Raw genomic sequence first — 267600 nt, forward strand, 5'->3', positions numbered from 1 at the left:
CCTTGCGGTGAACTGGATGTTTGTGCTTTCCGAATTCAAATGCTGACTTCCTGGCTCCTCAGTGGATAGTCCTAGAAGGTAGGTATTTGAGGAACGAGGCCATGATTATGCTGTGGAATGGCCTCTGAATGAGATTAGTTGATGGAGGAAGGTCATTGATTAATTAATAAAGAAACTGCTTGGCCTGATAGGTTAGAACATAGGTGGGTGGAGTAAACAGAACCGAATGCTGGAAGGAAGAGGAAGTGAGCTCAGATGCCATGCCACTCACTCGTTGCCAGGGCAGACACTATGAAGCTCCGACTCAGGATGGACGTAGGCTAGAATCTTCCCGGTAAGCGCACCTCGTGGTGCTACACACATGAATAGAAATGGGCCAAGCAGTTTCTTTATTAATTAACCAATGACCTTCCTCCATCAATTAGTGATTGCCAGAGTTCGGGTCTGGAATGGAAAAGGTCCATGAGTCTCCAATGGAACCCTAAACCCAGAGTTCAGCCAGGTTTTAGGAAAGAAAAATATCTGATCAAATGGGTCTATCCCTCAGTGGCCACCATCTTTCAAATCGTCTGGGCAGGGCGTATATCTTTGGAGGATACTCTTCAGCAACCAGTGTGAGTCTCGGCTGAGTTGAGCTTCAACTGTGATAATAAAATCAACGAGCAGTCAGCGTTCAGAAATGCCATCATGATGAGCAGAGTCCTGCCTTGGAACCCACAAAATCGTCAGCCAGGGTGCTCTCGAGTTTCAGATCGCCCTTTCTTCAAGCACATCAAATAAAGCTCTCCCTGACCAGCTGTGGTTACCAGGACACAGGGGTGGTGCACAGCAGACACAGTCCGAGGATGGCTGCTGTGTGCGGCAGGATAAGCTGTCATCCTTATGTTTGCATGCTAGGCTCTGTTAACCCATCCCCTCTGTGCGTTCATTCCTCACCTTTCAGAAGAGTTACAATCCCATGACATAATTGTTTACCTATGTGTGGTCAGTCTCAAGCCACCAGTTTCACTCTGAGATGGGATATCTTCTGACTTTGAAGGCAACGAATATACTTGGCCATGTGTCTGAATCTGCCACCAGGCCTAGAACTGTAATTGGTGCAGGCTGATTCCATGGAGGAATGAGTGACAGAGATGTCAAAATCTGATCAGTGCTACTACTAGGGCCTGCCTCTAGCTCTCCTGTCCTCTAACCACATAAAATTCTCAATGTCACATTTCCCTACCATCAAAAAGTCATGAGAAGCAGAAATGGTAGGCAGTACCTCTGGTCTGAATCACAGGCCTGAGCTCGTAATTCAGACTCTTGCCTAGCCTAGGCTACTAGACATCTCTAGGTGGCAAATCCGGGTTCCCAAGTGACCATGTGAGCAGATTATACCCTTACCCTGCTGACCTGTGCTGGATAAATTCCTTGAGGAAGAAATACACCTTGGCGGAAAGATTCCGAAGTCTTTTCTGTTCTGCAGCATATCTTAGCTTGTCCTAACTAACACAGCCCAAGGCCACTTTAAGAAGAAAGCAAAGGGTATACATATATTTTTAAATAAAACCCTTATGTGCTCTTGAGGTATTTTCTTTTTAAAAAAATATTTATTTATTTATTTATTATATACAATATTCTGTCTGTGTATATGCCTGAAGGCCAGAAGAGGGCACCAGACCTCATTACAGATGGTTGTGAGCCACCATGTGGTTGCTGGGAATTGAACTCAGGACCTTTGGAAGAGCAGGCAATGCTCTTAACCTCTGAGCCATCTCTCCAGCCCCTTGAAGTATTTTCTTATCTAAATTTTAGGGTTTGAGTTCACTACCCTAATTTTTCAGGAAAGATCTAAAATTCAAAAGCCACTTCATCTAGATAACATGACATATTTCTGTGGTCTCAGCTTCTTGGGAAGCTAAGCAAGAGGATCACTTGAGCCCACAGTACATAAAAACCAATCTCAGTGGGTAGAATACTTGCCACGCAAGCATGAAGACATGAGTTTGAACCCCTAGAACCCATGTAAGGTCAGATATGGTAATGCATGTCTGTCATCCCAGTGTGTCCGTCTCTCCTGCATGCCTGTGGGGGGATGGGCAGTGGGGACAGAAGAGTCCCGGGAGGCTAGAGGGTCAGCAAGCTTGGTGTCTGGCAAGAGAGACTCTGGGGAAGTTGAGTCAAGGAGGAGGGTGAGGGCTAATACTCAAGGTTGTCCTTTGACCTCTACAGGCATACCGTAGCTTACACCCCTCTTATAAAATAAAATAAAACAATTTCATCTAAGGAAGAGCACTCAATCTGCAGAGTTTCATCGGTGACCATAAGCTCATCCCTGCCACCAATAGCACTTCAATAAGGAAAACACTCTGATTCCCTCTTTATGATGTTACATCCCCATGTGTGAACCCACATTCTCTTTTGATTCGGGCATAAATGTTTAAAAATGCGCTCTGTTTCATTTTTAGGCTTGAAATCTGGAGTGACATTTGTAGGAATGAGAACCATATGTGCCTTGTCATGTCTTCTCAGTAGGGCCAGCTTGGCCTCACTGTAGGGTGCCATCTCCCCTGTGACCTCCTGGGAAATCTCTCTTCTCACCTTGCAGAGTATTTGACCAGAGACTGTGAGCAGTGGGGGCAGGGATGGAAGTGTCCACTCATTGCCCTGATTTCCACAGCCACCTTATCCAGAATCCTGACTCGTTTTGGTTCTGGTGAGGGCTGGGAATTGGGCAAGGATGGGTACCATATGGTCCTAGTGCTTCAGCAACCATCCCAGTTCCTAGTGCTGAATTTGTCTCTGCAATACAAGAATGATCACTCCCCAAATCCCAGTATGTTAGGACACAAGCTGATTTTAGACAGGCTCTCACTTGGGAGCAATGGGAAAAGGTACACTGAGCCTCCACCTCAGGTTTTGCCTGAAATGAATTTGCTTTCTCATAGCAATGCACACATGATAAACTTTATTTCTGCCCCAGGAAATTCTGGGCAAAGGTACCAGTTTCAGAACATGATGTAATGGATATGTAATGGAGACATCCTTTTTTTGGAAGGATGTTGAGGTCCAGCTGACTCTTATTTTGCTTCTTTGTTTTGTGTTTTGAGACAAGGTTTCTCTGTGTAACAGCACCAGCTCTCCTGGAACTCACTCTGTAGAGCAGGCTGGCCTTGAAATCCGAATGCCTCTCCCTCCCCATAGTTAGAATTAAAGGCATGTACTGCCACCACCCAGCCAACTGACTTTTTTTTTTAAAGATTCATTTATTTCTTATGTATACAGCATTCTGCCTGCATGTAGGCCTGAACATCAGAAGAGCGCACCAGATCTCATCGATAGTTTGCCAGTCACCATGTGGTTGCTGGGAATTGAACCCAGGTCCTGGAAGAGCATCCAGTGCTCTTAACCTCTGAGCCATCTCTCCAGTCCCTGCCGGTTTACTCTTAATCACAGTCTTTCATGGGTTTGTGACCGACACTTCAAACATGTGATGATCACTTGGCCCCTGAGCTATTTCACCAAAAGTGAGTGTCATGCCTGTTTCCCTGCTGACTGGACATAGCCACCGTTTGGGGAAGATGATTCTGTCTATTGTAGCCCAGGAAGAGTAGGCAGTGGGGCTCAGAGCGACACCTAATGAACACAATTAAGGCCGCTCCTTCCAAGGTCCAAGTGTTCAAAGAACACTTGCCGTTGAAGGTTCTTCCTTCGTGTGGACTTTGATTGGTGAAGTCACTTCTGAGAACAGAGGCTCTAGATTTGACATAAGGGTCACTCTGAGAACAGCTGCACTTTGTCACGTCTCCCGGGAAAGATGAGTGTGGCTGGGAAGGTGGCTTAGCAAAGGCCTCACAGCCAGGCTGAAATGGGTGTAAGGAGTCTTTCCAATAGGAAGTCGGAGAGCTCTATCTAAAAGTCAGGTCCCATGGAATCTTAACAAAGAAGAAAACTCAGTGCAGATCCATCGGGATGGTTGTGGTTTAAAAAATGTAACAGGCCCCAGACCTTAGCAGAACTGATTCTGTGTTAGAGACACCATTCTGACCTTAAAACCCAGCATGTGAACCCCCATGCCTGCCAAAATGGGAACAAAGACCTAATCCGCCGTTCAAGGAAGGTCCCTTCATGTACTAGCCTTGCTCTTTTTTTTTTAAATCCATTTATTTATTATGTATATAATATTCTGTCTACATGTATGCCTGCAGGCCAGAAGAGGGCACCAGACCCCATTACAGATGGTTGTGAGCCACCATGTGGTTGCTGGGAATTGAACTCAAGACCTTAGGAAGAGCAGGCAATGCTCTTAACTGCTGAGCCATCTCACCAGCCTCGTAACCTTGCTCTTTAGCTTCTGCAGTTCTGCTTCCTGCTATCTGAAGTTTGCCAACCAGGATGTAGTTTTTGTGCATAAGAGACAAAGGACCGTGAGACTCAGGATGCATGATTCGGACAAGTTCCCTGTGCAGACGCTGACCAGCAATAAAGACTTTCTCTTCAGCTTCAAGAGTATCCACATGATGGTCTCTAGTGGGTTTGCCTCCCAACAGTAACGTGTTGGTGAGGACGTGGGCAAGCTGGAATCCTCATACACCAATGGGGAAGTTAAAAATGGCCCCATCACCATGGACATAGAATAACAGTTATTACAGATTTAAACACAGGCTGGCAAGATGGCTCACCAGGTAGAGTTGCTTGCACATGGGTCTGATAACACAAGTATGACTTTCAGATTCTACAAAGTGTCAGGGGAGTACTGAGCACTATCTTCTGATCGCCACATGTGTGCCACAGCACACACACACGCCTGTTTTCTCTCAGACAAAAATAAATAAAGATACTAAACCTAAAGTTACCATGTGATCTAGATATATCCAAGATAGTTAAAACAGGGTCTCAACCGGGTAATTGTGCCTTCTTGATTGCAACAATATCATTCAAAAGAGTCAACAGGAGGAGCAGTTCCTGTCTTCCAACAGATAATGGAATCATGTGTGCCAACCTGTGACACTGGAACACAATGTTGTCACCTACGAAGTTCATGCTTGAAACCTGCACAATCAAGCAACACACATGCACATACACACGCACAAACTCACACACATAAAAATAATCATATACTGTATTCACAACTAGCTTTTCTTGCATATTCCCCATGCCCTACAGGTTGTACACACCTGGAAAAATGGAGCATGTGCACACCATACAGTACAATTCAGCACTCAGAAAGAACAGGGAACTCTGGTCCATGCACAACATAGTAGATACGTTCCGACATTATGGTAAGTGAAATACCCTGTCTAAGAGGGCAAATGCTATAGAATTCCCCTTAGACGAGAAAGCTACCGTAGTCAGACTCACAAGTCAGGAGTAGCAGGTTCATTGCCAGGGGCTGGGTCCAGTGGGGAGTTAGTGTTTAATGGCCGAAGAGTTTCTATTTGGAAAGACAAAAAATGCTCCTGACTTGGACAGTGGCCATGCCTGCACATCAGTATAAAAGTCCTGAAAGCCCATGAGTTACACTTAGGAACGCTTAGGATGCTCAGCTGTATAGCATGTATATTCTTTTTTTTTTCTTATAAAGGAAAACATTAAATGGGGTGGCTTACAGTTCAAAGGTTTAGTTCATTATCATCATGCTGGGGCACAGCAGCATGCAGGTAGACTTGGTGCTAGAGAGGGAGCTAAGAATTCTACATCTTGATTGGAAAGGAGCAGGAAGTGAACTGAGACACTAGGCGTGACTTGAGCATATATAAGGCCTAAAAGCCCACCTCCACAGTCATATACTTCCTCCAACAAAGCCACACCTCCTAATAGTGCCACTCCCTGTGAGCTTATACCATGTATATTCTACCACAGTTTTGAAAAAGAAAACCTGGCTGGAGGGATTGCTCAGTGGGTAGAGGACTTGCATGTGCAGGGGACAACCTGAGTCTGATCCCTGGGACCCACAGGTGTCAGGAGAGAACCGTTTCCTGAATTCTCCTCTGACCCCCACATGAATGTTGGACCTGCAGACAGATACACACACAACAAATAAATAAATAAATGGAAAACTAAAAAGAACAGGGATTCAGACATAGTTTTCAACTCTCTTCTTTATATATGAACACAAAACACTTCTCCCACAATATGTTGTTTTGCTACATGGTCATGAAACAGGCAAGGTTGAGGGGCTTTTGGAAAAGTCACCACATTAATACAAGTGATCTGGTGGGAGAACTGGGAAATTTGAAGCCATAATAGAAATGCGTAAGGGTGAGCTAAGAGTGGAAGTCACCTGGGCCACACTTCAGCTCCCCTCTCTAGATTTATCCTTTACAATGCCCTTAAGAAATGGAGATGGCACGATGGTGGAACAGCAGATGCATGTGAGCATTTACTGGCTCAACAGTAAAAGCACAAGGATGATTTATGCATGAGAGTCTGATACGAGAGAAGCCAAACCATTTTAGTTCATCAAAGGGCTCCAAAGGCAGATACATATTTCCTCCTGTGATTTCTGCATATTGACTTTCTCCGTCTCATGTGTGTTCAAGAAATAATCTTATTATCTAGCCCCTAAACATCAAAACAGATTCCTACTGAATGGAGAAAACAAAGGGTTCAGTGGAAACCAAATGCATTCTACTTCTCATGCATCAAATATTTATGGAGAAATTGGCAGGGAGCACACTTCTGTAACCCCAGCTCTTGGGAGGTGGGCAGGGAAGATCAGAATTTCAAAGTTATCCCCCTGCCCCACTACAGTGAAATTTTAGGCTAGCCTGGGCTGTACCACACCGTAGCTAAAAAAATAAAACAAAACAAAACACCATAAACATGCACGTATGCACACACACATGCATATATGTGCATATATATATGTGTGTGTATACATACATACACATTTATACACACACAAATATGGAGAGAGAGAAAGAGAGAGAGAGAGAGAGAGAGCACTGCTGTTGTGTCTGGCAGGGACTATGTTAACTTAGGACTTGTGGCTGAGAGCCACACAAAGTTCCTACCCTCATGATATTCCTTTATCTGCCCTCAGATAAATGAACAGGACAGTGACCTAAGGAAAGGTCCAAGAGATGCAGGACCATGGTGGGAGTTTCAGGGTAGTGTCAAAAATGTTGTAAAGGTCGGGAAAGTTCGAGAAGCCAAGACAGCAATTAGGGTGGCTTAGAATCTAGAATCAGCTCAGAGGGAGAAACCCCCGATGTGGATCATGTTTGTGATCACAGAACAGTCTAGACAGAACTCAGGGACCCAGAGCTACTTAGCATCCTGGAGAAAGATCTAGGTTCTGCTCTGGGAGGAATTCTTTCTGTCTTGGGCTAGGGGTATAACTACAGCAGAGCTTCCCTGGCAACACAGAGGTCAGTGCTCAGAATCAGAAGTGCAGCCTCGAATGTGACTCTCTGTGTTAGCAACTGTGGGTGTTAGAAGAGCTGGAAAAAAGACAGGGATCTGATATAGACAATCCTCATGAATCTCACAGATGTAGTTGGATTTTTCTTTGCATTGCGAGCTCACAAATAATAACACGGAGACTTGTTATTAGTTATGAAAGCTCAGCCTTAGTTTAGGTTTGTCCCACTAGCTCTTATAACTTAAATTAACCCATTTGTTTTAACCTATGTTCTGTCACATGACTTGTTACCTCATCTCTCCTTACGGCTCATGCTGCTTCCTGAGTCTGGCTAGCGGCTCTGCCTTCTTCCCAGAGTTCTCTCTCTGCCTGGAAGTCCCGCCTTATCTCCTGCCTACCTATTGGACATTCAGCTCTTTATTACATCAATCACAGCAACACGTTCTCACACGGTACAGAAATCTCACAACACATGGAGATTTTACTTCACAGACTTTGTCTGAGGACTAAAGGAGATAAGAAACAAACCAATATAAAGCCATTTCCCCCTCTTTCCACTGGGTCTGCTGTGATCTTAGGTTTTCAGCACTGTTCTATTTTTTCCTCTTGTCTGGGTGATCCCTCAAGCCTCTGATGGCTTTGCATTGTACCCTTGTTCTTTTGGTTCAACTATTTTTTATACTGTTTACACGGACCATTACTTTAACTTCGGGAAACGCTAGCTTTGCAAGGGATTTATTAAGTACCTAATTGTGCATGCCACAGCATTTGAAACCTAGCCAAAGGGAGCCAGGTCCTCAGGGAGGCAGGGTGACAGACTGGGAAAGGTCGGATCAGGCATGGCCTCAGAAGAACTGAGTTTGAGGCCCTATTCTGCCTCAACTGTGTTGTTACATCGGAAAGAACACAGGCGTTCCCGAATCTTAGATGAATGGGTTGTGAAATATCACCAGTCTTCTGGGATCGCATCCCAAACTCACAAGCTGCTCATGGTTGTTATGAGAAACTGTGTGGGAAAGATTTTGGTGCAAACAATATGAATAGAGCAGATAATTATACACACAGAAGCAACAGAGAGGTCCACATATGAGCCTAGCAGTATCATTGGCTCCTTGGTGGGGGCAGTTGCAATGGGCAGTGTTGGGCTCATCTTGAACACGTCTTGCACGTCTCCCTGGCTTTGCTTCTTTTCCCGTTAAATGCAACGAAAACCTCCCTCAACAGTTCACTATGGAGTGACAGGAGATATCTGTGTGCTCAAACTGACACCCGCGAAGCTGTCACCACCCCTGGTATGCCTGAGCTTTGGCCTCAGGAACACCCCCCCACACACTCGGAAAGAGACAGAAGCATCATGATTTCTAGAGAGTTCTGATCTCTTCCATCAGGGCCACTGAGACTAATTGTGCTTTTTACAAAGGGCAAAGGACGTTTGGATCCAGGGCAGTAGAAAAAAACTTTTCAAAGCAAGTGCCCTTGGGATGGAAAAAAAAGAGATTTCATCCTCAGTTCTCTTCCCAACAGACAGCAGCTGCTGATGGAGGAGGGAGAGGAGAGATGAGACAGAGAAAGAGCACAGGGGGCCCCAGGGCAAGAGCAGGAGGGGGGTCCACAGGGGACAGAAAGATTGAGAAACAAAGCAAAAAGAATTCATTCACTTTCTGATTGCATTTCCCATGCGCTTCCCAGGACAAGCTCGGTAACAGTTTGTTTGAACAAAACGCCTCACATAGGCCAAGTCCACCCAATAAGCTCAAGCTTCAGGAGAGAGGACATACCTGGGGGAGCCTGCGGCCAGGTCGAGGGTCTGCTGAGTCTCATATTCTTCATACTGATAAGGAAATAACCTTTCATGTGTGGTCTGCAGTGGTAGAGAAAACGCTGTCTCCATGGCCCCGAATGCTGCAGGCACGATAGTTTGGATCTGGAGCCAATGGTGGTATTTGGAGGCGGTGAAGCTTTAATGGGACTCGTTGGAATTCTTGGCTAGCCTTGCTTCTTCCCCTCCTTTCCTCACATCCTAGCCATGGGGCAAGTAGCTTTGTCCCACCCTGTGCTCCCTGACCACTGTGCTGCCTCACACAAGGCCATAAAGCAGGGACTGAAGCCTCTTAAAACCGTGAAGCCGAAACAAACTTTCTTCTTGCAAGTTGATTCGCTGAAGCCTTTTGTTACAGTAACAAAAATGTGACTGACCAGCAGGCCGGTCCATGCTTCCCAGAGCTCTCCCTGGTGCAGGCTCATCTCACTTTCCGCTTTCCAGGGTATTTAGGCTGGACACTCGCATGCTTTTGCTGCTTTGCATACGGGCTCACTTTATACAAATATCACAAGATACAAATTGAGCAGGCACTAAGAGACATGCATTTCCATTTGCGTGATACAGTCTTAACATGGACCTTTGAAAGCTTGCTTGGACAAGTCCCAAAGCAGGAAAGGATGAGATAAATAAGACACAATGTGCTAGTGCTGAAGACAGCTATTTGGTGCAGGCGTCAACTCAATGGGTGCGTCATGAAGACACAACGAAAGATCGCTGGTGATGGCAGCACCGAGGCAACGGCTCCACCCAGCTCGGTCTATGAGTCTGGATGCCGCATAGCTCCAAACAGCTTCATGGTTGACGTTAGCAGCGCTCAGTCACCCCAAAACCAATTCTCAGTAAGAAGCTACGGTCATCCCACTAGCCTTGGCAAGTTGATTTGAGGTTCATAGATGACAGCAGTCTCCCATCTAGGGATGCTGGAGGGCCTGTCTGTTCAGACAGAGTTGATGAAGAGAATCATAAGCCAGGCGGTGGTGGCGCATGCCTTTAATCCCAGCACTTAGAATCAGAGACAGGTGGATCTCCGTGAGTTCGAGGCCAGCCTGGTCTACAAGAGCGAGTTCCAGGACAGGCTCCTATGCTACAGAGAAACCCTGTCTCAAATAAAACAAAACAAAACAAAACAAAACCCCCAAAAAAACCAAACAACAAAACAAAACAAAAACAAAAAAAGAAAACAAACAAAAAAGAATATCATGCAGACTGAACACAGATGGAGCCAACCATGGTGTAACAGTTTCCTAAAACACAATGTAGCCAGAACACTTAAACTGAAGGCCTGTTCTCTAGCAGCTACAGTCTGGTCTTTACCCTGTCCAGAGGCTAACATGCGGCTCTGCTCCGTTCAAGAGATTTCTTCCCCTTCGCTCTCCTTCCCTCTCTTCTTCTCTCCCTCCTCCTTCAACTCGCCCATGAAGGATCTACACAATGACATGCTAACTTTGCAGTTGAAGGATGTATGAATGGACATGCTAACTCTCCCACTGAAGGATGTACGTGCTGACATGCTAACTCCCCACTGAAGGATGCACACACAGACATGCTAACTCCCCACTGAAGGATGCACACACAGACATGCTAACTCCCCATGAAGGATGTACACACAGACATGCTAACTCCCCATGAAGGATGTACACACAGACATGCTAACTCCCCACTGAAGGATGCACACACAGACATGCTAACTCCCCATGAAGGATGTACACACAGACATGCTAACTCCCCATGAAGGATGTACACACAGACATGCTAACTCCCCACTGAAGGATGCACACACAGACATGCTAACTCCCCACTGAAGGATGTACACACAGACATGCTAACTCCCTATGAAGGATGTACACACAGACATGCTAACTCCCCACTGAAGGACGCACACGCTGACATGCTAACACTCCCCATGAAGGATGCACACGCTGACATGCTAACACTCCCCATGAAGGATGCACACGCTGACATGCTAACACTCCCCATGAAGGATGAACCCTCTGAAATGCTCAGCACAGTGTACTCAGTAACTTCGCCTTCCTGAAAAGTTCTTCTGACACACAGGTCTGCTGTCCCAGCTGAACAAAACCCTGAAGCTGCGACTGCTCTGGTTCTTGATCTCCTCGCTCATTGCTGCAGATCTGTACACTCAGCACTAGCCTGGAGGGGCCACCGCAGAGCCCTGGGACTCTCGAGTTCACGCTGGTGGCTGGAGGCTTTAAGCCTCAGGGTAGTGGGCTCCCTGCCTTCTACAAGATGTTCTCTCATTCTTCAGGGATACAGTCTTACAGCTTGCCTCCCACTCTCACTGCTAAGATCAGAATCCAGAGAAACACCAGCTCCTACTTACGAGCTATTCAGCCCAGGTCACCATTATCTGATCAGGCCCAGGGGGCCTTGGAGTATATCCCAGAAGCAATGGGTAGAGCCACAGGGTTTGTTTGAGCTCACCGTTCCAGAGGGACAGGACTCTATCATGGCAGGGAAGCCTGGCAGCAGGTGGCAGACATGATGGCGGGAACACCTGAGCGCTCACATCTAGAACGCAAAGCAGGAAGCAGAGAAAGTGAAGTGAAAAGGGCCTGTGGTTCTGAAACCGCAAAGACTGCATCCAATAATATACTGCCCCCAGCAGGGCTACACCTCCTAAACCTACTCAAACACCGTCACCACCTGGGGATCAGGATTCTCGTTCAATCCAATACACATGTACATATAAACCTGCACGATATGAACATGCCTCTCTCTCTGTCTTTTCCCTGCACAGGTCGATGCCGTTCTTTTCCTGCTCTGGAGAGCAGGGTACAAGAGGCACTGGCCGCTTGTCCATCTGCTAAGTTCCATGAGTGCCAGCTACGCAACTGTCTGTCACCCTTTATAGTGTACAGCCAGAAGCCCAGAGCGATCAAACAACCTGGCTGAGGTCACTGACTGTTTGGCATCTTAGATTAAACCAGGGCTGTGTGATGGCTAAGCAGTACTCCTAGATTGAATGACCGGATTGCTTCCCCCTACCCAGGTCAAAGAACAATTCCAGAACCCATGAAATACATTTAGGTGACTGAGTGTTACAGGGTTGCTTGGGAGTCTTAAAAGAGCTTCTTAACAGATAGGCAAGTCTCAAGCAGGACAACACAGCATGTGTGTAATACAGAAGCTCTGGTATTTCTGTAGGCTTTTCTGTGCATTTCCGGAGACAGGCCAGCCTGTCGTTAAGTAACTGAAAACAGAAAGGCGGGAAGGGACAAGCAACAACAAAAATGGTGTGTGGGGTGTCTTTTGGGGTGTCTGTTGGTTGGGAAAAACAGCTTACAATGAATAAACAGAGCAGGCCCCACAGCAGACGAGCTGCAAAAATGGTGGGCTGGTATATTGTCAGTGATCTAGCATGCGTCTTTTGCCATCTAGTGGTAGGGGAAGGAAATGCATCTTTCTGGGAAAATCTATTTTCCTCCAAGTGAAAGCAGTTTGCTCGCCTCCAGGTGAGTACCATGAGACCACAGGTTACAGACAGCCCTTCCCACTGTGCGCACCAGCATTTTTTTTTTAAGAGCACGAGTTTTTTTTTGTGGTATCTGTTTCAAAGGCCAATTTTATTTAAAGAGAAATTCTTTAAAAAGACATTACTGAAGATCAGCGCCATTTATCTTAGTCTAAAAGATGTATTACTGTTTTAGGAGCTCATCCCCTGTAAGAATGCCTAACTTATCTGAGTTCCCGACACCAGCATGGTCACTCCGTATGCCACACGAATATCCCACACTGGCTTTGGGGACAGAGGTCAATGCCTCCGGGCACCACGAAGCTGGCAAGCCTACACTTCCCACACATGTCCCATAGACACCAGACCAGGTCTGAGGATTGTATATATTCTTCACAGCAATCCTACAAGGTTCATGTGGTGGCTTCCATCTAATAGAAGGAACTGACACCGCGAGGTTGTAGCTGAAGGCCGTGGGTGAATCTCGGTGAATGCGAAGTCAGAACTGGTGCAGTCCAGAGGTGAAAAGCAGAGGGAAAGACAGGCGACCTGCAGCAGGCAAGAGCAGTACAGGAGTCAGGATGGGAGGCACCCGCAAAACAATGCTCTCCAAAAGAGGAAGCAGGGAAACCTATTTAGAGAGCCCACGCATATCTGTGTACGGCTTGGCCCACTCCTAAGTTTGCTCACTAAGGTGTCCCCTCCTGAGCATGCTTAGTTACAGATCATAAAGCACACGTGTAAAGTATTAAAGTAAGCGTGAATGCCTTCGGGGCATGCTAGCTGGCACCACGCAATTTCCCATGAAAATAGATCAATGGCCACTTTGAAGGTGCATTCGGGATGGGAGTTTTGCGAAGGTGCCCGCTCCATTCTGTGGCGGAAAAGATCACATGATTCATTCCCCATCAGTCAGTTCCATTTACCAAACTTCCCTTGATTCTCCCCAAAGTGGCATCCCTGCTCCAAGTATTCATGAGATGTTTCCCTCTCTCTTTAGGCTATATTCTTTCTCTAAAGGGAGACACTCAAACTCTACAAGGGGTCATTCTGTTCCATGTCGTCTTTACCTGTGCAGATCCTCACACGGATTCCTTATTGCATTCAAGTCGTAAAACTACAGCTGCTTCAGTTCCCAAGGTGGTTAGTTCTATGTCAGTGTTTCTCAAGATGGAACCGGGGTTCCCCAGGGTCCAAGAGAAACCAGGATGTTAAATATTTGCAAACAAGTGTGTTTTCCCATAGAAGAGGGAAGCTAACAGGACCCTGCCAAAGAATGAGGCCAGCCTTAAATTGCCAATCAAGAAGGAGCCTGGAGTCTGACCTGATATGTGCAACAGTACAGCTGTTTAGGATTCGTGGTAAACACATCACCAGGCTGCTTCTCCTGGGATGAGTTAAGGAATCAAGGTGAACAGTCACTGCACTACCGACCCCCCAAAGCCAGCAGGATTCTGGTGGTGACAGAAGTGGCAGGCCATTGTAGTTTTCCACTGTCCCCATGCACGTCACACATATCTGACTCCGTGGTAGGCACTGAGCATGTCGGATCTTAGCAGGACAGGGACAAGGAAGAACAGTGTGAGCATGAGGAAGAGCACGGTACGAGGTCTGAGGAAAGGGACTATTTGAGGGTTTATGGGATAAATGGGGTACCCCCAAGAAAAGTTGGACAGAAATAGGTTAATAAAGAGTGGTAGACGGTGCGGGAGAATTGTCTGTATTCTGTCACTTATATTTTAAATAAATGCTGATTGGCTGACAGCCAGGCAGGAAGTATAGGCAGAAAAACCAGACAGGAAGTAGAGGTGGGGCAATGAGAACAGGGGAATGCTAGGAAGGAGGAAGCTCTCTCACAGTCCTGCCCAGACCACCGAAGAAGCAGGATGTGACCTGCCCCACTGAAAAAGGTACTGAGCCATGTGGCTAACATAGATATGAGCCATATGAGTTATGAGTTAATAAGAAGCCCGAGCCAATGGGCCAATCAGGTTATATCTAATGTAGACTTCTGTGGGATTCTTTGGGACCTACCGGCTGTGGGAACTGGGAAGGACAGAAACCCCGACAAGCAGGACCCTCATGTTACAGTTAGATAAAAAGAAAGGAAATATAAGATTTGCATGAAAGTTCCCAAGATTAAACAACCACATGGGATGAACATGGACTGGATAAGACAGATAGGTCTTGGCTGGTGCTTGGGGACGGTGGGCACAGGGTTTCAGGCTCTGGTTCCCCAGCACAATGGAGCAGATGAAGATATCGACAGCTCTGCTCACACAGAACACCAGGTAAATGGACTGAGTTTAGGAAAGAGAGGCAAGGAACCCAAGTTTTTAATGAAAGGGCACATCAGAGTCAATGACAAAAGGACACTTGGCACAGCAGTGAGGCACAGTCTGTCATTTCGGCTCAGGCTGGCTGGCTGCACAGACCCAAGTTCACAACAGTTGTCGCTCTGACCCTCCTGCTGGGAAAGGCAGGGCTGGCACCAACCTCCCGGCCAGCTGGCTGAGAAGCCGCCCAAGTGTCCAGGGAGGAGGAGCAGCTGGTTGGCTGGGCCAGGGCCAGAGTGATGAGCCCTCACAGCCTGACCATGTTACCACGTGTGCCCGCTCATCAGACTGTAGCTCACTGGTGGCTCTTCTGTACTTGTGGAAAAAAACCAAGTCCCTGATGGCTGAGGAGTACATGTCTCCAGGCTGCTCAGAACGCACATCTCTGGTCTCACCGCCCATGCCATCTTCTTGATGGCGGTCCAGACCTGTGGCTTTCTCTTGGGATCCTGTGCCCATATCTTGTGTGAGGAAGGAGATGTGAATGTTTCCAGGAGCAACTCCTCCACTTCTACAGGTCCCACAGAGCTGCAAGACCATAATCCCCGTCTTGGAGTCTTCCACGGGTCATGGATTTCCTATTCAGCAGTGGTTCTTAAGTGTATGCTGGTTGTCTGTTTCTCCCTGTGCTTGGGGAGTTCATCTTGCATCGCACTGTTACTCAGAGCTATCTTCCCATATGTGCTTGATCACCACTAAATGGGAAAAGATATTTTTAGTATTTGCTCTTCTTTCTATCTTTGAAGATCTGCCCTATTTAGGGGAAAAAAAGTTTTTTTTCTTTTTTTCTTTTGTCTAAAAAAGAACAGTTTGGGACTTTTTAGAAGCATGCTAGATATGCTTCTAAACTTCTTCAAGCAACTTTTTCATGTTCACTGTAGAGGTCAGAAAGGAAATCGGAAGCTTACGGTATTAACAACCCTCGCTGCCTGCTTGGGGCTAGTGCGGTGGTGGGCATCCTTAGAAACTGAGTTCATACGCATCAGCTCAATTCCTCAAAACAAATGTATTCCAAGGACCTCAAAACAGAGTCTGAAGGCCCTTTCAACCCATGGGGCGTTGTGTTTAAAGCCCACGGAGGGCACAGGAATAGCTGAGTTGCCAAAGTGCTTGACACCCATGCGTGAAGACCTGATTTAAAAATAGAAAAAGGTTGATCACAGTTGTGCACACCCGTGATCCCAGTGCTCAGGAGGTGGGGATGGGATGGTCCTGGGACTCGCTGGCTGGCCAGTGTGGCTGAATTGTGGAGTTCAGTGGGGGACCATGTCCAGCAGACAGGATGGTGAGTGACAGGGAAGACAGCATCTCCCTCTGGCCTCTGCGTGCACGATGCATTAGCTGCTTTCTGCCGCTGTGATGGAATTCTACAGCCAAGGCCACTTACAGGGGGAAGGGTTTGTTTGAGCTCACCGTTCCAGAGGGACAGGACTCCATCATGGCAGGGAAGCCTGGCAGCAGGTGGCAGACATGATGGCGGGAACACCTGAGTGCTCACATCTAGAATGCAAAGCAGGAAGCAGAGAAAGTGAAGTGAAAAGGGCCTGTGGTTCTGAAACTGCAAAGGCTGCATCCAATAATATACTGCCCCCAGCAGGGCTACACCTCCTAAACCTACTCAAACACCGTCACCACCTGGGGATCAGGATTCTCGTTCAATCCAATACACATGTACATATAAACCTGCACAATATGAACCTCTCTCTCTCTCTCTCTCTCTCTCTCTCTCTCTCTCACACACACACACACACACACACACACACACACACACAAAGTGAAAGGCATTTCTCTAGGAGAATGCCCCTGTACTTGCCTTTGATATTTACTATTATTTTATTTTTTGTATGTGCTTTACATATGTGTGTGTGGGGGGGGGTCTGCATGCTTGTATGTGAAGCATGTGCCTTCTCCCCAGAAGGCCAGAAGAGGATGTAGGATCCCTTGGAACCAGAGTGAGAAACAACTGTGAACCACTATGATGGTTGTTGGGAATTGAACCTGGGTCCTCTGGAAGAATAGCCAGTACTCTTAACCTCTGACCCACCTCTCCAGCCTGGTATTTACTACTTGAGTTTATCCTCGGCATGGTGAACTTACATCCCCTTCTGTATTTCTGTCTAATGGAAAAGAGTATCACAAAGGTTATGATCCCATTGTCCCTAAAGACGTTCAGTTTTGCATTGACGTCACCATCTACTTCAGGCGTCCTTTTAAATTTTGTCGTGGGCACTCAGTTCCTTGAAATGCTTTCTGACGCAGTTTTTACCAGGGACAGCAAACATTTAAAAAGGGAAAAGCAGTGTTTGTTCACACGTGCTCACGGCGGTGTCCGTGTACACGTGCCCACGGCGGCGTCTGGTCACACATGGCCACGGCGGTGTCCGTGTACACGTGCTCACGGCGGTGTTTGCTTACACTTCTTCACAGTGGCCTTTTCACAGTAGCCATGGGAAACAGAAGCATGTAACGTGTCCATCGAGGCATGAAGAAACAAAATGGAGACACACACACACGATGTTTTTCCTCCCTAAAAGGAAGGAAATTTGATACATAACATAGAGAACTTTAGACACACGGTGTTTGATGCCAAGCCCATAACAAATAGATAATGTGTGGCTGTGTGTCGTCCTTTCATAGAAGATTCTTAGAGTAAATGTCTGTCCTAGGGTCAAAAGTAAAATGGTGGTAACTAGAGGAGTGGAGAGCGGAGGGAGAGTTACTGTTCAGTAGGTAAAGGGTTTCCGTTCACCAAAACAATTAAGCTCTGGTGGCCAAAAAAAGGGGGAATGTTCTTAATGCAACAGAACTGTATATTCAAAGCTTGCCAAAATGGGCAAATTCTAGGCTATAAACATTTTGCTACAATAAAAATGAGGTAAGCTAGAACATAAAATATAGATCACATGACCGTATTTACAGTGTAGAAATTTACACATCCCGTACTTAAAAACTTTAGTTCTTTCCTGTACATTTGCTCTGCTTCAATAAAAGAGTAAGTCATGTACTGAGAGAGAACAGTGGTCCCACAGGGCTGGCCTCCAGTGTGAAGGACTATGATGTTGATGGGATGATGTAGCCACGCAGGGATGCATTGCTTAGCAGCTATCCTGATTGTCAGGTGTGTGGATGTGTTAAAAGGCAGAATAGAACACGTCTAAATGTGTTGTCTGTAAAATGGTTAAAAATTGTGCTATGAAACTTTTGTTCCACTAAGTGTGTGTGTGCTGACTCAAGATGACAACTGTTAGTTATATGGGTTTTGGATTTTTAGAAAATGTCGGGTACAGTGGCACGTGCCTTTAGTGACTACTCAGTAGGCTAATACAGGACAATCACTTAAGACCATGTGTTCAAGACCAGCCTGAGCAATGTGATGAGACCCTGCCTCCAACAGGAGAAAGGTTCCAGGAGATGGGGGGAGGCAGAAGGGAGGGAGAGGAGGAGAGAGGAAGGGGAACTGTTCCTGAGGCTCGCCTCCATTTTCCATCCCAGCTTCTTCCTTCTTCCTCAATTTGATATCCTTTCCCAGTGGACATGGTCTTAGTTTGCCCCTCATTTACTCAGGCAGAAGATCCCTTCCCCTGGTGCTTGTTCACCATAAGCAGTGTTTTCCACCTGACTGCTCCTGGTGACCAGATTTTTCATGCCTGGTTAGCCTGACAGTTCTTGTCCAGCTCCAGGAAAGCACTGGCTGGGCTGTGATGAGAGACAGATACGGGCTTCAAGCTTCAACTCAAGAAAAACTGTGGTTCCTTTAGGTCAAAGTGCTTAGATCGTCAAAGTCTATGGTGATTATGACTTCTGTCATATTAGAGTGTCTATGGCCACAGTGAAACACCATGACCACAGCAACTTGGAGAGGAAAGGGTTTCTTTGGCCTACACTTTCACATCAGGAAGTCAAGCAGTGTAGAGACCTGGAGGCAGGAGCTGACACAGAGGCCATGGAGGGGTGCTGCTTCCTGGCTTGATCCTCATGGTTTATTTACCCTCCTTTCTTATATAGAACCCAGGACCATTTGTCCACGGGTGGCCCCACCCACAATGGGCTGGGCCCTGCCACCTCAATCACTAATTAAGAAAATGCCCTCAGGCTTGCCCACAGCCTCCTGTCTTGTGGAGACATTTTCTCAAATGGGGTGCCCTCCTCTCTGATAACCATGCCAAGTTCACATCAAATTGGCCAGTACAGCTTCCAAACATTTTATTCTAAGCTTCCTCACCCCCAACCCCCCAAAACCACAGCAATTTGTTGTGGCCGATGGTCTGGAGACAGGGTGAGGTGTTTGTGCATTTTCTTAATCAGTGACTGATGGGGGAGGGCCGAGCCCATTATGGGTGGTGCCACCCTTGGGCTGGTGGTCCTGGGTTCTGTAGGAAAACAGGCAGAGCAAAATTAGAAGAAGCCAGGAAGCAGCAGCATCTCCTGCCCCCAGGTTCCTGCCCTGTTTGAGTTCCTGCTCTGACTTCCTCCAGTAATGGACTATGATGTGGAAGTGTAAGCCAAATAAACCCATTTCTCCCCAACCTGCTTTCGGCCATGCTGTTTCATCACGGCAACAGTGACCCTGCCTAGGACACTTGTCTTGCCTAACTGGGACTTCATAGTGACTGAGTGTCTCCCCGTCTCCCCTTCCCACAGGCTCTGGCCTCATTCTTTCTCTGCTTCTCTCTGTGGGTTTGATTATTTCCAACCGCATGTCATTGGTATCATACAATGGGAAACAGAATAAGATAGGGTGTTAAAATAGATCATTTCTTTCCTTCCCGCCTGTCTGTTCTGAATGCTGGTCACAGCCCACCCACTGATGTCTGGATCCACCAGGTTCCTTCCACAGTCAGGGAACCTATGAAGCGCATAGGTCAAAGATCGGGTTTTGCCTTAAAACCCACACGAGAGTATGTAAAGATTTCATGAAAGACTTGTGGAGTTAATAATAAAGACAGAATCAAAGAAAAAAAAATACCTTAATAATCAACTATGAATTTTGAATTATCGCCAGGAAGAGATCTTACCTCTAAATGCTGCTCGTGTTTCCCTCCACGCTCAACAAAGACGATGGAGACCTAGGTCTGCTTCACTGACTGCATTTGTGATGGTCGCGATGGTAGGGAAGCTTACAGATTTGATGCGGGATTTCCCTCTGTATGCGTGATTACCAATGATAAATAAAGGAGCTGCTTTGGACCTATAGCAGAGCTATAGGGGAACAGAGCTAGGCAGGGGTGGGGGAACTAAGATGAATGCTGGGAGAAAAGATGGTAGAGTCAGAGAGAAGCCATGTAGCTCCGCTGCAGACTGATTCTGGGAACTTAACCGGGTTAAGGCACAGCCATGTGGCGATACACAGGTTACCTGAAATGGGTTAAATTAATATGTAAGAGTTAACCAATAAGAAGCTAGAGCTAATGGGCTAAGCAGTGATTTTAACAATATAGTTTCTGTGTGATTATTTCAGGGCTAAGCAGCCAGGAACCAACCAATGGCCCTCTTACAACACAGATTGTTAGAACTCTGCTCCTAAGCCCAGACCATCAATCACATCCTCTGAAGCAGATTTGCCAAGTAACTGGCAGACCATCGTCCACTAGACGGCAGTGTAGGGCAGAAGTGAGAGGAACGTGGTGCTGCTGTAGAGGATTTTAAGATCCAGGGCAAGCCTTCACCAGCAGCCTTTCCTCTCTGCCTGGCTTCTTCCATCCCGTACTAATAAAGAAATGCCCTGGTTCTTTGGCGTCATTTTCCTCAGTCAGCAACTTCTTTGTTTCTTACTTGTGTCGCTCGCCGTAAAGACACAGGACATACGTGGCGGTCATTTTGGGTTTTACTGCTCAATTATAAGGACAGACCTCACAAATTACACAGCTGTCTCTGGAGCGGCTCTCCAGTGATGAGTCGCAAGTGATCCCAAACAAAACATTAAACTTCGTGTAATGTCATCTTTTGAAATAATAACATATGGAAACACTTAAAATCACACAGAATTTCTACTATCCATAAAACTTACTCATATTTGCTTGGAAGCTATTACTTTTACTTCTGTTTAATTTGTATTCAGTGCCTTGCACGGAACCCAGAACCCCAGGCATGATAGGGGACACTCTATCCCTGCACACTCCCAGCTCTGTCATTGTTTGTGAAGTAGGCAGAGAGGAACTTCTGAATCCTTTTTCCTTTGCTACATATATTTTTTTTTTCAATAATGCACTGTATTTTTTAAGGTGGATACTACAGGTAAGATAGTCTATGGATAAAAATGTTTCTGTGTTGATTTAGATTTGTATTAGCAACTGAGCTGCATAAATTTAGCTTTCATGGCATGTTATAATAGATTTTTTCTTTTTTAATTTTATTTTTTCATTCAAAATTTTCACTTCCTCCCCTCCTCCCATTCCCCTCACACTTCCCCACTCCCTCTCCTCCCTCCCTCCCTCTCCTCCCTTCCTCTCCAGTCTTAAAAGAATGCAGGGAACCCTGCCCTGTGGGAAACCCAAGGCCCTCCCCCCTCCATCCAGGCCTAGGAAGGTGTGCATCCAAACAGAGTGGATCCCCAAAAGCCAGTAAAGCATAAAAACAAGTCCCAGTGCCATTATCAATGGCTTCTCAGTCAGCCCCCATTGTCAGCCACATTCAGAGAGTCCAGTTTGATCGCATGCTCATTCAGTCCCAGTCTAGCTGGATTTGGTGAGCTCCCATTAGAACAGGCACACTGTCTTAGTGGGTGGACCAACCCTCGTGGTCCTGACTTTTTTGCTCATCTTCTCCCTCCTTCTGCTCTTCAACTGGACCTTGGGAGCTCAGTCCAGTGCTCCGATGTGGGTCTCTGTCTCTATCTCCATTCATTGCCGGATGAAGGTTCTATGGTGATATTTGAGATATTCATCAGTGTGACTATGGGACAAGGCCAGTTCAGGCACTCTCTCCTCTGCTGCCCAAGGAACAAGCTGGGGACATCCCCGTGGACACCAGGGATCCCCTCTAGAGCCAAGTCTCTTGGCAACCTTAAAATGGCTCCCTTAATTAAGATATCTTCTCCCCTGCTCCTATATCTGCCCTTCCTCCATCTCAACCCTCCCACTCCCCCAAGCTCTCCCCAATCTTTCCCTTTTCCAGTCTCTCTCCCCCTCTCCCCTTCCCCCACCAATCTATAGCAAACATTTTTATTCTTCTGTCAGGCTAATATGTGTTTGCAAAATTCATAAGACATAAAAATATAAGTAGCGACTGAGGATTTCCATCCAGAGGACCTGCCCTTTTGTCTGTGAGGTCCTTGGACAGCAAGAGGTTCTGCTCCTGTACCGAGGAGATCCATCCGGAGGAGTAAGTGTGTGCCAGCCCAGCCAGCCAGACGTCCCAGGAACAGAGTAAAGAAACCCTCATCCTCCAATTCCCTAAATGTTTCTGGCCATTCAGTGGGGCTTCTCCCTGGCTACTGGCTTTCTCTACTTATCCCATCCCAGCCTGCCCCCAAGCACCCCTTTCCATCTGTGGGGTCCTTAAATCCACCACCACAGCCTGCTTCTGGGTGGAGGGGATCTGGGAGACAACTCCAGTGCTGAGGGGACCTAAGAGAGAGCAGACCAAGAAAAAACCCCAAGTACACAGTTAGCCACAGCAAAGACTCTCCTGACCGCATTTGAAGGAAGAGATGGGCAGGTGCCAATGGAGGAATCCCCCCAACAACCTGAAAAGAAACACGATAACACCAGAATCCAGCGAACATACAACAGGAAGACTTGTACACCCTAACCCAGAAGAAGTAGAAGAAATCGACTTTAAACCTAACATTATGAAAGTGATAGAGATCCTTAAACAGGTCTTGACCCCTTTGATCATATCATTGCTCTTCCCTCTCTTTGACTGGACTTAGGGTAAACTGATTTTTAAACTGTTACTGTGTAAAAAACAAACAAGAAAAACCCTAGGAGTTAGTAGGGCCCTATGCTTAGCCTAGGGATTATTAACCACAGGATGACTGGACCATACCCAAATGTCATTCTCATCAGCTGCTGAGTCTTGTCAGCAATCTAAAGGGTTAACTGGTCTCAGAGCCCCAGGCTCATCTCCCAAAATGTTCCCCTTTTTCTTGTTGTGTGATTTTATCCCCAAATGCTATCCAAGCGCTCATTCTGCTTCTATGATCTCACTTAAATGCTGCTTGATAGGAAAAACAAAACAAACAAAACCCACAATAATGCCTCACATAAGAAGACATCCCCAGAATTGAGACAGTTGTGCGCTGTGCCTTTAGAAACTGCAGCCTGCATCTTTCCCTCGTGCAGCCCCAGCCTGGCAGAGGAGTGTTGTGGCAACACTGCTAGGAAGGAGACTTCTGTAGTCTTTTCAATTTAAAGTTTGTGGTGTTCTTTCTCTGGTGGCCTCCAACTACAACACTCTATCTACCCTCCTTTTTCTCCCTGTGGTCCCCACTGTCTCCACAGACAGGGTACTTCAGCACTGTGTCATGTATGTAGAGCTTTCGTGTATGTATATAGAATCCAGGACTGCAGCTGGCTTAATCACATAATGGGATCTTTCTCAGCTGGGCTCACTCTCCTGAAAACAACATACTTCTAATCCCGTCTTGCACCTTTTCTTTGTCCAAGCCTCTGTCCAGGGCTGTCTTGTTTACTAATTGGCTTTTGTACTTAGTGCTGCAGTGACCATGGGTGTAAAGTACCTCTGTGTATCATAGGGTCCTCTGCCTGAATATCCTGGAGGAGCACAGCTGGGTCATATGGATGATTTATTTCCCATGTGTTTTGTTTTGAGAAACGTGTGTACGGACTCTCACAGTGCCTAGACTAGGTTACAGTCCCATTAGCACTGTGTAAGGGCCCCTGTTGTCCACATCCTTGCCAGTATTAGCTGCTTTCTTTTCTTTTAAAAGCTAATTTTAATCCTCTGAAATTTCAGATGATGTATTTTGACCATATTCATCACCCTCTCCACCAAATACTCCCATTGTGATGATGAACATTATGTTTAAAGTTTAAACTCCTTATGCTTGAGAGACGAAAAGCAAAGATGCTGTTAGCATGCAAGCCCCTAGGTTGTACAAGCTGTACCCTAGCAGCACACTTCACTAAACTATTCCTGAAATCTGCTGACCTTGTCCATTTCACTGTTATTGCAAGATAACAGATAAGAAGGCCAACTGCTATTTCTGCTTCGTAGTCAAGCTTGCTTCCAGCTCAACAAGCTGACCAGGACAACTGCAGGGCATAGATGTTAAGATAGGATTCCCCTACATTCAGACAGGTGTGAGTTAACTCCACCCCCCAAATCAGTCCTTTGTGGTTTCTTTCCTTTATAAAACCTGGGCTAATGTGGTTAAATGCTGCATTTTCGAAGCCCTCTCAGATGCAGTCCTGGTGCCTTTAAGAATCTAAATAAATTTCTCTTCATAGTAAATCTCACTGTCAGACAGGTGAACGTGCCTGAACGGCCCCAGACACAACCACCCTCTTCACCCCCCCATAATCACTCTTTCTATCCTCCCTTGCCTTCCCACCTGTTGTGTGACTAGTCCATTCCCTGGAAGATGCAACATACATGGCTCCTCACCCCAGATAGGAAGCCCACAAGGGACCAAATACAGATGCCAACACGTCCAGCTTGGTGAGCCAATGAGCTTTATGGGCATTGTTTACAGGAATCTGGGTGAGAGGTGACTTATAGGTGCATCAGTGATTCAAAGACAGCTGCACCACTAAAACCCACCCCGGGTTCGGTGACAAGCTCACAAGAGCTGGGAACCTGGAGCACACTGCACAGCCTGCCAGCAGCTCCACAGGAAGAAGAGTGTCCTTGAGTCCTAGCTGGTCTAAGTCTCTTCCAAACAGCATGGCTGTTTTCTGCTTCTGCCAGGCAGCTGGTCTGGTCTCACAGTCATCTTTGTAGCTTGGCTTGTCTGAGAGTAACTGAGAAGCTTGGCTTGTAAAATCTTGGGGAGGAGAGAAAGAGAGAATTTGGTCAGTTTTAGAGAGTTCCTTCCTGAAGCTGTTTTGAATTGCTGACCTTCCTGTTTAAGGAGCTTCCCTGCCAGCTTGAATGTCCCAGTCTCTGAGGAAAGGAATACACAACTGTTGGGAGCGGTGCCCCCCCCCCCCAATCCTGAATTTCTGATAAACAACTTGTAATGCTTGCAGCTGCTCTGAACACAAGACCCTCAGATGTTCCTGATGGCAGGAGAGTTGTTTCTGGTGGGTTTGGCTAGGGTGTGGCTATCAGTTAAGGATCTATATAAGCTGCCCCTGGACACAATAAAGGAGGCATTCTGGCATCAAGGATGACCTGTGTCTCTGTCCGTGAGTCTGTGTGTGTTTCAGTCTCCAGCCCCTTGCCCGGTTCACGAACTGTATGGTAGCACATAGAGCACAGATGGGCAGAGTGTGCTACAAGTGGAGGTTCCACCAAGATCAGGAACAAAGGGTCCCTGAGAGATCACCCTCTGGAATGGTGAGGGTGGACTGAAGATTTGGTATGTGTGTTTTCATCCCCAGAGATGCTCTGAGGGACGCCCTCTGAAAAACAGGAGGCAGGAGGGTGAATTGAAGTCCTCAAAAAGAGTAAAAAGAGGACAAAAAAAAGAGTAAAACAGTACAAAAAGGATGAAAAGAATGACAGAGTATAGCCCTAGAGATGAAGGAAAAGAGTACGTTTTAAAAGAGACAGATTAAAGAGTACCCCCAAGAATGCAGTGCCCCCACTCAGCAGGAAGCAGCCAGACAGATTGATGATGCCCAAATTCCCTAAAAGATTGTTGAGGAAAAGAGAAAAAAGAAAGAAAGAAAAGGGGTGAAATGCTGGGGGCTGCGAACCCCCCAGATCCTGAATTTCTGGTAAACAACTTGTAATGCTTGCAGCTGCTCTGAGCACGAGACCCTCAGAAGTTACTGATGACAGGAGAGTGTTCTAGTGGGTTTGGCTGGGGTGTGGTTATCAGTTATGGATCTCTATATAAGCGGCTCTGGTACACAATAAAGGGGGTATTCTTGGGGCATTCCTGTTTCAAGGATGACTTGTGTCTCTGTCTGTGTGTCTTTGTGTGTTTAAATCTCTAAGCCCTTGCCCGTCTCGTGGATGGTCCTGTAGTACAGGCGCCACAAGTGGAGGTTCCACAGAGTTCGGGTACTAGGGGTCCCTGAGAGATCGCCCTCTGGAATGGTGAGGGTGGACTGAAGATTGGTTTATGTGTTTTCCTCCCCAGAGACGCTCTGAGGGATGCCCTCTGGAAGACTGGCCAGTAGGAAAGTAATAAAGAGGAGGCGGGAGGGTGACTGAAGGCTTCAGAAAGATAAAATGTGCACAGATGTTATTATGTTGATGATGTTGTCTTTTGTATTCTGGGCTGGAGAAAGACATTTGATTCTGGGAACTGCTAAGAAGGGTATTTAGATTTAAAAAACGGGCCTGAGTATTTGATGCTTTGGAAAAGAGGTTCTGCTTTTGTCTCCACAGAGGATGAGAACCTGAGGATTCATTCCAGATTCATGTGGTTTGATTCACCGATACTCCCTGAAATGCTGCAGCAAATACCCCCAAGAATGCAGCGCCCCCGCTCAGCAGGAAGCAACCAGACAGACTGATGCTGCCCAAATTCCCTAAAAGATTGTCAAGGAAAAGAAAAGAGAGAAGAAAAAGAGTGATAAGATGTTGGGAGCGGTGGACCCCCAGATCCTGAATTTCTTGTAAACAACTTGTTTCCCTCTACTCTTAGACAGCCCGCTGCTGCTCTGCGCACGAGACCCTCAGAAGGTCCTGATGGCAGGAGAGTGGTTTCTGGTGGGTTTGGCTGGGGTGTGGCTATCAGTTAAGAATTCCCATATAAGCTGCCCCTGAACAATAAAGGGGGACATTCTTGTTTCAAGGATGACCCGTGTCTCTGTTGGTGTGTCTTTGTGTGTTTCAATCTCCAGCCCCTTTCCCGGTTCACGAACTGTAGGGTAGCACATGGAGTGCAGACGGGCATGGTGCGCAGCACTGAGGGATGTCTGTCAGTGCATGGCGCGTGTCAGGAGACAGCAAGGAGGAACTTTCAGAGGCCCTGAGCATCCTCCAGTATGCTTCCAAGGAGAAGCAGTTACAATGAGAGGAAAGCCTGTGAGCCTCTTCTTGCTGCTCTCACCGCCATTCCACTGAGGCAACTTGTCCCCAGCACCCTTGATCCTGGAGCCACCACCTTCTTAACAGTCCCTGCCACTTCCCAATATACAGAACAGGAAGGAAGTAGTCTCTGACAGAGGGGGCAGGACGACTGGTTGGTTTTTGCCAACCTGACACAAACGAGTCACGGGAGGGGAAACTCAATAAGAAATTGCCTCCATCACTTTATCCTGTGGTCATGTCTGTGGACCACTTCCTTCATCACTGATGAGGCTCTACCAGCCCGCTGTGTGTGGGGGGCAGCCCTGGGCAGTGGTCCTGTTTCATATGAGAAACCAAGCTGAGCAAGCTAACTTTACCCCAGGGCTCTTGCCTTGAGTCCTGCTTGAGTCCTTACCCTGACTTTCCTCGGTGATGGGCTTTGATTGGGATAAACAAACTAAATAAACCCCTTCCTCCCTAAGATGCTGTTGGTCATGGTGTGGGACAGCAAGCACATGAATGCTGGCCCCACTGCCATGGAGTGCCCTAGTCCCTTCCTTCAGGAGGAGGAGGTGTGCTCACGATTGGGAAGATAAGTCGGGACAGAGTGGACGTTTTACTTTGGTCTCTCGGTTCCCACCACTCCTTATGAACTAGTTTATGTTTGTCTCAAAGACAGCAAGAGATTAAAATCTGGTTCAGAGGCAAGATCCAAAATAGAGACTCTCAGGAACTGTGAGATAGGATTGACTGGAGATGGCCCGAGAAGCAGATGAGAGGGGGCAACCGTGCTCTAGCAGCTGCCCTGATCGTCCCTGGTCACTGGTCAGAAGGCCAATCAACACTCAGGATCACAAGAGAGAAATCAGATCTCCTATCTATAAGGAGCTGAGTCGCCACAGTGGTTGCCCAGGACGCCATGAGGTGAACAGGCACAATAACAGCCTAGGGCCCTCTTCTTCCAACAATCACTGCTTCCTAAAGAAGAAAGTAACCCCATGCCCAAGAGACCCCAGGGGGCCATGTCCTACTTTCTGGGCATTCACACTTAAAGTGCCCTGTTCCATCACACCAGAAGCCCCTGGACCAGGACCAGGACTAACAGGTTCAGGATAGAGAGTGACCAAGAGCTCCCCATACCCATGCCCTTTATTCCCCTGGCCCCAAGAATGGAAGACTGTAAACATGGCCTTGACAGAATCTCCTAAGGACTTTGTCTCTTTGTAGGATACCTGTTCAAACTGCACCTCATTCTTAAAGGGCCAGACACAGTTTGAGGTCCTTAGGATACAGCTACAAAGGTCACTGCCACTGTGCTGGCTGGAATCTCTCAACGAGTAAGCATCTGTCTCTTTGATCCACTGAAGCCGAAGCTGGGGGACGCTAGTTGCCTTTTCCTAAGTAGGGGAAAGCTGCCTGTGGTCAGACAGGGAGACAGTCACTGCAGGCTACAGCCTGCTGCTATTGGTCCATTTCTTGCTCTGACCTCACAAACAGTCACTGAGATGGAAGAATGAGAGGCCTGCATTTAAGGCTGTAGCCTGGGCTGCATTTCTGTCCAGAGACCAGGGAGCTGATTTTGGTGACCTGTGGGACTCCTTCATTCGTGTCTTAACTGGAGCTGTTTATTTGATCTCCGGCACAACCTTTCTGGACAGGAGGCCAGTAAACACCAAGCCTCATGGCCTGCCTCCCCCGAGATAGGGGCCTAGACCGGCAATACAAAATGCTGTTCACCATAGGCCAGGGTGGATTTGGCTATGTACAACTGGCCCTCCATCGCCTCACAGGCATGCCCGTCGCAATTAAAGTTGTAGAAAATCTGAAGAAACACCTGCGCCTCGTTCTATCAGAGATAGCGGTACTGGAAACTGTGCAACATCCACACATCATCCGCCTCTTCCAGGTTTTAACGACCACAAAATACTGCTATATAATAACAGAGTATGTGCCGGGAGGCAATCTGTACCAACTGGTTAAGGAAGAAGGCAGGCTGCAGGAGGAACAGGCACAGGTAATATTTGGGCAGCTAGTGTCAGCCCTAAGGTGCTGCCATGACCATGACATCATCCACCGAGACCTGAAGCCCCCAAACATCCTGATAGATGCACAGAGGAATGTCAAGCTGGGAGACTTTGGCCTTGCTACCAGGTGCAGAGCTGGCACTGTGCTGTATGGGCGCTGTGGAACCAAGAGTTATAATGCCCCAGAAATGGTTCTGAGGGAGGGCTACAATGGGAAGAAGGCAGACGTGTGGAGTCTGGGTGTGCTGCTGTACTTTATGACAACTGGGCACCACCCCTTCAGAGGAAGCACCCTGGAAGAGACCGAGAAAAAGATCACTATTGGCATGTGTAACATCCCAGCTCACATCTCTGGGCAATTGGAAAATCTCATTTACCAAATCTTTACAGTTGCCCCAGAGAGGAGGCCCTCCACTGAAGATATTCAGCACCATCCATGGGTCAAGAACCCTGAAGAAAACATCTCTAGTGACCCCTACCCAGATCCTAAAATTGTTGACAAGCTGTTTGACTATGGGTTTGCTGCCAACGAGATCTTTGACTCACTGCAGAAGCGGAAATACAATGAGATAATGGGGACATACCTGTTACTACAAGAACAGGAACACCAGGGGCTTGACTCCACCTCCTCATTCACTACGGCAGACCCTGGCCCTGCACCTCCACCATCTCCAGTCTCTTCTTTAACATTGGGTCATTACCTAAAAAGAGCCAGTGAGCCCACCTTTGGCCTTTTCCACACACAACCTTCACAACAGCACCTGCCTGATGTCCTGACACTATCAGGGCAGAAAATAAACCAGAGTGCCTCCATGCCTCTATGGTGTTCCCAGAAGAAAAGCCCCACTTCGAGCCATGCCCCACCGACCAAGGCCGCATCTGCCCCATGTGTCTACCGCAGGAGGGTAGAAGAAGAAATGCCCCTGCCACCTGGACCTGACTCTAACATGGAAAAATCATGCCTCCCTCAGAACTTCAAATGCTTCAGCGGACTGTGCAGGAGAATCAGAGTTTGCCTGTCAAGACTGTGTTGCTTCCCGTGGGCTTCAAATCCAAAAACCAGGCGTGTGTTCAACACCAAAGTGGCTCCTCTGAAAGAGGCAGGAGGCAGACGCAGTGAGGAATAGAGTGAGTACGTAAGAGATGATGCATACGTGTTAGAGTCAGGAGGCAGACGCAGTGAGGAGTAGGCGAGTACATAAGAGATGATGCATATGTATTTTATATTTCATTTTGACCATGTATTTTTCATTTGAAAATCAAAAATGTGTGTGTTTGTCGTATCCAAAAGGTTGTTCAGATGTCTACATAATTTGGATGGAAACCTGGAACTTAGCATACTTCCTCAGGAAGAAATCCTCCAGGAACATACCTAGGTGGTATCCAATGCAGCTGGACTAGCAGTAGTCAGCAGGACTGGGATCGGTAATGGGATAGGGAATGTTGATCTGTTGTCCATAGAGAACAGAAGTCCAGATTGGAAGACTCTGCTTAGGGATCCAGTGACTGGCAAAGTGACAATGGTCAAACCACAAAGGGGCCAATTCAATGTCTCCCTACAGTTTGTCTGCACAGGCAGAGTGTGCTGAGCTTGTGAGGCCTGACATCACAGTGTCAAGGCCAACATGGGGAGGATGAGCTGGATACCCAGTTCCTGTGTGCCCTGCATATGTGTCTAAAGCAGATGTTTGCAGGACCAGAGGCCTCTCCACAGCAGCATTCCAGGAGCATGCCCTCAAGAGACAGAGTTACCTACTAAGCATGTATGCCTTCTCCAACCCTAAGTCTTCCAAATCTGAGAAGACCGGATGAGGGATTCGTCTGAAGGGTCATGACCTATGTCTCTGCGGTATTGTGGATTTATTTCCTAATTCTGACCACAAAGAAAGGTAGATCATTGTGGCTGAAGAAGCTCATGCATGGCTGTAACAGAACTCGGCCGGAAGCACAAAGTAAAATTTCCTTACCTGAGCAAGGGATGGAGAAGGGAGAGGACACTGTTGTGCATAGGGAACAAATGTCCAGATGGAATCTAATATGATGATTTGGTGCCTGACAGACAGACTGTGGTCACGCTTAAAGGGGTCACTTCGAGGTCTCCCAGCAGTTCAGATGAGCTCAGACATGTTTGCTTACAGCCGAGAGTGGGGCGTCAGGTCTGGACAGCAGCATCTGAAGATGAGAGTTTAGATGCTTAGTATCTCAGGCAGCATGCCCACTCTGTGGACACTGGCCAACACAGGAAGGCGATAGACTGCAGTGCCCCGGGACTATCCATGGGGAACTAACTCCATTCTCTAATACAGAGGGTGCTGTGATAGCCATCCTAAGCATGTGATGAACAGGGAAGACACTCTGCAAGAATGTCTTCAAGCTCTCCATCCGAAGACTGTAACGATAGCCTTCTCATAGGACACTAATGGAGCCCTTTTTCTCTCCCTTCGCGTATTCTGTACTTGTACATCTGCTGAACGATCAGGATGTGGGCAGTCTCTGGAAGGTCCTTGCCTAAGCTGGGGAGTTGTCACCATCTAATGCAGAAGCTCTTGTGACAACACACAATATTGTTGACAAAGCTCTTCTGCCCTATGAGATGAGGAGCTGATTCACCTGTCTCCATGTAAGCACACCCCAGTCTGCCCTTCTGGGTTCTACTGTCACTATGGTGACACCAAGACAAGAAGGACTTTGACAGGAGGAGGTTTGAAGGGAAGACAATGTGAGGCCCAGTTGTAATGGAGAACTAGATACTGAAACCACAGATCCCCTCTTCAGACCCGCGTTCTTCACTGGTGTCCTCGTAGTGACAGCTCTGTCACCAAGAAGGCAACATCTTATTCCCTGAATCTCCTTCAGCTTTAGTTCTCAGTCTTCTAGACCTGAAGTGTCTGCAGGAGGGCCTCTCCAGATTCTTCAGTGCATGGCCCTATGACCACTGTTGCTGAATTTCCTTGGGATTTTGTTCCAGGTGTGGGATGTCAGACAGAGCTGTGCTCACAATTATAGCCATGCAGCCTGTTCCTCAGCCCTTGGGCTGTGCTTGCTCCAGGCCTCCTGTAGCATCTTGGTAGCAATTCCTCCCTCCATGGGCCCGACTCCATTCTTACCTCCAAGGAGTAAGAGTGAAGATCATGTCACTCCAGCTTCTGGTTGCTGTCGTGTAATGGTGTGAGCTGTTCTTTTGTCTGCTGACATTCAGTAAACATGGCGGTGTGTCAGGTCCTCAGTAGGGGCTGGATGCCAGGATCGTTAGTCTGATGGTCAAGCTGCACCAAGGAGCTGGGATGCTGTCATGGTCCAAGAAAATCAGGAAGAGCAAGCTGGTGAGGTAAGTGCACATGAAAACAGTTAAATATAGTAACAGACCTGAAAGGGTGCAGGGTAGTACAGGAAGCTGGAAGAGACTGTCTTGTGTTAAGGTCACAGCTGGGAAGACCCAGGGAGGAAAGAAGGGATGAGATGGATGGATGGCCTTCAAAACAGCCATGTGACAGGCTGCCAGCACTGATGCCTGCTCCCTATGCCTCTCTGTGATAGTGAAGCAAATTTCTCATTAATTTAACTTTTGACTAAATGGTATTCTCAAATCTCTCTTGGCTCCCAGGCCCTGAGAGTGTTGGCAGTTCCAACATGGCCATCGGCCTGCAGGATGCCCTCCTCTTCTGCTGCTGGTGAGAAAGGCAGAGGAGGGGGTAGAACTGTGGGGGAAGATAGGAGCTAGAATCCAGCATGAGAGGGTGTCTACGGTGGAGTCTCAGCGCTAAGGGACCATGTTCCTGCTATAGGGCCCCACCCTTCTTCACGTATACCTGCAGGAATTTCAGAGCCAGTGATTCTTCCAGGTCAAATGTGTCACCTGGCAGTCCTCCTAGAACGGGGTCATTCTCAGCCCCTGATGTTGTTTCTGTTCCACCCAGACGCTCAGTCACCTCGAGAAGACCTGTCACTATCCAGGATTCTTTTTAATCTGAAAGTAAGGCACTGAGTAGGGCAGTTGGATGTGCACCCCAATACTCTCTACCCTGACCTACTATCACGGTCTTCTTTGTAGATGTCACCATCTGTGAGTCTGAACTTCAGTAAAGCAGGCAGGCTGTGAGGCTGCCCTGATGGGGACATTCTGGGCTGGAGTCACATCAAAGAATTGTGTACCAAGGTCCTTGTTCCTGGCTGCCGAGGGCAGAATAAACACAAAGACATGCTGTGTCTGCATGCTGTCTGTCAGGATCGATGTTCTGGAACTCCCCAAAATCGTTGCTGTTGCTCCTGCTGCCAAAAGCCAGGCCATGTACTTATTTTAAAAAATGAGTTTTCCAGCTCCAAATCAGGAAATTTCTGTGTCAAAGAAGACAGTGCCTAGAGTTGACATGGAAGATCAGGTGAGGAAGATGGGAAGGTTCTCACGAAGCTTACTTACCCCAAATCCCCAGGTTCCTTCTGGCCCAGCCCCAAACTAGTGATAGTTCCTGGAAACATAAGACGTCCCCTATGTGCTGACTGGGATCTTGGAGTCCCAAGTGGTATGTCTCCTGCAGGGACCTTTCAGATCCCTCTGGTTGGACCTGTTCCTCTTCATTCTTTGAACATTGAGGTGTGTTTGGGGGATGGGGTTCTGAACTCTTCAACCTGAAGACTCCCACACGCATTCTCAGTTTACAGAGCTGCCTTCCTCTTCATTAAAGTGATCCCTGCAGTGTTTAACTTGCAGGTCCCAGCTGCCTTCTCCATAGATGTTTTGTGCGGGAAAACAGGGAACCCGCTGAAACAGTGCATTGAACAGCCGGACGTCCCTGATGCCAAGAACCTGCACCAGACAGGGCACCTGGATCTGCATCAGCTGTGTCTCTTACGAATGAAGACCTTGTGATCATCCTTTAGCTTGGAGGACACAGTGTTCTCTGCTTCCCTCTTCTTACCTTGTCTTCTCTGAACAGCCATTGCCTGAGCCTAGGGTGAGCCTTGCTAATCCGGGAACATGGGGACAGGCTATATCTGTGACATCTGTGCAGCCTCCCCGCTGTCCTCTCCTTCTGAGCACTCTGTCCCCTGTGACTCACTGTGTGGATAATTCCTCCCTTTGTCTGTGCCCTCATCTTCCTTCAGGATCTATCTGTTCACTCTCAGGGCCTCAGGAAGGTGTGGGCTGGCTTATGTTCAGGGTTCTTGGGAATCACCGTCCTTCTCAGCCCATGGTTTTCCACCCTCTCACTTCTCCCTCAGCCTCCTGGTGAACGTGGACCCCTGGCAGCCATGGTCTCTGTGTGCAGGTCAGGAGGCCATCATCACTAGGTCAGACATCATCATCTGCATCGTCACCACCATCTCTAGTATACAGGTAAACAGGTGCTGGCCTCTCTCTTCCTCAGCCTGCCACTGAACAGAGTGACACAGGTCATTCCTTTCAATGCCCAGACCTAGAATCCCTCTGAAGATGGGACTTGGCAAAGGGCCACCTGGGCAGAGGTCCTGTCTTTTCAGATCACTGGTAATTTTTTAAATGGGAGAAATCTTGGAATCTGTGCTCTTCACCCGTGCTTCAGTCAGCGTGCTGGGGACAAGTTCCCTCAGTGGAATGGCGGTGAGAGCAGCAAGTAGAGGCTCACAGGCTTTCCTCTCGTTGTAACCGCTTCTCCTCGGAAGGTCACTACTGGAGGACGCTCAGGGCCTCTGAAAGCTCCTCCTTGCTGTCTCCTGTCACGTGCCATGCACTGACAGACATCCCTCAGCTCCTTGTCAGAACTCCTTAAGCCGTGTACCCTGGGTGCCAAAGACCACCAGTGGGGAGGCAAAGCTTGGTATTATCAGAAGTAAGAAAACCATCAGACATCTGTCACCTGTTATCCCTGGGTTGTCAGTGTGATGATCTGGAACATCTATGTTCATTTGCATTATGCTGATTGTGACTTACACCTCCAGGTTACACTGCATTATCACAGTGAAGTCGAAGCACAGGTACAAAGCAGCTACTCATCCCACATCCACGGCCAAGAGCAGAGAGAAAGAAATGCATGCATTTAAGCTTGCCTGCACTCCACCAGAGGTCCCCTCTCCTACGCAGTCTAGGACCGAAGCCTACAGAAAGGCACTGCCCTAAAGAGTTGCGTCTCTCCATATCAGTGAAGATAATCAAATAGCTCCTCTACAGGCACGCTCACAGGTGAACCTTTTCTAGATGATTCCTCAGTGCAGACTGGAGTCCCAGGTCACTCTTAGCTGCACCATTGCTCCCAGTGAACACCACAGCTCCCAGCACTGAAATCTCTCAGTTCCATGGCCAGAGACTTCGGCCTCTTGGCTTTCCCTGGTTCAAAGGAGACATCCAGTAGCATGTCCTCTCTTCTACTCTCCTCTCCCCCAGAATAACTGACTTTGTCTGTAGTCAGCAGACATCACTGGGCTGTCCCCACTGTGTCCAGGCCCGATGCTTCCTAGACTTAGATTATTTCCCACCAGACCGTGCTGCCTTCGGGTCAACCCTTTCTTCTCTTTCCAGCTCTGTATGGCTCTTGTCAAGTTGTGACGCCCATCTTTCCTGAACTGTTAGTGACTCCAGTCCACATTCCTACTACTAGCCTGTGCTAGCGTGGACTTGGTAGAGTCAGTCAATATCAGCTCCATTTTGGTATGTATGTTGCCTACAAACCTTAGCCTATTTCAGACAGATGGGTGAGCTCTGAGAGCCCAGGTCACCTTGTCAGACTCTTAAAATCATCTACAGTGCCTCACTTATTTCTCTGTCTCCCCCTCTGTCTGTCTGTCTCTGGTGTTCACCTGTCTGTGTGAGCAGCACCAGTGTGTGCTCTTTAGCATGTGGAGGTTGCAGGATAACCGTATAAACTCATTCTCCCCAACTGCTCTGTAGACTGAACTCTGTTGCTTCTTCCTCCAAATGTTTTTGCAGGTGGGGAGACCCTGATGGACATGAAGCAATGCCAGCACTTGCTGGAGAAGTCAGTGATGGCTCTGAGGAGTGGGAGTCTTGGCCTTGGCCCACACATGTTTTGCTGTCCTTCCCTGGATGCCAGTCAGGACAACGAGACCATCTCTGTCCCTCAGAGTTGACTTGGTTGTTGTTTTGGGGAACCCTCAACCTCTCACCTTCTCTGACTTTAGACCTTACTGAATCTTAGTGTCCTGGTCCACATACCCTTTTCTTTACTAGAACTTTCTCTGGCTGTAACTGTAAGTATGTACCATTTTAGAATGCTGCTACTCACATTAGCATACTCAGAGCCCTTGGCCAAGGAAGCTCTTGCTTACATGTGAGGAGAGCAAGCCAGGAACTTTAATCCTTCCTCAGGGACGAGAATAACCTAAAGCTCAGAGCATGACTTTGCCACGGTGTGGTCCCTGAGCCTGGAAGCTCCTGACTCCACTGTCCAAGCTTCTTGGTTTATTCTGTGTTGGGACCTTTTCCACTCCTTACTTGGCAGCGTCAACCAACGCTTCAACAAAAACTGCAGTCCAGACAAGCAGGGGCAGGGCTTCCAGTGGGATCTTGACCCATCTTGGTTCTCTTGGGTTCCATTTCTGTCTTCACCAATATATATATATATATATATATGATATCACTCCATAGGTCTTGTCTGTTCCTATGCCCTGAACTCAGTGAGGAGTTTTGAAACAAGGAATAAAATAAGGAAAAACAGGGTCTGGAATCTATGAGAAAGCCCGAGTCAGACCCATGAGGCACCGGGAAAACAAAAACCTGTTCAGGTTCTAAGACCCTGTGAAGAGATGAAGTCAAGGTAGAAAGGGGGCTCACCGCAGGAAGTGGGTCAGAGGTCTACCCCCTGCTTGAACGAATTTTCTGTTTAAAGGGACCACTAACAAATTCCCCTCATTACTGTCTTCCGGAAGACAGGTCAAGGTGCTGCTGTCAGAAGGGCTGGTGGTATGAGCACTCAGATATTCACTCTGGAAAGGAAAGTCAAGCCATGGATTGCCCATCCAAGGGTCTTTTCTCAGAAGATCACCAAGGACATCATTTTTAGATGCAGGTAAGATGGCCAACTTAGAGGCCCTTAGCTTCTGATGCCAACACACTGAGGTTCTGAACAGCTATGTGGGAAGAGGGCTGAGAGTGTAGCTCAGTCTGGAGCAGATGCCCGTAAGCGAGGCCTTGGCTCTGTTCTCAGTCACTGTGGGAAAATGTCTATATTCTGGAATAGGGAAGTTCCACAAGCAGTGTCAGGTCTCAGGAAATGTAGCAGAAGCTTAGTTTGCACCAAACTCTGCCCTGAAACTGAGGAGGGGTTGATTATGGCTGGAAATATATGCGGTTCATGAAGGAAGGGGCTGAGAGAAGGGAAAATGTGGTCCTGATATAAAATAAATTAATTTTAAACTGCATCTTAAAAATACCCTAAAGTAGTATCCAGCAGGACCCTTTCCACTAAGGGTGCTGTGATGGGGATGTTGAGAAATGCTTTCTTTGCATATACCTAAGCAGAAGGAGAGACCCCAGTTTCTCATCAGACCTCTCTGCTTCCTTTATACAGCCTTTCCAGGGCCCACTTTGCGATTGTGATCCCAGGTCCACTGGTTAGAGCTAGGAGGTGGGAAATGGCTGCGTATACACAACCCCAATCCTATGCTGGAGCTGTCATTTAGTATGGTCACCATGGTCTTTTCTCCTCTAGTGCCATCCAGTTGTGGCATAGACATCCTGCTAGAATCAAAGGACAATGCTTCAAAACTCTCACTACTGGAAGGACAGGGTACTTAGTGTGTTCTGGGCTGCCAGGAAAGGGGCAGTGGTGCAAGGAAGAAATCTGATCAACAGGTGGATTGCACTCAAGAACACAGCCCCCATAACACATACCTATTTCATTGTTCTCACTGCCAGCACCTTGGCTTATGGTCCAGACCTCAGTCACCTTTCAGACCTCTTGCCCTCGTGTAACACATCAGACAGTCGCCACGTCCAGTGTCCCACTCAATACAGCTCTAAGGTGACTCAGCTCTCACTACACAGCTAGGGTGGGAAGCTTTCCTTTGTAGCCTTGCAGCCATTCTTGGTCTCTTCCGTACACTTTCCTGGTACACTCAGACCTAGGGAATGTTATCCCAGGATTCCCTCCCCTTGTCAAGTCCTCACAGCGTCCAGCACGATGTCCTCTGCATTTTCAGGTGAGCCTATGCACCAACTCCGCCCATCAAATAGAGCAGCTAAATCTCACTGCGATTATTTTCTGAACTGGCCCATGGCTCACCTCTGTGCTGCTCAGGAGGTTTAATGCATCTCTCAATTTTCCAGGGTCCCCTTGGTGAGATGACACTCGGAAGGGGAACAGAGGTGGAAGGTCTTCTCTTGAGCGTCCTAAGGGAGCTTAGCTGCTGACGCACACATGGAGGGAGACCATATCAGGAACTGGCATTTATGGAACCCCATATGCTCTAGGAATGTAAAGCAGTGAGGCTGGGGTTCCTCCAATGTGGCTGTATCCCATGTTTTCTCACAGGAGAGAGAGTGTCTTTCTAAATTTTACATGGGAGCTTGCCTTCTCCTATAGGCCTGAGCTGGCTGTCGTACAGCACACGCTGGGAGATTAAAGTCTTCAACAAGAAAGCAGCCCACTTCTTCTGGCCAACAGGGAACCACTGACCGCCTGACTGCCAATTCTTTCTGTTGCCTGGAGATCCCAGATACTCCGGAGTTTATTGGGTGGGGAGCACGTGGGCTACAGGGCAGCTGTGGTGTCTGATGCAGAAGTGCCTCCACTTCCTGCTCATTCTGCCCTCCTCCTATCCCTGCTCTCTGCCATCACAGAATGCTATGCTGTTCTTCAAGCTTTCCCAGTCTTCCTGGAGAACTCAATCTGCCTGGTCATTAGAACGTCCTGCAGAGCGTATGACCTGGAAACACGTGAGCTTCCATTATTACCCTTGCATGCTTTTATTGTTCTGACTGGGTATATGTAAACATTTATGAAGTTCAAGTTCAAACTATGCAGACAAGACACTTTAGAAAACGGTCAACTCTCTTGTCCCTTGCCATTTCGGTCCACTAAGCACCCTCTGACAACTTATCTTGTTCCCATCCTTTCCTCCACCTGTCTGGTCTTTGTCAGTTGCTACTGACACATGGTCATCCTTTTCCTGTCTTCTGGAAATGGCCTGGTTGCTTTTAGTGGGCTGCCTACATCATTCTCCTCGGGTGCTTGTTAGGAACACCATCTCACCTGTCCTGCCTGATGGGCAATTAACATTGGCAAATGATTTGTGAGAAGAGTCCTTGCCCAGATGCAAAGTGGTATCGATGGGCTGAACCTTCAGGGAAACTCCCAGAGCTGGGCCTGAGGGTTTCAAGAGAAGCACAGTAAGTTGTTACATGTTAGGGAATTCCCACCTTGCTGTATGCCACTGTGATATGTTCAAGAACTGAAGTACTGTGGCTAGCTAAATTCTGGAGTACTCATTTGGTACTGAGAAGCCTGGATACTACTTTTCCATAGAAGGCTGAATTTAGGACTGTCCAGGTAGAGTTCAAAGAATTCCATGTTCAGGTTTCACACATACCCAGGGCTGAAAGACAAATCTTCTAAAGTCCTTGACTTTCCCACAGACTGTCAACACAAGCTACCAGCACTAGCTCTCATGAATGGTCATTCACTTGCAGCTAACTTTTCATCAACCTTTCCTTCTAGCGTCCTTTTTTGTCTCATGTGCTTGCTACCTCCTGGCATATGCCATGCTCCCCTCCGCTGATCCCTTGTTCTCCACCAGGTTCTGGGACAGAAGAAAGCCTGGATGCTGCTGCCATGAGCTGTCTGCTGGCATGTACGCTGGAGAGAAGCTGACTGGTTTGTGGGCTTTTCCTGACGTCAAGGTGTCTGCATGGTGAGACAAGCCAGGTTCCTACAGTTCCGAATCAGTTGTCATGACGTACCACACTCTGTTCTACTGGGGAAGGAATAGGATAGGAAAAAGGAGAGCAAGCATGGTTCAGCGTTGGCTTACTTCTCACTATAGTCTCAGGGCTTCTCAACTCTGCACCACATTTGCTGTGGCCAAAGGTACAGCACAGGCTCACTGTGTTATGAGTAACTGTTCCTGGGCCGGTTGATGAGTTGGGACTGTCCTCACTGGATTCTCTTTGTAGACCAATCTGTACCTCTATTTTCATACCTGCCTTCAGTCTGACCAATCATATGATTCCTTACGGAGAATATTCCTCCTCTTATCATTTTCAGTAAACTCATCAACCAGATGCTGGAATTCATGTGCCATCTCTGAGCCCTCCTGACCCAGTCCTGACCCACGGTGGAGCTCTGTCATCATTGGAGGAATGGGTCCAGGATGATACAAGACAAACATCATCTATGAACTTTTATCAAGATGTAATAAGATGATATCAGCACTTTGACTGGTAAGTAAGTCTAAAATGTGTTCTTTGCTACTCTTATTGGTCGAAGTAGGGGAGAAGTCTTCTGAAGTCCTTTTAGGATCCTGGGTACATGTCTCAGAGGACATCTCTGGACAGTGGCATGTCTGCAGTGTCTCATCATTTCTTCATGATGCTCATCATCATACTGGGACTTGACGACACAGTACAGGAACACTCTAGTCTATGGTGTATGAATTTGCCATGTACACAGCAGAGCAGGTACTCATGTGAAATAGTATTTGGACATATTTTCCACTAGGTGGAAGAGCCATTTGTCCACTGTCCTCATCCCTGGATGAACTGACACATGGGTCTCTACTCTTGTGATTTTCTCTGCCCTTGTGGTTTTGAGCCCCAAGGATGGCAACTTTGGTGCAGGTAGCTCTAGGACCTGCCTGGGTGCTCTTTGCCTGACTTCTGCAGATGGATAACACAGGTGATGTTCTCTGGAACTGCTGACATGATCCCTGTAGAGGCAATGTGTCTCTTCCTCTCCTGGGAGTGCCTGGGTTCCTTACGCAGTCTGCTCACTTATCCCAGTCCTGAAGCACTCCCACACCTGCTTCTCTTCACGTGATTACACACTTACTTCGACTTTACGTGTGTCCATGGGAACAGCCCAGGCTGGATATTTCAGTTCTCAGCCCCATTTTACAAGCAGTGTAAAAATGCCTGTCACTTAACACCAGAAACACTGAGGGCTAGGACCCTCTGACTTCACACAAAGTCACCCAGTATGACTCTGGATAGGCAGTATGGCAGAAGTCAACTCTGACATAAATAGCCTGATTGACATAGGATACACAGAGAGAGAACCCACAGTTCCTCTGTCTCAGTGGCCTTCTGTTTTCTGTTTGTCTCTTTGGCCAACACTTGAAAGAGTCTCTGATTCTTCATGCTTTGAAGTGAGTGGTCTCAGAAAGGAAGGACCACCAAAAAGCTCAAAGTTCAGGCTACATGAACAAGTACAGCAATGATGTTTTTTTTGTGATTGGTGAGCCGCCACACTGCTGATAAGAAGGACAGGTGAGTATGTGCTAGGAACATATCTTCTGCAAGGAATATTGCTCCCCTCACCTTACACGAGCTCCTATATATTGTTATGCAGATTCAGCTCTGACACCAAACATCTTGGCCACTCTGATGTCCCCAGATTAGCATATATGATGGCAGCTGAGAGGCCTGCCTAATGTAAGGATGAATGACTTCTTTACGAACCATTTGAATAGCACCTTCAAGGAAGAGAAAGGTACAAGGAGAAAAGTTCTGTACTTTGCTGTTATTTTCCCTTTTTACACTGGTTTCACTCGGAACAAGGAACGGAGCCTGATGTTCCAGAATCCAGTACTGTGAAACTCAGAATCCCACAGCTCAAAACAATACAGACATCATTATGGGGTGAATCCAAGCACAAGAACTCTGAGGTGGGAATTATGCAGATCTACAGATCCAGGATGGAGGAACACTTAACCTACAGAGAATCCTCCAGGGATTCCAACATGGTGGTGGCATTACAGAAAAGGAGCCACAGCAGCCTCAGATGGCCATGGCGTGGACCCTGGGTCATGGTGCTGCCATTGCCATCCTCTCCAGCATCCTCCCCATATGGAGACTAGCAGTGCAGGGTTGCTGAGCAGACCCAGTGCCTCTAGGGAGGTGTAGTGGGTGGTTCTAGTAGGCACGACCCTCATTCCATCCTCTGGGTCTGGTAGGAAACTGAGAAAGCGTGAGGGCTGAGGGAGGGTGAGAAAGTACTTCCAGGCCCACGTCCAGCTTAGGTCTCACCTTACCATGCTGGAAAGCCTCAACCGCCTCTGCACAGAAGGTGGCCAGGTCAGGATGTACCACGGTCACAGTAGCCAGTGCTGGGGTATGACACACTGCACCTGAGGTCTGTGATGACAGACGTGGACAGGATGGAAGGACACACTGCACCTGAGGTCTGTGATGACAGACGTGGACGGGATGGAAGGACACACTGCACCTGAGGTCTGTGTGACAGGACGTGGACGGGATGGAAGGACACTGCACCTGAGGTCTGTGTGACAGGACGTGGATAGGATGGAAGGACACTGCACCTGAGGTCTGTGATGACAGACGTGGACGGGATGGAAGGACACACTGCACCTGAGGTCTGTGATGACAGACGTGGACAGGATGGAAGGACACTGCACCTGAGGTCTGTGTGACAGACGTGGACGGGATGGAAGGGACACACTGCACCCGAGCTTGTGGAGAGTTGCCACGACAGCCATGCTAAAAAAAAATACTCTGGGTCAGGAACTGTTCTTAAGGTCCCCAATACCCTGGAGTGGTCTTCCTGAGGAGGACCCCTGAGACTTTGATGTCCAACATCCAAATAATGCTCAGGACTGCTGGAGCAACACTGTATTGGTCTTTGTAAAACTTCAGTCATTAACCCTAGCAAGCCTGCTGGCAGAGGATAACACACAGGAGTTAAGAGAGTGGTGGGCGGGGCTCCCGCAGGCCACGGGGAGAGGAGGGGCGGGGCTTCTCGCAGAATCCCCCCACACCACGCCTCTGGAGGGCGGGGCTTCGCGCTTCCCAAGCCCCTGGGGGACAGGCGACAGCAGGAAGACAGCTCCCGTGGCCTCAGGGGCCCTAGCCTTGGCAGACCTGAGAGCAGGCCGCTGTGCAGGATGAAGACTGCGGTGGGCGTGGCTGGCGAGTCCCGCAGGCCACGGGGCGGGGCGGGGCGGGGCGGGGCTTTCCGCGGTTCCCCAGGCTACGCGAGTCCCCTGAGCCCGGGGACCGCCGGGAAAATTCCTCCCAGCGCCTCTAGGCTTCTGGCCACCTACCCCTCACTGGCTCTATTGTGCTGTACTTGGGTTCTCTCATAGTCAATACACTAGGGGAAGTTTTAGCTTAGCAATTTGGTAAGAGAAAAAGAAAAACGCCACATAAACAGAAAAAGTCACATTATCCTGTTTTGTAAAAAAATAAAGATTGTACCAAAAGACTATTAAAAGTGATAAGTTCAGTAATGTTGCAGGTTATAAAACTAACATGTACATATCAGTAGCATTTTTCACTACAGTAACAAGAATTTTGAGAAATGTGAAAATAATACAATTCACAGTAACTACGAAGAAAAGAGAGAGGGAGGAGGGAGAGAAATGGGGAGTGAAGGACGAAAGGGGAAGAAAGGAGAGAGCAGTGGGGAGGAGAGGAGAATCTAAAAGTCTAGGCGTAAGTTTAACTGAAGACGTGCAATACAAATGAACACTCATGAAAGAAACTGAAGGAGACACATGCACAGAAGCCTATACAAACATAGAGTTCCCTCAATCAATTCATACTGATTTTCTAAAAATCTGTATTACCCAAAGTAATTTTGTTTTAATGCAACCTCATTAAAGTACCAACGATATCCTTCATAGAACTAGAGGAAATGATTCTGAAAGGCATATTGAAACACAAGAGTTGCCCAAGCAATCTTTTTTTTTAAAAAATTTTCTTTTAATTGATGTGTGTGTTCGTGTCTGTGGATGCCTGAATTGAGTGGAAGAAGGTACCAAGTCCCAGGAGCTGGAATTACAGGTTCTTCAGAGTCCTGAGATGTGGGTAGCAGAAACTGAACTCAGGTACTCTGCCAGAGCAGCAAGAATGTTTATCTGTGGAGCCATCTCTCCAGGCCTGCGAGCTCCAGAAAAGGATGAAACTTGAGGTCATTATAACGTCTCATTTTGAGCAGTGCTAAGATCTGTAGCCATAAAACAGCGTGACACTGACATAAAAAAAATTGTTTCCAAAAATAAATCTAACCATGTATAGCCAAACATTTCTTGATAAAAAGTACCAAAAACCTATATGGGAAAAATTACCCTCTTCAATAAACAGTGCTGAGGAAACTGTATATCCACGAGAAAAAAAAAAAAAAACCACGGAACTTTGACCCTTATCTGTAGGGCTGCGCAAAAACCAACGTGGGCCAAATATCTAAATGTAAGGCTTAAAACTTTTATCCACAGAACAGTGTGGCAGTCTGGGGCGAGATTGTCTCAGGGACATTGGCCAAAAAAGCTGATGTGTGATGTCCTATTTTTTTTCCCCAAATGCCTTAATAGGTTGTATATCCAGGAGGGAAATATAATCTTTCTAAATGCAATCACATTGTCACTACCAGTGATACCTATAATATGAAAACTTGGAACCCCAAATGTCATAATGCATGGTCACAGAAGCATGCTCCCCTTCGAACCTTTTCTGAAGTCTTCAGCTGGGGAATTTGAGACCTGCCTGACACACGGCGAAGGGGCTCAGGAAGCCGCAACTTCTTGAGCAGTTACACTGGACACTTCTATTTTGCTAGGAAACACTTTTGTCGGTGTGTGTCTCTGTGTGCACACAGGCTCACATGTGTGTGTGTCTCCTTAGGCCAGAGGTTGACATTACGCGTCTTCCACTATTTTAAATCCTTTTTGATGAGTTCTTCTGTGTTTCACTCAACCTGGCACTCACTGATTGGTTAGGTCAGCTAGCCAGTGAGTGATGGTGACCCACTTATCTCCCTGCCACCACCTCCAGGGTCACAGGCTTGTGTGACCACACTCATTGTCAGGCAGGTGCTAGGACTCAAACTCAGGTTATTTTGCTTCCATGGCAGGTGGTTCCTCACTCAGCCATCTTGAGCCTCAGGAACTGTCGACTGTCCTTCATGACAGTGGTCTGTGGAGCTTCATGTTTACTGATGTGGAACAGTTTTCTTCCTAAGCTCATTGAGACTCGGGGAAGTTCTAAAGGGATTCCGGGTTAGACCCAGGAGGTAGCACAGAAGTCTTAGGCAGTTCCTGAAATGGACCAGCCACACAAAGTTCCCCCTTGCTGAGCTCATATTACTGTTGGGGCAACTCACACAAGCCCAAGGTGGCTTGGACAGACTCTGGCCTGGAGACACCTACAAGTCATAGAGAAAGCTTGTAGTGAGAGCTGCAGTGGGCTGCATTCCTGCCCAGCTCCGCACGGCTAGCTTTACCCGAAATAATTATATGGAAACTGTATTCTTTTAAACACTGCCTGGCCCATTAGTTATAACTTCTTATTGGCTAGCTCTTACATATTGATCTAACCCATTTCTAATAATGTGTGTAGCACACGAGGTGGCTTACCAGGGAAGATCTTAACCTGCGTCTGTCTGGAGTGGGAGAATCATGGCGATTGCCTGACTCGGCTTCTTTCTCCCAGCATTCTGTTCTGTCTACTCCACCTACCTAATTTTATGTCCCATCAAAGGCCAAGCAGTCTCTTTATTTAACCAATGAAATTAACACAAAACAGAAGACTCTCCCCCATCAAAAGCGTCAAGGTTCCAGCTTTAGTGAAGCCCCAGCCATACTGGGGTGGGCTTTAAATGACATCCCCATTCCTGTAACTTATTCCCCATACTCAAGTATGTAACCCTAATAAACTAATTCATCAAGTCTGGCGTATGTTTGTTGAATACCATTCAAATTTTCTTCCTCTCAGTAGGGGTGTGTCCAGTGTTCGAGAAGGAAGGATAGGCCCTTGCTGGCCCTCTTCTAAGTGATCACCATAGAAGCGTGGGCCCCAGCTGGGCCTCTTCTCAATTGGCTCTCCATTCTTGAACATCCTGCCTTGAATCAGCTCCAGTCTGATCCTCACTGGTTGAGCATCGGTGAGAAGTTAGAGGCCACCATGCATGGGAGGACACATCACAGTACTTTCTTTTACATTTTCGTTTTTTTTTTTTTTTTTTTTTTTTTGATTTTTGAGACAGGGTTTCTCCGTAGCTTTTTGGTTCTTGTCCTGGAACTAGCTCTTGTAGACCAGGCTGGCCTCGAACTCACAGAGATCCGCCTGCCTCTGCCTCCCGAGTGCTGGGATTAAAGGCATGCGCCACCACCGCCTGGCTCCATTTTTGTTTTTGTTTTTTTTTTTACAATCCTAAGTAATTATTTATTGAGATATACCTAATATGCAAGACTGTTTCCAGTTTGAGGCCAGCCTGGTCTACCAAGGGAGTTCCAGGACAGGCTCCAAAGCTACAGAGAAACCCTGTCTCGAAAAACCAAAAAACAAACAAACAAACAAAAAAACCAAAAAACTTACAGAAATGGTGTCTTTTTTGCCTGATAGAATTGAATATAATTTTCTTTCTAAAAAAGTAACCAAACTATCTTTTTTTCATTTTGCATGCCAATCCCAGTTCCCATTCCCTCCACTCCTTCCATTCCCTCCACTTTTCCCGCCATCCCACTCCCCATTTCAGTACTTTCTTTTGGTTAGCACCAGACAGACTCTTGGTGCTGAAGTGCGGGGTACAGGGTTCTTAAAGATCAAAGACCACAAAGACCACAATGCCATCAGGTGTTGTATGGAGCGGCAGGCTACGTTCCTGCCCAGATCCCACATGGCTAGCTTAGCCCCGGAAATAACAACACACAAATTGTATTCTTTTAAACACTGCTTGGCCCATTAGCTCTAGCCTCTTACTGGCTAACTCTCACATCTTGATTAACCCATTTCTAATGAGTGTAGCATCACAAGGTGGTGTCTTACCGGGAATATTCTTAACCTGCATCCGTCTTGGAGAGGAGAGCTATGGCGACTGCCTGACTCGGCTTTCTTTCTCCCAGAATTCTGTTCTGTCTATTCCTTCCACCTAAGGGCTGGCCTATCAAAAGCCAAACAGTTTCTTTATTAATTAACTAATGAAGGCAACAGATAGATAGAAGACACTCCCACATCAATCAGGCGTAGAAAAGGGACAGAGGAACCCTGCAGCGTCTATTTTAGCAGGGCATAATTTCAGACACAACGTGACAATTTATCATTTACACCATTTTTGGCTATTTTTATGTTTGGTTTGTATAAACAGTTATTTCGATTAATACATCTGGACAGGGTCATGGGCAATCCCAGGTGAGTTGCCAAGGTCTCTACGTGCAGGGCTGGGGACTGGGTTGAGAAGTTTCTAAGCAGACGGATAATGGAGTCAGTACAAGATGACACTGCCTTGGTCACTTTAGCTTCCTTAACCTCCCACGCTTGTGGGGTTCTGCAAGCCTGGCCACTTTACCCCTTGTCTGAGTCCAGGGTTTCTGCCCTGAGTTTTGGAACTCAAGGCCTGTTGAGTTTCCCTTGGCCCAGGACTTCTACTAACTTGACTTTTTATGAACTGGTGGTCTCTGTGTCCTTGCCCGGCCCTGGGCAAAGAGGGTGGGCGTGTGGCACTGCCCTGCAGGACTGCAGGAAGGGCCATTGCTGCCTCCCGCTGGGCCTTGGATTCTGGCAGTTGGGTCCAAGGAAATCAGCTTGATGGTGGCTTAGTTTCGAATCAACAGCCTCTGCTGCCCCCTCGTGACAAGTGCTGGGAAGCACAACATCGTTAAAACGGGACAGTTGCTAAAGATGAAGCAAGCTGGTGTCTAAGGACTCAAATCTGGTAAGAAGCTGGTCTCAGAACCCTAGAAGAGAGTTGTGGCTACCCATAGGCCTGGAAAATGAGGGAAGGACTTGTGAGGTTGGTCTACAGGTAGAGGAAGAATTAGGAGGAATTAAGTTAATGAGGCAAGTTTCGAAATGGCTAGAACTGAGCTTGAAGGCTGTAACCCAAAGAAATTCGTGTTTTGGGTGATGAATATGTTAATTATTCTGATCCCACAATGTACACAAATGTACATGAATTTAAACATCTCGTGTCAAATGGAAATGAAGTAAAAGCAAAGGACCAAAATAAATCCAGCGCACTCCTGTTCTTGCTACTACTATACTGTAGCTGCTGTGGCCAAACTTACCCAAAATGTACCACTTCTCCAGGGGGTTCCAAGAATCGATTTGTACTAAAAACATAAAGTAGCTATGAGAGAAGGTGGTTTTTCAATGTCACTGAAATGGATTTTTGGTGTAGAGATATAATCTTGGTTTCAAACATCCTAACTGTGCGGCCTTTTAAAAGGGAATACATCTGCTAAGCTGGCTGTCCCATGGTGTCACTGAGTGGAAACAGGTGAGCCTCCAGTAAGATGGACCGGACATGTATTAATTGGGTCGACCCAGAGACAAGGGAGACAGCTCTCCAATGGGAAAGATTAGATCTGAGGTTCTGGGTCTACGGACCAAAGAAGGACCCAGCCGGGCGGTGGTGGCGCACGCCTTTAATCCCAGCACTCGGGAGGCAGAGGCAGGCGGATCTCTGGGAGTTCGAGGCCAGCCTGGTCTACAGAGCTAGTTCCAGGACTGGCACCAAAGCTACAGAGAAACCCTGTCTCGAAAAACAAAAAGAAAAAAAAAAAGAAAAAAAAACAAAGAAGGACCCAGGACAATTCTTAACCCCCTCTGGGGGCATTGCTTCTCCTTGCTCCTGCGTGAGCACGCCAATACCCCTGCATGATAATCTCATGCCCACCCAGAAAATGATTGAGACCCTCTGTGTGGCACTGTGCTGAAGCGGACACTCGAAGTCTGAACTTTTCTAAACTTCTTCAGATAAGGGTGTCTACAAATGGGGTCCTGGGACCCTCTTCACTTGTGAAACTGGCACATGGCACAGACTCTGCATGAACTGGACTGGAACCTGGGGTAGGTGGGCCTCCATGTGACCTGACTGGATCCTGGGGTAGCGGGGAGTGCTATGTGTTGAGAGATGTTCATGGAGGACAGACACGCTGTTGCCATCTACAGACATGGTTACACCCCAGAGCAGGCTGCACACACAGTGTAAAACGCTACAAGATGGCAGAGCCATCACTAAGAATAAACAAACGTCAAGTCCAAGTTCTTGAGCACAGGGAAACAATGCTAGTTAAAACACCAAGCAAAGGCACTTTCAAAATTCTATTTACCCTGTCAGCATTGGGAGTGTGACTGAACATTCTCCTGTAATGGTTACGTTTGGACTGGCACCTACCTGTCCGTCTGTCTGTCTTCTATGACATCTATCTAACAACTTTTAAAATACATTGTAAAAGCCTTTCTAACACCAGTACACATCCCCCAAGGTATCAGAGCACATGGCCTAATCCCTCTGGTTGAATGTTTATGTTTTTGCAGATCCCCCCCCCCCCCGAGGTAATATTTACCTGTAAGGAAATGCATAGATCTTGATCTTAAGATCACCAAATGTTGAAAGTGGCACACATCCCCAGAACACTGTACCCTCTTGGGCTTCTGCTAATGCCTGGGGTTCCGGTTCCACCTCTTAGCCTGAGGAGGAACCTTTAGTTCTGGCTGTTTCATGCTGCTTCTTTGATTTTCCTTTCCCTAAATTTCTTTCATGTGTTCTATTTTGTTTTGACAATGTGTATATCTTCCTTCCGAAGTGAGATGTGATTTTAATTTGAAAATCTGTTATTGCATATGTTAACTGCAGGGGTCTCACTAGACACGCCCACACATGCTTGCAGTGTGCTTAGATCATATCCACCCCACGTTTGCTATAGCCCCCCTCCTGCTGGTCCATCTTGTAGGTTCACGCCACTCTGAATTATTAGGAAAGTGTATGACCCGGGTGACTGTGGGACTGGCCACCTAGAACCATCTCCAGTCCTATCGTTTTCCTGCAGAAGACACTTGCATTGTTCTAACCGGATTAAACACCATCGTATATGTGAACCATGTCTTTATTCATTCTCCGGTCACTGAATACCCAGGCTGATTCTGACTTGGCTATTATGAATATCGCAGGGGTAAACAGGACTGTGCAGGCATCACTAGAGCAAGTTGACTTTGATTCTCCCAGGCACAAACCCAGAAGTGGAAGGGTTGGATCAGATGGAAACTGACTTCTACAGTGCAGACCTAGCTGATTCTTTTACCAAGAACACAATGCTGCTGTCTCCTGCTGCCTCCTCGCCAGAACTGGTTTGCTGACCAGGACGTGGCAGAGTCATCTGAATGTGATATTTGTTTGCATTTTCCTAATAAAGTCATTGAGAATTTTTTTGTGGATTGGCATAGGTGGTTTGAATGAGATGCCCCGCCCCCATCGGGCTCATATGTTTGATCACATGGCTCCAGTGGTGTATTGGTGGGGTGCAGCCTTCCTGGGGGAGTCAAAACCCTGGTGTTGGGAACTTTGAAAGATTCCTGCTATTCCCTGTGTTCTACTCCTGCTCTCAGCTGTCCCTTGATGTGGGAGTCATTTCTTTCTAATCTGTTGCTTTCATTGGTTAATTAATAAAGAAATTGCCTTGGCCCATTTGATAGGCCAACCTTTAGGTGGGTGGAGTAGACAGAACAGAATGCTGGGAGAAAGAAGGCCGAGTCAGGAGTCACCATGATTCTCCCACCCGACACAGCCGCAGGTTAAGATCTTCCCTGGTAAGCCACCTCGTGGGCTACACAGATTAATAGAAATGGGTTAGATCAATATGTAAGAGCTAGCCAATAAGAGGCTGGAACTAATGGGCCAGGCAATGTTTAAAAGAATACAGATTCCGTGTAATTATTTTGGGTATAAAGCTAGCCGTGCGGGCGGCCGGGTGCTAGGAACGTAGCCCGCCGCTCCTCACAACAGTCCCTGCCACCATGCCTTTGCTCCGCTCCCACGGACACTAACCCTCTGGAACCGTAATCCAAGTTCCCTTTATAAGCTGCCTTGGTCATGATGCCTTTGCCACCCCAAAAGAAAAGGAACAGATACGCTGACCGTGCATCCTTCATCGTTTGAAAAGTCAACTCTTTTGCCCCTTTACCCACTGAAATGTTGGCTTGTTGGTTTTTTTTTTCAATTCTTGACATATTATAGACTAAGTCTCCTACCCCTCTGGGGACTGTGTCTTTGCTCCACTGACTGCTCTCATTGTGGGGACTCTTTGAGGTGATGCCACCCCTCTCTCCACGCCTGCCTCCCCGAGCTACTGCAGTTCTCAGAACCTACCTGTCAGCCTGGATTTAAAGATTTATGAATGTTTAGTTCCGGTGTTTTCACGGTTTCATGCCATACACTAAGGTCTTTGGTCCATTTTAGGTTTTGGCTGATTTTTTTTCTTTTGTAAACAAGATGAGAGATCAGGACACAGCCTCATTTCTGTACAGGTAGGTATCCAATTTTGTCTGCATTCTTTGTTGGAGAAGCCATTTTATTTCTCCAAGGTACATGTTTGTCATCTTTGTTGAAACTCAGGCGGCTATTACTGTGTGGGTTTATTCCTGGATCCGCGATTGCACCCTGCAGCTCTGGGTATCTGTTTTGGTGCCGGGAGTACGTTGTTGCTGTGTTTTCACTTGAGTTCCATTGCATGGCTTGGAATAGGTGTTTTTTGTTTTTTTTTTTTTTTTTGAGACAGGGTTTCTCTGTGGCTTTGGAGCCTGTCCTGGAACTCGCTCTTGTAGACCAGGCTGGTCTCGAACTCCCAGAGATCCGCCTGCCTCTGCCTCCTGAGTGCTGGGATTAAAGGCGTGCGCCACCACCGCCCGGCTTTGAAATAGGTTTTGCAGAACTGTCAGCACTGCTCATTCTGCACAAGATTGCTTCGGCTATTTGAAGTCCTTTTGTTTCCCTGGGAACTTTAAACTTGTTTTCCTCTTTTTGTGGACAATGGCATTGGAGTTTTGATGAAGGTGACTGAAGTTTGTCTGGGTGTTACTTTTCATAAACTTTGTGTCTCTCTGAGTATGTCAAAGTCTTGAGCCCATATTAAGAAATTAGCTTGCCTCTTACCAAGTTCTTTTAAAACTGTATTGCATTTATTTAGCTGTGTGTGTTGTGTATGTGTGTGTGTGTGGTGTGTATATGGTGTGTATCTGATGTGTTTGTGTGTATGTGGTGTGTCTGTGTGAATGTGTGTGGTGTCTGTGTGAATGTGTATTGTGTGACTGTGATGTGTCTATGTGTAGTGTGTGTGCCTGTGTGTGTCTGTGTGAATGTGTATGTGTGTGTGGTGTGTATGTGTGTGTATGATGTGTCTGTGTATATGGTATGTATGTGGTGTGTCTGCATGAATGTGTATGTATGTGTGTGTATATGTATGTATGTGTGTGGTGTGTCTGTGTGTGTGTGTGGTGTGCATTGGTGCACTTGTGGAGGTCAGTTCACTGAAGGTTGGTTCACTCCTTCCACCACACGGGTCCTGGGAATGGGAACCCAGGCTTGGGAGCAAGCGCCTTCACCCCCTGAGTGATCTTACCGTAAGCCAGCTGCTGAATGCTTCTCGAGTACTGGTCCTTTGCCAAACAAAATTTTCAGATGTACTTTTTTCTCTCAAGCTGTAGTGTGCCCTGACTTCTTAATACTCTCTGGGGTTAAGCAGCTGTTTACAATTGTGTTTAAGTCTAATTTTAATCTGCGCATTGTGTTTCTCCTAAGGAACCTTTAATGAGAAAACTACCCTGTATATTTGTGATTTGGGAATGGCTTTGGGGTCTCAGGCTCTCACCCAGGGTCTTCCGCCTTAGTTCCTGAGGGCTGGCATTTCACAATTCTCTCTCCACACCGGCTTTTCTCAGTAGTGTTTCCTGAAAGCCTCGGGGCTGAGTTTCTTTAACTCTGTCAACCACCTGCGCAAATTCTGCTCTATAACGCCAGGGGGTCCAGTTTGGTTTTTTCTGTTCCTTTTTCTTATTAATCCATGTTGATACCCACTTGCTCCAGTGTCACCCAATGTCCACGTGGCTTTGAAGACCCAGGAAGTGGCATGCCAGTGCCACCCTCCTGGGCTGTGACCCAACATGCTTAATTTCACTTTTCAGCAAACTATCTTGGAAGTTAAAGTTTTATAGTAAACAATAAATTCATTCATTCAAGTCCCCTTTCTTGATTACATATTTGAGCTCTTTTGCATTCAAATATAGATCTTGTAACTAATTTGTCAATTTCTACCAAGAATCCTATTGAAGTTACAATTGAGATAATATTGAATTGTAGGTATATTTGCGAGGAATTCATATTTCTCATTTGCCTTTTATTCTCAAACATGGCACACTCTACGTGTATTTGTAGTTTAACTTCTATAGATACAGCTTTGATATATATTATGCTAAAACTATTAAAAAAGGATTTTACTGGTCGCTGCTGTAGTAAAAGGTTTTAAAACCTTATTCTCTATTTCTTGCGGCAAATATAAAAATTAATTGATTTTATGCAACACTCAATATGCCATTACCTTGCTGAATAATTAGGAGAAAGACGGGTGAGGATTTCCTCTATCAGTCGTCAAATAAATTGCAAAGAGATCATTTTACCTTTTCTGAAGACTGAGCCCCGGGTTTCACTTGTGCTAGGCAGGAAGGTGTGTTTGTGCTGGTATCTACACCTTCGATCTCCTAGCCCTGGTTTTCTGCGGCTTCCAGTGTGTATGGTGAGTGTGCACGTGTGTGTGATGAGTGTGTGTGATGTGTGTGTGGTGAGTGTGCATGTGCAGTGAGTGTACATGTGCGTGTGTGATGAGTGTGTGCACTTGTGTGATGTGTGTGGTGCTGGGCCAGCTTTCCTGTGGGTGCTGGGGACACAGACTCCAGTCCACAGCTTGGACAGCAGGCACTTTAATCTCTGAGCCCTTGTGCTACTCCTTTTTACTTTTATTTATTTTGCTTTTGGCTTGGGATATACAGTAAAAGGTTGAAAATTTTTAAGAAGAGCCATTTACTGAACTTTGTCAAAATGGTTTTTGTACTTATGGGAAGTTTCATACGTATGTAAAAGATGTCTTCTTATATGTAACTAGAGTCCTGCCGAGGCCAGACCTAGCAGAAGTGAAGTTATGAGAGGGTCAGTGCTATCCACTCCCTCCGGTCATCTCTCACTATGGTGACAGGGGCTTCACAGGGCTGGGACGCGGGCCTCTAGACTCCTGTAGTTCTTCCCGCACCACTGCGCACCCGGATGCACGATCATTTCAGTGTTTGTTTCTTCCTTTTTATGGATAAAAGTCGATGTCCACACCCTAGTTAATGAGAGCTGATGGGACAAAAGCCTCAACATCTAACTCTGAGGTGAAAACGCACAGGACTGGAATTTCCATGGCTATATGATTTTCCCCTAACTAAATCACTACGTTAGGAAGACAGGAAGTTCTTGGAAGGTGGTGTTTACCAATGAGACGAGAGCATGCAAAACAGTGCCGTGTGTGAAAGAAACACTTTTAGCCCACGTCATATTACTTTTTATTAAGTGACATATTTATGGAAAATAGTTGAAAATGCCTGTCAAGGGGAGAATTATACCCCCTAATGTACAGTCTCTTCAGGCAAGTCAGACATACACATAAAAAAAAAATCAACATATTTGCTCAGAAGAGGGACATTTCATCCCCTCTCCTTTTCAGTCAAAGGAAACGCACGGACAGGAGCAGGATCGCTGCCAGAACAATGAACACCAGTTCCCGACAGCCCGCGTCCCCCATGGTTAGCAACACAAGACAGTCACTAAGGACACACGAGAACTCCCTCAGAACACACGGCAGTATTTTTGTCCTAATGCTTTTGCTAAGACTATTTCATGGCGTGAATGGCATATTATCAAAACATACACTGAGAGCTAAGTGCAGCGACTTAAGTAAGACCCAGGGACAGTTGAACAACAACAACAATGTTAAAAGTCCATTTGATTCTCTTTCCCAAAAAAAGGCTTGGTGAGGTAGTTTATATGGCACATACACACTGTAAGGAATCAGAATTCCAGTTTGTCCAAAGGCCACTGGCGGGAAGAACCATTTCCCAGCTGAGCTGCAGAGCAAAGGAGCCTCCTAGGGAGAATGGAGGGGAGACGAGGCAGCTGTAGACACCTTCCTGAATATGTGTTCCTCCGAGTCATTTCCTTTACTACGTTCCCGAATGACGTTATTTTCCTCCTTGTGTATCCAGAGCATTAGATGGGTGAGAAGCCAGTACGAATGTACTTTACTACCCATGTATCTGGCCTCTTTTGTTGGCAAACAGCCCATTTAGTCTAACACGTTGCCTACTGGACTTTGGAAAACCAACTCTCAATAAGGCCAAAGTTTTTTCAGTACAGATGGCAGGTATTTCCAATTTGATCAGAAGGTTATTCTTTCAGAATAAAAATCCACGGAAGAAACTCCTCGAGCACACAGACACCAGTCCGCATGGTGACTAAGCCTTCTCTAGCGGATTAACTGTGTGACGAGAAACGAAAAGCTATAGCCAGCGTTGCCCCTGATGCTGACACTGCCCTCCACAGAATACAGTTATCTGAGAGTTGTCACCTTCCCTCACAGGCTGAAATGATTAATTCCAAGTTACCGATTCAGCCAAGACTTTGCCTCTGAAGCCGCACAGAAGTTGGCACAGAACGCAGAGCCTTGCCGTGAGCTACCTGCCGTCCGCGAGCTGCTGTTGAAGCCTGGCGACTAAAGCTAAGGCACAGATCCTAATGTGTTCTCATGTCGTCTGAAATGAGAACCCCAAAAGAGGAAAAGAAATGAACAGAGCTGTGCACTTTCTATATAAATACAACAGCATCGGATGCTTCTCATGCCAAGAAATACAGGAACATGCTCACGTATTTACAGAAACATAGTGGTGCTCTGGAAGGGTGCCTTGCTTCTGTACGTAGGCAGGGACTCCTCCAGCGACTGTTCTGGAATCCGGCAGCTTGACAGTGACATGCTCACTCCCTGCTTGCCCCGCAGGATGACAACGTGCTCACCACGCACACTCATGGGCCCACTGGGCAGCCTGGAAACCGGTCAAACACCGGGACACACACACAAACCTCGGTAGTGCATACGCACTTGGCTTTTAGTGGCTTTTCAGAGAAAGGAAATAGAAATTCATAAATAAACCCAACAAACTGGTCTTTGTGTTTCTAGACAAGTAGAGCAAACTCCTGAGGGCCAGGAAGAAAACAGTCTGCATTCTGAACGCACAGAGTGCTCTGCTTCAACAAGGAGATGACCTGACTGTTGGAGATGGGTGTTTTGTTTCTGTATCAGACATGACAGCAAAGGGAGAGCTCTTCTGCACACGCCTTTACAGTATCCTCATTATCTCCGGACATGGGCTATGCAGGGAAGGAAACAGTCCTTTTGCATTTGTGAGTGAGTTTTGCTTGTACTGGCACTTGGGTCTTAAATGTGGTAACGGCTCTAATTCCATCAAACTCTTGGTCTGTGGAAGATCACACACACCTGGGATGAATAAGGATGCTCTCTGCAGCCTCTGGAAGGCAGAGCTGTCCTCTGTAAAATGTCCCTCGGTACATTTTAGATCTGTTTCTCTTAGAAACACGAGGACCAAATGTTCACCACTGCAGATCTAGACAATAGTTGTGCAAGATGTGGACCGGACAGTGGTCTCCAGCTTCCACAGCCCAGTGCTAGTCTACAGTGCCTGGCCACGTGTCTGGTTAACATTAGATCGAAGCACACAATGTACTTTTGCAACTTATCAATTCTGGGTCGAGCGGCCTTTTCGGCACTTATGGGCAAAGGCATCTCTGTATTTTTGGAGTTAGGGCTGCAGAAGTGGCTACAGCTGTAAAACGTCGAAAACAGAAAGTGTTTGATCTGCAAAGGACATTCACGCTAACACATGAGAGGCGATCTATTCACCCGAGCACCACAACTGGGAAAAGAGAGAACAGATGCCATGACTGTGGACTACACAGGACACCCTGGAAGCACAGGACGCCCTTGCCAAACTGGGATTTGTAATGAGGACCTGCGCACATGAGACAAGGAACCATAACATACCATCTCAACTCTCAACGGAAAGTTCCTTTGCACTGGGGCGTTACCAAGTCCTCTCCGAGCGCGATGCACAGAATGACATGGGGCACAGCTGTCTTTAGACGGAAGGCCCTCCAATCTAGGAGCATAAATAGTGTATGTTTCACATCAGAAGTGCAGCCTATTCCCAGGCACGGGGCCAAGTCTATTTCTGCTACATAAGCTCCACATTGAGTAACGTTGGCCTTTCTTCTGGGTCATATCTTCTTACCAAGGGACTGTGATAAGGAAGTTCATTTCAATGTGAACCAGCTCCTTCTCTGTAGTTCATATCGACAGAGCTGGTGACGCCGCCCCTTCAGGAGAACCAGGATTACAGGAGCAAATACCTCAGGGCAGTGTGGTTTTTTCCCACGAATGCAGGAACTTCTTGGCGTATAATACAAGGCAAGAGCCATCGTCGGCATATTTTAAAGGCTTGGCGAGGGCTTAATCACCCATTCTGCATGAGGATTAACATGATACACATCCAATATATACGCATCAGGATCCAAACAGTGTTGTCCTAAAAGAAAGAAAACCAAAAAGTTCAAGCCAGTGAGGTGGTTCCCTTGTAAGCATAGGACATGAGTTCTATCCCCAGAATCTGCATTCAAAGGAAGAAAGAGCCAGGTGTGGAAGCGTGGTCGTATGCCCTTGTAGTCCAAGATAAAGGATCTCGACAAATAAGTAAGGGATATGAAAAAGAATTTAAAAACACAGGAAAGGAACAATCGGGATATGTGTGACACCATGAAAAAAAGAAGAACACATTTTGACTTACAGGCATAGAGAGGAATAAGTACAGAGGAAAGAAAATAGGAAGCCATATTATCAGAACACAAAATACCACTGGAATGCAAGTAGCAACGCTAAAAAAATCAAAACACCATTGATGACTGCAAACAACAGCCAGGATGGGATGACCCTCAGGGTGCAGTAATGGCACACACGTCTTAGCCATAACCAACGGCTCTCTGCTCAGTAAGAGGTAAATTATTTCTGGTACTAGAAACTTAGCCAACTGCCTAGAGCTAGTTAAATCATGGGTCATGAAGGAGAAGCTACCACTACCACTTGACTAAACCAACATAATCCCTAACTTCATCCAATCTTTATTTTTATAACCACAGGTAAGTAAGTGTAGTCCTCACCCTCACTGAGGAAATCTCTCTTTGCAACTGATTGAGGTCATTATAGAAAACACTATAGAGCCCAGCCCCAGAGGGTACAACTCCCACACCTAACGCTCAGGGAATATTGTGGAAGACAGGGCAGAAAGTTTCTAAGAGCCAGGGAATCATGGAGTCTCATGTGAGACTGTGCCTCCTAGTAATGTCAGAAGCTAGATCCATAAAGTCTCAACAACATGACTGCCTAAACATGAGCTAAACACAGACAACAAAATAGATATGTAGAGTTCATGGTGGAAAGACCGCAAGGCCTCAGCACAACTACAGGCAGCCATGGAATGCTGATATTGAGAATGAGATCATACCAGGTGGATATCCCAAACCTAAAGGGAAGCCCTGAAAATGTACATGCAAGTAACATTATGCAGATTGAGCAGGCTCTATTTAGGTGTATATCTTTATATACATATATTACTGTAACAATAATTAGTGAAAAGAGGCCATGAATTTGAAAGAGTTTAGGGAGAAGTATTATGGAAGGGTTTGGAGGGAGGAAAGGAATGGGAAAATGATGTAATTACAATCTCAAAAAAAATTTAAAGGGAACAAGAATGGACATTTTGTTGCTTTCTATTAAAGTAACAGGCACAAATCCAGTGTCAAAAAATTTCCCCTGTGGATATTTAGATAGTAAGCAAATATGTGCAATATAAAATAAGTCTTAACAATAGGAATATTAGGGGAAACAAAGAAAGGAGGGTACATAGTATAGGAAGGCATCACCAAGTGGTGGCATTGAGAGCCAAGCAGGAGATGAGGGCATCTGGAGCAAGAACATTCTAGAAGTCAGCCAATGGCACGCCCAGCAGTGTGCCAGGTGACTGGGTGCATAAGGGCAGGACCCAGAGGGTAGACTGGGAGGCAGGCAGGTGGAGAGAAAGCAATGAGAGAACTGAGTTCATCTAGGAAGGTGTGTGCACACACCCAGACTTCCAAGGACTATGCTCACAAGAGCCAAGAAGCAGCAGAGACTCAGAGAAGCAGGAGGAAGCTCGGAAACTCATCTGTCCTCAGCAGCGATCAGAGACAAGTGTTTTCAGACAGCAAAGCCCAAGCCAGGCAGTTACTAAGACAAAAACAGTGACCGCATTTCAGCGTGCGCTCTCTGGGGTCCTGGGTGAGAGGGCGACTTTGGTGAGGTGTTGAGGAGGACCCTTGGCGAGAGTGCTTTCAAGAGAGAAGAAACTGGAAGAAGAAATGTAAAACAGACAGCTGAATGAAGGTGTGTTGGGAAGTGGAACGAGGTGGAGCAAAGAAATGGGAAAGAGGACAGGAATAAGTTTTTTTTTTTGTGTGTGTGTGTGTATGTATCTGAGATACAAGTTTACCATATGTCCCAAGGTGTTCTGAAACTCATCATCCTCCAGAGTTCTAACTTCTGCTCTACTGAGACTGCTAGCCTAGCTATATGCCTCATGGGGCGGGAGATGCTGTTGGCATGACTACCTGCTTAATTTCACCCTGTCACTGTCCACAAGTCTCTCCCCTTGATGTAGGTGGGTCTTCTGTCTATGTGTTAACTTTCATTGGTTAATACAGAACCTGCCTTGGCCCTTTGATGGACAACAGCTTAGATAGGCGGAGTAGACAGAACAGGATGCTGGGAGACAGAAGCAGATTCAGGCAGACGCCATAGCTCTCCTCTCCGAGATGGAGGCAGGTTAAGAATCTTCCCGGTAAGCCACCACCTTGTGGTGCTACACACATTAATAGAAATGAGTTAATCAAGATGTGAGAGTTAGCCCATAAGAGGCTACAGATAACGGGCCAGGCAGTGTTTAAAAGAAAACAGTTTCTGTGTAATTATTTTGGGTAAAGCTAGCCAGTGTGTGGGAGCTGGGCAGCGGGAAGTGGCCCACAGCTCCTATTACATCCCCTTAAGAGAAGCCAGGTTCCATTTCTGTGTTGTGAGAATTGAATGTGTTCTCTCATCAGCCTATGCCAAGTTCCAAGGTTTCTTGGTCCTTTGAGAACCATTTTAGGTGGGATTGATACTGATGGGAGGGAAATAGTGCAGGGGTAAACTCAAGTACAGGTAGAACAAGGCCCTAATTGGGCAGCAAAGGACATCCCTAAGAAGGTCAGAGAAACACTGTCCACAGATGAAAGAGAACAAAGGAACATGTCAGCCACAGAAGATACAGACGGAGGCACATTTGACCTCATCCGGCAACAGACCTTGAGCTGTGTGCCAGTGCAGGGAGTCACGCTCTCTAAGTTCTCAACTCTGTTCTGTTTCGTGAGCCCAGCAAGGGGCGGTTTCTAACTTTAAGAGTCACACTGAAAAGGACCCAAAGTCTTTATGTCACTTCAATTTTGAGAATATTGGAGGAAAAAAAATTCATAAAACTGCTTTTATATGCAACTATAAAACCCCAGACATTATTGATTTTTATTTTTATCTATAAAATGTGTGGGAAAAAACCCACACCCCTACAACAATAACATTCCATGAATGTATCGTGGACTATGGGAATAGAAATGACAGATGATGCTTACCTATGTTTCCTCCAACTTCATATAACCTCTGGTTCTGCATCTTTATACATTCAGATGAACCATGACTAAAAAACAGAGAAGGCAACAGTTGAGGTTCCTTCAGGGTCCATGGTGAATATCGACAAGTTATCCTATCTTGACGAAATATACACCACGCACTTTATTATGACCAAAGTCACGACAGTAGCAACAAGAACTTAAATCTACGGGGGCTGAGACAGTTCCCGATCATGGGATGCTCAGTGGCCATGGCAACAGAGAACACATTCTAGCTGAGAACTGTCAGCACTGCCGGAAAGCAGTGCTGATGAGAACAGGGCGGCTGGCTGTTTACAGCTGCCCATCTCCCGCCAGGAGAGCAGTGGTGACATCAGCACCGTCTCCGCCAGGAGAGCTGTGGTGACGTCAGCACGGCGGCTGGCTGTTTACCGCTGCCCCGTCTCCGGCCACAGTTCTCTCCATTCAAAAGAAGCCACGTTAATTCCCGCGTTTGCTGAGTTTGCACGCATTCCCTCTTCAGCCTCGGTTACACCTCTAGACTTCCTGAGCGCTTTAAAAAAATACCTTTAAAAATCACCTCAGTTACCTAAAGGTGATTTCTTTCCCAGTCTGTCACACAATAAAAAGAAGTCGGAGAAAGCAATCACCCAAATCAATTTTTCTATCCCAAGTTTAGAAGACTGGATAAGAGAATTCAAAAGGTCTGTGCCAATCAGCGATTCAAGACCAGTCTCAACTCTGCTGAGGAGAGGAGGGAGCTTGCCCCTCCGCCATTCTTATTACTTTTTATTTGTAGTGAGGTAGTCTTGAGGTAGCTGTGGATTGGACATCATTTTTAGGAATAGCACACGTGGACCCTATGTATCCTTCAGAGTTTCTACTGTGAAGTGGTACTACTAACAGCAGCACCTTGGGAAACTGGAATGAAATTCCGGGGAGAGAATGTTGAGACCGATTCAGGCAAACACCCGTTTCCATCACCCAGGACATCCACTGCTGCCCTCTTCTGGCCGCCTTTACCGTTCCGTCCTTACTATAGCTGAGCCTGATCCCCCCCATACCTGCAAACAAGTATCACCTCGTCTGTGCTCCCATAAATATTTCCTACGTCCCAAGTACGACACAAACAGGAGAGCACAGCAAGGAAGCTTCTGGTACTGGCTTTTATCCCACTCTGCACGAATCCCTAGAGACCTGAGCAAGTCCTTTAATTCTTGTTTCTACAGCGCATCCTGGGATCCGGCACGATCTAGTCACTAATCTAGGGCTTATCTGGCTTTGGGTCACCAAAGCTGTTCTGGGTTGCGTTGATGAGATCTTCAAACCAGGGGCACAAATGCCCAGGAGTAGGGATGCCATGCCGTACTGTTATTTAGTTTTATAACAAACTGCCAAACTAATTTATGGTGTTGTGAACTACGCCACCTTGCCCACACAGATGATGAATGATCGCCAGAGCTTCTCTGTGTCTTTGCAGTATTTGGTACTGCTAGGCATGGCTTGAGAATCCTCACGGGTATGCCACGACAGGCCTCTGTGGTTTTAATTTGCATTTCCTTAGTGGCTACTGATGGACATCTTTCCACGCGTGTATTTTTCGACCATCTTTCTCCCCTGGTCACATGTCATCTATACGCTGGGTTTGGAGTGTCCCACAAAGGCCCATGTGTGTGAGGGGTGGTGCCTAGTGCGAGCATTGAGACCCCTGGAGGCGTGCTCTCAGGGGAGAATGTGTGACCCCAGACACTTCCTCTCTTCCCTTCAAGGCCAGTAGAGGAGCGGTTCTGCTCCATTGGGATGGGCTGCCTTGCCGCAGGTCGAAGAGCACCAGGATCAACTGATTGTGAACTGAGCACTCCGCGGAACCGGAGACCCATGCTCTCCCAGACATTGTGACGGGGTAGAGGGCTGCCTTTGGCAAAACGCCTGCTCCTGCTCCCCCCGCCCCCAGATGCATGGATTGGCCCTCCCTGTGAGTAGCAAGTGCTTCAGGTGTCTATTTTTAGCTGTCTTCTCGCCCTCTTCACAGGTCCTATTATTCCATCAGCTTTCGATTCGATGAGGTCTAACTCATCAGTTGTATCTCATACGCCTGGGAAACTCATCCCTTGTCCGGTCCTAAAGATGGTCTCCTCTTATTAAAGCTTTTACATTTCTCATTATACATTTAAGTCCATGGTCCGTTCGGAACTAATTTTTAAATAATAAGATTAAGATTAAAATTATTTTTTTCCCGGCTTGTGGAGCTCCAGTCCCTGTGGCATCCTTTATTGTAAAGCTATTCTTTCTTCACTGCCTGCTTTGATATTTTTGCCAGCATTTTGCTCCAAAACCAGACAAATTCACGATCCAAGACTCTAGCAGCCGACGGGGCACCTTTAACTACAACTCACAATGTTTACATTTCTTTACCGGTGTGTGACTTCTGCATGTGGATTCGCGTGTGCCACGGCCCGTGCAGGAAGGTGGTTGGTTCTTTCCTTCCACCATGTGTGTGCTGGCGAGTGAATTTGGCTGCCAGGCTTGGTGGCAAGCCCTTGTGCCCGCTGAGCCCTTTCGTCCCCTCCAGATGCCAGCTTTTAAACCGACGTTCTCACGGGTCTAAGTGAGAGGCTGGGCAGCTCGGATCTAAGGAAGTTGCGTCAGAGGATTTGAGTCTACGGTCTCCAGACCTAATCTATGTTGATTAGGAATACTGTCTGTATAAACTATTACATTTCCTCATTTGTGGAAAGGCCGCATGTGCCATGGTGCGTGACTGGGCGTCAGATGACAATTTGTGGGCTCTTCCTACCATGTGTGTGTGTCCTGGGTATCGAACTCAGGTCGTCAAGCTTGGCAGCAAACACCTGTAGCCCACTAAGCCATCTCATTGGACCAGAGCATTTTCTTTCTACAAAGGTCCAATTGAGGATTCTGTAACCTATTAAATAACATAGGAATTTACCAGCTGCCAACATCCTTGCAATAAGATGTCAAGTTTATCATAGGCCACCTACCTATGATCACTGCGGTATTTTAAGATGCCTGGTACAGCAATAGAGTTACATGGCTGTTCAGACTCCTGCTAAGCTGGTCTGCTCTCTTTTTCCTTTCTAATGTAATTTTTTGAAGATAACTTTTTAACATTGTATCTATGTACTGAAAACTTAGCGGTGTACATTTAACCCAGTTCAGTGGCGAATCCTTTGCCCTCTGCCTTTTCCAGCCTGGTAATCTGAGCCACAGATTTAGGACCCAGGACGTTGCCTCCTCAGTGACGGCAAATCTCATTATATCTGTCGCGGTAATTGGTCCTAACGGCTTCCACCAGCTTGACCAGAGCATTCTTGTCTTCCAAGCTAACCTCTGTGAAGGAAGCTGTGGTGGATGTCTTCCTGTGCACCAGCCGCCCCAGCCTGGCCTTTCCCTTGATGATGCAGCAGGGCAGGCAGGGAGATCACCAGCTCAATGGCGCCTCTGTCATGGGCAATCGCCACCAGCTGAGCCTTTCTGTTCTCCATCAAGGTGGTGACTGTATTGACCTCGCTTGAAGGAGAGGTGGTCTCTTAGTCAGGACATCCCCTTGGCCAGCAGCTTTCTTCTCAGGATGGGCCAGCAGCCTTTGCTTCTTCTGCTTTTTCTCTGGCCTGTCCTTGCGGGCATGCTCAAGCAGCTGGGGAGCTGTTTGCTGGTCTGGGGCCTGGGAGAACCGGTTAATGGCGGGAGGTACTTTGAGTCGCTGATAGAGGGTGGCCCTTTATACAGTTGATATAGCTGGCCCCTCGATGAAGTGTGTGAGATCTCTTTTAAACTGATGTCCTATCCAATGCCAAAGTTCTTAGGCCTTGACTCAAAAAGAGGACTCACCACCTTTTTGGCCTCCTGTTTCTTTACAAAGGCAGGGACCAGAGCTATCTTCTTCCCTTTGGCTTTCTCTTCTTTGGGTGACTAACTTAGCTGGAGTTTAATGTAATTTTTTAAGTGTGTGTGTGTGTGCGCATGTGCACCTACACATAAAGCTCACGAATCACAAGTCTGTAACTTGAAGGATGTGCAAAATGAACATACAGATGACCAGCCCTCATGGTTAATAAAATAACTTACTAGAAGCCTGATGGCATGCTTTTCCATCCCAATGCCTCCCACCTACCCAAAACCTGAAAATTCAGTCTGATGTCTGCCATTATAGCCTGCTTCTGGCTTCTGCTGTTTCTACCTTCATCGAACTAATTAGAGCTTTACATATAGTTGTGAAAGATAATACGAGTTCTTTGTGCCCTTTGACCCATGGCAACATTTTGCAAAACTATAATATCATGCCCCAATCAGGATCTCAAAATCTATTCGGCATACTGAGACACAGTGATACTTATGCTCACAGGGCACTAAGTTCAACATCCCGCCAGAGGAACCTGCGAACCCAGCTTAGCCAAGATGCAGTACCAGAGTTCTAGCACTGTAGGCATCCTTCTGGTGCTCTTTATAACCATGCCCATCTTCCCCAAACATAATCACTAACCCACCCTCCACTGATAACATCTGCCACTCCCAACCTGTTAGTGAATGAAATTACGCAGCATGTACAATCTTGAAGGGAGCTCCCTTGACCAGAAAGGGCTACTGCTGTTGAGTTTGCTCCAAATGCATAAGGTGTATATAAAGTTTACGAGAAGGTGTTTCTATTGAGCATGCATTCCTGTAAGGATGGCTGACGCCCTTTTATGGTCACCTCCGGAGACGCATGATAAAAGCTGGGAATGACTGTTCGCAGGCTTTAAAAAGGGGCAGTGATGGTGTCCAGGGAACCTACCTGATACTTCCGGAAACTGATCAAGATACTGACAAAACTAACTGCCATATTTTTATCCTAATAAAAGATACAATTCATTGATCAAATAGCCTATCAGGAGAAGAATCACGGGGGCTGGAGAGAGGACGCAGCCACTAGGAAGGCGTGTCCTTCTTTCAGTAAACTGAGTTCAAGTCCCAGCACCTGCATTAGATGGCTCACAGCTGCCTGTAGCTTCAGCCCCAAGGGACCCACCGGGGCCTCTGTGGGCACCTTCATACACGGCAGATACATACATGCATTAATCCAAAGAAGCAGCTGCATTGTTCTGAAGCCACAGCTGCAGGAGTGCAGCGGCCCACCTGGGAACGCTCCTCTTCACACGCTACCTTCAGCTTGGCGCACTCACCTGTTCTCATACTGAAATTTCGCCAGGATGTCTTTGGCTTTGGTCTGACTGTTGAGCTGAATGGCCATGGACACTTTGGACAGAAGTGGAGCGTGGACCCTGATGACGCCTTCTGGCACGTCAGACTGCCAGGGAGGAAAGACCAAAACACCGTCAAAGGAGGGCTCAAAAATCGCACGCAAGAGATGAAAATCAGGGACATTCAGAAGAGGAAACACATATATATGACCAATACTCAACCAGAGCAGAACAGGCCGTCCTGCTTTGCCAGAAGACTAATGACACATCTGCCCCTGGCATCTACTCTCTTTACACTTATGCCTCCTTATCCTGGCATCATAGAGAAGAAAATATGGATTCTGACAAATAATCATATCTATCAGCATCTTTATTGAACAATATCCTAAAATCCTTACTTTCATTAATATACATATATGTATATATACACCCATATATACAGTGAAATATATATCAGTATCTTCATTGAAGAATTTATGTGTGTATTTTTATATATTTATCAGTGTCTATATATATAAGTATCGTTATTGAAGAAAATCCTAGAAATCCTACTTTAATTAATTAATATGCATGTATATATACATGCATATACATATATATCTAGAGAAATATATGTATAGCCATATCATCATTGAATTTACCTGTATATATATATATACTAGATATATATATAAATCTAGTAATATTTATCATTATCTTTGTTGAACAATATCCTAAAAACCTTACTTTAAGATGTATACATACATACACACATATCACATAGTCTAGAACACTATGTTAATTGGTCTCTTGAAGTAATATATTGAAGTATTAACCCACAGAAGCTCAGAATGTCCCTTATTTCAAAATAAGGTCAAGAGTAGAGTAATAAGTAAAGTTGGAGATAAACCAAACCATCTTACTCTGGTAAGAACTGTGTCCTAAGGAGAAGAGAAGGGACAAAGGATACAAGTAAGAACACCCTTGGAAACATCTGTGGAGACTTGAAGGGCCACACCATGACACACCACAGGAAGACAGAGTGGAGACTGAGGGGACACAGGGAGACACCACAGGAAAACAGTGGAGACTGAGGGGACACAGGGAGACACCACAGGAAGACAGTGGAGACTGAGGGGACAGGGAGACACCACAGGAAGACAGAGTGGAGACTGAGGGGACACAGGGAGACACCACAGGAAGACAGTGGAGACTGAGGGGACACAGGGAGACACCACAGGAAGACAGTGGAGACTGAGGGGACACAGGGAGACACCACAGGAAGACAGTGTGGAGACTGAGGGGACACAGGGAGACACCACAGGAAAACAGTGGAGACTGAGGGGACACAGGGAGACACCACAGGAAGACAGTGGAGACTGAGGGGACAGGGAGACACCACAGGAAGACAGAGTGGAGACTGAGGGGACACACAGGGAGACACCACAGGAAGACAGAGTGGAGACTGAGGGGACACACAGGGAGACACCACAGGAAGACAGTGGAGACTGAGGGGACACAGGGAGACACCACAGGAAGACAGTGTGGAGACTGAGGACACAGGGAGACACCACAGGAAGACAGAGTGGAGACTGAGGGGACAGGGAGACACCACAGGAAGACAGTGGAGACTGAGGGGACAGGGAGACACCACAGGAAGACAGTGGAGACTGAGGGGACAGGGAGACACCACAGGAAGACAGAGTGGAGACTGAGGGGACAGGGAGACACCACAGGAAGACAGAGTGGAGACTGAGGGGACAGGGAGACACCACAGGAAGACAGAGCGGAGACTGAGGGGACAGGGAGACACCACAGGAAGACAGAGTGGAGACTGAGGGGACACAGAGACACCACAGGAAGACAGAGTGGAGACTGAGGGGACAGGGAGACACCACAGGAAGACAGTGGAGACTGAGGGGACACAGGGAGACACCACAGGAAGACAGTGGAGACTGAGGGGACACACATGGAGACACCACAGGAAGACAGAGCGGAGACTGAGGGGACAGGGAGACACCACAGGAAGACAGAGTGGAGACTGAGGGGACACAGAGACACCACAGGAAGACAGAGTGGAGACTGAGGGGACAGGGAGACACCACAGGAAGACAGAGTGGAGACTGAGGGGACAGGGAGACACCACAGGAAGACAGTGGAGACTGAGGGGACACAGGGAGACACCACAGGAAGACAGTGGAGACTGAGGGGACACACATGGAGACACCACAGGAAGACAGTGTGGAGACTGAGGAAACACAGGGAGACACCACAGGAAGACAGAGTGGAGACTGAGGGGACAGGGAGACACCACAGGAAGACAGTGGAGACTGAGGGGACACACATGGAGACACCACAGGAAGACAGTGTGGAGACTGAGGAGACACAGGGAGACACCACAGGAAGACAGAGTGGAGACTGAGGGGACAGGGAGACACCACAGGAAGACAGTGGAGACTGAGGGGACAGGGAGACACCACAGGAAGACAGAGTGGAGACTGAGGGGACACAGGGAGACACCACAGGCTAACAGAGCAGCCGGAATAGATCTTTCCCTCACTGTGCTCAGAAGAAACCCACTCTCCTGAAATTCTGAATTGGATTTTATGCTCCATAATCAGAAGACTATAAATTTCTAATGTCTCAGCAATCCCACCTATGGTGCAGTTATGGTAGTCCTAGGAACCTGAAGCAGGGTATTTTAAATTTGGGTTAGTTTTTATATTATACCCTAATATCACCATCAAGAACTACACTAGGGAATCAACATGGTGGGCTTTGGAGTTGGGGGAGCACAGATAAAGACCATAGCCTACTGCAGTCAAGACCTCACTCCTAAAACACCCTTTCCAGCATTTCAAGACCCTTTCCCTCTGAGCTCTCCAGATGACTCTGTCAGACCGGTTGTCACTCTGATATTCTTGGGCCTCTTCACAGAACGGACTCACATCCCTCCTATCCTTGGTGACCTTCCTACCCATCCAACCACCTAGTCATCAGCTGGAGTTCCTGTATCACCGCTCCATTTGCAAACTAGAAAGGGCAAGCCTGAAGGACAGACTGAGGCCCAAGAATGTAGTGGAATTTCTCACAGAGTATTACATGAGAATGAATCGTTACGGGGGCTGGGCATACACATGCCTCTCATTAGTGTGTTCAGATCATGGGAGCTTTAGTAAGGCCAGCTTTGGCTGCACGGTGATACCATTTCAGAGATGAAAAAGGACAGGAGTGAGAGAAGGCTTCCTGCTTCACACACACTTGCGCATACACTCACACACACGTGCGCATACACTCACACACACGTGCGCATACACTCACACACATGCACATACACTCATGCACACACACGCACATACACTCATGCACACACACACGCACATACACTCATGCACACATACTCTCACACACACACCTACTCATGCACACGCACACACACACCCCACACACTGTTAGCTATAAAGAAAAAAAGTTCTTACCATTCTTCTTGAAGGTGATTTTTGTGGTACCTTTGAGGTCTTGGGGCTTGAAACCTAAAGAAAACACATTCCATCTTTCAGATTAGCCCCGAGAACGTAAGTGCATGCTGCTTCTGGCCTGGAGTAATTCTTGTGGACAATATTTGAGTACCTATAGAATTAAGAAGTACATATGCTCTTTGACCCCCAAATTCCTCATCTGCAAATTCAACTTCAAACCTATTTCAATTGTGAAAACAATGACATACATAGCAGTTTACTCACTAAAGCTCAAATCATGAGAGAAATGAATGGAATGCCATCCGGGCTTCACCAGTCTAGGCGGCCTAGGCAAGCTATTGTACACCCATGTAAGAATGCATAAAGAAGCAAAGGGGGTGGGCGCACGGCTACGGGACACGTGTTACTGTTTATGAAGCCACTACAGCAAGACCAGGGACAGTGTTTCCTGTATGTTGCAGTCACATAGGATAGGAGGAACGCATGCAGAGCACAGGTTCCGCAAACCCACAGCAAAGGCCACAGATCCTCAGGCACCCTACAGAAAGTGGCACAGGTAAACATCATCCCAAAATACTTCATGTCACTCCTAGCTGGCTTGTTGTACCTACCAGAGTATAACTGCTAGGTAAATAAGCTGCCATGGATGGTTTTTTTTTCTTTTTAAAAACACTAAAAAGGTCTGTGCGTGTTCAGAACCATTGCAACACGGACCTATTGAGTAGTTTCCTTCTTCATGTGCAGAGCCTGCGGCTGCAGAGGATCGAGAAGGCGTGTATTTATATCTGTTGCATGAGCACAGAGCATCTGGGGTGGACACACTTGTGCGTTTCCGTGGATGCATAGCCTGCCTCTGGTGTTCGTTTTCTCCAAGGGTGGAAGTCAGCAGTGACTAAATTTTCTTCTATATCCTTTCCACATTTTTATTTCATTCATTTATTTACTTCCTGACTGACTGGTTGATTGCGGATGTGTTTGTGGGGGTTGACACAAACACACAGCTTGTGGGAGTTAACTCTCTCCTTTCACCGTGTGTGTTCCCAGGATTGAACTCAGGTCTTCAAGATTACTGGCTGAGTCACCCCACTAGCTCTTCTCAGTGATTCTCATTTGTAACCTGTAACTTAATTCTTTATTCCAACTAACATGAAGCATTTAAGCATGGCCTGCTACAATGGAATTAAAGTGCTCTGTCTTTTGGCGCTTGCTTCTGTGGACCGTCAAAGCATGAAAAAAGCTGGCATTCCTACGGCACTGTAGAGTTTACACGGTGTCAAGCACACCAGCTGCCCTGCCTAAGACCAGCAGGCTGTGTGGTGTTTTACAGTTGCTGCTGCGTTGTTTTGAGGCAGGGTCTCAGAATGTAGTCAACCTTGAACTCAGCAAGTAGCTCACCGCGACCTTCAACTCACAACTCTCCCATCACCTCCCAGCCCGGGTTTAGTGGTATTTCCACTTCCACGTTTCCCACCCCTGTTCCTCAGCTCAGTCCACGTCTGGAGACTACCAACCTGCACCTATACTGTCTGTCACTGCCTCCATCCTGGACGTAGGTACAAAAGGATGCGCCTTACTCACCAAGACTTCCAACTACTTGTGACTTACCTGGGGGCTTGAATGGCCTGCCTAAATGTTACCTGTCTTGGAACTTGTCAGAGCTGTGGGCACAAGTGTTGTGTGCCAGGTTTATCTACTGCCATAGATAACAGCTGCAGAAACAGCACAGAACTGAAAAGGCTCAGGTGTTCCGAGGATTTAGACAGCCGTGTGCACATCCAGAACTGGGCATACGAGGAGGCACACAAGCTGGAGGGGGGAGGCTCTGTTGTTCTGTCGTGCATATGTGCATACATGAGTGTGAGTGTGTGTGTGCATGTGCATGTGTGTGTGTGTGCATGTGTGTGAGTGTGTGTGCATGTGTGTTTGAGTGTGTGTATGTGTGTGAGTGTGTGTGCTTGCACGTGTGTACATGAGTGTGAGTGTGTGAATGTGTGTGTGTGAGTGTGCATACATGAGTGTGTGTGTGCATGTGTGTGTGTGTGAGTGTGTACACGTGCATGCAAGCGCTGGTTCTGGAGATTAAACCTAAGCCCTCATGCATAAAAGGTAGGCTCTTTAACCACTGAGCCCTGTGGATCTGATTTGTAAAAATACCATAATACTCAGTGTCTAGTCTTAACAAAAGGTATTACACAGTCAAAAAAGACCAGCCAAACTACTAAATAAGACTGTTTCAAGAGTCTCTAAAGAAACTGTCTCTAAGGACATCCAGATGTTGAACTTAATTTAAAAAAAAAATCCTTCAAATTATCTCCTGGTTCTGGCTTGGAGTGTGGCTTACCAATAGAGTGACTGCCTAGCAGGGCCCTGAATTTAATCCCCAGCACAGAAAAAGGTTGGTTTTCTTCTAGAAGACATCATTTTTTTTAATGCAATGATGGAGGTGGGTCTTGTATCTTATCTGTTGCTTTCATTGGTTAATTAATAAAGAAACTGATTGGCCCTCTGATAGGGTAGAATTTAGATAGGCGGAGTAAACAGAACAGAATGCTGGGAGAAAGAAGCTGAGTCAGAGAGTCGCCATGATTCTCCCACCCAACACAGCCGCAGGCTAAGATCTTCCCCAGTAAGCCACCTCGTGGACTACACAGATCAGTATGAAAGAGCTACCCAATAAGAGGCTGGAACTAATGGGCCAGGCAGTGTTTTAAAAGAATACAGTTTCCGTGTAATTATTTTGGGGCATAAGCTAGCTGGCGGCAGGGAGCTGGGGCGGCAGGGAAGCGGCCCACTGCTCCTCACAACAATGCAATAAATGAGAGTAATATAGACATTGTGATTGTGGGAATATCAATTAGTCAGTCTTTTGCCTGCCCCACAGTGGTGAGCACTATGCCTCTTCCCCATCATCTCTGATTCTCGTTCCTTCTCCCTTTAGTGCTATCCATTTCTTCACGATGGAGCTTAGAACCCACTTTATTCATTATCATCCATATCTTTATCATTTTTCTATCAGTGGCCCTGGCTCACTGTTGGTATAGCTGATTTGGGCTAGGGCATGGTTCTGTGTGTTCATGGCTCTTAGATTCCTTTATCCTCTATGGGGCTGTACTTTTTTTTTAAGCGCAAAATGAGTTTCAAGCTTTTGCATCCTCAGAACTGAATAAAACCAATGCCTGGAATGTACTGCTATTCTCCACATAACTAGTTGTACTAAACACAAGATCTCTGGGAATGCTATGTAATTTTTTTAAGAAATTGAAAATTATCTATTATATTTGTCAACAAAGAAATGTCTTTTTCTATTTAATTGATATACTGTTATAGGTATGTATGACCTAGTTGCTACAATAAAAATACCCTAAGTCAGCTACATCCATCCCGGCAGGGAAAGCAGGGGAGCAGTGGCAGGAAGCCAAGAGTGAAGAGGAAGGGGGACTGAACAATAAGCTCTGGGGTGACAAGCTTCCTCCAGTAAGGCCCCACCCACCTCGTACAAGTCCTACAACATTCCCAGACAGTGCTGCCAGCTGAGGACCAAGTGTTGAAACAGGAGCCTGGGGACACTGCACGTTCAAACCATGACAACTTGATCGTCTTTAAATCACTGAGAGGGCTACAATGCTGACTTTCGACTTGTGTAAGGTCATTTCAGCCATTCTAATGAGTTGGATAGCAAACAATCTTCCAGAGAGAGACATTCCAAGAACTTTAACCCCAAAGCATGTAATTCAACACGTAAGACAGATCCTAGTGCTCTGTTGTGGAGACTTTCTATAGTATCTTTGTGTGTTTTAATAACTCCATTCCTCCTTTGAGAGAGAAAGCCTAGACTGTGGACTTCCATGGCCATGCTGGGGTCCACCCTTGGCCCTGCTGGGATCCACCCTCGGCCCTGCTGGGATCCAGCCTTGGCCCTGATGTGGTCCAGCCTTGGCCCTGCTTTGGTCCAGCCTTGGCTCCATTGATGCTCTCACCTCCCGCTCTAGGGTCTTCCTCCTAAGCAGTTTCTTCATACTCGGGAGCTGCTTCTTCAACAGCATGGTGGCTTCATTCATCCTTCTTACTTGGGTGATTAAGAAAGACGGCACCTGCAGAAGACAGGGGCTTGACTAGAAAGGAACATCTCAGCAAAAGCATCCTGGTAGACCGAGCCATTCATTATGGAAGGTACTCTTAACTCCTCATTATCTTGGAGCCAGAAGATGTGACATTTGTTCTTAAGATTAGAAAAGTGACGAGGATTTCCATTTAGCTTAGAAAACATGCTTAGAACACATTTAAAGAATGCCCTGTTGTCTCCAAGGGAAGCTGGTTCTAGGAACCCCTTAGGTTCTGAAATTCTTGGATGCTCAGCTGTTGCAGGGAGCCCCTTCTTTGTCCCGGCCACCCAGAACTAAAATAATCACACAAAATTGTATTAATTGAATCACTGCTTGGTCCATTAGCTCTAGTTTCTTATTGGCTAACTTGTACATCTTAATTTAACCCATTTCTATTAATCTCTACATCACCACAAGATCGTGGCCTACCAGCAAAGCTTCAGCACATCTATCTCCGGCGGCAGATCCATGGCGTCTCCCTGACTCTGCCTTCTTCCTCCCAGCATTCAGTTCATGGTATAGTGTTTGCACATAGCCTGCACAAATCCTCCTCTACCCTGCAAATCAGCTACGATTCACAATACCTACCCAATGCAAACACTGTGTTAGGCATTGTTTGTTTGAGTGTACTATTTAGGGTCTAATGATTGAACAGCTCAGGATGGCTGTAAAACTTTGGGAAAATGGCTGGCGTTATGGTTGGTTACATCCAGAGTTGGAGAACCTGCGGATAGGAAAGGCCGATGGCGTAGGATACCACGAGCCACCGTGAACTGTTTTCCTCTCCTTTTGTGTCTTAGGTTGTTTGATCCTGGATCATTTACATCCTCCTGCACCTGGTATAGTTCGTAGGGACACTGGACAGCCACAGAGCTGTCACTCACCTTCCACAGGATTTTCTGGTACCTCAGCATCAGGCGGATGATGTGGGCTGCGGTGTTGGCTAGCAGCAATTCTTCATAGTCAGAATGCTTGCTTCTGCTGAAGAACAAGTTTGGCGCCATCACCGTAGAAATGTTCCAGAGGCTCATGCGGTTCTTTGATTCATTGGCAATCACTTTATTGAAGAACGTCATCAGTGCCTAAAAGAGGCAGGAGAACCATGTCACTCTACTGGGAACCACTGACAGGTTTCCCAGATGGCGACCATTCATTCCCACATCCCTTCTCTGTGTTGCTGGGAACGTGTCAGAAGGCAAGTGTGAGCAAATGTGTCCTATGTCCCCTTAAGATGCTTGGAAGAAGAGAAGCGAGCAGTAAACTCAACTGTCGGCTTCATAAAGTAATCCCCTTCTTAGGGGCTTAATACCATGGAGGCTACAGATAATAGACTTACTTTTTATCCTAAACAATCTTGACAAATATTGAAATTAAGTATCAACCAGGGAGACAAAACACTGCAGCTCAAATGAAATAAAATGCAATTTTGTTGTGAAGGAAGAAAAATAATTCTCTAAGTAAAAGCCCCTTAACGGAAAGTCCTACTGCCAGTACCTGGTTACTGTTTCAATGAGAAATGGTTTGAACAAGAGGAGCCTCTTCACACTCTGTGCAGACCCAAATGCAGCTCCAAGTTTTAAACGAGTACTTAAGACATAGCCTCTTTCTGCTGTTTCTCATGACCTTGCTTTGCTGCTCATACTGGCCTCCAACTTGCGATCCCCCTGCCTCAGCTTCTCGAGTGCTGGCATTACGTGCATGCAGCACTGTGCCTGGCTCTTTGGACTGCATTTTAAGTGTGGAATCTTCCCCTGGCAAGTGTCTGCACGCAGCTTTTGTACCGACTCCCTTCCCTGTCCCAAGCCATGCAGACAGAAAGCAATCAGACGCCTTCATTTTCTACATTCTATTGACTGGCCGTAAAATCAAGGGCTCATTGAACTCATCTTACTTCGGCCTCAATTCAAAGGTTTCAAGCACCTGCTCTGCATACACCAGCTTTCTAAGACACACACACACACACACACACACACACACACACACACACACACTCGTCCCTAAAACTGCAGAGAAATGCTCACATTTTACTAACATGACAAATGGCCTGGAGAGGAAGGGAAGCTGGGGAAGGGGGACTACGGATGCCAGCCCAACAGTCGCCCTGCCACCTGCCAGCAGGTGAGTGAGTCCCTTCTCTAGAATTTGTTTTTCCAATCTGAAAAATGACCAGACTCTACCACGTGGCATCGAAACTCCTAAAACCTAGAACGATTTAAATTATGCTGTGTGTATATGTTCTAAAGTAGGTACTTCAGAAATCTCGTAGCGCAGTGATGTCAGACGCCCTCCTCAAGGGCTGATCAGTACTCCCCCACCAGGCTGGAAGGAATCACAGGATTGGAGAGGAGCTAACCCTTCTCACGGGATCCAGGTGTGGGGTCATGTAGCCTCTCATCTTTATCTCTCCCACTCCCCACACTTAATCCTGGCATCTGCCTAGACGCTGGGCATGCTCCAATTGAACGGAGGGAACTGAATGTTAATGTTCAAAGAGAATTCTAGAACTTCCCTTCTTTGTGCCTTCCTCAGCCTAACAATACCAGGAGCACGCGAGACAGTGGAACTGCATCTCGCAGGGGCTCTGTGAGCTGTCGTACTCCTGTTTTCCCCAGTTGAGCCCTGTGACAGGTCCCGAGGTCGATGTCACTTACCTGGGCTGTGTCCCTGTTGGCGTCAGGTAGGGCCATGACCATGAGGTGCAAGGCTTGAAACTGCACTTTGATGTGAGGCCCCCCTAACGAGAAGACAGAAACAATCACACGCTTGAAGTCCCACTGATGTGCACTGACAGCAGCCGCGCTGACATCTGGAGGCGCAGGAGGGCGCTGACAGCTAAGGGGAAGGACTCGGGTCTGGAGCTCAACAATGTTAATTTGTTCATTTGGACAGGAGCCCCGGTCTGTCACCCCCTTGCAATCCCATGAGGTCTATTTACAGGCAGGTAGCCAAGAAGGTCCTCTAAATAACTCTAGATTTACATGACAGGTTCATTTTCAACGAGCGTCCACAGACCTTGCCTTACTCCGCAAACAGAAGACAAAGCCCAGTTCAAGAGCAAATAAACACCACACACAAGGACACAGCAGCATAGGAGGGCGGAGGATGCATGCTCTAGACCCGGACTCCAACCCTGCATTCAGTACTAACCCCTTTGCTTCCATTTTGCCATCTATAAAACCTTGTTAAGTCATAGGGCTGACCTGAGGACTAAGTGAGCTAATGTGCACATAGGGTTCATGCCAGTTCCTAGAAACAGTCGTCTCCTGTGTGGGCACATTGGTTTGATGACCAATGCTACATATGCCTTATCTCACATAGACATTTAAGGGAGACGACTAGCTAGTTTTGGAGTGTTGATATTCCCGAGCAACACCAGAGGGCACCAGAGGGCTGGCATCTACGCTGAAAATGAAGCGTCCACTGAAGCTTCCCTTCACAGCTCACTTCAAAACGGTCGGCTGGGGAAAGAGTGTCTGCAGAAGGTGAGATGCTCTGGGCTCCTGGGGAGTTCTCAAGCTGAAGGGCACCCTTGCAATCAATTCACAGTCCGTGGCTGGAGGCCGGCGGATGCTCGCCACCGAAGCACTGAGCATCCCAGCAATGCAAGCGTCAAGTGGGAACCTACTGCGCCAGTGGAAGACATGTGCGCTGGAGGTGGGGAGCTGGTGACAAGTGTGTGTCTGCTGTGTGGGAGGGTGGGGGCACACCCACAGATCTGACCACACCGACTGCTGTGTGTGAGGGGGCACACTCATAGATCTAACCACACTGACTCCGCATTATCCACTTGGATTTTAGGTAGCCACGTCCAATTCTTAAAAGGAACATGTTATAGTTTTAGTATTCCTGAAAAGGCAAACGTGCATTGATGTGACCATACATAAGCAGCAGGGCCTATGAGGAGTGTGTCCAGTGCCAGGCCCGGATGAGATGCTATTTTATGCAGAGAGCCTTCTCCTCAGAGGTGATCAATCCCAGAACACCGCAGGGAAAGACAACAGGAGCAAGCCCAGGCGGGGCAGCCCTTCTTTCCACTGCAGAGAATCACAAGGTTTCCTTTACAATTGTTAAGTCTGATTCGGCAAATTTTTCATTTCCGTTTTCATTTTGCTGGCGGAACTTGGCCGTACACGGTCTGGCTCATAGTTTGTGGGTAATTCGTTTAATGCCTCTTAGCACGGAGCTTGCTTTCTCCTGAAGTTGTTATTTTCCCAGAAAATCATTATGCTTTTCCCGGAAGTACCTAAGTCTGGCTGATGAACTAGTTAGTCCTTGACGGAATCAGCCAAGGCTGAGCCACTAACTGCAGGAATGGTAAACAATCTGCTTTCTGAACTCTGTCTGAGTATGCAGAAGGTAGTTCCAACAGAGACACGTGTGTACATACGCACGCATGCACATACATACATCATGGCTTCCTCATCACAAATCTCATTGCAACATGTCCTTCCTTCAGGTGGCAGAAAGGGCAACTATTTCCCCCTGACCAGGGGCCAGAGCTCTGAGCTTCCTGCAGAGCTGGCTGCTATCAGATCGATCACCGGCAATGCAGTACTTTCCCTCGCAAAGTTCTACAGAGGCGCATGCGTGCTCTGTGAACTCTCTCAGGGTATTTTTTTCAGTCTCCCTTGTAGAGAAGTGCATTGGCTGCTGTGGATGGGGAATGATGGGCGGCAGGGAGCTCAGACTCCTGTGTGTTGGTGTCTGTGTGGCTTGTACATGTGTGTGTATGTGTGGTGTGTGTGTGTGTGTGTGTGTCTGTGTGTGTGTGTCTGTGCATCCATATGTGGAGGTCAGAGGACAACCTTCAGTGTTATCTCTCAGTTGCCCTCCACCGTTCATTAAGACGGGGGTCTTTAATCAGCCTGGAACTTTACCAGGTAAACTATCCAGCCAGTGTGCTTTTAGGGGCCCGCCCATCTCTACCCCCGTCTTCCCATCACTGCAATTGCAAGTGTGCACTACCATGCCAGGGTTCTTTACACTGACCCTGGGATTGAACTCAAGTCCTTACACTTACAAAGCAAACACCTTCCTGCTGGAGCCCTCTGCAGCAGCTCTGAGTAGCTCTGGCGTGGGAGGCTTGGGTCCCCCCTTATCTAAATTCACACTGCTGGGCCGCACAAATCCGCTAGGCCAGCTCGTTTCAGCAAAGTTGTTTGGTGTATGTCAACACAGAGTAAGGAGGAAACTATTTTCCAGGAGAACCAGTGTTCTAAAAGTTTGACCTAAAACAGGGAAATCTGGTGTGGTACTGTATGTGTCTGGCCGATGGGCGGTCCTACAGGGGACAATGACAATCTCTGAAAAGTACCCACAACCACATAGCGCGACAGAGAAGGAAACAAGAGTGGGCAGACTGGAGAGGCCGGCGAACTCAGAGCAGGGACGTGGCCCACATTCCCGGACCCCAGGAGCCCGGGCGGTGTGAGGTGATGAAGACTCAAAGATCAATAGAAAATTCTGGACTGTCTGCCCTGAAACTGGGTCAGGGTCGGAGGCAACTGGACCCTGGAATGTTATGGGGGAACGAGATACAGAGAGGTGAGGTTCTAGCTCTGGAGCAGGCCACACCGAATCTCAGGCCAACCCGCAAGCATACACGTGTGAGGCGGCAAGACAGAGGGTGACAGATGAGCTGCAAGGCTGGCTCACTGGGTTACGGACTAGCTATGCAAACATGAGGACCTAAGTCTGGATCCCCTGCACCCACAGAGAAAGCTCGGTTTGATGGGAAATACCTATAACCTTAATGCTAGAGACAGGAACAGGCAGGTCATGGGGGCTTGCTGGCCAGCCAGTGTAGACATAAAGTGAGCTTTAGGTTCAGATAGAGATCCGGTGTCAGAAGAAGCAAGAAATAAAGAGTGCAGAGTGGCAGAGGAGGCTTCTGTGTGCACACACGCGCACACACACACAACACACATGCACACACACCACACACACATGCACACACACATACGCACACACACACACACACACACGACTGATGGCAGCTTTGGTCCCACCAAGCAAATGACTTATTTAAGCACAGCAGCCCAACACAACACCCAGAACAGAATTGAAATTAACTTCACATACAACGAAGTGTATGTACCCATTCTAGAAGAAGACCCGGATCATGAGATAAGCCAGGGGCTGGGAGTAGCAGATGAGGTTTTTAAGTGGCTCTCAGAAATATGCAAACAGTGTGAAAGAAAACATGCTTACAGTGAATGTAAAAAAAAACAAACAACAAAAAAACAAACCACGGCCTGTCAACAAGCAAATTAAAATATTTAGAATAAGCATCAACTGCAAATTCCAGAACTGATTTAAAAAAAAATACAGTATCTTTAAAATCCAAAAGTTTCTCAGCAAACTAAAAAAATAGGGACAATTATCAGATTTCGATGTGCAAACCCAGGAGAGGCACACTTGGCTCTGTGGGACTCGGCCGCTCACGGGCTGCATCGACCTCCGCCCGTCTCAGTCCCACCACGTTTAATCTCTGATGTCACTTACTTTCCATCAGCGTGATGAAGGCAGGTATGTACTCGACGGGGAAGAGGGAGGTGGGGAGCTCTCGGAAGAACGCTTTCAACATCACGGCAGCTTCCCGGTGACACATTTTGTCCCACTTGAACTTGTCAGCATTGAACCTGGCATCCAGTTCTTCGCGGTACTGCTGCAAAGCCAGGGAGGGGATCAGTCCTCGAGGCTGCTGAACGCCAGGTCCTCTGTCCCCACTCTCATGACACGGGCTGTGCTTTGGCAATTAGACGGCTAAGCAGCTGCTAGCGCTAACCTTCCCATGTGATTAAGAGCTGAAATACCTGTTTGTGAATTAACTTTTAAAAAGTCCTTCCAGAGGTAGCCTGAACATAGTAGTAATCTTGAAACAGGTGGCTAATTCTACACAACTCTAAAAAGTTATTAACTGAGTCTGTAGCTTCATTTTTGTGGTTTTGGCGGGAAACCACAGCCCCCACATGATAAACCGCCATCTTCTTTTTGTCCTAATCCTTCTGCTGCCTTCACTTCTGCTTCTAAGTCAGAGCAGGAACGCATGTGTGCAAAGAGAAACGTCCTAATAAAGTAACTCTGACTTCACTGCAGCGTGCAGAATAGTGACCTCTTCCTGGAATGGGTACAGCAGTTCTCTGCCAACACACATACACGCACACACATGTCTTCCACATGTTAGCACGCCTGCCCAATCCTTATGGTCTGCTGCCCTGCGCAAGCAGCTGTGTTAAAACAATGGGTGGCCGTTAAGTTCCACTCACATTAAGTTCTACTTGGAAAAGTTTGCTTCTCGGTGCAAACCATCCTTCATGGTTCTTTACCCAAGTCATCCTCACTTTCTACCATTCCCTCGAACACCCGGGTTTCCTCAAACACTAGGCAGCTGGAGTCATTTCCCTGACTGACGCCAACTGCTCACTTTAAAGCGGATACGTAGACAGGACTCAGGTAACCTTCCGCTTTTTACAGCCTCCGCTCCATTCTCATGGGAACCTACTTCTAGCCTTAGACAGAGTTAGTCACAGACACTTTGTTCATCTCACCCTCTCCTATCAGGACCAGCTCACCAACATGCCAGATGCAAATGCTTCCATGGCTCCCAGAGCCTGCCAAACTGAGATTTCTGCTAAGCTTGCTGAGAGATGTGTCATTCTGATCTACCCTTTCAAAAATGGGGAGCACACTTAGGCAGGAAACTGATAAGTATGTATTCATCCTGGGTTAAATGGTGAGATTCTGTCTCAAAAATCCAACCAACCAACCAATCAACCAGCCAACCAACCAATCAACCAGCTAACCAGATAACCAACCAACCAACCAGCCAGCCAGCCAGCCAACTAGCTAACCAATCAGCTAATCTCTCAGTTAATAAAAACCCATTTTTTTGTTTTCCATTAAGGAGAACACGGGCATAGTCGAAGTCATGTCCTTGGATCTCCTTGTAGCGCAAACACCTTTTGAAGCATTTTCACAAAAAACACAAATAGCTAGCCGGAAGCCACCAGCTCCGGGAGAGAAACCAACACGCAAGGTAATGGAACTGAGGAAGGGAAAATCTTATGTGTCAAACCATCTGCCTTGTTGCCTAAAACATGTCCCAGTGTTTGGCTCAAATTTCTCTGATGTTTTGAAAAGAAAGTCATCGAACATTCCAAAGCATCAGATTGGTTCCAAATGATCTGTGGGCCTTAGATTTGGGAACTGGCTTTGTGGTGATGTCCTTGTTTGGCTCCAGCTGAGCAGCTTCCTCTCAGGCCCGAGTCCCTTCCTGTCAGTCTCAGAAATTATCTAGAATGGGAAGCCATGGCTGAACCAATCATGGCACAGATCAGGAATGATTGTAACAGATTTAAAAAAAAACTGTCTTTCCCCAAGTTTGTTCCATAGGATGTATAGTGCAGAGGATGATATTACAGAAACCAAACCCAAGCAAGCACAGGTACTGAAGGTTTGAATAACGGAGAGACATAAAGGCCCCGGCAACATATCGCGTCTGTCTCTCCTAACCTCATTTCCCTATTTCTACTCACTGGCCCAGATGTCTTCCACGCTCACTTTCCTAAAACCAGAACGATGAAACATCTGGACTGAATTTTTTGGCTTCGCAAGCAGCAGAATAAATCGACCGACTCAACATCAAACCAATTAAGGGGAAAGACTTGGCCCTAAACGCGGTTTGGGAAATGTGTCTATCTAAGGACACGCTGAAAGGGCAGTCAGCCTTTGCTCAGCAGCTTTTACACAAAGGGTTATCTGAGGAAAAATAACTCTGCTCTTGTGTTAAACTTGGGGTACATAAGAACGTTTTCTTTAGACAGGGGAGCTGAGAAGAGAGAGGGTTAGGGGAACGGAGTCTGATTCTGGTTTGGAAGCCTGATTTTTTGGCTTTCTTGGGGGCTCTGACTCTGCTGATCACCTAAGACAATGGAAGGGGTCCTAGTTTCCCCTGGGAGCATGCTAGGGAGGAAAATGATAAAAATCAGGACAGAAACGCTGCAAGAGCCACTGGGAAGTGATCTGCCTTCCAAATGAAATCCTGTCTGTGTTTGCCCAACTCCTCACTGAAGGGAGTCAGGACTTCCAACCTGCCCTGCTTCAGATCTTCCTTCCAAGGAGAACTCGCCACACTCATTCCCAAGAGGTTCAGGCAGCTGCCTCTCTTCTCAGCTGGCCACTCCTCAGCACCTGCCGCAGCCCGCTCTTTGAAAGCAGACCTAGCCTGGGGCTGAGCAGGCAGATGGTCCAGGCCTACCCCATTCCGCCCAGTGCTGGAGGAAACGGACAAGCTCGTACCACAGCCCATGCTCTGCCAATCCATCTCCGCTCTGGAGGACCCAATAGACACAGCCCACTTGTTATGCTCTCATCTAGAAAATATCCTGTTAGGGTCCTGTATTTCTACCCTGACAATGCTCATAGCAACAGACCCCACGAAATGTGTACTGAACTGAATGAAGTAAAGAAGGGATGTCTTTCTGCCTCTGTGTGTTTCCTTTTGTGGGTCTATCACAATTAAATTCATCTTCTCATCACCACATGAATATTCTTTCTAGGGCCCACCACTGTGTCCATAGATTGGGGAGACCAAAGGGTAGGCATGAACTCTTCACTGTGTGCTCCCCTTGGGAAGCACAAAGGGATATTTTACTAGGAATTGATCCAAAATGATTCTGTTCAAGGACTCTGTACCGCTCTGTAGAGCTTGCCTCTGGAAGGATGTGAGAAGGCAGGGCAAACAGAGTCACATTGCTGTGCTGGTGGTAAACGTAAACGCTGACGCTACCATAAATGGAATTTGGGTTCAGAACAGCTGAGTGAGGATTCCTGTGGTTATGAGTATTGCCACAAATTCTTAGAAGAAATTCCACCAAAAGGAGAGCCAAAGAATGTGTCTCTGCTGAGCTCAATTGGTAATGGAAGAAAATGGGCTCAATGACTTCAAAGGCCAGAAAAACCTAGCAAACGGAAGTGGTTCATTCCCCACACAGGGATGGGTGTTTTAAACTTCAAAATGAAGACACACAGCCATTTTGATGGTGAATTAATGTAATGTTTCATATTCTAGGTTTGATGAATTGCAGCACGGGAGGAAATATACTCAGAGGTCTTGAAGAGCATTAAGGCGAGCCATGGGGTACTATCAAAGAAATAGTGACAGTCACAAAGATTAGCTCAATGGGACTGGGTTGTGGTGGTCTGAGTAAGAATGTCCCCACAGGCTCAAATATTTGGATGCTTAGTCATCAGGGAGTGGTACTATTAGAGAAGGACTGGGAGGTGTGGCCTTACTGAAGTAGGAGTGGCCTTGATGGAGGAACTATGTCACTAGGGTGGGCTTTGAGTTTTCAAAAGCCCACGGTTATGCCCAATCTTTCTCCCTCTCTCTACTTGCTGATCAAAATGTAGCTCTTAGCTACTGCTCCAGCACCATGAACGCCACAGAAGTAGAACACTGGTTAGGATTAGCTTATGTCTTTATCTACGAAGGCAGAGAACATTGAGTACCTTGACTTTGGCAGTACATCCGGAAAGTCGAAAAATTCCTTCTGATTCCAGGCCCGATTCCTCGACTTTCTGAAAAAACTAGAAATCGACAATCAATTACAAAAATTGAGTATCTCTGCATGACTGCAAACATTCTAATTAATGAGGGCAATAATCAGGGGACTGCTAAGTATGAATATATACTATATATACATATATAATACGGATATATAAATGATTTCTGAAATGCTAATGACCTCTCAACAAGGTCAATGTTCCCTCCCATTGGCCAATGAGTGAATTCTCCATTTAGATCTATGCCATAACTTCTCAAGTTTCCCTCTTAAACAAAGCACTGACTCTACAGGGCATGTTCTCTTATCTACTATGATATTCTGCCAACTTGGCTCTTTCAGATCTGATCACTATTTCTCTTCTGCAGACCAACCAATAGGAAAAAAAAGTAAATCAACTATGTCTACAGCCACACTACCCTGGATGCACTCAATCCCTTCTAAATCTACTCTCATTAGTTGCAAAGACCCTGATTAAGACCTTAAAGAATTCTAGAAGACTAACTAAGGCCTTGGAAATGTAAGAGTTAACTGCTCTCTTAGATTTTCATGGGGGTGATGACGGTGATGATGCTGGTAGTGGTGATGATAATGTAACAATGGCAGCAGTGGTGATGATGATGTTGATGATGGTGGTGATGATGTGATGGTGGTGATGATGTTGATGATAGAGATGATGTTGACAGTGGTGATGATACTGATGATGGTGATGATGATGTTGATGGTGGTGACGATACTGATGATGGTGATGATGATGATTATAGTGGTGATGATGTTGATGGTGGTGATGATAGGATGAAAAGATGATGCTGATGGTGGTGATGCTGTTGATGGTAATAGTGGTGATGGTGGTGATGATTTTGATGGTGATAGTTACAGTGGTAGTGTAGGTGGTAATGGCGGTGGTTGCAGTGATGATGATGATGATGATTTTGATGACAGTGGTGGTAGAGGTGGTGATGGTAGTTGTAGTGGTGTCAGTGGTGATGGTGATGGTGGTACTGCTGTTGGCGGTAATGACGGTAATGATGGTGGTGGTGTGGATAGCAGTGGTGGTGATGAGATTTAATAGGAAGTTTCACTTCCAGTGTACTTCTCGAAGGTCAAACCCTGTTCTCAGTGCTTTGCACACAGTCACTCATTCAACCCTGACCTCCAGTATTATTATTCCCCTGCTGTGGAGGCTGAGGCATATGGAGGATAAGAAACCTTTCTACGTTCAGAAGGTGAGAGGAGGCTGCAACAGCACACTGCAGTGCTTGGGTTGCAATATTCTTCCAGGGATGGGGAAGGAAGGCGTACATGTGTCTAAGAAGAGCCTCTCATAGCAGTGGAGGGACTGCCTCAAATTGCCTTACGTGAGACACACAACATAAGCAATCAGAATGGCTGACTTTTACCGAGTGGAGAATGTGATATAAACCTACAGTTCGTTTAGCATTTAGTGAGGACTTCATAGTTAATGTTAGTTGCTAAGTTCTATGCTGGATTTTTACACCTGTGAAATATCAATTTATGCGGAATTCTTGCCACGGGTTTTTAAAGACTGTCTTCTTCAGAAGCCATCCTCTACACACAGGAGAAGGCACACCACGTGTGCTTTAACTTCAGAAGATGAAGAACAGCCCGGCCACCAGGACCCTGGACTTGGCACGGGCTGTACTTCACTCCTGTCAGCAAGGAGGAGATAAGAGGGCCCCTTGGGCTGCTGCCCGCTGACTCCACAGGATATGACATCACTGGCACAGCCCTTCCCTGGGGAGACTCCCCATGGATGGCCCCTGTGTGCAGAGATGACACCAGCATCTTCTGGCTGCCACTGCCCCCCTCCCTGCTCTATCACTGGCCAATTCATCACCAGACTAGAGGCAGGAGCTCAGTATGAGGCACCGAGAGCCAAATGCAGGAAGAAAGAAGAGAGTGGGAGTGGAGTTGCTAGGGTAGTGAAGCAATGGTGCCTCCTCAGTCAGGGTTTCTGTGTATCATTTGCAATTTAAAATCCAGCAAGGTCTGGGGGAAAGGCTGGGATTTTAATTGTGCCACCAGATGTCACTGTTGAGCAAGTGTCTTCTGAAGTGTGCATGTTTCATTCAGCTGCTGCCTGTGGGGCTGGAGGGACAGCTCAGTGGTTCAGAGCACACATTGCTTGTGTGGAGGGCCTGAGTTCAATTTCCAGCATCCTTGATAGGAAGGCTTACCACTGCTTGTAACTCAGCTCCAGGGGATGTCATCTTCCTATCTCAGGCACTCACACATTACACATATGTATGCATGCATAAATTTATGCATGCATTTATGCACATCTAATTAGCAATCATAGAGATGTGGCTGAGATGTCATAGAGTGAAAAAAAAAATCCTTTCACAAATGTTTCTGTCCTGACTGTATGTAATGAGTATAGTTACACCTGAAATCCTAGAGAAGAAAGCCAACTTTTGACTTTATTAACTTGAGTTTTAGTCCAAAAAGTCCATAAAATGAATGACTGTGCACGCACCCGTACACACACGCGCGCGCACACACACACACACACTTGAACAATTTAACTTTTGATACATCCCAGGAAGCACTAGCATGTTCATCAAATAGGCCATTAATAATCACGTCTTTTTTTTTCTTTTTGAGAATTTCATGCAATATATTTTAATCATATTTCTTTCCTTTCCTCAACTCCTTTTAGATACTGCCCTCTACACACCCAATACAGTTTTTTTCTCTCTGTTTTAAAAACAAAACAAAACATAAAAATACAGAGTCTGTTCTACATTGGCTGGCTAATCCTAAACTCGAGGCCATATTGAGAGTAAGGGTCTAGTGTTACTTTACTGAGGAAAAGTCAGTGTTCCTCTCTGTGCAGATCTGAATAACACTGGTACAATAGGATATTCCTATATTTGAATGTATCCCTCAAAAAAATAATCACGTCTTTAAACAGAGCAATCAAAATTACAGGTAAACAGCCAGGCATAGTGGCACACATCTTTAATTCCAGCACTCAGGAGGTGGAGGCAGGAGGATCTCTGTGAGTTCCAGGCCAGTCTGGTGCTAGTGAGTTCTGGGTCAGCCATGACAACATAGTAAGAACCTGCCTTGAGAAGAAAAAAAGTCCGTGCAACCACATGCACAAGCGCAAGGCACACCGGAAGAAAGCTGAAGGCGGGGCCCTCACGGCTGCACCACGTAAGGAGTTACGCAGCGTTCCGCAAACACTCCTGGGCGGGACGTGACTCCTCCCTCGGGAGTCATGTGTCTGACACATGCGTCTCTGAGGTAGTTCAGCTGGAAGACTTTAAGAGAGGGGCCCATGGGGAGACCTTTCCTGTACCCTTCTCATCCCTGACTTCCGATCTGACAGTGTGAACTCTATCTCGCACATGGTCCTGGCACTGAGCTGCCATCCGCTATGAGGTGGTACGGCCAAGGTGGCTTTCACTGAGCGACACTATGCCGTTCAGAATCCTAGCCTTTCTATTCGTCATCTGAATCACGCCTGTTGCAGTGAGTACCGTATCAGGCATTTTATTAGAGTAATAAAAAATGGATTAATTAGAAAGGACAAATGATCTACATTGTCGGTAGATAAATGGGCGTGTGCTGGGGCTAACGCTGCAAGGGCTCCACTGTCCTCAAGAGGAAGCACCCAGTGAGCTCGAGCTCATTCTCTCCCACCCTTCAGCAGGGGACTCACTTTTTGTAACACCAGGGGAACTTTCACTTCAGGGTCCTTCTTCCGGTCATTGTCCAGGAGGACTGTAAGCGGCACTCCGAAAATTCCACTGTCTGCAGTGAAAACGGCCAAGAGAGGAAGAAAAAAGCAAGCGTCAGACCATGTCCTTGTCTTCCTGGGCCAGCGTTGAGGACGGCAGCCTGGCTCACTAGTTACCTCGGCCTTTCCCCCTCTCGGTTTTGTTTCTTTTCAGCGGTATCCCGAAAGCATCAAAGAAGGCGGTCAATTCAATCAGAGAGAGATGGCGGATTTTCTTCATGTCTTCAGCAGACAGGTCTCCTGTTTCGGTCAACCCAAATCTGGTTTTCTGAACGATAAATTTCTGAAACACACAGGGAAGTTATTTATTTTTGAAATCAAACGAAATCAGGACAGTCTAAATTTACACGATAAAACCGAGTGGGGAAAATATAACTCCGAGGGAGCACCCTGGACCACAGGAACTGTGAGTGTGTGGGGGGGTTAAGAACACAGGAAGACCACTGCTGTGCTAATCAGAAGCCAAACAGTGGCCCAAAGGGTAGGGCAGCATGACTGTCAAGGCTGCGGCACTTCCAACACTGCAGCTGTGGCTGCAGCCTCCTGCTTTTCCCCCTTTCTGTGTTTGTGTGCACATACGCATTTATATGTGTGAGTGTGGGCATGCTGTCATAGCAGGCAGCGGGAGGTCAGAAGACAGTCTCAGGCTTCCGTCCTTGCCTTCACCCTCCTTGAGATGGGCTTTCTAAGCGCTCACTGTCAAGAAGGCCACACGAGGTGTCCTATAAATTTTGGGGCGTTCACGGGGTTCCACCGCTTGTCTCACCATAGGAGCGCTGAGATCGCAGATGAACTCTGCTTTGCCTATCATTACATGGGTAATGAAGGTTCAGGCTCGGGTCATCATGTTTACATGGCAAGTGCTTCTAACCACTGAGCCATCCTCTCAACCCAGCAGCTGCCTTCTTGTGAGGCCTGTATATACCAGGGTTACATGTGGTACCTACACACACACACATCTAGGCATATCCCAGGAGACACAGGGTGCTGGTGTCTGGCATCCCTAATTCCTTTATATATATACAGAGATGAAAAGCAATCCCCACACTGGCACAGGGAGCCTTCTCAGGAAGTCATCAGACTGACCGTAGAAGGTCTAACTTACAGTTAAGGCATAGTCTTCTTTTTTAATGTCTGACTTCTTCCATTTATTTCTGTTTGGGGCCTCTGTCACCATTTCTGAGTACGACACCTCAAAAGACAGCTCTTCAGCCTCTGGCGGAATGTTCTTTTCTAGATAATCATCATCTAAAAACAAAACAAGACAATAAAACAAGACACAAGAAATATAATATAGCGTGGAACCAGTCTGGGGCACTGGCTGCCCAACAAACTACCAGAACTTTCAAGGTAGCCCACAGGCATGCCGGAGTGCCGAAATCTGGGGAACAGAGCCTGGTGACATGGTGCCGCTGACCTTCTCTACGGACACATTGCTACCAGCATCCAAACAACTGTCCAGTCTAACTTTTAAAGCTTTGAACTTTGATGTGTTATGAACGTTTCTGAGGATAAGAAGCAATGCCCCCAAGAATGCATTTCTCTGTATGCGTCTGATACTGAAAGTAACATCTAAATCCGGCGTGACTTACTGGGAGCCCACAAGTTTAAAGAGGGGAAAAAGCAGGGAATCTCCCTAGAACTCCCCTCTACTTTCACAAACACAAACCTTCTCCTTTGAAACATTTATCCAGAGGAGACCTCACTGCTGGGCATGCAGGGTTATTCCAGATTTCTATAATTCCATACTGGTCTGACCTTGCAGGATGTACATTAAAAAGTACCTGCCTGGGTGACAGTGACAGGAATGTCCCACAGGGGTGCTTTTCTCAAGCTAGGCTGCAAATTAAGGCAAATGATTCCTTGGTACAGACCAAGTCTAAGATTTTTGAAACGACACTTTGTCTCTGACTGGTAAGCATTTTCATGTGCAAAGTAAAGAATTAGCTGTCTACAAACAGGACATCTTTCCTTCTGCTTTCTTCTTAGGGCCCTGACTAAAGGTCAAGGAGATCAAAATGACAGAAGGCAGAGTTAATCAGTAAGATTAATAAGAGACTTGCTTCCTTTGCAGTGAAAAGCTGGGCGGAGAGCTTGCCAGTGATCGCACTGCAGTTCTGAATATGAACACTAGCTGAGGTGCTGAAACACAGCCAAGGGCTGCAGAGTGGACTTGGGAAATGGCAGGGGGATGGTCGTGCAATTTCACTTCTGCGGAGGCAGGCTTACACTCAAGACAGAAGGAAGGGGTTAAACAGTGCTCGGACTTTTGCGGATCTAGGATGGAGTCTTTGGAAAGTAACAACCAAGCAGGCAGATTCTCCAAGGCCACTGCATGTGGGTGCCTGTCTCGAGTGCCATGGTTAGAACTAGGTCACAGGCAGTAAACGGACTGATGGGAAGGGACTTCTGGCAGGTCTCTCCTCTTGTTTACTTTATTTTTAGCATCCACATTATTGAAAAACAATTCGCATGTCGGCCAATTCATCATTTGATGTATCAAGTCGAAGGCTTTTAATGTCACAGCTGGGCAACCAGCACCACGATCAATTCTAGAACACTTCCATCAATTCCACGCTGCATCTGGATGTGAATGGTCAAGATATAGGCTGTGTATCCCTAAGTTGAGAAAGCGCATTTCTCAAAAAGATAGGAATCATAAAGACATGGCCTCGGGGCCGACCTTGGAGCAGGAGGATCCCATTCTTAGAGTCTCAAGGCAGAAGCTCAGATGAGAGTCAGCTCTTAAGCTTGGCTGTCAGAAGCAGCTCAGGGTTAACACACACTTCCTCAGGAACTGGAAGCCTTGGAGGAGGCTCTTCTTGGCCTCCTTGTAACATCTGGTTATAGCATGGCGCTTATGGGGAGGCCTAACTCAAAGCCACTGTCTGAGAAACTCCTACTTCCCATGCCAACATGTGAAGGAAAACTTTGTGTCTCATTTAGCTGGGCTACCATTGTCTGCTGTAACAAAATGGGCCGTTTGGAGGCGAGGCAGGGAGTGCTGGAAGCAAAAGAATCATGGCACATATATCGCTGGGTAGAGAGGCAAGGATAGGGAGAGATATACTGACAAGCGGCAGGGCACAGTGGGGTAAGACTACAAAGTTCTGAGTTACTATCGCCAAGCATGGCGACTGGAGATGAGACTCATGTCCTGGATGTTTCAGAAACCTGCAGAAAAGGAACTGGGATGCTTTTGCCATGAAGAAATGATATGTGTTTAAGAGCTAGAGAAGTTCAGCCTGATACAGACATTATCCAATGGATGTGTTCATTGAAACATCACTATAGGTACCTTGCCAATAAATTCTATGCATACATTGATGGTGCTACACAGTCAATGCACTAAATAACGACAAAGAGACTCACTCCTAACTGCGCTGATACCAGACCCCAAAGGAGTAGGGACAGCATAAGCTCCCCAGGGGACAAGCCACTCACCACTCAAGGCACTCAGGACTGGCGGCTCAGCATCTGCAGATCCATTGGTGTGAACAGGAATATCTGGGATAGCCTCAAGGATTGACTGCCAAGCAAGGAAAGAGAGACAAAAGACATTTACCACACAGTGACGCTTCATCTCTGACAGTTTTGGTTATAAGCCTAGGTTTTAATAGCTGAGCCATCTCTCTAGCTTGACCCTTCATCTCAATGGGATTTATGTTCGGCAATATATGAATACTTTTCACAAAGAGACTTGGAGGTCTCATAAGTGGTTGTTTCCACCATTTGTTCAGATGGAACTCTGCTGGAGTACTCATAACTAACTCTTCCTTCCTTGTTCATATATTTATCTGTTTCCGCTAAGATATAAAAACTAGAATGCTTGATGATATATTTGATAAATGCCCCCTGCTAATCTAGATATATTCTATCTTAGTTACATCAGTTATATTGCTAATACTAATATATCAACTCTCTCCTTGTGAAATATGGAATAATAGCAACTAACAAAAAACTGAACCATCTTCCCAGATGTGGTGGGTACCTGCCTGCAATCCCAGCTCTCAGGAGGCGAGGCAGTGGCAGTGGCGGCAGTGAATTTACAGGCCAGCCTGGTCTACATAGTGGGTTCCAGGTTTACACAGTAAGATCTTGTCTCAAAACAAAACCACAAACAACAACAACAATAATAAAGCTCTAAAATAATAAATTCTCTTTTATAATCCTATTTCCTTTCTTATATTTTTGGTTGTGAGCCTAGCCTTTAATGGCTGAGCCATCTCTCCAGCCCTCCTATTTCCTTTCTTAGTGTGGCTCCCTCCTACAGGGAAATCCCGTCACTGCTCTGCACCCCACTTGTGCCATCAGAAGCTGAGTATCTCTTTATAGAGTTCCGCGAAGTGAGCTTCTGCTCATGTCTGGAAGGGTACCAGCAAGAAAAAAAAAAGACATAGAAACTCTACCAAAAAAATTACATGCAAGCTACGTATTCTATATAAATTCTAATGTGGAGTTATTATCTGTGAACATGTGTGACTTCAAGAAACTGCCATTCTATTAAGAACTTTTTACATGCTATCCACACATAAAATCCATCCTTTTCCCCAAAGACCATGATGCTGGGTCTTTTATTTTCATAATTATTTAGCAATCACGGAACACCTGCTTCATGAAAGCCCCTTTTATCACATGCTGCAGACTGCAGAGGGGAGTCTCACATTCTCAGCCTTGTGCTGTCTTTTGATTCCTGTTTTTATTTCAAGTGAGATTTTAAATCTCTATAAACTGTATAAAACACATGCAAATCGATGGCCGGCTGTTGAAATGCAGAGGCCTGTACTCTGCAAACCCGAGATGAAAGGACAGAGGTCTAGGGTCAGAGTTCAGGATCAGTCATACTTCTGGTGGCTCTAAAACCTAACACCGCAGCATACACGCCCACGGCTACAGTTTTGATTGGATCTATCGTCGAAATGTCCACTTAGCATTCTCAGTAAGTGGTGGACACTTTAACGAGTGGAGTCTGGTGGGAGGTTTTAGGTCACTGGGGACATACACCCAAGGGAGACTGTGGAACAGACCAAAACAAAGTGACAGTCTCCTGTGACAGCAGGGAAATCAGACAGAGTGAGACTATTGTAACTCCAGTGCCCAGCAGTGATCCTTAGGCAAGGATTGGCTCCTTGGATGACTGCAGGTATCAAAAGTGATGGATTATCCTTCTTATAACACAGGATGACATTTGCATTTGGCTTATGCACACCTTCCTGACCACTTTAGAGCATTCCGCATTGTGCACAGCACCTTACAGTGTGACTGTACAGGAATAGCCATTATACTGTATTACTGAGAAAAGTATGGCAAGAAAAAAACATCTGGCCAGGCAGTGGTGGTGCACGCCTTTAATCCTGGCGCTTGGGAGGAAGAGACAGATGGATCTCTGTAAGTATAAGGCCAGCCTAGTCTACAGACAGAGTTCTAGGACAGGCTCCAAAGCTACACAGAGAAACCCTGTTTCGAAAAACAAAACTAAAAAAGAAAGAAAGAAAAAAAAATAACATCTGTATGTGTTCACTACAAATGCAATGAAAATGTCTTCCATCTGTAGTTGGTGGGTCTATGGTTGAAGAGATTCATTTCAATAAATACTGGATGATCATTTGATGTAATTCAACTCACAGTCCACAATAATGCAATTATGAGACTAGAGATCCAGAACAACGGTCTGCATAATCATGAAAGATGAGAGGAAAAGTCCCAATGAGCCTTTTAAGAGGAAGGTATAACCTTTCTCTGAGTTCATCTGGAGAAAAACAACTTCTCAGAAGAAGAAGGAAGACTTGCATGTGAAGGTCACTCTAGCGGATTTCAAAGAGAGACCATTAAAATATGGGGGATAACTTGTGGTCACTTCAAACACAAAAAACAATAAAGATTTGGGTGAAAGGGTGCTGCACGAGAGAAGACTATTTTCTCAGAAAACAGGCAGACCACCTTAGACAAGTCCGCAAAGTAAAGTCTAATATTAGGGCAAGTGGTCGACGTATTCCCTGGGACAAAATCGTGGGGTCTAGGGGCATGAAACACTAGAAACACTCAAGACTTCGAGCTGCAGTGGATTTGCTTTTGGAAAGTCGAAGACTTCCATGCTCTCTCACTCACGTGACAGAAGCCCCAGCCTAGAGAGACTCCAGCTGGTGAACCCCCAGTTTCTTATAGCAAAGAGCCAAGAGACTTAGGATGTAGTCACCTCACGGAGAAAGCTGGAGAGCACTTTCAATGCAGGTACAGTAATGGTTGAGATGGCATCTTGGGGGAACCCCGGCAACTCCCATTTTAAAAATCTCGATTAATCAAGATTTCCAAGGAAAAACACCCTCTGAATAGCAACCCAAAGTAAGAGAATTTGGAGACTGCTGCCAGCGAGGTTGTTTCTAGACCCCAATATTGCTTTATTTATGCCACTACCAATTTTATTTTCAGGGGAGAAAAAGACCCTTGAGTGATTAATTCATCCCGCGCAGCTCCCCAATCCGCACGCGGGAGCAGGTTCTTTCTCTCACGTTACCATCCTGCTCATCTCTTCAACCTTCTAAGAGTCTTTGCGCAGACCATATGTGGTCGGTAAGATTTCTTTGACCCAATGCCTGGAAAGAATCGAAGCTGTGAAAAGCTAGCAGCAAAGAATGAAGAAAAGGAAAATGCATCGCTCTGACTGGTGACTGCGTTAGGTATCCATCCATCTTCACATTCGGCTTGGTGTGCCCTTCATTGCTGGCTTGCACGGGGCACTGGAGGCGGGATTTACGCTGCCTTGATGCAGTGAAGTGATTACATACAATGGTGGGTGCTCTCCTGTAAACCAGAGTGTTTCTGGGAGCTCTGCTAGAGCTTTAAGCAAGGCTTGCCCTTTGGATCCATGATGTGCAGCTGTCGGAATGGTGGATCATGAGGTGGATAAAGCTAATGTTTGGGAGGTTACTCGGTGACTGCTTCAGGAATGAAGAAGATGACCATGAGTGTCTGTACCAAAGAAGAAACTGCACTGAAGGACACAGCAACAAACAGTCCACGACCATGATCACACCTCTGGGCCTCAGAGATGGGTATGAAGAGAGGAGAGGCAGAAGCAGTTGAGAGTGATACGTAGGTATGGCCTGGGCACATGGGCACCACCCAGTGAAAGAGTAAGTAGAAGATGCTAGCTAGCTAAGGGCTGATTGGCATCATTGTGTAAGCCTTGTTGCAGGTAATCCTTTATGGAGACATCTAAATTTCCAAATAAGATCCCCTTATAATTGGGATGGATTTCAGGCGATCTCAAATTGTAGACGATGTTACTGCACCTATGTTCATAAATATATGAGTAACAACACCACTTTTCTAAACAATAGACAACTCTCAGGAGTGGGTGATTCATGAACGTCAGTTATCACATTCCTCAAAATAGACTAAGAAACCGCTGTCCCAAGGGAATCTCTCTGGAGCATACATTGGGCTAACATCTGCCTTCCATCAAACTGGCATCAGAGAACCAGGACCTCATCCAAGAGGGGGTGGGTCTTCCACTGTCTTCTTTATTTCTCGCCTCTGCCCAAAAAGCAGCTCAGAGACTCTTGCGTGTGGACTTGCACTGGTGGAAGCACAGGGGAAATGACAAGTATTTTGGCTGTTGCTCAAGGCGGAGGGGCAGAAGAATCTACGCAAAGAGAAAGCTGTGTGGGGGAGTCCTGAGGGGTCAGGCTGGGAATGAAGTTCTTCAGTGTTCCGCAGGAGCTTTCTCTCTTAGCCAGGAAACAAAGGTACTTGGAGGTTACTGTGGGGAGCAGAAGCCAACTCAGGGAGCTGCTGGAGACTATCTGGGGGAACGCTGTGAGGAGGGGTGAAAGTTCACAGCTCCCTCCACACTTGATGCTGTAGAGTTCACTTTGATTTCCAGCAACAACTGTGTTAATTAGCAGAGCCCCCTTTAAACTTAGATGATTTGCTGTTGCTTTTGTGATGCTGGAGTGTGAGCCTAGGGCCTCGTGGATGCTAGGCAAGCAAGTGTTCTTCTTCTAAGCTAGACTCTAACCTTGTTTTTACCAGTTAATATTCATTATCATTGTGGGAATGTGTATGCGAGGGCATGCGAGTCTGTTCATGGATTTGTGTAAATATGAGGTCAGCCTTAGCTAGCTGCTCCTCAGGAGTCGTCCACCTGAGATCGGATCTCTCACTGGGACCTGGGGCTCACAGAGAGGCTAAACTAGAGGCCAGTGAGAACAGACATCTGCCTGTCTCTGACTCCCTGATCCTGGGAAGAGAAGCGAGAGCCACCACACCTAGGTCCCTATGTGGGCACTGGGTTCTGAACTTAGGTCTTCATGGTCACACAGTCAACTCTTTCTACACCTCCTCAGCTCCCCTTTTTAAAATTTTTGGCATAGGGTCTCACTAGCCTGGATTTGTTAACCCCCTGCCTTAGCCTTTCCTGTAGCTGAGAATACAAGCCTGTCCCGCCAGGCTTGGAGGAAGGAAGATCTATCCATTCCCTACTTCGAAGCATCCTTCTTACTTGTAAGACAGTTGGTGGGTTGGCAGTAGCTGTTGATTTTGCAATCTTCATTCAAGTTTTCTTAATTTGTCTTGAAAAAAAAATCACTACTCTTACTTTCCAACATTGTTGTCTAACATGCAATTGCGCTGACATCAAGGACTTACCACGGAGCCACTCTGGAGGTCCACAAAACTACCTTCCTCATCCCGGGTACCGTTGGATAGGGTGGTACTCTTGAGAGAAGTATCAACTGGCTAAATGGAGAAACAAAACAGTCCCTCTTATTCAGAATTACTTCCAGTGAGTTTGTGCATTCCGCTGGCAACAGGGATGTGCGACAGATGTGAGATTATGACTGTCTGGGTCTGGATAGCTGTGTACGGCCAGTACTGAGGCACTACGGTGAGACCCTGAACACCAAGCCCTCTGCTAGATGCTGGCTTCTGCAATAGACACTCTACCACCTGCCACGTACTCTGCCTAACACTCTCTTGGCTTATTTCTAGGGCGCTAGATATTAAATAAAACACTTCATAGGCATAAGTAAGTGTACTCTTACTCAGAGAGTTTCTGGCAAAACTAAGGTCTTCCTGATCAATAGGAGGAGGATCAGACATGGCGGTGCAAGGTTATAACCCAGCACTGATGAGACTGAGTCAGGATGATTGAGAATTGTATAACAGCCTGGGCCGCAAAGGAAGATGGGTTCTGAAAAGCAAACTAGATATGTGTAATCCCTATCCGCCTGTGATAAGACCACAGGTGACAGCATGGGGCTGCCAAGTTCTGTGTCCGCTAAGAATGGTGGGTAAACTAAGGCCCACAGATGTAAGGGTGGCAGCCACTGAGGACCACATCTGGCCATGTCCATGTGTCTCATGTGTATGTACTATCAGACCTGAGCTGCTCATGTTAAGTCAAGTAGATGAAAACCACCTTGGTTTTGTTTTTGATTTGTTTTGAAATTACATTACTTTTTTTTTGTAGAATTAATCAGCAATAGTACCGCATATATTTTTCACTAGTAAAGCTAGAAAAAGGAGATTCTAAGTTTGTTTGATATAGTGTGCAACTGTATATTTTCAGTATAACTACTGAAAATGTGAATTTTCTTGACTAAAGATATAAAATTGAATAAATTTGAGAATTAAAAAACCAGAATATTTTGTCTTTTATAATTCCACTCGATTATTTCCCTTGATCATATTTCCCCCATATGACCTAAATTCTTTAAAAATGAACAAGAGGTAGGTGCGGCAGTATAGTCAGGAGACCCCAGCACTTAGTCGGTGGAGGTGGAAAGATGAAGAGTTCAAGTTCAACCTCAGCTACTTACGAGTTTGAAGCTAGCCTGGGCTATATGAGACATTGCTGCTCATAAATAAATAAGTAAATCAGATGATAGATAGATATGTAGATATATATCATCTATCTATCTATCTACCAATCTTTCTATTATATCTATCTATCTTTCATCTATCTATCTATCTATCTATCTATCTATCTATCTATCTGTCTATCATCTATCTATCCATCTATCTATCTATCTATCTATCTATCCATCCATCCACTCACTTCCACTCACTTCCCTCTGTCCCGAGCGCAAGCCTGCCTCCGCAGAAGTGAAACTGCACGACCCACCCTCTGCCATTTCCCAAGTCCACTCTGCAGCCCTTTGCTGTATTGCAGCGTCTCAGCTAGTGTTCATATTCAGAACTGTAGAGTGCGCATTTGTAAGTAAGTCTATTATTAATCTAACTGATTAACTCTGCCTTTGTCATTTTGATCTCCTTAACCTTTCGTCAGGGTGCTAAGAAGAAAGCAGAAGAAACTGTGTCCTTTTTGTAATCAAACAATTCTTTACTATTTTAAAGAAACAACTGAAATACAAGAACTGGCTGAACAAAGTTAATCAAAGTGCCAAATAACAACCGTCGACCTCTCCCCTCGCCCAAATCACTACACATGGCAGATTTTACAGGAAACCAATTTTCCACAGCCCTGGAATTCAGCAAAAAAATTCCACGATAGAACAATTGACAGCAATTACTAGATAAAAAGCAAACAGTAAGAGGAATAAGAGGGATGGAAAGATGGACTAGTAGTTAAGAGCATTGGCGGCTCATTCAGAGGACAGGGGTTCAATTCCCAGCATCCACACGGTGGCTCACAAGCATCTGTAACTCCAGTCCTAAGGAATCTGATGCCCTCTTTTGGACTCCCAGGCCACCAGGCACACACGTGGTACACAAACATACATTGCAGGTAAGCACTCTTACATACAAAATAAAATTAAAACATAATTAAGTAGCATAAGACAGAATTCCTAGGAAAAGACAAGAAAAGCAAGCTAATAATAAAGGGTAAACAAAGCAGGGGTGATGCAGGCAAATATTTAAACTTGGGTGAAAACACAGACACTAGGCTGATTTCTCCCCTAAATACGGCCAGCTCTTATATGTAACCCTAGGAAAACAAAGCATACCGAGTCTAAATAAAATAGACTCAGTACTGTAGGGTAAGTGGGCTACTTGCACAAGAGAGGTATCAGAGACATCACAGGGAAAGATATGTGAGAGAGAAACAGTGACCTAGCTTTTCGGGAAATAGGACAGCATCTTCCTCTCTCTGATTCTGTACTGGGGAGAGGGCTTGTTTGCTCCACCCACCCCCTCAACACACCTTAAAGCTAAGTGCTGTGAACACAAACAATTCTGCCTCTGAAGAAACTGAATCTACAGAGGAAACATACGACAATTTCCTACACGAATCAATGGAAAAAATCAATAAGTCCAGTTCTACAGGAGACCTTACGGAAGCAGTTCGCTGCCACGAGGGCTGAGATCTCCCTAGGGGGACATGTGTGGCGGCTTCCCTTTGCTTAGCGGAGGCCTTTGGTACACAGTGCTGAGGAGAGTGGGCTGGGGTTGCGGAGGTCTGGGAAGCAAACAGAAAGATACCCTAGGACCACACGCTCAACCAGAGGTGCTCCAATCACTGGAAGCTCAACCCCAGGACTCTAGCTGCTACCCAGTGGGAGTGCTCCAGTTCCCTCAGCAGAGGGTGCTCAGGCAGGGGTAAATCCTTTTCTGCTTGTGCCACTGAGCAAGCCACTCCATCAAAGTTAATATATTCTCCACACAAAATATTTACCTTCGGAAAATTCTGGAAAAACATTAAATATTTATATCTTAGTAGACACCTAGGATGCTGAAGAAATGTTTATATTGAGGTCAGTAATTTTGTTTTCTCGTGTGAGCTCACCCACAAACACCAAGAGCTAACTGACAGCATCCTCTACACAGGACACACAACACACACACACACACACACAAATCTATTCTGGTTATTACTTCTGAATGTAGTATTTTTGAAGATAGGATTTCACTCTCCTGGATTTACCTATGAAATTAGTCCCTGCTGAGAGCAGCAATGTGTGCTGATGCTGTCTGTGGTTGGTGCTTGGCAACCATTGGAACTGTGTGGGAGAAACACGGATGCACACCCTTTAGCTACATGTTGCTGTGGTGTATTGCTCACAGCAGCCTGAAGTGTAAGCAATCCAAACATCTATCGACAGGTGAACAGAGATGGCAACAGGGGGCACAATTATAAAATGGACTCTGACCTGCCAGTAGGTCTTAAAATTATAGTTATGAGTAAAGGCAAATGCTAAAGCAGCCTAGTGTTTAAAATTCCACCTAAATGGAGATGGAGACAAGCAAAGGTGTTAATCACAGCACGATTTGCCTCTGAAGGAAAGAAGGGCTGTCCACTGACAAGGACGGGGAGGCGTTCCGCGGACAGGGAGGGGTTCAGCGGTGAGGGCCATTTTCTATGATTTCAGTGACTGTCATTTTCTGGGAAGCACATTTGTTAAAACTAGTTGAATGAGACGCCTAAAGTGTGGTGTGTTATTTGTAAATTATGCCCCAGCTTCAAGAAGGCATAAAAAGAACTTGTATCCTCAATGCTTTAAACTGTTGCTTTGGCTTAGAATGCATCGCTGTAACACTGGGCATATGCATTTAAAAAGAAATTTTTCTTTGGGAATAAGAGTATGTTTTCTGAAATACACACAGAGTTGGGAAGCTAAATAAAAATTGCAATAATTTGAAACACAGTGTTGAAAAAATTTAGAATACGTGGCAAAGAGACTAACACAAAATTTGGCAAAGAGTGAAATATGATTCAAGCAAAGCAACAACCATGTAATTTGTGTGTTAGGAGATGGACCACAAGGATTGAGGAGAAAAGTTAACTTAAGATACAATGGAAGAAAATCTCCCGAAACTGAACAGAGGTGGGAAAGACTCACAAAGGCTGATCAGAATGAATGAAATAGAACCAAGGTCTTTGTCAAAGTTCAGAATCTAGAAAAAAAATGAAAAATTCATAATATTCAAGAGATAAAACAAAAAGTTTAAATAAGAAACCCAGATAACTTATTTTTAAGGGAATAGAGTCTAAGCAAGTACAGGGGAGAAAATCCTTATAACCTAGTAAGGGTATTACAGACTGACCGCAGAAAATAAGAAAAATTCCTTTGTGCAGGTAGGTTTTCTAGGGAAAGTGAGGCTTTATGTTGAATACAGACAGCCAGGAGGCTGTTGCTCCTGGGGAAACATCAGCTTGGTTTCCTAACCACGGGGCCGGGGGAGAGACTCACCTACCAGTTGATGGGCATCACAGAGAGGCAGTCAGTTAGTCCCCAGGCTAAAGTCACCCTTGTGCTGTTTGTAACTGCACTGGCTTTGATTTTTTTCATCATCAGTCTCTTAATCTGTGATTAAAACAAACTCCTACTTGTTTAAACCAAGGTTCCTTAGATTTCCTTTCCTAGGAAACACAGATGCAACCGATGCCTCTCAGCAGATGGCATGATTGTATTTTGCCATGAATTATAAAACAATGGCAAGTGTTGAGTTTGATTTTCCAGTTAAGACACTGGCAGTAAACTAGATTGACTGCTTCGCCTTTTAAATAAACTAGCATCTCCAATGAATATTTCATCTCTGTCGACTGAATACAAGAAAAATACCCTCATTTATCTTTACGGGACGTGACTTGTAGACTAGGATTTTGATGATAGTGATTGGAGTGTAAATCCTTGTAAGTACCAAACTTAGTGCCATTTGTTACTCACAGTCAAAGATCAACCAAGTGCAAGCCATGAGTATTCATTCATGCATGCACTGTAAGCAACGTACTGCAGGGTAAATATCTGTGCTAGTACTAAGACCGCAAGACTTCCTATGTACTTTATTTTAACCAGTGGATTGAGATACAGTTGATTTATAATTACTTACATAACTAAACTCAAATATAGAATATGTACTAAGCATATAATTTGATGAAATTAATTTAATAAGTTTTGATCAAATTAGCTCCTATGGAATTAGTCATTACTACAGTCAAGATGATGAACGCCACCAGCGTCCCAAAATAATGCTCATACCCTTTAGGGAATCTATATCCCTAGGGAAATCTATCCTTCCCTCCTTTCCTTTATCTCAACTCTCCAGGAAATCACTCAGTCACTGTGGGTTAGCTCATATTTTTGTATTTTTACATAAACTGAATGTTTTGCCTGGCTTCTTTCACGTGGTACTAGTTGGGGACCCATCCATGCCGTGGATGCGTGGCAAGGAAAGATCCAGGAAGCCACCAATGGAGGCACAGTTCTCTCTGCTCCCCAGTCATGGAGCCCTGGCTACTGTCCTAGTCTTACTTGAGTCTTCCCTCTTGGGTGTGAGGGGAGGGCAGGAGGGATTGCAGGAGATGGTGGAGAACAGGAAATGGAGGGGAATGAGAAAACCCAAAGAAAATTCAATCACCGCGTTCCTGAGTCATGTGTCTGTTTCATCGAACACACAGTCAATTACATGTTCACCTATTAAACTTGGCTCATTTGCTGCTGACTATTTTTCTTAGGAACTCATGAAAAGTAGTCAGGTGTGCTGACAGACGTGGCTGTCCAACCACCTCAGCCACACTGCACGAGTCTAAAGTCTAGCATGACTGTCTCGAAGAAATGGCTTCATCCTAATCCCCATGCATTCTTCCATTACTCACCAGAGGGTCACTTGTTTTGGTAACTCCTGGCAGTTCTTTTTCTTCCTTGGTGCCATCCAACTGAGTAGCACGGTCACAAGACTCACTGGACTAAGGAAAACAAAGAAATTCATTTTTCTTCAGCTCATCACTGCAAACACGGCCATGTATTGCACTAAACAAATGTGTGATTTATAAAGTTACACAAAGACACACAGAGTTAATGGCTGCTTGTGTGTTGAGACAGCACATACCAGTTCATCAACGATCATAATACACACCTTGGGCTTTAACAATTATTTCACAGCCAGACATAGCTAGCTGCCTGCCTACTTCCTCGTTTCTTCCTTGAGTGCATAAATGTTATGATTTGCTCTATGATCCTACAGTCCAACTAAAGACTCAGTGTTACCGGTAATGATCACATATAGCAGGAAGAATACTCTGGGGACATGGACGTGTTTCCTGGGGTGTCTCATATCCTGTGAATACCATGCATTCACCTCAATGCTGAGGAGAGCAGAACGGAAAGATGAGAGTTGGCAGATTCATGCCTGGCTGTCATGGCACCGTTGGCCTTTCAACTATGAGTCCCTCATGCAAAGGGTAAGCCTTTATCCCTTTTCCCCTCTTTTTAAATTTTTAATACAATCTTTTCTCATTTTACATAGCTATCCCTGTTTCTTTCTACTCCCTTCCCTCCTCTCTCTTCCTCCATCCCCACCCTTCCACCTTCCCATCCACGCTTCAGAAAGGGTAAGGCTTCTCATGGGGAGTCAACAGAGTCTGACACTTCACTTCTATCCAAGACCAAGGTCCTCCCCTCATATGTAGGCTGAGCAAGGCATCCCTCCAAAGAGAATGTGCTTCTAGATGCCAGTTCAAGCACTCAGAATAAATCCTGCTCCCACTTCAGTGGCCTCACAGGCTGTCCAAGCCTCACAACTGTCCTCCACATTCACTGGACCTAGTTTGGTCCTATGAAGGTTCCCCTGCTATCAGTCTAGAGTCAGTGAGCTCTGACTAGCTCAGGTCAGCTGTTTCTGTGGGTATCACCATTATGGTCATGACCCCTTTGCTCATATTATCGCTCCTCCCTCTCTTGGGCTCGTGTCAGGTAGCTCAGCCCAGTGCTTCAATGTAGATCTCTGCATCTGCTTCCATCAGTTGCTGACTGAAGGTTCTATGATGCCAATTAAGGTAGTCATCAGTCTGATTGCAGGGGAAGGCCAATTTAGGTGTCCTCTCCACTGTTGCTTAGAGTCTTAGCTGAGGTCATCCTTGAGGATTCCTGGGATTTTCCCTTGTGCTAGGTTTCCTGATAGTACTTTAAAGGCTCCCTCAATCTCTCAATGATAACAACAGTCTATATTCCACGACCCCAGAGAAATAAGGAAAGAAGGAGAACCCTAAGAGAGACATGCATGGATACCCCTGGGAAGGGGAAACAGACAAGATCTCCTGCGAAAATTGGGGGGGGGGGGAGAAGGGAAGAGAGAGGAGAAAAGAAGGGGAGGGAGGAGGAGAACATGAGGGAATGAGATGCTCAGAAAGGGGGAAGGACAGTGAGGGAGAGAAAGGAAAGAGATATCTCGATTGAGGGAGCCATTAAAAGCCTTTACTCTCTAAGGATGCAGCTGACTGATAGAAACATATTGCTTTCAAACTGGGCTTACAGAAAATGTGTGATATTTGTCTTTTTGAGTCTGGACTATTTCACATCACAGAACAATCATCATCTTCCATCTGTTTGCTGTAAAGGACACAATTCTATGTCTTTATGGCTGAATAAAACCTCATGTATATAGTAATAAATAAACAACTGACTTATATCTGCATTCCACAATGGTTTATATGTTCATGTCAAAGAGGCCAGTCATATATATATATATATATATATATATATATATATATATATACACACATTTGTATATATATCATATATAAATATACAATTAAGAAATCAGTATTAGACTGAGGACTCCATAAACTCATAGTACTGAGCCAAATATTCTATCCCCACCCACCAGATGCTGGAAACTCTCCAGTTTTCATGACGTCTGACATACTGGGAGCCAAGTGCTCTGTTTGGGTTGGACAGAGCCACAGATCTCACATATACGGTCTAAGATTCAGCATCATTTCCCTTAAGGACACCATACCAGTAAGATGCAAATGCTGATTCTACGGTTGAATCGGCTTTCTGAAACATCAAACATACTAGACATTATAGAATCTTAAGCCACTCTGTAGACTCTTAGAAAATGCCATTTTCGTAAGCCTTCTCCAAAGCATATACAGTAGGTGCATAAGAAAAGCACCGGTTTGTAAATGGCAGCTGCTCAAGAAAGCAGAGGGAGCTCTGGTCAGGGTGAAGTGTGTGCACACATATATGCATACATATACACATATACATATACACATACCACACACACATATACACACATATACACATATCCATATTCACACAACACACACACACACATATATACACATAATACATACACAACACACATACAACACACACAACACACACATATACATATACACATACACACAACACACATTCACACATACATACACATATATATACACACACAAAACACACATACACACATATACATATACAAACACCACACACACATGCCACACACATACAGACAACACACATACACATATACACACAATACACAAACAACACACACATACACACACACAGACACACCCATGCCACACCTGGTCACTGGTAATAAGATACTTTTATGAGCACATGATCGTCTGCAGAGGCAGGGGGATCCAGAGCTCAAGGCCACCGTTGCTGAGTTTGAGGCCAGCCTGGGCTTTGGGAAACCCTGCCTCCAAAACAAAATAACAGAACCCAAATGGCACTGGGATCATCACAGTGGTCCACCAACACTCAGAAACAGATAGAAATTCCTGGAAAACTAGTTGGTAATGTTTCAGGCATCCTGAGTCTAAGAATAACATAACACAACATTGCTTTCAAGCAAAAGAGAAATCCATAAAAATCAAACCACGAAACAAGCCCAGAGTGAAGAGTAGGAAGGGCAACCGGGCACTCACAGGGCGATTGACAGCAGAGAGGCCACCTCGTAACCTGTTGCCAGCCCTGAGGTACGAGCAGAAGCCCACAGCCCAGAGGCACCCAAGTCAAGCGTGCTGACTTCCTTTGGTGGCTCGGGGGTCCCAGCTAAGGACCGAGCAGACAGCACTACCAGGTCACTCTAAAATTCTAAGAAAAACATAAACGGGAGAATAAAAGCAAAATACTAGTTTATGTGGGATGGGAAGAAATTAAATCATTTTCTCCTCCCTCTCAGCAAAACTGTCCCATGGTTGGCCAACTCTCTCAAAGAGCATTTGTTAGAACTCAGTCCTCAACACAGTAGTATTCAAGTGACACCTCAAAAAGCTGTGCAGGACCTTGACGCTCTTATTCCGGGAGGGGGACTGGTACTCTGAGAGTGGGTTCCTCAAGAAAGGAGGCATGTGTCCTCTGCAGCTTCTCCTGTCTCACTTCCCTACCACGGACGACACAGCACGAAAGTCTTCACCAGCTGCTCGGCCAGTCCTTCTTCGCGGCCCTTCAGCTTTGATAATGTTCCTTCCACCCTCGAAAGTTGAGAGAAATAAATCTCTGTTCTATACACATGGCCCAGGGTGTGGGCATCCCTTTCTAACAATATAAAATGGTAAAAATCGAAGAAAATATGGTCACCGGTTCTGACGAAAACAGATTGAGAGAAAGACCGTTGATAAGGGTTTAGTAATTTCCGAGAGATTCGGAGGCCACTGCAGTCTCACATTCAGAGCCATCGCCACAAATGAATAAACAGAAAGAAGTAAAACTTGAGATACCATTTTCAGTTAACAGTGTGACTGGTAAATTTTAACATCAACATGAACAGGGAAAAAAATTTTTTTTTTTTCCGAGTGACACTAGGTCCATCAGCCACATTCCAGGGAAGGCCCATGCTCAAGAGGAGCTGGTCAACACAAGTCAGACTACGTGTTTTCAGGGACTTTTTCTTATGCTTGTGTTTTTGTTTTTGAGAGAGAAAAAGAACATGAGTTAGGTCGGGGGAAGTCTGAGAAGAGCTGGTGGGAAGGAAAGAATATGATAAAACGTATGAAATTCATCAAAGAATAAGTAAAATACAAATAAACCCATGGGTGCTATAATCATTCATTGCAAAAATTAGAATTAGGAAGCTAGCAAATGATAGAGATCTAATCTACTAGCATTGCAAGACAAACAAAAAGGCACTGAAAGTACAAGACATAATTCAAGAAAAATGTAATTTTGATCCAAGTGCAGAAAAGGAGAAATAATGAGAATGTTTCGAATTCACAGAAGTCTTTTGCAAAAACTCAAAGCTGACTATTAACAGAATGAAAATGATAGTTTAGTGTCCCAGCAATAAATACAAACTTCCGAAGTGTGTAGAAATATATAAATGAAAGTGGGACATAAATAATGGAATCAAACATCGTGAGCCATAAAATTCCTGAAATTTAAATTGAGCGCCAACCCGCAAATTCCTGAAGGATAGCAATTTTAGCGCTTTCATAATCATTGGCTGGAGGAGGAGACCTGGTCAGGCGTCCTCATCAACTTGGACCATGAAGCCAATATGGACAAGTTCAACAGAACCGCCATATACGGGCTGCCCATGCATGCTTCAGCATTGCCAGGGCAGAAATTTCATTCTTTGTGTGTGTGTGTGTGTTTTTTTTTTTTCAAGACAGTGGTGGGTTTGAAGCAATGGAGCCAGGAGGGCCTGAGGTGTTAGAGTGGAAGAGTGTGACCCGTGCCTCCCTTAGTCCTGCTTTAGCGCAACGGCCTGAGGGGACCGGAGGATCCAGCTGAAAATCCACTGGACGGAGCTTGATCTGGAATCACTTCCTTACACTAATGTTATATAGTAAAAAAAGAAAGAGGAAGAAAGAAATGAGCATAGCTTAGCGGAGATAGAGCAGGAAGAGCAGAGAAGGGTAAACACCAGAGCGCTAATGTCCTTCTTGGGCTGACACGCTCATATCACAGACGGTCTACTCAATGGACAGCGGCTATCGCCCAGCTACTGGGAAAAACTAAAGTGCGTGGGGACAGCAAGGGGGACTTGGGTGTCCTGGCTGGGTGTGGGCTGTGGAAGACCTCCCGCACAGAGGGCGTAATAGAGAGCTTGCTGCCAACCTGACTGACTTATAGCAGGGAGGGCTTGACACTTCTGTGAGAAATAGAATCAAATTGGAAAAAAATCAGGGGCAATTTTACAAAATAGTACTGCTTCCAGTACCAGCTGACTGCACTGCCCTCCAGACCTCAGCTGACAAATGAATTCAGAGCAGCCAGAACCCAGCTGGACACATGCAGACCACACAACAGAGCACTCAATGGGACCAAGAGCCAGCCACAAGTGAGTGCCAGATGTACCAGCTCTTGTCAAATACTGAACAGTAGGTCCTACAGACCCCAGCCCCACCATCAGTCTTCAGAGGACCAAGGCGGGGTCGGTCTAAGGGAAGAGTCATCTCCCTGTGTCAGGAAGGGGTGGAGAGCAGACAGACAGACATGAGAGCAGACAGACAGACATGAGAGCAGACAGACGGACATGAGAGCAGACAGACATGAGAGCAGACAGACGGACATGAGAGCAGACAGACATGAGAGCAGACAGACAGACATGAGAGCAGACAGACAGACATGAGAGCAGACAGACAGACATGAGAGCAGACAGACATGAGAGCAGACAGACAGACATGAGAGCAGACAGACATGAGAGCAGACAGACAGACATGAGAGCAGACAGACAGACATGAGAGCAGACAGACAGACATGAGAGCAGACAGACATGAGAGCAGACAGACAGACATGAGAGCAGACAGACGGACATGAGAGCAGACAGACAGACATGAGAGCAGACAGACAGACATGAGAGCAGACAGACAGACATGAGAGCAGACAGACATGAGAGCAGACAGACAGACATGAGAGCAGACAGACATGAGAGCAGACAGACATGAGAGCAGACAGACGGACATGAGAGCAGACAGACAGACATGAGAGCAGACAGACATGAGAGCAGACAGACAGACATGAGAGCAGACAGACAGACATGAGAGCAGACAGACGGACATGAGAGCAGACAGACATGAGAGCAGACAGACAGACATGAGAGCAGACAGACGGACATGAGAGCAGACAGACGGACATGAGAGCAGACAGACAGACATGAGAGCAGACAGACAGACATGAGAGCAGACAGACAGACATGAGAGCAGACAGACATGAGAGCAGACAGACAGACATGAGAGCAGACAGACATGAGAGCAGACAGACATGAGAGCAGACAGACGGACATGAGAGCAGACAGACAGACATGAGAGCAGACAGACATGAGAGCAGACAGACAGACATGAGAGCAGACAGACAGACATGAGAGCAGACAGACGGACATGAGAGCAGACAGACATGAGAGCAGACAGACAGACATGAGAGCAGACAGACAGACATGAGAGCAGACAGACATGAGAGCAGACAGTCATGAGAGCAGACAGACAGACATGAGAGCAGACAGACAGACACGAGAGCAGACAGACAGACACGAGAGCAGACAGACATGAGAGCAGACAGACATGAGAGCAGACAGACAGACATGAGAGCAGACAGACAGACATGAGAGCAGACAGACGGACATGAGAGCAGACAGACATGAGAGCAGACAGACAGACATGAGAGCAGACAGACGGACATGAGAGCAGACAGACGGACATGAGAGCAGACAGACAGACATGAGAGCAGACAGACAGACATGAGAGCAGACAGACAGACATGAGAGCAGACAGACAGACATGAGAGCAGACAGACGGACATGAGAGCAGACAGACATGAGAGCAGACAGACGGACATGAGAGCAGACAGACATGAGAGCAGACAGACGGACATGAGAGCAGACAGACAGACATGAGAGCAGACAGACATGAGAGCAGACAGTCATGAGAGCAGACAGACGGACATGAGAGCAGACAGACGGACATGAGAGCAGACAGACGGACATGAGAGCAGACAGACAGACATGAGAGCAGACAGACATGAGAGCAGACAGTCATGAGAGCAGACAGACGGACATGAGAGCAGACAGACGGACATGAGAGCAGACAGACGGACATGAGAGCAGACAGACAGACATGAGAGCAGACAGACAGACACGAGAGCAGACAGACGGACATGAGAGCAGACAGACATGAGAGCAGACAGACGGACATGAGAGCAGACAGACGGACATGAGAGCAGACAGACGGACATGAGAGCAGACAGACAGACATGAGAGCAGACAGACATGAGAGCAGACAGACGGACATGAGAGCAGACAGACGGACATGAGAGCAGACAGACAGACATGAGAGCAGACAGACAGACATGAGAGCAGACAGACATGAGAGCAGACAGACGGACATGAGAGCAGACAGACAGACATGAGAGCAGACAGACAGACATGAGAGCAGACAGACGGACATGAGAGCAGACAGACATGAGAGCAGACAGACGGACATGAGAGCAGACAGACGGACATGAGAGCAGACAGACGGACATGAGAGCAGACAGACAGACATGAGAGCAGACAGACATGAGAGCAGACAGACGGACATGAGAGCAGACAGACAGACATGAGAGCAGACAGACATGAGAGCAGACAGACGGACATGAGAGCAGACAGACGGACATGAGAGCAGACAGACATGAGAGCAGACAGACGGACATGAGAGCAGACAGACAGACATGAGAGCAGACAGACATGAGAGCAGACAGACGGACATGAGAGCAGACAGACAGACATGAGAGCAGACAGACAGACATGAGAGCAGACAGACATGAGAAGAGACAGACGGACATGAGAGCAGACAGACAGACATGAGAGCAGACAGACAGACATGAGAGCAGACAGACATGAGAGCAGACAGACGGACATGAGAGCAGACAGACAGACATGAGAGCCGACAGACAGACATGAGAGCAGACAGACATGAGAGCAGACAGACGGACATGAGAGCAGACAGACAGACATGAGAGCAGACAGACAGACATGAGAGCAGACAGACATGAGAGCAGACAGACGGACATGAGAGCAGACAGACAGACATGAGAGCCGACAGACAGACATGAGAGCAGACAGACATGAGAGCAGACAGACGGACATGAGAGCAGACAGACAGACATGAGAGCAGACAGACAGACATGAGAGCAGACAGACATGAGAGCAGACAGACGGACATGAGAGCAGACAGACAGACATGAGAGCCGACAGACAGACATGAGAGCAGACAGACATGAGAGCAGACAGACGGACATGAGAGCAGACAGACATGAGAGCAGACAGACATGAGAGCAGACAGACGGACATGAGAGCAGACAGACAGACATGAGAGCAGACAGACATGAGAGCAGACAGACGGACCTGAGAGCAGACAGACATGAGAGCAGACAGACATGAGAGCAGACAGACATGAGAGCAGACAGACGGACATGAGAGCAGACAGACGGACATGAGAACAGACAGACGGACATGAGAGCAGACAGACAGACATGAGAGCAGACAGACAGACATGAGAGCAGACAGACATGAGAGCAGACAGACGGACATGAGAGCAGACAGACATGAGAGCAGACAGACGGACATGAGAGCAGACAGACATGAGAGCAGACAGACAGATATGAGAGCAGACAGACGGACATGAGAGCAGACAGACGGACATGAGAGCAGACAGACGGACATGAGAGCAGACAGACGGACATGAGAGCAGACAGACGGACATGAGAGCAGACAGACGGACATGAGAGCAGACAGACAGACATGCTTTGCAGCATCTCAGTTGGCCAGGGCAGACTTTCTGAGCCATGAACTCAAGTATACCCACGTCATTCCTCAACCCTACCGCCGGGCATGGCTTGAAGATGGCCCAAGACTCATGCCAGATGGCACAGATCGTAAAATAGGGCTGTGGGTTGACACGGTTCCCTGGGTGCTACAGGCTCACATTCGCCTTCTTTGAGATTGTACTAACATGGATCAGATGCTAAACTGCGGGAGCAAGTTTAGTGCTGGAATGTGTAACACGTAAGAGACCCTGGCCTCGGGGAGTGTGTAACGTGTATGACACTGGCTTTGGGGAGTGTGTAACATGTAAGAGACCCTGGCTTCGGGTAATATGTGTAACATGTGTAAAACCCTGGCTTTGGGGAATGCATGCCATGCATGAGACCCTGACTTCAGGGAGTGTGTAACACGTGTGAGACCCTGGCTTCAGTGCGTGTGTAACATGTGTGAGACCCTGGCTTCAGTGCGTGTGTAACATGTGTGAGACCCTGGCTTCAGGGAGTGTGTAACATGTGTGAGACGCTGGCTTCAGGGAGTGTGTAACATGTGTGAGACGCTGGCTTCAGGGAGTGTGTAACACGTGTGAGACCCTGGCTTCAGTGCGTGTGTAACACGTGTGAGACCCTGGCTTCAGTGCGTGTGTAACATGCGTGAGACCCTGGCTTCAGGGAGTGTGTAACATATGTGAGACCCTGACTTCAGGGAGTGTGTAACATGTGTGAGACCCTGGCTTCAGTGAGTGTGTAACATGTGTGAGACCCTGGCTTCAGTGCGTGTGTAACATGTGTGAGACCCTGACTTCAGTGTGTGTGTAACATAGGTGAAATCCTGGCTTCAGGGAGTGTGTAACATGTGTGAGACCCTGGCTTCAGGGAGTGTGTAACATGAGTGAGACCCTGACTTCTACCCAGAGGATAATGTAAGTGTACCTAAAGTGGGCACCCGGGAACCCCATTCCCTCCCCCGCAGGGTCACACCCTGGCCCCACTGCGGCACATATGAGGAAACAAGCACCTCCCACTCATCTGTGCCTCCCTCGTGGTATTTATACTTAGACAGCAGCAGAAATGCTACAGGTCCAATATTGAGAATTAAATTACTACTGTGTGATATGTGGAAGGCCACAAAAGAGTCACCTTTAGGAGCTTATGAAAATCTAGCCAGCCCCCCCCCAATCTCCCAACCCCTACCCCACCCTGTACACACTCACTTTTGCACTTGGAGCTGCATCAACACTTGCTAGTGCTTTGGAAGCACAGGTACCGCGTGTGGGAGCATGTGGATTTAACTAGGAGATTACTTATTCCTTAGTTTGAATCTCTCCCCCTCCCCATTGTTTCAAAGTAAATCAGCATTCTCTCCCTGGCCTGCTGTAGTAATAGGAGTGGTGGGGCTGCGTCCCCAGAACCCCGGCCGCCTGCTAGCTTATGCCCCAAATAACAACACACAAACTGTATTCATTTAAACACTGCTTGGCCCATTATATCTAGCCTCTTCTCGGCTAACTCTCGTACCTGGACTAGCCCATTTCCAATAATCTATGTAGCATCAGTCTTACCAGGAAGATTCTAGCCTATGTCCATCCTGGGTTGGAGTTCATTGCGTCTGCCCGGGAGAGGGGAGCATGGCCTCTGCTCCAGAGAGCAGAGCTGTCGAGTCTGCCCCTGAGAGAGGGGAGCATGGTGTCTCTCTGAGCTCACTTCCTCTTCCTCCCAGCATTCTGTTCTGTTTACTCTTCCCACCTATGTTTTAACCTATCAGGGCCAAGCAGTTTCTTTATTGCTTAACCAATGAAATCAACAGATTGATAGATGATACTCCCACATCAGTCTGCCTGATGGCCTTTAAAAAAATGACTTCTTCAAACCTCCTGACACTATTCCCCTTTACTTGACCCATGGACTATTTTTTCCCCACCTGGGGACCACTGATATCATTTCTTTACCCATATTTGCATCCCAAACTTTTTATTAAAATGAATTGGTATGCAGCAAAAATCATTTGGATACTAAGAAAAACTACAGGGCATTTTAGCACAGAAATGAGCTCTCCCTTCAAACTGTGCATCCATCACGGGTCGTGAGTTTCATCTGAGACTTCATCCCTCACAGAGACTGAGGGAGACAGCGACGGCTATGACTACATATATACTCAGCACTGCACTGAGCCTTGTGCCCATCAATACTGAGATCAGATTCAATTCGAGGGATGAAAACGGGCATTTTTCTTTGTAGGAGGCACTGCCAACTATTTTCCTATCCCCAGCCTGCTGTCTTCATTAACAGTATCTTGATCCCTCACCCCCAGGGAGTTCTATGCCTAACAAAAACCAAAACACGAGCATCTTTGAAGCTAACGATGATGTGGTCCTGAGCCACGAGGTAACGGGAACTCTCCCAAGAAGGATTTCCAGGAAAGTGAGTCTGGAATGATAGGGCCTTTGATGCCATTCCAGAATATGGAGCCTGCAGTGGGCCCGTCGGACTCGTCAGTAAATGGACGAGGCTGTATGTGGATGACACACAGGAACGCAAAAGGAAGCTGGGTTCCTGGCAAGAAAGAACCATCTACTTGAGTGTTGCCTTCAAAGAGGAAAAACTCCTATTAGCACAACTCGCCATTTCCTGTGCTTCTGTTCTGTGCAGTCAAGGGCACACATGAATTATATACAACACAATACATAAAAGCACCCCCCATGACTGTATCTGCACAGTGAGGTACACCTTTAGCTAAATACTTACCAGTTATGAAACCGGGTGTTAATTAGATCCGTGTTTCCCCCAATTAAATGAATGTTTACTCATGTCTTCCAAACCCTGGAGCAATGCCTTTGGGTACACACCATGTGTTAAGCACCCTGACCCTGGCTTAGCACTTTCGACTTAGCATGCCATGGCTAAGGCAAGATCCAAACACTCTGCTCCCTCACTACCGGACACCATTGGAAAACTAATTCGCAGGTTATTTAGTGAAATCATAAAATGTCTTTGGGTTCATAAAAATAGTTATTCCTCAGCCTGACTGTTTCCAGCGAAGATTATATATTTCATTGAAAACGAGGAGAGGAAAAAAAAAAGCACATTAACTTAGAAAGGAGCTAGTTAATCCGGACAAGAAAATTCCATCAAGTGAACAAAATGCACACACTACTGTCTCCCTCTCCTACCAATCAAACTGAGCGACAGAAGATATAGCATCGTTTAAAAGGCTTAGCTCTGGAAGGTACTCAACATTTTACTAGCAGAAAAGAAGTTATCGGGAGTTCCCGGAAGATTAAAACTCAAAAATGGGTTGGTAAGGCCTCGGCCTGGGAAAAGGCACAAAAGAAAACCGAGGAGTTAAATGCTTAGGCCCCGAGCCACAAAAATCGCTCAATAGTGTAGAAAAATCGTCAGCCTGGGAAAAGGTACGAGTGACAATAAGCAGGAGTTAAGTGCTTGGTCCCCAAGCCTCCACATTCAGAGAGAAATGGAAAAGTTTGGAATGCAGCCCAGCTCAAAAAAAGTGACAAGCAGCTGAAAAACATTTTTCTTGGTAAAAGGGCAAGGCAGAGTCTTTCCTTGAGTGAAGGCTGAAGGACAGACTCCCGGTGCCACAGTGACCTTCACTGGCTGCTCGGTGGCTGTTAGGAGGAAGTAGTGGCCTGGGACTGCAGGGTGGCTGAACTATACCTCAGCCGGGACTTTTGGATGATAAGGACAAGAGTAGGAAAGGGGAAGTTTGCTTTGCCTGGAAAGGAAATAGAGTTCTTGGGGAATCTTGTCGCTCAGTCATCAACTGTCACGTCTCAAAGCAAAATGCGGCAGGTGAGACACACTTGTCTACCCACGGACCCCAAATCCTTTTCATAGCAGACTTTTGGTGTTGAAGCGGGTCCATACAACTGCATGAGAAGCACACAGTCACCAACGAAAGAAATCACAAGCAATCAATCTAGTCTCCCCTGAAGAAATATATATCAACAGCCAGGGATGAGAAATCAATTTAACGATAACAATGGGAAGAGAAAACAATGACTCTAAAAATAAGTCCATCACCGGAAGGAAACCGCTCACAGAAAGGAGCAGGCGGTGGGAGGTTAGGCTTGAGCTGTCTTCAGAGTGCGAGATGGTGTTTGCAGCCAAGAAGCAAGAATAGTGCAGCTGGGCAGAGACAGCAAGGGTTGGGATGCTTCCCTGACATGTCTGAGCCCTGGCTTTAATCCCTGCACACAAAATCGACAATACCAATGGACAGATTATTAGAATAAAAGAGAAATCAAAGGAAGGGAAGATAGCTATAAACTGGTAAGTATTAAATTCCGAAAATTAACCCAAGTACAAATTCAACCATGGCCAAATTACTGACATTCGCAAATTGAGGTTTAAGGGATTTTTCAAGAATCTAAAGCAAACACACACAAATGAAACAAAACAAAACAAAAACCAAAACAAAACCCGGGAAATTAAAAGAGAAGAGTCAAGAGTCCCAGAGATCAGTCTGAGCCCAAGAACTACTCAACAGGGGCTCAGGAGACGGTGCACCATGGGAAGGAATTTATAATAATTTAAATATTTCCTAGTGTTCAAAGTTTTCATTTAGTGCAGACACGATGAATTTTGCAAAAAGGTCAAGCTGGTACAGTTTCAAACCCCAAGAATATAAATGACAATCAAATACTTTGACTTTTAGTCAATAAAGGAGCAGGCCTGCCCTGACATAGGCATGGTACCCCACAGTGACTACTCAGGATGGATGGCTGGAGATTCCCTTGCAGTTCTGAAGGAAGGGGAATTTAAGCTGGAATTATATGAGAAAAATTTTTTTGGAAAACTAACATAATTTGAGCGTCTGTATATCAAACTGTTGAATGCATGTTGTCACCTGTTGAGTACACAGGTAAAATTATACATTTAAGATGAATACAGAATCTTCTTGTGAAACTGAGAGGTTTAGGGACAGTAAGATGGCTTAGCAGGTGAGGGTACCTGATGACTTGAATTCCCTTCTCAGGACCCAAATGGTAGGAGTAAAATCAATTTAACAGAGGAAGTTGTCCTCTGACCTCTACAAGTACAGCACACTGTAGTCCTCACATGTGCGTGCTCACACACACACACACACACACACACACACACATACACACACACGCATACTCACACGCACACACAAGGGGTTATATAATTAAAAAGAAACTTACTAAGAAAGTGAAACGGAAAATTTTAGGCAAATATTCAGTCAATTTTGGCAAACGACAACCAAAGAAAGATAATGATAAGAGAGAAAAGAGGGAGAAAGGACCAAAGCGAGAAAAGAAAGGAGGAAGAAGAGATGAGCGAGGGGGATGTGCAATCAGTGGCCGCAGAGGGAGGAAGGAAGGGAGGCAGAGAAAGAGGGGGAAGCAAACCAGGACAGATGTGGAGCAAGGAGAGAGGAGAATTGGTGTTTACTTGTTAAGCTAAGACAGGAAGTTTAAAAGGCCCAGGGCATTCCTTACAAGGTATTCACAAAAGACGCTGAAATCTTTAGGGAAAAGATCAGACCTTATATAACAGAAACACGAGGTTCTTTTTCGAAGGCTAGGTTTATGTGGTTTTTACATGCCAGACAAGAAACACACACAATACAAGGCTATTTGGTTCTTCCTTTGGCCTGCAGCTACCCCACCTCTTACCTTAACCCTTATTCCCACTTCACTCTGAAACTGGGCTGTAACTGAAGACTGAAGGCAAAGGCAGAGAGAAGGAAGGGTTCTGTCATCATTATCTCTTAACTGTCTGGTGTGTGTGTGCGTGTGTGCACGTGTGCACGCACTGGGCTATATCCACTGCCCTGCCTGGAAGCAGCAGTTCATAGCCGATTGCACCCAAGAAAAACTTCAGTTTTTACACTTAAAGACCAAGGTACAAGCGTTCTCTTCATCTGTCCCTTCAGAGAGGGTCAGAATAAAAGAAGGGATTGGCCACAAAGGACCCCATACTTTACTGGTTTGTATTGTTAAAGAAATGCAATGTACCAAAAGTACTGGAGACTTTGATGTCTAAGACCAAAGCCTAAAAGAAACAATTTAAAAGAGAAACCCTGATACGTCCTCATGGTTTCAGTCCATTATGGAATGAAAGGCATTGTGGGATAGCTCAGCTATGGTGGTAGGAACATTCGGCGGAGCCTGTTTAGCTCTTGACAAACCAGGAAGGGGTGGGTATAACCTTCAAAGGCATATCCCTAGTGACCTACTTCTACCAGTCAGGCCCCACTCCCAAAAGGTTCCTCAGACTCCCAACAGACTACACCAGGTGAAGAACAAGCTGATGTAGGAGGTTCTTCTGTCTATGTGTTGCTTTCATTGGCTGAATAAAGAAACTGTCTTGGCCTTTTGATAGGGCAGCCCTTAGGTGGGCGGAGTAGACAGAACAGAATGCTGGGAACAAGGCAGTGTGGCAGGTGCCATGAATCTCCTGCCTGAGATGGACGTAGGTTAGAATCTTGCTGGTAATCCACAGTCACATGGTGATACACAGATTTAATAAAAATGGGTTAATCAAGATGTGAGTTAGCCAATAAGAGGCTAGAGCTAATGGGCCAGGCAGCAATTTAATTAGTACAATTTCAGGGGGTGTAAGCTAGCTGGGACAAAACAAGCAGCCCGCTCCTCCTACTACAACAAGCAGCCTAATAGGAACCAATGGAAACCACTTCAGACACAGGATTCAGGGCAAGCCCATAGACCCTTTCTAACTCAGCTCACTGGAGGAGAGCCCAAGCCTTTGCTTCAAGTAGCTGGTAAGAGATTTGACAAAAAAAAAAAAAGCAGGTAGACACAGTTTTCAAGAGTGTTGTACAATGACCCTGGGAACGGTAGAAAGGCAAGTTCTAGGGAACTGAATTTATCAGGACCAACTTTTCATTGGCCGGCATCTCAGCCAAGACATATGTGACTGAACTCTTGGTTTCAAGGTGTAGAAGCCATCTTCCCCCCATTACTGCTAGAGAGAAACAATAATCCTTCCACCCAGAAAGATGCGGACTTCAACTAAGTCAAAAATTCAAATGTCACGGAACTCACAATGCTCAACAAGTCATAGTACAACAGGCAACATGACATTCTGCTGTTCAACACACACGCTCCAAGTCATATGTGATTGTTTAGATTTAGACTGATTAAGATTATACAAAATATCAAATTCAGTTAACTTGCTTGTTGCAAATATGATGGAGGCTGTCATATTAGAATAGAAACAAACCATTGCTATCATCTAGAAAGTTCTGTAAGATGGTATTATTCTATGATATTATCACAGATACATATATTAACTAGGTATATGCAAATTTCCTGGCAATATCCTTTATGATGACTATATCTAAGAAGAAAATACAAACAACCTGAGAAGACTGAAATTGGAGACATCATCCATGATCACTATCTATGGTGGTTTAAATAAGAATGTCCCTCATCGGTTCATATATTTGAACACTAAGTTGCCAGGGATTGGCATTGTTTGAGAAGGATTAGAAGGTGTGTCTTTGATGAAGTGGGTGTGACCTTGTTGGAGAAAATGTGTAGCTGGAAGTGGGTTTGAAGTTTCAATCCCCAAACTAGACCCACATATCTCTCTTACCCTTGGTATAGATGAAAGTTTCTGTCCTGTCCAGTCCCATAGCTGTTTGGTCCCAAATAAACACACAGAGGCTTATATTAATTATAAACTGTCTGGTCTATTATTCAAGCTTAATACTAACTATCTCTTTTTTTTTTTTTTTTTTTTTGGTTTTTCGAGACAGGGTTTCTCTGTGGTTTTGGAGCCTGTCCTAGAACTAGCTCTTGTAGACCAGGCTGGTCTCGACCTCACAGAGATCCGCCTGCCTCTGCCTCCCGAGTGCTGGGATTAAAGGCGTGCGCCACCACCGCCCGGCTCTAACTATCTCTTATGACTTAAATTAGCCCATAATTCTTATCTACATTTAGCCACGTAGCTTGGCACCTTTTCTCAGTAAGGCGTTCTCATCTTGCTCCCTCGGCTTCTGGATGACAACCGACTTTCTGCCTTTCCTCTTCCCAGAATGCTCTTAGGCTGGCCTCCCTGCCTATACTTCCTTCTGGAATACTGGCCAATCAGCGTTTTATTAAACCCATATGAGTGATAAATCTTTACAGTGTACAAGAGCATTATCCCACAGCACTTGGCCTGCAGACCAGTATATACCTCTCATCCACTGCTCCAGGGACAAGCGTGTGTCATGTTACCTGCCATGATGATAATGGACTAAACCACTCAAATTCTAAGTAAGCCCCCAATGGAAAACTCTTTTGTAAGAGTTGCCTTGTCATGGTGTCTTTTCACAGCAATCGAAACCCTAACTAAGGCACTAGCTGACATCCTTGTTATCTTCAATTATATCACGACAGAAGCTGCACTGGAACAGAAGAGAAACCTAAATCAGATGGATGGATTGAATTGCCCCTCAGGCAGAATAGCACAGTGCCAAGTTTCTTTTATTCTGTGTAATCATCAACCCAGAGTCCCATGAATCATCTCTGGATAGCATCAGGGAAGGGATCGTACACACGGAACTCTGAATAAATACCTGCTGTGCCAAGCCACACTGTCAGGCAACTGTTAAATGGCTCAGTGAGAGAAGGAAGAAGCGTACTGGAGGAACACCGTCAGTCCAGCTGACGTAGGTGGGGTGGGCGTGACTAATGGTGCCAGGAGGGAAACCGTGGCAACAAAACCAAGGCAGACAAGGTGGAACTCCAATCAGCCACTTCTCACAAGAACCGCAATCACTCATTTAATTGGTTCCCATGTCTTCTAGTTTTATCAAAGTAAATTTTCTGAACCTAAAGGCTACTCTACTCATTTCCCTACCCCCATTAAAAACGATCCACTTGGACTTACTCACAAGAACTCAGGTATGTCCCTGGGGCCCCTGTGCCTTCCACAGAATTTACATTCAAGGCTTACCTCCCTGAGCCTCCTAACTCTAAAGGTTCACTCCACTATCAAGGAAGTTGCAGAGTAACTTCAACAAAGAGAATAACCTTGGTGTGCAGGGAAATGCAGCCACGAAGAGGTTGACTGATTGGTCAGGCTCTGGTCTACAGGATGCAGCCTTGCTCTTGGCTCTAGCTCCCTCTGAGAGTTAGGATGGACCAGCTTCAGCTGAGATGTTTCGCCATCCCTGCCACACCCTCCCACCCAGAGATCAAAGCAAACTCCTTTGGGAATCAAACTTGCTACATACGGGAGATTCGCTGACTCCAAAGACATCTCTCACATCCCTGACGGGTTGCTTGCTCTTCTTCCTCAGCGTCTGGGTATACGTGTTGTATCTCTTTTTCACGGCAGCGGCTTGGGTGCGAGTCAGCGTGGACAGGAGGGCTTTGCCATCTTCCTCTTCGTTCCCAGAGATCAGGGTTGACAGTCCCACATCTTGGAGCCACTCTGCTTCAAGTTCTCCTTCTGGAAACAGCATGAGCAAGGGGAGGTTAGGGTCATTTCTAGAGGGCTACTGATGCATGCAGCTCGTCTCTGGGTATACCAGACACTCAGGCGCATCGGGAAACTTCATAGTTATCTGTCTGTTGTCACTCTGAGACAAGGTCTTTAACTCATGATCTTCCTGCCTCTACCTCCAAATGCTAGGATTGCAGCAGGTGCCACCATGGCCAAATAAGACTGTCTTTTCTTCTGCGGTGATTATGAAAGAATAAATGAAATGTTTACACTTTTTAAAATATAACTAAAGTCATAAAATGCTGCCTGTAGAGTAAGGTTATGTGGCAACTATGAAAAGCAGTTTTCCTTGCTAGAAGGTTAAAGATAAGCCATATTGAGACTTCCAATTAAAAAATGGATAAAACATGAAGTTATTTTACTAAAATTATAACAGAAAAAGCATGGCTTAGCAAGTCACAAACAGCTCCTCAGTCACTCAAATGCAGCTTCAAATCCACCACTTAGCAGCTGACTGACATTGGAAAAGTTGTCTCGAGCCCTCAATCTCCCCTCGGCAAATGAGCACCAAGCATTTCCCTTCCCTTATGCGGCTCCAGCTCCCATTCTGAACACAGGATGAACTTTCTCCCACCAGAAGTGGGGCTCAGTCCATCACTGACAGAGTTTCAATTTTCTCTGTCTTTCCAAAGCCTCAATGTGGTTCCGACACCATCTTCTGTTGACCAAGCGATGCAGGGTGACTGGAGGCATCCTACTAGACTGTCCTTACAGACTGTACAGACAAGACTTCCAGGTCCACCTCTGTCATACCTACACTCCACAGGGTGCAAACTCGCTTGCTCTAAACCCACTAATTTGAATCCTGGACCCCAGTGAGGGCTTTGTCCCACAGGTACCCTAATCCCACCCTCTAGATTTCTATCTACTGCTGAGTGTAAGGGTCTGGATGTCTTCTCTCCCCTTTGATGCTGGAAGATATTCTGAACTTTTCCTGCTGGGATCTTAAGATAATAAGCTATTTTGGTTAATCCATGTGTCTGTGTTATTGTTGCCTCTTTGCATTCCCTGACCAACAAACTGGACATAAGTCAATCCCGAGCGCAAGGGAATCTGCTAATAGAAACAAGTATTTGTGTGATTTGCTCTGGACACTTGGCCATCAAGCCACGCACCAAGACGAAGGACACCGTGGAAGGCACAGCAATGACATCCACCCCTACCTGCCCGGACCTCCACCAGGGCAGGGCCACAGTGTATAGCCTGCCCTGAGAGAGAACACAGTGCTCATGTAGAAACATATACCACTACAGGGACAGCAATAAAAACGGTATGCAGCCACGAGGATACTCTTTTTTGAGAAACTATTTATGTATTTGGCAAAGAACCTGGAGTAAAATATTTAATCGCTGTTCATTTTCCTGATTCTCTGAACATGGGACAATCTGTCTATTTTTTCAGAAGGCAATTCAACACCCGAGGCTCATCTGTGAGCATTAATTAGTACGGTAAACAAGATGGATCAAAGTTAAAGAGAAACATATCCTGTGCAGAAAATCCGCTGCGCACACTTCCCTGGGAACTGGGCTAGCAGGCTGACTGCGAGCGAGGGCTGTTTGATGAGCAGATTAGACTGACGTGTAAACAGGCCTGAGAGCCCCAGCCCGAGCGCCCTCAACCCTGCTTATGCTCTTACATCATCTGCATAAACAGATGCACTGAGTATGCTTTCGGAGGCCCATTTCCTAACTTGGCAAAGGTTGTATTGACTACTGTGCTTTTCTTACTCGGCTGCTCTGCAAACTGTCCCTTTAAAAGAAATGAAATACCCACGTCGACGCGAGACGATAATACTTGGACCAGAGTGAGGTCAGACCTGGGAGGACTTGGAAGGCCTTCTTTTTTTTTTCTGGTTTTTTTTTTGGTTTTCGAGACAGGGTTTCTCTGTGGCTTTGGAGCCTGTTCTGGAACTAGCTCTTGTAGACCAGGCTGGCCTCGAACTCACAGAGATCCGCCTGCCTCTGCCTCCCAAGTGCTGGGATTAAAGGCGTGTGCCACCATCGCCCGGCTGGAAGGCCTTCTTTTATTTTAGCCTTGGGTAAGGCTATCACGTCTCAAGACAAAGTCAGAAATACAAATGGACATTAACGTTTTAAAACATTGGATTGTCTCTCTCACCACTTACGTGAGGAAAAATGAAAGAATAGCAGAAACAGACAACAGAGATAACATAAACCATGGGAACTGATGGTTTACAACCTCAGACCCTTCCTCAGGGCAAAACATAGCTAGAATGCTTTTCTAGGTGAGAAATGTCCATAGCAGACACCGGTGTGATTCATGTTTGCTGAATTAGGAAGGATGAAGTCTAGTGGTCTCTCCTCAGCTGTCACGTCTATGTCGGCAATCCAGAACACTCCAGCCATTTTAGCCCCTGCATCCAACTCAGTATCAATTTCACTCTATCAATCATGCTACGTTCAACACATTCAAGCCTGAGTCCATAGTCTCCATCCCCTACCCTGGGTCCTCAGTTACTCGCCCACATTTCAATATGCAAAGTCCGCCACCAACTAACGAGGCAAAGGAGGGGCCGCGGAGGTGTCAACCCCAGCACACCGTCAATACTTTTTAATATTATTTCCTTATTATATCTCAAGAGTCGCCAACCTCCTTACTTCATTTTGCTTAGTATAGTCTCGGCTGACTTTGAACTCACCAACCTCCTGCCTCAGCCCTTTGAGTACTGTATTACAGGACTGTGCTACCGAGAGCCCAGCTTCCTGGGCCTCCCTTTATCTGTTCTACCACGGCCTTTGTCAAAGCCGCCACCATCCACAGCAGACCCCCAACTTCCTAGACTCTCCAGGCCCCTCCAAACCACTTCCACAGTGTCACTAAATGAGTCCTTGTACATGTAAAAACATTTTTCCTCTGGCTTTAATGTGTTCTGTAAGATGTGTTTACTCAATGTCTCCTCACCTCCTTCCCAGGCTACTGTGGGGTCCTTGAAGGCTCCGTGTCACATCTGGAGAGGCCAGCTATCGTTGGCTCTGTCACTACTGGCCATCTTTCCGACCTCAGCTTCTCTCTCAACTAAGTTTTCCCCCTGAGCCCAGGAGACAAGGTAAGGCCTTAACACTATCAGCCTCAATTCTGCGATTTCTTTTTCCTTCACGCAATTTCCCATCAAGTAGGTCTTGATCTCATTTCATTAACAACCCCCCCCCACACTTTTTTCTGTTAGATCAAGACCATGGAACAAAGGATGCTTCCGGACTCCTCAGAGTGTCGGAGACTCATATTAAAATGGGACTCCCATCTCTCATGGGAATCAGTGTAACTTTTAGCATAACAGCATTGTGGTATAAATTCGAAATAAAACACATGAAATAATTACATATAGATATCAGAGAAGAGCCAAACAAGGGCAGGAACTGAAGGGGAATAAAAATTCCAAATTTCTGCTTAAGTAATATACTAGTATGATTTGAATTTATGCTGTCTTTCGGCTAAGGCCATTCTTTAAGACCTGCAATACAAGGTGGGGGCACACATACTAGAAAACTAATTTAGGAAGTTAAGGGGATATGAGGTCAAGATTAAAAACAACAACTATATTTCTATATATCTGAAGCAAAGTGATGAGAGCAGACCAATTAAAGAATCTCATTAAGAAGATAAATAGGAGTTGGAGAAGTGGCTCAGTGGTTAAGAACACTGGCCTCTCTAGGAGCTGGAGAGACGGCTCAATGTTAAGAGCACTGGCGCTCTAGGAGCTGGAGAGATGGCTCAGTGGTTAAGAGCACTGGCTGCTCTGGGTTAGGCTCCCAGCACCCATACTGCAGTTCATAACCTCTGTAGCAGCAATTTCAGAGGGTTCCACAACCTTTTTGGCCTAACAGGCACCAGTCACTCATGCAGTTCACACACATACATGGAGGTAAACACTTGCATAAAATAAAAGTAAGTAAATCTTTCTAAAAAAGAATATGAATAGCTAAGTCATAGAAAGTTTTGCAATGTATGTATACAAACATATCTTAAATGCATTAATAATTCCTACAAGCCAGTAATAAAAGGACGACGTTCTTAAATACTTGAAAGATTACCCAAAGTACAGGAAGGGACAATAAAGACAGGGAACACACTTGTCAATCAATGCCATGTAATCAGGACTAATGTAAGGTAATTCTACATATCTAGATTCGCACCTATTAAGAAAACAGACAATATCAAACTTTGAAAAGATGTAGAAAAAACAATTCTGTCTTAACCTACAGGGAAGGGTGCAAAATGGTAGAACTTCCAGAAAAATCCTGGCAGTTTCTTATAGTTAAGGATTTAATAAAAAGTCATGCATCTGAGAGAAATAAAAATGCATGTCCACAAATAATTTCTACAAGATTTTTCAAATCATCCATCTTAAGTGCTTGAACTATAAACAAAGAAAACCCACACCGCCATTAGCAGGTCAGGAAGACATGATGTACTCATTCCGTGGACTGAACGGTGAAGAGCTGAATTACCCCGACATCTGCTGAAACCACAACCCTCAGCACCGTGAGTGGAGCCTTGTTTAGATTTAAAATATGGCTTGTATGTGTTCATTAAAACATGTAGATCATAAAAATGTTCAATTTCATCTACTTGTCATACTTCAATAAAGATAAACATTAAAAACAAAAAAAAAAGACAGCTCCTAAAACACACACATATAACAATGGAGGTGCAGGCTGGGAGTAGCTCAGCAGCAGAGAGAGCACTTGCACAGCCAAGTGTGGCAAAGCGAAACCCCAAACAAACCCCTAGCCAAACCAAATTACAGTGAGGCCATACTGGAATAGAGCGAGCCCTTTAATTCATTACAGCTGGCACCTCTGAAGAAGAGAAAGACACAGAGCCAACACCTGGAGTAGTCTGAGGCCGAGAATGACACAGTGTGCTGCCTGCGAGCCAAGGGCACCCATGGCCGCCAGCTTCAACCCCAGCCAGGAAGGCAGCAGCAGTAGGATTCTCCCGACGGCTTCAGATAGCAAGATCTTACTGGCCTTCTTGTTCTACTTTCCAAAACTGTGATGAATACATTTATGTCGTTAAGCCCACCCAATTTTGTGGCACCTTGTTAGTGCATCCCTAGAAATAAATGCCAATACCCAGAACCAAAAAAGCAATGAAGTACTGACATACTAGCTAAATCTTCTAAGTACTGAGCAGTACTGAGCATGGTGACATAATCCCTCTGACCCACAAACATGGGAACTGTGGCTACCTTTGGCCCTAGACAGTGTCATTCGGAGAGGTGTGACCGACGAGAATGAAGCAGGAAGTCTCCTGGTTGAATGAAATCCACCCCCGCCCTGTGGACACATTTCTCTGGGAGATAAGGTCTTACTACACAGCCCACGTTGGTCTCAAACTAGTGATCCTCCTGCCTCAGCCTCACGCGTGTTGGGGTTATAGACATGTATGACTCAACCTGACCATCTTGATCCATGTTGGTTTAGAGAAGGGCATGCCTTTGCCTTCATCAGAGGCCACTGGATTGTGCACTTAGGATCCTGACATCTTTGCAAGTCCTTCCAAAGCGACGCCTGCAAATGAATATTAACTCTAGCTAGGAAACCTGCATTTTTGTAGCACTTTAGGCTCGCAGAAAATATTTTCCATGGCCCTTGGGTTTGAACAAACGGTAAATGTATGGCAGGAGTTAGAGCCTGGTTTCTCGTCACGTAAGGGAGTTACTTATAAGGAGAGAATGCCAGGAAACCCCGAGGCCTCAGGTAGAACTGGAGGTTACTGGGTTGCAAGCAAAAAAAAAAAAAAAAAAAAAAAAGAGCAGGGATATGGGACAAGAGGCATTTGCCTTCAAAGATCTGTCTGAAAAACCAAAGGAAGGATGGGAGCAGTGGGAATAAGCACACACTTTGCTGGGAAGACTATTTCCTAGAACGGATGCTCACGGATGCTCATAAACTGTATGTGAGGGTTTCTTGTTCCTGTGCTATATAGGGTTCTAATTGATCACAGAAGTGATCTTATTTTGGTGTTGGGAAACACTAAGACAAGAGAATGAAGGATGAGAAGGCTTTCCAAGCTGGTAGTTAACTACTAATTAATGAGAAAATTCTTGGACATTTTATACACCCACAAGATCAAGCCAGGCAAGATGAGTGTCAGCCCAGGATCCTGATCTCTGGGACCCACAAACCGTGATGCTCTTTTTGGATTGTTTGTTGTTTTATGTGTTTACCGTGATGCTCTTTTTGGATTGTTTGTTGTTTTGTGTGTTTATTTGCTTTTGCTTTTGTCTCCACCCTCAATGCTTAACATGGTTTTTATTTTGCGGAGTACTAAGCAGGCTAATATATTAATACCAACAAACGCTCCAAAGTAATTTCCCCTCTAAAATCAGTAAGGCAAATCTCTCACCTCCTCTCTCCCTCCCAGCTCTCCTGCTACCCTGAATGTCAAGTCCACAGATGTAAATGTCAAGAGCATCAGCATGCCCAGTCTGTTTGATGAAAAGGAGACCACCCCAAGGGAACAGCACCCCCGAGCAGGGATCCCCTTAAGGACTCGTGTCTGGATGGTGCCATGGCCTGCCCTCCCTCACTGCCGGCAGTAGGTACCCCATCTCTACTGATGACAGACTTGGTGGGCTGACTTCTTCCCTGACACGAAACCCACAGGGCAGGTCCAGCCCTTACCATCCACGGGCTTGGCCTCGGGGGTGGGCGGCTGCTCCTCCTGTGTCCCCACACTGCTCTCTTTGATACTCCCGACTTCTGGCCAGAACTCCTCCACCGATGTGCTGCTGTCGACAGAGGCTTGGGAGTTGGAGCGACTGAAGGCAGGCGGATGCAGGGACTCATTGGAGAGCATCCTGTTAATTCTTCGGCAGCGAGGAATAGATTTTCTGGGGAAAGAAAAACAACTGCATCAAACCCCGTGCCTGTGTAGTCACTGAAGAAACAGGATCGAGTTGTCAACGGAGATCAGTTAGTGCTATCGGGAGGGGCTTGACCGAATCAGCACCATTTGGTGAGGACCATTTCTGCTCCCATACTTCACAACAATTTTGTATAGCTATATGAACATTAACAGGAATTTTAAAAATAAGTATCATATAAACAGGAAGTTACAGCTCTCAGGAGAAATGTGTACAACTAAAGGTTGTTTATGTAGAGGGCCTTCGATGATGGCAAAGGGGTAGAAAGTCAGCTGATCGGAGACTAATTCTGAACACCACTAACGAATTCACAAGGTATTGGTAAATCAACACAGGTTTCTTGTAACCATGAAGCCAGCATCATTCTTACTGTTCACTGTCCTCCAAGTAGCCTATTCAGAGAAAAACATATGGCTCTCCAGAAAGTTATACAATTGTGGATTTTATGGTTTAACTTCTTTTAAAAAAAATACACACACACATACACACCATACACAATCATACACAAAGGAGGTGGCCTGATGGAAGATCACAGCACAACATGTATAGGTACTGGGTTTAATCCCTAGAACCAGATTGTGTGTGTGCGTGTGTGTATGTGTGCACACATGCATGTATGTGTGTGTACTGGACTTATAAAAATTATAGTTTTACAGTTTTAACACAGACTAAGTTTTAAGAATCATAACAATATATTCTAAGTATAAATTTCAAGTCAATAATTATAGAAAATGAAATGAAGGCTCTTTCCCCGTCGGAATTATATCAATATTGCTCACTTAAATTTTTTTATTATTTATTCTATGTGTGTGGTTATTTTGGCCTACCTGCATGGTACCTGCAGAGTCCAGAAGAGGTAATCAGCTCTAGAACTGGAATTCTAGGTGGTTCTGAGCCCGTGTGGGAGATGGAAACTGAACCTGGGATCTCTGTAAGAGCAGCCAATGCTTCTAACCATTAAGTTATCTCTTTGGCTCCCGTAACAGTTCTTGTTTTCCTTACCCCCAAAATATGCCAGATACTTTTTTTTTTTTTTTGCATGTCATGTCAATGACTGCACTCAGTAGAAAAATTTACTTTGGAACCTAAGGAAATAAGAAATGTGTCCAAGAACTGAAGAAGTTTGAAATCACATACTTGTAAAATAACAAGAAAACCACAAGGGAAGATAAGCTTATGGCTAAAAACTATGAGCTTGGTCATAGTGGAGTTCCCCACCCACGCATCAATGGAATCTCAAGGAGACTGTCAAGAAACTACTAACAGCAGGGACAACAGGTGTGTGACGCTGGTCTTGAGCAGCTGACAGAGACAGGCATCCGAAGAATCCCTTAGCTGTGATAGCAGATATTATTTTTGGCAAGGAAGCCAAACAGCACTTTTGGGACAAAAGGCCTAGGAAGAGCTTCTGTGTTTGTGGGAAGGGCTTCAGAGAGCTCATCTTCATCCTGGTACAGATCACAACCTCCACTCCTGACGCATTGCGTAATGCTGGTCCCCAGGCCATTCGACTGGATGAGGTGTGGCCTACAGCTTCAGACCTCACCATATTAGGACAGGCTCATGCTTAGGTTTCATCAGATGTTTGTATTTTTCTTCTTCCTTTAGACCAAAACAATGCCAGGAAAATCTTACAAGAAAAACAGAATGCCATTGTGCCACGCAGCAACTTTGGCTAGGAAAACACTCCAAGGCTCAAAGTGGATCTTAAGGGTATGTGAATAGTTGAAAGTTCAAAGTGAAATTAAAAGAGAAAAGATTTTATTTCTCCGGAAATAATTTTTTTTTCCAGAGAAAGATTTATTCCATCCACTGCCTTCTATTCACGTCCATTCTGTCTGCTGGCAGTGTCTGCAGCCACGGATGTTCTGCTAGCCACTCTCTCTGCTCAGCGGCCACACAAACCAGGCTCCCAGCCTCCTTCCATCTCCCTGCAAGGACACAGGGGGTCACAGACACACACCACTGCTCTGGGCTGTATTTTCGCTTTATTTTATTTTATTTTATTTTTCTGTAGGCCTCTCTCTTCTCTTTCAAAGGCGCAGCTGTTAGACCACTTCATGCTATCCCAAATTTCCTCCACGATATACTTTGCTTTATGCCTCCAGCTTTCTCCATGCTTATGTAAGGAATTTTTCTTCTCTAGTACATTTTTTTTCTTACTAACCTGCTGTTTGTCCATCCAACAGATGTTTCAGTTCACAGTGTCTCTTTCATATCAAGTTTTCCCATCGCCTCTTTTGTAAAGATTCTACTTCTTTGTTGACATTATCCATAATTTCACTTTTCAATATTTGCCATCTTTTCATCTAGTTTTGTTAAAACGTTTATCGTTTATTTGAAAATGGTTACCTCTCAATGCCAGCCATCTGCATGTTGCCATGCTGCTAACACAGATTGGGAACAGTCAATTCTTATGGAGTCAGTCTTTCTGCTCTCTAAACGTGCTCTTACGTGGATGGCTGTCTTTAAAAGCTTCCCGGGAAGCTGAAATAAAGGAGGCTTTACTTAGAGAAGGCCCTCTTCTTCTCCCTGAGAGCCGGACTGGGGGAAAGATTCCTTCAGCCCCATCAAGGTTGTGAGAGACTATGGCCAAGTAGAACTTGTCTTCATTTTAAACTTTTCTCTGGTTTCAAATACATGAAGGGGAAATTTGTGGGCACTTCAGGTTTCCCCTGCTCAGAGGGCTTTAGGGCCATAACGCTCTTGCTCTCTCTCTTCCTCTCCCTCTTTCTCTTCCTTTGTTCTGTCCTCCCTCCCTCTTTCCCTTCCTCCCTTCCCCCTCCCTCTCTACAGTTTGGCCACAACCTATTCTGTTGCTGAGATGTCAGCAAAATTACCCACAGAGAGATCCCCAGAGACTTCAATCTGTCATAACAGGGCAGCCAGGCAGCCACAGCTTCAGTGCTGTCTCTAGGCCAGGGAAGTCCTTTGACTTAAGCAGAGGTGATTTTCTGTCTAGTAGGACACAGATTCAGGGGAACACAGGACCAAGGAGGGCAGTGACCACTGGGTTCGGCTCACAAGAGGATGAGTGCCCTCTGCTTTGGAACTTGGCTCCCATCCATGCCTTTGGATCCATGGCTCTTGGGTACACTTTTTAAAAGGTAGGGTTTTTACATTCGTCCTCATTAGCAATCACCATGGACATTACAGCCCATCTCTACCTAGTCTGTATCCCAACTGGAGCACACTGTAAGGCCACCGGGCTTTGAGACGGGCTGTATTGGGGCTGTGGAGATGGCCGAGTGAGTAAAAAGGGCTTCCGAGCAGTAAGGGACACCAGAGTACAACTGAGAGAAGCCATGTGAAGAAAACTGGCTGCAGTGGTCCACACTTGTCACCCCAGTGCTGGGGAGGCGGCAACAGGCAGATTCCAGGGGTTCACTGGCCAGCCAGCCGAACCCATTTGATGAATTCTAAGCCAATAAGAAGACTCCAGTCTCTAACAAAGAAAAAATGGTGGACAGGTGGATGGCATCTGAGGGACATTATGGCCAAAGTTGTCCTCGGGCCAACACACAAAGCACACACATGCATTCAAATACCTACACACATGTGTACCTGTGCATACATGAACACACATACAGGTTGTGTTTGTCTATGCACAGCATGCATTTTTTTAACCAACTTGTAGAGTAAAATTTTAAAAGAAATTTAAGGACTTTAAAAAATATTTTCGCGTATATTTTTTGAGCCTTTATAGTCTCTCATTTTCTAGCAGATTTTTCCATATAACAATCTACGCCCCATTTGATCTTTACGTCAGCCTCCTGAAGCCATCAATGCCAGGATTACACATCTCATTGCTTGATGAGGGTGTCACCAAGAGTCACGTCACGTGACACAGACATTTCTGCTGCAGTTATAATGAATATGAATTCTTATCTAGACATCAAGGCTAGATGAGTTCTTTCCTCAGATTCAGGGCCCAACTTCCATCACTCCTCTCTGACACTGACACTAGACACACTAATGTTTCCTAGATTCTCGGGAAAGCCATGTTCTCTCTTCCCAGAGGACACACGCTTTTTCAGCTCCTCTACGCCTGGAACACTGTCCAGCAAAGGCATGCCTGTGTTATCCCCAGTGTCTGGCAAACTGTAGACATGCAGGAACACTTGAAGAATGGATGAGCAGTGACAATGGAGCAGGGGCCTTTGAATCCCCTTCAAAGCAATTTTTTTAAGTCTCTTGAGATAACTGTAGACCCACGTGTGACAATACATATTTTTATATCAATGAATGATTGACATACAGTGACTTAGAGGTGGGTTCTAAAGTCAGCTGGTCCAGCATCAAATGCAGACTCTATGGCCTCCCAGCCCTGTTTGGACTCTGGGACCACTATATGCTATCTTTTCTACTCTATGACACAGTCTCTGTGACATTGATGTAAGCCCTGAGTCAACTTAGGATAAAGAGGAGGTGAAATGTCCAGCAAACTGAGCCCACACGGTGGTGATTATCATAATGCAATAATTTGCTAACCTGCATGGAGCTAGATTTGAAGGCAGGCTACAGTGTGTGCTGAAATCTCAGTGTTCTAACTTTTCATTAGAAATGAGAACACCCATTGTGTAAATGGACCACATTTTCCTCATCCATTCTTCGGTCAAGGGGCATTAAGGTTGTTTCCAGGTTCTGGTCATGACAATGCTGCTATGAACATAGTTGAGCACATGTCTTTGTGGTATGATTGAGCATCCTTTGGGTATATGCCCAACAGCCGTACTGCTGGGTCATGAGGTAGGTTGTTTCCTATGTCTGAGAAATCGCCATACTGATATCCAAAGGGGCTGTACCAGCCTGCACTCCCACCAGCAATGGAGGAGTGCTCCCTTTACCCTATATCCTCTCCAGCATAAGCTGTCATCAGTGTTTTTGATCTTGGCCATTCTTACAGGTGTAAGATGGAATCTCAGAGTTGTTTTGATTTGTATTTCTCTGATAGCTAAGGCTGTTGAGCATTTCCTTAAGTGTCTTTCAGCCATCAGTACTACACAGCAGGAAAAAAATAAGGACATCTTGAAATTTGCAGGCAAATGGATGGATCTAGAAAACATCATATTAAGTGAGGTAACAGACCCAAGAAGAAAAATATATGTACTCATTCATAAGTGACTTTTAGACATAAAGCAAAGAAAACGAGCCTACAATTCACATCCCAGAGAACCTAGACAACATTGAGGACACTAAGAGAGACATACATGGATCTAATCTATATGGGAAGTAGAAAAAGACAAGATTTCCTGAGTAAACTTGGAGCATGGGGACCATGGGAAAGGGTAAAGGGGAGGGGAGAGGAAGGGAGGGGAGTGAAGAAAAATATATAGTTTAATAAAAAACAATTTAGAAAAAGAAAGGAAGTGACAATACCCAGACAGCATTTGTCAGTGTCCCAAACCTGAGTTTGTTCCTTAATTTCCTTCAAGCACACCTGCTCTCTGACCCAGTTCTGGCCCAAATCACATAAGAATAGTCCCCTCCTGGGATTAATTGAAATGTGCTATTGTTCTAGCACACTGGCTACCCCTTCTCCTCTGCCCTCTTCCTTCTTTGGATGTGGACAAGAAGACCAGCGCTTTAGCGGTCACCTCAGCCAGCACTGTGAGAGAAAGCTTAGACATTTTACTGACGGGCACTGACACACTGTCTCAGAAGCAACACCAGATGTTGCCAATCTATGGATTTCCAGCAACGTGATGGGGGCACTTGTTTTTAAAATCGACCTTATTTTTGTTATTGTTATTTGTATCCAACCTTTTTCCAACTTCTGTAATTGGGAAGCATACTTGAATAAGCCATTTGGGGTAGGGCAAGATGAGACTCAATTCACCTCACTATGGGGAATGCCCAAGTAATAATAGACTACCTTCTAAGCAAAGAAAGTTCTGGGAGTATTCCGGATGGAAGGGATACCCAGCGGCTGGCCTTACCTTGGCCTGGACTTGTCCAGCAGAACCCCGAGGCACAGCTCATCTCTACTCAAGTGGACAGGAACCACCAAATCCACACTGCCCTCAGCCCAAGCAACTCACAAGTTTTCAAAAGATGGGACCAGAACCACACATCTCCTCTTCCCCAGGAAAAGGAGGGTGGGGTACAGCCAGGACATGCTGAGGGGTCTTTGATTGACGTGGGAACAGCACAATGTGGACATCAGAAGTCACCTGGGACATTATTCCCAGCAGGGCTGTTGTGGGGCAATAAGGATATCTGGGACAGACCCTGGGCACAGCTGCAGAGACATTATCATGTGCCCTCCACGCTTCCTCAGTAGGCCATTCAGATAATCATAACTACATATGTATTTGTAAGTTTATGCAGATACTCCCCAACTCCTGTAGGATCCATTTAATGATCTTTTGAGTTGACTATGGTACAAACACAAGATGTAGTCAGTAAGCAAGGCGTGGTGGCGTTTGTTGTGTGTGGTGGTGTTAGTTTGAAGCCCTAGAGGTTGGAAGGCAGAGGCAGGAGAATCAGAGGTCATCCTCAGTTATGGGGGGAGTTCAGGGTCAGTCTTGGTTACGTGAGACCATGACTCAATAAAAATATCAACAACCCTTCCTCCCAACAGAACAACAACAACACACCATGCGTACAGTCAGTAGGAACTGTGCTTTAGACTTGAAACAACAACAACACACCATGCATACAGTCAGTAGGAACTGTGCTTTAGACTTGAAACAACAACAACACACCATGTGTACAGTCAGTAGGAACTGTGCTTTAGACTTGAAACAACAACAACACACCATGCGTACAGTCAGCAGGAACTGTGCTTTAGACTTGAAACAACAACAACAACAACACACCATGCGTACAGTCAGTAGGAACTGTGCTTTAGACTTGAAACAACAACACACCATGCGTACAGTCAGTAGGAACTGTGCTTTAGACTTGAAACAACAACAACACACAGTGGGTACAGTCAGTAGGAACTGTGCTTTAGACTTGAAACAACAATAACAACACCACCACACAGTAGGTACAGTCAGTAGAAACCATTCTTTAGACTGGGTTTTTGCCGATGCTAACTTATCCTCTTGCTGGGCTGGACCAACACTGTGACCATGAGAAAAACAAGCAACACTCTGCAGTGTATAAATACAGAGAAGGAGACGTTAGGTATATTCAATGCACTTTCAACTATTTGCAATGTGCAATGGGTTTGCCCAGACTTCATGGTAAGCTGAAGAGCATCTGTAAAAATATAGTGCATACAGTACAATGTACAAATACGTTCCTCTACTCACAGCGGGTTATACAGCATCTTTCAGAAGCCCAGCTTATTTCAAAGAGGGCCACAGTTGGGTAAGATCATCCAAAAGAAAAGGCATTTGCAACAAGATATTGGCTTTCTCCTGTGATGTATGGAATGCATTGAACGTGAAAATGGTACTGCTGGGTGGGTATGCTTTCATGCCTCTGTAGAGTGAGACCAAAGGCTTTGGTCAAAACAAATCATGTCGATGTGGGAGTCCCGTCTATGTGCTGTGATTACTATTAATGAATAAAAAAACTGCCTTGAACGTATACCAGGGTAGAACTTAGCATGGCAGGGAAAACTAAGCTGAATGCTGGGAGAAAAAAGGGAGAGTCAGAGAGGCCAGGAGCCACCAGAGACAGACGCTGGGAACTTTAGCCAGAAAGCCACAGCCATGTGGCGATATATAGATTAATAGAAATGGGTTAAATTAATATGAGTTAGCTAATAAGAAGGTAGAACTAATGGGCCAAGCAGTGTTTTAATTAATACAGTTTCTGTGTGATTATTTCAGTTCCGGGCAGCCAGGATGAACAAGAAGCTCAAACTAACATTGTGTATCAACTATGATGGGTTTCTTAAAATGCTCTAATTTTGGCCCAAAGTTGGGGAGAGAGAATGTCTGCTACTGACTACAAAGATGTTGAGGGAACACAGAGTAAATATTAAAATTTCATCAAAATTTTTTTGAACTTTGATAATTAAAATGCTTTAAGATTTCACGTTATCTTTGAAAACAAGAAGAGAGAAAAGGAGGAAGTTGACAATAAAAAGAAAAGGAAAAGAAGGAAGGGAGGGAGGGAGGTGAAGGGAGAAAAGGAGGGAGGGAGGGAGGAAAGGAGGGAGGGAGGGAGGGAGGGAGGAAGAAAACAAGCAGGCCATTTCTACAACAAGCTCTCAGCAAAGACCAGTGGTCACAGAGGGCAAATGGTCCCCCTCCCTGTTCAATTAATTCATCTAAATCATGTCAGGATAAGATGCCTGCTTTGCAGGCAAAGTAAATCATCAATTGTGAACGCTTTATGTTCTGCCTATGTTCAAACTAACATGCAATCTTTAAGCTTGATGTCTATATTGATTTTGGTGAGGCTCAGTCAATCTCATGAGTGACTGTTATCATATTATCTTCTAAGAAAGTAAAGCCATGTGTACAGAATCATTTTGGTGACATCAGTACATTTCTTATCCAATTAGGAGATGATCAGGAAGAATCCATGAGACAGAATGTGGGCATAAAAAAGAGTTCTTTCACCCTTTATACCATTCCTTGCTTTCAATGGTATCTGAGTCTCGGTCATCTATGCTTTTGGTTTCTGGAATTATATTGCACTTTGTAATCTAGATAAATACCTTTTATTGCAAACATTCATATTTTCTTTTTTAGGTTTGAGTGTGTGTGGGTGTGTGTGTGTATGTGCAGGCGTGTACGCATGCGTGCATTCACCTGCCATTTGTATGCAAAAGTGGGTAAAAGTCAAAAATGTGTGTTGATCCTGTGGAGATGGTGCTACACGTGGCCCACATGCATACTGGGAACCACACTTGGTCCCTCCAGACTAAAGGTTCTCAATCTTTGGGTCGCAACTCCTTTGGGGGTCACATATCAAATATCCTGCATATAAGATATTTACATTATGACTCATAGCAGTTGCAAAACTACAGTAATGAAATAACAAAAAAATAATTTTATGGCTGGGGGTCACCAGAACCCGAGGAACCGTGTTAAAGGGTCACAGTGTTGAAGGTGGAGAACGCCGGGCTAGACCATCATCAGCATGCACTATCTACAGTGAAGCCATACCGCAGGCTAGACCATCATCAGCATGCACTATCTACTGCGGAGCCAGACCGCCGGGCTAGACCATCATCAGCACTGTCTACGGCAGAGTCATTTCCGCAGTCCATCTTTTCCTTTCACATGTGAGCAGCATGCTTTCCCTGCAGCCTTAGAGCAAACCATGATGTACATTTTTTACAGTGTGGTTTTGTGGGGTCTGGTGCGGGTTGCACCAATGGCTCTGAAGTAATTCTGGCACTGTCGAAGGGTTTACCGCAACTTTCAAGCTCCTCGCCTGTCTCTGGTACTGTGATGTATTTGATGAAAACCAAACACTTTCAGTACATGTGTGGTCTACGTTTATAACCACTGTCACCGCCATTAATGCCCAATGAATTGTGAAAAACATTCTCAGCTGGACCCTGGTTTCCCCCGGTCTGTGTCTTTGTCCCTACTGCAGCTCCAGAAACTCAACCATGAGAGCATGGCGCCACAAAAACCAGAAACTCAACCATGAGAGCAAGGCACCACAAAAAAAGATCACCAGGATCATCATGAGTCATTTTGCCCACCTTTTACATGGGTATTCACAGCTAGAGGGTGAACTCGGGCTCCAAACAAACTTTCCCTAAGTGGGAATGGTCCTCCTCCTCCTCCTTCAAACTACATCAACTCAGTTTCAAACTAGGGGATTGATGAGAGCGCATTTCCCCCCCCGGCACCAGTAAGCTGGCTTAGGACGGCAGCATCAACCTTCCTTGATGTTCCTTCTTTCACGGTACCCTTTTTCCATACACAGACTCACTCGATGATGGTCTTATTTCTGGACTGTTCCCTGGGGTGATAACCATCTGTGTTCCCTGGCACCCATACAGCCTGAAACTGAAACACTATAAGCAGGGTTCCTGATGGAACTGTGATCCTAGGATTAGACAGGGGAAAGGAAGTTTGAACGTTTCCGCATAAGCCAGTACATTTTATAGAATAGGGGGATAAAGCCCTTGGAGTGTAAGAAGCGAGTTCGAGGTTGCAGGGTTATGTTTTGAGAACTGAGACCACGCGGTGGTCTCCTGATGGCTCTACCGTTTCCCCTGGTTGCCTGTCTCTTGATCAGTTTGCATTTGCCTTCGTCCTCCATTTTCCAAAAGCATAACAGTTTGACATCTGCACATTAGGGATGATACCCTTTGTTCCCTTAGAATGTTTCGGAAAAAGCACATAACAAAATAAAGTTATATTTTTATCATAAAATGATGAGAGTTATGTCCTTCATGAAAATATGTAATAGGAAGAAATCAAGAGCTATATACTAAAATCATGTGGTGGTTTGAATGAGCAATGTTGCATATAGGTTCATGTGTTTGAACACTTGGTCCCCAAATGGTGGCACTACTTGGGAAGGTGGTAGAACCTTTAGAAGGAAGAACCTTGTTAGAGAAGGGAGTAATCACTGGAGGCGGATTTGAGGTTCTATAGCCTCACCCTGCTTCCTGTTTCCTCTACTTTCTGAATTTATATGAAATGACATGATCAGTTTGCTGTATACCTGCGCCTCCCCACACCTGCGCCTCCCCACACTCGAGCCTCCCCACACCTGCGCCTCCCCACACCTGCGCCTCCCCACACCTGCGCCTCCCCACACCTGCGCCTCCCCACACCTGTGCCTTCCTTGCCATAATGAACTGTGTCTCCCCTGAAGCTATAAGCCAAGATAAACACTTCCTTCCATAAGTTGCTTTTGTCACAGTGTCTAATCACAGCAACGGAAAAGTAACTAACGCAGGGTCACATAAGATAAATACAACTTTAAATTACTTGAAATCGTTTTTAAATTATTAAGATTTTTTATCAAAGAAAAACAAGATTTGGCTCTGACATTATAACAGTAATCTAATACTAGGGCAAATTACCATGCCAAATACCCCAGACATGTAAGTGATACATAAAACACAGATAGCTCTAAAACATCTTAAAAACTATGTCTGTTTATGTAATCTAAAGGGAACAATTGGTGCTATTCCCTGCAAACAGTCATACAACGGAGGGCTTTTGGAATCCATGCCCCTTCTCCTGCTCATTCAAATAATCAATGAGATGAGAACTGATGAATCTCACATATTTCTACAGCAAACAGTGAGAGCATTTCTCGTAATAGGTTCTCATAATGCCTCTTGAGGCAAGACAAACAAAGCCACAGGCCAGCACACTCCCCACCCGTGACTGGTGTGGATTTTGTAAAGCAAGGAGTTCCTTCTGAGTTCAATCGGAAGATAGTGGTGTAAGTGGTTTCCTGCTGGCTGACACTGAGCATACTGGAGGCTCTTGTCTCCAGAATCCCCAAGGCTCCGCACGCCAGGATGGACAGTTTGGATGTCTCAGTGTCAGTAGACAGGAAACTGCAAATCCCTGATTGATCAGTCACGCATGGATGACAAAGGGCTATTTCTTCCCTGAGATCTCTGTTGAAGCCTTTTCCTTCAGAGAAGTAACCCATCCCAGAATACTTCCTTCCTCTACAGCTCCCCGTCCACTAATTTTCTAACAACGTCATCATCATTCTTTACTGCTGTCAAGAATTCTTTCTGAGGATCAGTGACTTCTGAATGGACTCTGTATGACCAAGCTAGTGAGCTTCATACACTTTCAAAAGCATAAATGATTAAATATTTCATCGCATCTACTTTCAATTATATAAAAAATGGCTGCCATTTAATCGTTTGACATTGATGAGTGACCCAGAGATACTGCAAGGCTTGCCATTTCTGCGTTTACTTTCCATTCTAATGCTCTCTTCAAACCAAAACTTGCCTATACTTTGCTTAATGAAAATTATAATAGGAAATCCTACCAGGACCCTTGCTTGCTCACATGGCATCTTTGCTGTGTTTGGTTTCTAGAAACATGATGGGTCATTTTTTGAAGATTTTATTTTTTGTTTGTTTGTTTAGTGTGTGTGTGTGTGTGTGTGTGTGTGTGTGTGTGTGTGTGCAGGTGCCTGTGGAAACCAGAGAGGGTACTGATCCCTGGAGTAGTTAGAGGTCCCTCTTCTCCCTAAGAACAAGGAAGGTGTGGCTAAGGGAACAAGGATGAATCCCAGACCCCTTTGTCCTCTCAGTTACTAAGCAATCTATACCATGGTATTCACAGACCCAGAATTCTCCTAAATGACCCATAGAAGCCAAAGGAGTAGCATGTGCCTATAATGAAAGCATTCAGGAGGCCGAGGCAGAAAAATGCCGTGTTCAACCGCAGCCTAGACTCCACAGTGAGAACTCGCCTTCACAAAACATAGCAATGACAGATAGCATGTTCAACTGCAGCCTAGACTCCACAGTGAGAGCTCACCTTCTCACAAAACATACCAATGATAGATAGCATGTTCAACCATAGCCTAGACTCCACAGTGAGAACTCGTCTTCACAAAACATATCAATGACTGATTATTTCCATCCATTTTTATTACAGAATTCTAGAACAATATTTGTCTCTAGCAAAATTGTTAACATCACATGCTTTTTTTTTTGAGGGGGCAGTCACATTCCTCATATTCAGTAAATGTAGATAATAATTCACTGATTCAAAATTAATACTCATTGGAAAAACTGTGAATATTAGTTATGTCTATTTGAGAAATCCTTGAAGAAATTAGAATTAGCTCTTCCATGAATTCTTTCCAAAATTTTTATTATCCTAAGATCCTTCAGAGATGGTTTAGTGTACTACTGCTCTTGCAGAGGACAACCTGCAAATAGAGCTCCAGGAGACCATACACCTCCTTCTGGCCTTCACAGCTGCCTACGCTCATGTATACACACGCACACGGGTGAGCATGCACGCGTGCATGCACGACTTAAAAAAATCAAACTTAAATACTTATTACCTGTACAGAAAAAAATGTAAAATATAGAAATGTAGTGAAAAAGAACGGATGCTAAGAACTCTTGGGAAAAAGGTAAATAGATGTTTCTAAACTCACACCTATCCTTGCACCCCTGGGACACAGGGACGCTCGAGGTGGGTGCTCTTGTACTTGGGAACCTATTTGCACAGACCTCACGGACACACAGCAGATGACATCAACATTGCGAACCCTAGGAAGTATGCTCTGAACAAAGGGAGGCGGCTTTGGAAGGGAAGGTCAGCTAGGTCCACTTCCCCCGTTGGGGACATCTGGGTGACAATCAGCAGTTGTCACTGCTGGCTCCGTGATGGCTTCTACGCTTCCCCTTCGGTCTTTTCTTCTTTCATCTCCCAAATTGGCAATTAACAATGTCCATGCCAATAGCATTGCAAATGACTTATTTAGCTCGCCAACAAACATCTGTTACAGTAAAACAAGTTTTGTAGTCTCAAGGCAAAAGCTGGGCCTGGCTGAAGCAGCAAGAAGTCTCAGCATCTAGGGACCTCCTGGAACGCTGTGGACAATTTGGCAGTGCCATTGGATTACAACTGTCATGCTGTACTTGATCCAGCTGCCTCAAAACTCTACTCGAGTGGTTCGTGATATATATTTTGCTAAAAACTTTCCTGGGGAGTTTTCGGAGCCTTTGAGCCCTACCCACTGAAATTTCAATGCAGAAAATTCGAAGAGAACATGTGTTTTTTTTTTTTTTTTTTTTTTTTTTTTTTTTTTTTTTTACAACACTCAGACCTTCCTCAACACACTGCTTGTCCTCTGGTCCACTGCTCGCCAGGAGAACAGAGCAATGCCAGTGCCTGCAGTCTGTGAGTCGCTGGAGAAGCAGATCTGTCTCCTACCACAAGTGTTCTGCCTGGGAGGAGCAGCACACTCCTCCGCCTACTTTCTGAATTCTCCCTTCCTTAATAACGTGCTGTTGCCTCTTATACTTGTACCCTTGGCACGGGGCTCGCTCTGATGCCCGTGGAGCTCAGCTGTAACCTACGGGCTGGTACCTCCCACAAGCAGGATAGTTCTATCAGTCCTCCCATCAATCAGGAACTATGCTCCAGCTTCAGGTTCAGAGGCTCACCGTCACTCCTATGGATGTTGCAATGAGGCCTCAGGACAATGGTCCATTGTTCTTCAACCCCACACCCTAGAGAGAGGCCTGGCGGCCTTCCTTCTTGAGAACATTCCTATATTGGGATGCAATCCTCCCTCCCACTCTGGGACTTAAGATGAATTGAGGGTGATCTACACAAAAGGAAAGGATGCTTCATGCTCACATTCCTCTAAATGTGACTGGACGGGGGACACTCTTGTCTTTAATTTTAGATTTATTTACTCTATGTGTATGAGTGTTTTGCCTGTACGTAAGTATGTATGTATACCACATGCATTCCTGGCACCCGTGGAGGTCACGAGAGGGAGTCAGATCCCCTGGCAATGTCATTGGGGATGATTGAGAGCTACCATTTAGGCAGTGGAAACTAAACCAGTCTTCTCTGCAAAAACAAGTACTCTTAACCACTGAGCTATCTCTCCAGTCCTGTGGTGAAAATCTGAAAATATTTCTAGCAATAAATTTAACAGTATTTCATGAAAGACGAAAAAAAGCCTTCTATGTGAATTGTTTAAAATTTATGCAAAGATACTCTGTAGCTCCAACTTTCCCAGCAAGCAACCCGGACTATGGCTTCATAGCAGAAAAGAGAAAAAGAACGTGATTTCTGCGGAGTCTTTGTAGCGAAGGATTTACTCTGAGGGTAACGTGTAAGTGAAGGTGACCTGCAGACCAGATGCAAAGAGAAGAAGAAATCACCGACTACAATATGGTGCTGATAATCAACAAACATTTCCTCATGAAATAATGATTTATGGATGCTTATGAATACTGGGTACAAGTTTGGCGACATCAGATACTGCCCGAGATGTTGCAAAAACACATCTGAGCTAAAGGGTTTGGGTACCCCTGCACTGTCATTTCAAGGGGCAGACAGAACTGAAATAAAAATGAAGATTGTCACTTGGGCAGGTGAGTGTGTTTAAAAAACATGCAAATGAGCTTGTGCCTCTAATCACAGCAGAGACACAGAACTCAAGATTGCCACCTCGAACCCACACTGCGAAGGACAAGAAAAAGGTCAAATGAGGAAACCAATCATTAAAACAATGACCATGGAATATGGGACTACAATGGCATGGAGCAGAGCAAGCCCCTAAAGTGAGCCTCGTAGAGTGAGCCTCCAGTGGGTGTGGCTTTCTGCTCCTAGGCAGCTCATGAATACAGCGCACAGCAAGGCATCCTGTTCAGAGCACAGCCGTCTAAACAGGTGAAGACACAGATCAGATCTCAGGGAAGCTAAACCAGCAAGAATCTGCAGGCCAGAGCACCTCGAGGGCACTCTAGAAGAGCAAAAGGAACAGTTTGGGATTGGCAGATGGGCCCACTGGATTCTGGTGGGACTGCGTGATCACATGCTCCCAGACCAGGCCAGAGGAAACTTACCATCGGAAAAGACAGAGAATAATAAATAATTCTTTAGAGCTCTTATTGCAGGCCTAAGGACATACAGGGACACTGGTGTGAATATGACAATACTGGTGTATGTATGTATTACAATGTGAGTATATATATTGCCTTATTGGTGTACATATTACCATATTAGTGTATATATCACCATACTGGTGTACATAATACAAAATTGGTGTATATCTTTCCATATTGCTGTACTGTTACAATTGCAATATATTACAAAATTGGTGTATATATTACCATATTGGTGTATATATTATAATACACCAGGTACTGTAGGCTTCTGCTTTCCTCCATGACTATGTCATGATCCAACACCCAGAACACACAGAGGGAACATGGAAGGTCACATGTATTAGAAAATTCTTAAGTGATTACCTGTGAAAATGCAGCTGCGCGCTCTTTAAGGAAACACCACAAACCCAACCCTCAAACACATGAAATTCCTGAGTTTCAAAGTCCAGTGATGAGAACGATAGAGCAACTAGAAAACGCAACCTACACCCAAAGGGAAGTCGGTCGGTCAGGAGAAAAGACGCAGGGGTGGTGGGACTGGCAGAAGTGTTAAAGAACTATATAGTTCAAATGTCCCAAATACCTATGGGCTTAAAATACAGCATGAGCATGGGAAGGATAAATGAGAAGTTATAAAAAATGAAATTAGCATAGGTAAACATATAATAGGAAGTAGAACATTGACTAGGTATACTTAACAAAGATCAGTGAACCCGAGGACATAGTAATAGAAACAACGTACAGAGACGCACCAGAAAAAACAGTGACAAACACAGATGGAAGCCCTGTGACCAACAGGACGATGCTAGGTTGCTAGGTGGCATAATTTATGTGTCAATTACTACCCCAGAGAGTTGGGATGATCTCTCCCCTGCCACACACACACACACACACACACACACACACCACCACCACCACCACCACCACCTCGCTCCCTCCCTCTCCCTCACTACTACCCTACCCACTACCCTTTCCTTCTCCCTCCCTCCCTCCCTCCCTCCCTCCCCCTCCATATACACACACACATACACACACATATATACATACAAACACACACACACACTACTACCACCACCTCCCTCTCTCTCCCTCCCTCCCTCTTCTCCCCCTCACACACCACCACCACCACCACCATCTCCCTTCACACACACACTACAAATTCATAAAGTGATTCTTAAGCTGCTGAATATCAAGAAACTACAAACAGTAAGCTCTCAGAGACAGGAAACAAGAGAGAGCCCAGCAATGAGCTCAGCTCACCATGGAGAGAAAGCTGCAGCTCAGACTACAGGAGCAGAGACCCCCAGCTAAGCCTGCTGTGCGACCTGAGTTTAGAAGATGGGGCTAGGTGTCAGGAAAGCACTAAGTGCTCACACCAAGGAGGAAGGGAGCAGAGACCCCCAAACTGGCTCTGGTGATCCCAAGAGGTCCCCCCACCCCCCACCTAAAAGCTTCAGCTGAGAATAGTCTTGACACCAAAAAGGGAAATGACAAGGAAAAAAATATGCATTTTTATTGAAATATAAAAAAGATAAAATGAATAGAGGACAACAGATTCTCCCTATAAAAATATTAATGAAAGTTCTTTAATAAAAAGAAAAATGTGGCTATACAAAGGGAAAAGGGCAGTTGTGGGTTAAACAGAAGTTGTTTTTCTTGTTTAAACATCTTAAAGCTGACTGATCATTAAAAAGAAATAATAATAAAGTGTGATAATAGCAGGAAGGCCTGCAAGGGAGATAAAGAAGCCTTCTATTGTAGGGTTTTATGAGAATTTTTTCAATTACTTTAGCATTGTAATGTACAGAGTAATTGTACATACTTTTAGGGCTACAGTTTGCTTGCTTGTTGTTTGTTCTGAGGGAGGTCTTGCTATTTTTCCCAAGTTGCTTTCATACTACTATACTCAGGTAATCCTCCTGCCTCAGCCGTCTGAATACCTGGGTCTATAGGCTTACCTATAGTGGCTAGCACAGACCAGTGTTTGATAGACATGTTCAGTATTTATTGATCACATCAGAGTAATCATTATATGAATCACATCAAACATTCATAATTTGTGTGTTGGGAGCATTCACAATTCTTTCTTGTAGCTTCTTAGACACAGAGAGCCACCTCATTGTGTTATAGGGCACTAGAACTTACTCCACAGATTCTATAGGCTTTTAAATTAAAGTACAAAAATATTAGAGACATCTTTATGCCAAGAAGTTCAACAGTTTAGGCATAAGTGATAAAGATCAAACCTAGGAGAAGAAATTGATAATTCGAAAGGTGCTTCACCTAATCGATAAACAAAAATGTACGAGGCACAGACATGCAAATATGCACACACATACACACACATGTATGTATACGAGGCACACACATGCAAATATGCACACACATACACAGGCACACATGTATGTGTACGAGGCACACACATGCAATTATGCACACACATACACAGACACACATGTATGTGTATGAGGCACACACATGCAAATATGCACACACACACAGACACACACACAAGTACATGAACAAGGCAAGAAAGGACCCTAACAATATAAACTAAAATCTTTTCAAACTTCCAAGCTGGGCCAGGTGGAGCATGTTATTAATTTCCACAATCAAGAGGCTGAGGCATGAGGAGCTAGGGTTCCAGGCTAGCCTGGGCTACAGAGTGAGAGCCTGTCAACAACAGAAACCCATGAGAAAACAAAATCTTTGTGACCTTGGAAGCAAAGATTCCAAAAATGTGGTAAGGTAGAACATTCACTAAATGGATTTTTAATATTTCTGTCCTTCTGAGAACACCGAGACAAAAAGATTGAAAAACATTATAATCACAAGATGAAAATGTGCTTGAGTCCAAATGCAGAAGGAAGTCCCCAAGCTCAGTAAGGAAGAGAGAGGCTGCATTTTCACAGACAAGCTGTCAAAGGAGGAAACTGTCTGCAGTTTAGAGAGCGGAACGCGGAGGACGGTGCAGTCCGAGACCCCACAGGTAAGCACAGCGTTTAGAATGACCGGTTGCTGGGGTCCCACGGACTCAGAAGACAGAGGTCATCTTAAGTATTTGATTTTGAACTACCTGAAATTATGAAGTCATTACAACAGTGATCGTGACTCTTTAGGGGTTGAGTGAGGGGGTCGGAAAACACAGATATTTACATTACAATTCATAACAGTAGCAAAATTACAGTTATAAGGTACAACAAAATAATTCTATGGTTGGGGTCACCACAACATTAGGAAGGTTGAGAACCACTGCATCAGATTAATTTTGCCCTCCGTTGGTCTATCTCAGTATTAGGGCCAGATACAGTAAACTTAAGATTCTTCATGTAAGAAACTTCTTAAAAGACAAAGTCTCACTTTGTAGCTCCATGCCCTAGAATGTATGACCCTACTGTCTTCAGTCGACAAAGATTTCAGATAGGCACCACCACACCCAGAATATGAATAAATATTAAATACATGCCTATGGCAGAATTGTAGTTATATACAGAAATATTTTCAAGAATGGATGTTATAATGAAGAAACATTTTCAGAAAATTATCTAATACATCTGCTAGTTTATTATTATTAGTCCCTGATATGTCCAAAATTTTGCATTCATTAAACAAAATAAAGACCCATTTTCTTCCCCTTTCCAAACTTAATCTTTTTCCTTTAAAGTTTCATGAAAAGAAAACAAGTTGTTTTTGGAAACTTATCTAAAGCTGGCCACCCTTCTCTAGTTTCCCTGCTCTCGGGAGCCTCTGGGTTACGGAACTCCGTTCCAGGCAGGGCCAGCTCCAAAAAGATAAGAAAGCTCCACCGTGATGGAAGGAACAGGGAAGTGGAAAGATTGTGGGGAGGCGGGAGTGGGCACAGCAATCCAGCAGTGAAACCCAGAATCTGGTATGCGTAAGGACTGCCCCAAAGACAACTGCCTGGCCGTTCTGGCCTCAGACACCAGCTAGAAGGCAAAGCAGGTGGGCTGGCAGGGACAGCAGAGGAAGGAGCACACCACGTTAGCAACCACAGTCCCACAGCGGTCCCAACCTGACAGGAATCAACTCTAAAACATATCACAGGGCTCTAGGATGTCCTCTATTTTGAGATCTTGCTTCAGGTGAGGTATTACAGAACACTGAAGCATCAAGCAAGACTCTCTTCCACACAGCAGGACAGAGCTCAAAGTCGGCTACCCTTCACCACACAAAGCCAGCCAGAGGAGAGAACAACTGAGCCCCTTCAGCCCACCTACCCTTAGTAAGTATTTCCTGGCCAGATGTACACACATGTCCCATGTACCCTGAGCAGCACCATCCTCCTAGATTAACCTGTCTTACCGCATGCTTCAGGTATGTAGCCCTCCACAAGCCTGCCTCGGTTTCTCGTTTTTCCATTCTCGATCATCCTTGCTCAGCGTGCAGTCTTAGAGTGTGTGCACGTTTGTGTATATGTGTGTGACTGTATGTGTATTTTATGTGAGTATTTGTATGCGTTTGCATGTGTGTACCTTTGCATGGGACCACTTGCCTAGAGAGAAAAATGAGCCGCGATCCACTTTGGGATTGAGAAAGCCAGTCTTTAAACCAACAAAATACCCAAGAAAATATCCGGGCAAAGTCCGTGAAGGTAAAAGTCTGGTAGCTCTGCGCATTTATCCAGAAATCCATGTAAGCCTGTTTAGCCTTTGTGCGCTGAAGGAAATTTCCAATTGAAGAATTAAGTTGAACACGTGACTTTAGACTTCAGAGGCTCAAGTTCTGCTACACAAAAGGAAAACAAGGTCTAGATAAATCCTTCAAAACCTTAGAACAAATCGAAAGCATTCACAAGGAAATCTGAAAACTAGTGGGGATTTTTTTATATCACAAGTCACAGACAGTCCACAATCCACCCTAACCCAAACGAGGAAGGCTAACTTCTGTCCACAAGGACACGTGGAGGGAATGGTGGGGACACTCTCCCCACTTTCCTGTTAGAGGCTATGGGGCCAATTTTCTCGATTAATGATTTCTCTGACGTTCTGAAACTGACAGAAACACACATCAAGGCTCACTGTCACATGCAGCTATGAAGGAAAAAGAATAAAGAACAAGATGGGGTGGGGGTGGGGGAAATAAATCTGCCAGTCTGTAAAGAAAGTGACTCCTCATGCTCACTGAGTTCCACAGGCAACCCAAAGAAACTTGGTTGTGTTGTAGACATTATCAACTCCCCAGGTAATATATACATGTTTTTTATATACACACACATATGTGTGTAGAGAGAGAATAAAGCACTATATAATGTATATGTATAATTATATATTATATATAGTTTTGATCTTTTACTGGAGAGACTGTTTAGCATTGTTTGGTACAAATATTTTCTCTTGTTAAAAATGAGGAAAGCATAAACTTTATCACTATAAAGAATTCACAAAGCACAGCCATTTACCCCAGAGTAACTGTGTGAATGACCTAAGGAACCACGGCTGGGAAACCCTCCCATACTGACATGTTTGAATGTAAATACGTCCGTCTGTGGCCTGGGGAGCTGTTTCAATCTGTAAGTGCGGTACTGTGGAAGTGGAGATGGGAAGATCCCTGGGGGTCACTGCCCCGATAGTCAGAAGAGGGCAGAGGTCAGTCTCAGGGCTCCCTGCACATGCTCACATGCATGTATAGACAGGTGGGCAGGTGGACAGATGGAGGGATGGACACACACACACTTCTATCCATACTGTGGATTTCCAAAAATCTTGGGCTATTAGTTTCAATCTGTGAGTCCCTCTGAATGAAAACAAGTCTAAATAGAATTCTCAGCCGGGCGGTGGTGGCGCACGCCTTTAATCCCAGCACTCGGGAGGCAGAGGCAGGCGGATCTCTGTGAGTTCAAGGCCAGCCTGGTCTACAAGAGCTAGTTCCAGGACAGGAACCAAAAAGCTACGGAGAAACCCTGTCTCGAAAAATCAAAAAAAAAAAAAAAAAAAAAAAAAAGAATTCTCAGCGTATTGGAAGCTACTCCACACTCCTGGCTGATAAGAACAGGAAGAAGGTCTTGGCCTTCTGTCTTTCAAGTGTCACTGCAGTGAACTATTTCATCATCCAGGACTTGACGTTTGGGGAGAGGAGCAGTAAGTCATTTTCAACGCCTAGAAAGCTGAGTGCGGTTCTGTCCTCTCTTTCAATCAGAACGTCAGAAGCCCATGGTTATCTTCTCTCGCATCACAGATCTGCCCATTCCTCTTGACTATGCCAGAGCAGAATGGAGACAATGACAAACCAACCACCAAAGTGAGGCGTGTGGACGTAAGCAGGGCATCTAAACAACAGTTTAAACACACACTGGCTCGTGCAGCCAGGCGTGGGGGACTACACCTTTAGTCCCAGCAGAAACAGATGGATCTCTCTGAGTTCCAGGCCAGCCTGGTCTACATAGAGAGTTCTGGGACAGCCGGGACTACATAGAGAGATCCTGTCTCAAGCAACAACCACAGAAACTTTGAGCAGAGATCTTCTTCGTTTTCCTTTGCTACCGGCAAAGTCAACCTTGACACACCACTCCACCACACTCAGTGTGGGCTGCAGCCATGATGACCTAACATAACACACCCTCCCTTCCACACTCAGGTGTGGGCTGCAGCAATTATGGTTGCAGCATTTCAGAGTTTTTCATTTATCATGTCTCATAAATATGCTAATTAGGAGGAAACAGAAGTCCAAGTCCCAGAAAGAACTTTGGAAGAGAAATGTCAAGTTTTCACATATAATACAATCTTTGTGTGTGTGTGTGCGTATTATGTTCCTCAACCACTCGGGAAAGAGAAGGGGTTTCTTTCATGGTCTCTGTTATCATATTCTTTAGAAGGCAAGTTTAAGCCAGGCAGATATAAGCAAGGACTGACTGGATTAGGAGAGGACTTCATCCACAGTGCATTGGCGACTGGAAGAAGTGAGAGCAATGACAAGGGGCATGGCACCATGCCTGAGCAGAATATATTAGTCGAGGATAGCCCAACAGGCATGACACCGTGCCTGAGCAGAAGAAGTTAGTCGAGGATAGCCCAAGAGGCATGACACCATGCCTGAACAGAATAAGTTAGTCAAGGATAGTCCTGAAAAGGGAAGGATGAGAGCTGCTGATGGAGCCCTGGTGAAAGTCCGTGACTCCAGAGTTCCAGAGGTCACCCCACACTGCCATTTTCTCCACATCTTGGGTGACAGCAGAATTCCAGAGGTCACCCCACACTGCTCCCCCCATGTCTTGGGTGGCCAGAATGTCAGAGACAAAGAATTGAGGAGGAACCTTTGAAGGAGTGACCTCACGCTTCTCTGAACCATCACTCCTCAGGGAGTGTTCAGGAATGCAGGAGGGAATTTTCTGCATGCTTCAGCGAGGATTTAACAGTAGGAAGAGTAACCGTGGACAGTCTGCGCAGGAAAAAAGTCCCATGGCCACACTTGATTTTCAGATTCCTGCTGGACTATTAAAACCCACAGCTTTGCGGGTGTGTGCCCACGCGTGAGCACCTGCACGAATGTGTGTGTGTGCCCACGCGTGAGCACCTGCATGAATGCGTGTGTGTGCCCACGCGTGAGCACCTGCATGAATGCGTGTGTGTGCCCATGCATGAGCACCTGCATGCTATTCATGTACGTGCATGCAAATGAGTGTAAGGCCACACAGAGGCCAGAATCAAAGGCGGGTGCCTTCTTCGATTCTCCATCTTAGTTTGGAGTTTCCCTCACTGAAACTGGAACATTCAGTTAGTCTCACCTGATATTAAGCCTCAGCATCCTCCAGTGTCACACCCCCCCTCCCCGGGGCATCCTCCAGTGTCACCTCCCCCCGGCATCCTCCAGTGTCTCCTCCCCCCGGCATCTGATGGAGGAAGGTCATTGGTTAAGTAATAAAGAAACTGCTTGGCCTCATAGGTTAAAACATAGGTGGGAGGAGTAAACAGAACAGAATGCTGGGAGGAAGAGGAAGTGAACTCAGACTTGACAGCTCTGCTCTCTGGAGCAGAGACGCCATGCTCCCCTCTCCTGGACAGAGGCAATAGTTCTGCTCTCTGAGGCAGATGCATGAAGCTCAGACCCAGGATGGACGTAGGCTAGAATCTTCCCGGTAAGCGCACCTAGCGGTGCTACACAGATGATTAGAAATGGGCTAAATTATTATGTGAGAATTAGCCTAGAAGAGGCTAGATAGAAATGGGCCAAGCAGTGTTTAAATGAATACAGTCTGTGTGTTGTTATTTCGGGCATAAACTAGCAGGCGGCCGGGTGCTGGGGACGCAGCCCCGCCGCTCGTATTACTACAGGCATCCTCCAGTGTCACCGCCCCCCAGCATCCTCCAGTGTCTCCTCCAGGAGACACAGGTACGTGCATCACAGATGAATTTGTACGTGGGTGCCAGGGATCTGAACTCAGGTCCTCGTGCTTAGGGAGCAAGCCCCTTACTAGCTGAGCCATTTCTTCAGGCCCTTGATTTCGGTTTTAGACCCAAGTCCAAAGTGTTCACTGTTTTGTTTCTTCGGACTTTTCCAGCAGACTCATAGTCACTGCCTTAGTTAGAATCTCCATTGCTGCGATGAGGCACCACGGCCAAAGAGCAGATTGGGGAGCAAAGGGTTTATGTGGCTTGCCCCTCCACATCACTGTTCATCATTGCAGGAAGTCAGGACAGGAACTCAAGTGGGACAGGAGCCTGGAGGCAGGAGCTGATGCAGAGACCATGGAGGGGTGCTGCTTACTGGCTTGTTCAGCCTTCGAGGTTGAATGATTCCGTTGGTTTTCAGTATATGCTGCTCTAATTCCGTTGGTTTTCAGTATATGGCTGCTCTAATGCCAGTGAAGGAATGGACTTGCTACCCAGGAGAGAGCAGGCAGGAAAGAAAGGAGTAAAAGCTCCGTTCTCCCAGGTCCAGGGGGTGTGGCTCAGATTAAAGCATTGTCTGCAGCCCCGTGTGGTGATTTTTCCACCTGATTCCTTCAAACCACAATCAGTACCATCGCATCTCAGAGTTTACGTATTGAAATACTCATCATGTCACACATTATTCTTCTGACTGTCCCTTCGTATTACATGAGACTGATGGTGGCATTCGATGATAATTTAGGAGGCTATGCAATGTATACATTTGTTTCGGGGCGTTATATAACCTACAAATCTCCTTGTAGGGTGACGGAAGAGGACAATGGGTCAGACAGTGCGGAGAACGGGGTGCCGAGCGCTCAGTCTTTATGAAGAAGCCTCTCACCAGGGTGACTCCTTCTCAGTCTGTCTCACCAGCTGCTCCACACGCAGCATGGGATGCAGCGTTTCCCAGGACTCTCAGGCCTCACTTCTTACCCGCGCCTCTCCTCCCCCGCCAGCCAGGAGTCTGCAGAGCACTGAGTGCACAAACCACACTCAGATCTCGACCCTGACTTTCCGGAGGCTAGTGTTTCAACCCAGCAAGAGCACGGCAAAGCCATTTTTCCATGTAGAATCTGGGTTGGGGATGCTCTGTTTTCCTTGGTTTGTGGTAACGCCACTTCTCAAGTCATCTGAACTACAAAACTAGAGTCACTTTGGTTTGATTTAGTACTTTTGATTCTCCCAAAGCAAACGTTTACCATGTCCATCTCAATTATCCCTAACTCTAAATCTTGCCAAAAATCTAAAGCATATGCTTGGTCATTTCCTGAACTGTAATGCAATAGTAAATAGTGCTATGTCTTTAATGTCAAGTTGACTTAACTCATCAATTTTACTTGACTATTTAACATGGGGAAATAATTTTAAGCAATTGCACAGAAATTTATTAACTATAAAATTTTTAAAACTTAGAAATAACTAAGGGAATATTTGACAGTTTTATTCTGCTTGCATGTAAAAATGGCGTTGAAGTCACTAAAGTTATACTAAAAGAATTATTATTATAAAAAAATACAGGCAGAGACAGTTGGCTCTCAGTGAGTTCGAGGCCAGCCTGGTCTACAGAGTGAGTTCCAGGACAGGCTCCAAAGCTACAGAGAAACCCTGTCTCGAAAAAACAAAAACAAACAAAAAGAAATGCATTTCATAGTGTTAAATTAAAGCTGGGGACTATGGAGATGGCTCAGGGGACTTCCCACACAGATATAAAGACTGGAGTTCAGATCCCCAAAACCCACATATGTCAGGTGGGCACAGTGGCCACCTATAATTCCAGCCTTGGAAGGTGGAGATAGGGTCCCCCTAGAGGAAGCTCACTAATAAGGCACAAACGAGCTCTGAGACTCCACATGCACGTTTTCAGTGAAAGCTACAAGAACACTACCAAAGCCATGAGAATGCTAACAAAGTTATTGAAACACTAGCAAACCAAGAAAAACACTAGCAAAGCTACGAGAACATTAGTAAAGCCACAAGAACACTACAAAAGCCACAAGAATACTAGTAAAGTCACAAGAATACTAGCAAAGTCATGAAAAGACTAGCAAAGCCACAAGAACACTAGTAAAGTCACAAGAACACTAGCAAAGTCATGAAAGCTACTAATGCCACAAGAACACTAGCAAAGCCACGAGAACACTAGCAAATCCACAAGAACACTAGTAAAGTCACAAGAATACTAGTAAAGTCACAAGAACACTAGCAAAGTCATGAAAAGACTAGCAAAGTCACAAGAACACTAGCAAAGCCACAAGAATGCTAGCCAGCACATGGAATTCATTTCTGCTCCAAAGCCAGGAGGAACTGAAGCCGTGCAACAGTTTCTGGGTGACAAAAATCAGAATGATCCAGAACTCCAGGACATAAGCAGAGCTCTGGTGTGGGAGAATTGTCTGTATTCTGTCAATCATGTTTTAACTAAACACTGATTGGCCAGGCAGGAAGTAGAGGTGGGAAAATCAGACAGGAAGTAGAGGTAGCGCAATGAGAACAGGAGTATTCTAGGAAGAAGGAAGCTCTTTCCCCAAGCAGGATGTGACCTGCCCCGCTGAAAAAGTACTGAACCATGTGGCTAACATATAATAGAATAATGGGTTAATATAAGTTACAAGAGCTAATAAGAAGCCTGAGCTAATGGGCCAATCAGTTTATAACTTATGGAGACCTCTCTGTGATTTTCTTTGGGGATAAACGGCTGCGGAACCGGGCAAGACAGAAATCCCAACAAGCAGCCGGTTGCTCCTGTTATAGGGCTCCTCAAACCAGTTCAAGAGGGAAGACAGGGCTGCTGAGCAACCACAGGTAACTGTCATAAGAGATGATGAGCTTTACACTAAGAAACATGTGCCTATCTACTTATAATACAGAAGTCATTAGGAAACATGCAAATATTCTTAATAAGCAATTAGGACTTGGGAATTTGATTCGGTGAGAGAGCTCTTGGTTGACATGAATGAGACTGTGGGTCTGGTTCTCAGCACTGAAGAACTATATCAGAATCTTAGTTCAAATTGTTTTTGAATAATCCAACAAAAGGCCTGTGAAAATACCTAACCGAAGCCACCAGCTTAACAGCCAAGGCCCCAAGGCTTTGACTGAACATCAAATAACGTTTTAGTACACTGTGAAGATGTGTCACTCAGATTGGTCTAATAAACAGCCAATAGCTAGGCGGGATTTCTGGGGCAGAGCGAAGGCTGGGAAGAAGGGTGGGGTCAAGCACAGATGGGGAAGCAGCAGCATGGGCAGTACACAGACAAGGTAGATGAGCTTATGAGCAGCCCTGAAATGACTAGAAATGGGTTAACTTAAATTATAAGAACAAGTTAGTAAGTAACAAGCCCAAGCTATCAGACGAACCTTCATAATTAATAATAAGTCTTCGTGTGTATTTAGGAGCTGACAGGCAGGACAGAAAAATCTGCCAACAAAAACTCTTAAAATGTTGATTTAGAAATTTGCCTGACTCACACCCTAGAGAAGCTGTCTGGAATTCCAGGGGGTGGGTCCCAGTGCCACGGATTGTAAAGGGAGTCCCCTTTGCCATTCAGAACTGTGAACAGTTATCCCACGGGTAGACCACATCCCCAAAGAAGAATCTCATTTTTACTTTCATTGACAGTCAGGTTGGAAAAGTAAAAGGTGCAAACATAATGAAAAGTCAGGGGTGTCATTTAGTTCATTTTGTTTCTCTTCTCAAAGAGGAATTTTAATACACATCAAAAGTCTTCGCCAAAAGAAAAAAAAAACTAGAATTCACAACATTTAATGCCACGAAATTTAGCTCCAAGGAGAGAGCTTGCTTATTGTAAGTATCTTTTCCAGGGTAAAGAGTCAGTCAAGTATCCCTAAGAAATGTCTGGACGAGTATGAGTAGCAGCTTTTGATACGGGGAGAGCTGGCTTCCATCACCTAACTCCGATTTTAAGTTGTCTCTAGAACGATGGGGCCAGGGCACCCCAAGACGGTTTGGCTGTGGACACGGAGCTGGGAGATGAAGCAGCTATGGTCAACTGAGTCAGCTTTCACTCACGTTTAACTGTCCACTGTCAACAGCTTATTCTAACCTGCATGTACACACATTCCTTTTGAACTCTACCATAGGTAGGAAAATTCTCTGAAACCATTCCTTAAGTATATATCATAATATTTCAAAATCTGTGTGTAAATAAAACAAAACAAGGTTGAGGCAGAAGGATTGTAAGTTGGATGATAACCTGGGCTACACAGTAAGTTGGAGTTCAACTCTAAAAACTAGAAAGAGAAAAAAAATAAGAAAATAGAAAAAATTATAATATAAAAATTGTAGATCAAAAGTGGCTTGTGCAATCCATATGGTAAAAATGAGTAATTTTAGAAATTATTACCTTAGCCATTTGACATCAAAATAATGTTTTCCTCAACTCACCCGTACATTTAAAGACCTGGGCTTCTGTTTGTTTGTTTGTTTTTTTTTTCAAGACGGTTTCTCTGCATAGTTTTGAAGCCTGTACCAGGCTGGCCTCAAACCCACAGAGATCTGCTTGCCTCTGCCTTCCAAGTGCTGGGATTAAAGACATAAGCCACCACTACCCAGCATTGCTATAGCTCAGTGGTAGGGCATTGAACTGCTTTCTTTCATCAAAACAAAATTTTCTCCTCATTCCAAATAGTTAATATTTCATGGAGAATTGTTCTTTTTTCTTAAGAAAAAAATCTTCGGGCCGGGCGATGGTGGCGCACGCCTTTAATCCCAGCACTCGGGAGGCAGAGACAGGCAGATCTCTGTGAGTTCGAGACCAGCCTGGTCTACAGAGCTAGTTCCAGGACAGGCTCCAAAGCCACAGAGAAACCCTGTCTCGAAAAAACAAAAAAAAAAACCAAAAAAATAAAGAAAAAAATCTTCAATATGTGCCAATTATAAATATCACACACAGACACACAGACACAGAGCACTCACAGATATCACGTTTGTGAGAAATAAGCTTCTATAATAATCTCATCATGCGCACTGTTCTTTGACCTGGACCCTATTCTATTCCATTTTTCCCTCATGTAAATAGAGAATAATGAAATCACACTTGTGAGCTGGGTTGAGTTCAAGCACCAGAAAAAGGTACTCAGGCTGCCAACATCCCTCGCTGGGCCCCGGCTCACGTCTGCATACAGATTCATCCCTTTTTCTCTCTGGTTTCGAGTCCCCAGGCCTACAGGTTGGTGAGTACGTTTTTCACATCTGGATTACAGCATGCCAGAAATTTTAGAATCAGGCCACCATGAGGGTAGTGACTCCTGAAAATGTGTACAGAAGTCAGCCTGAGATCTTGCTGCATCTAAACACAGAGAGCAGAGAGGAGGAAGCAACCTGAGTTAGCGTGAGGAAGCTTGAGGCCAAGGAAGGAAGAGCTGGACAGACAGGGAGAAAGGATGGCCAAAGTTCAAGAACCCACAAGAAGCAGACACATCTCGGGTGCAAGGAGGAGGATAGGGTTAAATTATGAGCCGTATGCCTGGTCTAAATGAATGAATGAGGGAATGAACGAGTGAATGAAATAGCTTGTTATTTATGATCCTTCACCAATGTTTCTTTCAAAACATGTTAGTGATATAAATCACCCTTCCTTCATCTCTGCTTGGAGAACTTGGAATCTGAGCAATTTTATTTATGTGGCTGACCCAGGGACCTGAAGGGGAGTGTTGTTTGCAGGTACTGAAAGACGGAGCCTAATCAGGAACTTACGTGAGCACCCTCCTAACAGGAGATTTAAAAGATTTAGCAAGGATTGAAGTCAGTATCAGGGATAGTTGATGAGGCTGCCATTTGCTTTGATCTTCTCTTGAGAATCTCCTTGAGCAGAAGCAGGCATCGTGGTCACCCTTTCGCTTCTGCCAGCACCTCTATCTGAAGTCACCTTCAGGCACACAGCTTTGCCTCCACGACTGCTAGACACCCTGGCCCAGACACTGCTGTTTGTCAAATCAGCATTAGAAAACCACTTAGACACTGGACCATGCTTTGAGCTCTACTTAAGCTTTTCAAACGGGACCAAACTTGGGGTTTTACAGAGAGACTTCCGACTTCCATCAAGCAGTAACTGTGGCCTTTGTCTCCACATCTGACTTCCATGGACCTCGTCGGATATTGAAAGTGACGGTGGCACTTGACCTCACTCTGTAAAGAGTAGGTGTGACACTCTATTCTTCTTTACCTTTAACGCTTTCAGCCATGCAGAGTTCAGCATGGATTCAATAAGCTTACAAAAATGATACAGAAGTATAGAAGGGACTTGAGTCGACTTCCAGGTAGAGGATAAGGAAGAGATTGGAGGCAGAAAAGGTGAAAGAAGATGTTTCCAAGGTGTTCCAATGACATCCCAGGGGGCAGCTCTCGTCCCCCGATACTCCAGCTAGGGGGCTGGTGCCAAGCTGTGTCCTCTCCTCTCCTCAGCCTGGGAATCCTTATGCACACTCTGAGACAAGAGTCTAAGGCATGACGGGAGACTCCAGATTTCTGACAACACTCCCAGAATGCTGTGCAGCCTGGGCACAGCAGCAGCAAGGCTGCCCAGGGAACTGTGCTCCAAGCGTCTGTAAGTGCATGGACTCCTTCCTGAGTCCTGAGGGGAAGCAGACAGCAAACTCGGGCTGGATAACGGAAACTTTCTTAGGAGACTCACTTGGCTATTTTCCCAAAATGTGATAGGTGTGAAAGAAAGCCAACGAGAAAATAATGAAGGATCATAAAACCACAAACTTGGGGACTGGGGGAGGCATCAATGATGGAGACCAGGAAGGATCATACAACTGAGAACTGGAGGGTTGGGGGGAACAGGGTGGAGATGGCAGGGCGGGGGTGTCAATGACAGGGACCAGCTAACGTGAGCAGCAGAAACAAGGAACTTTGAGGCTGGAACAGGAGCAGTAAGCCCAATGATGAAGAGGCAATAGTAAGGGACATCTTGGGTAGAGGCCCTGCCTACAGTAGACCCTTCCACCCAACAAGAAACCAGAGGGGCAAAGGGGGAGTGAGAACAAAGGGAGCTGCTGAGGGAGGAACTTCAGCCTCATGGAGCAATTTATTATTTCCTGGGATTAAAGGTAAACATCTTTCAAACAGAGAGGAGCGGGACTGGTTCAAAGGGCAGCAGGAGGAAGGAGTCAAGCCTGTTCCATTTAGGCAGGCAGTGTTTAGGACACCAGGACCCTCCAGGGGCTGGTGAGTAAGGTCAGCTCTAAAGATAAAAGCACACACTGAAAGCCCCCAGGCAAAGGCATAAAGGAAGTGCTGGGAAGCCATTAGCAGCCCAGCCCCAGAAGGTAACACAGCCTCCCTTGGGTGTTTTGGAGAAACAGGATTGGCAGGTTTGCCTGAGAGAGGCAAGGAAAGCAGGGGTCACTTTGCACTCAGAGGCTTTTGTTTGTTTGTTTTAGGAATTTAGTTGCAATCACTGGTGGAACTTCAAGACGGGGTGACCCAAGGGAAATACAAGCAGCAAGCACTAAGGCTAAGCAGACAGATGCCAACCCAGAATACTGCCCGAGCAGTACTGTTTGGAGGAGATGTGCCCTGGAACGTTCCTAATCTGTCATGCCTGCTCACAGCACTCAGAGGTCGGCTGGATCATAAGGGTGGTCACCTCGTCAATGGAACCACCAATTCACTAGTTCACCCAATGGGCTATTAGGAAGTGGGCCAGTCTCTGGGTGAGGAAAGGTGTCTGTCCCCAGACTCTGTCCTGCCACTCTGCTCACTGACTACCTTGAGGTGAATGGCCTGTCACACATCCCTCCACGTTGACATTGCCCCTTACCACAGTCCCATAGCAATCAAATCAGCCAACTATGGTCTGGGGCCTTTGAAACCCTCAGAATAAATGTCCTTCTTTAAGTGGTGCTTCTCAGGCCTTTGGTCACAGGGATGAGAAACGAACAAAATGTCATATTCATACATATCTAATGAATATACACACATATACCTAATTATATGTGTAGAAGTTCTACAAACATACTCATTTAATTAAATATCAGAAAACGCATGTAAATATGTGTAGTTAACACATACCTACCATGAAGGTTGCTGGTGCCAGGTTTTTCTGTGGCTATAAAAACTCTATGATGCTCAAGGCCTCCATACTAAATGACCCAGTATTTCCAGTGAATCTTTGCATACCTTAAATCATCTTTGGATTCTAACTACTATCTAATACAATGTTAATGCAGTGTGGATAGTTGTTCAACTATATTGTTTGGGGGGAAGGGAAATGACAAGACAAAAAGTAAGCATGCATTCAGAATAGGCCCATATTTTCCAAGCATTTTCATTATCAGGAGGCTGAATGAAAGGTTGGAGAATCCACAGATCTGTAGGTCCCACTAGCATCTGCTTGCACGAACACACACATTCCCATATTGGCTACTTACACACATGCATAATCGATTGAACTTCCTTATTGATTCTCTAATCGAAATCCTTATGAATACATCGAACATGGATCATAGCAGGCGGCACACACCTGTAGTCCTCCTAGTCACTCATGAGGAAAGATCACTTGAGCCTGAGAACTTGAAATCGGTGTGGGCAACAGGGCAAGATCTCATCTCAAGGAAAACAACAACAGCAGAAGTAATAGAAGAAAGGAAAGGACTTGCTTGCTTTTTCAAAAACAAAACACATTATTAAAAAGTCACGGCTATTGCACAGCTAAAAAACAATACTCTTTCCCCAGCCACTGCGGGAGAGCCCTGCCAGGGACCTTGCTGAGCTGGAAAAGGCTTTCTTTTCTTCCTTCTTTCTTCCTTCCTTTATTTATTTGTTTGTTTGTTTTACATCCTGGCCACAGTTTCCCCTTCCCCACTCCTCCCAGTCCCTCCTCCCCAGCCCACCTCCATTCCATGCCCACCCCCAATCCACTTTTCTTTCCTTTCTGTCCAGGAAAGGGCAGGTCTCCTGTGGCTATGAACAAAACATGGAATATCAAGTTGCAATAAGACTAAGCACCTCCCCATGTATTAAGGCTAGGCAAGGTGACACAGTATCAGGAGGCGAAGGGTCACAAAAGTCAGTAAAGGAATCAGAGACAGCCCCTGTTCCCACTTTTAGGAGGCCCACAAGAAGACCAAGCTACACGACTGTAACATATATGCAGAGTGTCTAGGGCAGGCCCATGCAGGCTCCCTGGTTGTCAGTTCAGTCTCAATGAGCCCAGGTTAGTTAATTCTGTGGGTTTTCTTGCGATGTCCTTGATCCCTCTGGCTCACATAATCCTTTCTCCCCCTCTTCAGCATGATTCCCCTAATTCTACGTCGTGTTTGGCTGTGGGTCTCTGCATCTGTTTCTATCAGTTGCTGGAGGAAGCCTCTCTGATGACAATTAGGCTAGGTACCAATCCCAGTACATCCCACAGGCAGATGTACAGACTGTAGGCTGAAGGTTATGTGGCTGGGCTGGGGTCCCAGTCCCTCCACTTGAAGTCCCTCCTGGTCACAGGAAATGGCCAGTTTAGGCTACTTATCCGCTATTGCTAGAAGTGTTAGCTGGGGTCATCCTTGTAGTCTCTTACAGACTCTGCCCTATGCCCACTCCCAACCTGGTTGCTCATGCTCATGTTCCCATCCCCGTTTGCCCACAGTCCACTCCCAAGATTTCTTCTATTTCCCCTTCCAGGGAGATTCGGGCATCCTGGGGAAGGTTTTTAAGCCCCTGGGAATTTTGAGAAGCGAGAAACTCTCAGAGTTGATGAGTCAGATTAGGGAGTGGCTGCCAGGCTTAGATTCATCCTTTGAGGGGAGTCTCTAAACCCAAATTCTAAGAGATGGGAGGATGGCTGGCTCACCTCTTGCCTCAGAAAGAATTATTGGGAGTAAAACATTAAATAAATAGATAATGAATAAATAATGAGCAAGGGATCCAAATCTAAAACCTTGGCTGTAGCTGAAATGCAAGATGAAAAAACAGTGTTGAGAAGAGATTCGGATTGGGAGAGCAAGTTTTTATATCCCTTCCCCCCACAAATCTGAGATGAAGAAAGATCTGGAGAGGAAAAAGTAGAGCGTGTACTTAGTGTCCGACATCCAGCTGATACCTGGGGGTCTTTGGTCCCCACTGAGCTCAGGGAAATCTGCGAAGACACTTGCTGGCTGCATTCCTTTTTCACCATGAGGATTTGTGACCTCAGTGACACATGACATAAGAAGAATAGGTAGGGGGCAGCTTGAGTTAAGCAGGTGGACCCCAGGGTTCTACTCATGGCCTAAAGAAAAGCTGATGAGAGGGACAGAGGGACGGAGGGAGGGAGGGAGGGGTTCAGAACTGAGAGTCAGGCAGAAGCAGAGTCTGGGCCACACACCCCATTTCTGTCCCAAGGACACTGCATCCAATCCCACTAGGTCAGCACTCAGAGAGGTCAATGAGGAGGTGGAGAAGGGCAGACCACCCCAGCAACAATCAAGAGAAGAGAGGAGGGCACAGTCAGTGAAACTGCTAATATTCCTGGGTTTTATCCAGAAGCTATGTCAAAAGTGCTAAATTGGATAGAACCGACTGGCTACGGCTGAGACTATATTAAATTTTTCCACAATCTGCCTGGGGGGGGGTTGGAACTGGAATATAAATTATATCACAGGAAATAAAGAAAGTCATAGTCTGTGACTGTGAAATTCACGAGCATTACGAGACTGATTGATTTTTCTCAGCCTGAATGGCTTCAGTGGCATGAGTGAGTATTTGGTTAAGATCAAATTCTATCCAGGGGCGGCAGTCTTGGTGATCTGGCTTTCGAATAGGACTCACTCATTTTGGTCAACAGTCTGGACTTTGTCCATGGTCTTACCTGATCTCTGACTTAGTGCTAAGATGGTCTCCCAGCTTCATCAAGCTGCGGCCCTGCCTAGAAGTACATGGACCCCTGGCTGAGAGGTAAGAGGGGCACATTCAGTATAGCAACCTGCTGTGGGGCAGAGAAAACATGCTCCGTTCTATTCTCCCCCCTCTTCAGTGTCATACTGCAATTGTCTGTCTATCTGTCTGTCTGTCTATCCATCTATCCAACCATCTGTCTAAATATATGTGTATTTACAATGTCGGGGACTGAATCCAGGGCCTTGTGTATGCCAAGCAAGCAATCTACCACCATCCAAAAATCCCTTTACATAAGCTAAGGACCCCAAGTTTCAGTGCTAATGACATTTTGAGTTATTTTGTATTTACATTTTTTAACAAGGACAGCTAGAGATCTGCAGAATGATGTTAGAACGATACACATAGGTCAGAGTAATTTTAAAGCAATAAAAAATAGTCAAAGTCTGTAGAAGACTTGACCAATTTTAACTAATACCTCACTGATTTCATGGTTCTGAGCAAGAGATTTAAAGCACCGTAGAAGGGCAGAAAGATGTTTCTGCTGTCCTTACAACTGGCAAGCAATGGGAATGGCCTACATTCCAGAGTGAGAAGAGACATCATCAAGAGGCTACTGAGGAAATTGCAGCATACCTCTACTTGGGAGTCAAATACCAAAAAGTTTAATTCTGGAACACAAACAAGATACAAAGTCTATTTATCTGGTGAAAAACTAGCAGACATAATAACAAGACCTTGTAAATCCATTAGCGAAGTCTCCCAAATCCATTAGAGCAATCTACTGTGATACTTCAATATTCCTTAGTTACAAGAGGGGGGGAGAGACAGCTCAATTGGTAAAATGTTTGCTCGGCAAACAAGAGGACCTGAGTCTCATTCCCAGAAACCATGTTGCCCAAACTGAGATTTTGCCACCCTTAGAAGTAGAGACTCTCTACATGGGACATTTGCAGAAGCATCCTCAGGGTCCAGCTGCAGATTTTCAGCTCTAAACAGCTCTTCCCAACCTTGAATTCCCCCGTGGTGCCTATTGTATCTTCTGGCTACACTGCCATGACTGACCCCACAACAAGAACATTGGACCCCAAGGACCCTATGTCTTCAGATTTGCTGAGGGATTCTGCCCTGGCGTGCTTCCTGCCAAGCCACCTGGAAGAAAGAGAGATCAGCCAAGCTGGCTGAAGGAGGCAGAAAGCAGCCGAGCTTCCCGGAAGAAGCTCAGGCCAACTGAGTCACCTGCCAAAGGCACTCTCTGACCTGCTGAGCTGCTTGCAGGTTGCACGGTGTGCTCCAGGTTCCCAACTTTTGTGAGCTGTCACCCATGCTGGGGTGGAAGTTGGTGATGCAGCTGTCTTTGAGCCATTTCTGTCCTGTAGGCCCTCACCCACATTCAAGTAACTTCAATAAAACTCATTGATTGATTCACAAAAAAAAAAAAAAAAAACAGGCAATGTGGTATACACCCTCGTAATCCCAGCCTTGGGGGAGTGGAGACAAATGCATCTCTGGCTAATTGGTCTACCTGGGACGCTCCTGGTCATGAAAGACTATCTCCAGAACCAAGGTGGACAGCAACTAAGGTTTGACACCCTAGGTTGACTTCTGGTCTTCACATGTTCACATGCACGTATACATGGCACACACACACATACACACACACACAGCCATTATACATAGAGTACCATCTAGTTAGGATTTGTACTAGATTCACTAAAGTCATATAAGACATTTCCAGCACTCCCTATGTACTGAACAGAATAAAAGGGAGAAGCCGACTACAGCCAGGGTGCATTTATGTTCAGTAATTGTATGTAACCTCTGTAGTGTACTGTAAAGGATTAGCACCTGCTGAATATCATCAACAGTCCCCTGAGAAGTCCTATAGGTACTACTGTAGTTTATTGTATAGAAAGAAAAACAAAGGAAGTTTGCCACCAGCCTAAACACACATTATCAGATAGGGGAAACTGCAATCCAGAAGCAGGGTTCTGCCACACTTGGGACATTTTCCCCCTGACTACAGCAGTCACTCTACTTTTCATGCCGTGATGATTGCCAAAGATCCGCTCATGAATGAACAATACAAGCACTTTCTTCCTACTGGCAGCGGGCACCACCTTACCATCGTGGGGCTTGCAGGTTTTAAAGACACAGGAAGTGGAACATCCAGGACACTTGACAAGAAACCTGGAGCTCATTAATGGGCTGGCTATCGATCCAGGGGAATTTTACTGCTGCAGGAACTTCCTTCCAAACAACAACAAAGATATCGTGTCCACTCTAGAGAGAAGAAATGCCGAAGAACAGCTGAAGCATCTAAATAAAAACAGGATGGATGAAGGGGGCTGGCTACTCCTCTCTCTAAACCATACGCGTATTTAGCCAACTGACAAAGCCCAAAGCATTCCCGCTCTTCTGATGCTGACAGCAGAAACAGAACTCAAATGCTAAAGCATGTGTGCTATTCAAGTCCACTGTACATACTTGAAATAACGTTGATGAAGGTTTGGAGGACGTCTACAGACGGAGACCTGCTCGAGCATGGCCCTACAGCCATGCAAAAGAGAGTCACTACCTCAGAACTGTCTTTCTTACTGCGTTTCGCTTGTCTTCATCCTCTCGAAGCCTTTCTCCTTGCAGCTCCTCCTATGGCGTTCTCCGGACTGACCATCAGATTGTGAGTTCTCTAAGTTTTGAACGCATCACACTGAGCTCCCTTAGTCAGCGTGCCAAACGGCCTTCTGTGTTGCCAAAGCAACACCTGCCACGTCCATAAAGCAGATGGAGGATACGTAGCATTCGTAGTTAGTCAACTACTAACTACTAGTCATTCAGAGCGCGTAACTGTCTTGAATCTCGCAGAACTAAAATTCCACGTTGGGAAACACACCGGAGGGAGACTATCAATAGGACTAACGCACCTATCAGGGCGAGGCTGAGGAAGCCAGGGTGACCTGGGAAGAAGCTGAAAAGGCCAGAGAAATTTGGATGCTCTGGGGAAGCACCAAGTGTCTTGAAGAAAAATCTGTGGAGGTGGTAAGGACAAAGACCTCATGGAAGACACAGGGAGACAGCAGATGAAGGTCAGCCGTCTCTATGCTGTGCAGGTAAGCAGGCTAGCCTTGGCTGCAGAAGATTGCCCCTGAGGAAGAGACCTTGCTGAGTAGGAGAGCCCACACCCAGCACCACAGTCTTCAGGATGTTAACAAAGGATGCCTTGGCCAGGGAAGAGCGGGTGGAATGTGGGCTGGACTCTGAGGTAGGGATCAGCAGATAAACCCAACGAGGTCAAGCAGCAGTCAGAGGGGTAACTCTTCAGTAAACAGGAGAACTGTAAGCAAGCTCAGTGAAAATGGGCAAAGAGCCCACTCAGGAGCTAAGAACAGAGAGTTCTCTGCAGCACATCGCTGCTTCGAACTGTAATTTCTCTGCTGGTCTCTCTCATAGCCCTGTTCCTACACATGTATGCCTCCCCTTGCAAGCACGACAGACACCATCTTGTCCTTTGGGAGAGCAGTGTGGAAAAAGAACTGAACGTGGACTTCCGTGTCTTTCAGTTAAGTTGGGGGTCACTATGGGCCCCACAGTCAGAATACCAAAAGGAAATAATGAACAGAACAGACTGGGGCTTGGGCATGGCTCAGCAGCAGCACCTCCTGCAGGCAGGGCTCCCCAGCACTGACAACTAAGGGGTGAAAATGGAGCCCTCGAGAGTCTCATTAATGCAGAAAAGCGGCCTCGGTGGAGAACTGAAAGTCTTGTAGCTATTATCACCACAACCTCGGAGTCTTCCCACTTCCACACGGCAGAACACGGAGAACACACTGGATCATCCATCAGTTTGGTGTGGGGAAGGGCACCAGACCCCAGAATCAAATTCTCGATCTCCTTGATCTGGTGCTAGATATTAAACGAACTTGGGCTAGACCCTTACCCTCTGAGGTTCCTCACCTGTAAGCCTGCTCCAGGGACATGTATGAAGATTAATGAAACTATGCGTGTACAAACACCTCGCACCTAGAGGGGGGCATTAGGAACTGGTCCCCACAGGAATTGCTTCTCGGGATCAGAAGCACTCGGCTGACAGGGAGAGTCCACAGTGTGTTGACAGCGGTGTTTGCTGGGGACTTGTTTACCTTCGTGGGTTTATTTATTTATTTTCAAATAGTATTCTGGAAAGAAGCTGGGAGTTAAAGCAAAGAACATGCAGAGGGCGCTGGCTCTGGGGGGGACCTTGGGAGGAGTACAGAGACGACTCAGATTCTTCCCCTCTTTCTAGCCTCCTCTCTTCACCCCCAAGTCAGCACCTCCCTGAGCCAAGTCTGTAAATCCCCTATCACACTGCAGGGCATGGTGGTGCAGGCCTGATCCGGGCATTCTGGGTATCTTAAGCCCCAAGCAAGCCTAGACTACTAGCAAAATCTGAAAAATTGAAATAAACAAAGCAAAATGAAATTGGCCACAAAAACCTTGTACCACGTTTTCTGCCTCAAAGTTCCCTTCTCATGATAGCATCTAAAGCCTACCCCTACCACTACCATGAATCCCCACGTATTTCAAAAATCTAACATTTTGGACACCCTTAATACTTGGGAAGTTACACTATTTCTTTTCTTTTTCTTTCTTTCTTTTTTTTTTTTTTTGAATTTTTCAAGACAGTCTACCATGGGTTTGCCTGATGCTGATTCTGCTTGCTTCTGTTCTACGGACTTGGATGAAGTTTTGAATAAATAAGAAGTTCCTATCGGCATGAGACAGCCACAGACTAACTTAAAAGGGGTTTCTTTCTTTAAAGAGGCTTGCAGAGAGGAGTTACACGACAAAGCCCGTGATGCTTTCGTACCGCATACAAGAAGACTCACCCCTATTGATTATTCCTGGTTAGCAAACTTTGAAATGGAAGACCGGGTGGCACACGTTTACTACTAAAAAACAAGGTCTAGGCTAGGCACAGTGGTGTGCACCTGTGACCCTGGCATTTGTAGGATGAAGCAGGAGGATGGCCAGTTTAAGGCCAGCTTGGGCTACATGGCAAGACCCTACTGAAAAAGGGAAGGAAAGAAGGAAATGGGAAAGAAAGAGAAGAGAGAAAAATGCATAAAAAGAACACTGAAATAAATAAATGGGAAATAAACAAACGCACAGGTACACTTATAGATGGCCACCCATTTCCACCGCATCTGTGGGTTCTCCCCACACGACTTCCTGGACTAATCTCAGGTCACTGTGAGTTCTTCCCACATTGCAGCAGGCTCTGGGAACCTGGTGTACGGGAAAAGCAAAAGCCATTTTGCTGCAGCCCCAGTTTTCCTTCACCAGGTGATAAGAACGTGGCTTGGCAGGAGTTCCGGCCACAGAAGAGCAGCAAGAAAACCAAGGTCAAGACATCTGCAGTGTCCACTTACCTGGGACTCAGAGAGTCACGTAGCACTGTGATGAACAAAGGCACTGGAACACACTCAACAGCCTTCCTGGTGCGCGAACATCACCATTCATTCATTCATGCATTCATTCATTCATTGGAAGGTTAGGTTCTTGGAAAGTCAACGCCGGTGTGATCTGGATGGAGCCAAGCAGGAACTGTGCTTATCCATGGAGTTCCAATTTTGCCATGAGCATGCATAAGGGCCTGTATTCACTAAGCACCTCCGGTCGGTAAGGGAAGGGGCCTCAGGCTCATCCTCCCAGCCCACAGGCCCAGGTTTGCTCGCTGGCTGTTAGGCAAATGAAGTTTCACAAGCTGTTCATTTATTTGTCACTGAAGTCATTAACAATGAGTGTCTACCTAATCAGCTGGTGCGTGGCCAAACATTCCTCTCCAGAGTGTGGGTTTTCTTTTCTTTCTCCTAAGTACTCTCCGGGGTTTTGCGTCCCTGAGAAACACTTCTCCTCCCTTCTGTTTAGATAAGTGTGGGACATTGTTCTGCTACAGTTCTGCATCTCTGGCTGGTCTTCTCACCCAGCACCAACAAACCACAGAGCTCCCAGTCCTAGCTGGGGGCTCCGGCTCTGCGCCCACAACACTGTACTTCTAGGCTGAACTGTTTTCACCCCCTACTTTCAGAAGGTTTCCAGGCAGGGGTTTGTTTGAGGCAGCCAAGCCACCTCTAGGTTTAAGCAGCATAAACTGCAGCCCTGCAGCAGCTCAACTACAGCCTTCCAGCGGATCCTGACTTAGTCCCTCTTCTTCCAGTTGCGAGATTTCAATTCCTTTCAGCTCATCTTGTCTAGAGGGAGTGGTGGTATACAGAACTCCAGCTATCAGAAACCACGAAATGCACAAGTTGAAAAAAACGATTGCTTAAAGACTTAAGGACGGATCCGTGTTTGGGGACGGACATCAGAGCACCGGTTTAGTCATTATTTTAAAAAACGAGAGAGAGAGAGAGAGAGAGAGAGAGAGAGAGACATGCTAATGTCCCATCCTAAGTACCACAATGGAATTGCTTACTGTATTCTGGGCCTGTAGTTGGCAGCTGCTTTTGTCTATGACCGAAATCCAAGATTTACCACCCACCAATGCAATGCATCCTACCCTCCACACAGTTCACAAGCAAACAACATTTCATCAAGGTGGGCTTCCTGTTGCACTCTAGGAGACTCCAGAAAGAAGGTGCCATGGGGTCCAAGTGGTCTTTTAGTTTTAGCTTACAAAATACTCTAGTTAGAAAAATCTTCAAACAAAATAACTGTGGGTGCAGATTTAAAAATATAAAGATAGTATATTTAAGTTAAAAAAATAAAATCCACAATCAGAGGATTCAGATTTAATTTAAAGGAAATAAAATGGAAATGTGCAGCTGTTCTGCTTCCTCTTATCCTGTGCCCTCCTGTACACGATACAGACAGGAGAGAGGGAGGGTGCACAGATGACCCCAGTGGGGAAACCGTGCAGGAGGAGAGGTTAATCAACACTGTGGAAGAGCTGCTGAGAGGAGCCTGCGTTTGTAAGGCTCCTGCAATTGAGCTCATTAGGTCTGGCTTTCAGCACACACTAATCAAGGGTGCTAATGAACCCAAAGAGGTCCAAACCGAGAGCAAAGGGAAAACCTATACACAGAGGTCAAAGGGCAGATGCCAAGGACAGATGGGAATCAGCCAAACCCCAAACCCCGGAGCAGAAGTCTGTCCTATGGAGCGGCACAGAAATGAAGGTCCTACTCACCCATCTTCTAGGGGACCACAGCCAAGGCCACTCCTGGCTAGTGGTGTCCTTTGTCTCAGAACAAAAATCAAGCTGGCAAGGCTTTGTTACCCTGACTAGAGATGAAAATAATTCCACTCAAGGGTGGAAAAGCTGGCAGAGTGAGAGTCTACTGGAGTAAATATTACTAAAATTAGATAACTACCTGGAAAGACTGGATTAGACTGTTTCAAGCCACTCGGAACTAGAACCAAGAGCCTTTAAGCCATGCATTCTTAAGGCAAAGCATTAAGACTTTTTAAATTATTACTTTTACATCAGTAATAAGATTTACTTTGTTTCTTTCTATATCACGTGTTAGAAGCTCACATCCATAACCATCAGAGAAAACCACCTCCCGTAAAGGGCTAAAACAATCACAACGTACTATTGTCACCTATAAATGTACCTATAAACGACCAAGATGATAATCATCAGCGCCACCAAAGCAGCCACTGGAAACTGGATTTTATAAACAGCTCTTGCAGCCCATTTTGCTCCCTTCTTTTAAAATAAAAGGGAGACGTGGCCTCAGAAAGGAGCCCAGAGCCTGCGATGCTGCTGACGGGAGCATCTAGAGACTTACCGACCAGCAGGACAGAAGTCTCAGACGAGAGACACGGAACAGCTCTGTCACGGGGTGCCCTCATGGCCTGGAGGCAGGGAAGCCATCTCCAGCCAGCCTTCTCAACCTCACACCACTGAGCCGCTGCCCTGTCCTCCCACAGGACAAGCAGGGTTGGGCCCCGCGGCCAAGGAAGAAAGGGCAGTGGAGTCCAGGGCTCTGTGGAGAGCAGATTCCCTCTGCCCTTCAGCTGTGTAAAGAGCTGCTGCCTGCCGGACAAGCGTCGCCTGGCCGCCTTCCTGTTTGTGTCTCAGCTCAAACTTCTATCCATTTCCCCAAGGAAGACTTACTTTGGAAATGCAATTAGCGTCAGGAGGCTGATTTGGAGAAGCTGGGCAGTGACTGAGACCTAGAAACACGTTTCCCCTAAGTAGATACAGGCTCCATTAAGAGTACCGTAAGAGTCAGAGGCAAAAAGTGGATCCCTTGTGATATAGAGAATTTCTGTTCTTCAGACTTTTAATGTGAAATGCAGGAAGGAAAGAATTTGTGGCTGATTAATCCAATATGTGTCGAGCCATAGCGCAGACACAAACCGTGACTTACGGTCAGAAGGTAAAAGTGTGACTGCAGAGGCTTTTACCACAGATACGTTCTACCACCTTGACCAAATTCGGTCCCTTATAGACCTCAACCTTTTCATGTGGATGAATGGGACCGATAACATGTACGTTGCAGACCCACTCGTGAGAGCCGCAAAAGATGAACATGAAAGACCAACCCCACATTTAGGGTTCTATGTAGGTCAGAGCTGTGGAAAACTAGGGTGCACAAGGCTGTGTACCATCCCCAGTAACACACACACACACACACACACACACACACACACAGAGGAAACCCTAGCCTGCATGTGTGCTCCAGCCTCCCTGCACACACACACACACACACACACACACACACACACACACACACACAGAGGAAACCCTAGCATGCATGTGTGCTCCAGCCTCCCTGCACACACACACACACACACACACACACACACACACAGAGGAAACCCTAGCATGCATGTGTGCTCCAGGCTCCCTGCACACACACACACACACACACACACACACACACACACTCACACACAGAGGAAACCCTAGCATTCATGTGTGCTCCAGCCTCCCTGCACACACACACACACACAGAGGAAACCCTAGCATGCATGTGTGTTCCAGCCTCCCTGCACACACACACACACACGCCACACATATACAACACCCCCCCACACACATACACGCCACATGATCATACTGTGATTACAGTACAATATTTAACTTCCTGCCTATTGTTACACACTTATCAGTCAGCAGTAGTCGGACTTGTAAAAGCTAACCTATTTCCTCTCACAGGCTGGAGCTGTCGCTCGCTGGGAGAGCACTTGTCTACCTTGCTCCAGGAGCTCTAGGACTTGAGTTCAATCCCCAACGCAAGACAAAAATTACTCTAATTAAAGACTGTATTTTTGTTTGCATACTATGGGACTTCACCATGAGCGTGAAGGTTTAAGGAAAGGTAGCAAACTCACTCGCTGTCTGGTTTATTATTTCCAGTGACAATAACTGCTCGTGGCGCACGTTAACATACAATACATGTCAGCAAATAGTAAACATACCTGTTTGGTGACTCAAAGGATGAATGTGTAATTTCTGACAAAGCCAGACACAGTGTTCTACAGACAGTCGGCCTGGTGTGATGCAGCCTAGTATCTATCTGGGGTTTTGTTTTGTTTTGTTTTTTTGGTGGGGGGGGGGGGCTATTTAAGACAGGGTTTCTCTGTAGCTTTAGAGCCTGTCCTGGAATTCACTCTGTGACCAAGCTGGCCTCGAACTCACAAAGATCTGCCTGCCTCTGACTCCAGAGTACTGAGATTAAAGGTGCGTGCCACCACCGCCTGGCCAACCTAGCATCTATCTGAACACTCCATACTGGAAAGGCTCCAAAACTTGAAACATTTTGAGTGCCCTTCGAGTCTGGATTTCCAGTTTTCAGATTTTCAGATCAGGGATGTACAAATGCTCCGAAGCCTTAACAAACAAAAATCATAGCTCCAAAATCTTAGAGTAGATCTCAAGGGTCCGGGTAAGGGATATGTGGCACGCACACCCTGGACTAGAGAATGTTCACGGCCTCTTCCGTGGAGGAACAACCCAGAGAAAATGAGATGAAAAGCTCTTGAAAAAAATCACCGAGGAATCAGAGCTGCATATTCATTTCTATTTTCATTATCTAAACTAGTATGAGACTTAGACATCACTGTGATTTTGAACGAAGAGCACCTTAGTGACCCTCCCTCCGCCACATCTCCCCCACCTCCTCTACCTCTGGTCCTCCCTTGTAATTCACCCCTAGTCTCCTTTCTTTCGTGTTCCACTCTGTCCTCCTTTTCCCAGCATGCACTACTGCCCTGTCTCAGCCATCTTCCTAACTGTTTTTCACGGCTATACACACACGCACGCACATCATGTGTTCACGTGCACACAGCACAGACGTCTGCGCCTGAGTGAAAACACGGGTTTTGTCTCTCTGGGCTGGAGTCATCTTGCGTATCCTGACTTTCCAGCTCCATCCGTTTTCAGGACTGTGGCGTCGAGGGATGAACGCACAGAGGAACCCCTTAGGTGCAACAGGCAAAATGAGTTAAACCCACTGAAGGAAACGTCACCTTGGGGTGGGGCACATTTCTCGACTTGCTTCTGTTAAGCCCAAAGGCTGTTCTCTGCTGCCCTTTATACCCCAGAGATGGTGACAGTGGGACCCGCTGATCTTTATCTTTTTAAAGAGCATGACCTGACATGAAGAATAAAGACTCAGGTTCCCTTGTGACTTTCATGATCCGCTTACTATTATTTGAAACAAGCGTGCTGGGGGAGAAGAGAGAAGGTGAAACAATACCAGTTTAGGCTTTCTCTTACTGCCTGAATCTAGCTCAAGCTGCCAGAGAGAGCAGACACTGCTTGATGGTAGTTCATGAGTCCACTTGCCAGGAAGAATGTGATTGTATTAGGTATTTGCCCATTTAATGTTGTTAGCAAGAGATCAGATCTGTCCACATGAGAAGATCATCTATCTGAACACAATGCTCTCCTACTTTTCAGAGATCTCTTGTTCTGCTTAGGAAAGAGGATGCTCCCTGTCTCGCTTCTTTCCCCGTACCTTCCAGTCTCTCACTTCCTAATGCGAGAGGAGACGTGTCCTTCTCCAGATGTCCTCGTAAGCAGTAATAAAAGAAAATAAATATTTATAAATGCTAACTCCAAATGTCATCAATCTTGTTCCCAAATAAAAAAAATCTCTTGTATCTCATACATGTGCTACAGATTTAGGCCAATTCATCTCCCAAGAACACAGGGTGGTGAGATAAACTCAGCATAGAGACAAGCAAGTGACTGCTGCCTACCAGGGCCTGTTCCTGTGTTTCTCTGAGCACAGAGTTTCAGAGATGGTAGAATTCCACCCATCTCCCTCCGCCCACTTCTCCTCTTGCTCAGAGCTGCAAATGTTGGAGGTGTTTTTTTTTTATTGACTAATTACAGATTTCTCAGGAGCTCTGAAATGGATTCTTAACAGCTTCTGACTCCCTCACCTTATATTTAGCCTCCGGCCCAACAAATGCCAGTCTGCAGAGCTTGTGAATTCAGCTGCAGAAGGTTTCCAGACGCGGTACCAACTCTGCCTTCCAGAACAGGTACCACTTCAGCCTGGTGTTGGGAAAGGGAAAGCTGATGGAGCTCCTAGAAGCACCCGGAGGCTCTGGCATCCCCCCTGGGGATGCTGACAGGCGGCCACCCAGGGATGCTGTAGAAAGTGCTTTACCCTGTTCTGACAAACATAATCAAGACCCGTACTGTATTTGATTGACCAGCAAATAAAAATATAAGTTCAAGGAACTGGCCAGGGGCTCTGCTTATGCTGCTTGTGGTATTGCACGTGTCTTATTTTAACACGATTTATCAATAATTGCTGAACATCCAGCGTTGCTATTATTAAGTAAGTGTTTTCGACAAGATGGAACATATAAACTCTGTCTTGTCAGAGAAGAGAATTTATATGTCCGACACAAAAGAACAAATACCATAGAACACAGTGCCCTCCAGTTTGCAGGTACTGGGTGTGTATGCTTCACAACACAATAGAAAAAAGAGAGGCTGTCCCTTGTTCGCATCTTTTGCCGTCTAGGCAGTCACTTTCCAGTACCGGCTGACTCCAGAAACTAAACTCTGTAGGGACAAAAGCAGGTAAAACGAAGTCACACTGACAGATGTAATTTTGATATTTAATTACATTATATTATTTACATTAATTAATTACATTAATTCCAAGCACTTAGGGCTGTTTCTTTTTTGAAGGTGACTAACAAAAGAGATGGCATTTCCTGTTCTTTCTCCACCATTGCTTGCCTTCGGGGAGGCTCCACTGGGCTAGGGGGACACAGATTTGTAACTACAACCTTCACAGTCTCAACTGATTCAAATGCCAAGGAGACAAACAGAAGTCACCAGCAGCACAAAGGTAGCCTGTGATAAGGGAGGGACAGGCAGCCTGATACCAAACATGCCATGCAAACGGGATGTAGCTCAGTCGGTAGAGCTCTTGCCTAGCGGTTATGAGGTCCTGGGTTCCATCCTCAGTACCATATAAAATCGGGTCCTACTGGTACATGTCTGTAACAACTGCACTTGGGAGACAGATGCATGGGTATCAGAAGTTCAGGATCATCCTCAGCGATACAGTGAACCAGAGGCCAGCTTGGGATACAGGAGACTTTGTCTCAAAAACAGAACGGCAAGCACAAAGTGAGAAGGGCATAGGTTCAAATCCTAACTGTATCACTTTCAATTGTACGATCTTGGGTAAATTTCTCCATCTCTCTGAACTGTCTGAAAAAGCAGGCACAGACACGCTAGTATCCGCCTTAGCCAGGTCATGGTGATGGTACGTAAATTATAAATGCCAAGCCCTGCAGAGAGTGCTTTTAGAAATCCCCAAGCAACATCTCGGATACAGAAGAAGAAAATGCAGAGGAAGTGCCACAAACGTTTCAATGGAGGAGGATATCTAAGCCCATACACGAACCAAGAGATCCAGAGCCTCCAGCCCGAGAGTCCTTCTTACACCTGAAAGAGTTTGAACGCACAAGCTGTCCCCAACCCACATACCTGATGACATGAGAAGACTTGGGAAAAGGTCTCAGAAAGAGTGGGAGTCCTAGGTCACCCCTTTCCTCCCAACTGTCATAGCCCCTACCTGTCTGCAATGTGCCACCAGAGTCTCGGGTCCAAGCTCAGTGCAAGCCGATCCTGCACAGACTGATCTCCAGGACTCTTCTGCTGACAGACTCTACGGGTGCCTGAATGTCTAGGAGACACTCACAGTGTCCTCATAAACCAGACTAGATTGGCCTTTTGACTATAAACAACTAAGGAACCAGATTAACTCTGAGAAACTGTTTACAGATATTAGGCAAAGGAAGGACCGGCTGTGGTCCAAGAGAGGAGGGAAGAGGTGAGTGAGTCCTTCTGAAAGTTCATTCCAGCTTGCTTTCTGTCTGGTAGGGAGCTCCAACGGCAGTCCCGGGAGGACAGATTCGAGAACACCGTGGTCTCCTCCAGTGCGGGGAACACAGAACAGCATTCTGGAAGGCTCAGGCAGAAAAAAAATCTGTGAGGAAAAAGATCTAAGTGCCAGACAGGAAGGAGCTAGGCAGACAAAGAAATCCATATGGCATTTCATCGGGGTTGGGGGCTGAAGATCAAGTCGCAATGTGCAGGGTCAGCTTGATAGAGTCTGACAAAAAACAAACGAGTTTCTATAAATTAAACAATCCCCTGAGCTCCGTTGGCTGGCTGACATGCGAGTCCTGTCCAGTTGGAATAGAAAGTCTTTGTTGGAGGGTCTGGGCCTTGAGGTCATGACCCCAGAAGTCTACTTCCGTGAGGCTTGGTCACCTCTACTCTGGGGTCCTGCCCTAACCATTTTAATGGAAATACAACAAAACCTTCACTTATCTTCCACTAAACAATAACAAGAAGAAAACAAGCCCAGCATTCAATCCAGCACAACTCCCATGCAGGGAAAGAAGGGAACAGACACAGAAATCCAGACGCAGCAGGATGTAAGACCTCACAGGCCAGCCAATGAAAGCGCGAGGGTAAACATGCTCAGATGACTGAAAACTCTAAGAGGAAACACATGAGGGGAAAACAGAAGACAGGAAAGCGTGCGACCCTCTGGAGATGAAAGGCATGTCTGACGTGAAGAATATATAAGATGAGCTTATCAGCCATTAATTAGCCACAAAATAAGAGTTCAATAAATTTGAAGACTAAACAATCTGAAAACTATCCAAACTGGAACAGAAAAAATTGGGGAGGAATTGGAAAAACTGAACAGCTTCCTAGTGACCCCTGGGACAAGGGACAATCTTAACAGACCTGCTGCTGAAGTTCTAGATAGGACCCGAGGGCAGGAAACCATTTTTAAAATATGGCTGTTAAATTTTCACCCCCTCCCAAATCTGTTGATGTCACAGCTTGAAGAAATTCAACGAACCCCAAGAAAGGACAACACGAAGAAAACCACAGGCCAGTGTGTTGTGATACCATCACTGAGAAAACAGGGAACAAACAAGCAGCAGCAGAGTAGAAAGACAGAGAGACCACGGACAAATGAACAAAAGCAAAGAGGGACATAAAGTTCCCTCAGACAAAGCACCAGCAAAAGCCAGAAGGACATCTCAACAGGGCTGAAAGGAAAAACTAAAACACTCAGCCTCAAACTCTACGTCTCGTGGACTCAGCCCTCAAAAATTAAGACTGAATGAATAGTGTCTTAGACTTATGCGAAGGTGCAGAGGACACACAGTGGCCAAGTTGCACTTCGAAGCGTGTTAGTTTCTCCAGTGGTGACAAAATAATTCTCAATGAAAACTTGGTATCACACCAGAGAATCAAAGCTACGGGAGTGGCAGGTATGTGCAGACACAGAAAGAAACCTACTTTTTTTTTTTTGCTTTTTCTTTCTTTCAAGTATGACTATTAAAACAAAAGTTAGTAATGATGAATTTTTGCAGTACGTGGTGGATGTGGTAAGAGCAAGGAGAACAGGAGCCAGGAGTTCAGGATGGAGAAAGAGAGATCACGAAGCCATCAGGTGCTTACACTGTATACAAAGTCAAATTGAGAACTGGGATCTAAGGGTGTAAAGTATAAGAGTATTGATCAGAGTGATGTATCATGAGAGAGAAGATCAAACAGAATAAGAAATTTTCCCAAGTAATCCAAAAGAAGGCCAGAAAAATGGGGGCGGGAGGTAAAGAGAAAGCATCTAGGGGAAATAGGAAATACAGCAAGATAGGAGACTACCGCTGCACATGTACGCTGTACACAAGAAACACAGTGTGATTACAAAACACGGGCACCACACAGTGGAAGTCAAAGTGGAGACTCAGCTAATCATAAAGATGTGGGACACAGTGGACTTTTGTGTCAGGTTGGGTAGTGCATGCAGCACCTGTCACAGGACCAAGGATCTTGACTATAAAACAGCCATGGAAGAGTAAGCGACACCAGGATAAGACCAGAAAGGATCCACACACAAAGATGACCAGGGCAGGAAGAGTATTATGGTCTGAAAAGGAAATGCCTGCTGCCGAGTTGTAGGTTGACGTCTTGATGGTGCTATCTGGAAGCATGTTGGAAACTTTAGGAATGGAAGTAGGTCACTAGGGATGTACTTGGGTCTTATATTTTCTGGCCCTCTTTCTGGACGCCTCTGTCAGCCTCAGGACCACCATGATGGTAAGAGCTTTGCTCCGTGACTACTTCTTCCATGATGCTCTTGTCACAGGCCGAGGCGCACGAAGGCGAGGTGACCATGACCTGATACATGTGGAACTTTGAGCCCAAGCAAAGCTTCCCCTTTTCATGTTGTTCTCTCAGATATCTAACTCAGAGTCTCAGACAGCAGGACAGGTCCCCAGGACCGCTCCGCCCCCTCCCCCATTATCAGACAGCCCCATGGGCAGAGCCTAGCATAAAAAAAAGCTGGTACCGGGCAGACAAACACTAGCTCTAAGATCATATTGGGAAAAGTCATGGGCTTGATCAAAACAAAACCAAATAAAAACAAAAACAAAATAACAGAGAAGAGACAAAAAGGATCAATGTCAGGAAAGAAAAGATGGTACCTGGAAAATAGATGATCGTGACAAAACACCAACCGGTTCCCAGTTTCTGCCAAGAAAGCCCAGTTTCTATGAAAGAGATACATTCCTTGGTAGATGAATTACCAGAACTGACAGGAAGAAACGGAATCTACTCATGTTTTGAAGCATGTAGAACCTGATAATGTAAGACATTCCCACAGGGAAAACTCCAGCCAGATGGACTTACTGATAGACTACCAGACACCTGAATGACATGCAATACCTACACTGATACACTGCCCAACACCTGACTAACATGCAAACACCAACACGGATACACTCCTCAACCACTGCGCAACATGAAATACCAACACTGACACACTACCCAACAACTGAGTGACGTAAAATACCAACACTGATAGACAATGCAGAGACTCAGTAACACACAATACCAACACTGACACACTAGCTACCAACTGAGTGACACACAATACCAACACTGATAGACTATGCAGAGACCCAGTAACACACAATACCAACATTGATACACTACCCAACAACTGAGTGACGTAAAATACCAACACTGATAGACAATGCAGAGACTCAGTAACACACAATACCAACACTGACACACTAGCCAACAACTGAGTGACACACAATACCAACACTGATAGACTATGCAGAGACTCAGTAACACACAATACCAACACTGATACACTACTCAACCACTGAGCATCATGAAATACCACCATTGATACACTACCCAACAACTGAGTAACACACAATACCAACACAGGTACACTACCCAACAACTGAGTGACACACAATACCAACACTGATAGACTACGTACAGACTGAGTAACATGATATACCAACGGTGGTACACTACACGCCAACACTACCCAGTGACTGAACAACATCTAGTACCAACCCACACAGAAAACACTGGGTACAGGGACTGCTTCATTGCATAAAACCAGGTTTACCTCAACAACCATACGAAGTGGTTATGGGAACGAAAACCTGTAGTAGCACTCATTCATAAACATGCAGGCACTAGTCATCAGACCCGGTGCCAGCTGATAACACTGGCCCTGACGGCTACAGTCTGGCCAGCATCAGCAACAATGCGGAGCTAGAAGCTTTTGGGTTTTTTTGTTATTGTTGTTGTTGTTTCTTTTTTATTTTTTCTTGATACTATAACTTGCCTGTTGAAAATACCTTACATTTGTATTGGTCATGAGGCTTAAAGTCAGTAGTCCAGGTCATCTGAGCAGATGAGACAAAACATCTGGTATCCAACAAACACTTAAATTTCTGTTTTATAAATAAAAGTCTTTTGCATGCGTTCATTTATGTCTTTTTATTGGGGCAAGTGGCCAAGCCTGCCACCGTGCACCTGTGGAGGTCAGAAGCCAGATGTGAGTCAGTGTCTCCTTGCACTGCGTTGGTTACAAGGACTGAATTCAGGATGTCAGCCTTGGGAGCAAGCACCTTTATCCCTGAGCTACCTTACGTCTACTTACAACTTTTAATACTAAGCCTTTCGTGAGTTGTAGGTCAGCGTGTACTATGGCAAGTCCAATACCTGTCTTCAGACTTGAGTTGATTAGACACAGAGATTGGATGCAGAACTATCGATATGAACTCCAAGGCAAGCTTCCAAACAGAATCGGACTTAGCTCTCACTCTCTGCCAACATAAAGTCATTCTCCATTGGATTTCTGTCTTGCAGAATTCAATGGGCCTGAGGTCATGAAGGCAGGATACTCAATGTCTGGGCTAAGTTAGTCCCTGGCAAGAATTATTTTCCTGTGAATTCTTAATGGTATTTGAAGCCTCTCTTCAATGTGTTTATTATTATAACTAAACACCAGTGGGCTTGTACGCTGATAAGCATACAACCAAACTCAGTATAGTCAAGATGTAAGAGTGGTAGATGGTTAACTCCCTGCAGCGGTTACTACCAAAGCAGTGTCCTCAGGAACTCAGGAAACATGGGGGCTTTAGTCAAGGGATCTGTATATACTCTATAGGGGGTGGCTCTTTCCTGGGTTTGTTTAGTTAAGTGGTTCCTTCCTGAGCATGCTCAGTATTCTCTCTCTCTCTCTCTCTCTCTCTCTCTCTCTCACGCACGCACACACACACACACACACACACACACACACAGAGAGAGAGAGAGAGAGAGAGAGAGAGAGAGAGAGAGAGCTGTACTCTGTTTCTTCTCTTCTTAGCAGGTTCCTAGCAGGAAAAGAGCTCCCTGGGTTTTCCCTCATCTGTTCAGTGGGTTTTCTTCAGGCGCATTTTGAAGATTTATCCAAATTTATCTGGGCTAGAAATGTTTTCCCAGGCTTTTACAGCTTGCCACTTCCCTCTTATCCTAACCCACCACCTTCTCTCTCTTATCCTAACCCACCACCTTCTCTCTCTTATCCTAACCCACCACCTTCTCTCTCTTATCCTAACCCACCACCTTCTCTCTCTTATCCTAACCCACCACCTTCTCAGATTGCACTCAATCTGCCTTTCACTGCACAAAAGGTCACCAAAATGACGAAGGCGTCACTTTACCAAAACCAAATCGACAGTGGGTATATGTATATCGTACAATATGAAATTTGAATCTCTAGCTCTCTACCCGACTCCTTCCCCTCTAAGTATGCCCCTTCTCCTTCCCCTCAATCCTGAGCACTAATCATGAAAGTTTCTGGGTACTCAAACAGCAGAATAAAAATTACATAAAGCCAGTTTGGAATTCTGGTCACAGATTAGGAGTCACCCTTAAGCTCCGTGGCACATCACACTCATCATCCACCAACACACACGTGACAGCATGCTTATTATCTCTGCCCTGAGTGTCTATGACCACCGTTCAGAGAATCACCGACAAATAACTAAGCCTAAATCTGACTTTCTATGTAACAAGCACAGTAAAAGAAAGGGCCTGATAGCATTAAATAACACGTGGAGAGCAGCCACCCTCTCAACTATACATGAACTAGACGTCCTTATGCAAATGGGAAGTCTAAAAGGGCAGGGATTCAGAGAGTGGCAATTTAATAAACGGACCCGTCTTCGGAGGCAATTGCCACATTGTGGAAGGTCTGATCTCAATATCCAAGTAATATGCTTATCTTGGCCAATAAAGCAAAAGCCCGGACAGTTGCAAATGCCCAATAAAGTGAGTCTTATTATCTACAAAATGTCTTTCTTCTGAAAGAGGGGAGGCAAGAAAATAGAGAAGTCAGGTCACCCAGTAGTCTGACTCAGTGTTAATATCTAGTAATAATCTGATTTTGATATTTGCTTACTCACTCAGCTTCTGCAGCAGCATAACCAATTAACTGTGGCAATTATTCAGTAAGCTGTATGTGACCTGACTAGGGAGATGGGGCACAGAGGTGAAGAGAAAGCAGATGGCGAGTTGGCTCGCCTCACAGCAGGAACTATGTAGCATGCAGTACATTTCATCTTGTCCCAGCTGAGATCTAAGAAATTATTCCTTCACTCAACTATTTTTTTTTTTTTGAGTGTCTGATCACACTGGGCCCTGTGTTAGAGACACGAAGCAGTGAGCAGCCAAGATGCATGCATTCTCCGCCCTCATCAAGATGACTGTCTAGAAGAGGACAAGTGTTAGCAAGGATGAAGAGGAAACAGAATCCTAGCTGTTGGGGGGCACTGTAAATTAGCATAGTCTCTATGCAAGACAGTGTGGAGACTGTTCAAAACATTAAAAATAGAACTAACATATGACCCCCCTCCAAAAAAAAAAAAAATCCCATTCCCAGGCACACAGCCAGAGGAAGTGAAATCAGTATGCAAAGAGATATGACCCCTGTGTTTATTACAACTCCACTCAGAAGAGCCAAAAGACGAAGACAACCAAAGAGTCCACCGTGTGATGACTGGAGTCTGCAAACGCAGCGTCCATACACAATCGGCCACAACACAGCTTTCAGAAAGAAGGAAGAGGTTTTTATTCTGAAACAGCATCCCTAGAAGTGGGTTGTGTGAAAGGAGCCAGGTACAGAAAGAGAAACAAACACCGCATGATCTCTCTGAACCTGGAGCGCACTGATTTGCTTAGCCTGGCCAGCCAGCGAGCACCGGGGATCAAGTTCTGTCTGCCTCGCCAGCACCTCATTATGAACATACCATACCCAGATTTACCGCGGGTGCGAGGGATCCAAACACGCAGCAATCGCCTTACCCCGCCCACCACAGACAGTGTTCAAGTAGGTTGTGACACCGGCATCAGAGAGCTTTTCTGTAGTGAAGACGGCTGTAAGTGAAGCTCTGGCTTCCTGAACAGCTTGAGCAGTCCCAGAATGGCTACTGGGAAGGAAGCCAGCGGAAGCGATGGCGAGGAGGGATCGTGCCCTGAGTGCGGGCTGGCAAGGAGCGTGAGTTTTCAGAGAGCAGTGAAGAGCCAGTCTGGCTCCTGGTTGCTCCCCGCCAAGGATCAGCGTGAAGTCTCAGGACGACAGCTGCTTATACCCCCTATTTCTAGGAAGGCCTCATTTTATTTTATTGCCTCCTTTAGCAACTGTCCTTGATAATTTTTCTGCTGAAACGAACAATGACAAGGACAGGCATGGACTTCATCATAAAATCACGTCCACATCCATACATGAACAAGGAGTAAGCCAAGCATGGCTCCGAGATAAGCAAGTTCCTTAAATTACCCAACAGACTACCATGTTTGGTAAAGTTGACAATTAGTGGCCATTCATAAACAAGACCATTTTTGTTTTCATGGACGGTTTATGTTTTGTATACTAAGAATTCCAAGTGTGGTCTCCATTTCTATACTGAGGCATGTAAACAGTCAAGGTGCCCCAGGTTGGGTCTGGAGCTCCGTTGGTAGAACGTCTGGCTAGTGTGTTTGCCTCCCTGGGTTCTACACCCAGCACTACGCACGTCGGGTGTGGTGGAACGCACTTGGATTCTAACATTAAGGACGTGGATATCAACCTTTACTAAAGAAATGGTTCCAGGCCAGCTGAGCATATTAGACAGCATCCTTAATAAAAAATAAAATAAAATAAAAAAGGAAAAGGAAAAAAGAATACTTCTTCCTCTTGAATAATAATGTGTAATAATAATAATAATAATAATAATAATAATGTAGTGGTTAGATTTTCCTCCTTACAGAAACCTGACACAAACATTTAGGAGGAGGGAGGGTTTATGGCACTAAGCGTTTCAGAAAGTTCAGCTCATCGTCACTTGGCCCCACACATTATGTCAGGACACTATCAGTGGGAGCACGGCAAAGGGGCGCTTCACCTCATGGAGGACAGGAAACAAAGGAAGAAAGGGCCAGGACAAGACATGCGCTTCAAAGCCGTGTCCCCCATGAGCTACTTTTCCAGCTAGGCTCCATCTCCCAAAATAATGCAACAGCTAGGAACTGCACATCTCACAAATGAGATAGACGGTAAAATTCATAGTCAAACCACCAGCCCTTGTCAGGCACTGACTACTGTTCCAAGCGTTGCACTAGCTAGACTAAGATCCAAGTGTTGCACTAACTAGACTAAGTTCCAAGTGTTGCACTAGCTAGACTAAGTTCCAAGTGTTGCACTAACTAGACTAAGTTCCAAGTGTTGCACTAACTAGACTAAGTTCCAAGTGTTGCACTAGCTAGACTAAGTTCCAAGTGTTGCACTAGCTGGACTAAGTTCCAAGCGTTGTACATGCACTAACTGTATCACGCTATGAGTGGAAATGAAGACGTGGCGAGGTTGAGGACTTTGTCCAGGAAGGCTATCACACACCCTACACACACCTGGGAATAACGAGGACTGATTACAAACCCTGCTTTCACGTGGCAGGAGTGTAGATTCTCTTAGTTTTCTCCTTCTGAGAATATTTTATATCCATGTCGTGATGTTTGTGTTCTTGATTATTTAGGAATAATTAGAGACGCAAAGCAAGGCCATGGTTCTTCTGCAAGTGTTTCATCAGCAGGTCATCCTGTCGGATGAAGTCTTACCAGTAATACAAAAGCGCACTTCAAGGATACAGGCTGGTTTGCAAACACCATAGAGACAGCATTGTGAGATAGGTGGCAAAAACTAAGGCAGGCTTGAGTCCAAGACAGATACCCAGCTTTTCCTCACCAGAGAGAAAAGAAGTAAATTTGACTTTAAAAATAATCACACACACACACACACACAGACACGGAAGGGGGGGGGGAGAGAGAGAGAGAGAGGAGAGTAAGAAAATGATGCTGTATTTATAGGCAAAACCTTGGCCTTTAATTAAGCCCATTTCATACATCAAGAAAAAGCATACCGGCTAAAGAATTACTTTTAAACAGACCTGCAAGGAAAAGCATCACTAAAGATAGTTTTGTGACCAAAAGGGGAAATGAAATTGAGTATTGACTAAACATCCACACTGAGCCAAGCACTGAGCCATGATGTTTCTATGCCAAGTTATTATGTCTTGACAACGCACCCATGAGACATCATCCTCCCCATCTCTGAGGATGTGAAAACGGAAGAGGTAATAGAAAACACTTGGGAGAAGTCAGGAGCGTGACCTGAGGCCTGCTGGACCCACGGCCTGTCTCACGGTGGGCCTTGATCTCGCACCTGACCTCGCAGGGGTCGTCTTCCTAAGAGCTGATCTAGCTCCTTCGAGAGGCTAGACTGGTGACCCTAGGGTGAAATTCCCAGGGTCTGAAGTCCAGTTATGCTGATGATTACTACGCAACTCGGACAGGTTCCTTAACTTTGCTGGGTCTCGGTTTCCCAAGGCATGAATAATGCTGTGCACATTAAATAGCCCAATATGTACCATGAGACTCTATAATACATTTAGCATATAATATACATGGTAATGTATATTATACATATGTACATTATACATATTATATATAATACACATGGTAATGCTGTGCACATTAAATAGCCCAATATGTACAATAAGACTCTATAATACACTTAGCATATAATATACATGGTAATGTATATTATAATATATACATTATACAAATACATATAACATTATACATATTATATATAATACACATGGTAATGCTGTGCACATTAAATAACCCAATATGTACAATGAGACTCTATAATACACTTAGCATATAATATACATGGTAATGTATATTATACATATATACATTATACATATAATATTATACATATTATATATAATACACATGGTAATGCTGTGCACATTAAATAGCCCAATATGTACAATGAGTCTCTATAATACCCTTAGCATATAATGTTCAATATATGTTCTTGCTTATTATTTTTAAGCAGCACACAATATGGGTAGGCACTTGGCCATTTTGCACTTTCAAGGACGTTAAACTCTGCTGCAATGTAAGATTGTGAAGGCATGTCTCAATCCCACATTCCTTGACGGCAGGAGCACTTCCTGAGATGTGGAGGTAGCTGATTCTGTCGCTGTGCAAACATCATAGCAAACTCACACACCCTGAGACAGCTGTGACATCACTAGAAGATGCGGTCTTGTGGGATGACTGTTGCACGTGTGTCCGTCACGGACAGAGACACTGTGAAGTACAGACCTACAGCATGGCAGGCAAGTTTAGAGGCCTGTAGTGTCTTTGGCGCTTTACAGAGTTCCTGACACCAAAGAAGTGGTCAGCACAGCATGTGAGGCATGCACCCAAGGAACTGGAAACAACTGGAAAGAGCTCCGTGGTAAAGCACTGCCTAGCATGCAGGAACTGCAAGGGGCTGGGAACAGCTTCGTAGTAGAGCATGTTCCTAGCATGTATGAATTGCATGGAATTGGGAATAGCTCAGTAGTAGAGCATGTTCCTAGCATGTATGAATTGCATGGGACTGGGCACAGCTCAATAGTAGAGCATATTCCTAGCACGTATGAGGCATATATTCATTTTCCAGCACCAAGTATGGGAGGGCATGCACAGCCCTGCAGCATCTGACCCACCACCTCCCCCATATCTTCTATCCTGCTGTGTTGTACCCACTCCCAGGACACCAGCTCCCTCTCTCCAGGCACAACACAAATGTCCTTTCTGGGGTGAATTCCTCCCTAATATTCTGTTTCAAACTGTGACAGTCCTTCATCTAGCTCTCTGACACCCCAGATTTCCTCATTCCCTGCCTTATTTTAATCCAACATGCTATTACAATGCATAACATACTAATTAAACATTTGCTCATTTGACTATCTGCTTCTATAGGATATCAACATCACAATCTGTCCCCTTCACCTTGTACACTGCTGTATCCTCGGTACTGAGCAGAGGGTGTGGCAATTATTAACAGGCTTAATAAGCATCTGCTAAAACATTAATTTATTAAAGATCATGACTTCAATTTCGTGTGGGTTAGTTTAAGGAGATACATGGCACACATACCGAGGAAACACAAGAGAATTGATGTCTGGACAAGGTGAGCGTGAGACACTCTAAATTGCTTCTCTAAGAAGCTACTAAATTTGTATGGAAATTAAACTAGAAATTCCATTCTTCTGTTGCACGTGTACTTGTGGAAAATAGGGCAAGTCATTCTGTGTGTTAGGAAATGGAAAGGTACTGTCCTTTGCCAAGTTCATGCTGGCGAGCTTTCGTTTTATTAGAAACATGTTACCCAAGTCAAACGCTCTTCGTGTCTAAAGCAAAGCAGCAATAGTTGGAGACACTTTGCTTCTCAGACCTAACTTCCTAGCAGGTACCTACCAACATCCTGTGCCCTGATCGGGACACCAAAAGTCCATTTAGCAATGGTATACAGAGAGAGGTGCACCCTCCCACCCACCTGGGAAAAGGGTTGAATTCTGCTTCTCTTTTCCAACACTGCTATTTTATTAATGCAGATACATAAATATTAAAGTAGTATATACCTCATTAATGGAATTAGTAATTACCGTGGTTTCTACATAGAAAACAGACCCAAGTATGCATGTCTCCACTGTGTTCAGTGTGGCAGTTCATACACCTAGGAACTACATAGGTCATGACGTATACTTCTCCATTAAAACTGAATTTAAAATCTGTAATTTTCTAAGAAGTTCACTTTTTAAAAATATCTCAGGGGTTGGAATTCATTCATGGTAAAATGCATATTTTTCATGGTCAAGGCTGTAGATTCAACCTTCAACATGCATATATTCATCCCCCCCCCCCTGGATCCTTTTTCTAGTCTCATCAAGTGTATATGAGTTCACATGAGCACACACACATACTCACACACATCATTTTGTTTAACGCATTTAACTTACTTTGTTTTACTTTTGAGACAGGGTCTCATGTATTCCAGACTAGCCCTGAACTCACTAGGCAACCAAACATGATCTTGAACTCCACCAACCAAGGATGGGATTACAGGCATGTGCCACACACCCAGCTCGTGTGGTTATGGGGATAGAGCCCAGGGCTTTGTGCTGGGCCAACCGAGCTGCATCTGCAGGCCCTACTTCATTTGAATCCAGGCTCTGCACACAAGAAAGCAAATGGTGTTTGTCTTTCCATCTGCCTTGTTCCAGTAAACATGATTTCCCTGCGGACGTCGTGATTTAATTTTCTTTATGGCTGAACAGAATTCCACTGTATATACCACATTTTCTCTATCTGTTGATGAACATCTGGGATGGTTTTATTACCTGGCTATTGTCAGTAGGGAACCAACAATCATGGATGAAGAACTATCTACATGGTGAGCGGACCTAAGAACCCCTGGCGCATATACCCAAGGGTGACATTGCTGGGTCATAGGGTAACTCATTCTCGCTATATCTTCCGAACAGCCATTTATCAGAGTACACATTTTACATTCCTATTACAGGTATGTAAGACTTCCTCTTTCCCAACATTCTTGCCAGCCTTTGACGTCATCTTTTTTCGTTCCCGTTAGGATGGACTTTGTGTTTCTTCTCCTGTGCGCCATTGACTTCTTTCATCACCACCCTTAGTGAGTGAAGGATTTGTTTCATGGGCTTGCGTCTTGCAGTTTCTCGTGGTTCTGGGTACGAAAGAGCAGCAGCGCCTTACAGGTCTGGAGGCCAATCCTCTGCCTGATGTGCAGCTGACAGATGCCCTTGCATCCTAGAAGCTGCCTGTGTTTCCTCGGCTGTGCCGAGCTTCTTAACTGCATGTGATCCCATCTGTCAGTTCTCGGGACTCATGCCTGTACACTGGGGGCCTCTTCAGAAAGCCCTTGCCCATGCCTGTAATCTTGAAGACTCTGGCTTACGATCCTCTAGTAGCTTTTAGAGTTTCAAGTTTTACACGAAGGTCTTTGATAAAGCTGAAATTGATTATGGTGTAGGACCTGGTTTTATTCTTTTTTTTATTAATTTTTTAATTTATTTATTTATTAAAGATTTCTGTCTCTTCCCCGCCACCGCCTCCCATTTCCCTCCCCCTCCCCCAATTAAGTCTCCCCCCCCCCCTCAGCCCAAAAAGCAATCAGGGTTCCCTGTCCTGTGGGAAGTCCAAGGAACCCCCACCTCCATCCAGGTCTAGTAAGTTGAGCATCCAAACTGCCTAGGCTCCCACAAAGCCAGTGCATGCAGTAGGATCAGAAACCCATTGCCATTGTTCTTGAGTTCTCAGTAGACCTCATTGTCTGCTATGTTCAGAGAGTCCGGTTTTATCCCAGGCTTTTCCAGACCCAGGCCAGCTGGTCTTGGTGAGTTCCCAGTAGAGTGTGGCAATCCAGCTTTTCCAACATCATTCAATAGCCTTTGTTTGTTCCAATACACATCTTTGACACGTTTGTCAAACTTTAGGTAATTGTAGCTATATGGGTTTATTCATAGGCGCTCTATTTTATTCGACTTGTCTACACCTCTGTTTTATTTGCCAGGGCCATACAGGTTTTTGTTACTATGGATTTGTGATATAATTTGAGAGTGGATATTATAACTCTGGCATTGCTCTGTCTCCCAAAGACTACTGTACCAGTTAACTTTTGTCATTTCCGATAAGCAATGACTTAAGGAAGGAAGGACTTATTTTGGGACACAGTAGGAGGGCTCAAATCTATATGTGTCATGGCCAAGCCCAGCTTTCCTTGGGTCCTGGAACACAGAAATGAGATAATGCACCCACATCCGGGAACCTTGGATTATCACGAGTACCTAGGGGATCCTAGGAGCCAAGCTGGCCACGTTGTTTTCCTCCCAAGCATCAAACCATTCAGGAACTGGACTGCTCACGGAGGTCATCCCATCTCATTCCTTAGCATGGATGAGGGCTCCTTCCATGGACAACTTAAGTTAAATAGTGCTGGACTGAATAGCACCCGTCATGCCCCTAGACCTCCGAGGCTTTCAAGGTGTGTTACATCAGGACAGACAAGAGAGGGCCGATCTGACTGCTAGGATTCGGCCTGGATCTGGTGTTTCTCTTGATGATTATATCTGTGCTTTGATATGTTCCCACTCTAATCTCATGTTATACTGAAACACGGGGGCCAGGGGATCAGGAGCGTGTGGATCAGAGTTGCCGTGCTCCCCTGAGAGTCCTGGTTGCACTTCTCCCTCAGGTCCCCCACTGGCAGGGCCTTGCACTCCTGCATCAGCCCTGGAGTCAAAACATCAGCAGTGTTGTGGGCAGCATGCGCTGGGAACCAGCAGACAGGTGAGAGGAAATAAAATTCACCCGTAGACTTTGCTCGTGGGGCCCAGAGACTGGCCGGGAAGAAAGTGAAAAAGGACGCAGTACAGTCAGGTGATGGACACGGCTGGATGCTCTGAAGCCAAGCTCCGGAGTAAGAACAGTCTATCCTGACAGAAGTGACTCTAGGCAGGGCGATGGCGGTCCTCTGTCCCTGATGCTGTGCTGGGAATGCTTCTTCCCTTCAGTTTTAGAGTCAGTGGACTTAGAGTGGAAGAATCGTCTCCGTTATAAAATGTGTGAATCAAACAGGATGGCGTGAAGGTTGAGAATAGGCACTCGGGAAGGCACCTGGCTTAACTCAGTGTGGGCTCTAGGGGGAAATGACTTCTGAGTTCAGTTCTGAATAACGAAAGTGAATTCACCGCGGCGCGTCAGTGCTGGTGTCTCAAAGGGGTTTAGGCTTAGGCGCCCATCTCATACAACCAGAAAGATCACAGACTGAGTAGCTTAAGCTATAACTTCTTTTTTTAAGCTCAGAAGACCTGGAATTCAAAGATCAAGGTATAGAGTTGGTCTCACTCAAGACTTCTTTCCTTGGTTGGCAAGAAGCTATCGTCTTGTGTCTCCATATGGCCTTCCTCCTGTACATCAGTGTGTCTAGCGTGTCTTAAGAACACCGACATATTGGACCAGATCTCACTAGCTCCCCAAAGGCCCCATCTTTAAATATAGCCAGCCTAGTGGGGTACTGGGGATCACAGTCTCAACACATGAACACTCTGAGAATCCCATGTACCTGCCACACAGGGAAGGCAGGGAAAGTCACAAAGAAAGGTCTGTGTCTGACAGAAGAAATGGGTGTGTAGCTTTTCATGGGTCAGCATGATGGCACAGTATGTAGAAACTGGACATCATGAAGCTTCTTTCCAATGCACACACAGCACAAGCTGAAGGCAGGGAGGGCAGTGAAAGCAAGCAGGCTCTCAAAGTCTTTAAAGACAGGATGGAATGGTTAGCAGTTGTTGTTACCCTAAGGGAAACGGGAAACCGGTGTAGAATTTCAAGCAGCATGAATGTGTGGCATGATTAAATCCAGTTTTTTAGAAAAGTCCTTGTGGGCCTGACAAGGAGTTGGTGGAACAAGACGGACAGATGAGCATCCGGGCCGCACGTGGCGTGAGATGAGCAGACAGAGCTGACAGCTTCACGTGTCATGGAGGTGCATGACAGCCATGTGCCCTGGAAAGCTAAGAAGCGGACATAATGACGATGGGTCCTGGGATAGGGTGGGGTTTGGGAGTGACTCCCATGCCACTGAAAGACAGACAGATCTGTGGAGGGAAGGCGATCAGCGCAAAACTGGGCACCACGCATTTGAGGAACCACGGAAGCAGCAGGACGCCACAGCAACCTGAAAGTCTCTGGGCTTGTGAAATGCTTCCTGTTGTGAGAACACACAGAGGCACACACACAGAAACACACGCACACACAGAAACGCACACACACAGAAACGTGCACACACACAGAAGCGCACACACAGAAATGTGCACACAAAAACGTGCACATGCAGAAGCGCACACAGAGAAAGACGTGAACACACAGAAACGCACACACACAAAAAAGTGCACACGCAGAAGCGCACACACAGAACCGCGCACATGCAGAAACATGCACACACACAGAAGCACACACAGAGAAGCACACACGCAGAAGTGCACACACAGAGAAGCACACACGCAGAAGTGCACCTAAAAGCGTGCACGCACATATACTGGTGTGCAGATTTTCACCACAGGGAAGGTGAGCCTTCTGAGATAACACAGCTTGGTCAAAGGCTCACAGCTCTCAAACAGCAGAGCTGAAAGGAGAAACGAAATTTTCTAATTGCAGAGCCCAAGCTAAAAGCCATAACCATTTTGGTAGGGGACTTAAAAAGGAGGAGAATGCAGGTACATACTTGGGGGTCATCAGATCGCACAACCTCGCGATCTACTGGCTTCACTTCCAACTCACCACGGACAACTGGCCCAGCCTATCTCTCTTTGAGCCCCACCTACACATATTAGCAGATTATGACTACGCTGGCAGGTTGGTGGCTGAGCCAGGGCCTAGGACCCCAGTTTTCTGCTGTGGCTAAGGACAGTGACAGCTCTGTCTGTCAGGCTCAGCACCTCCTCTCACTGCCAGAGCCCAGCACCAGGGGTAGATCGTGCACTGAAGTAACGCCTCCAACTCGTAGCTGAGGGAGGATCCAGGACACGCATAACACATCGTGTACTAACGTGCGTGCCTTGAGAACATCACTGTAGTCCAGTGCACATCACAGAAGGGAACAGGCTAGGCAGAGGGTGAGGTGACAAGCAGAGCACACCTAAGACTCCACACCGAAACCAAGACCAACTGCTAAACTTCTCCATGTCCTCTGCACAAGCTAAGGTAATTTGTCCCTTTCCGCCACCATCCTCCTCCCTCTAGAACAACACACTCCTGACCTGTGAAATCATGGAACAACTTTGTCTACTGTTTTACAGTACATGAATGGAACCGCTTAGTGCGTGGACTCTTTCCGTGTGGTGTGTTGTGTCTCCAGAGTCCAAACCACAGCTAGGAAAATGCAAAGGTTACTGCACATGGGGCCTAAGCATAATCCCACAGTGTCGGTGTCCACGGTGTCACTGCCCTGTCCTCTAAGGACCCCTAATGTGACACCGAGACCCCAAACACTCATATTCCGCATTACACCACACAGCAATCAGTGATGAGAAAGGAATCCAGGGGAAGTCTGGGTCCATCTCTGTGCCGTGTTCTTGTGAGCTTGGGTCACCCACCAGGGCCGCTGTAACAAATCCTCCTATGACCTAAAGATTGGAGGGCACAGGGCAGCAGCCACGGTGGGGGCGACTTGGAAGTCTTGTCTGCGCTCAGATAAGAAAGCTGCTAATAATGAATTTCTTTTTTAAAAAAAATATTTATTTATTATGTATACAATATTCTGCCTGTGTGTATGTCTGCAGGCCAGAAGAGGGCACCAGACCTCATTACAGATGGTTGTGAGCCACCATGTGGTTGCCGGGAATTGAACTCAGGACCTTTGGAAGATCAGGCAATGCTCTTAACCACTGAGCCATCTCTCCAGCCCCCTAATAATGAATTTGAAATCACTAACTAACTTTTATCAAAGTAATCCCTTTTCCAGGAAGCAATCCCTTCCACGTTGAAGGACTAATGATTTCTTTAGAAAATGACTTTAAAAAAGTTTTAATATGTTTAACAATTGTTTAAAAAACAATAGAAAAACTGTTTTCTAAAAACAAAATAAAACAAAAAGTCACAAATATCATACATCTAACAACCTTCAGCATTTTACTGGCTTGGGCTGTTTATTCTTTTTCCTTTTTCTTTTTAATTCAATGTAGAAACCTAATTTCACACAGTACTTCTGAATTCTGAGTTTCTTCCTTCCCTGAGCCTAAGGATTCCTTGGTGGGCTGGGAAGGAGGGCAGAGGGGAGGGCAGAGGAAAGCTTGACTAGCTCTCTCATCTTAGGGGCGATCTGACTTTTCTTTTCAACCCCAGCAGGACACCTCAAGCTTGAAACTTTGGACAATAGAAACAAATACATTAGCCAACTGTCTGTCAGGGGACTTCAGAGCTTCCCAGAGTCTCTGAAGGGGAAAGCATCCATTCCCGTCAGTCCTGTCAAACGTGTGGTCCCTGTACTGTGAGTTTAGTGTAAGTTGACCTAGGTGAGCAGTGCTGGCAAGATCCCACTGGGAGGTCCTTGTGGGACACGCCTCCTTTGAGCACTGGGACCAGGAATTCCTTTGAAACCTCTCGAATTCTTGATTCCATCTTGATGCCCCTTGACCAAGAAAATCGCCAACAATCAGTATGACCTTCTCCCACCAAACAAGGTTCTGATCCCGGTCTTAACAAACTGCCTTTTCAGAGAAGAATGAACCACCTGTGTCCCCGGCTCTGCGGCAGTCACCACCTTGAAGCACGGTGGGAAGTTGACACAGACAACCAGGGGTGAAACTTGAAGTCAGGTTGTGTTAGCAGAACTCTGCAGGAGACCTTTCCTTTTTCCCTTAATTTGCTTTTTTTCAAGATAAAACAATGTACAGAAGTGCTCAGATTTTGGCTTCCTTTTATCTGTTGTGTTTGCAACTATAATTCCTCTATTTACAGTCCGCTCTGCTGAGTTTATATTATGCAATTTGTTTTATTTGCTGAAAACTGTTATGCTAAGAACATTTTCTTTTTTATTTAAAATCCTTAAAATGTCAAGGTACTGAGCTCAAGTGCTAACATAATTTGTTTGTCTGTTGATATATTTTTAAATCACCTAACTGGGAAGAAGTGATGGCTCAGTAGTTAAGAGCACCTACTGCTCTTCCAGAGGACTGGGGTTTCAATCCCAGCGACCACATGGTGGCTCACAACCATCTAGAATCCCAGTCCCTTGGGGATCTGACGCCCTCTTCTGGTCTCCATGGGCACTGCATGCATGTGGTGCACATACATACAGATAAAACATCCACGCACATAAAAATAAAGGCTAAACAAATTTTTAAGTCACGAGATCATGCTTTGTAGAGTATGATAAAATTTGTACAATTTCAAAAGTAAATTAGTGAGTTACAGAAACAAAAATGTCAACCCAACTTTAGATGCAGTATAGATAGGATGACAAATGACAAATGTACTGTCCCTACTGACTCTGTTCTTGACCAGTAATGGGGTGTTCTAAATGGAAAACAGAGTTTCCTCACTTATATTTAAGCCTTTCTTTTTAAAAAGCTCCATTTATTCCAACTCTACCTAACAACTCCTCCATCAAGGTTCTGACCAAAAATAGCCATCTGGGAGAATCTGAGGGCCTGAGATGGCCCAGCAAGAGAGCTTGCTGGACAAGTCTGAGGACCCAACCACGTACACCCGGAACCCACACTGTGGGGACCCAACCACGTACACCCGGAACCCACACTGTGGGGACCCAACCACGTACACCCGGAACCCACACTGTGGGGACCCAAGCCGCATACACCTGGAACCCGGCACTGTGGGGACCCAACCACATACACCTGGAACCCACACTGTGGGGACCCAAGCCGCATACACCTGGAACCCGGCACTGTGGGGACCCAACCACATACACCTGGAACCCACACTGTGGGGACCCAACCAAATACACCTGGAACCCACACTGTGGGGACCCAACCACATACACCTGGAACCCACACTGTGAGGACCCAAGCCACATACACCTGGAACCCACACTGTGGGGACCCAACCACATACAACTGGAACCCACACTGTGAGGACCCAACCACATACAACTGGAACCCACACTGTGGGGACCCAACCACATACACCTGGAACCCACACTGTGGGGACCCAACCACATACACCTGGAACCCACACTGTGGGGACCCAACCACGTACACCTGGAACCCACACTGTGGGGACCCAACCACGTACACCCGGAACCCACACTGTGGGGACCCAACCACATACACCCGGAACCCACACTGTGAGGACCCAACCACATACAACTGGAACCCACACTGTGGGAACCCAACCACATACACCTGGAACCCACACTGTGGGGACCCAACCACATACACCTGGAACCCACACTGTGGGGACCCAACCACATACACCTGGAACCCACACTGTGGGGACCCAACCACATACACCTGGAACCCACACTGTGGGGACCCAACCACATACAACTGGAACCCACACTGTGGGGACCCAACCACATACACCTGGAACCCACACTGTGAGGACCCAACCACATACAACTGGAACCCACACTGTGGGAACCCAACCACATACACCTGGAACCCACACTGTGGGGACCCAACCACATACACCTGGAACCCACACTGTGGGGACCCAAGCCACATACACCTGGAACCCGGCACTGTGGGGACCCAACCACATACAACTGGAACCCACACTGTGGGGACCCAACCACATACACCTGGAACCCACACTGTGGGGACCCAAGCCACATACACCTGGAACCCGGCACTGTGGGGACCCAACCACATACACCTGGAACCAACACTGTGGGGCACAAAGACAGGGGAATCACTAGGAATTGCTGGCTAAGAGGATCGCTCCAGGTTCAGTGAGAAAGCCTGAATATGACAAAACGTCAAAAAGTAGGACACTTCCTGTCTTCCTCTGCTTGTTGTGTGCACAGATATACATATGTATATGGACCCACACCCACAAACAACACACGCACGCATGCGCGCACACACACACACACACACACAGAGCATTTGCGAAAAACTAAATCCTGCCGATTTATCAACTCTACCCCCCTGCAAATGACTGTAAGTTGATGAAATGAAGGGACAAGAAGACTTGAGTCAACTTATAAATTGAAAGCCTGTTCAACACACGCTCAGTATCAAATGTAGCTGCTTTAAACCAAATAGTTTGCTAAAACATACTTCTTGTTGTGTTGTGTTTGACGTGAGTATAACCGAAGTTTTGTTAATAAAAACGCACCTAACGGAGCAACAGAAATTCCCATCGTTTTAAAGCAATGCTGTCCCTACCTATCACAGAATAACTCTCGACTTTATACTCAGCCTTAGATTGTCCCTGACTGAGAACCACGTCTCTTAAACAGTAAATGGATACACGAGAGAAAAGAGTGCCAATGCTGTAAAAACTCACAGTCAGGTTGGCAGTCCACATCAGTCTTTGTGTCTGTCTTTAACTAGACCACCTGGGCTGGAGGACAATCGGCTGGAAGCAAGACAAACACCGTAATCGAAGAAGGGAAGAGCTATCCAAGCATCCTGGGGGATCTGAAGCCTCTGTTTTCTTTCACTTGAATCTTTCATTGGGCTGTGTTTGCATTAGGAAGTGTTTACCCAGCATCTCTGAAGTTTCTAGCAGACTTGTGATTCCTTGGGGATCACTTGTTTTCACAAACTGTCCCCAATAAACACGTAAAGGAGGTATGACTAGGGGCATGTATAAAATGGTGTTCAAGCCAAATAGATTGCTCAGGTACAGAAACTCATGGAGGTCCATGAAGATGACTCCCAGAGTCCCTAGGTTTGACAGAAAGCCTTTGCTGTCTTCTGGGCAGAGTCTATGAGAGTATCGATCCTCATCCTGCGGATAAGGTTCAGAGAGCCCCACTTCTACTCACCCTGGCAAGACATAATATCTATCATTAATGAACTGAACAATGAAACTGGATAACCTCTGTGCCTCTGAGGTCATGGTTCCCACTGATATGGGAATGACAGTGAGGCGGACAGAGGGACAGGAGAGATCACAGCACTTTGGAAAAGTCTCCCAACAATATCCTGCCGACTTCTTACCTAAGGGGATGGGGAGTCAGAAGCTGAAGTACCATCTGAGTGCTCTATTGCCAGATATGTGGGAATTTTGTTTCCCTATATGTTAGCAATCTCAAGATAACTACAAACCCAAGTTTTGTCTGAGTTATCCAAATATGTCCATAATGCACCAGTCAAACTTGTTCCAACATGTAATGCTGGCCATGACTGTGTCATCATTTACCTCTGCCTTAGATCCACTTTCTGGACACGTTTTTGCTTCTGCTGGTTCTCTTTCATTTCCCTTCCTGTCTTGAAACTCTACCTCCCAAGCCATCTGCATCTCAAAGGACGATGAGCAGGACTCTCTTCTCCTCAAGAAGAATGACTTATTCCAGTAGTTGGTTCCTACACTTGAAAAGCCATGCTGTTTCTCAACTGTGGACACTATTAAACAGGTCACATTCTCTGCAAAGAGCTGGAGGGTGTTTTCTGGGCAGTCTCTGGGTGACCTGCTCTCACTACAGCACCTTAAGGTGGGACGTGTGGGGAGAAAGGAAGGAGGAGGGAAAGCAAAGGACAGAAACTGCACAAGAAGGACGGTGCTTTCTGAGAACGTCCTAAGAAGGGTAGCTAATTCTCACGCACATCTTGTTTCCAGGGCTTCCTACTCCTGTTTCTAAAAAGTCTGAGAAGAACAGGGTTATTTCTCATGAGGAAACAGAGGCCCTGATGGAGTGAAGAGCTCCCCCAAAGCCTCCAGCTGGTGGAAGAGCTCATCTGTTTCCTTCAAATCTAATAGTACGGTGAGGCTGAAATTGAAATTAACAAGGGCTTATCACTCCAGCGCTCATATGGCTTTGTGATTGGGATACAGACTGGTGTTTTGATGTTTCTTGGTACATAAGGAAAATGTTTAAGTGCAGTTCAAGAATGATACTGATTTTAGGGAAGGTGAAATATATTTTACAATGTAGGGACTCAGAAATTTGATAACCATATATCAGAAAATTCACTTCTCCAGAACTCCAAGTATATTTGTTTACGGTACGTCCTCTCTCCTAAAAAGCGTCCCATTTTGAACAACTGTTGTACAGCAGTTTCTCCCCCAGATAAAACTCTGCCTTGTTGAGGGAAGCTGAGTAAGACAGGGGATGTCACAGGTAGATTAAAAAGTAGGGTGTTCTAAGAGGAGGTGAAACATTCCACCCTGCAGAAAAGCTGATCAAAATCAGGAACTAAGCAACTCAACAACTTCAGGAAGTTCCTGAAACTGACCAGACTCACTGAGCCTCTCCAGCCCCAAGTACATATGAGCAGTAAAGACTGCGGAAAGACACTGTAGAATAAGTAAACCCGAGCTGCCTGGAAAGTAACGCTCTTCAAGGTGTGGGGCTTCCTGCAGGCTGTGTAGTGAGCTCTACACTTCCAGGCTGCATGAGCTGCCATCCATGCTCGGGGGGCGGACCTTGACACAGCTGCTTTCTGGTCATTTCTACTCTTGTGAGTTACCTCAAGAACACTCATTGGTTCCCCATCTCCAGTGAGTCTAACATGTTTCCATCTCCTCAAGAGTCGTGTCACATAGCAGCAACACATACAGTTTTCTTATTTATGCACAAACATCACTAATTGTGCAAGTCAAACTGTACAAGACGGCAGTTTCTAAGCCAAGAATTGATGGCTATTTTCCATCCAACAATTCATGTGTAAATGTGTTTATATGTGTGTATGTGTTTGTACATGTATATATGTGTGCGTGCATACACACATATATGTATAAACATTTTGTTGTGCGTATCTGTGTGTATGTATGTGTGCACACATCTGTGGTATGTGGCTATATGCATGTGTATGCATGTATCAGTATTTATGCATGTGTACATATATGTATGTGTATGTGCATACACATGTGTATATATGTGTCTGCACGTTTGTGGTATATGTGTGCATGTATATGTATATTCACAATCATGTGGCTCCATCCTCCATTGTTTTCTACCTATGAAGACCTTTTTGCTTCATTTTTCCTACCTATAAAATTCATCGGGATACTTCTAAAAGTGAAACTTGAAATCAAAGGCTCTCCTCTTCCTCTCAAAACACAACAAAATGCTTCCCATGTTTAATTTATATAACTTACTTCCATAGGTGTTGGCTTTACTCTGTGTACTCATTAAATATAAGTCTTGTATTCATCATTCATTATTCATATCTTGCTAAATTTTGTATATGACCATGGGAATCTTAAATTACTGATTAAAGGGTTTACACTTTTTACGTTTATTTATTGAAGGGGAGTTCACATGTCACATGGTGTGTATGAGGGATCAGAGAACAACTCGTAGAAGATGGTTCTCCCCTTCCACCATGAGGGTCCCAGGGACCAACCTCAGGTCCCCAGGCTGGTAACAAACCTCACCTTGCTGCACCATTGGTCCTTACAAACACTTTTTCTTCATCTTAGAACCATGGCCTGCATAAAGATGACAGCAGCTGCAGTTGGTTTTAATAAGGATTTGGACTTTTTATTTTCAATCTTTCATTTTAAAGCTAGTGTGTAGCACGAATAATAAAAACCCAGAGTCAGATATTGGGGTTCAAGCTGAAGATCAGAAAAGCAAAACAGCCAAATCACTAGAGAAGTCTTACCTCTGCCAGTCTGCTGGGTGACTGCAGACTGAGCCCTGAGCCTCTGTCTCCTCCTGTCTTACATTCCCCTTCAGTGCTGGGATTAAAGAAGTATGACTCTCACGTACTGGGAATAAAGGTGTGAGCCACCACCACCTGGATCTCTTTCTGCATTGATCTTGTGTAGCCCAGGATGGCCTTGAACTCACAGAGATCCACCTGCCTCTGTCTCCCAAATCCTGGGATTAAAGGTGTGTGCCATCACTGCCTGGCCTCTAGTGGCTTAGTTTTACCCTATGATCTTCTAGCAAGCTTTATTTATTAAAACATAAATAAAATATCACTAAATCAGTGTGGCAGCTTGAATGTAATTGGCACCTATCATCTCAGGAAGTGGTACTATTAGGAGGGGTGGCCTTGTTGGAGTAGGTGTGGCCTTGTTGCAGGAAGTGTGTTACTGTGGAGCTGGGCCTTGAGGTCTCCATGCTCAAGACACTACCCAGTGTCAACAACTCCCTGTTGTTCTGAGCTGAGAGGTAGGCCTCTCAGAATCATTTCTGCCTGCTTTCCACCATGACGGTAATGAACGGAACCTCTGAAACGAAAAGTGAATTACCACAGTGAAATGTTTCCTTTATAAGAGTTGCTGTGGTCATGGTATCTCTTCACAGCAATAGAAACCCTAACTATGACAGCCAGTTTTAAAGCCTCTTGGTATACGATTATGAACTACGTGGTTCCTTTCCCCACTTCTCATTACTGTGTCATTTCCTGACTTCAAATACCTCATTTCTCAGTCATCCTTTTACTAAATCCCTGTGTCTTCTCCTCTAATATTTTGTAGTCTATAATCACCTAGCAAAACATTTAACCTTATCCTGATTTCCATACCTGATAAAGAATGTCATTCGCCATTCATTTCTCTTCCTGCATGCTTGAAGGTTCCACTGTGGCTTCTTGGAAATGAGTTTCCTCGCATATCAGGCCTCTCCCATCCTGCACCTGCCTTCAAAGGCCTCAACTTTTATGACTCTTTTAATTTCTGAAAAACTGCCTTCTTTTGGCCCTTTTACTCAAACCCCTGTGCTCTTCATCCTCGGGTGAAACAGTCATTCAGATATATGGTCTACTTGGGAAGTCAGCTAGCAAATTAAGTTCCCCAATCACTAAGCCTCACTCACCAAAGGTGCTTATGACGGTCGTTGGGAAACTGGCCTGCAGTAGAAAGGGGGGAAATTCCTGCTGCATGTGTCTATATCGGAGAAGATCACAGGTGTCCTGGAGCAGATCACATGACATTGTTCTATCCCCATAACAAAGTTAGAGCTGCTGGGGGACAAGGTTAACAGTGGATTCCAGTGTGGGTGCAGTGGGTTCCAGTGAGGGGCAGTGGGTTCCAGTGAGGGACACTGGGTTCCAGTGAAGGAGCAGTGGCTTCCAGTGAGAGGGCAGTGGGTTCCAGTGAGGGGCAGTGGGTTCCAGTGAGAGGGCAGTGGGTTCCAGTGAGAGGGCAGTGGGTTCCAGTGAGGAGGCGGTGGGTTCCAGTGAGGGGATGGTGGGTTCCAGTGAGGAGACGGTGGGTTCCAGTGAGGGGCAGTGGGTTCCAGTGAGGAGGCAGTGGGTTCCAGTAAGGGGTAGCACCTTCTAGAAGAAGGCAATGAATTCCAGCCAGGGGGACACCTACCTCTCTGTTCAGCTTAGTGAGATGCATCAGGACAACACTTCCTTTCCTAGTCAGGATCTTGGCATTTAACCTTAGCCTGATTTTGACAGCTGATAAAGAATGGTATTCATCATGAGTTTCTCTTCTTGTACTATGGTTTAGTGACACTAAATGGTTCCCAATGACAGGTTTAAAATCACTGTGATAATGACACTTCACTGTAGGACTCTCTCTAAAAGTCGCCCGGATACATGTGGAACTGTAACAAGCACGGAAAACATACATTTAATAGAAAGAAGTAAATGTCACTAAAGATTAAGAGAAGTAATTACAGTTTCAGAGTGATGTGAGCAAGAATAACTGACACTCTGTGGTCATGTTTTTAAGTCATTTCTTCCCAGTTACTGGCTATCTTGTTCCTTCACACAAATGATCATGTTTGAATTAAACAGACATGGAGAACAAAGACAGTCATTGAAACCAGGGAACCTACTGCGCCATGTATTTCAGAATCATTAAGGTAACCCTTAAGGGCAAATCCACTAATATGGGCAGAAATTGGCCAAATCCAAGTCACAAAAGGGAGATCAGGTTCAGATCATAGACACAATCTCCTTCATCTTCTACGCCACAGACTGTATCTACTAAGTCACTATCTACTAATACTATAGCAATTATGTGCGGGGCTGAAACGTTTGAAGGCTAAACTGTGGGGCATTCAGAAACACACACACACACAGTGCCCACTGAAAGAAAAACTAGAGAACCCAAATATTTAAAATATGAGTTAAAACAAGATGTCCCAACCAATCCAATCTCATTTCTTCAAATATTTTCCCTTATAAAAATTAAAATTCCCTTATAAAAAAAATTCTGGGCCTAGTTGCACATACCAGTAATACTAGCATTTGAGAATCAGAGGCAGGAGAAATGAGCATTTAAAGTCAGCACTGACTATAGAGCAAGACTGTGTCTTTAAAAAGAGGGGATGGGGGAATAGGATACACACAAAATATCCACTTTTTTTTGTTTGTTTGTTTTTTAGTTTTTTGAGACAGAGTTTCTCTGTATAACCGCTCTGATTGTCCAAGAACTCTCTTTGTAGAACAGACTGGCCCCGAACTCACAGAAATTCACCTGCCTCTGCCTCCCAAGCACTGGGATTAAAGGCGTGCACTACCATGCCCAGCATGAATAATTTTCCAAGAGCAGTCTTAAGCTAAACTTCAGACTATCCGAAGTTATATAAGTCATTTTCTTCAGACTGCGTCCTGCCACAGAACACACAGAACACACTTAAATCGCTGTAGTATGTGCAGTCAGCGCAAGGTTGTAGCATGAACCATAAATAGAAACACAAACCCTGGAAGAGCACAGAGGTGCCATCGATGTGGCCTCATGACACACTGTTCTTGTTTTTGCTGTGCTTTGGATGAAACGAGAAGACCTAAATAATCTATAGGCACCGATCTAATATATATTTTAAAGGGCCAATTTTATGGATTTTTTTTTTAAATTTTTGAGACAGGGTTTCTCCGTAACTCTTTTGGTTCCTGTCCTGGAACTAGCTCTTCTAGACCAGGCTGGCCTCGAACTCACAGAGATCCGCCTGCCTCTGCCTTAGGCGAGAACAAGGACCGTCCTCTCTCACTCATGGTCTTCTTTAAGACTTTATGGTGATAATATCACATACAAAGTCAGCAGAAACATGTATGGTCTCTTTCAAGGATTCTTTTCCACTTCAAACCGGGTATCGAGATATGTCAAGTTCCCTTCTTTCCTCTGGTCTGTTTCCCAGTAACTATCTGCAGGCAGAACATTGATGAAGTGGCATTTCTGTAAGACGCCAACGTGATGATTTGTTAGGAAAGATTTGACAGTCTATTTTTCACATTGTCTGAAACCTTTGCAAATATTGCTTCTAACATAGGAAAACATAATCATAGTAAACATGGCTGTTAGGCATAGTGGACGTGTCTTTAATCTTGGCACTGAAGAGGTTAGGGGTGGCATTCTGTGATGATGAGGATAGTCTGGTCTACCTATTGAATTCCAGGCCAGTCCACAGCATTACATGGTGAGACCCTATCTTAAAACAAACAACAAACAAACAAAAAGGCATTGTTAATGAGTCCCAAAGTAAATAAATAGAATGATTATGAGCAAATAAAGTTTTTCTTTTTTCTTTTCTTTTTTTTTTTTTTTAACATCACCTGGCCCTATGACACTGACCTAATTTCTCCGAGGCCTGACTTCTGCATTCCTGGACTGTGACTATGGTGGAGTGCTGAGAGGAACAGGGACTTCATTGTTATGTGTCTACACCCCGGCCGAGAGGAGGAAAATCCTGTCGCATCACCACATTGTAACTCCAGTCTAAGAACTGATCTGGAGAAATTTCTAGATCCTATCCTATTTCTAGAATCCTCTTTCCCTGATCCTCCTCATCTGGAGGCTGATGTGGGTTTAGCAATTGGTACTTTTGCTCAGCCTGGGAGTTTTGCAACATTGTATGAGTTTCAGTTGCCTGAAGGACACAAATGACTCCCAGTGTAGACAATACAACCGTAAGGGACCGAGCCTGAGACAGACAGGACAGGAAATAGCTGGTAAACAACACAACGGGGAAGTTAAGCAAGTCGTTTGTTGACTCTGAGAAGGTCGAGGGAATCTGCAGGGCAGGGGGCTAGCTGTCTCTTCCTTAGCTGCTTGGATGTGGCTCTGACAGCGGCCTCACATCCTGCTGAAGCGATCACATAAATTGTGAGCCTGTAACTCCTAGGAGAGACTCCCATCTGGCTATCCTCAAGGTCTTTCTCTAAGAGTAGTAATGAGGATTAATACAAACCATGGCTGGGTAGAAATGTTATTAGTTTACTAAGGGTGAATGGCATTGGCCAATTTGTAGAGCAAACTAAAATTAAATTCCTAATATAATTTCATGTCAATGAAAGGCATATAATAAAGAATGGTCACCCTGAAAATTAATCTGTTTAATTCTTAAATACAATTAAATTGGTCTGTACTCCAAATGTAGCTCTCCTTCGTTGCTAGTTAAACACTCGTTCCTGAAGTTGGATTTTTCCAGATGCCTGGAATGTTCTTTTTTTAATTTTGTAGGCAAGAATTCAAAACTGGAAGGGGTTTGCTATTTCTTATAATAAGAAAACTGGCTTCTTGTCTTAGCAATTGCCATTATGTTCCTAGCGTTAGGAAACATCAGGGACAGACAATCAAACTAATGTCAGAGAAGAAAATTATAGGGCAAATGTTGTGACTCGCAAGATGACAAAGAGTCAGTGCTACTGTGTTTTGGTTTAAGATGTTGTCAAGGGTGGGCAACAAGAGCTGTAGGGGGCAGGGACTAGAGTTCCTTGAGCGAATAGAACACTCTAGAGAACCCGTCTGTGCATGTCCAGGAACTGAAGGAAGTTTCTCCCTGACTCGGTTGGAACAGGCCTTTGTGCTTTTCTGTGGTCTGCATTTAACAACTTCATTTTTTGTGCCTATTTCTGTAGCTGTAACTTTCCAGTCTTTAAAATGGCATTATCTGATTTTCTCTGAATCGCCCCAAATCTCCGAGCCGTCAATCATCAGAGGCTGCACTTCACAGTGAGGTCACCCAAACTCCACCGGCAGTCTCAGAAACAAGAGTCTTTTCCTTTCTCTTTCGCATCCTAGGGATTTTTTTTTCTTTATAAGAGACAAAAATCTGACAAAGTATAAATATAATCAGTTGGCTGAGAGGAGCCAGATCCTGGATTAGCATTTGAATCTATTTCTTTAGTGTCTCAAACTCTCTTTCTCGGTGTAAAATTAATTTTAAAAAGTTTCATAAGATAACTTTTAATCAGCGCCAAATGTATTGTTCCCCAGTGTTGGAAAAGAAAAGTCATACACAACCTCCCTCCCCTGATTCCAGAAACAATGGGCCCGTTGCTAGGTACAGAGATCTGGAGGATAAGCCTCAGCGCCTGCTCTTAGGGGGCTGCAGTCCAGCTCAGGAGCAGAGCCATCTGCAGAAAGGTCCCATCACAGATGTCCATATAGACCTGGGGCTCCAGTAAGCTGGATTCACTAGCAACAGAAAGATCAACCAAGCCATGCTGGAAGACAGAGGCAGAAGGCATTAGAGCAGGCTTCTGGATAACAAGAATATGTAGCCTAAACCCTACGGCAAGGGGGCTTCAGCAGGTGAAGACCAAGTATGATAGGCAGAGGAGTGACCCGTCACAAAGGCTAAGGGTGCAAGTTCGGTCACGGTGTGAGCACTGTGGGGACAGCCTTTAAGAGCTAATGCTTAGCATTGTGAGTTTTGGAATGAGGACACTGTGCTTTAGCTGGATAAATTGCCCTCTGTGTCCCAGTTGCCCATTCTATAAAAGAAGCTACAAAGTAGCATCTACCTTCCAGAACAAACCCCTTGGGACTCTAACACATGAAGATACAGACAATCTTTAGACACTGCCACACAATGTCCTCTGGCAAGAGTGACCAAATCAGGTTACAAAATGGAAAAAAAACAAACAGAAAAACAAAAGCAAAGCAAACAAGCGAAAACCCCTAGCCATGTTTTAAGTACATTTACAACTTCTTTTCTCACAAATTCATAGCTACGTTTAACTACATGTAGCCCACGAGCCCGAAGTATTTCCGGCTGTGCCTGGGCAGCCTAGGCACTCAGACAGTACCAGCCATCATTAATAAATACACAAACCAAGGACTGAGGGAGGGAGGGAGGGAGGGAGGGAGAGAGGGAGGGAGGGAAAGAGGGAGGGAGGGAGGGAACCTTAAAAGGCATGGTGTGTATATACTGCCTTTAGGGCAAGTCCAGTAGATAAAAAAGGACCCCAGAGGAGAGGACTGAGAGGTGTCCATCAGGATTGACACTGCGAAGCTTCTCCATTTCGGGAGTCCTCGCTGATGGGATATCCTTGAAGTCGCTCACACTCTAACCCCTATCTGAGGATTATCAGTCAGTGCAAAACAATTGTGTCTCCATGGTTACTGTTTAAAATCAATGTGTAGTGCTGGGGACTGGACCAAGCAAGGCTTGTACCACTACTCAACATCTGCAGCCCCGGGTTTTCTCAAATAGGACCCAAACTCTTGATGCCCCCTTCCCCAGTCCCAGGCCTGCAGCAACATGCATGGCTATGCCTTAACTTTTAACTTACAATACTCTTTTCCATCAATCACTCCTTTTCAGAGAGCAGACCGATGATACTTTTGTAAATGTGCCAACACTCCCCACGCCTGAGAAGTGAGGACCCGAGTCCACACATCCACACGAGAACCTCCGGGGTTACACCCGAGCCACCAGCCACTCTATAATACCGACACTATAAAACATAGTATGGACGGAGCAATACACTCAGATGCCACGTGGCATATGGGAAGGAATGAGGACCACATGATGAAGCATGAGGAGAAGTTTTCTCCATCAAAAAATAAAATGCTGGGGGCTGGAGAGATGTCTCAGAGGTTAAGAGCACTAGTTGCTCTTCCAGAGGTCCTGAGTTCAATTCCCAGCAACCACATGGTGGCTCATAACCATCTGTACTGAGATCTGGCGCCCTCCTCTGGCGTGCGGGCATACATCGAGGCAGAATGTTGTATACATAATAAATAAATCTTTAAAAATAAATAAATAAATAAATAAAATGCTGTATCTTGTATCTGAACTGTCTCCATAAGCGCTGAAGAGTTGACCCTTAACCTGGATCTACCGGGAGGTGACAAAACCTTTGAGATAAAGTCTAGCAGGGTCTTTAGGTTCTTGGGAACTTGCCCTCAAGGCGGGCTACAGGACAATAGCCTTTCTCTTTCCCTTTCCACATCCTGGCTCTGATAGCAGCCTGGTTCCTCCTTGCACACCCAGCCAAGCTGTGCTGATTCAGCAGAGGCCCAAGTGTTGGTGCCAACTGATCACGGGCGGAAACCTCCCACGCTGGGAGGCAAAGCAAACCTTGTGCATTCATGTGCTGATCATCTCCGTTATTTGTTTGGCTGACAGAAAAGTAACTCACAGAGAAACGTTCCATTATTAGAGCCTTTGGGTGCTTACAGCTAAGTCACCTCATTTGGAGAGGGAGGCTGCACACTGTCTAAGGGTTCTTCTGGCACCCGTGTCCCGTAAACAGACAGGTGGAAAGGTCTGGGGGAGACGAAGAACAGGAAAGCAGAGGACACATGTCTGAAGCCCAGGAACTTGCTGGATAGTATTCTTATGGGATGACTATAGGAAGGAGTGGTATCTGGCTCGTATGTTTCTTCCTTTTCTGATCAAATATGCTTCTCTACTTACTCGTGACATCAAATAACCATTCCTCAACCAATATTTTCAGTGACAGCCGGCCAATGGGCCACACCACTCACTTATGAGCTCTAATTCATTTTTTGGTTCAATGCTTCTGTTCTAAGTTGTCATAACATAGGGCAGAGAGGTGCTCTATGATATGTGCTCTTAGATCTCAGAAATGCTTCATTTGCACACACACGCACACACACAAGATGGAGACAGGTGATCTCATTCAGACTCATACTGGCCTGGATAGCCAAGAAGGGCAGCGGAAACACTAAGCAAACACCTATTTAAGAATGGGCCCTGGGACACGGATGAGACAGTCCAACAGGCACTGCTTTCCCTTGTCCTTCTGTGAGGCAACAAACGAGAGATTGCCTTACATATGTGTGAGATCCAGAACACTTCCATTCTTCAGGTCATCCCTTAGAAACGCCTAGAAATCAGGACTCTGGGCCCTGAACCCTGAATCAGGACCACGGCCCTGACCTTGTGATATGTTTATTAACATATTCTACTTTGGAATAGGAGCATGCCACCTCTACAGGAGCATACCATCTATATGGGGCATACCATCTATACAGAAGCATACCATCTATACAGGAGAATACCATCTATACAGAAGCATACCATCTATACAGGAGAATACCATCTATACAGGGGCATACCATCTATACAGGAGAATACCATCTATACAGGAGAATACCATCTATACAAGAGAATACCACCTATACAGGAGAATACCATCTACACAGGGATTACTTTGCACACCCAGGGTCCTCCAGGCCTTTGTTCTCCCAGCTTTTTCACATCCCAGAGTAATGCCCTGTCACAGAAGTCATTCCTTAGGGTCACACTGCCCAGAAATACCCTGATTATAAGAGAAAGCATTTAAAGCAGCCTCCAGCCAATCCCTGTTTTAGCTACACACTATTTTTACACCGAACTTGTCTGTCACTTGTTAAAAGTTAATCTCCAGGCACTAAATAGAAGCACTCTTAATACTGGGAGAGGTCTCTCTGGGTACAGAATATGGACATGGTATCTATAAATATAAAGATATACCAGATGTTAAATATGTTTCTCAAAATAGGTAGTGATGTGGTAAAAAGCCCACGTGATTGGACACTGGCTGAATTTAAAGTCCCATCATGTTCTGGAAATTGGGAAATTCTCTGCTGGGTGGTGTAATGCCAGGAATGCAGACAATCTCTAACTGAATCGCTCTCACCAGTTTACTAGAGCAAGTAAGAGGGCAATCCATAACACAGCTAGCACTAAGCTGAACTTCGCATAGCTGGTCTGAGATAACCTCTCCAGTCGCCAAATGCTCAAGAGAGACCGTTACTGCATTACACTCTGACTTCGCCTGCCTTTTTCGTTTGTGTTTGTTAGTTTGGGTTGTATTTCTTTTTCCAGCAGAAAACTCTGCTAAACACAAGACCCAGCTGGGTCACTCAACCACAAGCCAAGCTAAACTCAGAGATGACATGACTCACGGAGCAGGAGTCACGCTGTGTCTGTGGAATATGAAGCTGGGACACGGGGGCTCCGGGTAAACCACTAAGATTCCTCTGTGTGTTTGTGACTAGCTAAGAACATAGTTGCCAATCCTGTGACTCCAATCACTTGGATTTCTTTGGGGGAGGGAGGGATAAATTCTTCAAAGGTCCTAAAAGAATGAAAGTCTTGTTCAACTCTTAATTTTTTTTCAAAACAAAGGATATGCATGAGGGATTGAAGACATCCTCCCTAGGAAGCAGTTTTTTTAAATTAACTTATTTAATTATTTTTGGATATTTAGTTGAAATCTCTCTGCTAATTTGTCTGTTTTGCCAATCCCATTCTGCATTTATTAAAGATCTTGCTAAACAACCCACAGACTCTTCCATTGTTTCCCATACTATTTCCCTTAATATATCTGAATATAATACCTGAACTACTGACCCTTCACCCTGCCCTCCACCCTATCTACACAGTCAGAGGCACATACAAGTCACATGTCAGGTCACCCACGCCACTGAATGCCACATTCTCCTCAATCGAAGGGGCTTTCTCTCCGGAAACTACAGTACAGTCCTCTGGACCACACTGACGCCCTGCCCCAGGGGCAGCATCTCTCTGAGATTTCATCTTTTGTTATTCTCAAAGAAGACAGCCCATGAAGGTCTGTTGAAACACACTACAAAATAGAAAGAATGGACCGATGAACTGAGTATCAGAGAATCTAGAAGTCTCCTTTCTTAGCAAATAATTCAGTGTTTGTTCTTCTCGTTCATGTATAATACTAAGACAATGGTCTAGGAAAGTGATTAATACAGTGGGTTTTTCTCACATGCTTCTTGCTAAAATCCTTGGTTACATTCCGAATGCCACTGCCCGAACCTCTACATCTCTTTCTCTGCATCTTGCTTTTCTCTGTTTTTATTTTAAAACACATGAGGAGGAGAATTCCTCCCGCGGTCAATCTGACGTGTCTGAGTTAATGTGACTTGTCAGTCACAAGGACAAAGAACACAATTGCTGAGGAGACACGACTGCTCCAGTCAGTGTTTAACCCTGAAATAAGCTGGAATGGGGCAGGAGGGCAAGATGGCACAGCAAGTAAAGGTGGCCACTGCTGGGCTAGGCGACCTGAGTAAAAATGGCCGCTGCCTGGATAGATGACCTGAGTAAAGATGGCCTCTGCCTGGCTAGATAACCCGAGTAAAGATAACAGCTGCCTGGCTAGACAGCCTGAGTATAGATGGCTGTTGTCTGGCTAGGCAACCTGAGTAAAGATGGCCACTGCCTGGCTAGACAACCTGAGTAAAGATGGCCACTGCCTGGCTAGGCAACCTGAGTAAAGATGGCCACTGCCTGGCTAGGCAACCTGAGTAAGATGGCCACTGCCTGGCTAGGCAACCTGAGTAAGATGGCCACTGCCTGGCTAGGCAACCTGAGTAAAGATGGCCACTGCCTGGCTAGAAGACCTGAGTAAAGATGGCCTCTGCCTGGCTAGACAACCTGAGTAAAGATGGATGCTGCCTGGCTAGGCAACCTGAGTAAAGATGGATGCTGCCTGGCTAGGCAACCTGAGTAAAGATGGCTGCTGCCGCCGGGCGATGGTGGCGCACGCCTTTAATCCCAGCACTCGGGAGGCAGAGGTAGGCGGATCTCTGTGAGTTCGAGGCCAGCCTGGTCTACAGAGCTAGTTCCATGACAGGCTCCAAAGCCACAGAGAAACCCTGTCTCAAAAAAACAAACAAACAAACAAAAAAAAAAAGATGGCTGCTGCCTGACTAGGCAACCTGAGTAAAGATGGCCTCTGCCTGGCTAGACAACCTGAGTAAAGATGGCCTCTGCCTGGCTAGACAACCTGAGTAAAGATGGTCTCTGCCTGGCTAGACAACCTGAGTAAAGATGGCCTCTGCCTGGCTAGACAACCTGAGTAAAGATGGCTGCTGCCTGGCTAGACGACCTGAGTAAAGATGGATGCTGCCTGGCTAGGCAACCTGAGTAAAGATGGCCTCTGCCTGGCTTGGCAACCTGAGTAAAGATGGCCTCTGCCTGGCTAGACAACTGAGTTTGACCTCTGGGAGGGACACACATAGCAGAAGGAGAACACAAACTCTAGAAAGTTGTCCTCTGCCCTCCACACACATGCTGGGGCATACAAGCACATACACATACATGTACACTTGCATGTACATGTACACACACGCACGCACATACATACGCACACACACTCTATGATAATGATGATATTGCAGTAACAAAAAAAAAACCCAATGGGTTTACCTCTTTATAAAAAGGGAAGGTATGTATAAACCCAGGATCCATTCAGCCTTCCTTTTTTTCTAGAGAATAATTCTCTGGACTTTCCATAACTGGCTTCCCACACAAGCTTTATGAGTAAGCCCTGCAGGACGCTGTCTAAATCTCACCGATCCAGACCAAACAGCAGCTTCCTTGGTTGGGGGTAAGGGGGTAGGGGTAACCACTATTTAACACAGGGCTTCATTCTGCAAGTCACCACGACCTAAAACTCACTGACTCACCATGTGACCTGAACTGGCCTAGAACTCACAGCGATCTGCCTCCCTCAGCCTTCCCCCATGCTGGGATTATAGGTGTGAATCTCCATGCCCTGCTCACCTTTTAAAACCATGGGTCACAAATCCATACGGGTTCTCATAACCAAACTCAGGATCACAAAACGCTTGGTAATGATACAAGACTTCTAAATTCAGTCTGAGGATGAAACGCATCAGGAGGCTGGGGTGTTTCATGGCAGCGCTCGCCTGCCTGTGTGGCAGCTCCCAGGCACACTGCAGGCTTCATTCTGGGTTCACAAGACTACGCTACAGGTGTTATTAACATACAAATTCCAGGGAACATTGCTAGGAGCCCCTCAGCTCAGAGTCTGCCTGTGGGAGGCATGGACTGCATGACTTTACTGCACACACAGTACTTTCTGATCTTGTAGAAACATATGGTTTGATTATGGAAAACGGAGTTTTAAAAAAAATGTCTTCCGACCACCATTCTGCCGCATGTAAGTATTAATTTAGTGTATGTCTGTGGTCATAAAAAAATGCAGTCTCATAAAAATTGTTACACGGAGTTTGGCTTACGATTAGGACAGGATTTCCAGCAATTTCTAAAATGACCCCAAACATACTTCTGTCATTGATACCATGTTTTCACGCAACATAGTGTTCTCAGCATTGATAATTACAAAATCGAAATATCAAGCCGCTCTGAAATGTCCCAAAGATACTCTCTGTCCTTGCAGGTGACCGCAGAGAGCCCATCTCACGATTCAGCATCCTGAAAGGAGAGTGAGCTCAATTTTCTGCTGCTGGCCGAAACCTGTTTCCTTGCTGACCGCCCCCTTAACTGGATGACACTGGGAACAATAATTGAATAAAAGCAGCAAATCGTCTCTGACATTGCTACAACTTTCAGCCTGTGATGCAGCATTGTGTGCCAGCTCAAGGACTGTGGCAATGAGTAGAGGCAGTCAGACACAAAGTAACGCTGTCGGTGACAGTCTGTGTGCAACCTCCAATACCGAGGTGACAGACAGACGGCAGGAGCAGGCTGCCTGGCAAGGGGTGGGGGTGGGAGGAGGGGACAGGAGTGGAAACGGTCTGCGTTTGGTTTACGATGGCAATCACATGGGCCCCAAATCATCAGACTGGACTTCATCACATACTGAGTCCCCTGGCCTTTCTCAAAGGGAGAATCCAGAAGTTAAAGGGTAAGAAAGAGGTGGAAACGACCTAAAGATACAGTAGAAAAGTACCAAAAAAGTCAATAAAGTTTTCCAAGAGGGTGGTAATGTAACTAAACAAAAGATCTCGTTTCCGGGTATTATTTCAAAAGCCCCGGAGGTGCTGTGATCATTAGTAAATGATTTCCTCTGATTAGAAGAGAAAATGGAGAAGGGGACATGGCTTAGGGAGTGGGCTTCCTTTCAAGTCTCTGTACACATTGCCTTCAGAGGCATATTCTTATAGTTTCATCAAGTATCCAATACCAAGACCCAATATATGCAGGGAGGGAGGGGGTGAGCAGAAAATGAGGGGAAAGGAAAAGGAATTTCTTTCATAAATTGCATTTGCATGTGTTTTATTAGAATATTAAGAAAATAACTGAACAGTATTCTTTTACATTCTTAGACATCTCTGTGTAAATTACATTAAATTCATTCTAATCTTCTACCAAAATAGGATACAAATTAAATCATATTAACTAGATTAAATATAATTAAATTACACTTTATAAAGTATTGAGATGACTACATGTAATATTAATATACTTTATCTTTCGAAAAAGAGGTTATTAGTGAACCCTCTCCTTAACCTTGAGCAATAATAATAATCATGTATTATGCCATTAAACCATACCCAGCACTCCTATTAGTTAAGATCTCAATGTATAATAATCTTCTAAATCAGACTCAGTCCTGCTTCTTGGATAGGTTGTGTTTTGGGGGAGCAGCTTATAAACATATGTCTTTCCAAGCCAGCATCCCAACTTCAGCTCCTGAGGTCACCCGAACTCCATTAGCGTAATGGAACACAATAAACAACTTAACCGTAGAGACTGGGTAAGAGCCCGAAAGGGCAATCACATAAGCTAATTGGCAGAGTTAAATTAGAGATAGAACCATGCTATTATAAAATCAGTGCTCTGGTTAAAATTCTAGAATCGCCGAATTATCATAATTTCCAACCTGATCATAAGGAAACAGGATTTAGGGTTAGTGAAGCCCTGCAGGTCAGCTAATGGAACCACTTCGCTACCCGCTACCCGGTGAGGACACCAGGACCGCTGCTGACCTTTGTGTGACCTGTTTTCTCCAAAGTGCACAGTAAATTCCCCCAGCCCTCCCTCCCTCAGCTCACAGGTTAACTGCCTCAGGCCATCCCATCCTTGTCTCAGATCACAGGGACCAGCACTCTGAGCCACCGTGGCTATGCGCACCAGTGTGACCCCGTTCTGAATGCATCCTCTCTCCCATAGTCATCTCAGGGCTTCACTGTGCCGTCAGCATCTGAGGAGCTCTCCCTCAAGCCCCCCTCACCAACTGAGCTGCATCCGCTCCTCCTGAGTAGCTCACACATTTTCCTCACTCAGCCAATGGGTTTGCTAGTTAGTGACTGTGCACTCAGAGCCGTTAGAATGAACACTCAGGATACTGAAAACAAAGATACAGTCTGCCCACCCCGCCCCTAGCTCCAACGTTGGATGCCATAGTCACTGACCCTGAACACACTCATCAATTCTCACTGATAGACAGTTATAACCATCATTTGTAGCACTGGCATTCAATACTTTAATATGACATACGGAAGCTCAAACATTACTCTTAAATTTTAGTTTTCTTGTGGGGATTATCAGAATTGAAGTGCTTCTTGTTTTAATGAATGTAATGACCCTTGGGCGAATTTTACTATTTAATGTAATGGTAGAAATAGCCAATCATGATGACATAACCACCCACAACGCGCTGTCTCATGGGTCAGGGTACAATGATGACAACTGTCACCAATTTGGATTTTTGTCATTATTATTCAGTAGACAGCATTTTATTAACACCTTCTGTCATCCTATAGATTTAGGGGAATATAGAGACTATCAGGAAACACTCCACAAAGGAAGACACACTCAGAATTTAACCATGCCCAAGAGTCCCAGTAAGAGGCTGATTCTACACTTCAGTTTCCACTGTGATCACTAAGCAGCCGACTTTTAAGGACCCTAGCACGTACCAGACTCTTGGGTGCTGGAGGAGGAGATAGTTAAGGATTCAGTGAAGATTATGAACAGCGTTGGTGCTAACAACAGCTTCGTCGTAAAAACGAAAATGCATTTTCCTAGTCTCTTTTGTGGTGCTAAGATCAGTTTTGTGGCTTTGTAGCAGGGGATGACTTTGGACGTCTGATCTCCCTGCCTCAACTTGCTGGGATGACAATAAGCGTGTGTACTACTGTGCTTGGCTTCACTTAGAGCTGGGGATCAGATCCAGAGTTTCGCGCACGTTAGCACGCCACCAACTCAGCTACATCTTCAGAAAGCAGCTGGCTACTTTATGAACTAAAGAGATTTGATTATCCTGGTGGGCTTAATGGCTGTGTCACAACACGGCCATGACAAGAAGGGGCCAAGCACACAGAACAGCCCTGCTCTGTATAGCAATTTGTGCTCAAGAAGCGTAGAAGTCCTTGGAGAATGACATCAATCCTCCTGAGAATGCTGTATCAATAACTTACTTCAATGCCTTCCTCTAGACCACGCTTCTAAAATACCCACCTCTTTGCACTGTCCCTAGGATAACCAAGTGGGACCAGGCCCCCACCATGTGACGATGTGCACACACCCAAACCTCTTGTGCCAGCAAAGGGTACTAAAGGGTAGGGGAGAAACATATTTGAGAAATGCTACATTTCCTTCTTGACTTTCATCAGACTTTCAGCTTTTTTCCTTTAAGGATAATGAGAAGCACAGGGAAACAGAAAGGAGAGTAGCAGAAGTCAAAATGTAGACATGATCAATGCAGGATAGGTGGATAAAAATACCACAGTGAATCCTATGCATATGTGTGAGTCAAAGGGTACTAACACAGATGGAGTAAAAGTAAAACTGTTAATAAATAAAGAGTGACGGGAAACAAATGAACAACTAAAAAAAAAAAGCTCCCTTCGCTTGGTCACCTCTCTCACGCTTCCTTCTCAGATTCTTTGCAGGATCCACCTTCCCTTTTCAACCTGCATCAAACTGGCTTCCACCTCCACCTCTCCAGAAATCCCTGCATCCAGGATCCTCACACTAGAAACATCCCATGAGTGAGTTTCCATTTTCCTCATTATTGGCTATTTCAACACTGTTGATACCGTTATGTGACGGTTATAATGTTTTCGTTCCCATGTGTTCCACCCCTCTAGGTCACTGTCATGGGCTCCCAGGCCCAGGCCACCTCCTCCCTAGCTAGCAAAACTTCTCAGATTCCATCTTCCTCCCACTGCTGTCTCTAGGCCTCTTCTCTCCCACCAAGTCTTGTCTGGTTCAGATGTTACCATCCCTGACGCTAACTTTCCAAAACAATGCTCCTCAGCTTACTATCTGACAGGCATGCACGCTTCCCAGCCTCCCCAGCTATAGACCACTGCCTGAGATGCCCAGTGCTACCAGAACCATTTGTTCAACACCCCAATTTCTAATCCTAGTAAATAACTCCCAGGCAGAAGACAAGTCGTTTTTCCTAATGGTCACTGCACAGTGTCCAAACCACACAAACGTCTTCACAGAAGACCCGGCTTCGTTCCTATCTGCGCATGCTGCTGTCCTCTCCACCTGGACGGCTGCACTAACCAGCCCCACTCTTTGTCCACCCAAGATCCACCTTAAAATCATACTTTTTGTCCAGGGGAATGAATGCAATAAGAGGCCACTGGGATGCAAGAAGCGAAGCAGCCAGGAGATTACAATTTGAATTTTTACGGACTTTTAACTCAATTGCTCTTAAACCGAATTAAGAGAGCAGTTTGTTTGTTTGTTTGGGCTGGGTGTGGGGGAGACAGAAGGGAGCACAGCCTGGGGTGGGATCTGGCTAACTGAAGAGGGTTTCTTTTTTAAGTTCACTTGTAAGTCCCCCTGACAAGCGAAGCACTCCTCTGTCCTCTTCGGAGAGCCGGGCCTCACAGCTAAAACTTGCACAGTAAGCCCTTTTTGAGCCATTGGCATTCTGGGAGTATCTCATTTGTTTTGGACTGGCCTAATCAAAGTCGGCCACAGTGGGGCTTCTGAGAAGCAATGACTTGGGTTGTTTTAGCTGGCACTGACTCACGGCCTCAGAAAGCATGACACAGCTTCAAACACAGAGGCCAAGGCAGCTTCTTCCAATTACCCGCTGCCAGCAGCTGGCCGAGTGGGAGTCCTCCAGTGTGGGGCTTGGCTTTCTGCAACTAAGCACAATGTGGACTGGATCTGAGGGGAAAGAGTTGCCAAGAAGACCAGGTAATTCCAGAGCTGTATAAATGAAGAGGGATCGGAGTTTATGTTAAACATTCCAGAGCCAGGCATCCGTGCTTCGCTTTTCAAAACAGCACGTGTGGAAATTCTCAGTCAGCTCTTTTCCTCATTAATTGCTTGCGGGCTCTGTTGAGGTCAGTGCATGTTTTTCTTTCGGATGCCAGAGAAAAGTCGCTGCAAGTCTGTTTTTTTGTTTTCCGACTTGGGGTTACACTGGAGGAGATAGCACACCCATGGGTCGTCGGCCAGCGTTGGAGAGGAAACTAAGGAAATGACATCGTTGCTGATACCACCTCATTCTAAACCTTGGTGTTTCCCAGGAGGGAGCCCCTGTTCCCCCTACACACACACCTTGTGGCTTGCTCTGGGCTTGACTGAGCCCTATAGACCCTGTATGTCATGGACCCAAAGACCTGCTATGGGGATGGGACCGGCTGACTAGCACTCAGCTGAAGGACACTCAGAGGCTGGCTAGGAAGCTGTTACTTCTCAGAAGCCTCCGTGCCTGCTTTGCCTCTCTGTTAAGCTATACAGGTTCTTCCCTCGCACTCCCCAGTCACTGGCTAGTCACAGGCTGCTTAGTCCCTGTCATCAAGACACTCTACGTGCAGGGAATGCCACCGCCTGGGGCCTGGCACTTAGCCAGAAAGCCCATACCACTGTTTACATGTAACTAACAAAACTGTCCAATCAGAGGAGCTTTGCTGTCATTAGAAGTAAAGTTTATCAAAGCTGATGCCTTGGAAAATACACACAGGCAAGCAGAGCCTGGAGGTAGAGCTGATGCCCGCCTGTCCTGAGGATTCAAGGCTTGACTACGACCAACCGGCCGCTAGGATTAGTTTTCTAAATGCGAGTGTCTGAAGCCCATCATAGGTCGGCATCCTCAACGGTCTAAGGATCACTGATGGATAATGATGTACTTAAGCTTACGGTCAGGGGAGGCTCAGGAAAATGCTGCAGTAAGCTCCCCTTCCACGGCAGTTGTTAAACCAGGTATTCCTGGGGTGCCTGGGCTGCCCTCAAACTCCTGGGCTCAGGTGATGTTTCCACATCAGCTTCCTGGGTATCTGGAACTAAAGGCATTCTCTTGCAGCTACACTCGACATCCATAAGGACCAAGGACATGAGACAGCTCCACAAAGTCAGAGCCTAGGACTCAATTCTCAAACTATATGGAGTCGAATAACGGTATGTGTGAGAAGTTAGCAACTGTAAAACTCTGGATGCACCATAACCAATAATGAAGTAAAAATCAATCAGAAGCCATTGGAGGTGTTTCTGGCAGTAGGGTCTCTACTGGGTCACAGGGTGTCTATGCTGCGTGTTTCACTGCTCATGCTGGCAAGCTACCCAGTGCCAGCAACCACAGACTAAAACACCTTGGCTCAGATCAGAAACTCAGGATAGGAACTGTGGGATTTTTACCATGCACATAAACTTCTCTGCTCATGCAGAAACATAATGACTTCTATTTTCCTACTACCATTCCCTGCATGTACCAAATCCGTGGCCTGTATTATTTTAGAATGTTTGATTTTTAAAAATTGCTCTTTAGATCCTGAATCACAAAAGAACTGCTGCATCCCTGATCTCAAATTGTATTGCAGAACTATAGTAAGAAAATCATGGTTATCGGCGTAAAAACAAACATGTTGATCAATGGAATCTATTGAAGACCCAGAAATAAAACCACATATGAAGTAATAAGGGCGGCGGCAGGGCTGCGTCCCCAACACCCCAGCCGCCTGCCCAGCTAGCTTATGCCCCGAAATAATTACACGGACACTGTATTCTTTTAAACACTGCTTGGCCCATTCTCTTCTAGGCTAATTCTCACATATTAATTTAGCCCATTTCTAATCATCTGTGTGTAGCACCCCAAGGTGCGCTTACCAGGAAGATTCTAGCCTATGTCCATCCTGGGTCGGAGCTTCATCCCGGGAGCGGGGCATGGCGTCTCTCTCAGGCGTCTGCTCCCAAGAGGAGAGCTGTCGAGTCTCTGACCTCACTTCCTCTTCCTCCCAGCGTTCAGTTCTGTCTACTCCTCCCACCTATCCTCTAACCAATAAAATGGGCCAAGGCAGTTCCTTTATTAGCCAATGACTTTCCTCCATCACACATACGTATGTATCATATATGTGTATTTCATATATGCATATATATGAAAATAAATGTGTATATATAATATGTATATAAATGTGTGTGTTTATACATATATGTTAAAATAATCTAAATGGAATCACCAAATAACTAAATATATCACTGAATATGGACAAGTCGAGCTGGGACCTAACTAGTTCCTTCACCCCCTAATGACTAGTGTTCATGGTACTGGAAGATACTTTGTATGCCATCAGAGAAAGCTAAACCCCTCAATCTACAATGCTGCTGGTGCAATAGTGGTACAGAAGTTGTAGAAGTAACCAACCACTCTCTGCTTGGACTTAAGGCCCACTCCATGGGATAGAATCCATGCCTGATACTGCTCAGGTGGCTAAGAATCTGAGACTAGGTAGGCATGGTTGAGGAAGGGTGGGGAGGCCAATATCACTGTTCTGCTAAAGGAGCACAGCAATAAAATGCCTCCTAATGACATCCTGATATACCTATAGATCAGTGTCTCACTCGGCCATCATCAAAGAAGCTTTCTCCTATAGTAGATGGGAATAAGAAGAGACCGAAAATTGGGCAATGTACAGAGAGTGAGAGACCGTGGGAAACTCAGTCTCCAATGGAGAACTATGCAGAAGCCAAACAAGACGGAAAACACCAAGGAAACAAGGCCTTGTGACCACAGCAAGACTGACATACTTATGAGCTCACAGAGACGGTGGCAGGATGTATAACGCTTGCATAGACCCAAACTAGACGAGACGGGGAAGCAGACAAAGCTCTTGTCCCCAACCCAGAAGCTATCCCAACTAACAATGACTCTCAAAACAAAGTCTCGCTGTCATGCAAACCACGCTTCATGGCAGGCCCCATGCCCAGCAGAGGCGGTCAAAACAGAATTAACTCAAGGGTATTTCTGCAAATTTTTTGTCTATATTTCTTCATCTGCGCATTTTTTTTACCTGACTGATCTTTTGCTTGTATATTATGGTTATGAATTTTGAGTTTTTATGGATTTTGTTTGTCCATGTGTATATCTGAGTGTGTATGTGTTTCTCAAGATTTTTTTAAACTTAATTCTCTTTTCCTCTTTTTGTTTGTTAGTTTGCTCATTTTGTTTTATCCTGTTTTTTGTTTGCTTTTTTTTTTTTTTTTTTTTTTGGTTTTTCAAGACAGGATTTTTCTGTGTAGTCCTGGCTGTCCTGGTACTCGCTCTGTAGACCAGGCTGGCCTCAAACTCACAGATATCCACCTACCTCTGACTCTCATGTGCTGGGATTAAAGGCATGTGCCACTACCTAGCAGCTGTTTGCTTTCTTAAGAGAGACAGAAGGAAGACATGAAGTTGTGGTGATGAGGAAGTGGGGGTGATCTGGGAGGACAAGTGAAGGGAAAATCATGATCAGGATGCATTATATAAAATAACTTTTCTGTTTTTAAAAAATTAAAAATTAATAAAAATTGCTGTCTGAATCAGACATTTAAATTTCATTTAAAAATTAGTAAATAATTTGTGTTAAACAAAATTTCTAACAAATTCTGAAATAGTGTAAGCATAGTTATGCCATTTTTACTATATATTTATGAAAAGAGATATTCTCAGAATTAAGTTTATAAAATCAAAGTTTCATTTGACCCTGAAATACAATGCTTTGTAACCTGCAGTATCAATTATTCAGCCAAAATTCAATTATTTATGTAAAAATGAATAAGCAATTCACCTCAGTAGTGTGCAAACTTGCTTTTGATTTTAATAAATGGTAATAGTTATATGCCAAAATTGTTTTAAAATAATTTTATGATTCATTATTAGTTAATGCTTGATTGGTATGTCTATTTTATCTATCAATATCAGAGTTGCATAAAAAGTTTTGAGGAAAAGAGGTTGTAAGAGGGAAAATCTTAAGAAGCCCTGGTGGGCCGGGAGGTGGTGGCGCACGTCTTTAATCCCAGCACTTGGGAGGCAGAGGCAGGTGGATCTTTGTGAGTTCGAGGCCAGCCTGGTCTACAAGAGCTAGTTCCAGGACAGGCTCCAAAGCTACAAAGAAACCCTGTCTCAAAAAAACCAAAAAAAAAAAAAAAAAAAAGGAAGCCCTGGTGGAGGGTCTGATGGGGGATCTGTGTGTCTGTGTGTATTAACCCACCTATAATTCCAAGGCTCAGGAAACAGAGGTACAAGATTCCTCAGCAAGCTGGCTAGCTGGTCAAATCATCAAGTTTAGGATTCAAGTAACATAGCCTCAATATATAAGGTGCAAAGTCGCCAAGTAAGAAACCTGACATTCATTTGTGGGACCTGCACCATATACATTGTCCACACTCATTCAAACACGCACGCGCGCACACACACACACACACACACACACACACACAGAATAATATATATGTAAGATGAAAGATTAAACCAACTCTGAACATTTATAACATCTTCCATTTAAAAGTTGCTCTCAACTAATCAGTCATCAAATTATTATTCAAATATACTGATTAGTGTCACAGGATTGCAGTGACACATTGACGCCAGGTTTTGGAGCCCTGGCTCCCAGTGCCTTGCTGTGTGTGTGTGGTCTTCAGGGACTCCCCTGTGCCTGAGCTGCTGGGTCACAGGACTTGCACGCCAAGCTCTCAGTCCAGTGTTCACCCCACAGTACGCGCTCAGTAAGCTAAGAGGCTGACGTGTGACTAATTGCCCACGGCTCATTAGAGCAGCAGGTGAGAGCTGTGGTAAGGAAGAAACTTCCAGAAAATAAGTTTAGCTTTATTTCTCTAACTGCAAACACACTCTTTCCTTTGCGTTTATCGCTACTGAAATACAGCTTTAACGCCATGCACTAACGTATGAGCTTGGCGTACCCTGTAGGGTTTGAACTTTGAAAGCATAGCAGTGAAGGGGGGTGGGGGGGGGGCTATGTTACTGCTGTATTACCCTTTGCTTGTTTACAGAGGGTCTCACTGTGTGGCCCTGACTTGCCTGGACTTGCTTGGTAGACCAGGGTGGTCTTGAACTCACAGAGATCCCCTTGCCTCTACCTCCGGAGTGCCAGGATTAAAGGCGTGCACCACTGTACTGGCATATTATCATCCTTTTCTAATTTGCTATTTTTCTAGCATCTGTCAGATTTCTCACATGGTGACCTAAGCCTGCAATCCTAGCGTCAGTGAGGACAAGGCAGGAGGCCTTGATTGAAGAGGAGTTGGGGGAGAAGGAGGAAGTAGAGAAGGAAGAGGAGGAGGAGAAGCAGGACAATGAAGGAAACCACATAACTGCACCCGTGGCTTGGTATGAACACGGATACACCGGTGTTTGTTTAAAGGGAAGTGCGCTCATCAGTGTTTTCTGTGCCGGTTCTCATAGATGAGTGGGGATCGACTTCAAAGGAACTCTCGCCCCCATCCATTACAGATGTTTCAAGAGATCCCTGCCACTCTCCACAGAGTTCATGGCCGATAGAAAGATTTAACTTTCTGTATAAAAGGCAATTGGCACCACAACCCAGAAAGGATGAAAACAGCCTGGATAAGTCAGCTTACAAATTCCTCCAAGCTTCTTTATCTCGGGCTCACAGTTCCTCCTTCCCGTCCTTCAAGCTGTTTGTGTGCAATCCTTGTCCAGTCATTAGTGGGATCACAGGGTGCACGGACCCAGTCAGTTTTTCAGAGTAACACGACACCCCAGCTGTTCCTCTGAACGAGGATTAGAGTGCATTCCCCAGCCCTGGAATAACCTGGCACTTGACACCTGTTAGATAGTTTATCTGGGACAGTCATTCACTGACTTGTGACAGGACACATGCGGTACGCAAAGGATGCGCTCCAGCCACCTCCCTTTATGCTTTTTTAGCCGGCGTACAAAGTAATGGGCTTCCTTGCAGTGTTCTCAGAGATGCTCGGTTTTGGTTGATTCTCCAGCTCTCCCTGACTGGGGCTCTCCACAGCTCTCCCTGCTCCAGCTCTCCCTGACTGGGGCTCTCCACAGCTCTCCCTGCCCCAGCCCTCCCTGACTGGGGCTCTCCACAGCTCTCCCTGCCCCAGCTCCCTGACTGGGGCTCTCCACAGCTCTCCCTGCCCCAGCTCTCCCTACCCCAGCTCTCCCTGACTGGGGCTCTCCACAGCTCCCTGCCCCAGCTCTCCCTGACTGGGGCTCTCCACACCTCCCTGCCCCAGCTCTCCCTGACTGGGGCTCTCCACTAGCTCCCTGCCCCAGCTCTCCCCTTCCCCGTTTCATACCACAGCATTCTGCTCATCCCCCTCGCCCGAAGCCCTTTCCTTTTTCCCATCTCATGGGCCCCTTTCTAGTTTTCTAACCTCTACCCACGCACCCACAAACACACACACACACACACACACACACACACACACACACACACACACACGGATCTGCACATGAGAGGAAACCCGTGCCATTGGCTTTCCGAGCCTGGGTTATGGCACTGAACGCAGTATTTTCTAGCTTTATCCGTTTTCCTGAACGTTATGGAAGTCCACTTTTCTTTACAACTGAACCAAATTCCGCTGTGGCTATTCATGTTCTCACACCTTCGGTATCTGCTGACGGCCCTGTAGGCTGGGTCCATGGCCTTGCTGTTGGGATAAAATCAGTGATAGCAGGGGTGTGTATGTGCCTCTGTGGTGAGGCCTGGAGTCCTTTGGTGCACGCCCAGGAGCAACACAGAGACGCATCGCAGGGTGGCTCTATGCTTTGCCTTTGGGGAAGCCTCCAGGTAGATTCCCAGGTGGCTGAGCTCTTCACACTCCCACCAGAGGGGACGTCATCCTGTGTCTCCTTGATCCCAGCCACTGAATGGGAGTGAGATGGTCTCTCAAAGTGCTTTTGGTTTTCATCCCCACGACAGCTAAGGATCTTAAATACTCTTTAAAATAGTTATTGGTCATTTGTGTTTCTTTTAACTGAGGACCTGTCAATATATTAGCTCATTGACCCATTTGTTGATTGTGAGTTTGGTTGTTTAATTTTTGCGGATCTTTATGTAGTCTAGAGATTAACCCATGTCTGCGATAGAGCTGGCAAAGGTTTGATCCAACTCTTCAGGCTGTCTGTTCATTCTGTTGATAGTTTCTTCTCATAAGCAGAAGCTTTTAAATGGCATATAACATCCTTATCAATCCTTGCGGCCATTTTCTGTGCTGCGGGGGGTCCTCATGTGTTTCCTCTATGTTTTCCTGTAACAAGTTCAGGGGTCCTAGTTTGGATTAAGGTTTTTAATCCTATCTGAATCGATTATTGTGCAGGGTGCGAGATGTGGGTCTAATTTCACTCTTCAGCAAGTTGGAAAATTAACAACAATAAATAATACTTTAAGCCTGGAGTGGTGGTCCATGCATTTAATTCTAGCAAATGGCAAAGATCACAAATTCAAAACCAGTCTGGGCTACACAGGGAGTTCAGGCCAGCCAAAGCTGCAGAGCAAGACACCATCTTTTTTTTTTTTTTGATATTTATTGAGCTTTACATTTTTTTCTGCTCCCCTCCCTGCTTCAATCCTCCCCCAAGGTCCCCATGCTCCCAATTTACTCAGATCTGTCTTTTTCTACTTTCTACTTCCCATGTAGATTATATCTATGTAAGTCTCTCTTAGTGTCCACATTGTTGGCAAGACACCATCTTAAAGAATAATAATTATTATCATTATTAAAATTAAAAAATAAAACAATATACACATATGGGTTACTTACTCTTTAGTAACTTACACATCTTACTAATAGTTCACTAAATTGTGATTCACACATCACCTATTTACTTACTTATGTTTATATTTTACTTTAATGTGTGTGTGTGTGTGTGTGTATGCAAGCCCATGTGTACATTCATGTCGCACTGCATGAGGTCAGAGGACAACTTGCAGGAGTCTTTTCTCTCCCTCCCTGTGAGGCTCCTGGGAATGGAATGCAGGTCGTCAACCTTGGCAGCAAGCACCTTTTACCCTCTGGGCCAGCTCTTTGGGCCTCATGCTGGATTTTTTTTTATTTTTTATTTTTAGAATAATCAAGAAAAGTTTCATTTCTACACTGATTAGGGATGATGTAGCCAACTTTGAATTTCCATATAGAGTACAGAGTCAACTACTTAAAGTCCCCAAATTTCCTTCTAAGAAATATTCTGATGTGGGTTTCCCCTCTGTATGCTATGAATATGTTTTATTACCGTTGGTTAATAAAGAAACTACTCTGGCCTATGGCAGGGCAGAATATAGGCAGATGGGTAAACTAAACTGAATGCAGGGAGAAAGAAGGCAGAGTCAGGCAGACGCCATGTAGCTGCCAAAGAAGAAAGACACCAGAACCTTACTGGTAGGCCACAGCCTCATGGTGATACACATATGAAAAGAAATGGGTTAATTTAAGATGTAAGAGCTAGCTAGAAATATGTCTGAGCCATCGGTCAAACAGTGTTGTAATTCATAGTTTTTGTGTGATTATTTGGGTCTGGGTGGCAAGGAAACCAAAGTGCAGTCTCAGTTTATAATATTCTGTTCACCTCTTTTGATTTGGTCCCTAACACTTTCCTCTTATTCTCAGCTGAAGCTGATATCCAGAGACCATTTGATTGAGAAATAAGAATGTGACAATTACTCCAGCAGTGACAGCGTAAGGTTTGATGGTGTGGAAAGAAATATGACTATATGCACATTGGAATGTTTCCATGGGTTAGCATACATATGCAGGGCACCCTCCTCAGACTTGCCCAGGGAGTCTGGGTTCACTCTCTTCCTGGGCCCATGTTCTGCCACATCCTACCTCCTGGGGTCCTGCTAGGTAGGGCCACTGGAACACCTTATTATGGCCTAGTTGGGATTTTATCCAAAATATGAATAAAACAAGTGGCTTTTAGAAAATATACATATGCAGACACTCAGGTAACACCTCAGGAAAACACAGATGTCAAGACACTTCTTAGAAATAAAAAGATGAGATCTAATCACAGAACATTTAATGTAGCAACTTTCTGATTTTTTTTTTCTGTTAAGTTTCAATAAATTTCTCTTCCAAAAAAAAAAAAAATTAAGGAGCTTTAAAAAAATAGGAAATGTATCTTCAAGGTTTTCACAAAGTCAAGCCAGGTAAATCAACTAAGTCATTTCATCACGAGGCCACTGGCGACAACTTACATTGGGATCACTTTGCAGGAGTGATGGACATTAAAGTAATAAAGTTAGAAAGGATGATGAATTGATTACTTCATGGTATATAAATGAAGTCAAACTGAGATGAAATGATAGCAAAAATCATCATCAAAACACCACAGTGATAAATTTTGCTGCCATGATCCATAGACAGAGGCTACAATCAGCACAGGATAGCTGGGGAAGAAAAAGATATATGCATGAAGTATTTCCAGGAGGACAATAATTAATTGCAAAATGGAAAATGGTGACTCTGTGGTATAGAAAGTTAGCAACGCCATCTTAGCCAGGTGACCAGCATCTACGTCATTATAACATCCTAGTGTCATGGACCTGACAAGATGGCCCATCCTCACTTCCACTGAACGTTCTCAAACTCTCACCGACGTCATAAACACACACTGCAATAACTCAATTTAAGTGGCTTCCTCTAAAATAACCAACGAGCTCTCAACAAGCGCCAGGGTCACAAAAGACAGATGATCACAACTGAGGGGAGCCTCAAGGGGCCTGCTTAGGACCACCATGGGATCTTGGATTCAACTATATAACAGGAAAATTAATGACAGCGAGAAAACTAGTAAAATAAAAACACAGTCTATAGTTTAGTTAACTGTAGTATGCCATGGTTAATTTATGCAATTTTGACCATTGCAATGCTGGTTTTGCAACACAGTAACATCTAAGGAATCTGGGTAAAGGTTATTGTCGAAAATTTTTCTGTAAATGCAACTGTACATCTTGAAAATTAAAAGTTAAGGGGAGAAGGTGCTTCTAGATCACTCCAAACTTCCTGTGTGTTTGGGCTTACATTAGGGGTTAGTGGTCAGGGAGAACTGAGCAGGTTAAAAATGGACAGAGCAACTGGCCAAATGTTTAGCCAAATGATAGGATCAAAGGCAATAGACCAGATGTTTGGCAGCAGCTCTACAGATGGAGGCCCCTCTGCTCGGCAGGGAGTCCACACAGGAAACCACGGACACAGGCTCTGCTTTCAAGCACAATATAAAAACGGCCCATAAATAACCGTCCTTTTCAAATAATTCCACTTCCATCACTCTTTCTGAACCTTCCAGAACAAGGAGCCCATCATCCCTTAGAATTTGGCGGCCTTTGTATAGGCATAAGCTTACACGGGCCTACATAAATGTTTAATTTTAGCAAATGTTGACATGTCAAAATACACACCTTTTAAACTTAATTTCAACCCGGGAAAAGTATCCCCCAACAAAGATCGTCACTAAAAGTTGCTGTTTAGTTTTGCTCAAAGTATTTACTTCCTAATCCTCATCAAATCTGTTTTATCAAAGTGTTATCATTATTAAATGAATGGTTGTGATGTTAATTAAGATCCAAAGAGTCTTCAGAAAAGTGGGGGAGGGCTGTAGAGGAAACCCCATGGGCAACCTGCATGGTGGCTCTATTTGCTTTTGAGGAAGAGCTGCTTTCTTTCTTTCTCTTTTGTCATTTCTCAGGAAGTCAACCTAGAATTAATCATGGCCATTTTATATCAGGCTCTCCCCTCCAAATATCTGCAACTCTATTTCATATAACCAAGAAAATGCCTGGAAGAAATCAGGCAATTAGCATCATCTCTGACTAATCCTCACTTTATAAGTGGAAGTATTTTGGGTATTTGTCAACATTCTCAAGCTTCCGCGTAGAAGCCTGACCTTTCTAAAAAAGCATGGATCTGAAGGTGATTTAACAATTTATTTTCACAGGTAGAAACACTTGCAGAATCTCATTGATTAGCCCCATAAAAAGACTACGATTCAATGCTACAGGCATGAACGTGAGTATGACTTCTGAGAAGTCAGAGCAAAGAGTGTAGAGCCTTCAAATAAACTCCTAAGAAAATCTTAAAAGACAAAAGGTATGTGAAGAAATTATTGTAAGAATTAACAACCAAGACTTCGCACAGTGTGCTCTATTGTAACAAATATGATTACAGAGACCATAGAAAACAAAAAAAAAAAAAGAATTCTAAAAGAAACACAGAAGGGCTCAGAAGGAAATACAGTGGTATTTTAAACTCCCCAGGCAAATTCCAAGAAGGAGGAACATGTCTTATTTACAGTACACTGTTAAACTTCACGTACTGACCTTCTTAGAAAGAAAAAGACTAAGGATAATCCATATATCAAGTATTACAATACTGTTTATCTACATTAAATATCGATTTTTTTAAAAAAAAAACTGAAACCTGGAGATGACGTATTGCCAACCAACCCCAGTGGATAGTCTTTTAGACACCCAGTGCATGGATCTCAGAGATTCGAGATGGTTTCATTCATTACCTCCCTTGTATAGCTGCAAGCGATCAATCAAACAAGGCTGTTGTGATCCAGCTGCCCTCACTCTCCCTGACCTACAGGGGAACTTCCTGTGGTCTGTAATTGACAAGGATGTTTGTGTTCTTTCTGGCCAGTGGTTTTCCACAGAAGCAGCAGAGGTATAAAAGGCTTTAGCTTGGGGCAAAATAAAGGTTGCTCTTCTTCCATTTGAAAAGAAGCCTCTGTGTCTCAATCCTGGCACACCCTGCCACTCGGCAGTGTGACAAAGGCAAGAGCAAGCCATTCCCTGAACTCTTCCAGATTCTGAGGAGGAAGCTATAAAATTCAGATATTTAAACGGATCTAATATGTTTGGATGACAGTTGATGTTTGGGACCAGATTGCTTGGATCCGTTTAGTTTTCCACTAATCAGGAACCATGAGTAGGGAACCAAGTCCTGAGAATGTCTACTTTTGGCCAAGGACATCATCCACATTTGCCACCACGTCCCTTTTGAGTTGTTCAGTGCTCCAAGTACTTCAAGTAGCCTACTCAAAACAGAGTCGACATGCGGGTGACAGTCAAGGTTTGGGGCAATCTTACCCTAAGCCTGACAGGCACATTTTCCTGGTTAGTTACTCTGACAAAACTAAATAAGAAGATGGCAGGCCCCAAAGGAATTTAAGTAGACAGATGATTTCAATGAAATTGCAGAAGAAAGAGTGTGTGGCAAACAGAGGCTCCAAGCCATTACTATTCCTCAGCCTCAGCCAGTGCTGGCAGGCAGCAGAGTGGACCCCAGTTCCCTGTATTCTTAAACAGAAGTTGGAAATCCAGTTATACCTGAAACTTCTTTCAGAAGTTTTACCACTTCTTTACTTCCAAAAGCTCTATTGTTTCATTTTTTTTTTTTTTTGATAAAAATTCCATTGGTCTGCCCACGTTCTTCAGGCAGGAAGAACATCCCATTTATCTTTGTGTTTTCAATGCCTGGCGTGTTACTATGTTACTATATAGGAACTATGCTACTATGTAGTTTGTGCAAAGAGGCTGCGGTTTTATCTCAGCCATTTTATAATCTTAGTCGGAACCCATTAATATCTTCAAGAAATACGTAGTTGGCTACTACAATATACCAGATACTTCTCTGTTATTTGAATTAAATGAACAAGATATATTATATTTTTGTGGGAAAAATAGGACCCCAGATTTGAAACCAGATAAACAAGGTGAAGTAGAGGCCTGAGGAGGAAGGAAGAAAGATGAGCTTTGATCTATGCTAACAAGAACTAGAGAATGAGGATCCTTGGGAGGTCAGAGCTCATGATCACCTGACTTCCCAGGGCTCCAAACACATAGCCATTTTTAGTAAAGCGTGTTCCTGAAAGAGAGAGTACTTTCTTCCCAAGTAGAACAATACCATCTTGCTTCTTGGCTTGAAAGGAAGTATTGATGAGCAGCTAGTAAGTCAAAGGTTAATAACTGGGACTGATCATTTCTGTTATCAGACCATGATTAATGATGTGGTCTCCTCTGGCTGCTGGTAAACATAGGAACCTCTATTTTCAATGCTTTCACTGAGGACCAAGGAGTTAAGCTATTCTCCTAAGATTCTGCTGTTCGAAAGTGGAAAGAAGTGGGGGTGCACACCTCCATCCCCTGCCTCAGAGGACTGAAACACAGAGAGAGGATCCTCTAGGGTGCAAGGCAACCATCCAAATGACAAATTTGGACCTGATTGGTTTATGGCAAAAGATGGACTCCCCCACTTTGATGCAATGTCATTCCCCAAGACCACATGCTGGGCTAATAAAGCATCTTCCTCCCAGTCACTTTTGGCTCTCTGGCTGGTGCCCACAGACAGCTGCGAAGGCTTATAAACAGACAGTGACACCCAAGCCATTTAAGACTGCACACAATTGGCCCTCGCTTTTGCATCCAATCACATCTCTTTAGACACTCATAGTGTAAATCATAATGGTCAAAGATGATGTTTTGGTTTGCTTTGTTTTTAAAGAACCGCACACTACACACGAAGGAGAGTATGTACCTTCGAGCAGCCTTTAAATGGTATGCATGACTCCTACTGCTGGAGCAAATTGGTCCATTTCTCACTGTCCACATTAAAAAAAAAATGAGATTCGACTCAACACGCTTTCTTTGGAAGAAACAAGAATTTCTTTGTTAGCTAAGCCCAGTGTCATCCCTAAGCCAGCGTGGTTGGTTCATCTCATGGAAACCTTCCAAAGCATTGTCTGTGATATAATCAAATCAACTAAATTGGGAAACAGAAGTAATTTCATAAACATAAAGGCGTGAGGAAAAACAAGTCATTGAAAATAACCGTGCTATAAAATGCCACTAGGAGAGAAAACCAAGACACACCAAAGTGCAGACTTCAAAATAAATAAAGCATCCGCTGAGGTACTCATAGTGGACGGCAACATAAGCAAAGGTACTGCCCCTGACTATGCCAGAGAGCAAACGGTCTCACATTCGGGATATTTTGTTCACCCATCTCTGGTGTAGTTAGTGAGGCTCTAACTGACCTTGATCCTTCGTGGAACAGATGGACACAGTCAGAGCAACGTAATCCAGCTCCCTGGATGACTAAATGCGCGTGGTGAGGGTGTTACACACTTCTTCCCACCCAAAGAAATAAACAGGAATTGCCATTTGCTGCATAGACTCGACACCAGCAGTCAACAAACAATGACATCACTGTACTGACACAACGGAGAGTATTTACGTTAGAAGTGAACGTCTTTATGGCAGAGGTTTCTTTTCGAGAGAAACTTTAGTTCCAAAAAGTTAATCTCAGTGTTTAACTTTTTTTTTCTTTTTCTCGGTCTTGTCTTTGGGTTTTAAGAATCTTTTAAAAATACTCCAGTACCTAGTGAGAGCCTTCCACAGAAAAGATGCATGTGTCCAATTCATCATAAAAGTTTCAAGACTGCAAGTCTCCATCCCCTGTGTGTCGTGCTCCCCTTCCCGCCCCCCCCTGCTAGTTTCAGTCAGCCACACATAGACTTTTGTCCAGGCCATTTCTCATTTCCATACAAACAGCAGGTTCAGTTAATCAACTCCACAAAAACTTGTCAAAGCGCTGCCGCCCCCTTCCCCCCTCCCCCCCACTCCGCCCGGGCGGATGAGCAGCCCGGGGAGCGGCTCCGTACCTGCTGAGCGGGTGACTGGCGGCGGCCCGGGGCGCGCAGCGCGGCTCTGAGCCCTGCGCTTGCGAGCGCGCGTGCGAGTGGTAGGCGGTCAGCACCACGCCGCCCGAGTCTTCCACCTCCATCCTCAGCCGTGCATGTCCCCGCGCCGACCCAGAACAAAGACCCGGACCAGCGTGGACCAGCTCCGGGAGCGGGTCAGTGGCCCAGAGCGTCCAGCGCCCCACGGCTCCGCGGCTAGGGCGGCCCCGTCCGCCCGGGGACCACGCCCACACAGGACAGCGGACAAATTTGCATACACTGAGGACCACGCCTACAGAAGTACAGTGAACTGATTAGCATACACGGAGAGCCACGCCCAGAGGACGGCGGACAGATTAGCATACACTGAGGGTCACGCCCCACAGAGTACCGCGCACAGATTAGCATACACCGAGGGTCACGCCCACAGATTACAGTGAAAGATTAGCATACACTGAGAGCCACGCCCACAGAGAACGCGGACGGATTAGCATACACGGAGAGCCACGCCCACGGGCGCCGGCTTCTAGGAAACTGGAAACCTGCCTGAAACTTGCCTCTCCTGGCAGCTGCTCTAGTAAAGTTTGTGTTTTTCTTCCTTTGTTTCTCTTTTCCTCTCCTCAACCTCCTGCTCGGCCCCTTCAAACGGGAGGCTTATCCCATGGCTAGGAACATTTCCTGCCTGGCAATCAGAAGTGAGACAGGAACCATGCCTTAGGCAAGAGGGGGGGGGCGGGGAGAGGCTAGGTTTGGAATGGGTGCTCTGGGGAAGAAAGGGAGAAAAATATGACACTCTCGTTTAAGCATCCAAACCAAAAATTAAAGAATTGGGTTGCATCTCTGTTTGCTTGTCTAGTTACAATAAACCTGATTTCCCTTCTGTCCAGGCAATCCCTCTGTAAAATTCAAGACAGCCCTTCCTTCCTATACCCTCAAGACTGCAGCAGCCAGACCCTTACCTCATTCTTAACATCCCTTTCCTCCACCCAGGCCTGATCACACTGACAGATACTGTTTCCAGACTGTCTGAAAGCTAGTCCTGATTGCCATGGGCTCCGTGGATGGTATTTTCAGGAGGCCTTTTAAGGGGGGTTATAAACACACACACACACACACACACACACACACACACACACACACCACACAGACACACCACACACACACACACACACACACACACACGCACGCACGCACGCGCGCGCGCACACACACACAGCATTCCCAAAAGTGCAATATAGTCTTCCCCCAATCATGTTTCTGGCTGAAACTCTGTTAAAAATTCTCTCTCCTGCCCCCAACGAAACCTCTTAGTGACCATCAATCAAAGCCCTCTTCCCACCTCCTACTCCCCCTGCCACTTTCTAGAAATTGCTCTTGCTTTTGTTACAGGAATAATTTCATTCTGCCCTGTAATTAAAGCAGTCTGCCCAGACCAGGCCCTGTGTGCCTGCATCTTTGCTCCAGCATCTACTTGAGTGACTGCTAATGGATCACGGTCTCCTCTCCGCCCCCTCCCCCCCACCCCCTGCCAGGCCAGATGGAACCAGGAAGCTCTTAGAGTGAAACCCCGAGGAACTAGAAAGCTCTGAGGGGGAAAATCCATCGCTAACTCAAGATCAGATTACTATTTTCCAGCAAGCTGGTGCTTTCTCCTAAACTGCCAGCTTCCGGAAGGGCCGCCGTCACTTCTTGCTTTTATGCCCCAGAACCTCCTTCCTGTTTCGTGTAGCAGACATGCCTGAAAGATGTCCTGGATACTTTTATGCCAATTTGACACAAGCTAAAGTCATCTGAGAGGAGGGAGTCCCAATTAAGAACATGCCTTCATAAGACGGGGCTGGAAGCAAGCCTGCGGGGCATTTTCTTAATTGGTGGTGGACGGGAGAGGCCAGCCATTGCGGGTGGTGCTATCTCTGGGTTCTATAAGAAAGCAGACTGAGCAAGCCAGGGGAAGCAAGCCAGTGAGCAGCACCCCTCCATGGCCTCTGCATTAGTTCCTGCCTCCGGATTCCCTGCTCCGTTTGAGTTCCTGTCCTCACAGCCTTTGCTGCATGGAGCTGTGAATGAAATAAGCTCTACCCTTTCCAATTTCCTTTTGGCTATGATAGTACACCCTAACTAAGACAGAAGGCTTGGTGGATGGATGAATGGGTGGATTGTGTGTGAACCGGTGAAGGAAATCACACTCTCTAGGGTAGTAGTTCTTATCTTTCAGGCTAGCCAAGACACTTTTTATAGATCACTCACAGACCTTCATAGCACCAAAACAACAAACAGAAATGAGTTCGGTATGTAGGACCCTTTTCTAAATGTTTGTGTGTGCTGCTAACACAATTAAGTACGACTCTTGTCCGCATCCATGAGTTTTCAGGCTTTAGAAAGATGCTAGAATACACATATCGTGTAGCAAAATGTGTTATTCAGGCTGCTTCCATTAACCCTTCAGATGGGCTGACCTGATGTTACGTAGAGTCTCTCTCTCCGGGGGCTGGAGCACCACTGGGTTAGGTCCTCTGTAACCGAAGGAGAACCCAAGAGGAAATCTAGAGGGGCGAACGGAAAGGTTGTCCTCAGGCTTACTTGATGCAACTGGGAGGACTGTCCTTCCACCTGAAGCTGTGATCCTGATGATAGCCCTCCGTGCTGTTGTCTCGGTTGTCTGGCAACGGCCACCTACTTGGTCAGCAGATCTAGGTATGGGGATGCCTCCGTATGCTTGAATCTTGCCATATTTCTATTACTCCTGACATATTTTATAGACAGGCCTTCTTTTACTAAGCTGTCTTCATCATCTGAGCTATGTGTTCCATCTCCTTCTGTCAAGACACTGAAAGACATATCAGCCGGCTCTGCAATTAAGGAAGTATCCCATAAGCAAAACTACTAATGTAGCTGTAGTGGTATAATTGTGCTTACCAGGAAAGATTAAAAAAATATTGTCTGTGCAAGTGTCTGTGAATGATTTCCAGCCCCCCAAAAAGGGTTTAGCAGGGGCTGGAGAGATGACTCAGGGGTTAAGAGCACTGCCTGCTCTTCCAAAGGTCCTGAGTTCAATTCCCAGCAACCATGTGGTGGCTCACAACCATCTGTAATGAGATCTGGTGCCCTCTTCTGTCCTGAAAGCATATATGCAGGCAGAATACTGTATACATAAATAAATAAATCTGAAAAAAAAAGGGTTTAGCAATCAAGTACACCACCATGATATAGCTACACAGTGGGACCCTTGTCTGCCATGCTCACTACCCTGGCTGATCTCCAGGACTGAATAAAAAGACGTGGCAGGGACTAGCTGAAGACTGAAGACTTTTGGGCTTGAGAGTCTTTGGGTTTCAGAATATACAGCTGATATCGTGGTTCTAACGGACTCCATTGGCGTGTTGACATCCTCAGAACTGTAGGGAATCACTGGTTAGGGATGACAGCACAAGCCAAGGGCAGCTGGCTGGACGGTAGAGCAAGCAGCCATGAGGACGTTTGGGAAGATAAAGTTACCTGGGCAGTGGACAATGGCATTTACTCTGAAATAACACTTCCTGTTAGTTGGAGTAAGGGCAAATAGAAGCAAGTCTGTGTTTCTTGTGACAAGCGCTGGGCCAAGAGTTGGCAGACATGGGTGTCACCACAGCCAGACAACCGGAGCGTGGAACCCTGAGCAAGATGTCGTCCATAGACCCGCTTCTGTACATGTGGAAGAAAGGAGAACCTTGTGCCAGGTTCTGTTCTGTTCTAGATGTCAACACGTAGCACACATCAGATGCTTCAGCAGATGAAATAAACACCACTGTTAAAAGAACCAAGTGACATCTGGACTAAAGCTGTTTGCCCATGGAGACCAGGCCAGGATGGGGTAAGGCTGGAACTCAAAGCAGACTGTCTAAAGCCTGAAACCAGGCTCTCAAGTGTTACATACCAGATTTCCTAAGATATAAAATGCATTCTTCTTTATTTAGCATCATAAAGTGAGTAGGGCTTGATTTATGTTCATTCATCTAACTTTTCGTACACCTAATTAGCATGTCAAAGGTTAAATACCACCAGCATAAAAATAGTAAATGAAGTTATCAATTGCGTATATTTTCAGTTCTTCTTTATATGTGTGTGTGTAGCCTTCTCTCATTATCTGCTCTTAGAACTTGTCGAAGACTAACTCGGTCTGTTGTAGATCTGTCAGTAGATCATTTGTAGATGGCTAGCATGTCTGTCTGTAGGTGGACCCGAGGGGCCCCGGAGAGCAGTAGGCTGTGGTGACTACGAGCATGGCAAAGAGTCTACTTTCTCAATGAACTGGTGAGGGAGAACAGCTAAAACGCCAGAGAACAGAGTCAAGATCAGCACTACAGATTTGCCCCTTACTGCCTATACTGCTCTCATTTCCCAGATTGAAATTCAGGAGGCTGGCCCAATATCTTCCCAAGATTGGTGGGAAAGCAAAAAGCCTATCTTCGTCTACTTGGTACAAGCTAGACTTATCTGAAAGGAGGGGACCTCTATTGAGAAAATGCCTCCGTAAGGCATTTTCTTAATGATTTATGGGGGCAGGCCCAATCCATTGTGGGCGGTTCCATCCCTGGGTGGTGATCCTGGGTTCTATAAGAAAGCAGGCTGAGGGCTGGAGAGGTGGCTCAGAGGTTAAAAGCACTGACTGCTCTTCCAGAAGTCCTGAGTTCAATTCCCAGCAACCACATGGTGGCTCACAACCAGCTGTAATAAGATCTGGTGCCCTCTGCTGGCCTATAGGATATGTGTAGGCAGAATACTGTATACATAATAAATAAATAAATAAATAAATAAATAAATAAATCTTTAAAAAAGGGCCGGGTGGTGGCGCACGCCTTTAATCCCAGCACTCGGGAGGCAGAGGCAGGCGGATCTCTGTGAGTTCGAGGCCAGCCTGGTCTACAAGAGCTAGTTCCAGGACAGGAACCAAAAGCTACGGAGAAACCCTGTCTCGAAAATCCAAAAAAGAAAAAAAAGAAAGTAGGCTGAGTAAGCAAGTAGACAGCACCCATCCATGGCTTCTGCATCAGCTCCTGCCTCCAGGATCCTGCTCTGCTTGAGTTCTCTTCCCAACTTCCTTCAGTGATGAATAGTGATGTGGAAGTGTAAGCTGAATAAACCCTTTCCTCCCCAACTTTCTCTTTGGTCATGGTGTTTTAGCGTAGCCATAGAAGAAGCCCTAAGACAGTTCCATCCACACTTGATGAATGCTACCTCCCTCCTCTCTTTTTCATTCCTCCAGCCTCATGGCCTGTCTTTTCACCCTTCCAGAAATCTCCTTGTGGTCAATCCTCAGATGTGGAGACTCCTGAGACTTTTCACAACCTCTCCTGAGAGATGAAACGTACTGGACAAGTCTCACTGGACACCAGGGCGCCCCAGCTCCGGGGGTTCTGAAGTATGGGGACAACCCAGCATACCCAATCCTATCAGGAAATGCAACGAAACAGCAAGCCAATGTAAACGCTTCACGTGGACAAAAGAAAAGTGCCTCTTGTGGCCCTCCTGCTGATCTGGCAGAAGTGCTGCTTGGATAATCGTGGCGTTCCAGGACTGGGAAACAGCTGCTGCAGCTGGAGGATCCCCCACAGCCACAGGCTGAACTCTCTCAGCAAGAGGACTGGAAGCCACAGGGTCTCCCAGCCTGATCTACAGGAAATGAAGGCACAGTTGTAAGCAGCAAGAGGGCCCCGGCAATGATGCTCACATCACCTCACGGTGCCCCCAAGTCTTCTGGAAACAAAGAAAAATTGAGAAGAATGAATCCACAATTAACTTTAGATGGAGAAGAAATATTTTAATAAAGCAATTTGGGGGGGTGGTATTCGTTTGTTTTTGGTTTTGAGAGAGTATCTCTTGTATCCTAGGCTGACTTTGTTGAGCTTTTAACGTAGCTAAGTAAGCCTTAACTTCTGATCCATCTAATGGCACCTCCAGAGTGCCAGGGTCACAGTCATGGACACATATGCTCAGGCAGGTGGTGCTGGGGATCAAACCCACTGTTTCATGGCCACTCAGCCAATACTCTACCATTTAAGCTACTTCCCCAGCCCCAAACAAGGATTTCTTAAAGTGTCTGCAAAGGTGTTGTGTAAATCCTTCATCTTCTGTTAGGCTCATGAATCTGACAAGGCTCCTCTTAAACATTTTTAAAAACTTATCAGGGCACTGCTCAAATGACAGACATTTTTCTGAATGTTCTCACAAGGACACAGAGTTTCCAGACCACGGCTGACTTTTTCTATTGCTTCCTCAGCGTTTGCTTTTTAAAGAGAAATTGGAGCTATTTTTCTTCATTAGGCATGCTGGGCTCTATGATCAATCTGGTAATTGGGTTAAGCAGATTATATCACTATGAGAGCCAGTCAGCTGGGTCACAACGAGTTATTTATGTGATGGACATAACCGAGTCGCATAAGAGACCGCTGCAAAGAAATTGAATCATTATTGATTGGAAATAAATCACTGCTAATAGACCCAGGCAGGGTGGGGGAAGGGACATCAGTCAGCCACAGGCCTCGCTAGAGAAATAGCTCATCCAAGAACATACTTCCCAAGGCTGGGGGACATGATGCAGTAGATAAAGGGATGGCCACACAAGCAGGTGAGACTGAATTTGTATTCCCAGTTTACATGTGAAAAGCCGGGTGTGGTGGCACACATCCTTATTTCAAATTCTGAGGAGACAGAGACAGGAAGATCTCAGGAACTCGGCGGCCAGTGAACTTCACTGAATTGATGAGCTCCAGGTTCAGTGAGAGGCCCTATCTCAAACAAAGTGGAAAGAAAATGAAGAGACCTGGCACTGACCTCTGCATATATGTACACACACACACGCATGCACGCACACATATGTGCACACACACGTACACATACACATATTGCTCCTCAGGGGAGGAGGCAAAACACCCTAACACACAAAAATAAAATAAAATAACAAACCTCTAAGGAATCATCTTCAGAGATGAGTGACAGTTGGTTAATTTTCAAGTAGATGCAAGCGGCTGGGGACATTAGAAGAAAGGAACTATAGTGTTGAATGGGGGGGGGGGTTCCCGGAAACGACCCCAGATGGCAGTTTTGCTGGACAGTCAAAGTGAGGAACAGAGAACATTGGAGACTAAGCTTTAGGAAAACAACAACAACAACAACAACAACAACAACAGGCAATTTATGAGCAGGGGTGGATCTGATTGCCTTGGGTGAACTTGAAACTGTACTGAGTTCAGATAGGAAATCTTCTTGACTCTTTTGCCCAAGCTGGGCTAACCTAGAATCTCCTTGGCATTTGATTGACACCCTGGAGTATACACTATGCTGTCCTTAGGCCTCTGATCCCTACCTTCCTTCAGAGAAGAGTAAATCCTGGGGAAGAAGAAAGGCTACTCTAACTGTCCAGAAGCTGAGTGGCAAGCCATCCTGAGAGAAAGACCATGACGGAATTGAACAGCCGTTGGATATATCTTTAGCTTAAAGATTCACACAGATGTCTAGAGCTGGGTTGGGGAAAGGACCTTGGCAGTCTCTCTCTGTTGCTAGCACCACACACCTGAGCATATGAGTACATGCCTGTGATCCTGGCGCTCTGGAGGTACCGTTAGATGGATCAGAAGTTAAAGCTTACCTAGTTACGTTAAAAGCTCAAGAAATCAGTTACCTGCTTGGTCAGCAGTAACCCTGGTTGTGACAGCCCTGGAAGGTAACGAGCTATGGACCCAGAAGCTGGCGAGGGAAGAACTAGACAGCGATTGGCGTAGGGACAGATGTAGCATCAGGTTGACCAACAGAGAAGAGAGCATCATTCTGAGAGTTCCTGGGTTGCAGACACAGAAACCTGGCTCACTGAGACAGGAAAGAATGTTTCCGAAATATCCAGGGATTAGCAGAGATTTGAACGTTGATGCTGAAGAAAAAGCAGGAAAAAGAACACAATGCAGGAATACCATCTTGGTGGCTGCTCCTTACCAAATTCATGAGTTTTCGTTTTCCCTGCCTTCATCCCAGGATATAGGGGACAAGAATATTTCATCAGATTGGCTATGCTCCTGGCTCCACGTGGCAGTCACTGGATGTTGAAAAATGAGGTCTTTAGAGACCCTTTTGCTTGTTGGACAGGTAAGGCAGAACCTAGAGCACACAGAGGAGGAGGAACAGCTGGGGACTAGGACCGGATGCCATAGATCTGGTGTTTACAGGAGCAGGGGTCGGTGAATCCTCCGAATCAACATAGCAGCGCTGGCCAGCAAGCCATTCAGAAGGACAGGAGGGTTCCAGTCTACACCGGCTGACGCAGGCCTCAAGCCTCGCAGGAATGGAGTCTCTTGGTTCTGGAGAGTTGAAGGTGTAATTTGAAAGCTTGTTTCTCTGAGAGACAATTAAGAATGTAGGCTTGGATCCGAGCAGACAGAGGAGTGAGCTTTGTGACATGATTTCTTTTTTCTATAACGCAGGACAATGGTATTTATCTCATACCTTGTATATAGTGCTCAGCAGACATTTCCCTTTTCCCTACAGTTACACATCTAAGAAGTTATTCTTGTAACTCTGATGATCTTGTCAGCAATACCTATAAGATGTTCGAGGGGAATTTAACAAGCCCCAAGCAGCATGAGGTTTCGGTGTACTCCAGAGACTAAATGCGTCCACTGTGAAAAGCATCAAGAGAAGTCATGTTCTGAAATAAGAGCAGCAGTGGGAGAATACAGGAAAGAGAGGCTTGTCTGTCTCATGAGTAGAGTGGTGTGCCCGGTACTATGCTTTGCCGTCCAGTTCACTTGGCTACAGTATGGTCGTGGCCCTGAAGAGACATCCCCACTTACCGCTGGCACTCCAGACTTGCTGGGGTTCTCTGATGGCTTCTGGGATTAGCAGAATAGCTTCCCTGATTAGCATCTGGTACAGAGAAGACTAAGTTCACAACCCAGAGAGTAAAGATCACAAACCCCAGTGACACCAAGGAAGATTGTTTTTGTTTGTTTGTTCGGTTGGTTGGTTTTGGTTTTTTGAGACAGGGTTTCTCTGTGTAATAGCCCTAGCTTTCCTGGGACTAGCTCTTGTAGACCAGGCTGGCCTCACATTCACAGAGATGAGCCTACTTCCACCTCCCGAGTGCTGGGATTAAAGGCGAGCCCCACCACTGCCTGGCGTGTCCATTTCTATCTCTGTAAATAGGGAATGACCTCAGTATTGTGGCTACCAAGAAATCAGACCACAAGACCGGCCCTTCTAGTGAATTTCCAAAGAGCATGAGGACCCAGACATCAAAGACAGTGGTGCTGAGCAGCCTCAGTCTTAGAAAGGGTCAGTCTCTGTGAATGATACCACGCAGTGGGCTCAGTGACTTTGAAGACAGGCTTGTGATGCTAAAAAGCTTCGTAGTCGTTGTAGTACTGAATCTTCAGGTGTAGGTGAGGGCAATTGCTTTGTCACTTGTGAGCCACCAGCCTGTGGTGCTCTTGCCTGGTCTGTTCCCAAACTTTCCCCTAGAGAATCCACACTCGCAGACACTCCTGACTCTGGGTGTGGTGTTCTGCTGAAAACTACAGCAAAGAAAGTGATTGCAGCCCATTTTGCTCTAGCTGTAATGTCAAACCCAGAGTGGCTGGAAGGTGGGATCTCAAGGCACACACTTACAAATAAATGTCTAATAATTGAATCAGGAGTGAGCGAGTTTTGTACATGAGCAGACGGCACGGAGAGCTATGTATATTTCCTCTCAACCCTGGCACTGTAGGCTGATAGGAAACTAATTAGGGTGGGTTTTCCATTCAATGGCTCCATCCGCAAACTCCACCCGGGAGAACCCCACCCAACACCACCAAGCACAGCTCTGCTTGTCAGAACCCAGAGGAGCAAGCTGTTGAAGAAGAGGGAAGTGTCCAGACTGCATCCTATCTGCAGAGGATAGAACCAGCCGTGGATGGCATGGTGGCATATATCTATAATCACTGCATTCGGGAAGCTGAGGCAGGGGGATTTTGAGTTGGAGGTTGGCCTGGGCTAGATAGCAAGACCTTGTCAAGGAAGGAAGGGAGGGAGGAAGGAAGGGAGGGAGGGAGAGAGAGAGAGACAGGGGGAAGAAAGAAAGAAGAACTGGAAAGAAAAGAAAAACAAACAGCTGCAGGAGAGATATGTAAGCGAAGCCTCTAGAGAACTGCCAGCAAGTCGCCACCTTTATGGCCCCGTTTCCTGTGGACTAGACTTGCCATCTGCAGGTAACAGGTTTTCCTCTAATTGGAAGTGCACCCTTTGTCCCATCAGCTGCTGAGCCGAAACCAGAACAAAGGGATGTCAAGTTCTCTGAAGCCCTGTTGTGAACGGTGTCCTGATTCTTCCTCCAATAGCTCATCATCTTAAGCCTCTTTGCAGTCACTTTAGAGAATTTTAAAAAAAAAAAAAAACAGCCAGGCAGACCTCAAGTGACCATTGATCCTTACAAGTGATAGAGGCAGAGACATATCTGAGTCATCAAATTAAAAAAAAAAAAAAAAGAACCTGTCACACTTAGGGAACAAGCTGTCATGAGTCATGACTTTTAATAATCATCTTTCATCCAGACTTTCAAAGCAGTTTGTAAATATAAACTCACCTATTCCCACAGAGTTAGAATAGAGGAACTAGGATAAGACACCACAATTACAAATACTGTAATCGCTGCTATATACTGAGTACCTCATTGGACACAATGTGGTATCACATTTCTTACTCTGAAGGCTCCTAAGTGTTTGAGGGGTTATCCTGAACGATTAAGAGGTCACGGGGCAGAGTCATTACATTCCTAGATCCTGGTGTCAGACAATCTGAGTTGAATTCCACCCAAATTTCTTTCTATGTCTGTGCATTTGGATGAGTTAACTAACCTCTCCAGCTGCCGTTTCCCCCGTGAAAGTAGTGAACATAAAAATAATGGTACACAGGAGACCCTGCCTCTTCCTGAGGTCCTAGAGCTTGGTAAAGGAACTGCTGCAGAAGGGGCTACCATCTCTTCATTGTGGAGTTATTTGTGGACTGACAGAGAAGCTGTGCTTCGGAGAACAGGAAGGGGGAAGCAGAGGGCGTCGAGAGTGAATATAACCACAGCACAATCTACGTGTGCATGAAGCTATCCAAAAGTGAAAGGATGGGACCCACCTCCCTCTGACGGTTAATTTCAATAGCCAATTTGATGAAACCTAAAATCACCAAGGCTTGGGCCTCTGGGCACACCTGTGAGCCTGTGGGGAGTTATTGTGATCAGGTTAACTGAGGTGGGAAAACCCACCCACTGTGAGTGGCGCCGTTCCCTGGGCTAGAACCTGGACAGACATAAAAGGCAAAGTGAGCTGAGAACATTCCTTCATTGCTCTCTGCTTGGCCATGGAAACAGTGTCTCATGTTCCCGCTTCTTGACTTCACTACCGTGAAGGAGTGCAACCTTTGAACCGTGAGCCCAAATAAGCCCTCCCTCCCTTAAGTTGCCTTTGTCGGTGTTTTCTCACAGTGACAGAAAAGGCAGCAAAGGAACCAAGACACAAGCATTCAAACTGTGTGACCATTTGCTAGTAGAAACCTCCTCGCCATCTAGCTGGGTTTCTTTTCACCCTCGAGATGCAGCAAGCGGATTCTGTGATTGCCACGTGGCTCCTCGTCAGCCCCGTCTACACTTCCCGTGTAGAGAAGAAGAGATCATTTTAGTGTGGAAATTTGACAGAGGTCCCAGGAATGTAGCCCCATGTTGGCCAGATTCTCATCCCTAAACCCAGGCAATGATCCAGGTCCCTTGTGGAAATGTAATAAATCCTGAGGCCAGAAACCTGGGTTTGCCCAGTTTGAGCCACGTGGCTTAGGGAGAGTTCTGTCTACAGGCACTCAGCAGAGAGCCCCAAAGGAACCGGAGAGCAACCAAGCGCAGCTGTGAACCTGTGAGCGGCAGAGGACAGAGCAAGGCTGCAGCTGTCTTCCCTCTGCCCTGTAAACTTCACTGCAGCTGCTGCTTCAGGAGTGGAACCGCACCCCCCCCCCCCCACCCAAAGCCGCTCTAACCGGCCGTGTGCACAGTCCCATGGGCGCCATTTGAGCAGCGTTGTCGTCTGTAGCCGCGATGCCCGTGGGCACCACTGTCCCAAGACTTTCTAGAATCCCATATGTTTTAGAAAACCACAGTAGCTGGGCAGTGGTGGTGCACACCCTTAATCCCAGTACTCGGGAGGCAGAGGCAGGTGGACCTCTGTGAGTTCGAGGCTAGCCTGGTCTGCAGAGTGAGTTCCAGTTCAGGCTCCAAAGCTACAGAGAAATCCTTTCTTGAGAGAGAGAGAGAGAGAGAGAGAGAGAGAGAGAGAGAGAAAAGGAGCTTGGGAGAGATTGGTGGAGAGGTCTATCTTGTTCACCTGGGCCTATCTGAAGAGAAGCTGCTGCGTTTATCTTGTGCTTGGCTATAGAGTAAGATGAGTAACCGGTCTGAGGTCCAGAGGATGGGCAAGTTTGCTGCCAACCCCACTTAAGCTCCTGGGCGGAGGCAGTCCTCTGGTGAACCCACACGTCTGACTTCCTCTAGAATCCGTCGTGGGGTCAGGCTTTCTGTGCTCCCCAGCCGGAACTGATTGATAGGTCCTCAGAGGAAGCAGCATTGCCTCAGGTGAGATGGCCTTATGGCCCGTACAACTCCAGTGGGTCTTGGAGTTGACTGACCAAGATGAGAGTGGGCCCAGAGTCAGCTGCTACTGGAAAGACTTCTGGAGAATGCGCTGAGCGGTGCAGCGTGGAGCAGCTCCCAAGGAACAATCTTCACACTGCCTTTAGTGGGAGAAGCGCCGCAGAGAACCCTCCCTGCGCACGGGCGAAAGCTTGACTAAGTTTAGTGAGCCCCATAATTTCCCGCAGTGTTCGCTGGGTACAGACACGGTCTCAAACCATAAAGAGAGCTGGGAACTTTGGTGGGCTGTGCTTAGGTCCAGAACTGAGGGATTTCCTGAAAAGGGCTATTTCAGAGTAGGAAAGACTTCATGTTTTTGAAGTGTCAGGAGTGGGCATAGGATGTTGAGGGGTGAAAGAATTATATAACTTTAGTGTAAAACACATGAGGTGATGAATGAGACAGAGTCACTGCTTTGAGAAGTGTGAGACCTCGAAGTGGGTTGCCGGCTGAAGCATGGGAACTGGAAGCTTCTACCTCACGACTTTACATCTGGCTGGTCTTGACTTATGAATAAAGGCTCTTGCTCTAATAAATTGGGCTCATATGAGATGTCAGAAAGCCAAGGCCAGGAGCATTGCTAGTCTCTTGACAGCAATGCAATTGAAAGGACCAGCAGGGTAAAGCCTGCCCCAGGGCGGGCTAAAGAAGCTAAGATGGTACTTTACTGAAGGAAACGTTGAGATGATGTATCAGACAGTGGGGACCCCAGGAGTTACAGAAAGGGGGAGGACACTCATTCCCAAGAGAAAGGATGCGTCCAGAACACACCCCAAGAGGAGACCTTGGGCAGGAGGCTCAAAGAGCTACAGACCAGCACAGTCCAGTCCTCAGATACAGAAGGACCAGGACTCAGAGATGGAGGCAGCAATGGGGACAAGAAAGGACCTAGTCAGGGCAGACCGCTCCAAGGTAAAGTGCTTGCTGCATGAGTGTGAGTGGCTAAGTTTGGATCCCCCCAACCCACGTAAAAGGCTAGGCTATGGTGTAAGCCTGTACCTACAGTACTGACGGTGGGCAGGGCGTAGACACAGGTCGGCCCTAGGGCTCCTGCCCAGCCAAAATGGTGAGCTGCAGGCTCCTCGAGACTCTGTCTCAAAAGGCAAGTTAAAAGCCTTTTAGGAAGATACCTAGTGCCAGCCTCTGCCCTTCACACACACTTTCAAGGTGAGCACACCTGTACACACACACGTAAGACATAATCCTCCCCTCCCTCTCACTGTCTACCCCTCCCCCCACATGCTATATTTAAAAATCAACAAGGAGGTCCACACTGTAACTATTATCAGTCAATCTTAATATATAACGTAAATATCTCGCTTGTGTTGCCCAGAGAGGAGAACTGGGGATATTTCTGCATGGTAATAGTAATGATGATGGAAAATAAACCTTTTAAATGGCCTCAGTCTTCCCCAAGACTAAGAGCTATCAGCGGACATCTCAGGACACAGTGGATCAAGTTGTGGTAGCAGAGCAGACAGGGTGCTGGAGCTGGGAAGGTCGTTGAGTCGCATGGGATAACGCACCATCATCGAATCCTCCGTCAGAGCCAGGCACCCGCATGAAGCACACTCTGAATCCTTTACCACTAATTTCCTGTGTTCTCAGGCATGCACAGATCTTATTACAGAGTTCATTTAGAAGTTCTGACCATAGTCTTTTGATGCTTCCATTAAAATTCAAGTTAAATATCACCCTCGGTATGCATTCCGCCTGGTTATTAAAATGAAGGCTCTGGCTAAGGAGTTCTTGCAGTTTTTGATGATTATGCTGCCGAGGCTATACTTACGGGTTCCTGGGGAGCTGCTGTCTGCCGTCGTCTCTACAAGCATACAATCTTGGGGTGGTTTGGACTTCATGTCTGTCCTAGCCTGGCCTGGGGATGTGATCCTCCTTTGTCAGTCAGCAAACGAACTCCCTGTACTTACAGCCAATCATTTCCAGGGCCTGGTTTGTACTGGTTCCCAAGAACCAATTATTACATTTTTTGGAATGTTGAGAACTAGGCACGAGGCACAGCCGTCACTAGAAAGTCAAAAGTATCAAGTCGTGCTTAAATAAATTAAAAGCAATTAGGATGATTTGAATGAGAAAGGCCCCCATAGAATTGTATGTTTGGATTCTTGGTCTCAAGTTGATAGAACTATTTGGGAAAGATTAGGAAGTGTGGCCCTGCTAGAAAAGGTGTTCACTGGGGGCAGATTTGAGGTTACCAAAGCTGCCTGTCATTTCCACGGCGCTCTCTGCCTCCCATGGGTTTTGTTGTAGAAGATACTCAGAGTAATTAATTTAATAAAGGATTTAGTAATAAATTTGCTTAGGAGCTATTACGATAAATATATGTGGAATTCATCTTAAGGAGTACTGCCTCCAAAATGTAGTGGGCTAGCCAGACCTGTTAGAAATAAGGGAAATTTAGGGTGCTAAGAAGTAAATGTTTATTCAATAGCCATTAGGCCCTGTTCCCATAACAAAGATACATTTCTAAGGGGCAGGTCAAGAGAGGCAATGCAGGCCACAACCACCATCAAGTCCTGGTCTCCCGTTAAGTCCTTTGTGTTCTTACAGAAAAAAAAAAAACATAATTCTGCCAGGGGGATGAGATAACCCTGGGTAACAGCTATTCTAAAAGGAATAACACTGGTGTACTTAAATTAATTCTGCCAATATGTATTATCTTTGCTGTGTAAATCTTCTGTTTGCTAATGTGACCAGACCTGTAGTCTCCTGTCTCTGTTGAAGCTGTCTGAAGTGTCTCTGAGGCCGGGACCTGAAAGAGACGGAGGATGGCAGTGTTTGTGGAATGCATGAGCCTCCTGTGTATGTCATCCTCTGTCCCCGGCCAGCTCTTCCTTGGGCCAAGAGCACGCTATTAAAGAGCCTTCCTTTCATTGAGAAGTGTGTGAGGTGAATTCTCTCTGAGAAACTTGGTGTTTCCATGACAGGGAAGTGAGCTCTCAGCTGGCTTTGGCCACCCTGCCCTTGTTCTGTCCTCACGGACTAGCTAACCCGCTGGAAACCAAACCCAGTTAAACCTGTTCTCTTGTCAATTGTTTTGGTCATGGTGTTTTACCACAGCAATAGGGAAAATTCAACATGGAAGAAATGCCCCCCTAGTCACTTCAAACCTGCTATTTCTTATGGCTTCAAGGATACACGTGCCAGTTCTTGTATGACAGAAATATGACGTGGTGATCTGCCTCTGTTCACATCTCTTCAGTTGTGTTCAGGGACATAGAGATCAGCCTTGATAAGAGCCTTGACACAGGAGAAATCAGCAGGCTACTCACCATAACCTAGTCTCGATTGCATTGCTGACGATTCATTTGCTAAAATGGGTGTGTGTCTGTAGCTGTTACACGGGAACTAGCACCGATAAATGGAGAAAATAGTCTTCCATGATTTAGATCAAATTTATGACTCAGTAAAGTGACGTACGTTGTCTAGGGTAATGTCCTCCATATGCCTCCATTATTTCGCTGTTGGTGCTAACGTGTTCACAGATGTAAACATGAAACAGCGTCCATGAGGGGGCCACACTGTGGCTGTAGGTTAGTTGCAGCGCCAAAGGCTCAGCAAAATCCAAGAGGCATTGTGGGACTCAGCTTCAGTGCAGAGTTCACAAAGATGGATGTAGTGTATTTTAGCTTCTTTTGTGGGCATGTGTGATGGGTCAGGAGGTGCACAGGGGCTCATGTCCATGTGGAGGTCAGAGGTCAACATCAAGTGTCTTCTTCTGTAACTCTCCACCTTGTGGGTTTGGGGCAGGGTCTCTTGGTAAAAGCCATCATCACTGATTGGCAGGACTAGCCGATCAGCACACTGAGCCCCAGAGGTCCCCATCACCTCAATCTCTGCAGCACTGGGACTGTTGGCATAATTCCACACCTGACATTTTATGTGGGTACAGTGATCCAGACTCAAGTCTTCATGTGTCTATGACAAGCCTATTATTAACAATCTCCCTGATGCCTCTTTTTTATTTTTAAATTTTGTAGTGTACAGCTTATATATAGTAAACATATGTAACACATATATTTTCCTCCAGAGAGTCAGTTGTCACATTAATAGGCACACACCTGCTTGGAAAATCTTTTGGGGATGGGTTTTTTACATTTGATTTTGGCTTTTGGATTTTGTTTTTTATCTCCTGGAGAGGACTTTTTCTCTTTCTTTCTTTCTTTCTTTCCTTCCTTCCTTTTTTTCTTTCTTTTCTTTTCTCTCTCTCTCTTTTTTTTAAAGAAATGCCCAGTTTCAGATCTTTATAGACTGCTTCTTTGTTCTTTCCACAGGTATAAAAAATACCTTGGCCTAGCGTCCCTGGCAAGGAACATGAAGGCAGTTATCTTTTATTTCCTCCACAATTAAGTGGTTTTGTTTAGGGACAAATATGATCACGCTATATTATCTGTGCTAATCCAGAGGGTTTATATGGGAATATTATGGTGTCTTTGAGCACAGAGGAGGCTTTCTTGGCTCTTGCGTGGGCTTAGCTCAGAAGTTAGGGGCCAGACACACCGTCACATAAAACTTTATCTCAGTCGTTGGATTTTAGATTCTTGTCTCAAGAATTTGAGGAATGGAATTCATGAATCACAGAGGGTGAGTTTCAGAAAGGGGGATTTTATTATAGGGGCTTCCGAGAGAGAGTGGGGTCCAAGTCTGTGTGGCAAGAGGGCTTTGGGAGTGGGGTACTATTGATCTGTGAGGCTGGGGCCTTCTGAAAGGGCTTTTGACAGAGACTGGGGTGAAATTCAGGAGCAGGAGCTCGTCAGTTGGCTAGCCAGGTGTCCAGGCGCCTCCTCTGACCTTTCCATGTATTCACAGTCTTCTGGCAGGGGTCTCACTGAGCAGAAGAAACAGGAAAAAGGCAGCAAGCAGAGCTCTCTTCCGGCATTGCCGGCCTCTAGTGAGGATAGTCTCGCAGCCACTGCTGTGGGTCTGCCCCACCCGGCCAGTTCCTATCTTCTGTGCTCATCGGAATCACTGTGTTTGTCCAAAACTTGTTTGTGGTGGCTTTAAATTGCTTTAATGTTTGAGTCGATTTACTTTGTGATATTTGAAGGGAAATGAAATCAACAGCTTTTCGTGTACTGTAATTAAACTTTAAAAACCACAATTTTTGTGTATGTATATATATACATATATATATGTATATATATATATGTATGTATGTTGTATGTGTGCATGCGTTTGTTTGGGAGGGCACATTCTTGCTGTTGTCCGTGGAGGTCAGAGTACATGTACATGGGATGTGGAGGTCAGAGGGCAACCTCAGCTGTCAGTCTTCACCTTTCCCCTCCTGTGACGCAAGAGCTGTCTGTTTTGTCACCTGATTTTTTTTTTTTTTCTTGAGGCATCCCTCGGTGTTCTGAAGCTCACCAAGTCGCTACATTGGGTAGGAGCGAGTCCCAGGGATCTTGCTGTCTCCACTTCTAAGCACTGGGATTAAATGTGCACACAGCACTTCCTGCAGCTTTTTTATGTGATTTCTGGGATCAAACTCGAGCTTCTAGCCACTTTTAAAATGAGCAATAGTTCCTTGTGTAGGAAGCTCCTGGGGGAAACAAGTCTTATTAGGATGAGAAACTAACTTTGGGCTGGTTTTCAGTTTAAATGGGAACCCGGGCACTGCCCTGCTTCACCTAATAGCCTCCCAGACAATGTTAACATCATCCTCTTGTTTATACCTCACCTCCATTAAACCTGGTCCCCATCACCACAGGCCTTGGCATGGCAGCCGGGGATGAGGTCTAAACTCTCAAGAACAGTAGGAAGTTTAGGAAGAAATCCCTTTCAAATCCTTCATCCTAGTCGCAAGACTGCGAAGCTACAACTGTGTTAGTACGAAAACTTTATTTGTTGAAAATAGTAAGGGCAGGGCTGAAAAGACCAGAGGGACCCAGGTGACAGAGTGAGAGGTGACGGGGCGGGGGGGGGAAGGAATGCAAACACATTTCATCCCTGACTCCTTTCCAACAAATCAAACAAAGAAGAATAAAATCATGCAGATGGCCAAGTCATTCGTCTGTATGTTTTGAAAACAGTACCTTATGATACCTGAGGACATACTGGAAAATTTCATTTAGTATTAACATGAAAATGTTATCCGGTTGAAAGGTAGTTCGCCTTCTAACCATGTTCTCTATTGCTATCCTGCTTTGAAAACCGTCTCCCAGTCTGCACTGTATTCTAAAAACGAAGTTATCATTGTATGTCTGCTGACAAACCACTCGTGTGAAAGCCAGTCACTGTGAAAGCATCATTGGCTGCTACATGAAAACAATCACTATTTTTACATTTTACACTGTTGCTTTATGGACGAAGCATTAGAATGTATTATCTTCATGATAAAACTAGTTTTAATGTAACCATTATATTGGGATGATTACAGAGATGATGAAGAATGAGATTCACGCTCAGACAGATGGGTTGTTTGAAATCCATACGGACCATTAATAATTGCGTGGCCTGCTACAAAAATGAAGACATCCTGACCCAACGGAACTTCTCTATTCTGTGACAAGGGTCATAGTAAAAATACTCTGTGGTTGGTACCGTGGTGTCTCTGAGAGACTGAAGTGGAGAGATTGCCAGCGTCCAAGATTTGGGACAGCATGAGCAGCATAGAAAGACTTCTCTCGACAAATAAAAGAAAAGCAAAAAATTATTTTTAAGAGAAAAAAAGAAATCTTCAGATGGTCCCTGTGTCCTCAACTGCTAAACTCTGGAGTCTGAAGAGTATTTGGATTGTCACCTGCCGATCAAATATAGCCACCACAATTCATCAAGCGATTCCACTTCTTGTCCCTTCCCTCTGATCTTGTTCAATGGGATTTAATATGTGGTGCTTGAACAACCAACAACACTGAGCCCTGGTATTCCTGCATTTCCAGACAGGCTTCTAAAGTCAGAGTCCCCTTGGGGGACTCCTGGCACAGGGTGAAACTCACTCATGGCTGGATAAAGATTATTGTACACATTTCTGGAAGGCTTATCTTTCCCTGCTCCCAATTAGCCAAGGTGAAATGAAGTTGTTACTCCTTTACAATTCCTATAGTTTATGGTTTTTTTTCTTTCAACATAAAAAGTCAAGTGTTTTTTCTGATCCAAAATCCAGTCTCTCGTTTAGGTAAAATGACCGAGTCGCAGCAAACATGCTAGAATTCTTAGCTCTTTGAGGGCCAGAAGAAGCATCTCCCTTCTCTTCCTAGATGTTGTGGCCTATCTAGCACCGTGTGTCCATCCTTGCTCCCCCACCCATGCCCTTAATCCAGTTGGCAAATTATAGCTCACGGTCAGTTGCAGACTGGTCCCCAGTTGGTGCGGAAAGAGTTTCCAAAGCTTAGCCCAGAGCTGATTAGCCATGAGGGTGATCCTAGGGTCTGTTCGCTTAAAATATGGCTTTCTGCACCTTTAAGCAAACATTTCCAGATCTTCCTGGGGGAGGGCGGTCATTGTGCTCTCTCTTTACTCCCTTTCTAGTGTGGTACACATGTGACAGGCCAGCCAGTGGCGTTTCTGCATATTTTCAGGACCATGGCGATGTGGCGCCATGCAGGGCTTCCCTTGATGGGAATAACTTCTAAATGAGCTGTTGATCTTAATTTATCTCCTTCTCCTTCTCAACATGTATGCATTTGTTCATGTATATGGTTTGTGTGTGTGTGTGTGTGCACACGTGTGCGTGTCTATCCATCTTTGTGTACTCAAGCAGACCATCAAAGTCACTCAGAGGAAACTGAATTCTTGACGAGATAATTTTTCCATACTGATTCATGATGTTTATTTACTTACATGTCCTTCAGAACATTCCTGATTCTTCCCACAAGAACATTTTGATGCCACAATGGTATCTTTTTTAAAAAAAAATATTTCATTTTAATTTCTAACCACAATTCTCCCTCCCTTCCCTCCTTCTGCCCTCCCCAGCCCATGCTTACATCTGCTCCTCCCAAAGGGCAAAGCCCATGGGCAGTCAACAAAGCCTGCACATTAAGTTGAGGAAGGACCAAGTTCCTCTCCCCTGTATTAAAACAGAGCATGGCGTCCCACTATAGGGAATGGGCTCCAACATGCTAGCTCATATATCAGGGATAGATTCTGGTCCCACCACAGGGGTCCCTCGTATAGACTAAACTACACAACTGTCTTCCACATATGGAGGGCCTGGTTCGGTCCCATGGAGGCTCCACAGCTGTCGATCTAGAGTTCATGAGTTCCCATGAGCTTGGTTCGGGTTGTCTCTGTAGCTTTCTCCATCATGATCTTGACCTCCCTTACTCATATATTCCCTCCTCCCTCTCTTCAGCTGGGTTCCCAGGCTCAGCCTGGTGCTTGACTGTGGGATGTCTGTATCTGGTTCCATCAGTTACTGGATGAAGGCTCTATGATGACAGTTGGAGTATTCACCAATCTGATTACAGTAGATAACCAGTTCAGGCACCCTCTCCACTATTGCTTCTAGCTGGGGTCATTCTTGTGGATTCCTGGCAGTTTCCTTAGCCCCATAATGGCTCTCTCTATCAATGTCCTTCCTTCTGTGACAGCTACAGTTGGTAAAATGTCGCACTTACAGTCCTGAACTGATCTCAAAGCAAGTCCAGCCCAACTCCCCACTTCAAGAGGACATAAGTCATTGGCTTGACTCTGTGTTGTAGCACAAATAATAAAATCCCAGAGACAGATATTGTGGTTCAACCTGAAGATCAGAAAGGCAAAGCAGCCAAGCCACTAGAGAGCTCTGACCTCTGAGAAATCTTGAGACTGAAAGAGAGCGAGTTCTTGTCTCATCCCACCTTATATTCCTCTTAGTGCTGGGATTAAAGGCGTGCACCACCACCGCCCGGCCTCTATGGCTAACAAGTATGGCTGTTAGGATTAAAGATGTGTGCCACCACTGCCTGGCCTGCGTGGCTGACTAGTGTGGCTGCTGTTTTGTGTTCTGATCTTCAGATAAGCTTTATTTATTAAAATACAAATGAAATTCACTACGCTGTGTCCTGGACTCTCATGCATTCCTAGGCTGCCTTTTAATCGTAAGTTCCCTTTCCACAAATCTCAACCAAAGGACAACTTCTTTGGTCATCCAGCCAATTTTAACTCCTCCTTGTTCAAAGTCTGTCTCTCTCTCTCAGGGTAGTTAAGACAATAAAATGTAGGTTTGAAAAACTGGTTTCTCAGTTTTGTTTACTGGGTATCTTGCCTATCCTGGGGCACTCTGCATGCATCCTCAGGACGGAACTGAGGAACCTCAATGAAAAAGACATTAAAAACCCTTAGGACCGACTGGAGAAAAATTAGTTAGAACGTAGACACAAGATTAAAAGCAAACAAGAACAACATGGCTTCTGCCTAGGAGCAGAAAAAGATGAGTTAGGGAAACCGGCCTTACCACCCCTCCCCGCTCCACGTTGGAGTAAGAGTTGCTGAGAAGTCTGGGAGAATCATTGTGGTGAAAATGGATTTTGAACTTGACCGTGAAGGATAGCATAATTTCAGTAGAGGAAGGAGAATGAACAAGACGATAACCTTAACACCATCACTTTAGCTTATCCTCTCCTCAAAAACACATTTGTGTGCCAGGGCTACCGTAACAAAGAGCCACAATCCTCTGCGGCGTCTGAGCGATACATCCCAGCAAGCCCTGGTGAGTCTTCAAATCATACTTGGTACCAGATATTGAAGCGTGCATAGGTAAAACAGGATGATTCTTACACACTGCACAGAAATCATTTTATTGTTAGACAACCTCCATTTCTAAAAGTGTGTTTGCAGTAACGCTGCCCTTAGTACGTTGTGCGCGCTTCTTCCCGCACAGTGCACACATACCTATAACACAGTACGATTATGAATTAGGCATGCTAAGTTATTAACATAAATATTATATAATATATCATATGACAACACAAATATCATATCACGTAACAGCTGCTCCAGCTCAAGCACTGCAGTGTCTTGAGTGATAACCAAGACCATTCTAAGCACCAATAGGTGGGTAGCATATACATAGAATAGAAACATATACACATATAGCATACACACAGCATAGAAACACTGTGCAAAGGGATGTTTCTCCTCCCCAGCGAAGTGGAACAAGACTTCACTGCATCGCAATTGAAAATCTAGCCATCCTTTCACTTCTGGAATCTCTCCCTCTCATGAGGTTTTCAGACCAGTTAGTCACAGGCAGTTAAAATTGTAGAAGACGAAATCTTGATAAGGGGGAACGGGTGTACCACAGATTAATTTGCTGAAACAAGAGAAAAATCTTGCTTTATGTTATTTAACAAAGTTTATATTCAAGTTCCCAACTTAGCTGGTTACTCCTGATATCTATAATGGCGGCTCCACTCAAGCCTGTCACTTAGATTCTAGTAGTCTGGGGGCAAGAGCCACTCTTTCTCCGTGCCTTTGCTGTCCTCTGCCCCTTGTGTCCAGTATCAGTGAAGCTGGAGAGGGGCCGCCCTCTGGCTTTTATTTTTACTTGATTTTCTCTGTTAATGAGCACATCTCTAAAGAGGGCATCTTTCTGAGGTCCTGAGCCTCAGACTTGTGGGAAATGAGGGCGACGCTGACCTGACATAAGAGGACACTGAAAATGTTATAGACATACTAAATATATTCTCAGTTAACACTATGAGATGATATGCTTACATTCGTTAGCAGGTTATGTATGTAGTAGCACAGAATTCATAATGAGTACATTATGAATAATATATAAGTGCATATACTGATAACAGCAATCTTTATTGACTACTTACTATGGGCTGATTGTTTTCCCATCTTATTTGATTTATTCCGCAATGCGTCCTATGGGGAAGCCAGCCTAATTACCTGTACTCTAGTTACACAGTGGCAGACTGTAAGCCTCAGGCTTGTTGGATCTCTATACCGTGTCCTGTAACAACTGCATTAAGTACGAAACGAACGGCATACGAACTCACACATAGACCACTGTGAAGTAACAAAGGAGTCTCCTGCCTGCATATCTTGCTTACTTTATGTATTTGTGTATTTCATTGTATGCTTCCTCTATGTCTTATGTCGTTAACCATGCCAAAAAGTCCCGCGCTCCACGGGCATTTTCATACCCGCAGCTTTCCGTCAGGCATTGTATTAGCCACCTCCAATCCCGCAGCCCCGTAACCATCTCGCGTTCCATGTTTTCAGAGTCTCTGTCTCTAGCGAGAAAGGAGGGGGCATTTTACGTTCAGAGGGTCCAAGGTCACAACCAAGCTGTTTTCTTCCCACGAGAGGCAAATGGCAAAGGTAACAGATCTGAGTGTTTACATGAGGGAGGCTGGTTCCTGAGCAGGCGATAAGGTCTAAGGCCATCTACTCTTGCTGGAAGAATCCCTAGGAGGACACAAGCTTTCCCAGGAGGAAAACCAAACAAGGGTGTTTTGTCTTTCCATTAAGGTAACGGGAGTTGCGCTCGGAGGCTCCACACTGGCGCTGACGGCTCAGATTTTCACCATGTTTGGAGTGCGTTCACATCGTGTGTTAGAATCAACGGTAGCAATCCTGTTTGGTGGGGAAATGAGCGCTATGATCCTCCGTTTCACAGATAAGGATACTGAGCCGGTGGAAGTGGCCCTCTGATGTTAGCCAGCTAATAAATAACTAGAAACACAAATACTGGATTCGTGAACTTCAAGAGTGGCATTTTCTTGGCATTTGGGAATACCAGCTTTTACAAACAGTGTGTAGCTCTTAGTGTCAAAACTGACTTAGGGAACTTTTGACCCTCAAATTTTTTGCAAAAGTTATTTTTTTTTAAAGAAGTAATTTAGGGGGAAGCTGCTTTAGCCCCACTGTAACATTAGAAGTTCCAGTGGTATCATATGTAACACCTGATTTTGTGTTACCCCCTCGGTACAGTTTGCGTGCCACTGTACCGTAGGCGAGTCGGGCAAGGGCCTGGAGATTGAAAGAACACACAAAGAGACCTGGGTCATTCGAGAGGAGATCAGCCGAATGCTCTTTATTCAACCTTGGGGAAATCCTTATATACCTACCTGCTGCACAAGGATTTCCACCCAGGCAGGTGGGAAATTACCATGCCAAAGATGGAGTCAACAATGCCCTACAGCTAATCACCAGGTGGGGCAAGGGGAGCACAGGAACAACCAGAATGCTTTAATTAGCTGACCAGAAACTGTCCTCAAGATGCACCCCAGGAACAAGGGTAGACCCGGGCCCTACAATCATACCTGTGGTGGTTTGAAGAAGAATGTCCCCATAGGCTGTGGCATTTGAATAATTGGTCCCCAATGGGTAGTGCTACTTGGGGAAGCTCAGGAGGTGTGATCTTGCTGGAGGTAGCACATCCCCGGTCACAGACTTTGTACCACACGTCATTCCCCTTTGTTCTCTCTACTTCCTGCTTGCAGTTAGAGACGTGAGTTCCTGCCACCATACCAGTCCGCTGCCACCCTGCCACCCCTGTGGTAGTGATGAGCTCCTATCCCTCTGGAAGCATAAACCCACTTAAACCCTTCCTTCCGTAAGCGGCCTTGGTCATGGTGTCTTGCCACAGCAATAGGAATATAACTGATATATATACCCATATACCTCCTGCTCTTAGGCAGGCACAGCTCTCCATTGTCAGCACAGGCTGCTGGAGTGGAGTGGTACCTTAGCTGAAGCTGATGAGTCTACACTGCCCGTCGCTGTCTCTCGAGGTCCGCGGTTTACACTCAGGTCTCCTTGACATACAGTTTACAAGTTCAGATGAGGTACTTGACACGTGTCTACCATTGCGGTGACATACAGAATAGTTTTGCTACCCCAGGTGTCTTCTGTGCCCCATGTATTCACCCTCCTCGTAAGCTCTGGAAACCATTTAACCGTCTCTACAGTTTTACTTATCCCATAGTGTCACAAAGTAGGAATTCTAGGGCCTGCAGCCTCTGCAGATCAGCTTCTTTTACTTAGCGACACACTTGTACGGATTCTCCCTCCACACCTGTTCTCGGCCTGAGCGCTCACACCTTTCGTGAAGGAATAACATCCTACTGTCTGGACATGCCTCGGGTTGCCCATTTAACTGGCAGAGGCCACCTGGGTTGGCATGGCTTGTTTCTGCAGAGCTGTTTCCAGCTGTTTGCAGGTGATTGCACAGGAGCCTGACCACCACGTCACGGAAAGAGCACTCGTGCTCTCCTAGGAACCGTGCAGCTGTCCTCCACAGGCGAGTGCTCCCCTTGCTCTGCACTCACCTAGGCATTTGCTGCAGTCAGTGGTTTGGGTTTTGCCCATTTTACAGGTGTGTCGTGGACGCTCATGTTACCTTACCAGCTAGGTCTTCTCTCACCTGACTTCTCCTAGTCCGTGATTTACTTCTTTATTATGACAGTATGTCCACGAAGCAAACCATTTCCATTTTAATGAAGCTCGGTGTATCAATTCTTTCCTGGATTGTAGTTTAGACCCTGGGTCTCCCTGTAGAACAGGCTGGCCTTGAGCTCACAGAGATCCTCCTGTCTCTGCCTCTTAAGTGCTGGGAATAAAGGCATGCACCACCACTGCCTGGCTTTTTCTTTTCTTTTTTTTTCTTTTTGTTTTTATTTTTTAGTTTTTGAGACAGGAACTCTGTGTAGCTTTGGAGTCTGCTCTGGAACTTACTCTTTAGACCAGACTGGCCTCCAACTCACGGAGGTGCCTGCCTCTTCCATCGAGCACTGGGATTAAAGGCATTTACCGCCACCACCTGGCTAAAGTTGCTTTTCTTAAGGTCACATGGCCATCAGACTCTTCTCTCAAATCTTGCCCAGCCTCACACCGGCACTCAAACCCCTCATCCTCCCTCAGCTCTGGAAGAAGCTGCAACTGACCGTTGGCTTAGCTCCCCTTCCCACTCTTCTTTCATTTGATTTCATGATATGAGAGCCCCGGGTTCAAATCCAGATCCCTTGTTGTTCTCCATCTACCTTTTAAGAGCTGTCCCTCATGTCCTGGAATCATCATCCCACTCTGGTTCTGAAAGTGAAATCCTTGTCCCTAGACATGACCCTCCCCCCTGAGACTCAGACTTACTTATCTGTGAAATACACATTGACTATTCGTATCTATAAAGAATTTATTGTGCAATAGAAAGTCAGAACTCACTTCTATATAAATGCAGCTTACACGAGCCAATCTCCCTCCCCATTTCCCAGCCACTGAGTCCTAGCATTCCTTCAATTTCCTTAATGCCAGTTCCTAGATTCCACACAAGTGAGCCATGTTTCCTAAGCCTGGCGCTTTTCATTTAACAGAGTGATCTCTGGTCTATCCACATCGTCCCAACCTAACTTCTATCTTTTCATGGTTGAGCTGTTTTCCACCATGTATATGCAGCGCATTTTCTTTCTTCCTCCAGCAATCAGTGGGAACCTGGGTATTTCTATTCCTTGCCTGTTGCCAATAGCGTGGCAGTGATCATGGGCATGCCGATATTTCTCTGACAGATGACTTCACGTAGGAAATAAATCTTGTTGCAATTAGTTTACTACCAAAAAGATACACCTCAATGGTAGAGTGTATGATCAGCATGCGGTAAGCCCTGGGCTCAGTCTGTAATTCAGGAAACAAACAAACAACAAAACTTTGGAAAAACCCACTTCAAGGCTTATGCTACCAAATGGCAGCCAAATTCACGCACCTGCCTCAAGGGAATGGACTCACCTGGAATCTCCTAAGGTTCTTAGCGTAGAACCCATAGACGAGGTGTGCTCCCTAAACCCTTGCAAGCAGTTCTTGAAACCCAGTCTGTTGCACGGTTGTCTCATGGTCACATGCCACTCCTTTTTCTGGTAGGGAAGCCTTTGAAAGACTGCATGTTAGGTGACACCCCAATAGCCAGCTAACACAGGTAGCATGAGTCGAAAATCCCATACAACGTGAAAGACCCTGCCAGTTACAGCTACCAACTCCAGACTTAGACATCTCAAGCCCAAGTTTTAGCAGTGATCAAATCCTCATCACAGGGAAGGGGACATGAAGTGCTAGGAATTTAATGACAGGCAGAGGAAAGAGCTTCAAAACCAAAGCTGATGAGGCTACAGGGCTGAGCACTCAGTTCTGGGAACCTGATTTGTGAGGCAATTTGAACCTTCAGAGACAGCTCTGAAATGGCCACACACTCCATAACAATGCCTTCGACATTTCTGAGCGCCTCTGAAACTTCAGAGAAAGAAGGCCTCCTCAGATTCTGGCTTTCCAGTGACCAATCTAAGATAAGAAAAAAAAAATAGCGTAATTTAAAAAATAGTGTTTTAATGCCAAAGTAATATAATCTTGTCAAATGGCACTAAATTTAAAAGAATATTCTGCGAATTAAGAAAGTATAGCTATGATCTTCCTAGTAGGTCAAATGATTTTCTGTAAGCAAAGCTGTTTGTTGTATAGATGTATTAAACTGTGTTCAGTTATTGGCTCCACAGAGTGATGTTTAAATTTGTAACAATTCTGTGTATGGATATTCGCTTTTAAGTCTTCAATAAGCAGGCTATAATCCATGTAACTATAGAGGTTAGGTTTAGAGTAAGGGACTAGCAGAGAGGGATGGACCTCCCAAGGAAGGGGAAATAGAATATATAGTAAGAAACAGGGGAGATGGAGTGGGAGAAAGCAGGAAGGTGGAACCAAGATTTGGGGTTTTGGCAGATAGGACTATATCCTGGAAACATTCTGGTAAGTTTGTTGTCTCTCAGAAGCTTACCAATTCCCCATGTACATCAGAATTTGAGTGCGAAGAGATTCCTGTACGTTATATTCAGATCTGTTCAACTCTTTCTGTGCGGTTCCACTTGAGAATGCAGTAAGAGGTTTAGGAAGTCATGCTGTGACACATATTTTGACATCTGGGAGACTCTTTCACCTTGCCACATCACAAACATTATCAGATATCCTTGGCAAAGAGACAGGGACTGTGGGACTGGATGGATGACTCTGCTTCGAAAACACAGCAGCCAAGAGGATGGGCAATTTATCACTCCCTGCTCTGCAGAGTCATTGTGGCATCGTGGAGGAAACACACCACAGGCGCCGGTGATCAGAGGCTGTTCATACAAGGGAAATGTTATACCAAGTCCACAAAGGTCTCCTAGAAGATGAGAACTGTCACTGTGTTCTGCCTCCCAGGTTAAACATTATCCAGATTTGATAGATGTGGAAGGAGAGAGCTGAACTTGGAGAGACTGAGAAAGGCAGGATGATGTACTCCAGGAGGGAGAGCCTCATCACTCACCATGCAGACAGAGATAAGCAAATGTACCACCACGCCTCACTGCTAGAAAGGCAGACTTAGTTTGAGAGGCATGATGGAGTAGAGATCCTGGCGTTGTCAGTTTCTAGTAGACAAGATGGTTCCAGGCTATTCAATAAGAACAATCATGGTTGCAACAGTCACTTTTCTTTACTGACAAAAAGTCTGAAAAAAAAAAAAACAGTCTTGAAGGAGAAAAGACTGGTCCTGGCATTTTCTTTCAGAGGTTCCTACTGTGGGATAATACTGTCGTACACTGTAAAGATTTGTAACTCGTATTGGTTTAGTAAAACACTGATTGGTCAGTAGCCAGACAGCAAGTATTAGTGGGGTGACAAGACCAAGAGAATTCTGGCGAGGGGAGGGGAAAGGCAGAGAGTCAGTTACCAGCCAGATGCAGAGGAAACAAGATGAGAATTCTTAACTGAGAAAAGGTACCAGACCGTGTGGCTAAACATAGACAATAATTATGGATGAATTTAAATCGTAAGAGCTAGTTAGTAATAAGACTGAGCTAGTAGGCCAAACAGTTTATATTTAATATAAGTCTCTGTGTATTTATTTGGGACTGACCAGCTGCAGAATCTGGTGGGACAGAAACTTTGTGATACAAATGGTGCCCAAATATTAGGCAAGAATTTCTACCTAAAGCCTGAGAAATCTTTTAAAAAGGAATTCTAGGCAGACAAGAGCAGAGTCAAGCACAGCTTCTTGATAATCATCTTTACTCAGGTAGGCTCTGTTTTCTGGTTGCAAGCAAAGGCATGGCTCCTTTAAGAAAGGCTTCCTGACTCAGCACTAGCAGCAAAAACTGCATGGCTGCTCCTTTAAGAGGCCCTGCCACCAAATGATTAAATGGTGTTCATGAGCAGCCAGTGGCAGGCTTCTTGGTGGTGACATGGATCTAGAAACTCCACAGAGTTATGGCAATAAACGTGGTTCTTCTAATACTTCTGCCATGAATCCAGACTCCTAAGAAGCCAAGGAATGGGTGGAACCAGCTGCCGAAACCACTGCTTTAATCCTAGCCATGGCATTTAGAAGATCAAAAACTCATGTGGTCAGAAAAAGATAGAGATATTACAGTAAAGACAGACTTAGAAAAAAAAACCTCTCTAAACAGTTTACAGTGTGTTTAAAAATATACGTAGGTTTGGGAGAAAAAAGAAAAAAAACATTAAAAGGTCCTTTAAAAATTAATAGAGTAAAAAGAAAAGCCACATAAAAATGGGGAATATACAGAGATTCTGGATACTGTATGCCATTGTGTTGTTTTTGAGTTGTTTGACTTCTGAGGAAAGAGCAACAGCTGCTAAAAGACATTTGCTCATAAGTGGTGCTGGATTAATCCAACCTATATATTTTGAAAATGCTTGACTTCATATTTTTAAGTCAAAGGATATGTTACTTTGGAGAAGAGGTTTTGCTTTTGTTTCTGCAGGAAATGAGAGGCTTCTGGGTTAAGAAAAATAAGGTCTGATCAAAGAAGAGCCCCTGAAAAATCTCCAATAAGAATGAATGGCCAGATGATCCAATGTTTCAGAGCACGTCTGTTATAGCTTCCGCTGAGTTCTATATCCATAACAGCCTCAAGACTGCTGGCTGAGATGATTCCTCACAGAACACTCCAGTCAGGACTTGACAATATTCTTAAATTTTCTTCGGGTCCCCATAAGATTATTAGCAACCCCAATCATCAGGAAGTAGCTTGGAAAACTATGCCCACATTCCTCAAAAAAATGGATTGTGGATCTTTTTGTTTAGAGTGTTGGTTATGATAATGGTCAGGAAAAAAAGCTAAACAAAGGAGATTAGATTCAGGGTTTTGGTTTTGAAAAGAAAAATGAGAAATGTTATGGAATGTTGTTCTTTGTTACTTGGTTGGTTTAATAAAATGCTGATTGGCCAGTAGCCAGGCAGGAAGTATGTTCAAAACAGCCAGATTAAGAGAATTCTGGGAATAGGAAAGACAGAGAGTCAATCACCAGCCAGATGCAGAGGAAGCAAGATAGTAATGCCATACTGAGAAAAGGTACCAAGTCATGTGGCTAAACATAGATAAGAATTATGAGTGAGCCGGGCGGTGGTGGCGCACACCTTTAATCCCAGCACTCGGGAGGCAGAGGCAGGCGGATCTCTGTGAGTTCGAGACCAGCCTGGTCTACAAGAGCTAGTTCCAGGACAGGCTCCAAAACCACAGAGAAACCCTGTCTCGAAAAACCAAAAAAAAAAAAAAAAGAATTATGAGTGAATTTAAATCATAAGAGCTAGTTAGTAATAAGACTGAGCTAGAAAGCCAAACAGTTGATAATTAATATAAGCCTTTGTGTATTTCTTTGGGACTGAATGATTGATTGTGGGACTGGGTGGGATAGAAACTTTGTGATACTGATTAGTGGCAAAGAAGAAACCGTGCAGAAGGACACAGAGGAAAACAACTCAACTCCTCATGGTAGCTAGGAGGAGAAAGAACCAAGGACAAGTTGTATCCTTCAGAGGCACAGCCCCAGGAACATAGTTTATCCATCTAAGCCTCATTTCCCAATCCCCTCCACACCCCATTGTAACACGGAGGATCAGGCCTGCTTGTTTGGGTTTCTGTCCCACCCGGTACCCCACAACTGTTTAGCCCCAAAGAAAATCACACATAGGTCTCCATAAATTAAGCTGATTGGCACATTAGCTCTAGCCTCTCACTGGCTAACTCTCACATCTTGATTAACCCATTTTTCTGATCTATGTTAGCCATGTGGCTCAGTACCTTTTCTCAGTGGGGCAGGTCACATCCTGCTGCTTCAGTGGTCTGGGCAGGAGTGGGAGGAATCAACTTCCTCCTTCCCAGAATTCTCCTGTTCTCATTACATAATTTCTACTTCCTGTCTGGCTTTTCCGCCTATATTTCCTGCCTGGCCAATCAGCATTTATTTTAAAACATGATTGACAGATTACAGACAATTCTCCCACACCATCCCATGACAGCATCAGATTATGAGTTAGGTCATGAATGAATCAAACTGTTTATTAGGTTAGATCACTTCTCAAAAGACCAACTTCTGAGCATTGGATTTGAGCTTACATCTTTACAAATGAACGGAGGGGCACATAACATGAATGGAGGGGCAGTTCCTATCTGAAGCATAACAGTAAAAGTCTCATGGGGAGTAAACAAGGACCTTCATATAAAGTTCTTACCATGGAGCTGGGCATACAACACATGTTCAAAAAGGAATTTACTTAGAATGGTTAGGGTAAGAACCCCTGGGATGGGGTTCTAGAGTTGGTCCATTGTAGTGACATTTTGTTTGTGCTATAACAAATAAAACTTAAATGAGGATCAAAATGCAGAGCGAGTCACTAATTACCCATGGAGGCCAGGCAGTGACAGCACACACCTTTAATTCCAGCATTCGGGAGGCAGAAGCAGACAGATCTCTGTGAATTCAAGGTCACTCTGGACTATAAGAGATTGATCCAGTCTCTTCAGGCTGATGAGAGAGGGGGAGTTGATTGGGGGAGGGGGAGGGATATGGGAGGCGGTGGCGGGAAAGAGACAGAAATCTTTAATAAATAAATAAATAATAATAATAAAAACAAAAAAAAAACAAAAAAAAAAAGAGAGATTGATCCAGTCTAAAAGAGAAACAGAGCCAGGCAGTGATGGCTCAGGCCTTTAATCCCAGCACTAGGGAGGTGGAGACAGGAAGGGTTATGGCTGGGCGGAGAGAGAAATATAAAGTGGGAGGAGATAAAAACTCAAAGCATTCAGTTTGAGGACTTGTAGAGACAGGATACCCCATCCGGCCTGAGGATTTCGTAGAGGTAAGAATTGGTGTCTGGCTGCTCTGCTTCTCTGATCTCTCAGCTTTCACCCCCTAATATGTGACTCCGGGTTTTTATTATCGAGACCAATTAGAATTCATGCTGCAGTTCACCACAAGAGCAAACTACGCCGGGATCAGCTGACCTCTGTGAAAGGAATATGGTCGTCACCCAGACATGTCCTTTAATAGAAGCAGAGGTGACTGCAAATGACTGAGTATTAGACACCAAAGGGGGATTTGCTGAGCACAATCTCAGACACAAGTCCAGGTGGGAAATTGTAACAGGTGAGCTGACTCCTTGTGGAAAGGAATGCTAGCTGTACGTGATCTTTCTTAACTCCACTTAGAAGCCAGTTGTCATAGAGCAGCACCCGGAGAGTGTCATCAAGAAAGGTCCTCTGCCCTAAGTTCCATGCCACCCTTCAGCTTGGTTGACTTAGGAGGGTCATGAGCTTTCTGCCTTCTCTGCTGACAGAAGATCACAGGATTCCACTGTCTGTTACATTTATCCTGGGAGTATTTGGAAGGAATTGTATTAGAGAGAAATAAGATGAGGACTGGAGTTCTAAAGTTTGATGTCAGTGATTGCTTTGTGTTGAACCTGATGATGAATGGCATTGGTTCAGAGCTATAGGTTAGGCATGGTGGCATACACGTGGAAACCCAGAAAGACCAACCGGGAGTACCTTGAATATGGCGCCAGTGCAGGCTGTACAGTGAGACTCTGTCTGAAAAATATAAACATGTATTTAACAACAAAACCATCTCACAGATCTACACAAACAGCAGGCACCGGGTCTTACAGAACCAGGACTCGGCATTCGGAAGATGCGCTGGGTTCCAGTCCCAGGTCTGTCCTTGTGACTCGAAACAAGCTGGGTTAATCCTGCTCTCCCTTTTCTCATCTGAAAAACACAGACAGTAAAACCCTAACCGCGTTGTTTTGAAACGTAAGCTTTCACAGGTGACCAGTGCCGTGGCCTCCGCTGTGGTTCTCCTGTCAGGAGCCGGTATCAGTAAGACTATAATGTGAGCCGTCTTCCTTCTTCACGCTCATTATTCGGAACTAATTTTCCTCCCCTGGAGATATTTTCAGCTTCACTCAGTGCCAGCTTCTCCTTCTCTCCGTGTGGCTCTTTTGTCCCACGCAGCCTGATGAACTCATTCCTTACACATCAAAAGCTCCTCTGCTTTTTTTCTGAAACACATCTGGGTAAAAAAAAAATGAGGGGCATGACAGTAACTATAATGGGTTAGGGCTGTACCAACCTGACATAGAAAGCTTTTCAACTGTTCCCGAATGATTAATGACAGAGTCTCAATTTAGCTTCAGAGAGAGTTGCAGTGACTTAGCGTATCTGCCGCTGTCTTCAAAAGAAAGCCCTTTATTTACAGGGCTGATTGTGCCCATTACGATAACTGATAATGTAGGCTAAAGTTTAGTGTCCCTGTTTCTATAAGGAGATAAGTTTTTCTGAACCAGAAATCATGTGTTTAATATATTCTTTCAGCTGCACACTGTAATAAACAACACACACACACACACACACATTCCTGTCATTTAGAGAGTGTAGTGCTCTATAGCGCTAAAGTTACTGCTTCATTTCGAGGGTTTAAATAGATATCTATTTCTCCATTTTATTATGGGCCTTCCATGCTAGTGAAATGCTTTTTATATAGTTTTCAGTCCTAACTACAGAGGGACTATTTTCGAATTTGTCTCCAATCCTTCAACGTCATTGACTAGAATTGTCCGGCTTCCTTATAAAGATCTCCTTAAGGACGCTCCAGTTTCTCTTCTCGGTTTGTATTTGCAAAGGGATTTGAACTCTCTTCTCTAAGGAAAAAATGCATTGGTGGGCAGATGGTGAAGTACACTTGAGATGGAGATGAAGGTAGGTTCTGAAGAGATCTTCGGGCATCACTCCCGGTGTCCACGTTCTCATCACATTGGTATCAATCATTTCCTCTGAATATTTTAGCAAGCAGCCAGGACCCAGGCAAAGCACGGCATGGGCTAGTCATTGGAGGAAATGTTTGCGTGTGTGGGATCACCTGGGGCTGAGGTTGTAATGGTCGCTCAGCCACACTCCCCACACCGGGCACTGCTTTCTGTAGAGTCCACACCTAGACTCAGCCAAGGAGTGGGACAGACCAACCCCACGCCCCACACTGGGCACTGCTTTCTGTAGAGTTCACACCTATAACGTGTGTGTTCATCCCAAGAGCATTTATGTCACGTGAGTGGAGCATCCTTTTCACAGGGAGGGGAGCGCTCCTCTCCCTAGAGGTAGAAACGGTCACTCCACGTTAAAAACAACTTACCTCAAACATGTCTCCTGCTCCCAGAAACATCCCCTCGGCCTGTCACCTTTCGGTCCAAGGAAAAAGATGACACATTAGACCACTAGCCTGCAGTTATATTGTTTCTTTCACCAAACCCAGGAAGGTCAGACTTGTGGTATCTAAGATGAGGAAAGTTCAGCTCGTTTCCCAAAAGCCTACTGAGAAGATTCGGTACCTAGAAGATTTCTTTTTAACACATCTTAGTCTCATACTTTTAATGGAACATCTTCTTTTTCATCTTGGAAACTAATCCACTTCTTGCCATTCCTCCCAGGAAAGGGATTTGAAATGTGGTTTCAGGTTTGCACACAACTTTGTTCAAACCGTCACTGATCTTTTAAATATTTTTAAT

The 267600-nt window shown here is 45.6% G+C and overlaps 2 protein-coding genes across 3 annotated transcripts; one reads left to right on the forward strand and one right to left on the reverse strand.

Moving 5' to 3' along the window:
- Nucleotides 1–28749: 28749 nt before the first annotated feature.
- On the forward strand, nt 28750–30219 carry LOC121442779 (putative sperm motility kinase W). Its single transcript, XM_041644391.1, has one exon. It carries the CDS (start codon nt 28750–28752, stop codon nt 30217–30219), a length of 1470 nt encoding a protein of 489 aa, XP_041500325.1.
- Nucleotides 30220–57445: 27226 nt separating this feature from the next.
- On the reverse strand, nt 57446–232263 carry LOC121442791 (rho GTPase-activating protein 28-like). 2 transcript variants are annotated; one of them, XM_041644404.1, is made up of 18 exons: nt 232142–232263; nt 127499–127707; nt 120577–120794; nt 102473–102562; nt 96562–96651; nt 91357–91441; nt 89018–89160; nt 88030–88195; nt 87835–87926; nt 84094–84171; nt 80086–80248; nt 76233–76315; nt 74466–74663; nt 73456–73569; nt 69479–69532; nt 66003–66127; nt 60823–60887; nt 57446–57656 (listed from the first exon to the last, which is right to left on the reverse strand). In XM_041644404.1, the coding sequence occupies exons 1-18, from the start codon at nt 232261–232263 to the stop codon at nt 57562–57564; spliced, it is 2190 nt and encodes a 729-aa protein (XP_041500338.1). In that variant the 3' UTR covers nt 57446–57561. The 2 variants fall into 2 exon arrangements, with proteins under 2 accessions (XP_041500338.1, XP_041500339.1); XM_041644405.1 differs by lacking the exon at nt 232142–232263 and having other exon boundaries at nt 80086–80245; nt 127499–127673.
- Nucleotides 232264–267600: the final 35337 nt, after the last annotated feature.

Source organism: Microtus oregoni, unplaced genomic scaffold, assembly GCF_018167655.1.
Source record: "Microtus oregoni isolate MIOR12 unplaced genomic scaffold, Mior012 000095F_ref0000231, whole genome shotgun sequence".
In the NCBI taxonomy this organism is placed as follows: Eukaryota; Metazoa; Chordata; class Mammalia; order Rodentia; family Cricetidae; genus Microtus; species Microtus oregoni.

What these genes read in the sequence shown, in the direction of transcription:
- LOC121442779 (XM_041644391.1), top strand. Translation starts at nt 28,750, where the DNA reads ATGGCCTGCCTCCCCCGAGATAGGGGCCTAGACCGGCAATACAAAATG.
- LOC121442791 (XM_041644404.1), bottom strand. Translation starts at nt 232,263, where the DNA reads ATGGAGGTGGAAGACTCGGGCGGCGTGGTGCTGACCGCCTACCACTCG. An exon ending in ACCAGAAAATCCTGTGGAAG is followed by an intron (nt 73,570 to 74,465) that starts GTGAGTGACAGC and finishes TGTCTTCTGCAG; the next exon opens with GTGCCGTCTTTCTTAATCAC. An exon ending in AATCACCTTCAAGAAGAATG is followed by an intron (nt 66,128 to 69,478) that starts GTAAGAACTTTT and finishes CCTCCCTGGCAG; the next exon opens with TCTGACGTGCCAGAAGGCGT.